Source organism: Thunnus albacares, chromosome 4 (assembly GCF_914725855.1).
Source record: "Thunnus albacares chromosome 4, fThuAlb1.1, whole genome shotgun sequence".
Taxonomy (NCBI): Eukaryota; Metazoa; Chordata; class Actinopteri; order Scombriformes; family Scombridae; genus Thunnus; species Thunnus albacares.
Window position 1 is genome coordinate 30,286,959 of NC_058109.1, and position 288,358 is coordinate 30,575,316.

A 288,358-nucleotide genomic window follows, 5' to 3' on the forward strand; every position below is an offset into this window, starting at 1 on the left:
TCACAGGCCAATATAAAATACTGACCGATGACTCAAGTTGTACAGATTACAGTATTGATGATATATTCACAAATTTATTGTTACCATTTGTACAGAGTATGGACAACATTAAGGAGAAACATACTGTTACTCAACATGTTCAATTGGACAGTTTTAAGGCTTCCCTAAACTTCCTTTCCTCAAATATAAAGTTGTGTAATGTAGAATGAAGGGTGAGAGAAACCATATTGTCACTCCTGCTATATAGTAAATAACTTTTTGAAGCTCACATCATTTTTTAAGACCGTAAAAGATGCTTTGATTCGACTGTAGTTTTTTGCAGTTAGGTATCCATCTATTCTATGTAGACTTTATATTGTGACCACTTCGGTTTCTCTACATTGTCACATGCTGGCATAATTTTCTATTCAATATTTATTCATGCTGCCACACTAAAGTATCTGATGCAGTTACAGATTGGATTCACTACAGTATTTTGCCTATCTGAAAGTCTCTTCGGTGGATGAAAACACATACAAAAGTTGTGATTGGCATGTCCACTTTTGCATGTCAGTTGCTGTAGCAGTAATATGACACATGCTACTTATTGACTGACTTGCTTGAGTACATGCAGCTGATGTGTAGCTGTTTTTGTTGTATTATTCAGGATTAATTAACATACCTAAGCATACCTCTTCTCTCTCATACTGAAGATAATCTGTAACCATGTGATCCAAGTGAGCTAATTACAGTCTATAAGGGCTCTACTTCAATTTAACTTCAGAAGAAAAAATACAGGATCTGAACAGATTAAAATAATAAGGTGTATGTTAATTTTACAGTTACATAAGCTTCTACCAAAGAATTCAGAAGTTGCCTTTGCTCCATTTTCAACCTTATACAACATATATAATGGTGTTATTGATGCCTTTATAAATATCTATATCTATAACAAGAATGTTATACAAATGCATTTAATACTCTGATCCTGAATACGATGCCATACATGTCATAGGCTCAGAAAGTCCCTGCTGTGAATTCAAAGGCAATATGATATTTACTGTGATGATGTGGTGATAAGAAGACACTGGCATGAACCTACTTTTCAAGTATACATTCATATACAGTAGTACTTGCACAAATTGTTAAAAGAGTTAACATGTGGCCATAGTAGTCTTTTCCAGTGTGAAACACTGTATAATGTGTTTGAGAAGGAAATGAATGCCAGTGATACTATATGTTATGACACTAAATAATTAGGAAAAATACATACTGTAATAAAGATCTAAGCAATACAGTGAAATCAAAGTGAAGCAGCACTGACAGGCTGCCAACTAATTAATTCCTCTACAGTGTAGGACAATTCTGTCTTTTTCAGTGGTAATGGTGATGGTGGTGCAGAACTTAAAAAAATGAACCCATTTTTGAACTACAGAACTGGAGCATGTATAGTGCAATAATAGCTCATGGTATGTCTGATTTATACATGCAGTTCTGATCCATAACTATACTTTTATGTGTCTCACCACTGTGTAGTAATACAGTAAACAGTGTATAACTGTACCAGGAGATGGCAGTGCTTCTGACAACTGCACTTTAATAGTCTCCTTGTTTGTAGAGTGAGATTAATCTCTTGGTCTCCATATGTAATGGTAGAAAACAAATGTTTGGTAATTGAACATAATCTAGTAACAGTGTGTTGTACGCCTCAACACTCACACTGACCTCTCTGAGAAACAGATGATGCTTAAGAACAATGTTTTCCTGTATACTGTTCTCACACTGACATAGCAGCCATGCTCCTGTGTCCATTTCCCATTATGTGACAAGGACATATTTCAGACTGAAGTGATCCAAACAGTGATCTACCACTTGAGAGAACTGTCTTTGAGAACAGAGGTCGAGGGGAGCGACAAGGACGAGTGTCCTACAAATGCCATATCCAACAGCTCCTGTGTTTCCAGTGGCACTTGAACTGAAATAGGCACGTTCAACAGGGGACAGGCTTCAAGATTTTTTTCCCATACTTCAGAAAGACTATCATGTTGAAGCTTGAGTGCTTGTTGGTGTGTCAGTGTGTGTGTCAACAGAGCAGCACTGGAATTCGCAGGACTCAAGGCCGGTGTATTGTTTGTGATGACACTGCTCCCTTGCTGCATAGTGATTTGGTACTGTATAATTCAAATTCAAGACACTACATGAGCCTTTAAGACTTTTAGGTATTCATTCATTCAGTATCTACAGTACATGATGCATGTTATGTATTTAAAAAGACAATTTGGGATGTATCTGCATCAATCAACAATCAACTGTTCATCCCTAAAATATGGTTTGGATGAATTCTTATCTGTGATAGGCCAAAGTGTGCGAACTACAACACCTTAACGTGATTTGTCTTAATTTTATCACTTTTGTAAAGAAAGTTTCAAATCAAAATGTGTAACTATACATGAAGCATTAATCAGAAGTCCAGTAAACTTTCAAGCTACTATGTAACGTTATAAAAAGGAAATAAATCAGTCCAAAATCTCCCATAGGTGCTCAATTGGGTTGAGATCTAGTGACTGCAAAGGCCATATCATATGATTTACATCATTTTCATACTCATCAAACCATTCAGTCACCCTTCGTACACTGTGAATTGGGGCACTGACAGCCTGGAAGAGACCACTCCCATCAGGATAGAAATGTTTCATCATAGAATAAAGGTGATCACCCAGAACAACTTTGTGTTGATTTGCAGTGACCCTTCCCTCTAAGGGGACGAGTGGACCCAAACCATGCTGGCAAAATGCCCCCCACAGCATACCAGAGCCACCAGATTCCTTCACTGTGGAGGTTAAGCATTCAGACCTGTATCGGTTTTTACCTTTACTTTGTCACCCATCTGTATAATAATATATCAGTCAGAGGAATCAAACCACTACTTTTACTGCAATACTTTAACTACATCAAGCTGACAATACTTCTGTACTTTTACTTAAAGGTGCAGTGTGTAGAATTTAGTGGCATCTAGCAGAAGGGATGTGGCAGAAATGGAACATAATATTTATAAGTATGCTTTAATTAGCGTATAATCACCTGAAAATAAGAATCGTTGTGTTTTCATTACCTTAGATCGAGCCCTTTATATCTACATAGAGAGCGGGTCCTCTTCCACAAAGCCCACCATGTTGCACCTTCATGTTTCTACAATAGCCCAGGACAGACAAAACAAACACTGGCTCTAGAGAGGGTCTTTCACATTTTTCACAGCCACTCTCCTACATGCTTGGAAAGGGAGGTGGAGGGGAGGGGTATTAATTTGGTTGCAATCTGCAACCTCACTGCCACTAAATCCTAAACACTGGTCCTTTAAGCATGATTTTTCATGCAGGACTTTTACTTGTATTGAAGTAGTTTTACATTATTATTATTATTATTATTATTATTATTATTATTATTATTATTATTATTATTATTATTATAATTGGTACTTTTACTTAAGTAAACAATCTGAGTTCTTCTTTCACCACTGCTCTTGACTTTGTACTACTTTATATAATCAGTACAAAGTCAAGAGGTTGTGATATGTGGCACAATATGCTAGCAATATGCCAGCAAAGCTCTGTAAACAGGACTGCACATGCACAATGGCAACTTGCTATTTTTACACTTTGGAGTGGTTTCTAAACAAGCTGTGGTAAGCGCCATCCTCGGGGACGAAGAAACATCACCCAGTGCAGTGGTGTGGGTCACTGGCGTGTTTTCAATAGTTTTTGGACAACAACAGAGGTCTACAGCACAGAGGAATAAGATATATCAAGCTTTGGATACACACACAATACTTGTTGGGATGGGATCATTGTTGGTTTGGTTCTGCACATGAGATTTGTTGACAATAAGAAAAATATAGAACATCTCCAGCCTTATCCTTTAATGTCAGCTCCACTGTCTGCACACAGCTCTGCTGAAGTCCTGTCCTCACGAGATTCACATATCCTCAAATCCCGAACAAAACCAGGCGATTCCTGAATGTAGCTTACCAGTGGCTAGCTAAAGCTAGCTGCCTCCCTTATCTCCAGCAGCTGCACCAATTTCCACTGAACCACCAGAGATAAAACAGATTTTAAAAAATCTCCATCCAGTTTTTGGTAAGACAGCAAATGGACTCCTTAAAATGTCAAAGTAAAGGAGCATTACTGAGATTAGAAACTGTAATGTAATTTCTGAATTTCAAATTGTAATACCTTAAATAACACATTACTGAAACAGGTAATTACATAACTGTAATGCTATGTTTTCGTTACCTTAGATTGAGCCCTTTATATCTATTTAGAGAGCAGGTCCTCTTCCACAAAGCCCACCATGTTGCACCTTCATGTTTCTACAGTAGCCCAGGACAGACAAAACAAACACTGGCTCTAGAGAGGGTCTTTCACATTTTTCGCGGCCACTGTAGGTTCTCCTACATGCTTGGAAGGGAAGGTGGAGGGGAGGGGTATTAATTTGGTTGCAATCTGCAACCTCACTGCTAGATGCCACTAAATCCTAAACACTGGTCCTTTAAACATGATTTTTCATGCAGGACTTTTACTTGTATTGAAGAAGTTTTACATTATTATTATTATTATTATTATTATTATTATTATTATCATTATTATTATTATTATTATTATTACTGCCCTAATGTTCATGAGCAATGAAACACACCGTTGCTCAGTTCAGTATACTGTACTCAGGGTTTTGTTGCGACAGCCTTACTTGGTCTGGTAGTAACAGTAGCTTATGGTGGCGAATGTGAGCAAAGTTTAGATATTGCTGTGAAACTGGCATTACTGAGTCAGTTCACTGACTTTGTGATTCTCTATTTGTTTTTTGACAGTTGATTTTTGTTGATTAACATATATATATATATATATATATATATATATATATATAATATCTAAAACTGAAGCCGCATCCATCTGTGCAAAGATGTGCTAAGAAGGAAGCATTAAACAATAAACAATAAACTATATGAACATGATGCAAATTAGCATCTCTCCCAGCAGCAAGCTCATCTTGCCCCACAACTACTAACAGTTACCAACATTCATAATCATAATAACTAATAATTATAATTACATTAACAATTGTTAATGTTATTAGTTCCACCTGTGCTTTTCCTGCTATACAGTCGGTTTCCTACTAGTGATAGCATAATTCAGAAACCTCCATAGCCAGCTCCAGGCAGTCACTTGCATCGTTACAGGAACGGAACAGACCACAGTCCAAATCTATGCAAGAGTCATCGTCACTGCTGGGCGTAGAGTCCACTGTGGTGACAACCTGTTTGTAGTTGGGACAGCAGTGATTGGCAACTCTCCCACAGGAATCAGGCAGCATTAGGATCATATCGTAGAACCGACAGAAGAGACAGCTCAGGATGATCCCTGCACAGTCAACTGATGGAGACACACACAGGAAATATATTCAAAATATTGCTTTTATTCATCATTAAATTATTTTTTAAAATTTAGTTGCCTTCGTAAAAGCCTGCAACCTCTTCACACTTTTGCAAAGACTCCCTTAAAATGACGTGTGATGAATAGTGTTTAAACCCTATCTTCAGACATAAATAATCTGTGTTGCTATTAGAGCTGCTGGTCTTCACTTATAACTTACAACATTTTAAAAGCCTCCTTTCCTTCCTTTACACATGCATAATTTAGGAAATCCTGCCTTGTTCCCTCACAGAGAGACAAACAAGAAAGCTGTTTGGAGACATAATCAATTACCAAAGTCTCTCCTGTATACTTTGCCAGGAGCATTTCCAAGTTGTGTTTGTGGTTGCAGTGAAACAATGTGCTATGTGTATTCCCAGCAACCTTTGCCAAACGTTGCCCCCTGGGTGCTATGAAGGATGAGATCATCAAATGACACTGACCATGAGCAGACAGTTACTCACTGAAGGCATATTGTAGGAAAGTCCGTATGACTTGTGTCGCAAAGAATTTAGAAGATGCATACCTCCATTAATGCTACACAATCCTCTAAATTTGTAGTTTTAATGTTTAGAAGTTTTTTGCTCCGGGATCTCTTTCAAAATAGATGTGTTGGTAGACAATCATGTTGATTTATGGAATATGTCTTTCAGGGCATTATTAGGGCTTTCTACAACAAGGATGAATTATGCAAAATTTCAAGTAAGTCAGACTCATGACCACTGAGTTATGGTCATTCAAAATTATCATGCGTCTGTAATGCAACCTATGGGCAAATCAGCATCACATCTTGCAGGATTGCTCACAAGCATGTCCTAAATGTGGTTCCAGTTCAAGTCTGGTAGAATTTGGAAAACAATTATAAAAATGATATGAAATATTAGAAACAAATGAATAACCTTTTTCAGTGACATATAAGTACCACAGGTACCAAATTTTAGATTTAAGATTAGGTCAAGATAAGACGAAAATGGCGACTGCGAATGGTGGGGATAACGTTACAAAACTAGTAAAAATGCCTCTGCCACTGTTTGTATATTTTTGGAGTATTTTGGATTTAGTCCTGATAATAAAGGTGAGCCAGCCAAAACAAATGAAGCTGTGTGCACTATTTGCCTCAAGAAAACTGTGGCTAAAGAAGGTAACACCACCCGCACATCATCTCCGTTCAGCCCACTGATATGTTGCTGTCCACCGCAGCGTTAAGTGTCATAGGGTCATCCATCAAGAATCTATGGAAGAAGGGCGCTTATTCCCTATCTATTCATTATTCTATTGCCATAAGTAGCAATACTTGTCTAAGTAGGCTAACTGCATACTAGGCACACAGCATTGTAGGCTAGACAGTGTCATACATGCCACAATTATTTCTATCACCAGCAGCTCAGCTTTAATGTTTTTTGGGGTTTTTTTTGGTTGGTTGTTTTTTTTTACACAAATACCATCATATACTGTATACCGCAGTGAAATGTCAGGTAGGTATGAGGGTATGAAAAAATAGATACCGCCCAATCCTAGTATATACACCCCAACCAGAATATGTAAAAAATGGTGGTGGGGTTGGTGGGGTCTGGGGAGACAAGGGACAGAGATAGATTGAAACCTGATTGATTTTAGCTAGCATGGATCGCTACTCTGTACTTTTGCCACAGACAGATCATACAAGGTGGACAACCTTTCTTTACCAGAGGTAATGATCCAATGAGAAGAAGGTTTGAATAACTTATTAATACTATACTGGCACACATAAAATCCAGTTAGGATCAGCAACATAAAATGGGAGAAAATATACAACTATCATGACCCGTCCCGATCATTATTGCAGTGACAACATATGGCTAAAGGATTGCTAATCACATTTTTGTTAAAATTGTAATGGACTTCAGACAGTGTAACACCTATGACCTTACTGGATATCTTCACTATGCTCTCAATCCTTATTTTATTCCACACCAAGAAATAATAGAAAATATGACTTTTTGACAAATTTTTAAAGATTACAAATAATACAAGGCACAGTGGCCATCTGATGACTACTGAACCAATGCCATGACAACTGAGCAAACTGTTTGCTGAGGAAGACCATGAGATGTGGCTGAAAGCTCCGAACTCCAGAGAAAAATATTGATTAAATATGTTTCTTATTTTTAAGGAACTCAACATACAAAAGTACTTTTGAACAATTGAAAATCATACATTTTATATTAATTAAATATTAAATTAAATTAATTGCTTATTAAATATCTGATCAGTGCCAAATGTTACTTACCATAAGTTATTACTGGTAAATAACAGTAGTACATAAGAACACATGTAATCACTCGAATTGCAGCATCTACAGTAGCGATTCTACTTTGGTGGCCGTTTCTTTTGCATTAGTCTTCCTCTTTTTTGCTGCACTTTCAGTTTCTAAATTATTCACACATTTTCATAATTGATTATATGAACTGTATTTAAGCATTCTCACAGCATGGTGAAGCATAAAGCTTGCAATTTGTCAAATTTTTTATTCTGTCTGTGGTCTGTGGCATTATTATTCTGCATATTAATCATCGTTTATTTCATCAGTGGAAAAGCTGTGTTTGGATGAAAAAGTTAATTTCATAACTTTTTACTGAGGACTCAACACATGATTTTTTTTCCTTACATAATTTCAATGTGTGTTTATCTAGAATGGTTTGACAGCTGTGTGCAGAGAGCATCAGACTTGTGTGATGAAGTGCTGGTGTCACTTACCTCCCATGTTGCTCTGCTGAGAAGAAGACAGAGAGTCTGTGGTGGAGGATGCTGTGGAGGAAGATCTCCTCAGGTACATTTTCAAAGAGAATAGAGGGGGAGTGGAGCTGTCACACTCTCTGGGCTGAACGTCTGTGTCTCCACCGGTCTCCCCAGGCTCAGTTTCAGCAGTCATGCCCAGTCTCCAATCACAGATTTGAACCTCCCTTTGGATCCTTTCTGTCCAAGAGATGAAATATTATCTACTGACACATCAGTTAGCATCAAGTAAGATGTGATTGTTTGAGTTTCCAAAGACCACAACCTAAGAACCTAAGAATGAATTAGTGTTAGAGCACAGAGGCCTGAAGACAGACACACAATAGGTGATACGATACGATACAATGTCTTGCAAGAGATTCTGACTTGTGTAAAGTTTTGAAACACTTCCAACCACTGGCTGTAGTGGAGGATAATAAAAGTCAATATTACCTCTAAAGTTGATCATTTGCATGCCAACATAGTGTCTCTCTGTCAGCATAAAAAGCTTTTAAATCAGTATTTATACCATCACAGTACACTAAAGCTCTCCTGTGAAACCAGACTTTTCAGATTCTTTTAAGGTAAGTGCCACAGAATGCAGAGTGAACCATCACACCTATTAAGTAGGAGTGAAACTGAGAAGTAAATTACCCCCTTGGAAAGAAAAATACCAAAATATCACTATAATTTTAAGTAATTAATGAAAAATTGTATTGTAAATGTATTGCCTGTAATTGTACAATATACAGGCTTTGTCATACTGTAGTTCAATATAGAGACATAAGCTTCTTCACTTTCTTGCAGAGAGTTTGTTGAGAAGATCGATGCCAATATGTCTGTAACTAAATAGACGCCACAGCCGTCAGACACTTGGGTTTGCTTAGCATTAAGACTGGAAGAAGGTGGGAAACAGTTGGCTCTGGGTGGACATAAAAACAAGACTCTTGGAAGTCACTGGCCAGGCCAAGAAATAGCTCAGCATGTAACTCCCTGTAAAATCACAAATTGTTGTTTTTGCATTTTGTCTTTCGTTTTCTCATAGTAAAGAGTTTTCCAGAAAATCAACAGAATGTGGAGTTAGGCTGTGAAATTTCTAGAGTGCAGGAGTAGATCTGTTTGTTAACATCTGATTTAAATAGATATTAATGAATTATTGCACTGGCTGCAGTCTGTTTACTTTTTCACCACCTATTTGAAATGAATTATTCACCATTCCTTTCTCTGTTTTATTTAACATTTAATGCCTAATGATTTATTCACACTCTGGACACATTTTTGAAAGTAGAATAAACTGTATTTGTCTTACCTAAATTGTTGAAAGAGAGATACGAATGGACATTGCTCAGGGCTGTATTGGCCATTTTAAAGATTTTATTAGCTGTTATGTTTTTTAATACGTATGAAATAACAAAGTTCAGAATAGTCTCCCATGTTATCGCCTTCTGTCAGCTTGAGATTTCCTTTCATATCTCATTAGGGTTGTCTGTGTTTTTATCTGTCATTTCTTTAGCGAGTGACTGAGAACAGAAGAAGGCAGGGATTAGTATTTTAAATACAACAAGTTAAACTTCAAAATCAGTGACATCTGCATGTATGTTTGAGCTGAGAAGCAGGGTGATGCTCCCGGGTTATCGAATGAATTAAGTAAGAAGTGCAGCTGGTCCATGCCCATGACCATTAGCTGATAGAGAAATAAGGCCTGCAGGCATTCTATGCATTTTTCAGGTTTTGTTCCAGTGTTACACCAAACTGCGCTCACTCATTAGACACTAGAGTTACTCCGAGTGGTGGATCTGAAGATAATTTACTTTCATGTTTTAAATCAAAATGCAAACTTGAATTTGCAGCACATCAGAGCCATCGGACAGAAAACATCTACACAATTTACAGGATGTATAAGCAAGCGACTGACAGAATCTATTTGTTTTGTTTCTGAAAAATGTGATTTGTTTGGGAAATTGTTCAAATACCGCACAACTTTTTATAATTCACATTTCACAACAAGATAGACTCATGTAATTGCTTCAGTATCAAGAGCAGTTACAGGAGGCATGACGCTGACATTACTACAAGAAACACAGTGACTCAATTCTTTTCCACAGACCTGAGTCACATTAGAAAAACTCACCTCCTCTTACCCACGCAGCGCTCTCCTCAGCGGTTACTCTTCCTTTGTCTTTCACATCAGCTCTCAGAGTCATTTCATCTGCCATCTGGTCCATTGCATCACAAATAAAAAATGCACTTAGTATGACAAACCTGATTATCTCAAGCCAAAAATATGAGGCTACACACAACGGAGGCCAACATGAGTTAATGTCTAACACAGCGTTACCACAGCTCGGTGTCTTCATTCACTCAACAGCTTTCAGGATTAGGTTCTCACGCGGCGGGCTGGGACATACTGTAGTCTTCACGTTCTGGCTGTGAAGGCAACTGTTTACCTCGGCAAAGCAGAGAGCAGCCAGGACAAATGCTTTACATTGCACAGGGTCCATTTGGCCTGCTGCCTGCTGTAAGCCTCTCCAATGTTCCAATGACGTTGGCAAAAATACTGGAGATCCGCTCCTATCAAAACATCACCGGGACAAAGTCAGCAACATTTTATTAGTTTGAGTTGTTTCCCTCTATGAAGTGATAATGAACCCAAAGGCAAATGCAGAGCATCACATACTGAAAGGAAATATCCCATAAAAACATAATTCCCTATAATGCATTACCGAGCAATCCAGACACACTGTGAAGAGATTATATAATGTAATAGTAAAGTGATTGTGGTCGAAAATAACACAGTATTAAGTTCCTGTTTTCAGATGATACTAAAATATTTGGAGGATACTGATTATTGTAAAGAAAACATAAAATAGCACACAGACACACTCACACACACACACTCACACTCTCACACACACAAGACATCTCACTTGCTCCTTCAAGGCTGCTGAACATATGCATGAGGCAACTAGTGCCAGTTTGTTTGTTGGGGTGAAACACACGGTGAAACATGGATAGCGAGCTGCATTCAAATTTCTCCGAATACAAGCCAACCAATTTACTCTAATTAGGCTCAACACTAGAGTTGCATTTTAATAGACGCCCCGCTGTGTTTGCATATGTTTAGAGAACAAGAGCCATGCTAATTGAAAAATTAAGATGTGAGAGTATTTGTCTACTGGGCTCCCACTATGCTGCACTCAGTGTAAATATAACTCCTGAAGAGAAGTTACACAGAGAGTTTCTATTTCTTCCTCCTCCTCCCGCTCCTCCTCCTTTCATTTTCTTTGTGTTGTGATGATAATACAACCTGATGGAGAGAAAGGAAAAAAAACAAAATTGTGCTCTTGTGTTCTTCAAAAAGGCCTACAGTGATGATATGACAACACCATATTCCCACTCTTTAGTCATTGTTTCTCACTGATACAGCAGGTTTTGTTTCATTGGTCAACGTCAATCACGCCGTCAGAGAGGTTCAGCAGGTTATGTGGTTAATTTGGCTCCCATGGAAATGTGCTCTCGGTGAAATGAGCAGCGCGGCCCCGCGTCTGCAGAAAAGTCACAGTGGTTGACACTCAACACCATTAGAGCTTTCCTTAATGTAGAGCGAAGTGACAGCCTGAGATCAAATTCAGGTACAAATTACACTACATCTAAGTGACAGCTTTCTGACCCCCTTCGCTGCACTTACAATCCACTCCATTATTTACAGTTGTAAACAGGTGCTCATACAAGCCCATACCATGCCTCTCCTCACAGACGCAGTCTTGTTGTGTTTATGTGCTGTTTGTTTCTCAGGGACGAAAATGTTTCTCAAGCTATTTTTGGGGAGCTAGCTTGTTGAGTGCTGAGCCACAAATACTAAGCAAGAATAACAGTACTCCACTAGCAGAACTTCATCAAATTTTTAATTACTCTTCACATGTAAGCCTATGTCTAATGTCCAAAGCACTATAAACACATGTAATAAAGCTTGAATTAAGATGAGTCATATAGTAAATGTATCCACATGAAAAACAATGCCAACAGCATCAACAATGTTTGTATTTCCTATTAGCTTCTAGGCTCCCACAACTCCTTAGGGACAAGGAACTTGACTGTCAAACAACTCTGGCAAACTCGAATCACTGGATTAAGTTTACACAGTCAAGCCATTGTGAATCATACAAACTGCTCAAAGTAATATGGTTCTCAAGGTAGTATCTTAATATTGATATTGCACATTTATCAAATACTAAGGGAATTTCTTGTGTTTATGCAAACCTCCTGCACTACTCTTCAGTGCTACTGTATTCGATGCTAACATTTTAGCAAGACCTATCTTTAGAAATGATAGGAACTTGGTAGAATGCTGATAATTTTTTGGAAGATTTTTGATTATTATGACTAAATTCACTGCATTGTGTGAAATAGTTCCCAAAATAAAACACTCCTATATAATAAACTACTGTAATTTTAATTTGTGAAGTATGAAGTGATTTGCAATTTGTGATGCCTCCGAAAAATCCCATATGTCCTGTTTGAGCCGGCTCGTTGTACCTACAAGAAATCTTACATTAATGCAGTATTAAGGCATAATGGAATCATGTGAAAGTCTTATGGAAAGTCATTTTGCTTTCTCCAGCTCACCTTGAAAGGACAACTTAACATTTGCACTATGCATGTCTGTGGTCTTGGCAGGTGTTTCATGGAACCGAATGCTTTTTTTTTTTTTTGTGGTTTTAGTTAAATGTCTTAGTTTGTTAAACATGCTGCCGGTGCAGAGGTCCCCTTTGCCCTTTAATGAGTTCCACTGAGAGTAAGTGTCATAGTTGGCTCTGGTGATGAGAGCAGACTCCCATGTCACCTTGAGGCTGGCTTACACAAAGGGAAGATGACACTTGATGTCATATTCACTCTCTCCTTTTACAAATGGTTAACCCCAGTGGGTTTAGTCTTATGGGCAGATGTCATTGTCCTCACACAGATAAAAGGTACAAATCTGAAATAGGACAGATGAGAAAACAAACAATTGGAGTATTTGATTAATGTTAAATACGGTGGGTATAAAACAGGCTTGCATTAATTATTATTATATGGGCAACATTACCAAAATATTTGACATATATATATATATATATATATTTTTTTTTTATTTATTATTTATTTATTCTTTTTTTTCTGTATTAACAATAAGAGCACACTGTTATTTTGTGATTTTACACAAATATTTTGCTTCCCTGCAACATTTGGCAATTTAAAACTCCTCACATGGTCAACTGCGTTACTGTGTTAAAATAATTTCTCATTCCAGGAAAACATTTAAACCTTTTCCCTGACTTAAACCATCTGTTTTCACATGAACTTTATAGTAAACATCAGTGCAAAAGAGTCAGGAGCACTTTATGCCTCCATAAGTCTTTTTCCTCACAGGATTAGATGATAATCCCGTCTGAATCACCACTGAGAACAGAGCCGTGCTTGAGACAGGATGAAAAATGAAATTAAAGAATCTCTGTCTGATGGACCCACTGCTATTGGTAAGACACAATTGGTGAGATCTTGGAGAGTGTTCATTTGTGTAGTCATTGATGGTCTTCATTAACTACTACAGAGTTTACTGTGGAGCAGTTTGTTCTGATCCACTTAAAGTGCTGTACCTTAAAGCAGAGCTCACCTTGTGTACTCTGGGGAGTGTTTCTGCTCAGCCCATTAAGAACACAATAATTCATTTTCAAGATCATTTTGCTCTAATTGAACATGTCTGTTATATTCAATTTTTTCAACATCTTTAAGGACACCTGCCTACCTTTATGACAGCCGAGCAGGGGGGAAAGAAACTCCTGCTGCTTGTCACTGAGGGAAGAAATCACAGTTTCCAAATTAAGATTGCAGATAAATGACCTTACAAAGCAAAGGAAATCAAAGAAGTATGGGAATGGGGTAAATTGGATTCTTTGGCGTCTAACAGTATATGACTTAAACCAACAGGGGATTCTCTCCACAGTGGAGGAAGTGAGAGTTTCCTAAGGCAACAGTCCCACCTGGGACCTCCCAATGATCCATGGGGTGTTCGTAAAAAGCCTTGAAGTTATTCAACCCACTAAAAGGCTAAATAGATTTTTTTTTCTATTAACATTTAGGCTGTATTGCTCTGATTTCGGAGCTTCTATACTGGTTTCAGGCAATCTATTTCATATTACTCAGTCAATATTCTGTATTTAATTTGCATAGCTGAAAGGTTTGTTAATGTCTGTGGTCTTATTGTATGACACTGGATATCAACAATGATCAAACAATGGTATACTAAATGGTTAATGGTAAACTCTGATATCAAGGGTTTTATTATATTCTTTACTTGGAATATCCTTCAGTATCTTATTGAGAAAATACAGTATAAAAAATAGCTGGTAAAAGAATTATAAAGAATCTGTGTAACTTCCTTGGGTACCCCTTATAACTATGGATTATTGTGAAAAATGAAATACTGAAAAATGTCTGGGCTATTGTTGATATAATACCTTAGGTTTTTTTTATACTTTACTTTCAGAAATATAAATGTTTTCAGTTTAACAAGTAAACAGGAGTACAAATCTGACCAGAAATTTGGTACTTGACAGTTCTGGATACTCCATGCTACACATTTCAGCCAGAACATGCAACATTTGGCAAAATGTCTGCTGTTTGGTGCTGAGCAGGTAATGTGCAGTCGGTTTAACAGGTTTATCTTTGAAAACAGCTTCTTGCTGCTGGAAAAGCTATGAGAGCAGTGAGACTGTAACAAGCACTAAACTTGCCGTCTGTGAACTAAAACAATGAGCTGAAAGACGCTAAAACCCTCCACAGAGCTAAGGGGAACTGCAGAGTCCGCTTAGAGGCTAATGTGGGTGCCTCTGTGGGTTTGTCACTACAAGTGAACACTTTCACATTACACATAATAATTTGTTAGTATAAAAATATTGATTATTGAGTGCAGCTTTCACAAAGAATGAATCACACAGTTATTTTTTTTCTGCCATAGTCTATATAGATTTAAAATGATATATGCATCCTAAACATATATTAAGTTTTAAGTATTAATCAGTTGGCACAAGAGACATAATTGGCATACATACTGATAAACCTGAGCTTTACTTTTATGCTGAAATGAAATAAAACTCATCATTACAGCATTTATACAAAATGAACAGCATTTGTAGCTTCACACAGGCATCATGAGAAATCCCAATTATTACAGACCAATTTGCTCCTTCAGATAATCAATGTTGGCACTGACTCAAGCCCTGCACCACAGGCTTAATGCTTGAATTGATCATTGATGCTTTCTCACCAATAAGCAGTTTAAAATGACTAATTGGATAGTGCTAAGAGTAGCCTGGGCTTTTGCTATTAGTGTAATGATGATATGACATCAGACGTTTTCTGAAAAGCATTGTCTTGTTGTTATTGGGCAAGACAGATTATGATTGGGTTTAGTCAGTGCACATTATGAGATGCTCCTTAAGTAGCATTCATAAAGCAAAGCTCCTTGCTGTGTCAGAGTGATAATAAGGGTGGTGATTCATATATACTTTAGGAGTCAAAGGGAGCACTGTGTTAGACCTGTATTTTCTTTTATTTGTCCTTGCTGTTGGGGGATCATGGATCTTGTGCTTCCTTTGTCCCTGCGTACATCAGATGGAGAGCGGTGTCTGGGATGGAGCGGGCGAGTCATTGATATGCCAGCTCTGTTTTTACACATTGTCATTTTATCTTTCTCATTACTGTCATTACTACAGACTCAGATACATCTCATTACAAGGGTACATTGGGACAAACATAAAATCCCTGCCCCCTCCCTTTAAGTTGGATATCTTTCAAATGCTCAAAGTAGATAACCGCTGTGTTAGGTCCACAACAGCTGTTAATATTTCATGATAATATAGCTTTATTCCCAATGATATCTTTCTGTTTCTTTTGATGGTGTGTTAAAATGGCAAATTAATGCAAGTTCAAATGAGTCCACTTTATCTAAACATTGTCTCCGGAAACCTGAATGTGCACCTGTACAGCTAAACTGAGCACACACATACTCACACACAACTACATTGTAATGTGTATGCACACAGACACTCACCAGCCCAAGCATGCAAGCAGACACACACGTACAAGCACTCCGAGCACGCACACACACACGCTTTTATGTTGAGTTGGCTCCAACTTCTGATGTAATTTTATTTTTAGCTGGTCCTCTCTTATGTTGGAGCCCCATGAAGTCTTTTCCATCTACGACTTAGTTCCTCAGCCAAATATTGACTTTGGGATCTGATTATTAAGCAATTTCCACAAAACTTCAAATTACTATCTGAACAATTATTTTAAAGACGTTACAAGACCCAGTAGACCCCCAAGGTCTTGAAACTGATTATGCAAAAAGATAATTGCTATGAAGATTTAAAAAGAATTAAATTGGTTTGACAAACCTATAAGTTGTTAACTACTGCTCAGTGCAAAAGAATACATTTGCTGACAAGGCCACAAAGAACGAGAGCAAAGGAGGCTTTTCCCGTGTGCTCAGGTGGGCGGGAGGTATAGCTCTCTTTATTATCACAGCTAATGGTGTTCCAGATCTGTCCTCAATTATACAGGATGAGATGAACTATTAATTAATAATTCTTCTGATAGATAAATTGTGCCATGTTCAGCAGATGTGCACTTCTTAGAGATGAGAGGAGACACAGATTGAGGCTATTGACCAACAGTGGCCCCGTTCTGTGTCTGTCTTTATAGATGTGTGAGCTTTATCTCAGCTTGACACGTTGTTATGTTCCCTGTCCCCCTGTCCCGCTTTAACTGCCCACGTACCGTCAGCAGGCTTCCATGTTTTCCTGATTTACTGTGTGCAAAGCCAATGTTGCATAATTTGTGTTTTAAGAAAAGATATTAATCCTTCTTCACATTGCATGAAATGGATATTTTTTCCCTCCCAGGTTAAATGTACACTGCCTGAAAAATGACACATCCTCAAAGTACTTTTGAGCAAAGGCTGAGTTGTATAATTTTCCCATAAGCTTGGAGCGTTTAAGTGTAGAAAGGAGGAATTATATGGCTATGAATGGCTTCCTTAATAGTGATATCACTTCCTAGAACAAAAGAAGGTGGCTTCGCAATGAGCTGGGGAGTGCGGACGCTTGCTCGATTGGCCATTTCCCGGGCTTCCATTAAGGTCATGCACTGCGCCACCGTGCCGGAGAGTGCATGAGTGACAACACGGCCAAGACGAATGGACCACTCTCCCACAAACCTCGTTAAGACTGAAATCACAGAAAAAATAATAGTTATTAAATTAATTGCAGTCATAATCTCGTAAAATATGTGTCAAAAAATTATATGCGGTTCGATTAACACATAACATGGGTGTCAAATCTGTAATAAAACCCTGATCAATAAAACAATAACCATGTTGTTAAAAGCAGTCATTGAAAGGTGTTGCTGGCAGTGGGCTCCAGGGGTGAGCAACCCTTTTAATATAAACGGATTTCATCTTTCCACCGTGTCACCTAAATCACCTCAATGTTTGTGTATACAATTAAAATAAGATAATAAATTGCAGCAATGGATGGATTACGAACGTTCCCTTCGACCCCATACATCAGGCTTTGTCAGTGGCCCAGAAAATGCATGTCTAACAATCTGTTGATTACAATGCGGTGTGAGCAGAGGCCCCGCTGAGGGAGGATCATGACTGTTGCAGGATACATTATTTTAACATATTGTTATGTTTAAATCGATAAGTTTTAAACGAGCGCTAACGACTGCTATTAATTAAACTTTCAGAATCTTTTATTAGAAAAGTTACCACTTGTGTGCTTGATTTAATGAATGGTTTATTATTTCATTTTGTTGGCCCTGACCATTATGCCCAAACGACTGGTCTTTTATCTTGAAAAGAAATGAGGCAAGGCGTAGTTTATTTGCAGTGCACAGACGATGATAACGCGTCAGTTGAAGGGCATATTTGTTTTAAAGCCTTGGAGGAGTAACCGTGACTGGTTCTTGATACAATTTGCCTGTCTCTAAAACATATTGAAATCACCCCCTCCCTCTTTCATGCTATTTGGCCCTTGAGATATTATTATTTTTTATCAGTGTTTATATGAAATCATTTGAGTGGGGATGTCAATTTGGAAATGAAATTGTCTGTGCAAGGGAAACATTCTGATTGGAAATTAATGGTATTGCAATTAAAACTTGGGAGTTACAGTATTTGGTAACAATTATGATAATGACTCTAGCTGGAGGTGTGAATTTCACAAGTGGAGGAGGGGGTGTCGGGGATCGGCTGTTAACACAAGTGCTGTGCTGGAAAGCTACATAGCAGTGGCAAGCCTGATCCTCTCCGTGTGAAAATATGTTTCTACCAGTTTCTTCTAATAGAGTAATGCCAGTGAAAAAATATCTTGGCTTCTCCTCGGTAGAATGTGTGTTATTCCATTACTGAACACAGATAAACTGCCTTTTGTGATATTGCTGCAGGAAGCTTTTTTGCTCTCAAGTTGCCATTGACGGAACGTGTCCTACATTGTGCTGTAGTAATAGAGTGGTTTATCAGCTCATGTTGAGAGTAGCTATAGGCTAAGTATGGTTGAGAGTCACAATTACCAACAGACACAACATGCTGTTTGTCTGCTCATGATTAATGCGCTAGATCAATGTGGGCCACTGCAAAGAAGCAGGGTGATGGAAGATTCCTGTGAGGTTCTTTTTTTTTCTCCTTCTCTCTGTTTTCTTTTTTTTTTCTCTCTCCACACACTGCTATCAGCCAAATTGGATGATCAGTGAGGGAATTCTCCCACTCTCTGGGGCTTTCGCTGTGGTTTGTAGATTTTGCCTTCAGGTTTGAAATTCACTCAAACTGGAGAAGTCCTTTATCCAGAGACTGGCTTTTTTCAATTGAGCATTAAGCAGGGGTCCAGATGGGGGGAAGTAGTTGCCTTTTTTTAGCCGAGGAACAGTGTTTACTCTGCTACTTGCAATCCCATGTCAGCTAGGATAAACCGTAATACCTGTCTGAAGAAGTTACCATAGGCCTGCATTTGATCTGTGCTGTTGTGTGGGGTGGAGGGAAGATAATTTTCCTCCTCTGAACACTCTACAAAATGTTGTTCTATTCATATTTCTTTTTATAATTACTTCAAGGCATGGTACATCATCGTAGGAAATATGCTTATTCACTTTCTTGCCAAGAGTTAGATGAGAAGATCGATAGCACTCTCTTATCAGTATGGTAATGTAGCAGTAGCCAGCAGCCAGTTAGCTTAGCTTAGCATAAATACTGGAAAAGGAGAAACAGCTTGTCTAGCTCTGTTCAAAAATCCATCTACCAGCAACTCAAAAGCTCACTGATTAACACATTATATCATTTTTTGTCAAAAATGACAATTCGCCATTTTACCAGGCAAGTGGAGACTCCGAGAAGTTACTTGTCCCAGCCATGAAATAGTCCGGCACATAACCCCCTGTGAAATGGCTAAATGTCATTTTTACACTTTGGTTTTTGTACGGATTAAACAAATGAGATATGATGTATTAATTAGTGAGCGGTGCTGGTTGTTACCCTACAGAGCCAGGCTAGCTGTCTCCCCCTGTTTCCAGTCTATATGCTAAGCTAGCCTAACCGGCTGCTGGTTCTGGCTTCATGTTTAGCATACAGATATGAGAGTGTTATCAATCCTCACATCTAACTCTCAGCAAGACCACCACCTTTAATTATGAACATTTAATGTCATTCCAGTGGACATTCTGAACGCAGCTGGATTGTTCTGCCAGATTCAGAGCGGACCATTAAAATGACTAGTAAACATTCATCTCTGATTTCAATGGCTTTGAAACAAAAGCCGATCACTCAACATATGCGTCTCCCACTGAAAATGGCAATATGTGGTTTAAGTGCAAAGGCCAGCATTGCATACCAGAGGTTACTTAGCAAGATTTTATGGATAGGCCTGCCACACAGTATTTAGATCTAACCCTTTCATGGTTCAAACAAATTATAATGTAATATGCTTTTTGGACAGAGTCCAAAAGAAAAGTATTTAAATGACATACAATCCACCAGAAGGAGCGTTCTTTGGTTTTTCACCAGGATGCTGAATGCTGAGCCCTGGAGCCAGAGCTGAGAATGAGAATTACCCATCAACTCTTGAGCAGATTCAGTGGTCAATAATTGAAGTGATAATAATTGAGTGAATCCCATTGTCCAATTACCCGCATTATCTGTGGATACTCCTCTCATTAAAAGGCTAGGGAGGAAGGAGAATAATTAAAAAGATTTGCAGCATGGGCATTTAATGATCACACTGCTTTTGCCTGATATACTCTCCAGGACCAGTGAGAGCATGTGGGATTGAAGGCAGAGGAGCAGCCCCCACCCCTTCAACCCTCCAACCCACCCTCCATTTATCCATGGCCTCCCTGCAGCGCCAACTGGCTCCATTCTGACAGTGAGTGGGCTTCAGCCACAGCTCTGCAGGGTCGAGCTCACACTGTGGCCCCAGAGGGCTCCAACTGCAACCATACAAGCTTTGGGTCCCATTTGCAAGTTTGCAAATTCACCTTCTTAATGTAAATACACACTGAACATTAAAAAACAGCAAGGCACATTAAAAAGTCGCAGTGCCAAAGTGCAGTGTAAACACTTGTAGTAGAGTGCTAAATTGCTGTTTGGCTCGCAGTTGTGCTGGCAGTCGGCACACATACCTGTGGTAAGAATGCCCTCGTCAGGTAGAAATTCTTTGCGTCATTAAGCTTATGAGTGCTTCGAGAAATACAGCCCCCTCCACGTCTCTTTCCATGGTGGAGCACGGCTTTAATTAGCACAATCTCAATGAATAACACCAGCGCAATTTGGTGGAGATCTATCGCTCTAGGGGCCTGCTTAGTTCAAGATGTTTTTTACCTCATTCTCAAAGAGTGCATCACACAGTCAAGTGTGCTCTTGCATGGTGTGTCTGGAGGGCCCTGGTTGTACTGTAAACATGCTTGAAGTGTTGCTCAGGAAATAGAAGAGCAGAATAGTTTCATATCTCTATAGAAGCTGTCCATAAACTGGTGAGTCATCTCGATGATGCAACAGCTTACTGGATCTCCTCATTAAGAGCACTTGTGAGGCTTTTTTGATAGTGCTAGAGTTGATATTTGATGTTTATGGAAGTTCTTAATTGGTGTAAATAGTAGTTCAGATGTTCCTGGCAGCTGGCAAGGGTCAGGAGGCTGTGCTCTGGACAGAGCTGAGAGAGCAAGTGTTTGATCATGTAGAAGCAATTTTTGATTATGTGACGTTTTGGAATTGCGTGGGTCCAGACCTTTGAATCTGCCCACCCCACTGAGATGACTGATTCTGGACTGGCATCATGACATGAAACAGCGGTTTCTCAGTTGAAAAAGAGATTATCCAATGAGTGCCGTAGGGGGACTAACGCCATTGTCAAGCTGTTGTCAAGCATTGTCAAGTGTGTCTGTAACGTTAAGCTCTGATTGCCATTTCTTTAGAATAATTTGCGAATCTTCAACCCTGACAAGTAGTCAAAAACATTTGACACAAATCTTCCCAGTATAGACATCGTTTACTTTATGGCCCCTCTCTTGTGTTTGGGCTGCTGAATAAAACTCTTGAATTTGATATGACCTCCTTGATTAACAAAATTATTTTACGTAGACGGCATGTCTTCTCAATATCACCCGACATCATAGTTTGTTTTTACTTCACTCCGCTCCACTCTTAAAACCCCAGCAAAACCAGTAAGTTGGCATGGCTACGCATCAGTGTTGACTTAAAATTACATTAGATTCAAGCAGATACATTGTTTTATTGTGATTGGTTAGGGAAAATCAAACCCCACTCTCCCACAGAAATCGGTTAGAGTGGAGGTAATGTCAGACTGAAGATGGAAATGGAGTGTAACGAGTTGACAATTCTGTCTGATAACAGGCAGGTTTTGGAACAGACGTTGAACCAGCTGACTGGCCGAACACATGTGTCACTGAGCTACAAACATTATTGGAGCCCAACACAGCTGAGATGATTTATGTGATCAGCTGATATAGGGTTTTCTCACATATTTTGTCATCTGAATATATCCGCACCAATAATAAACCAATGATTTTGCATTAAAATTATAATCATGACAAGGTGATTAAAATGTTTGTGTTTGCTTTAGACAAACCAAGGTTATGAGCATGTTTTATAAATATGTTGAGATTATTCATTTATGATGGATTAGCACAGAGCACTTCTGAGAGTTGCTTGGAAACTGGCAGTTTATTTTCACTTATTTCACCTTATTTATGCCACACCATGAAACGAAAACCTCTCCTGTTATATGCTTTTTATTTAATTTCAAATATGAGTTAAAACAACATAGACAGTACAAAACAAAATGATCCAAAGCAATATTAATAAAGGTATAGGCTTGTAAATCTTTACAGGATAAGTGTGGCAATGTTTTGTATTTTACTCTTACTGTCAATAAACCCATGAAAAAATCGAATCAAATCATTGTCTGTGTATCCAAAGCCTTGTATAGCACATTCTTCTGTGCCAAAGAGCTCAATTTTTGTCCAGCACTGATTATCATTATTATTAATGACATCAGTGAGTGAGTCACACTGTTGCATTGGGTGGCATGTTCCTTCATTATGATGGGTAGGGTTTATTTTGAGTAAATCGCACATCCCATACCATCCTGCTGCCATAAATACTCACTAGAGCACAAAATATGTATCCATCCACAGCTGGAAATAGTCCCAAACAAATGCACTCGTTTACTCTTGGTTCAGTAGTATTTGCTAAAATCTACAGTGCCCCACTGTTTAAGGAAATTATTTAGCCTTGTTTAAAAATGAAAATAGTATTTATTTGTGGCCTGACTTTTTTCAGTAGGAAGCAATAGGTTTGCTGCTGAGTGCTACAGACAGAGTATGGAAGTTGGAAAGTATTGAGAGACAGGTTGGTTTTGGTCATTTTATGAGTAAAATATAGAATTTTATCAGCCTTATCCTTTAAATGGTCAATACACCCAAATAACAAAAAAAAATGCCCCTAAGTATCTAGCCATGCAGATAGTACTGGTTTTAGTTGGAAAGGTTTTGAGACTTTTGTTGCAACCTCAATGAGGATGAACAGAATCTTGTTTTTTGACAGACAAATATTTGAAAATTACATTTAAAAACACAGCAGCATCTTTTTCAGCAACTCAGGATTTTCCACAGGACATTTTTTTTTCCATGACTACATATAGATTAGGAGTAAGTGGGAAATGCGTTTTGTGATTTGAGTGAACTTACCCTTTAAGTACTTGACTGTGTAGTATAAGTGTTAGCATTACAGAGTCACACTTATTGCTGTTCCTCTGCAAAGTTGTACACCTGTTCAATGTTTATCATCTTCCCTGGCCTGAATTAAAAGTCCTGTTCAGTAAGGTGGAAAGTAGAAGTGGAATATCTTTATTCACGTTGCACAAAACAGTGTATTTAATAAGTCTTGTTCAAGGTAATACAGAGTGCTTATGTGACAGGTCAAGACGACAAGGTTTGTTATCCCTGCTTTGACCTACCTTTGGACCTATTAACAATTTGTCTGGACCCAGTTTATACTGTGCATATAATTGCCAGTGTAAATGCCATGGTAGCCATTATGCATACTGTAAACATTCGATCAGCTGTCTTGCAGTATTCAACCAGGATATTAATGGTAACTACAACTAGAGGAAACCTCAGGTAACCACTAAAATAGCACAAAGACTAAATGAGCAGATATTGCAGTTATCCATGAGGCAGATTTTTACTGTCATTAGAGATATATTTTTTCCCACATCTGTCCTGTGCAGCCTCAAGATGAAATTCTGTGTAAAAGGTGCCATAAGAATGTCAGTGGATATTAATCACACTTATCCTTGATCTGTGGTGACATTCCTAACCGGGTCACCTGTAAAAGGAAGACTTTGGAGCTGAGATAGTCCTGCTCTCTAAGTGAGACTCAACACAGAAAAATACCCCACAATCACATGAATGTAACCAGAGAGAAGCACATCAGCAGCTGCCGAATCACAGAACAGAACAATTGTTTTTTTATGATAATGATGATGATATGATTTTAGTTGTTTGCTTGATGATTAGTGCGTGTGTCTATGTGCACATGCTTGTGTGTGTGTGTATGTGTGAGTGTTATTGTGTAGTAGAAGAAACTGAAGCAGTATTAGTGGTTAAAGGTGTCAGAATTTTAGTTTAAAACATTCAAAAATTAACTAAAAATATCAACAAAATGTGAAGAAATAACAATTTTGACATTATGTCAAAGATGTCTATGTATTGTGTTGCGGAGATATCTACCGAAGTTAGCATGCTAACCAGCTAGACAGAGCCCGTGTAATACCACTTTGTACCTGTAAACTGTTAGCTTTATGCTATATTCAGTGAATGATAATTCTATAAGAGTGGTGGTGGTGGGGTGATGTATTTGGGGGAGGGGAGGTGGGGGTTCGGGGGAAGGGACCATGCTTTCTGCTAATATGCTGCCCCCAGTTTGTTTGGTGCAGATGGCCAAATAGTGCACCTTTAACTTCAGTCATTTGTGTTCATCCTTCCCCAAACTGACACTAAATAAACACTTGCCAGGAGATGGGAATAGTCTGTATTTTATTTTCCAGTAAATGTCTGGTAATTTCCGAAGAATAAGTTCTCTAATGTTCTCTCTTCTTCCTCACCTATGTTCCTATTTATGATGGCAGCAAAGCACATTATTGGGAGGTCAAGCAATTCATACAGAGGATGGCAGTTGAGCTCAGATTAACAGTCAGCCATTGTGAGGAAACTCAAAGTAGAGCCTCATTCCAGGACCTCTTGCTTTTCTCTGTCTCCAAGCCTCTTAACTTTTCAGAGAACAGAGTTCTGTCTCAAAGTTGAGCAGCTCAGGCCAAGGATTTTCCTTAACCTCTTTTGAGAAATGGACCGCGGGGTGAATTCATAAAAGAGCAGTCTGTTGGACAATTTGTCTTTTGACAGGAGGGAACATTGGAAGCCACCAGAGGGTGGTCAGCAGTGAGTGGCACAGGCGTGCCTGGGGCGGTACCTGCAGGCCATTCTTCCTCATGATTTGTCCTGGACGAGGAAAGGAGGGAGCAGCAGCGCGGGCCGCCATCTGGCCCCAGCCGGGGAATTGGGTGGTGAGGTGCGGGCGGAGAGTGCGCGTTCGGTGTCAGTACGGCTCCATCAGGGCTGTTTGCGAACAGATGTTCTGTGGTGTGTTCACTCCAGCACGGCTCAGGAGGGAAGACGTGTCTATCAGTGGTTGGAGGCTTTCAGGGGAGCAACAGACTCTGACCTTGAGGCTGCCGCATGTCAATCCCTGTCTCCTAAAGTCCTGTGAGACTTCCAAACACTGCCCTATTTGGGAGGAAAAATGCACAAACACAATACATTTAATTTCAGAAATGCTTTCATTAAAGCGTCTGCTCAGAAAAAGTTAAAATCCTGATGAATTCTCAGCAATCTTGATAAAAGTTCAACCCTCAGTGCTCAAAATGTAGCACCAGTCAGGGCTTTTTTAACCAGGGGATCAGTTTCTCTTTGGCTTATGTGTATTACACTTCCTCATGAACAGAGGACCGTGCAAAATGCAAGGGCAAGAGTATCCATATCCTCTGCCTCCATCATCCGGATCTCAGCAATCAATAAGCGTTTAATCAGTCAATTATATGGCACTAATTTAACAGCCTGCAGGTAGAGCCATCTCTGAGCACTTCCCCATGAAAATGCAGGCCATAGGAAATTTATCTTTTGGAAAATGTCAGGGCAGAAAATGAAGTTTTCAAGGGAGCGATGTGGACGTCCACAACATGTCATCCATGCTGGGAGATAGGGAGGACAAAACAGAGAGCTGCAGTTTTGGGGAAAGGGTTAATGAGGAGATTACGTACAGCATAAGTAGGAAAGATTGCAGCTTGAAGTCATTGAAATCTTGAAGCGAACGTGCAGACGGGGAAGATGCCCTATGGTAGATCTACAAATAACAGTTCTGCAGAGAGGCTTTTTAATCAGACAATTTGAGCGAAGAAAAAAAACTATGGTCTTGATAGTGAAGTGAATATTTGAAAAACTATATGTACTACTGTATATGTTTCCTGATAAAGAGTCCAATGGAAAAGATTATTACATACAAGATTATTACAGCATGAGAGTGAACTGCTTTCCTCTCAGTGTCCATGGTGAACAATGCCCTTCTGCTTATTATTTATCAAACAAATATCCCTGCCTTCTCACTGACATCAGACATATTTGCAAAACTAAACTCTGCATGGCAACCAAAAATGTTTATTTGTTCATAAACTGAGAACTAATGTTTTATTTATGGAAAGTGATTAGAGAAAGCTGATGTTTAGCTAGTAGAGAACAAAACAAGAAGGCCAGCATAATGGCAGAGCTTGCTGGTGACCTGGCTTGTAATTTCTGGTGTCAATATTTGAATTGTTGAGGGAAGTATTATGGACACGGGCCGGTGCTGGGAGTGCAGTCCAGCCCCTCACCTATAAAAACTAACATCTGTTGAAGCATACATTAAGTTTAAAAATAACTGTACAGAGATCACCGGGTAAAGTACAGTCAACCAGATGTCGTTTTAAAAGTGCCAGATGGAACAATGAAAGCGGGATTGGAAATTAGAAAGCGCTGTGAAAGGTCAGATCAATTAAGAAAGCTGCGTTGGCTGCCATATGACAATTAAGGCAAGTTTAAAGCACTTGAGCTAACGGGGCAGCGGAGTGAGTGGCTGTCGCAGGGAGGAGGAACTTCTTGGGGGCATGGAAACGTGTGCATGCAGGACGGAGAGCTTCCTGGACTGAAGTGCATTTGCACCAGGTCAAGGTTAATGACCCGCACAGATAAACCTGATAGAACGCCTCACAGCGCTGCTCACGACCTTTGTCCATCAGTATTAAGGAGCCAATAAATTACAGCCGTGACTTTAAGTGACATTGAATTTTACTCTGCTCTAATGAGAGAAAGAGAGAGAGAGAGCAGAGAGGGACTGAGATGTGAGAAAGAAACAGAAATTCTGTTAATTTGGAGGTTTTTTTTTTTTTTTTTTAAATTCTGATTGATGTTTGCCACTTTATATAAAATCTTAAAACCTTGATTTCCCCTCTTTGTCCCCCATGTTTCCCACATGATATCAGATTCAGTTAAAAAAACAAAAACATCTTTACCACACCTTCATCCTTTATTTCAAGCCATTTCACCCTGAAATCACACTACAACAGGTAATGTGTCTCTGCTGTCCCAGATGGCTGCCAGCTTCCCTCAACACCCATGAGTGCACATGGACCACAAGGGGGCAATATTTGCATTGTTTGTCTGCATCCTCCCCAGGCACACACTGATTTACATTTATATTTTGCATTTGCACATTTGGATCAAGTACAGTTTAGCTGTTCATTTACATTGCAACATGTTAACAGAAACCACGATAAGCTGTTTCCTGTAGCGACAGCAGCTCACACTGTCTGACTAACAGCACCACAGGCCCTTTATGTTACAATTTACAGGCAATAATAATTTACAGACTAAAACAACTGCTTCTCTTTTCATCCAGTGCTTATCTGTTCTTTTGGGAAAAATGTCACCAGAGCAACATCTGTTGTCTTGCTCTCCTCCGGTTTCCTTTGAACCGTGGATTAACAGGCCATTGTTCTAAGTGGTCAAGCATGCAGTGGTGAAGCTCGGTACAAAACGCTGTGAGGCAGGAGATCTTTTCCACACTAAACACTCTGAACAAGACCATTTAGGAATTTCTTACACAATTTGTTCAGTTGATACTTCCAAAGTTCTGCTGTAAGCACTTTTGCAGTGTGCAAACGGAATTATTCATCGCATTAACGATAACATAAATGCAGCGGCGACAGAATTTAATGCACCCATGGAGATTACCTTTATTTACTCATGAAAAAGAATACATTGAACTACTTTTTGGCGACGCAGGGTCTCCGTAAAACGATTCTTTTGAACTCTGTCCCCAGCACACTGAGAAGGATATATGTTAGGTCTGCTAATATCTCCATTTGCATGTCCTTAAAATACAGTTTTAATTATAGATAAGCCTAACCTGTGATAGCACCACCTCTAGAGCTATTGCAGACTAATATGGCACGCTCACAGTGTGTTGTTAGTACAGAATTTCTTCAGATTAATGTTAATGGTGTTCTCTTCAGGAAGATAAGATGGTCAGAAAGTCAAAGTCACAAAGTAAAATCTGCACTTGCACCTGACTTGCCTTTAGTGTAATAATGTTCCCTTTACTTTTACTCCGGAAGCTGTTGATCTAAACTGCAACTCTGTATTTGTGTCATTTTCTCCTCTGAAAAAGGTCAGAGCTAAACCCTGCAGCAGGTGCATCACTTCCAGTTCTGTATGCACTGACTGCAACTGTACACTGGACTCTGACTGAGCACTTCTCCCTGTGTTTTGTCTCCATTGATTGTTGGGCCACTCTGCTGGAATGTGGGAATTAATTAGACAATTTGTATAATGGACTTAGGCACATAAAGACACGCAGGGCTCAACAGAGTGGCAGCATCCTGCGGCTCCCATTGTCCTTGAGGAACTCTCATCCAGATGTTCAAACGGATTGGAGGGTGACCTCTCAACCGCTCCTAATTATCATCTGAATGACAACATGGCCCAGATCAATAGTTCCCAGTCGCAGTTTGAAGATCACAGATAAGAAGCCACCTTGTTGTCAGAGAGAAAATGCTAATGTAATTAATGTTCAATAATCCTCTGGCAAAAGATCTGTGTGTGGATATTAATGCCGGATATTTACTCCAAACAGGCCCGAGAGAGGAAAACACACCAACCTGGCAAACAAGGTTTTAAAGGATTTGAAGCCAGTTTGAGAGGCCTTGCTGCTCGTCACAGTATACTGGAGCAGAAGTGTAAAGAAGAGGAGACTTCCTGTTGAGAGTGTAACTCGTGATGGGACTGTTTAGAGCGGTGTCAGACTCCTCCACTGCCCTCCCTGTGCTGTAGGTGCATGTGTGTGGCCAGCTTTGTCTCAACTAATGTAGATACACACACTGCAAGCATATCTGCTGTCATCTCAGATACACTCAGTAGCCCAGGTTTAATTACACTTTATGATAATGACACATAATGTTCATTCACATAGGAGGTGTTATAACCCTTTAAAGATGCAGTGTGTAGAATTTAGTGGCATCTAGTGGAACAGACTTGACAGAAATGGGATATAATATTATAAGTATGTTTTAATAAGTGTATAATCACGTGAATATAAGAAAAGTGTTTTTGTTACCTTAGAAAGAGCACTTTATATCTACATAGGGAGCGGGTCCTCTTCCACGGAGCCCGCCATGTTGCACCGCTATGTTTCTACAGTAGCCCAGAATGGACAAACCAAACACTGGCTCTAGAGAGGGTCTTTCGCATTTTTCGTGAGTTTCGTGGCCACCGTAGTTTCTCCTACACAGGGGAGGGAGAGGTATTCAGTTCAGTTGGTATTTAGTCACCACTAGATGCCACTAAATTTTACACACTGGTCCTTTAAGTAGCTTAAGCTTGGAAAAGTCATCTTACTCCACCCTGCCTGACAGCAATATATAGTATATTTTATATCAGCTTGTTCCAACCAGTGTTGGAATGTACGAAGTAGATTTACCCAATTATTGTACTTAAATAGAATTTTGAGGTACTTGTCCTTTTTCTTGTCCTATTTTTTGCTACCTTATATGGAAATATTGTGTTTTTTACTCCACTGCAGTCATCTGACAGCCATAGTTACTTTGAAGATAAAGATTCCACACACAACATATATGACAATCTTATAAAATATGTATGTAAAATAAATTGAATGTATATAGACTATAATATGTATTGTAATATGTAAAATATGTATAAAATATGTAAAGTATATGTATTGAATATACAATAATATAGCACCCACAGGGGCACTCTTTCTGTGCAATAACTATTACTTTTAAAAAATTCTGTAAATTTTGCTGATGTACTTTTACATGCTTTTTAATCTAATACAGTAGAGTGCTGTTATATTGTTGTTTTGCCATTTTTACTCAGAAGCAGAATACTTCTTCCACCCCTAGATGTTTACACTGAGTGAACACACGTTTATTATGGCTGGAAATATTCTAGATATGTTGTGCATATTCAGACTGACATATCTGGTATCTTTTTAGATCTCCATTAGAATTTAAATTAAAGCTATGTGGATTTAAACAAAGTTTGATTGCACAGAATGGGTTTGTAATGGCTGCCTCATCAGTGGTACACTGCTTGTGAGTCATACTTTAACATTTTGAAGCAGACATGGTATTTCAGATTCCTTAATATTACATTGTTACATTATTATAACATTGCTCATTAAAATTGTTGTTATTCACTTAGTGAAACTGAGGGACACAGCACACTCAAAGCTAACATTAAGACATCTATACATGGGAAAAATGTGACAAGTGCCTGGGGATGGACTGTAAAACCTCAAAATGAAAATATCAAATAATGTGTTCTTGCTATCCCTCAAAGTAGAATACAAGTTCTGTACATCCTAATATTAAGCCCACCTCCACTGCAGCTGTCCAGCCCTGCTGCCCTGCAGCTGCTAATGACACTGACCTCCTGATGACACAGATACCTATCTCCTGCCTTCCTCATCTTCAAGGTGTGCATTTTTCTTTTCCATGCCAACCCAGCCACCATCTGCCACAGCTCACGACTCTCTGACTGACTGAGCTCATGATTAACTTAATATTTTTTTTATCTTCTAAACCTCTGCTCACAACAATGTTTCCCACTGAGGCAATAGCAATTTCTCTGAGAAGTTGCACTCCTCATGATTCAAAATCATAAACCCAGCATGTGTCAATGAAGATCCTGTCCCTGATTTTTGCAAAGATGAATAAAACAGGTTGAGGGGAAATAGGCAGAGATGCCCAATTAAAGAAATTGTTATTGTGAAATAGCACAGGATCTCATCGGGATTTTGCTTCAGTAACTATCCCATTCCAGCTTAAATGATCTATATGAGCAGTGAAGAGAGGAGGGAAGGGATGTTTATATGTGTGTGGGAGGGTGCGTTCGTTACAAGATGGAGAGAGATGGAGCAATACAATTTATTCCTTAAGTGAGGTAAAGGCCTTATTGCCTACCATTAACAGAGCAGAACGTCGGCACGGGCTGATAATTAAGTAATCCATGAGAGCATGAGCAATATAGGACAATCACTAACATCCTCTGCTGCTTTGCCACATCAAGCCACTCGCCCTTTTTTTTCTCCAACATCATTTTAGATTATGCTGGAAAATATTATTGCATTGTGATTTGAAACTGCTGCTGTGGAGGAAAATGTTCTGCTCGCAGCACCAAACAAATGATTCCACTGAGATGAACTCATTCCAAAGACGCGTGTTGCCTGTCACACTTTTCTGATTTGCTCCCTTTGCAAAGTTTTAGTTTGGTTGAACATTAGAAGATTGTTGCTAGTTTTATTTGTAAATGTTGACATTTTGTTTTCTGATGCATGTATTTTAAAGTGTGGGCCTAATTTATGAAGAAGAATTACCAATATGTGTATCTCCCAACTTAATTTAAGGGTAATTCTACAGTATTTTGTTGTTCATTCATTCAACATTTAGAGAAAAATCATGTCCATAACGCTACAAAACAGTTGTTTTTATGACAATATTAGTGACAAACCTTATGACACCTTATGTTAGATATTTTATAAACTGACTTAATAATATTATAATAATTAATTGATTTGCAGGTGTCAAAATAGTATTCAGTCTTTTTTAATTGAATACAGCTTTAAAATTGAATCACTTAAGTCTGAACATGGGTGCACAATTTTAATATTTGTATAAATATTATGGACTTCATGTCAGAATCACATTTCTATACATTTTATACAAAAGTCTATCTTGTGTGAGGCGAATAACATGTCATGGTGGTACAGACTGGATGTCTGGCAATTTATATGACCATTCAGCTGTTTTACAAAGGATCCTTGTTTTTGGCAAAATGTGAATTCACACTGTAAATTCATTGCAAAAAAACCCAAACAGAACAAAAAACACATCAGACAACTACTTCACTTCACCAGACTACTTGCACATCTCTGACTGGGATGGGGCCAAAATGCTTAAAAGTTGACACAATCAACAGCAGTGTAGTAACAGTGATTTTTATAGTATATCAATCGGTAACTAAGATTTCTGCCTCATACTGGTGCTTTACTTTTCAGGCTTTCACTCACAAAAGTGACATTTTACCACTCATCATAGTTTTTGATGTTTTACTGGCCTTAAAATATCCTTACTGGGATCCCAATTAAATGCATAAATCAAGCTTCAAAATGTAAACCTACCCAAACTAAAGATCATGCACTTCACTACAGTATAAAAGTGTGGAAATGATTGTGTTAGAAATAATGTTTTGGTGCATTTCTCTAAAAATATCATGAAATGTTTGCACACTAACATCAGTTCTAGGTTTACTGTAGCATTTAACATACATAAACCATTAATAACAAATTTAAGTCTTCCAATTATTTTACATTAAAAAAGAATATAAACTACCTGGGAATGACAACAAATAAAAAACTGGCCACATATTTATCTTCATATTTTACTTTTTATTTCTCACCGTGGAACTTACTCTTGTCTTTAGCCATGTGCTCTTGTGTCACATGACCATGTCAGTGGTAAGACCTTCTTAATTCAGTTTCTGTGCAGTGAGGTGGAAATGACAGTGATCCTAAAACACAAGTGTTCTTTAATACAAAAGACTACATATATTTTACAGTTGATTTGACTGAACGTAATATCTGTCTGTCATTTATATTTTACATTTATAATATAACAACATTTAGACAATAAAGCAAAACTCTTACCTAAAATCATTTAATGTATGATTTTAAAAACTTACATTTTTAAGGTAAAGTTGGGCTAAAAATTTTTAAAAAGATATAAAAAATGTTTTGTTTTAATTTTCAACAAGAATTGTTGAGTAATCATCCAAACTGTGCATCAATATTACAATTATTTAGAAAATCATTTATTATTGCATGTGTTGAGTTTTTTTCTCACTTCAGTCTCAGTTTGTCTTTATCACTTGCTGTTTGCATATTTGACTTTTAGAAAAATGGGCAACATGTTAACCTGCATTTCATCATGTTGGTCCAGTTGCTACTGAAATATTTATCCAGATTGCAATTTACAACAATCCACAATTTACGACAGCAGTCTGTATAATCCATCTCCCCGCTTGTCCAAATGCATTTCCTTTGTTTCTTAAAAGAAATCGAATCATGGGAGGTTTAGGACAAGACTCTTCAATTTTTTTTCCTCGCTTCCTAACAAACGGTAACATTTTAATTCTTGCTTTCATCCCTCAAGACTGAAAATACAATTTCATGATCACCTCGCTGCAAGAGCCATGTTTAATAATTCCCAATTATGCAGCCAGGCACCTAGTCCACAGCGTGAGCCGCACCATGCTGCCTGAACAGCAGCTGGCCCGTTGCTCTGTGTGTGTTCAGTCACCTTGATATCATCGATGAACATGTTCCCCCATCTTAGCAGGTTACAACGCCGGGACCTATGCTGTTGTATTAATAATACAGCATGGTATTGTCCAGGAGGGAGCTTACTCTGTGTCTCTGGCTCCAGCCTTTTTTCTCCAATTTGTTACGCAGTTTACCCAAACATGGAGCGTGGAGCGTTTCAGGCCCTGCATGTGGCGGATGCACCGGCGCACAGGGACCCCTTGCACTTATTGTGTGAAAAATTCGCACTCCCTACAAAAGGAGTGACAGCTTGGAAAGTGCCTGTATTTACAAGTGTGTCTCTGTTTTTATTTTATCATTTTTACCACACACATAGCTCCACAGTGACTCATGAACTGAAGAGCTAGAAAATGTGCGTCTCAAAAGCTATGAAACATTATTATTAGTGGTAGTCAAGCAAGTGCAGTTTGGATGTGTAGAAGTACTATATCATTGTATGTTTTATATATTTTGAACTGAAAAGTGACACCATTGCTGATTAAGGACTCCCTATTGGGGCAATGGGATCGTTGAATCACCTGGCTGACATTTGGCTTTGGATTAAAACTGAATATCCTCTTGTTGATTTCCCTGCAAGTGTTATATTGCTATAAATTATTATGACAGATGTATGAATGTGTAAGTAGCATTTTACTGTTGTAGTTGATCAAGGTTGATCAAATGCTCTCCTTTTTTATGTGCTGCTGTGTGGTTCAATCTATAACAATATATTATATTAAAATCTTTGTAAAATAACAGCTGACAAACAATGTAATAGAGTAAATGTTTTTTGAAAGAAGTATTAAGTACTTTACTTGAGTATGGAAATGCTGAAGTAAAGTACAAATACTAAAAGTACCTCAAAAGTATAGTAATTGAGTAAATGTACTTTGATACATTCCTCCATTGTTTTTACACCACTGACAGCACTGAGACTTTTGAGTTTGGGATTTTTTTGTTCAGAAAGAGTCACATCAGCATAAAGTAATGGGAGCTCATCTAAATGTACTGTAAGCCCCCAAAATAAACAAGTAAAAACATCAGCTGACCCCTGCAGCACATGTGAGTAGATGACAATTCATGGACTTATATGGGGACAAGAACATGTAGAGACATTTGTAGTGGATATTGCAGTAAAACATTTTACAACCAGTAAGGAGTCAGTGACCAATAAGCAGCTGAGCTCATTAACTCACTCAGTTAATACTGAGGATTGGTGGAGGGTATGTTTTGCTGTGGTGTCTGAAAATGTTTTTCTTTGCTCAGTGTGTCTTCTGCATTTCCTTCCTGCTCTTTGTTCCTCTGTTAAACATGTCTCTAAGTCACCCCGGGTGTCGCAACGGGATGCGCTCTCACCCTCCAGCAACGCTTTATATCAGACTATCGCCTCAGCATATGTTGTGTAATGCTACATTACAACATCAGTTTGTGGTTTCTTTTTATGTTTCAAGGTTTCCAACTTGGTGGGCTCACTGTACACACTGTACACACAATGCTGAAAATTACCCACTAAACCTGTATATATCAGCTATGCTTTTCTTGCTTTTCCAAATCAATACCATTGTAGTCTTAATGCATGAGTCCTAATGAATGGAATGAATGGGAGCGTGTGGAGGGAAGAGGGATAGAGGTGGGAGGAATAACAAAACACACACACCTGTAATGTGCCTGAGCATCCATTACATTACACAGTGAAGCTATTCAGGAATGAAAATATCTCACTAAGACTGGCCAGTTATGACACAATACAGTTCATTACTTTATTTTTCTAAGCTTTTTTTTTCTTTCTCAGTCTCACTCTCTTTTTTTTTTGCATGTCACCTTTAATACTGCACTCCCTCTCCATATGGAAGCAAGCACAAAATTAGTGATTGCAGGTTACGTGGAGGTCAAAAGTCTGATCAGAACCATGTGTTCTGAACATTATGTGTACATTTTTCACGTCACTCCTCGTGGAAATCAATCTCTGCAATGACCCACCCATGTGCTCTCAAAAATTGGAGAGCATATTTATGAGCTTACCGTACACTTGCATGGCAAAAAAAATACGAGGAGCAACATTTACCCATGCAGGGAAGTATTGTTCAGTAAGATGTGGGCTGAAATACTGAATTAACACGCCTGAGGGTGTTCAACTATTAAACTTTGTTTTTGATCTACTTGGGAGAAGTTGCATCTCCTCCCTCAATCATTTACCACATCAGTCTTTCCCATGAACAGTGTGATCTTTATTGTCTAATATTGCTTGTCAAAACCTAATTTTTCCTCATATTAAGCAGCAGGGATTTGATGACATTTCTGATTTAGAGTGTCATTTTGTTCACGTTTCCTGAAAAGACCTGAAACATAAAACCAAATCTATATTTGTAGCAGAGTGCAGCAGCTCTGTGTGTGTGACTTACAGCAGGAAACAAGACAGTTCTCATGTACAGTGTGTGTGTGTAAGGTCAAGGGTGTGTGCATGTGCCTAAGCATGTGTGTGTGTGTGTGTGTGTGTGTGTGTGTGTGTGTGTGTGTGTGTGTGTGTGTGCTTGTTGTGTACTGGTGTGCAGGGCCATGCAGGCCTCTTCAAAGCAATCTCTCTCCATATGGTGTTGTGTGCTGTGAACGGGTCAACTTGCAGCACAACTCTGGAGAGGGGGATTTTCTCCCTACCCATTGTCTGTCCACAGAGCCTGCGGAGAGAGCATGCCGCTTTCAGGGCATCACTGCCAGCCCCTAATATGGCAAATGAATGCATGAGCGAATACAAGGGTGAATAACTGAATGAATAACCAAAGACAATTTACATAATTGCACGTAGGGTATGTATTTTCAAACGTTTGAGCAGTTATTTGCATATTCCCACTCTATAGAAATTATTCAGTCAATACTGTAGATCCATCATGTAAATACAACTCCTTTGAATTAACGGAAAAAGAGAAAAAAAAAAGAACTCAAACAATAATAATGTTAATGATGTTTTATGCCCTGAGGGAAGATCTCCTCCCAGCCTCTAGAGCAATCGCTGTCAGAATATGAAGTGTGATACCAAAATTCAGTTATGACATGTTTGCTTAGCAGGTAAATATCAAGAACGAACAAAAAAGGGGGGGAAGAAGTCTTCAGTGTGTTGTTTCCTTTATTCTTTCTTTCTTCTTTTTCCTTGCCTGCAGCATTGATCTAAGCCTGAACAAACCATCAATTTCATCCATTTCAAATGTCAAGGGGTCTTTGTTACACACATGTGATCACAGTTTGCAGAAACTCCCCGCAAATTGTTGCCACTGTCTTGTTGCATCATTTGAAGTGCTATTTTCCCTCACGTCACCCTCTTTTGTGATCAAGATAGACACAAGGTGTAGGTGCGCCAACATCTTTTGAACTATTCAAAAGCGCCACTATCACTCCACGTTCCTTTTGTTGTTGTTTTAAGCGGGATAAGAGGCCAGTTAACCTTCACTTCGCTTGCTTGAGAATGCAGGTTGGTCGGTGGTGGTGGAGGGGTGGATGCAGGGGGGGGTTGAAGTGAAGAGAGTGGCAGATGAGGAGGGAGATGGGGAAAAAGGTGGGTAGGAGAGCAGTGTGCATGGAAGTGTGTGTGTGTGCGTGTTGACCTGCCTACCCTTCACCTTTTGTCTCACTGTGTGGTGCTGTTGTGAGTGCTGGAGGAGGACATGTGAAGAGCCGGACTCTAGCCAGCAGAATGGCACCCCTGCCTGGGTTTTCACAATCCCCCCCATCCCCTCCTTTCACTCCGTCTTCCTGGCCTGCAGCTAAAAACACATATTTTCTCTGTTAGAGGGGGAGTTAGAGCAGAGGGGAACCAAACACATCAAAAGCCCAAGGATAGAGTATGTAGTTGTATTTGACCAGGTCAGTAAACGTTGTCAGATCTGACGCCGCGCTGAAGAACGTCTCCCACACCTCCCTCAATCATCTCATTTTGAAGCTCGCAGTCTACGAGCCTTTATGCCTCATTTTGCTTGTCATACTTAAATTTCTCTTGTTTGTCAGCCATAATTCAGCATCTCATGAATTAGTCATGAGAATAACCGCTTTCATTTAGAGGCTTTAACCTGTGCAAAATCCTCCTTGGCTGACTTGGCAGTGGCACACGCACCCACATACAGTATTGGGTGGGTGCCGCAGGCAGGAAGCGTGGAGCTGCGGTAGATTTGGAGCACTCTGTCCACAAACGGGGGGAATGTAAATGAGATGGCCTGCGGTCCTGAGGGGGGGAACCGCTGCTGATTACTGTCCACCACATTAAGCACCACTCGTTCCCTCCCACTCACACGCACAATCATCTCATCATATGCAAAACAGGAGCCTTCCAGTGTGGAAAACAACAACAGTAGCATTAATGAAACATTTGCTTTTAATATGCTTCTGAGTAGCATGTCATTTGCTGAAGATGGAAAGATGTAGCATTTTAAAGGAGTGTCATCAAAGTGAAGACAGAACATGAACTCACAGTGCAGGTTACAGTGCTCTGCTGGTCATAATGGTCATGCATAGCCCATAAATGTCTATACAAGATGTCCTCCCACCCCTCTGGAGGGTTGTTCCCTTTTTGCCTTGAATATTATCTCACTATTGTTTGGCATTATGATGAAATGTTTACTTGTGTGGACCCCAAGAAGAGTAGTTGCCACTAATGCTGCTAATGTTTCTAGCGAATGGGGACCCAAATCAATAAATAAAAAATAGTGCTGTTAAGTATGTATTCCACTCAGAAAGTGGAAGCTAGTTAGCCCAGCTGGCTAATGTTAGCATTGATTCCCGTTGGAGAATTTATATTGAATTCTTACCAAAAAATAACTTTGGGAACACAGCTGTATAGCTGACATAGCATTTGTGCTAGTTGAACCATGAACAGATGTTTGCAACAGACAGTTTGGGTTATCATTTTCGGGTTCACCTCCATTTTTTTTCTCCCAAAGAAGGGTTTATTTAAAGTGGCTATAATCGATATGTGTAAAGATTGTTTAGATGTCTGGCTGCAGCTTTACTGTTTTGGTTCACTCTCACCAGCTGTTTTCAGCAAAAAAGCCCTAAAAACCTTAAGTGCACTACCTGCTCAGCACCAAACAGGAAACAGACACAATTAGCAACGAGCTGGTGAACATAGTGAAGCATTTAACAGCTAAACAGCCAGATATTTCCCTCAGGCATTGATAGAGAGCAAAAACATAGCTAAAAGTGAGTGAATATTGGACTTATGTATACCAGGTGGACAGAAACATGACTCCAAATGAATGATAGTGTTGCTCCGCAACTGTTGGATGTGTAAATAAGCAACACTTTACTAACAAGTTCATCACATCAACATAAAAGGTGATGTCAGTGTTGTGTTCACAACATGTTTCGTCTGCCAAACGACCAAAAAATCAGTTACTGCAGATTTAAAACCTGTCTGATTGTTTGACTGCTTGTGTTTGTTGCTGATGACTTACTTTTAGAAATGACACCACTTTCTCAGATCTCAGCAATTAACTTGGCATGTATGTTATTAGCACTAATAGTAATGATGGCCCAAAGTACAAAAATAAGAAGTTGTAATAAAGGACAGTAATACTTTAAGGAGACAACAACCTTGATGAATTATGGAAACATAGCTATAGATTAATGCTGATAGTAGACACCTCCTGTGCTCATTTGTCAATAGAATTGGCTTTCAGTCACAGATGCACTCAATAGGACAACAAACAGGAACGTGACCCGGCAGAGATCCCTCAGTAGGCTCATAATAACTTGACAGATTCTGACAATACCGCAGACTGCAGCAAGACATTAACATCCCATATTTGTCAGTGATAAATACAGCAAAAGCTGACACTTCTTGTGTTTTTTACTCAGATCCACTCGGCAAACAAGCGCTGCTGAGGTTATTTACAGCAGTTGCGAGTTCTGCAACGGTTAACACATTTGTACTCCCTGAATGCTTCATTTATTAAACTGTGTCGGCGCAATTTGTTCACTTAGCTTCATGCCTACGTACCTATTTGTTCCTTTACATGACAGGGTAGAGCTTCCTGTCAGGAGTGTTTTTGTTTCCTCTTAGTATGCTTCCAGCATTCAAATGTGCTGAACACACAGAGTGCACCCGGGTGGGAGAGGAATAGAAGGGAAGGAGAGTAAGCAGACTGGAGTAAACAACGCTTTGGCTCTTTAAATAAAACATTTGTTTGTGATTGAGGCTTCATGATGTGAACAGCATGACCTGTTTTACTGGGAGTCTCTAAACAGCCAGCCCGTCGCCCTCGCAGAAACAGATCCCATCTCTCTACCCACAGACTCAGGGCCTATTTATATTGCATGAGAACAAATTTTTTTGACAACTTGAGTGATAGATTTGTACAAGGCCCAAATGTTTTCCTTTTCTGCAGAGGCCCTGTCTGAGTGACATAAATTGCTATTAATAAAAATTTTAACAATACATGGCAAATGAGTTTTTTCTGTTAACATGGTATGAGCAGGAGCAAATGGTGCTTGTTGAGGGCTTCCTGGGAATAAGGGCGCTGTCTGAGTCAACATTTGAAGAGCGCAGGTTGGGGAGGAACGAAAGCATGTGGTGCTGTATTCTCTGGAATAACATGAATACATGAAGAGTTAACAATCAAGAAAACACAACCTAACTGACAGACTAGACCACACTAATACCAGTTAATTCTTCACCTTTCAAATTCATGGCACTTTAACCAGCTATTTGTCAATGGTGCAGTTCATACTGTATCAATCTACAGTAAATGTGAAAAATATTCGGGACCACTTTTCAGAAAGTACTCACATTAATTGAATCCAGGTAAAAAGCCTTTAGTCTTTATTGATTTTCTTCATTAAATCAATGACAGAGGAGGGTATGTACAGTACAGCAGATGATATGAAGCAGACGAGTTAAAGAAGAATTTTTAATCTTTAAATTTTGATCCTTAAAGGAGTGCACCACCAACTTTACACATCATGATCAGTTGACATGTGATGAGGAGTACTACTCAACCTGTGAAAACAGTTGTATAATGTCTTCTGTGGTTTTGGAGGAGCTTTCTAAAGTCTGGAAAATTAACCATGATGATGTCAACTCGGACTTGGTCACTACAAATTTATAACTCTTGCTTTGCGTACTGGGGGTCTAGCATTTGAAAAGTGTGGACATTTACTAGACCTGGCATCTGTAATAAAATAAATTGGTTTGCAAAATGGGAAGTTTAGGCTCCAGTGATGTTAGAGACTAAACAATATAAAAGTCAGGATATCTCGGCCTCCGCTGCGTCAGTTTTGACTATTCTTTTTAAAATTTATTAATAAGTCCCACAGCTTGCTGGACGAGCAATACTAACCTGTTCCTCTGAATAATCCATAGTCTTCCATAGTTTTACTTTCTATAGAAGAAGTAGTCCCAAAGAAAACTGTTGACAGTGTACTTTTGTAGATAATCCAGAGTGACAGCCACATTAGTTATGAAAAGATATTTGGCTGCTGATTTTTTTCAGTTTTTTCAGTGTAATTTTTCAATTTTCTGAGCAGCTCAAATTAAATAACATTCACATCCATTGAATTGGGGTGGAGGGAAAAAAGAGACAGATTATCACAGATAATCTGGGAAAATGAAACCAAAGCAATCTCAAATGGCCAGATATCATTAGAGGTAAGTGAGAAATATAGTTTTTTGGGTGATTTGGGTGAACTGACCCTTTAACACTTTGTATTTACAGTGTAGATGCATAAAGAAAACAAAGATTTCTAAGTAGACTTTTGTTTTTATTTCTCAATCTCATCCTTCATCTTATTATTTAGTTACAGTCCTCATTAAAGGCTGGCTGTGCTGCGTTCAAAGTCCACACATACACACCACTGCATGACAGCAGCCGGCCAGGATTCCACAGTTGCCTCTCTATCTCCCCTCTACGCATTTGTCTTTCACTTTGTGCTGAAATAATTAACTGCGTGCATGTTTGAAGGCGGGATTACAGTTGCCTAATTGTAGTGAGCGTTGTCATGGAGACTATCAGGCCATCAGTGAATAAACAGCCTTACTTGGCAGTGTTTGGCTAAAATGGGGCTTTGTGCAGATGTCAGACACAGATTTATGATGGTGAAACAGATTATATTTGGCAGGAAAATCAATAGGCTGACCACTCTGGACTGGCTGCTTATTTTGATAAACAGCTCTGTGGATGTAACCTGCCCAGAAGCTTGTCTCCTCATCTGTTTGCTCTGCTCTGAGAGCGTAGTTCCACAGCAGCATGGTCTGGTCTACTCTTTTCTCATGTAAGGTTCACAAATATTTAGTGCTTTTCAAAATATATTATGTAGCAACAGTAGCAAAGTAACAACATTAGCTTTTGGATAAAGTTATCTAAAGTGAAAAATGATAAATATAATTCATTTACCCCTAAGGTAATCTGAATTCCATTATAATGGAGATGATTTTTTGAAAAGTTTAAGACGTTTATCCAAAGAAATAAAAGTAACTAATAGAATGCAGTTTATGTATCTCATTTTAAGGGAATATTTTGAGAAGTTGTCAAGAATAATATCACATCATGAAGAAGTTATGGAAATAATTTGCAAACATCTGGAAAATAAGATTCTGCTTTTGGTTTTTATTTCAATGACATCCAGCAGTCAGAGAGAAAAACGCTGACGACAAAAAGTTGATGACAATAGCAGTTATACTGTAGTACAATGTAATGTTGATGACATTATAGGGCCTACAGCTCGTGTCTGCACAGTAGGATGCAGTGAATAGTTGTGGATGGTGGATGGACAATAATAGAGTGTTAATAGTTCCATAATCCCAATGAACCACGTGTCTGACAATTGACATTTGAAGGGAAAAGTTCAATTATGTCTGGAGTAATTTAAAAGTAACCTATCCGTGCCCTCACCAACAGTATAGTCTCTTTGAGTTGCTTTGTGACCACATATTCCATTACTTATTGCATTTACTTCTTCTTGACAGCAGGAATTATTAAGTAAAAATATTTATTACTAAATACATTCACATTATACTTTTGGAGGAGTAAATTTATCCTACAAGTGTCGATAAAATAACCAACTGACCTCATGCTAAATTGATATTAGTCAAAACTAAAACAATGAAAACTTCTAATTGCTTTAAACCTTAATTTCATCTTAAATTCTACAATACAAAGTCTGGAACCCAAGTTTTTATCAGCCTGTGGCACTGTACATTGTCTCACAGATACAACGTTAATATGAGTTTGGTCAAAGGTACAACAGCAAAATAACTGAAATATTCTGAATTTAAAATCAGTTTTTATTTCACAACCACAATTTTCCAATTGACAATTTTGAAAAGAAGTAACTCAAATATAGCTTTGCCCACCTTCAACCTGAGCAGAAGTCTAATTTGCCAAAAATGAAAACAACTGTGTGTTTTCAGTTCAGGCTGAAATGAAGATTTAAATATCCAGTCAACCTACGCTATTACACCTTTAAAGACACAGACATTTGAATCACATAATGACTTTGATTAGTATAGAAGATGATAGTATTCCTCACACAGTAGCCACTCATGCTGACATGTTCACAAATGGCTCTATTGAAACACATGTCCGAGACCAAAATTTAGAACTATTCTCCAAAGTGTGTGGATGTCACAACTATCATAAAGTCTTTTAGTAAAAAAGAGAATATTTGTTTTTGCAAACATAAAATATCCCTGTATGACTGCATGCATGTTCAACCACAAATACTGCCATCAGATTTTCTTTTCTGCCTGTTTACTCATATTGTTAAACAGTGTAAAAGCTTAAGAAGTCATCCAAGTGACAGTCATACTGTCTGCTTGGAATAGCTTCCAGAGGGATGCTCAGCTCATAAGCCTCCTCCCTTGTGGACAATTTAAATCGACTGTAAAGACAAGAGAGCTCGAAGCTATTGATCACAGTAAACTACTTATGTTTTTATCAATGCGATGTTATTGATTTTATATAATTCATGCTGTGTGATCGTGTAACTGTGTGAGTATGTAACTGGTAGCCACTGTAAAGCAACATGCTTAGTCCACCTACAGTATCTTGTGTGTAATAAAACAAAAATAAATAATTTAATGAGTCAATTAATCAGTCAAAGCATTTAAAAATATAAAAGGGATCGCTGCTAGCTTCCACCTTGGTATTTTATTTCAGATACTGACAGAAACTGTAGAGAACTGCAGCTATAACATCTCATCTCAGGTCCAAATGTACTCCAGCCCTGCAATCAGGATAAATCCCCATTCATACATTTAAACAGTAGGTTATGTCTTAAACATATTCACTCTCCACATATGCCTGCAACCTTAAAACGAGTTCAGTTAACAGTCAGGAGAAAAACATTCCAGGAACAGGAAGTCAATAATGCCGGTATCCCCCTCAGGGTGCACATTACCATTGTTGTGAGCCAGGTTAATGTACTTCAAACAAGGTTTATTATATACTGCAGCGCACAATAGTGAGGTGAGGAGTGTAGCAGTCATATGCTGTAGGTGAAACAGGAAGCTGATCACTTCTCTTAACCTTATCTGTGGTCTTTGGGTGCAATGACTCAGCTGTGCTATAGGAAAGTATCTCTGACACATTGTTTTGTGGGTGCTGATTGACTTCACCTGATCTTGTTATGACAGATAAAATGGAGCACTTAAAGGGCCACTTTGCCAATTTTCAACCTTATTTCTATCTATCCGAATTAGGGATAAAGTATGAAACGGTTATTTTTAATGTTCTCAGTGTCTCTGGGGCGTAGCTGCAAAATCTGTTGTTCCTCCGGCACCAGTGGTGTCATTTGATGTGTACAGTGACGTAGCTGGGGGCGAGGAAGATCTACAGGATACATCGGTAGTGGTGCCTTCAAGGACAGTCAAATGTGTGTCTCCCAAAACACTCCGCCTACCATGTTACGCTAACAACAGGGGAAAGAAGTCACTAAAATGTCACACTACTAAATACTTGGAAGAAAACTAGTTTCATGATGCGAGGTTGAATATGGCACTATGGAATCAGACACAACATAGTGTGGAGGAGGAAGCGACCACCAGACCGGAGCTACAGTACAGAGAGAAAGGAGAAAGAACAGAAAACTCTGCACTGCAACAAACTTTGCAGTGCTTTCACAAAATATTATATTGGACTTTAACTCTCAATACAGAACAACAGCAACTGTGTTACCTGTAATGCAGCTGCATCCAGCTTTGAGCACAATCCAGTCCAGCCCCTTGTTGTCCAAAACAGTAAAAGAAACAGGGTGCAGTTTTTCACCCCTTGATCCACGATTGTTTCCAAAAAAAAGCTGTAACAGAGATGGCAGATATGGGGGCTTTTGACTCTCCACTGGCAGCTCTGGCAGCATTCAGGCTTGTGTAACATTACAGTTCTCGGTAAGTTTGCATTGATCAACATAACTGACTCCAGTTATGTCCAGTTATAACTCCAGTTGACGGTAAAATATATCCAGACTCGATGAGGAAAAACATTTTGTAAATGAAAATAAGCTAAACGAACAGCAGAGCAGCCGTCTGTTGGTCTGATTGGATGGGAAGCGCGCAATGCATTCTGGTTGTTGTAGGATTCCCTCTTAAGAGCAATATGGGGAATCTTCAGCCTTTTTCTCAGTTTTCTCTAGTCATAGGGCACCAATTTCAAAAATAATTGCACATTTCTACTACATAGGTGACCTAGTTTTAAGAAACTGTCATGTTCCTTTAACTAATTTCTCATGTTGCACAGTTTTTGATATCTTATTAACACTGTTGCTTTGTTGTTATCTTTCGATTCTAAAAGGCTAACAGAGGTTTGCAGTTACATGATAAATCTCCCAGCTGACACAGTTGGTTTGATCATAACCATCAACTGGATGCAGTGTGCATGTCAAACAGTTCTATAACTACACACTTCTGCCCATCTGACGTTATTTACCTGTGTTTATTACTTTCTGCATTTCCCAGGTTTGTCAGTGAACTTGGCTGAACTTGTTGCATCCTGGTGTTGAATTCAGGGTATCAAACAACAGTTATGTGTTGGGTAATTTGTCCACTTTACTTAGTTTCATCAGTTAAATGTCAGTTGTACTTTGACAGCAACATAATGCTAGACTGTGGTATACAGTACATACAAATATGTACATTGCTTGCCCCTCTAACAGCCACATCAGTCACTCATTTAATGAAACCACAGTTTAACATACAGTGACATTATTTGAGATTTAAAAATAGATCACTAATAAGATCCAGGGCCGTAGCCAAGATTTTAGAGAAATTGTGGTCATGAGTTGAAGTCCACCAAACACTGCTCTCAAACCCACCACACACATCAGAAAAAAATCTTTCAATCATTAGGAGTTTTCATATTTTATTCATTCAGTTGGCTGTTCAATTTCTTCCCATTTTTTATTGTTGAATTGTTGAATTTCCCCTTATCTTATTTAAACGGAACAGTTATTTAACGGATTTGGCTGGCGATGTTCAATATTTTTCTTATTGTCAGTAAATCATGTGCAGAACCAAACCAACAATGTCTTGATCTGCTTAGTATTGTTCAAGTGTCCAAGACTTGATATATTGTATTCCTCCGCTGTTGTCCAAAAACTATTAAAAACCACATAGCTGCACTGGATGACATGTTCCTTCGTCCCTGAAGATGGTGGCTCAGTAGCTTGTTTAGAAACAGCTCCAAAGACTAAAACTAGTGATAAGATTGTAACCTGTGGTTCAGTTTATAGAACTCCGCTAGCTTGTTGTGCTACATATCACAACTTGTTGACTTTGTACTGAAGTTCTTTGAGAAATTTATAATGAAGTATAAAGTCAAGAGGTTCTAATATGTAACACAACAAGCTAGCAAAACTCTGTAAATGAAATTGCGTTCCTGTGCATGCGCAATGGCATCTGCTGTACTAGGAATCTCACTCCTCAGGGTCACATCTTACCGCTGTTTTTACTCTTTGGAGCCAAAGAGCTAAACAAGCTATGATAACCACTCTCTTCATGTCTGGAGAAACATGTCACCCAGTACAGCGGTGTGACTCATTGATGTGTTTTTAATAGATTTTGGACAACAACGGAGGTCTGCGGCGCAGAGGAATCAGATATATCAGGCTTTGGATACACACACAATACTTGTAAGTAGGATGAGTTCATTGTTGGTTTGGCTCTGCACATGAGATTTGTTGACAATAAGAAAAATAAAGAAAATCTCCAGCCAAATCCTTTAGGATATTCCTCTGGAAGTCAACAACTGCCTTTAAACTCAAAACACTCAAATGCTGTCTCGGAACTCTGTCTCTGTTTTCCCAATAATTAGTACCACACTACACAGTTCTTTCCAAGAAACGTCCACGGAAATTATTAGGAAATTACAGACCCATAAAATTAAGTGTTACAGTTTTATTTCCCAACGTGAAGGTCTAAATGCGGTTTCAAAGCCCTCTCTATTCTACCAGGGATACAATTATAAAAAATTATTTTGTTGGGTTGCAAGTAGATGAATCAAACTACAATGCGTCTCAAAATACTGGAATCACCCTAAAAACATTCCCACCATGTGTAAGTTCTTAACTGTAAACTGTCCCAGGTTACCAAAACCCCTAAATTCCTGTAAAAATATCAAGGTCATGTCCTAAAAGGTAGCTATGGCCTGCTGAGATTCATCCAGGAGGAACAAGGCCAGAGCCATTATCAGATGAAAGCTTTGGACGTCATCAAACAGCTGAATCCACTGCTTAATAGTTTGACATTTGGGGAAATACACTTAATTGCTTATTTGCTGAGAGTAAGATGAGAAGATCAATACCCCTCTCATATGTGTCAGCTCAATATGAAGCTAGCAGCCAGTTAGCTTGGCTAAGCATAAAGAGTGGAAAACAGTCCCTGTTTTTTTTCTGTTCCAGGCCAAGAAATAATTCAGCACATAACCCCCCTGTGAAACCACAACATGTCGTTTTTACACTTTGGGTTTTATACAGATTTAACAAACGAGTAATAACGTGTTGATTAGTGAGCTTTAGGGGTGCTGATAGGTGGATTTTGACAAAGCCAGGCTGCTGGCTGTAGCTTCATATTTAGAGGACACTATTAGAGTGGTACCAGTTTCTCATCCAACTCTCAGCAAGGATAACACAGAAAATGTTTGTTTCATTGTTTATTGATTTGTACTGATTCATATAAAAAAATTTAAATATGGTATCTGTCTACTTTTTTGTAGTTTCCTTATTTCAAAAACCCTCAACTAAGATCACTTTCAGACAGTGCTGCAGCACTTTTTTGTGACTTTGATCTCAACAGAATCTCTCTTTCTGGGTCTTTTGTTCCAAATGTTCTGCTCTCTTGTATCTCTGCTCTCACTGCACAGTGTGGTCCACGGGGTCCTATGGAGTCACACTCCCCACTCAGCAGGCCCTAGGTCCAGGAGGGGGCTTTTAGGCCATTTTGCTCCACTGAGGGGACTGCAGATCATCAATATTGCAAAGGAATAAAGTAGGCTGGTGGTGAAGGACAGAGGTGCCGCATGAGGCCTAATCAACCGTCACTGTTCAGAATGAGGAGTGTAACAGGAATATAGATTTAGGGATACACTTTGCCATAGCTGTTTAATAAATGATGAGGAAATATATGGCTTATTGCACATCCTACAGAAATTGACCAAATGTACAGAAGATAAATACATCAGACAATGTGTCATGCTGGTCGTGTGAGCCTGAGATGTCAGTCTTGGTGAGTGTTGGATAAGAGGGACACTTGAGCCTCTCACTTCAACTGTTGTGGTGACCATATGGACTCGTACCATCACCTGGTCTTTGTATGTTTCTTGTAGACAGCAGAAGACTGTAAGTTGCAGCTCAAAGGGATGGAGAGATTACTTTTATTTCAATTATAAAGTACATTGGATATGACTGACTTTGAACACAGCGGGGGCGCTGAAGCCCTGCACGGTTTTTGTTCATTATGCTGTGGTACCTCAGCGACGGCCTACAGTGCCGCAATAAAAGACCAATGAACGGTGCACATCCTGTATTGATTTGTTTTCTGAATATCAGAGTGAATTTTCAGATGTATTTATAATGGCCTTATTAAAGCCCCCTTTGATCTAAAGAATACAACAATAACAGAATCGTCTGTGTTGTTTGCAACTAGGATCCACTGTGGTAAAAATATCAATATTAACTGGAGTTCTTCAGGGGTTTTCAATTATTTTTCCTTTTAATCATGAAATGTAATCACTTTCACAGGTGGGGGGATGGGCCCCATCGCCCTTCTTCCCTATCACTGATGTGAAACTGTCCGTCCAATGGTGTTGCTCCAGATATGCCTTTTTTTGGTAAATGAAATATTCTATTTGAAATACAAACAGCTTTAATTATTGAAGCTGACACTCGATTTGACTTTGAAAGACTGTCAGCTGTTGACATTGGATAAAGAAACAGGGAGCTGTGAGTATTTCTGTGGTCGGCACTTGTATGATGAAGACATTATTTGGAGGTGACTCTCATCTGCTGTAAGAGTTATTGAAGCGGGCGAACACAAAGACAAGAGATCTGATGAATTGATGATTAATCTGAGAGGGTTTTAAGGATGAGCTTGTTTTTTTTTTTTAAATGATGTTCAAGTGGAGTCAAATGAAAGAACAAATAATAAAGACAATATCGAGTGAAACTCAAGGGACACTCAGTGTCACATTATTCATTGGAAAAAAATAAATTGCCAGTTCAAGCATTGCCAAATTCAAATAGGGGAATGAAAGAGAGCATTTAATATTGAACAACATTTGCTGAACAATAACTACATAAGGAGAATGAGGTAAATGGTGGTTATCATACACAATGAGATGTATAATTTGGACTAAAATCCTTAAAGAAGAACTATTACTTGATTTATAATTTCATATACTGTGTACTATTTCTGTGTCCAAGGACATCTAATCATTATTCTTCAAGTAGGGTTGTCACTTTTTCAAAAAAGTCAAGCTTGAAAGAATCAGAGTTACACATACACATTGTCAGAATTCATTTAATTGCAACCTCTGTAGTCTGAAACCTACAATACACTATATTGCAGAGTGAATGTTTTGTTCATTCGTGGTGCCTCCTTTGCCTTACTCAAGTGACAAGCTGTCAGGTGGCTCCTCAGATTTGGTGTTGTGATAAGTCCCAGTCCGGTTCCAGACCTCTGAATTACCAAACTACATTTCTGACTTTATGGTTTAAGAGTCCACATGGGGTGTATTCTGTCTACATAGTCAGCTAGCGACAGTATCTCGCTTCATCCATGAATCATCCATGAAAATAGCAACAGAAAATGGCCACAAAAATGGTAGCAATCGTGAATGAGATTGATACAGCTGTAGAGGTTGTTGTAATTCAACTTCTTACAAAAATAACAACTTTGAAATCAACACATTTTCTTCTGTCATGAGAAACGTCGAGCTAACTGCTTCGAGCAACCGCTACCACTGCTTCTTTGTCATCACGACAGATACATCACCCCCTCTGATTGGCCCACCCAAACAGAAATAGGCTAACATGAACATAAAGTCAGACTGTGTAATAAAGTGAAATAAAATTACAGTTCAGTCTGATTATCAGGCTACTACAATCCAAAACATTTCTACACATTACTTTTCAGACAGTTTGTGTAATTATCCAGTCAGCAAGGCTTACTAGTTTCCTCCATTTCACATCAACAAAGACAGAAATGGATTCATTTACTGCTAAGGTAACAGGCCAAGTAGTCGGTTGAAGTGACAACAGTTGAGGTGCATTTTAAGAACACCCACTGCTGGAGAACAAGGCAGGGCCTGTTGTGCTAATACACTGTGTACTGTGAATTGAGACAATTCCTTACAGATGGAATATTATATTTTTCACCATATTTAGACGAAGAGTTTGAGTTTCAAATAAAAAGTGACAGCTCCTATCTTCAAGTGGATAAAGCTGTGACATCACTGCTGGATTATCAGATGCGGTGGTGGCTTGTGTCAATCAGGAAGATGCCGTGCACACTTTGTACCTCAGTTTAAAAAAGGCATTTAGAACCAGGCAATGCCTCACAACATATATAGTTGTTTTGTTGTTTTTGTATGTTAAGTGGCCATGAGAAAGTAAATGATATATATAGCATATTCAGAATTTCACTCTAGCAGCTAATGAAGGTTGACATACGATTGAATCAATATTCATGACTTTGTCATGTAGCTGACATGAAGCTATTGTTTAGGTGTTACAAATGCAAAATAAATGGGTGTTAAATTGCTGACATATGTCCTTGTTAAACTAAATTCTCAGCTTGTCTTTGTGAGTCTGCAGAAAAAAATGACACTGTGAATGGAGACATACAGTCAGGACACTGGCTCCACCAGATTTTACAGGAGGTATTTTCTTGTCATCTGCTGTGTTTTTGTGGATTTGCAGAGCTAATGAATGTAAAACTTCTTATTATCACCATTCTCCACATATCTTTCCTTCCACTGTAGCACAATATAAATGTGTTGTTTTTTAAAACCAAGAATCTGTTGTCCATATTTAGGGAACGTTGGTCTCAACCCAAGAATATCATTTGGCTTGGCAGGCCTTTCTAGGCAACCAGTTGCTACTGCCTTCTGCCTTTCTAGATGAAAAAACAGAAACAAATTTGCACTCCTTATGGATCCTGTCTCTTGGAATTACTGAGCTAGACAATTTATAAACACTTCTTCCTTTTGGACAGTGTGTGCATACCTGTTTCAAATTAAGTCTAAAAGAGTTATGGTTATCTTTAGTTTTTCAGATGTGGCGAGGTGGTTTTTCTGTAGCTTTTCATAGAGTCCACACTGACTTCATGTGTTAGACAAAATTGGAGCTGAAGGTTATTTGATCCTGCGCTGAGAAACATGGCGATGTGAAGATTTGATAAAGCTACAGATAGCGAATCAACGGAGATGTTGCATGTTTCCCAGAGCGCCCCTGACAGTCGTGCTTCCACTGATTGAGAGACAGCTCCTCGGCTGCCAACAAACACATATGACTCTCTCTGTTTCTCATTGTGTTGATGAGGTGCCACGAAGGTGCAACGTATAGAGTAGCCAGAGTAAACTGAGCCGTGATTGTTCAGAGTAGAAACGTTGAGCTGATCAGCAGTCCCAGAGCGCTCTGACAGCAGTGTTTAGTTAAAGCACAGTTCCACATTAAACCGGAGCTGTGAAACAGTTTGACTTGTGCAAATATCATTCATACATAAAAAATGATCATGCTGTTAGTAATGTTTTCCTTTTTATGGAATCCATGGCACCAAAAGTTATTTTACAACCGGGGAAAAAAGGTTGTCGTATGCCTTATATGAAAAAAAACATGCACACGGTGCATGAAAACATCTGTAAATTTAAATATCTATAAATCGTTTTACTCAAGAAAAGCTGGTGGAGCAGAAAGCCGTCAGCAGATGTGTCGGCAGCACAAAGAATAGAAGAGTTTCTCTTTTCTCAAGGGAAGATAATGCTGAACTTTTTCTGAAGGCCGTGCTCTACACCAGCAGCAGGGGCACGGGTTTGGCTGGATTACTAGACAGGAGACAGAGGGAGGACAGGTCGTACATTTGTATTAGTTTAGCATTTCATACATCATTAGAGAATGGACTGACTGTATTTATCCACAGCTCTGCTCTACTCTGCCGAGAGGACGGCCCCGCTGTCACATAACCTGAAAGACAGTACTGAGGGGAAAAAAGGAGCACAAAACACAAAGCAGAGTCACTTATTGTAACAAGGCACTTCTAATGCTCATTTTTACCATTGCATGTAACGTCATTGCACTCAATACCACTGACAAACAGCAAATTAAGTGAACCGCAGCACAATGAATCCTTGTGAAAATTTGCTCATTTGGAGGGAAAATTAAAACAACAAACATAAATAAATAAACAATTCCATTTCTCCAAAGACTTCATTCTTCCACATTTCAAACACCACGGCAGCTAATTATAGCCTTAAGTCAAGCGCTTTGATGCATTTTCCCTCAGCAGGAATCCCTGGCTTTTCTTTTCCTGGAAGTGCTTCTCTGTCGGTCCTGAGGTAAACTGCCCGATGGCACACAGCAGGCTCTGATCACTCTGAGCCTATAGTGCATTTATCTGTGTGTGTTTATGTGCAGAAAAAAGAGAATGAGTTGACCCCATAACATATTGTGAACCTCGTGAAATGGCACGAGAGCTAACGCTTCCACAGCCTACATCGTATGCTGATTCTAGACTTTGAAGCTCTGGAGAAGCAACCGCAAACCCGAGCTCGCTCTTGGCATCTTGCAGAAAATGTGTGTCTCCACAGCAAAAATAATACCCTCCTGGTAAAAGCTGTGGACTCTCAGCATCTTACATTGGCAAGGCCTCTGCATGTGTGTGCAGCGCAAGCCCAAGATCAACAGCGAAGAAGGAGAAACCACCCCGGGTGTCGGCAGACCGCTGCTGTTGGGCCCGTCACATGCGGGAGGGCTGCTGCTGTCACAGTCAAATGCACGAAGCCATAAACTTGTCTGGCCTATATGAAATGCTTGGGAGAGGATGAGGGGAGGAGGGGGGTCTTGTGTTCATGCAGGGGTGGAAGTGTATACCCTGGGCACTGCCGTTTCCTCTTGGCTCCCCGCCCAGGTCTGTCTTCAAGCCCACACCCCACACAGGCATCCCAACCGCCTCACATGCAAAGAAGTGTGAATGTAGCGGGGGGTTCACAGTGAGGCTAAAAAAGGTTTCTTGAAGCGGTGACGCAGCTCCATAGTGATCCCCTCCTATTAAAGTCAACCCAGGGTGACATATGACATCCAGACATGCAGGGAATAATTGTTTTTACTGATGCTCCCTGACGATGCCTCGTCCATGCATGAGGCTCCTTGTCTCGGTGGACCGCACTCATGTGTTTCCCATCAGGAAAGTCTGTGGTTACCTTCCTGATTTTGCTGGACTGGAAAAACATAGCTAATATGGTGTGATCTGGAAAAAGCTTTGATGCAGGGACTTTACAAATAAACCTCCGAATGCCATATGGTTTGCATTCATCTCTTAATTTATTTCCTATAAATGTCTATTGAATATTCTGCAGGAGCCAACATGTGTGTAACCAGACTTGGAAAACAGAAGGCCGGGGAGAGCAGTTTGTGGCAAAGTGTGATTATTATGATTTGTCCTTTTATTTCTTCTTTCTGCATGATAGATGAGTTGCAAAGCCGTTCCAAAACAAGCAAACAAGAAAACATGCAAACAATTCCCCTCTGAGTTGAGCAGATCCCGACTCACCTCACGATGCCAGGCCCGGCACAAAGAAAACTCCACTCAAAGAGCAATTAAAAAGTAATGATTGTAAGCTCCATGATGACTCATCAACTGACAGACTTTTCCCTATGAAGTTGGATATTGGGTTACCACTGACAGAGAAGTCAACAGACAGCAGGCGTCCAGCGGTGGAGGACATGGAAGTGAGCTTTTCCAAACGCAGCAGACTTTCCTACAGTGGCTTCCAACACAGTGAAGATATAACCTGCTTTCTGTGTGGAGCCGACAACAGGGAGCCCAACATTTGTCATCAGCAGCTGCCTGTGTGGGTGTCAGCTTTATAAAACACACAGCATTTTGTTCCTTTATTATGCTCAGAACCATATGCAAAAAAACACCAAGGAACAAACATGTCAAACGTTCATTTCACAGTTGCAGTCAACAGTAAACTAACAATAGACACATTTTCCACTTGCTTGACCTTTTCCATGATGATATGTTTAATCTCTGCAGCTGTGTGAAAACTTCCAGGAAGTGGCTCATGTGTCGGAGTTTCATTTTCAACCCACTAATATTCAAGACACACACCGCGAGGTACAGCGAGTGTGAAAAAAGAGAAGAAAAAAAAGGCAGTAAAGGTTTGAATCTCTGTCTAAGCAAACAAAACAAAACGATCAGTATAGATAGAGCGAGTGTGTCGGACACTAAACAGCTGCCTCAGAGAACTTGTCACATGTTATTTATTGGACACTTTAAGCCAAAATGAGACATTTTTAGCACGTCTGAGGCTCCTGGTAGTGTTAGTGCCACGCTGTGCAGTATACAGAGCAGCCAGCTATTAAAGGATGCACTTGCAGCATGTGACACTTAGCAGCACATGGTAAATATGTACCAGACAGAATATTCATGCCTATCCCTCCAGGTCCCACCAAATGCATTTTAGTCCGAGATAGTGGAGTCCCATATTTACTTTCAGCGGGGTGAGAGGAGGAGAGGCTGTAATCACTGATTGAAATGTAAATGTGAGGTAGCTAACTGAAGTATTAGGGCCGGCGAGCACGCAGAGTGGAGATATGAATTACAATTCGTCCGGCAAATTTTTCTCATCGGACATTATGTAAATGGAAGTATAAGTGACTGGTAGTATTTGAAACAAAAATCGATGCAGGAGGCGATAAGTGAGAGTGGTTGACAGAGTGGTTGTGAATATTTCAAATTCAGGGATGATAATTTGATCATGCAAAGTATATTCATTACATAAGGGCCCCTGCATGCTAATAAAAGAGATCCTGTGTTCTATAAAGTTAATATTTACTATAGTTGGTCATTTAAAACTGGCTGCTGGTCTCATTGGATGTTTTTTTTTTTTTTGCCTTATGGAGTCAAACTGGAATTAAAATGTTTTGTTTTTTATGAGAAATCAATATCTACATCATTGGTGTTTGTTTTGACTTGTGTACTTATTTAGTCTAAATTGTAATTTATTTTTTCCTGCAGTGATAACAACCTGAAAGAGAGCAGAAGTGAAACTGGGACCTCATTCAAATTCACATTAACTTTTGTAATGACACAAAAAACTGAAAATCCAGCCTTAGACAGTAGGTCTACAATATGTCATGTGGTTCACCTCATATGTCTAGAATCATTTTAAAAATCAGTCTAATAATGTTGTTTATGTAATATTTCTATTTTTGCTGCCTTTAACATATCATTTTTTATAAGAATATGAAAAAACCATCGTGGGTTAAACGTCACAAGCCCTGTAGAAGAGGCCGGTCGGTAGGTGAGATGAGAGGCAGTTCAGATATGTCTGTAATAACAGCTGGACAGAGAGAACTGAAGAGTGTCAGCAGTGACTACAGCTAAAATCGTTGGATGAACTACATTAGAGGAGGGCGTGAATTTTACAGATATGGACGAAAAAGTTACGATGACGTAAGTACCGACACAGCTGCACTGGTACATTTTCATGGGAGCTGTAGTTTCTTACATGCTACAGTATGTATTGTTTAACTTTAAAACCAGAAAGGTTTCAACTTCTCTTTGCTAGGCTAGTCCTGATGTGATGTCCTGACTTTGGCTCTATGTATGGTTATGTGGGCAGTTCCAACATAATGTACATGAAAAGTAAAATCTAGAAGAAATCAGACCTCATGTTAGCAAGCTAGGCTAACTAACTCCCATCTTCTGAGTGGAATACAAACATAACATTATAATGGGTCCTCTCAAATGTAGAATGTTTTCAAGGGTGTACACCTTAAATCACTAATTATTGAGAACTAAAGCTATATGGGAAAAAACATCCTGTATCCATGTTCAATAATATACTACAATGTTTTCCTTAAAATATGTTAACAGTTTTTGTCCTCATTTGAAAAATTGAGAATTATGGAAAATAGCAGTAGTAGTAGTGGTTATTTCCTTACACAAATAGTGAGCAGAATCAATTCAGTTTCATTTTAATTCAAAAGTCAAGCACCACTGTACATTACACATGACTAAACATGACTAATCTGGTCATAAGAAGTTCTGAATAAGAGGTAATAATACAAATGGTAACAAATAATAAAAAGATTGTAATTCTGATCTGACACAACATCAACATGAACTCCTAGTTGACAGTTTTATCTTTTCTTTTTCCTCCTCTGTTTAGAAATGGAGTGGCCTTGACAGAGGAGACGGGTGGGGGGGTTAATCGGGGTGGACCGGCCCGGTCTGCACCCAGCCCAGTTCCCCGTCTGTAAACAATAGGGGTGTGGATTAGTTTGGAAACAATGTGTTTATTTAAAAAGCTCACTTCCTGTATGGACTCAGCAAGTCTCCCATTAATTTTATTGGCGGCGGCTCCAGTTCTGAAAAATCATTGTTTAGAAGGGGGAAAAATACAAAACACACAAGGCAAAAAGGAACGCTTTACATCTGCGCTCGGTTCCTGTGTGATAGGACGACGGCATTAATAGAATTGGTGCTAGCTATTTGTGTTTTTTAATCATCTGCAGGGATCTTAGGTTCAGAGGAAAAAAACAAATGAGGAAACATTTCGATGTTTTTGTTGAGACTGCTCTGGTACAGGCTTGCTGCTGCGTGCTCTACGTGTACAGATGTGAGTTTCATGAAAAAAAAAAAAAAAAAAAGAAAGCCAAACAGTTTTTCTGCTTAGTCTAAACTGCCATGAGCGGTCTACAGAGTCTGCCTGGAGGGGCTGAGATTCAGCTGAGGGCTGTGGAGCCCGGGAGTGACGCCCACCATCCCCTAACTGCCCAAAGCCACATCCTGTCCAAAAGGAAAAGACTTGCACTTTCTCCTCAGGAGGAACACATGCATTAATATGATCTCAATTACCCATAAAGCAGTCTTGCAGCAGCGCTCACACCTCACAGCTTCACTCGGAGTCAGTCACATCCTGCCATAACACATGTGCTTTAACTTCAACTGATCTGATCGGTGCTGTGAAAAGTTTTTGAGGCCTCCGGAGCAAGAAACAAACAAAACTCCCCATGTGCCGTCACGCCAAACCAATTTTTGTGATAGCGAGTAGCCCTGGTGGAGTTTATGAGTTCATTTCTGAGACTGACAGATATGAGGGGGGATGAAAAGGCATTAAGAATAAGCAGTGCAACCTTAGCCCATCCAGACGCATGCTCAGAGGCCAGAGAGTAACAGGTAAACTCGGGGGAGGGTGGTTAAGCCCTAGTTAGGCATGTAAATCCCACCCTTTACAGGCAAAGCGCTCCAGTAGATCCCTGTCAATTTCCTGCAGCTGTGCTTGGGCGGATTTACATGAATACACTCTATCACTAGCGCTTAGCCTCCTGTGTTATACATTTACTCACTTTTGGTTGGGTTATAAAATTGGTTATTTTCTTTTTACTTTTTCTTGTCTTCTGTAGAGAAAGAATGGTTTTATTTACAAGCCACCCGGCATGGCTTCTTTTGTAAATTGACTCCTCAGTTTTGTCCACGGGCCAGGCACAAGAAGGTTAGCTGCCTGTTTCCTGATAAGCTGGCAGAACCTATCAACCCCGGCAAGAAGATAGTGCTCTGTATTTCTGTCATGCTTTATCATCAGCTGGGGTGAAACTAAACCGGTGTTAAGCGAGAGTAGAGGGACCATTTCCCTGGATTACAGGCGTCAACTTTAATTTCAAAGACCAATGGTGTATCCAGGGAAGGTGCAGGCTTCGCTTGCCACAGATTGGCAGCGGGCTCCTGATAAGGACCCAGTAGCGTTGTTCGCATTCACCACGGGGGCCTATTGATCTCCGAGCCGCTGGTTCATTTCATAAAATACAAGGCAAATGGTGTTAGAGCAGCGGTATGGCTCCCTATTCACCAGACACACTGCGTCCTGTGCCAAGTTGTCTCAGCTCTGTGCTGTGGCGAACAGGAAACGCACGGCAGGAAGACAGGGTATTTGTCAGGAGTCATTAAGGAAGGAGGTGACAGTTCAAGCTTTTTGCTTTTAGAATACAGTGCAATGAGCTTCAGAGGAAAGATGCTTTTTCTTCAGTGCACAACAGAGCCGAGTCAGGTTACAACCAAAGTTTTATTCAGAGAATTCTTCCAGCTCAGCGAGAGACGCTCTCACCGGTCAAACTGAACCTGAGCTTAGAGCAGAGCTATCATTTAGAGTATCAGTTTAATGCTCACCGTCTGAGAGTAAAATTCATATCAACATATTGAGCACTTATTCATATTGAAATGTCCCCCACCACACCCCCCTTTTTTTCCAAACCAAATTTATGAAAAGCATAATCACAACATGAGGGCCCTCTTATTTTATTATCAGTGGGTGTTATTATTAGAAAACCATTTCAAATGATATGTCACATGGGAACAAATATCATTTACAAACCACTAATGACTTGCAAACACTCCTGTAGCCTCCGGTGCAAAATGACGCCTTCACACAGTGTGTGCTCTGCTCGCCTCTCTACGGGGACGTGCAGTGGGACGCTGCACGCTTTCAGAATCAAACAGAATAAACAGGAAGACCTCTTCCTTTCAGCTCGGGCCATACAGTGGCAGTAACACATTAATTCTTAAAAATCTGTCCATTTAAACCTGTCATTAGCGTGTCCGTCTAATGGTTTTTAGGTGTGTGTTTGTTGCAAAAATTCAAATGAGACACTAAAATATGTACATATTCTCTGCAGAGATGGATTAGGTTTTGGATATTAATAATTAAGCAGGCATTATTATTATTACACTTTGCATCTTCTGGGTGGATCAAACTCACCTCACTGCTGGACTGCTAATAATGAGTCATCAATAAAACATTTTCATAATGTCAGAAAGACACTTGTGTAGATGCACGGTCTAATTTTACACGGGCTGACTTGGTCATTAGTTCACTATGGCGTGAATGCCTCACCATGCAAAACATAGGGGAGGTTACAGAGGTGGCCTGATGTGGCCTGACAGTTGGCACATCAAGCCTCTCCTTCATTAATGTTAATCATCTTGAAATTGTGAATAACCAAATCAGTGCACCTATATGCAAATATTTAAAGCATTTTACTTTTTAATGGAAAAGGTGTTTTTGTTTCCGGCTCTATCATTTGCATGGTAATTATGTCTATTGTGTCGTGTTTCTTTAACCTCAGACTGGCCTGGATGAGCACGGGATACTTTACTCATCTCTGCTTGGATTACAGCTGCAAGAAAATAAATAGATAAAGGGTATAGCACACAGCTCAGCCAGGAAAGAAAATCATATTAAATTCCAGTTAAAACTCCATGTAAAACTTTCCCTCCTCAAATCAGAAATCATGAAGGCTGTTGGACTTGAAACCTTCCAAAATTTCACAGAGCTGTAATGAGAAACTAAGAAAAGCACAGAGCAGAGGGAGAGAGCCGTCTTTATTGCCACCCAGACATAATAAGTTAATGCAAATTGTAACTAGTTAAGCACAGCAAAATAATATGATACCATTGTCTGCGGCAGATTGGTATTATAATGTTAGCATGTGCAAATAATCACATTTTCTCCCTGATACAATTACATTATTTGTTCTGGTTGTATCATACACCAATAAAAGCAAACATCATATTAGGATTCATGGCACTTTTCGCATTGTGTTATCAATATGTGGAAATAATTGTCTGCTGAGAGATTAAATTACATTATTGTGTATCTTTTTCATGCCTAATAAATAATGATGGATGGCTCTTATTTTCATCACCACCTGCAACCATTTTGTCTTCTTCCCCCTGCAAGTTAAAAATGAGAGAATAAATAAAGAAATAAAAGGGGAGAGCAAAGAACCTCGAGCAATACGAACCCTGAGGTTCTTCTCGCTTAGGTTTCAGTGCCTGATCATAGCAGGGAAACTGCCAACGTAAGCCAGATAGACACCTTAAAAGTCAACATGATACTGTTTATTCATTGATTCATCTTTTGACAAGAACATATAATGAGATGAGAGATAACTGATCGACAAAAGAAAGCCTTGCGGGTGATTTTATGTGTGTTATAAAATAAAGCATATTTGCCTCAAACTGCAGCATATTTCAAACAGAAAACCGGCCTCCAAAACATGCAAACCCCCTCAGAAACACTACTTTTTACAAGAAAATGTTCAGTGTCTTTTTTAATATAATGACATTGCTGCTCTGCCTGTGGGAACTCACATTACTGAAGCAGGTCTATGGAAGCAAAGAAAGGCCATAAGATATTTGAATCCAATAAGCAACTGAATAACCAATTGTGGAATTTAGGCACTACAATAAAGCTAATGTTAAAGTTTAAATACCTTTGATTTTATAGCATTGAAATACTTTAAAACTACATTATTTAAAACTATATTAGTTCAGCCCAATATTCAAAAAAGTTACTCACATTCAAATTGTCATTTTCAGATCTAAAAATTCAAGTAAAAAAAAAAAAAATCAAGTTCAAAATCAATTCAGACACATAACTCACACTTGAGCTACCAGGGATCTACCAGGGACCAGACCTCTGACCTATCAGGTTTGCTCCATCTGTCACATGATCTGAAGATGAGCAACTGGAAACTAGAGCTCTTTACAGGTCCACTTGGTTCTGAGGAACCTGGGATCCATATCAGACCACTTCTGTCTAATCAGGGCCGGTAGAGTCTCATCATAATCCTCAAGAAAATGATTAGCCTATCTAAAAACAGTATGATATTAAATGATGATGACTTTTTGGAAATTTGATTCACAGATAATGAAATCAGTTTATGTGTTGTCCAGTTGGCTGCACAATGTTTTGTTGTTGGGGCAGAAGGTGAAAATAGAACTTTCAATAAATCTTTGAAGCATAAAAACAAATTATTTTTGGAATTAGTTTTCATGACTCTCTTCACTCTTTTCCACTGCAGCTGCTTGTTAATTTGATACTGCAAAATGAATGTATGCATGTCAGGTTTGGCAGGTTTGGCTTTCCATTTTGGATTTGGTCCAACATGTTTGACCTATGAAGACGTCTACTGGCAACCCACTTGAATTTTCAACCTGGATTTGTGAATCTCCTTAATTATTTTTTTAAACTGATTCCCTTCTAAGGAAATTCCAAAAAGGAGAATTTTAACTACATACATTCAGATATATGGTTTTCAAAGTGAAATATTTCAAAGCTAAAAATTCAGAGGTATTTAAATTTCAACATGGAGTATTCAGCAGTAGTTATATCTCTACTATATAATCAGGTATTTCTTGCTTATAACAGTTTAGATTATTATGGATTTTCTTTGCTTCTGTACCACAGTGAAGTGAACCTTTAACATGTTGTTTTCCAGTCCTGACAAATGTCTGAGATAAAGCTGTATGTCCAGCAGCAGCGAGCCGTGTGGCCGTCTGACTCATTTACAATTCACTTTCACTCCTCTCTTTTGCATAATCTTAATTTTAATCACTTCATTTGCACTTTGTGAAGATAAGAGAATTGATTAGCCAGCACTCTCCAGGAGGCTTCATGTTTGACTGTCCCTTTTTTTTTTTCTTCCAGTCCACCAATCTTAGCTGTCAATACCTGAAACTCCTGTTGCATGTGATGCATTTGTTGGCATGCTGTTATGTGGTGATAAAACAAGGTAAGGACATTATAGTCCCTACCAGTTAATTGCCATCAGTGAGAGAAATGCTGTTATAACTTCATAACTTCTTAAGTCATGCCTTGTGCACAGCTAGACGTACGGTGTTGTAAAAATTTACATTTTAATGAAATATTTGAATAAGCACTTGAAATTCACTCTACCAGGTCTCCCGGTTCTAAAACCAACATTTCATGTTTGTGTTTTGAATGGCAGCGTCAGAGAAATTAGCATGCCAGTCATACAGATTAGGAGGGCATCAGTGTAAAGTCACAGGCTTCCTCAATCAAGGTTCACTGCAGGTAAACACTACCCATGACATGTTTAAATGATAGCTTTTTTTGAAAGAAAAAAAGGAGAAAAAAGCATTAAATTCACAGGGGAAGGAGAGAAAGCCCATATAGGAATCAGAGCAGGGTGGATGTGAAAAGACATTCAGACTGTTGGCAGTGAAAGCTATCTGCAGTTTACAATAATACACTTCTTTTGAACTAAATCTGAGAATCACAAAACTGCAACGTTTCCAGAAGTGATGCTTCTAAACCAAAGATAAAATGAAAACTTGTTTATTGTGTTCAATTTTAGTTCATATAATGGATTGTGTAGTTGTAGATTATTCATGACCGTTACATGTAATAAATATATATTTATAGCTGCTTTGACAGTTGGAATTACCAGAGGATTTTGTCATTATAGTTACATTAAACAGTGTAAGAGTTTATAAGTTTGTTTTAAAGGAATAGTGTGACATTTTGGGAAATATCCACTTTTATGTCTGTACGCTAAATATGAAGCTACCGCTGGCAGCGTGTTAGCTTAGCTTGGCTTAAAGACTGGAAACAGGGAAACAGCTTGCCTTGGCTGAGAGTTGTATCAATCTTCTCATCTAACTCTCGGCAAGGAAGCAAATAAGCATATTTCCAAAATGTCCAACTATTCCTTTACTGCAATTCCACCAGTATAAGTATAAGAAATAAGAGTGTTTTTCTACATAAAACATTTTTCAGTCTTGGAACATTAGCTCCTTCATGGATGCAAGCTGTGTCAAATAAAACACATAATCACTGGTTTGTTTTTGTGCTGGTAACACACTCTTCTCCTCACCTGATCAGAAATAAATCATCCATTTTTAAAAGCCCATCTCAGCAGCAGCCACTTGGTCCTCTCTGTTAATTCACTATATGACACAAAGTCCGAGAGTGAGACGTAATTATTCATGTTGTTTTGCATCTCTTCAATTATTCACACCAAACATTTCTTACAGAGATGCTGGATGCTGGGAAGTGAGTACAGGTCAGACAGTGAGGACTGAAAACAAGTGTAGACCTGCAGTACACTTCATCATGGGAGTCATCTGTGTTTACAGTGGAGCAGGTTGAACCTGAGGCTCCACACTGCACACCTGCTCCACATCGTCAGTTAGTACACTCGAGTCCAGTCTGTGTTGAGACTTGATTTTCATCTCGAAACGCAAAACATACACAATTGGTGTGCTAGTGAGTGTTTCCAGCAGCAGAATGTATGTGGGATTGACTCAAAATAAATTACAGTAGAACAACAGTGTGTCTCACTGATGCAACAACATGGATATACATGACAGAGAAATAACACACAATACTTGTCGGTAGAGTCAATTCACTGTTGGTTTGGGTCTTTTAATTGGATTTGTTGACAAGAGAAAAAAAACAGAAGACTATAAGCCAACACAGTTCACAGTTTTAAAGAGAAGAGACAAACTTTTAGTTGCTATAACAACACCAGGGAGTGAATCTTTAACCAATAGTGCATCCACATTGAGCTCCCATCACCTGCATTATATTGTTAGTCATCTTTAGTTAGTGAAACCATCAGTGGATCCAACAGCTCCCCCACCCTTAACCCTCTGTTACCAAGAGAAGGAGACATCTGAGCATCTCAGCTATTTACTCAATGAGCGTAATTACCATTGGCTATTCACGCGAGGCCTGCTAACTGATGTGATAAGTACCTTTATACTTTCATCTTCCTTTAGTTCCCTTTTTAATTGCCTGGACTCTCTTTGAAACCTAGCTGTGCCTTCTAATAAAGGAGAAAGCGGGCCCAGCTGTGAATTACTGATTGTTGTGCTGGAGCTGGTAGTGAAGCAGGCCTCGTGGTACTGTTGTGTGTGCGTGTGCATGTGTGAGTGTGTGTGTGTTGGGGGGGGCAGTGAGGCATGCCTTTTGAACAGCAGGTGGTAATTGAAACAAAACAAGGGCTGATTAGGGAAGCGTCTGGCAACTCATGATCCAAACAGCGAGCCGCCGAGGAGCCCAAACACAAGAGCCCTGGAATAAAGTGGTCATCATCTAATTAACAGAACACATTTTAATTACCGAGTAAACCAAGCAGTGCAGTGTGTCAATTTAACTGATGTGGTAAGTGCCAGTTTACAATATCAGAAACAGACAAATAATTGGAATCTAATTACAAGCAGGTCTATTGCACACCAGCGCCTGCAGCCCATCTTAATAAACAATTTTTTACATCAAACCATGAATAACAAACACTGCAGGACTGCTAATTACCTCGCTGCATTGTTGGGAGTTTGCCAGCTTTGACTATTTGACTGAAGCTCTTGTGTGAATGGATGAGGCAGTGCCACGCTTTAATTAGAATAAAGTGAACAGCGGCGATCCCCGTTTGTTTTTGCAATCTAACAGAAGTAAATAAGATGAGTGGTGATCTGCACTGCGTCTGTAGGGCAGGTTAAAGCAATAAAGCCTCTATTTGGCTTAAATAGCAATATTTGTGATTGAGGAAGAAAATTACCAATGATCTAGTAATGAAGTTTAAGGGTTGGTTCAACCAATTTAGCGAAATGACAAAGGGCCTCAAGTGGTATGCAGATAGTTTTGGTTTTTATTCACCAGGTTTTAAGATATCTTAGAGATTTCTGCCTCCACTTCAATATAATGGAGGTCAATGGAACTTCATTTGTAGCACTCACAGCATTGAAACAGTAGCCAGTAACCCATTTCTGCCTGTAAAAATAGAGATGAAAAACTCATGGTAGGCCAAAATTATGATATAGTAAATCCAAATTATGACAGGTAAGTCAATATTTTGACAAGATAAGCTTAAGTTTTAACTCATAAGTACTTTTATTTTATCACGCATAACTTTACATGTTTGTTTGTTTTTTCCTTTTCTTGGTAAAAACTGGCTTTCAAAAGAATCCACCAATCACAGCTTTGTAGTCAAAATGAAGAATGGGGACTTCATATTCCTACATAACTAGCTACCTACCTAGCTAAATCAATCCCCCAGGAAGAGCGCTGGGCTTTGAAGCCAATTTGACATAGTGACCAAACCCTGGAATTACAATATCTGGGTCCAACAGACCCCAAAAAGCATCCTGCAATAATGGGAAAAGGGGCCACTGTAAAATGGTGGGTACATTTTTTGAGCATCATAACCCCTGCAAAATGACTCATTTCACTATCAGAATTTGATCCATTTGGCCTAATAACATTTGGAAAGTCTAGAAGACCCACACGATTAAACTGTTTTAGCCCCATTTAAGTTAGCAGGAGGGCTGAACCAGAAGTTAGCTGTCTTAGCCAGTGGAAGTCTCCAGTGAGCATACTCTATGGGCATCACCCATTGGTTTGTGGACTCCATGGATGTATTATAAGAGCTGGATACTGGACTAAACATGGCACCCATTCAGTCCTATAGGAATTGCTTGGCTGGCACATATGCCAAGAAAGTTTATAGCTTCTGGGTTTGCTTCTGTGTTGTGCGGCCCACTGAATATGTGCAGTAGTGTTTCCCCCGCTGGCCCTGCCTGCGAGTTCCCGCTCAGCCCACAGACTTACATTGTGATGACGTCACAGATTTTTAAGGAAAGGCTTGAGGAAATTTTTACGAATATAAAACCTCCATGGATCAAAAGTTCATAATAGAAAGAGTCATAATTGACGTTGTTTGCAGTTGGAGGTGTCTTGTCAACAGTTTTACAGACCTCTCTTTTACAATGGTGGTCTATGGGGGAAAATGCTTTTTGGGTCGCAGGGGCATTTTTTGCTGCAATACACTGGGAAAAATTGGCTGCACAGCTGAGCAGCAGCGCCGTATCCAGCTCTTATTATACATCCATCGTGGACTCCCATTTTGAAGCCTCGAGTTTGCATTTTGACCGTCGCCATCTTGGATTTTTGGAGCCAGAAGTGACCATATTTGTACAAGAGGGTGGAGCTAAACCTTATGCTAGCTGCTAGCTTGGTTAGCATGGTGCATTTACAGTCTACGGTTGACTGTGATAATGCTAATGCTAATGCTAATTTTCGCTAGCGAAAATCAGGCTTAAAACCGTTAAAACAAAATGTACTTACCGGAAAAACTGAACATCTGACTCCTTACATGGTCCAAATGATACCAAATGATGAACAGGACTTTTTTAGGCGACCAAAATGTTACAATTAACTTTCATGAACCAAAAAAAACACTGAAATAGCAACGGCTATGGCTACACCTATACTCTGTGAATCTGGGGTTACGCCATTGTTACGTTACCTCACCAATGTTGTCGCTGTGGTAGTGACTTGTCAATCACAATGTAGCCACGCCCTAAAGCATACCCTGCTTTATTGTCTATTTTATTCTAAATGGGGCCATAATTTAGACCATAAACTCATTAGTAAAGTGTTTACTGAGGTAATAAATCAAGTGAGAAGTAGGATCATTTTCTCACAGACTTCATATAAATACAATCGGACTTCTTTTTGGAACCAGTGGATTCACCCCTTGCCGGTCATTTGAGAGAATGCAGGTTTAAGGCACTTCCGCATTGGCTTCACTTTTCAGACCTGGAGCTACCCACTTGGGCCCATAGAGCGTGCAAAGTATGTTTTCATCCAGGTAATTTCTGGACAGCGGGAAGGGTTTTTTGGCTTCATGCACCACTGAGCAATTTTCATAGGAATGAACGGGGCTCCGCCTCTGTCACTCTAACACTGTATCCATTTCTCTTTATACATCCATGAGCTAAATCCATGAAAAATAGCAACAGAAATGTGACCACAAACATGGCAACTAGCATAGATTAGATTGATGCAGTTGTAAATTGAATTAGGATGAAATTATGCTTTCACCAAAGATACACAAAAATGTTGCAGAGGAGGGTGTTATGGGTAATCATAGGTCTGTGAAGCTCACAGAGGGGCTGATGTGCACACCCTCCAAATCTCAACACATCATGCAGACCTGTGCATCAAGCAAGTTTATTGGTCAATTCAGTGCTTGTTGGGAAATGAAAACAATAATAAAGGCATTATGAAGAAGTATAAAAGAAGCAGCCACACAAACATCTCAGAACGACCGCCGAGCACAGTCACCTACATTCAGGCTGAAGAAGCATAATTTCAGTCTAATTTTCATTTTCTTCCATTAAGCTCTTAGCAATTGCTACTGCAGTTATCATGTTGACTGAACATGACATGAAAATTCAACAGCAACATCCTTTTCCAGAATCTGTGTACAAATTACTCTGGATAATCTTCAGAGTGTACCATCCAAAAGGGAGTATTTCTTCAGTAGAAAATAGTTTGAATGAAAAGTGTTGACAGTGAAGTCAGTGGATTATCCAGAGTAACAGGGACATCGATGTTGTGGATTTTTTTAATGTATTTTTTCTGTAATGTATTTTGTTGTGTGCACCACAAATAAAAATCCACTGACATGAGGCGAGTTTTGATAACAAAAAGTTTGGTTATCAATAAAACTGATACCAAAAACAGTAAGGTGTGCGCATGTTTTGATGAGGTGCTGGCTAACAGGTGGGAATAATTGAGGGGAGACTGACGTTTCGATTCACTGAAGAAGGTGATATGCTGAAAATTGATCTTTAGAACTTGAAATACCAGTATCAATATCATAGTGTGCAGTTCAGATAATTCACACAATAAATATTTCTATTATTTAGTAACAAGAAATGCTTGATGTTGATGTTGATGGCAAATCATTTGGTGGAAATCTGTATCAGTATTAACATCAGCTGTTCTAGCCCTGCTATTACTTGCTATTGGAACCAAATATTGTGGTATTATCCATCTTTACTTGAGGCAGAATTCTCAGAAGTGAAAATCTCCAAAATGAAGAAAAAAATGTGTATTTTTTAATAATTTGGCTGAACTCTTAAACTTAAATGTGAAAAAATTTTTTTAGGAAGTTACACCAAAATATCAAGTTTTTTTCACATTTGTGTGCTGTCAGTGGTCTGAATTCAGATTTATGTGTGGAAGGCCAGTATTGGCTGATCATGTCACTGTACCAATATATCTACAAAGACCCACTGTTCCCGTAATATTTCATCCACCTTTATGGACTATAATAATATCATATGTTAATGCCTCTCTATAAGTTATTATGCAATTGATTTATGTGAATGCTTCTGTTGGGGATGAGTTTTAAACACAAGCACCTTCCTTTACTGTCTGTTCACTCTAACTTTATGCTGTCTGATCCAGTTTGTGATCAGTGTCATGAAAACAACATGCACATACAAGACTCCTGAACATGCAGTGAAATACTGCATACAGAAAGATTGCTTGTGATTTTATATCGTTTCCATTAAATCTTGTCTTTCAAAGGCCTTAATTAATAATACACTTGACATTTATGTTTTCCAGCAATAAGCTAAGCAAGAAACGATTTATGTCACCTAAAGCTTTTTAACAAATCAATGCAACTATTTGTAATTGCTTGTTTCACAAGATTAAAAGTGCTTAGACTTGATCTCTGTCTCCTGTTTAGTGGCCAACATGACCTGCGCCACTGTCGTAAAAACGCAAGTCTTGGTCATCAGCATTAGCTCCTGTCATCAAATCCATATCGCTATTATTTCTAGAATTTTAATGCTGTTACAATTTATAGCTTATCAAATGCAGTTACCTAAATTGCTGTTAGGAAAAGACAGTTTAACTGTCTCTTTTTAATTACGATATAATTTAATGTTGAGGCTGAGATGAGAGTCCTGCAGCAGATGACAAACACAGGTCTGTGTTTAACTGTTCTGCAGGCTGAAATAATGAGGAAAACAGCGCTGAGATGGGTTATAAAGGTGTCATCTGTAAGGCAGCAAAAAACTCAAACATTCATGCTCCGTTACTGTTAATATAATAGCTGGTAATATATCTGCTAATGTGTTTCTATCAGCCAGAAATGTATTCATACAACTTTTGATGCATTGATTATCTTTACAGTAGATGACAGCTAAACAAAAAGTCTGCATTTTGTGATATTAAAACTTATGAATGCTATAAAAAGTGCATCTTCTCCGTGCAAGTCAAGATAAAAAAAAAACAGCGTAAATGTGCTTAACTTTAAATTAAACCTTTCATCTGTCAACATTAGAGTTGAATTACATGTGATACAATAAAAATGTGAAAAAGATACAATGAGAGACTTGAGGAAACGTTCTGAACAACCAGCATTTTATTGCATGTTTAGAATGCTCACGTCAGTCATCGCCACTGACTACAACAGAGTGGTCTGCATCAGACAGACGAGGAATGATGAGGAGGTTACAGACTGATGGAAGTGATGAGCAATAATATTTCTCTATAAAAAAAAACAGGAAAAAAGAAACTACAGAGTACATCTTCAAAGAAATAAAAAAAATAAGAAAGAGAAATAAAAAGAAAGACAAGCTGCTGCAAGATGAGAGCACCGTGACAGCTCCTGGGCTGCCCCCCCTCCCACACAATCCCACCCTCCCCCACCCTCCCACCCCTCTCCATCTGGAAAAAAAAAACCCCAAAGTGTGATGTGAGAGAGAGAAAGAGGGGGACGGAATGACAGCGGGCTGGATGGTTGGTGATGGATGAAACAATGGTGTTTTAGCTCGGGTGTGATGTTGGGAATCTGATGCCGCACGGTCGCAGTTTGCAAGACGTTACAGTCCGAGTCTCCTGCAGCGTCTAAACTTTGACATGTGTCCGCCTGCTGTGCTTGGTTTGACTCATTTACAATGACCCTTGAGATAAAAAATATAAATATCTTGATGCCAAACAAAACGCGGTGTGTGTTTAAACTACATGACATGGATGAGAAGGACACATCTTTGATGCGCGAGTAAATGAAATTTCTTTGAAAAAAAAAAAAAAAAAAAAGAAAGACAGCATTTAACAATATTCTTTACATCTTGGCACTGCATATTTTTCTTCTTTTTCCTATTAATTTCATATAAAATATCATTAGATTGATACACCCTTATATTATTACTGACCACTTAAACCATATTTTACCCCCCCATCTCTGTGACCCTGGGATTAGTCATGCAAGATATCTCCGTCTTGTAGAGGAAATATACCTGTCTGCCCTTTTCTCAGAGCAGTAATCTTTAACATACAGCCACAGAAGGCAGTGGTTGGACCATCAAAAGGAAGTATCAAAAACAGCTTAACACAAAGAGGGAAAAAAATCTGTACAAAATGCTTAGGTCAATGATAACAGAGAAAAGTCTGTTTTCTATATTACAGTTTAAAATCCAAAATCGGGGATAATCTCCCCCCCAGCCTGCCCCTGCCCAGCTCACCCAGATGTCTGCGTGGATGATGTGATTTTTTTTTTTTTCTTTTTTTTTTTTAAAGCAAGGATTACTAAGTAAAATACATTTGCAGCACAGTTTGCTATTCCAATACATACAGCAGTTTTTCTCATAGCTATTTCATAGTTAATACAAAGCAGTCGCGATAAAGCAAACATCATAACACAAATGTATTTTTTGATTTAAAAAAAAAAAACAGAGAGAGAGAGAGAGAGAGAGAAGAAAGGACAGGAAAAGACAAAGGCTATACTGACATGTATGTACAACCTAATATTGGAACGCCCTTAAAACAACCCATCAGAGAACAGACTTTGACAGGATGAGTGGTGCCACACACAGCTGGGTGATATTTCCATGAACAAAAGGCCTGAGGTTTGGATTGGTTTGGCAAAAAAGGATGAAACCTTTAAGACAAACAAGCTCTAATTCCATTTTCTTTTTTTTTTTTTTTTTTTTTTTTGTCATTTTCTCTCTACAGTATCAGACTACACATGCAAGACATACAACTAAGTGCAACTGAGTGAAATGTTTGTTTTTTTTTCTCTCGTTTAATTGAATCATTCCCTATAGGTTTGAACTGAGGTATGTGTACTAACGGTTTTCTCATGCTGTTATCTTTAGTAATGTCAAGCTACACATGCTGAGAATGTTCTAATCTACCAGCGCTTTTCCTCCTTTTTGAATACCAAACAAACCAGCCAGAGACTGGGGGTTTGTGGATGAGCTTGGCCCTGTTCTCACGATCCTAGCCTGGCTGTTACTGACCCATCCCACAGCTGCCTGGATATTAAATACATCTTCTGGAAACCACAGATTGCCCTTTTCCTTTTCAGTTAATGAGCGGTGAACTTAGAAAATAATAATAACAATAACTGCCATAAAGTACCTTGTACCCAGCTTATTAGTTGACAGGAGTGTTTTTTAATATAAAAAGTAATAAGTTGACAGAAACTAAAACACAATCATAACGTCTTGCTGATCTTAACAAAGAACAGCGGAATCCCATCAAGACGCTAAAACCCCTAAAAAGTGGCATACAATCATTTAAAAAGGATACAAATGGAAAAGGAATAAAAGAAGAGAAACATTGAATCATTGTGTGGTCCAGTCGAAGTATAGAATCGTTTCACATTGTTCTCTGCAAAGCTTTTCCATTTACCGGTATATTTTTTCCTCATCAACTTTATCTACATACCCTTTATGTTGCACACAAATCTGCTCCTGACCAAAAAGCTCCCTTTTCCACTCACTGGCCCAAAGACAAAACGTTTCCCTAATTTGGTCATAATCTAGTCAGACTGTCAGCACCTCCCATTCAGTTTTGGTCACTGCAAACATTACTGCAGCTGTCCTGTTTGAGACACCCCCTTTGGTTTTTATAAAAATGAATGAAAACACCAGCTTGAGGAGCATTTCCCTCGATTCAGTCTGCCATTGGCTGGACACAGCTGATCACCCAATGGGAGAGAATGGAGGAGAGATATTTGGCCTTGTCTGCTATTGCATGGAACACACAACATTGACTTTGTAGTTTATCTTTGGTAGTCACAGAACAAGATATTTAAACACATCAACAACAACAAAAAAGCCAAATAAAACATCAAATAATAATAATACTAATAATAAATAAAAAAAAATTAAAAGTGGTTGATTGCAATTGTCTTGAAATTCATGGTCTCTTTAAAATTTAACTGTCCGCCAAAGCTGGAATTTTGTTGCTGCTTCATAAAACCACAGTCGCTATGTGGATTCCACTCAGTTCAATGTTGGCTTTTTGGGTGACATTGAACGTCCAGGTATCCACATTCCCTAAATGGCATATCCTGGATGTTTGGGCCCTTGTGATGGCTGTCAAATGCTGGAATGTGCAATGTTTAGGTGTTATTGCAAGTCTTAGGACTTTTCCCTCAATGAAAGAAAACCAGCATTTCATCTGGTGTGCAATTATTAACACTCACTAAAACTTAAAACTAGTCATGCGCGTGATACAAATAAAATTGCAGGGAATGCACATTTATCTTCAAGCACGGGCTGGACTGAATGAAATTACAGTGTGGAAAACTCGACACATTTGATTAACAATGACAGTTGTGTTCAGGAATCACAATTAGTTGGTCTAAATCATTATCTCGCCGGTGCACACCTGACATTTTCATTTTCCTTTAAAAAACCCAGAGCTTGTAAGTGATCAGAAATTCTGTTGCAGCTCAACATGCTCTGCCGTGAGGGGCTGTTTTAAAGTATAATTTCATAAGGATAAATCATAACCTGCATGATTTCTCTGTCATTCATTCGCATCTTAAATTAAACTTCATTGATGCGTGGAGAGAGCCTTCATTATGAGTAGTGCATTGCCAATGGACTTCATGAGCAGGAGGGGGAGGAGGGAGGGAGGGAGGGTGGTGTGGGTGTTGGGGGGGTGGGGGCTGGAGGAATGGAGGGGGTGAGGAGTCGGGCTACATGTCAGAGTGGTGACTTTTCTGAAGATTGCGGAATAAATGACAGAAAAATACTACTTGGTATCAGACATTCTGCTTCATGTGTGTGTTTTAAAGAACAACATGAAAGGAAATCATAAACATTCATCATCAAGTGCTGACCACACAGAATCTCCACAGCATGGGCATGAGGTCTGATCAGTTTAAAGACAAAAAAAAAAAAATAAAAGGAAAAAAAAGAAAAAAAAGAAAAAAGATGCAACATCAATTACAGCATTGAATGATGGAAAGACACATTATGTTGATATTTTATAGCCTCTTACCCCCCTAAAAATACACCCCAAAAAATCCCAACATCCCTCCCACCATAGATGGAATCAAACCAATGCAAAGTGTTGAAGGCAGTGACAATGAACAGAAGTCCGCACTCGCTCTCCCTCACACACACACACACACGCACACACACGGTGTAAATTAAATGTCAGTCATTCTCTCTCTCTCTTGAGTTTGTGGTCAGATGTGTGTGTCTTCAGGGAGGGAGGGAGAGAGAGAGAGGAGGGGGGGGAGGGGGAGAGACACGACCCCTCTGCAGTCCGCTGCGTGCAGTCCGTCCTGGCCGCACGGCGAGGGTCCCCGCCCGTTCTGGCCTCCCAACCTCTGACCACGAACACGTCGCCGCGTACCAAACAAGTCCATCCGACACATGAGTAGAAATAAAGTTTGTTTTTAAGCTTTACTTAAATCAAAAGTAGAAAGTAATCGAGAAAAAAAAGGAACCCTCATGCGGGGCGTATTCTGTGTGTTCTTGCTATGTTTTGTAATGGCACTAAAAAGTTACTTGGAGACATTTGAGAGCTGTCATCAGTGGCTGAGACTGCAGTTCAGTGTTTGTTATCTGCGGAGCGTTTCTGTCTCCCAGATGACCAAGACTGCCTCTGCCTCTGAGGCCAGGAGGGCGGCGCTAGCCTTACAGCATGTCATCATGGCCCTGGTCGTCGTCGTAATCTCTGTGGTGATCGAAATCCGGACTGTGATTGGCAGTCGTTACCAGGGAGAGGGGCCCTTCGTGGTCGTCGGGGTCCAGTGGTTCCTCCTTAACGCTGATGTGATGCCTGGAACAGGAGAAAAGTGTAAAAATGTAGATGCGCTCCAGTTATTCTTAACTTTATTATATCCTTTTTTTTTTCAATAACCTTTCACACATGCAGGCACAAAACAGACCTGTGCTGATTCTGTTTATAAAGAAAGAAACAGGGGAACAAAAACAAATGTCTGGCTTCAGTGAGGCTGTGACTGGGGGCCTCACTGGTGCTGATGATAATTTCAGCTTTCTTTTGAGGTATTCCAATCCCAGCAAAGCTGCAGGCTTTTTATTTTCATGGCAACCGACAACAGGGTATTCACTTAGAATTGATAAATGAGGAAGATTAACAACGTGAGATGAGGATAGGAGAGAATGGACTCTGTGGAGCGAGTGGGCTGCCGTTGTCAGCCTCCTGGTGGTGGAGGATCAGCGGCGCGCTGTGTGTTCCCCTTCCTGCTCGTTAACATGCACAACCTGTGAGGCGGGTCTCCAGAGGACGACCCTGAGCCGGCTTCTATCATTAATCAACTTCAAGCAAACACAGCGACCAGACACCGCCATACATGCTTTAAACTCCAGAATTAATGCATATTTTCAACCAAGTGTCAATAAGGGAAGAAAAGCGCTGGCAGGAAAGGCGCGCGAGGAGAGCTGCAGCGGCGCACTCGGCACAACACTGTGATAAGAAACAGAGCCCTTATGAGAATAATAACGCTGTCACTTGTAAACAAGGCAAAAACATGAACCCCCCCAGCTCACAGCCTGGGCAAAAGAGCCACTAAAGAGATGAGATCTGCCAAATTTCTCATTACAGAAACAGAGCAGGAATAAAGCACAGGGGGAGAGCAGGCCTGGCTGTGGCAGAAAGGAAAAAAAAAAAAACATTATGAGCAGCTGCAGGGGACTTGCCGCTCTAACCTGCGGTGCCAGCCTGCTGTAGTGGAGGTAGAGCGGTGTCAGGATGAGGCACCAGGCTCATTTACTATAACAACAAGGGACAACTGGCACATTCTTCATCACCAAAGCCCACATTTGATTTATTCACACCAGGATGTCTTGTGTGATTTGCAACTATTGTGATGGAGACTCTCATATGCTAATGAGCTGACATATTTTGGTGTAAATTATAAAAAGGGGAAAAAGTAAAGTCAGCTTTTCTATCATTTTCACATCAAAGTAACTCCACAAGTGCCGTTGCCTCAGGACTGACTCTGTGGCTGCAGGGCAGACATGAAATTGTTATTATTATGCTATTGAACTGCATGCTGATTCTACACTTTGCTTATAATTAGCCTTCTCTGGATACCTGAGTCTTGTCTGGCTGTTTAAGAGAAGTGCTCTGGTTTCCTCGCAGTATTAAAAAGCTGCGTCCTGTCAACCAGCAGTGCACTGGCACATGTGGAAAACACATGTTGTTACACAGTTAACAGCGATGATGAACTTGTATTAGGAACAGCGCGAGCCAAAGCATCACAGAAAAACAATGATACTTTTGAATGTGCCGGGTTATGGCTTCTTGCCTGAACATGAGGAGACTTCCACTGATGGAATATACACTTACTGCTACCGTATTTAACATTAATGCTCAATCCATAGACATGAAACACTGGGTATGTTTTGTTAATAAGAGAATAAAGTTATTTAAAAGCAAAAGAACATAGATTTAACTCATTTTGTACTTGTATAAAGCTTATACACATAATTATGGAAAAAGACTTTGTGAGCTCTATCAGCCTAAAGATAGAAGCAGAGGGGCAGAGGGAGAAGCAGGCTGCCTTTAGGCCAGCACACCCATCCTGTCTCTGCCTTTCCTGTTCCACAGCCATGCTCAGAGCTATGTTCACAGTGATTAGGGATGGCACTTTCCTCCATTTGGCCAGGAGCTCATTACTGCACCTTTTTTTTTGTTTTCAGGCAGAATTTCCCCCAAGCTCAGACATTTCAGGAGGCCATCCCTGAGTCTACCCGTGCTGCACATCGGTGGTCTGCCCCCACATCTGGAAACGATGCAGCGTGTGCTGTATTATTTTAGGCTTCAAACAACTTAGCAGACACTCCTATACAACAAGTGAATGGGGAGCTGCGGTTTCCAGGCCGACCGCAACTTTCCTACATGAGAATCTTGGATGATGTCCTCCAGACTAATTATGCTTTTGTGTTGTTTTTCTTTCAACGGCTCCGAGGCGTTTCTGAATGTGTTGCAGCTCATGTTTCACCGTGTCGGAGCCAACAGCTCTGTCACTTCGTGTTCTGGCATTTTGTAAATATTTTAACAAATTGGAATGCTGATTATGGCGAGACTCAGCAGACAGCAGGACACATAAAGGGGAGTTCATAAACTTGCTGTTAAAATAACAGAAGGGCTCCGGTCTTTTCTTCTCTGCCGGTCTGGTGATGGAAGCCTCTAAAAGGTGGAGTTTCCTTTTCTACAGGGAGGCCAGCCACAGCTCTGGCCATGACCCCACACACCACTCCAATATCATCCCTTTATTTATTGTCCTCTATGGCATTGTTTCCTTTTCATCTAATGCCATGTGTTAGGTAATTTTAGTGCATTTTGGGTGGGCAGGGACATTTTTTTCTGTCTACATCTATTTGCAGTGTTGCTGTCTCAGGGGAGTAAGCAGCTGAAACTTTTTTTTCTTAGACAGACTGTGGTGGAGATAGAAAGCTTGTGTGCCACTCACATAGCTGGCAGAGGCGAGCGTCCCGGGCTGCTGTCACTGCCGTTGCTGTTTCCATGGTCCATCGCTCCATTCATCTCCTCGCGGATGGCGTTGGCCAGGGAGTTGAGGGTGGGACTTCCAATAGAAGCAGTAGTGTATAGAGGTATGTTGTTTTCTGCCATTGAAGCCTGAAAAGCAAAGCCCGAAGCATTAAATGTGAAACGGAAGAGAGTTGTCAGCATTTTCTCAGTTGCCCATCACTCTTTTCATACCAGTACATCCCCACGAAAAACAAAGACTAAGTGACCCGGCATATGAGTCGGAGACACACTTTTATTTTTTTTTATTATTTTTTGGAGTTCTGAGTGAGGCAGCTGAAGATGAGGTCACATTTTATTTTTACCTGGAAGGCAGCAGAGAGGGTCGGACCATAGCCCAAGCTGGTCTGAATGTTCTTCACTAAGGCTGGACTTCTGCAAACAGAAAAATTGAATTACAACCACAGACTCATGTCTCACCTAGCATGCATTCCTGAGCTACAGTATTATATTTCCTAAAAAGAAATCAATGCACTTTGTATAAGTACTAAATACATTAACTGGTGTAGTAATGTGGATATTAAGGCTTTAGTTCTAAGATGTTCAATCACTTGACAATACCACACAACTATCTTCAACACTTTGCATTTCATGAAGAGAAGAATAGGTTGATGGAGGCAGATCTTGTGAAAGCATGATGGGTGAAGAGCTTAACACAAAAAGCATGATGGCAACACCGAGGGAGGGAGCATGCAGGTGGGGTTTTGCCTCTGGAGTTTGCAGGCGCAGGCGGAAGTGCTTACTGTACGAGCAGCTCATCAAAGTTCTCATCAGCGGCGTATTTCCGAGGGCGGCCTCGCTGTATGTGGCGGCCGCGCTTAAACTCCTCATCATCAACAGTCCAAAAGGACCCAAACTCATCCTCTACTCTCACAAAGCACTTATGCAGGGAAAGGTTGGTGCGAATGGCACCCTGGGAAAGCAAACCAGCAGGGACAGCCAGATGCAGATGCAGTGATCGACAGCACAGAGGACGGACACACAGACAGACACAGGGAGGAGGGGAGAGGGTGAAGATCAAAATGAAAATAAGCGTAAGCCATTGTTGGTTGTGATGCATCACCAAAAGGCTTCTACAAGCATGAAGGGGAGGCACGCCAAAGCAAGCAGGGACTTTGGACGTTATGGCACACAGACAATGAGATGGAGCAGCAACAGCAGCAGCAGCAGCCTCTTCCCATCAGTCAACGGTGAGACAGACGCTAGCCAGGGCTCAAAAGTCCAAACCTACCCACTGATCTTTTGAGGCCGTCTCTTTTGGAACTCTAGTTCGTCGACTGTCCACACAGCCCCTTTTACGTTTTCTACTCGCACAAAACACTTGTGAAGACTAAGATTATGCCGGACTGCATTCTGCAGTTGGTGTAAAAACAAAGAGAGAAAGAAAAGGTTGCTATCAGTACAGTAAACATGTCTTCATGGGAAAATGTCATTACAAAGAAGAAATATTTTGACAGCCACTGGATGAAACCTGAAGGAAAACAATAAATAAACCAGAATATTATTGGCAGTAACTGATCCTGAAGTTTCAAATGACTTGAACAACACATAAATATTTCCTAGTTTCCATGGCAATAATCCTGTGTTAGTGACATCTCTTTTCTATCATTCAAAAGCTGTGATTTCTGATCAGTCAGTAATAAAAGTAATGAGTGAGATGTAGAACACTTGATTTTTATTTGCAAAAAAGTTTCTGGTCATTTTGATAGTAAAAAAAAGAGCTATTGAAATTTAAATCCATGGTCCAGTCCAAATCATTTAGGCATGAAAGTAGACCTGCATACATCATCCCTTTGTTATTCCAGGAGCTATGCTGAGTGCATGTGCATATAGTAGGGGTGTGTGTGTGTGTGTGTTGAGAGAGAGAGAGAGAGAGAGAGAGACAGAGAGAGAAAGAGAGAGAGAGAGAGTTGTGGAATCCAGTGTTTATAACACCAATGTGCCCCTATGGAGGGGCTGTCAGTAAGTGTGTAACCTGATGGAGGACGGGGGTGGAGCAGAGTAATGGTGGTGTTGGAGGTGTGTGTGTGTGTGTGTGTGTGTGTGTGTGTGTGTGTGTGTGTGTGTGTGTGTGTTAGGTCTCTTCCAGCTCCATGTGGCAGATCAGCTAAGGCTTAGGAGAGGCTTTCAGTGCTTCATCAATGTCTTTCTCATTCAAATCTTACTCTCTCTGACTCCAGTCATTTCTGTTTTTTAGGTTGTTGTTTTGTTTTCTTTTTCTTTGTGTGTGTGTGTGTACGTGCACATTTGTGGCTTGGTGGAAAACAGAGTGTTCCCTTCTGAAGTGAGTGTGAGGGGCTCAGCCAGGAGTCACTGGCAGAGCACTGCTATGTTAAACTAATGCCACCCACCACCAGAACATCCCCACATATTACAGGGAGATTGTTTTTTTCTTTTTTCTTCGCTCTCTGTCTCTCATTTTTTCCTTTTTTACAAGAATGCACATATTCATCTCCTTGGTTTTTCTATGTGGTTCATATGTTTGTTTAATGGGTGGTTCATTTGGACAGAATAAGTGGTGTATTGTTATGCATTTGGGTAGAGGTTCATTTATAGAGGTATTATGCCTGGCTATCATTTAATTCTCCCTAACATCAACACAATGTCTCCCTTTTTTCTGGTACTGGTTTGACAAAGTCAGAAGGAACAGCAAAATTACCTTCCACGTCGCTGCGTTGCGCCTAAAATATGCAAACATTCGTGTGAACCAGTTGTAGATTTCGTTTAGTGTTAGCTGCTTTTCTGGAGATTCGAGGATTGCCTGGATGAGGAACAGTGACAGAAACAAACATTTAAAATTTTGCTCCCTTCACAAGATGATCAATAATTCACAAGAGGCATGCAGTTTTGTGTGTGTTCTCTCGTGAAAGACACAGACAACAGGAAAGAAACTGTCACTGTAAAGTGTACTCTTTACTCTGTTTATGCAAGTCTCCTGCACTTTTCATTCAAAACGGCAGATTTGAATATATTTTCTTTTGTGGGTGTAGATGAAGGGCAAGCGAAAACATTTCTCAGGCAGATTACAGGGCAGCAATTATGGCCGGCTCAGATTAATTCCTGAGATCCCAGATTACTGTGGCCCAGCGATAATTGACTGGCCATCTTAAAACAGGTTCATCCCTACTGTTGTGTGAAATGAATTTGGTAATAATCACAGCCACTGAAATGCTTAATCAAATGCAATTGTCATTTGTGGCTGTTTTTTTGAATCCCGTACGCATTCTTGCACTCATTTGAAGATGGTTAATCTGCTCCTCTGTCTAAATTGCATTTGAAATTTAACAAGGAATGAACAGAGAAAAAAGTGCAACTAAAAGGAGTTTGTGTCCTTCTAAAAAGCTGAATGTACAACTGATGTATTTCCTGCTATGAGGCAGGGTGGGGGATGTTGAAGGTCCTATTCTCTAAATCAAACGGATAATGAGGGTTGTAAGCAGCAAAGAGTGCATTCACAAGTAGAATCCTTACCTGTCTTATTAGTGAGGCGTACGTGAACGGCGGTCTAACATCTGCATTCATGTAAAACTCTTTGTTCTGACTGATATCTGTATGCAAGAAACAAACACAAACTGTGTCAACATGGGATAAAATGATCAACAATAGCGTCATTATGGTGTTATTACTTGGCTGTGTGTATATATAAATATATATATGTAGTTAGAGTGTAAGTTATTGAGCAGGGCAGATGAATGTGCTGTTCCATGTCTGTATTTGTACATGTGACTATGTATGTTTATCCTGCAGTACCTGGAGAGATGGGCATGTTGTACTTTTCTGAGTAGCGCCGTCGCATGGGGCCCACGCTGTGGAGGCTGTTGGCTGTGATGACGGAGTGAGTCTGGGACAGGGGTGTGAGTGGTGCTGTGGGTGTGGTGGGGGTCTGGGGCAGGCTCAGAGGAGGAGAGGCCTCAGGGGCCGACTTGGACAATGTGATGTTGGACACCAAGTTGAGCTGAGGAGAGGAAACCAGACCACGACCAAAACACAGAGAGAAACACAGACAGACAAGAGCTCAGTTAGTCCTCTAATTACCCCCGTGTCTCACACGCCTCATAGACTATGAATATCTCCCCTCTAATTGCAGGCGGCCCTGAGATGATCCATGAACGTTCGCTAAATGTTTGGAAAACAACCCTGGAGCCCCGCTCCTCCACTCTCCACCTCCTCTATTCTTCACGCTTAGCCCTCTCCTACCTCCCTCCCTCTCACTGCCGTGTCAGGCCCGCGTCCCAGCTTTCTGTTTCAGCGGCTTTGTTTAATCTTTTGTCCCTCCTTGGACAACACACCCCCACTTCATCCTCTCACTGTGGGTCCGCAGCATGGTAACCAGTGAGGGTTGAGTAGGGAAGGGAAGATGGGCGGACTGAACAGCTCTGAAAAATGACAGTGTGATTCTCACCTACCGCTGAGCAGCCCCACTAATAAGGTAGCCAGAGGAAGAAGCCAATCTGGGCTAATTACAAGATGAAATTGTATTGTGAGGACTCTAATTAGGAGCTGCTCATGGAGGTGATCTGATGATTAACTATTGTATCTGACTGACCTCTATCATCAGGGCCACGATGGCCACAGCAAAGATGGCTCCATAGTATTTTCATGGACAGCCGTATGTGTGAATGTTTGGTTTTTCCACTGAGGCCTGTGTGCGTGGATGGGCTGGGCAGACTAAGGAGAAGGAGGGATCTAAGTGATAATAGCTACAAGGTAAACTAATTATGGCAAGTGCTCGAAAGGTATAGCATGGCTTCCAGCAGCTGTGGCGGCTGCGAGCCAAGTGCCAAGCCTCCATCCTGGAGCTGCAGTCAAGTGGAAAATTCTAGCCTGACCCCTGCTCCAGCTATTAATTGGCAGGAAAACTAATGACACATATACATATTCCCACAAAATTGTTCTAATTGCTAATTTGCAGAAGGAGGCCAGTTTCCAAATTAAACATGACTTCAGACTGTGAGAATAAGAAAGAGGAAAAAATACACAGAGAGAGAAATAGCGAGCTGAAGAAAGAGACACAGTATGGGCAGAACAGATCACATCTTTGACATCATTTGTTGATTACAGCAGTGGGATCAGATGTCTTAATTTCTGCTGATAATGGCGTGGAGGCGATGGTGAATCAGAGGTGAAAGGGAACATTTTTTTAACACAAAAACACATTCCACCAAATTCCCAATCACATAATTAACACTCATGACCAACAGGTATAATATAGATATCTATATCTCCATAATTTAGTGTAGACATGGAACTTGCATAATAATATTGTGGCAGGGGAGATTTTAATTTTATTTTATTTTATTCTATTATCTATTAATGTATTTGGCATTTTGAAATGATTGATTTGCAAACTGCTCTCACAAAAATGTGTGACATTTGTTTTTTCTTATTCTCCCATTTTTAACAAATGTGTCCAAGTCCTCACAATGTCTATTTATATTTGAGGAGGCTGAACTCTGCCTTTTGGCACAGCCTGCCCAAATAATTTGGATTACTGCTAGGATGCAAAAATGTAGACTACATCCTTACAACAGTAGCAGAAGACATGTTATTCTAAATCTTGAACAAAATAAATCACACTTGGGTTAGTGTGTTTCTGACACAATGCTATCAATAGAATGGGGCTGTGGTGTTGACTTCTCTTCCTGTGGATTAGCAGGCTTTGTTTCATGTTTCATCCATATTCCCTGGCCATAAACACAGAGAGGCTTCAACAATGGGCCAGACAGGCTGGTAATAGCCTTGCCTTTGTTTGCCTCACCATTTGGGCTCACTCCAGTGCCTAGACAAAATGAGACTTCAGACTGAAATTAATTAAATGGTAATTGGTGATCTAATTATACTGGCTTTGACTCGGCAAGCTGCTAAAGAAAATAAACAAAAAGTCCCTCCTTAATTATGTATGGCGTAAAAGGTCAGATTTCTGACAAGAATGCTTAGTGACACCGAGTGCAGACACCCACCCACACACACACACACACACACACATACACAGGCAAATACAAACACACACATACACAGGCATACACACACAGAAACACGCATTGGTAATGGCACATTTTATTTTGATCTCCCCCCACCCCCCACCCTTATCCACCTCAGAAGAATAAAATGAATCCTATTCATTTGACGTCGTGCATGCACAGTGTCAGTTTGTTTGTCTTTAATTATAACTAAATGTATACCAGCAAATTCATCTGAGCTCCTTTGCTATGACGGTTGGCTACTTATACATGACTTTATTATATGCAACAGCACAGAACAGCAGAAAAGCATAACTAGCAATTACTGGAAGAACACAAATGTTTCTTCAGAGTGGTTGTATCGCCCGTCAGCTCTGAGAATTGTTTCATTCTGCATCTGCTCAGAGGAGGTTTTTTTTGGTGGCCACATCTGATGCTGCAATCTCACTAAAGCTTCAGTGGGGCCATGGGCCCTGACCTGTGTAAGTCCTCCACTCACCCAGCCAAAGCCAGACATATTTATCATAGCATTTCATAGCAGCTCGCAGCAGGCAAAGCGGCACTGGAGAATAGGAGTCTATTTATTTGAATAAAAATCCCAGCTTGCCCCCTTGAGAGTGTTAACGCTGAGCTCTGACACAGCCATTCTCACAGGCCCCAGGGAGAGAGGAGAGGTAGCGAACTCAAGATGCTATCTCCCGCCCCTACCACTTTTCATATACAAATGTCCCTGTGTCAGAGCCCTCGTTTTGCACTCTAATCTACACAATCAGTGTGTGTGACACATGCACAGCTTTAACAGACAGCCTATTGTCGTTCGACATCTCCAGGCGCTTTATGTTGACTGGCTGCGCTGTGTGGAGCACACATGCAGCCTCTGCACGTCAATAGCCACCTCTCTGACTGTAAATAAATGATCCAAGCTGCACAATGTGTTGAGAGACAGGACTCCTGCATGTATATTGTGCATTTGTGTGCATGTGTGCATGTGTGATTTCTAATTCACGCCCTGCAGGAAAATGATCTTTTCACATTTGGCTGTCTGAATGAACTGTCATGCAGACTGAAATATGGTGCTGAGGCCCCTTCTTAAACATGACAAAACAGTGCAGAGCAGACACTAAAATGCCATATGTTAAGCCCTTGCCCCTATAGGATAGGGATTAAGCAGTAGGGTTTATGGCATGACATATATTAAGAGTGATAAGCATGATCTTTGGAATGTGTCACAAAGATAATAAATTGATCTGTTTATTTATTTCACAATTTCAGGTGTATATCTGAAACAAATTCTGGTCAATCACCAGTGTATAACATATATTCAAAACAATCCTGCAAGATCATAATTTTTACTGAATGACCTTTGTTCACTCTCTGGTGAACAGAGGTTCAATCACAAATTCTGGTGTTGACTTGGATGCCAAACTCCATTTAAATAACATTTAAGTTAAAACTACAACTTAAACTAAAATCACAAATTCTGTTGAGATGTTAATGCATCAAAAAAAAAAAAAAAAAAAAAGTCAAATTGCGTTTTTTTTCCTTCTGAATGCCCGACTGAAAGAAGTTAGACCATGACCCAATATTAGCCTATGTTGAGATGAGAATACTTTAAAAGGATGGCTGAGGGTAATTCCTGACAACTCTTTAACCCTAAATGAGGATTAAAAAGTCCCCAGAGAAGCATCTCTTATCATCTACAATAAAATCCATATTAAAATCAAAACCAGCAGGTGCTCCTATATTTTGGAATACCACATTTTGACATCATCTAGCAATCACCTCAGCAATGTTCTTTCTAGATCACTAAGCAATATCTTCTATCAATATATCAATTCATCAACAACATCTTAAAATAACACACTTTTCGACACTTTCGTTTATTACTTTAATAGAAGTATTGTTAAAGATTTAGCATTCTTTTTCTTTCTTTCTTTTGATTATTTGACATGCATTCGTATGAATTTGTTGTTGGTGTTTTAATAAATGTTTCTTATCTGATCCTATGTTATCTGACAGGAAAGCACTTTGTAACTTTGCTTTTAAAAGCATTAAAAAACAATATAATAAATAATCTATCTATAAAATATAATATCTATTATTTGCTGTTATTAATTATTATGCCTATTTTCCTGTGCTTTCCCATCTTTTCTGTTTGCTCAAACAGGCACTGGTTCTCTGAAGCTGAGATGGGGGCTGTTACAGAGTGCATCCAGTCCATCACAGACACCAAATTGAATCTCGGATGTCAGCAAATGTGGTCCAAACAATATTTACTGTCTCCCTCAAGACAACAGCTGTTTTTATTTAGCAGATAAATAAGAAGATGGAGGAATGGACTAATGAATACATGTGTGCCAATTAGGACAAACAAAAGGATGGGGGAGGGACAAGAGAGACGTATGACAGGGTTGCTGCTCACCGGCTGTGGGGTGGCTTTGGGCTCCGTGGACTTGACATGAAGGTGCGTCATCATAGCTTGCAGACGCTCTTTATCTTTTGCTAGCTGTAATGAAGAAGGAGAACACATTACATTTTTCATGAACACACACACAGAAAAAAAATCTATTTCTTTACAAATATTAATTCCATACATCCCTTTGCAGTGAAGGCACGGGTTCACAATGAGTGTGTTTGAACAAATCGATATTTTTGCTCTTGGGATTGTGTAATTATTTGTTTTCAAAATGCTTTTGGAAGCTGTCAACAGCTCTCCACTTCAGACAATCTAACTACTCCAATTCAAGGTTAAAATATACTGCATCTCATAGCCAATAACAAGCCCAGGCCCCTTCTACCTGTCTGAAACTCAGCGCTGTCTTAGCTGCCAGCTTAAATTATGGTGATAGGCTGCATGCAGAGGAAGTCTGTGTCTGATAAACCTTCGCTCCATCTCTCTGGATAATACACCACCAGAGCGGAAATAACAGGACGTTGGTATGGTGTAATGTTTGAGCAACTGAACTCTCATTGTTTAAGGTTAACATTCTGTAAACCACAACTGTTTTATATTCATAATCAGTCATTTTTGGAGTACTACATGGGTAACATGTGATGTGAATATTGCACAAAATCTGGAATACATTACATTTGATCCTTGCTAATATTTGCTTAGAAACTCTAGCAGCCAGCAATTAATGAAAAAAATAGTTTGATGTTATGGTTCGTTTTATAAATGCTAATAAACAAGAGCAACCTTACATTAGCATAGTGGTCATGCTCACCATGTAGCCCACCACTGTCACACAGACACACTTAGGACTCGCTCGCCATTACAAAGTCCCCTTAATGGAATGACAGTGAACCATGTCTTTTTCCATAAGTGCACTCTTAATGTCCACGTGCATATTTTTCTTTCTTGCAGAGAAAGACCACTCATAGAAGACACGGTATTAGAATCACTGATTATCAACAGTTTTCTGCGTGCGGTGGGCAACAATAATCTTGCTGTTCCTTTAACTCACTCAACATTGAGCTCCCGTCCACACTACGCTGCCGAGTCATTTCACCAAGTGTTTTATTGTTGGTGCTAAACAGTTAAAAGTCATAAATAACTTTAAAACCCAGTAAAATTCAAAATGTAATTATCTTCTCTACTTAGCCCCGGGCCCTTCATATATCTTTTCCTGGCTGTCATGCATACATAACACATTTTTAATGACTAGTTACTTGCAAATGTACAAAATTATTTCATTCTGCTGCCCCCCTCCATGTGTGACCCCATGGCTGATATCAGACAGGCAGGGAGGGGTTCGGCAGACACTGCGGAAGTGTCAGGAGAAGAAGACACATAAATATTTGGGCCAAAACAAACGCTGAGACAATACCTGCAGCTCCAGCTGTTGTACGACCTGCATTTGCACCCGACACTGGGCCGTGCTCCTGTCATCAAGGGCATGCTCATTGTTAAGATGCCTGGAAAACAAAAAACAGAGAACACACAAAAAAGCTGATATCAGTTTGGCTTTCACCTTCTGTAGCCTCTTAGATGTAAGAAACAAAGTCCTGTGATGTCTGCTTTAATGACGCAATGTGGCAATTGAATAAAGCACAATGCATAGAGAATATGTGGTAACATTTAGGTAAATATTATGCACAGCTTAAACATGCAACGTCTCAAGAACCAGAAGAAATATTATTATTATATTATTATTTTAACATACAAGAATGACACTTAATATTTTATGACAGTCATGTCTGCTCCACCTACAGCACACAGATAAGAGGAATGATTAAAGAATTCTAGTTTGGACTCCTTGCCCTGATATCATTTCTTCTCATTGCAGCTTCACTTTGCCTGGTCGGATTTGCCCTCTTTTGGGTGTTTTTTCTATTAATTGTGTCAATAAAATTAAGAGAATTCAAATAAAGCCGGGGACAACAGGGCGAGGAGATGGGATCTGTCACCAACTTGAATTATGGATATAATTATGCGTGATTATTTTATACGGCGAAGATGTTCTCTTTTCCTGTACGTTTATAACTAATCTAAATAAGTAGCTCGCCGGGCAGCAGACAGGGTTTTTTCTGTGATTTATATAAAATGGTGGAGATAAGGTTCACGAGTGAAGGAAATATGATTGGAGGAATTTTATCAGCCGCCGCATGAATTACTGTTTGAAAATGCTTATGCAGGGGCATTTCATTAATCATTTAATCATAATCCGAGCAGGATGTTTGAACTGATTTCACAAATACCCTTTCATTTCACTACTTCATTATGCTCGCTAATGGATCCAATATATTATATATATCATAAATTATATCACATCTTCGGTGACCATGTAGGTCACTGTCACCAGGCATGTCTCTGTGTGCACACAGTGGCGCCAGCAGATGGGAGAGAGGTGTGTAACGCGCCTGGCTTTTCAAATGCACTTTTTCTGTCATTTACTGCAAATCAAAAATAGCCAGAGTCAACCTGTGAAGGCACAGTGTTGTCATTATGGCGTTATGATAGCCCAATAAATTTGATGCCATTGCTTTACGTACAGACAACACATTTGTGCATTAAACACCACACATACACTCAGAAAACAGACAGATGTGAGGGGAAGGAAAATTGATAGTGTTCTGCTCGAAATGTGAAGGTTTCTGTTCAGCTGCGGTGTTTTCAACCTTGAGGTAAATGATTTAAATCTTTATGGGAAATGTGGTCTCTTCCCCCCCGTTCAGGTCTTCCTATTGTGTTTTGATAATACATTTTTCAAAATGACTGTGATATACATTCAGCACTTGAAGTTAATTATTGTGGCGAAAAAGAAATTAAAAAGGCATATTTAAAGAAAGCGTGGCCAATAACCCCCTCGCTGAAATCAATTCAGACTTCTCTGAGCTTTCCATTTGTTTGAGTCAAATAAATGCCCATTTAATTAAGTAGGCTGGAAAATGAAACTGGTAAACATTTCAGGACATCTTACTAAATTTCAAAGAAGAAAATAATAGGTAAAGACGTTTCAACTTCAATTTAACTGGCACAGACTGAATTTTCAATGAAGGGTGGCCTACGTGAGCAGCTTTGGAATTTCTCTGTTCATAGGAGACATGTGCCCTGCTTCTTTTCATCCTTTGTTACATTCCACTTTATTTCTTCTAATGACATGGAGAGTCACAGTGCATAATTAATAGGAAATGAAATATTCAAATGGCCCTAATGCAGCCTTGAGAGGAGTGTCTGGACACGGGAGCAGGGGATACGGGGAATTGACATCGAGAGAGACTATGAACGTTGGCATGTGTCACTTTCTGGACTTCAAATGAAGGCACTTTTAAAAGCTCTCTGGCAGGATGACAGTCCCTAATGTAAATTACCACAATAAAACAAGTTAAATAGACATTCCTGCAACAGTCGGCTTTTTACATATCAGTTAGTTTGCCTACAATTTTTTTCTTTTACAATTTCTAATTATATAGACTGGACCCAGAGCTTAAGGCTGTCCCTGTGGATGGTTTATCTTCTTAACTGTTGGTTAGGAATTTTAAATTAAATGCACACATCTTTACAGTAGCTTTTACATTTAAAATGCATTACAAATTTCTGAGGCATATTTCAAATCATTTGGGCTATTAAAATTAATTTTATGTTTGCATTTATTTTGTAGGTTTAGTCTAAGTAAGTTTTTCAAACATACAACTTGTTTTATTTTTTTAAATTTACATTAATTAATTTGATGTTGCTTGTGTTGTTTATTTAGTGGTTTGTAGTGATAAGGCTTAATATAACTCATAAACAATTACTGGAATGTACTGAGGTGTGAAAGAGGAGTTCTTGTGGTTTCAGCAGACAGACAGTGCAGCACTAGAGGGCACTGCAGTGTTTCACTGGCTCTGACCTCTAACTGGACACTGAAGAGATAGGTCTTGACCCCGATAAAAACACCAGGCTCCGCTATGAACCCAACCCCACCCATCTGTGTGCTGAACCCGAAAACAGGAACAGGGATTTGGTGCTTTGTATTTATCAAAATAGTGCGTGTAGGTATGTAATGTTTTCTTTAAAAGATAGAATAAATACACACACAGTTTAAAACAACATTTCAGTCCCCTGTTAGTTGTTACTGTTGGCATGTGGAGCTGAAATCTGGTTGACGTTAGAGTCCTCCTCACCTTTCTTTCTCTCTGGTACACAGTACACTGTGTTCTGCTGACTACACACTCACAGAAACACACACACACACACACACACACCTCTCTTCACTTATATTTTCAACATTTCTCTCAACCTTAGGAGACTTTTGTAAGAGCATTATAATGCCTGATGTATTCTTTGTTTTTATTTTTGATTCTTTTTGGAGGCCTGCAGTATCAGTTGCTGGGTTTCATGTGGAAGTGCTTAAGGGTTTGAGAGTTAACACCTTGGTGAGCTGCTCGCACTCTTGCCTGCTGTTAAACAAAGGCAGCTTTGTGGAGACTCTCCCCAAATGTTTTCTTAACATGTTCCAAGCAGTTTGAGCAGGCAACTAAAGTAAACAAGATGTTGCCATGATAAAAACACTTGTAAAAACATAGCAGAGTGCACTTAGAGACTTTTTAAGGCAGAGCTCTACCGGGCGCATAGAATTTAATTCCCCTCTCTTCTATAAACAAAGGGTGAGGCAATGTCAGAATACAATAAATAGTGATGGATTTAAAGGGGCCCTCCCAAAGCTAAAATATGTGTGTCTATGTGTGAAAGTGTTTGTGTGTAATCCATGGTTTAATAACTATGTGTCACAAGATGTTTATTAAATCAAAATAAAAATACATAACTGCCTCTTTTTTCATCTCCCACAGAAATGGTGCTGCACTTCATATCCAACTACTAAACAATCTAGTGTGATATGCTTTTCAAAGGCAAACTGCGCTCAAAGTGGATTATTTAAACGATCAAAAGAGGATTCAGAATGTTGACAAAGAAAGTCAAAACTTTCAGCTGTCTGTGAGGCGGCCCGCCGCAGCACCTTTCTCTCCTGCGTCTGTGAGGAAACTGTGTGTTCGCTGAGTGCTTGTTTTAGGATAATGGAATTGTGTCATATCTTGTTTAAAGTGCGACTAATCCGGGGTGACAGTGAGCCATTGATCTGCTGCCACAACGCAGATGTTTTCATCCTCTCCGTAACCATGGCGCTGTTATGTGTTGGATTACCTACAGCACACTGCACACAGGGTTGATTAGTAAACCAGGGGTCTGACTCAGACAGGGAATCATGGTGCAAAACAAAGGCCTGTGTCAGGCTGGACGGGGTCGAACCTGTTACACAGTTCACACTGAAAAGATGCTACACAGCAGGTGATGCTGAGTTAGCTGAAGCTCTCTAAGTACAGTATACATGGTTAATTTGCTGCTTTTGCATGCATACATAGTGTTGAGGTGTGATACAATAAAATGAAGAAACACTTTTAACCAAAAAACGAGACAAAAAAATAAAGCTTGAGAAAGGAGGGGGGAAGACAAACAGACCACTGAAGAGACAGAAAGAGCTGAGCGAGGCAGTCAAAGACACACACACCAATCCCCCTGTCCAGTGACAAGGGCAAACATGCAGTGCGCCCTAAGTGTGGGCTGCCACAGATAAACATCCTACCGTTGTTTGTTTGGGAAAAACGGCCCCCGTCACCATGGGAACTGCACTTATCACAGGAATTAGAGGCCCATGCCGTTCTCAGAAGGAGACCCCGCCACAGTACCCTTGTCAAGTGAGGGCCAACCCCGGCACCCACACTCAGGAATAACAACCAGCTGCACCTGTAGTGCCTCTGAGTCGCTGGGGGTCACAAAATGTGTAATCGACCCAACACGAGGACAAACAAACTTGGATAGAAATGTAGCTCCGAGTATGACTTTTACTTACTTGAGGAATGACTGGAAATCATCAAAGACCGCTTCACATCCAGGCCACTTGCAAACACCATGACCATAGAGAGGGTGACTGTGGGGGGAAGGCTCTTCTAGCGTGGATCTGGAAGAGAGATGCAGAGACAGAGAAACAGCCATTAATGAAAATAGATCACAAGTTTTCTGGAACATAAACACGCTTACAGGCCTGTGGTCAAGGGGTCAAAGATGATGGTGTCCACTGTTACAGCTGTTGCCTGGTTAGCACCTCCCTGTGTGTGCTGTATGTTATTTCCACATGAAAACATTGACTTCAACTTCATCTTGGATCCTTGGGCTGTGTGGAATCAGGGTATCTATGTGATCTCTGCTTGCCCTGCTCTTAAAATAGGGGGCTCATGTTGTGAAAACACAATCGAATCAATATGTAATTATTTAGTATCACTGAGCCATGTTGCAATTCACTTTGATCAAGACTGCTAGGGCGCTCCCTCAGTCGCTGGCTTTCCTGCGCTGCCTGCTGCATCATGTCCCAGAGCCCACCTGGAGGAGCGTGCGCCACAATATGAAACCCCCTCCAAAGCATCAGGCACTTTCACATCGTGCACAAACTGTAAACATCCCTGCCTGGTATCAATTTATCTACTGACCAATCCATGTCACCAGGGGCTGACAAGCACATATCCATGGGGAGCGCATGGCTTCGTACAATCAGTCTAAATAGCGGGAACATCCCTGAAAAACAAACTTTACAACATCTTCCATATGGCGAGAGGCGTGGAACCACAGCTAACCACAATCAGTGCTGAGAAAAAGCGGCCTGTGTGGAGGCAATGTCTGCTAAGAGAGCGAGACAGGCAGCCATATGGACACAGGCACTATACAAGACACACAACTTTCAGCTACAAGAGCCTGGGGGACTGGCCTATATCGCTACCACCTGTGCTTCTGGTGGCTCGTGAGCACAGTGCTGCTGCCTCTCTTCCAGTCTGAGACTTGCTCTCTATGACAACAGGCCGGATAGGGAGATTCATTACACCACAAACTGTTGTGTTCCCATTTGGGAATAACTCCTAGCCTTGAAAATCTCATTCATATACGTATATACGACAAGAGATCATTTCTAATACTACTACTACTTCAAGGGATGTCTTAAAAAATTAAATATCAAAAATAACATCTTGCATTGCTCATCCAATCATCCATCTGCTTTGTCTTAAAAAATTGATGTAAAAAATGAATTAACAAAAAAGAAAGTAATCTAACCATTTGCCAATTTTGCAGGATTAAACAAGCTGATGTTCAGATTAAAATCTCATTTGTATCAATGTTAGTAAAGCTGTACCTCAAGTAGGAAATTTTAAAGGTCGTCACAGGTTTCCTTGTGTTATAATTACTTGCTTAAGAGTTCACATTGTTCATAACATGTGATAATTGCATTGCAATTAGGAAGCAGTCAAGCATTCATGAATGTGGTTAGCAGCTTTTTCTCCCTCTTTCAAAAGTCAGATTTTTTTTTTATTCAATTATGAATTATGCATTCACATTAAGACCTCTGTTTTGATACAGCTAATAAATAGATGGCGGAAGACCTATTATAATGAGTTTTTAACAAGGAAATGTGTGGACTGGTGAAGGTAATGCTGGTTTTTAATTTAAAGAGATCCTTTTTTAATTCTTTGCGAGCAGGCTTGTTGGTTAATTCTGTATTAATAAGATATTGAAATGTGGAGTGCGCTGGGAATCAGTGAGCACAAAGCGCTGTGAGGGGCTAGCAGCAGAAGAGCCCTTTTAAACGGTGGATGGCTAAACAGTAGTAAATGACAGAATTTACACCAAATGAGCTACATTAGTGTAATAGGAGAAGAGTGTAGGATTCATGGGGTTTTCTCCCATTTGAGAACACGTTCAGCACTATGAAAAAAAAAATGAAAAAAAAAGAAACGCTCTGCAGTTCCCTGCGTTGCGTTAAATTTGACTTGCACCCACGACAGGTCTGTCAGGATGTTATTATTGTCAGGCAGCCCGGGGGAAGAACACTCTAATGATCTTGTGAGGAAAACCGTGTCATCAGCTTCCTTTAGAGGAGAAGGAACATTAAAGTGCCTATAGAACCGGGCAGAAATGTCTGAATCTTCCAGGTGTTGCACTGTGTTTATGTGTAGACAGACAGACAAGAGGAACTGCACACAAAGATGACTTCGACAGCTTGTAGCCAGTTGTTTTCAAGTTCACTTCTTTTGATGAGATGCTTTGGGCCATAAACAACTCATGATCTATGGCACTGTGTGCTGATGGGCTCAATCTATCAGCAAAAGTGAGGAGATTGATGTCCACCATGGTAGGTCAGAGTCTGGCTGCAGTGTGTGAAACCAGTCACAACACTTTCCCTCACTGTTTCTGCTAATGTTAGCCTATTCCCTTGTGCCCCCCCCCCGGCCCCCCCCTCAACAATCACCCCCATCCCTCTTCAACTCTCTAGGCCCTATACTCAATCCTCTCCTTCTGCCTGTCTTCTCTGTGCCACTGCATGGTTTACCCTAAATGATTTAATTATCATTTTTTTCTTGTGTAAGACAAATCAAAGGCGAGAGAGATGGGAGTGCTGTGCCAAATCTGATTATTTATCTCCTTAACAGATTGCTGTGTTATAGTCCCCGAGCTGTGCTTACTGATGGTTGTTGGGAAGTAAAGTGGGCCAAGCGCTTTGTGAGGATGCTCCCCCTACAAAGCTGATGCAGCACCGTATTGGGAATTTGTGTCAGATACAGATCAGGCACATTTCATTTAAATAAGCAAATCATTGAATAAAGATGACCTGGCTCACAGGGGTATATCTCTATCTATGCATCACAGTTCTCGGGCTGGGAAACAACATGGACTGACAGATTGAGTGACTCAGACCCTGGTCATATCAGGGATGTTATTCAGACAAACAGAAATCCCAGCTTGCTTTGCCAGAGTGTTCTTTGAGACAACTAAAAGCAGGAACACGTGCCTCGTCTTCGGTGTGTCAAGCCGGCAGTGATTGAATTTCTCCTCCTTCCTTAAGACGGAAGTGCAAAGCCGGTGAGTGATTACTGTGGATGCACTTAAGGTTTTAGTTGCAGGCGTCGTTGTGCCTGGGCAGATTTTATATGACACATGAAACTAACTACATGGTACTTAGGGCCTGCTGTAAACCAATCTGAAGCCAGTCGGGAAAACAGGCCCATCAGCAGAGAGGCTTGTTTCTGTTGCATGACAAAAGGACTTGCAAAACCGCATCAATTAAAAGTTCATTAAGTTCAGCACTGGGAGGATGAGTGGATGCTCTCTATTTACGCCCAGGCCGGCCCAGCCCATTATCTTCAACCTGATTATTCAAATCCCTGGATTATAACACAGACGTTTTCTCAGAGCCTTGCTTAGAATAATCATACTTAATAATATTTCATTTTTTTCCCATGCAGTCTGATTAGAATTGAGTCTGCATCATCAAAAGAAGAGCAATAATGCTCTTGATAGTTGTGCGATTTAAACGTTCCAAAATGAACACAAGAAAGGCTTATTGGTTGTGTGAATCTAAATTAGCATCATTCAGGATTTAATAAGGAATGTTTTGTGTTCACTTTGTATCAGTCATCTGTTCCTAGTAACTGCACATTTGAAACTCTAGGTAGGTAATCCACGACTTTCTGGAGCAGATGGGGTGGATGAGAATAACCTGCTTGGTTTTCTGACAGATCTAAGATACTGCGAGAATATTCAGACTGAGACTGCCTTCTTCACTTAAGCTTGTGTTAAACTGCTGTTGACATCTTCTTTAATCTCTGACAGTCAGCGCAAGGCAGAGGGCTGCCAGCTCTTGCGTTATGTCTTCTCCAATGTTTCATGGAGCCCTCAGCTGAGACTGGTTCTTGCCTTTTCCTGCCATCGATGCTCACCTTGTTTGCTCGCTTGCGACAATGTGTGATGGAGTGAGCGAGTCAATATCCTCCCCTGCGATTTGTCTTTGACTACACAAAAACCAGACATTCAGCCAGACACTGGATGAAGCACTGGAAGCCTGTGGATACTGTCAAGTGGGGAGCAACTAACGCCCATTTTTTATTTTATTTTTCTGCGGTGTGTGTGTCTCTGTGTGCATGTCTGTGTTAGAAGATAACTTTGAAACACAGCAAAGAGGATAAGTCTGTACAGGTAATATGGCGTGAATCTATTTAAAACCGATAGCACTACTTGAAAGGAAACAGCTGCCTTCTTTTTGTATCTTGGCATTAGTAAATCACACTCTTTGTGTCACTCTCTCCAACCCCCTGTGCCCTCCCTCCCCCCACTAGCAGCCCCTCTTCACCTCCAAAGGCCTGCTGGTTTACTGTGCTAAACTTGTTTTCATCGGCATTGCTTTCATAATGACGCGTGGGTTTTGATCACTGAAACACAAGTCAGATGTTACGCAGTGAGCTCATGGTGCCTGGAGGCTCCGCACTAGCAGTTCAAAGATCAGGCTTTGGTGCAAGAAAACAAGCAAATGTGTAAGATGCCAAATTAATTCCTTCCTTAAAGACACACACACACTCATCTCAGAGAGCAAATGCCTTTCATAGATGATTCATCCTGGTTTTGAAAATATGATACACCCAGTGTTTGTTTTTCCTAGCACATAAGAGTTTATTGTTCTTGTTATGTTTTTTCCTCCTGAACTGACAGGTGATCATCGATTGATTAAATACATCAGAAAGTTTCTGGTCGACAAGGAGCTTTTCAGAGCTTTTTAAATGTTCTCATGGAAATGCTGTTTAAGCCACAGCTGCATTTTCCTATGTGCAAGTGAAACAATAGCAGGAACAGGTCAAGGTATTGACCCTCTCATTAACAGTATGGGGATCCCACTACGACTGCATGCACATTTCTTCAAATCCCTGTATTCCTTCCAGGTGTTCCTGTAAAATCCCCACTTGCATACAGAAAACTGTGTTGGACTTAATGAAAATAATACTTACAAATGATAAATTAATAGTAATCTCTGTGCAAACCCTATGGGGACATGTCCATCAACTGAGGCCCTGTGAGAAATTGCTATTTTAAATGGGAATATACGCCACACAGGCCTTCTGTTTGCTTTAGACAAAGATGACAGAAAAGACCGTTTCACATCTAATTAACAGTTGTAGGTTACATATAATGTAACGTACGTCTCTTTGAAAAACTTGTTGTATGAAGCCGCTAACTGTGATCATTTGCAGCTTTTATGTCTTCACGGACCCATTGTGAGAGCATGCAAAACATGTGAGAAAATCAAATAAAAAAAAAATAAAAGAAAGACAACAAAAACATATAAAAGGCTTTGCAGAGGGAGGTACTCACACTTCTCTCTTGTGACTCATGTACTGCCCGTTGGTGGAGGCATGCTGGTTGAGGAGTGTGTTCTTTGGCGGTGCCGGGGAGGACAGGTCAAGGCCCCGGTGGCCATTGTTGCTGCTGTTGTTGTGCTCCTCCTTCACGTTAGCATTTGTCACTTCCTTCCACAGTTGCTGCAGCTCTGCTGGAATCATGCCTGAGACAAACAAATTGGATAATTAAATCAATTAACAGCTAATCCAACTCTCTTCTTCATCACTTAATTAAATGAAAGTGTCTGTAAACAAAGCCGCGTATTAATTAGAAAATATTCCACTACAGGGTAATGCACTGAGAGCTCTTGCCTCCCCTTCTCCTCCACCTCCTTCTCTCCCTCCCATTTTTCCCGTGATCTGAAGCGTGTTTGTATACACAAATCCCTGGCATTCACGCAAATTTCATGCCCAGAGTAAATAATTAACACCCAGACAAGGCATGAAATCGGAATAATCACCATCATTTTCTCTCAACAACAGACATGTGCAGAACACACACAACAAAAAGTTTACAATAGCAACACTAGAAAACATCCCACCCCTGCCTCCTTGAGAAACAGGACCCTGGGGTAATATTCTCAAAAGAGCATTAATGTGCAAAATACTTAAAGCTCTGCACCGCCTCCAATTGACACAGAAGACTTAAACCTCATTTAACAAGTCAAGCACACTGTAGCTCACACAGCCCTTTGAAAAAAAAAAATCCCTTGAAGACAGAAGACATTTTTCTGTGTGCTGGAAACACATCTATGGAGTGCGTGTGTTTTTTCTGCCTATGAGTGACGGCGATCCCGACACCCAGGGCCAGAGTCGGGATGAAGAAGGATAATGCCGTGTTTGTGCACCCCACTTTCCACGTCTGTGAGAAGAGAGCCTTTGTTGGCACGCAATATATATGTGTCCATCTATGGTGTGTCTGTTACTGTGTCGTAGTAGTCTGCTTTCATTTGACACAAATGAGGATAAAGCTGATATGTAAAATAAGATTAAGCCTCATGAGCGCAGAGTCTGTGGCTATTTGTATTTTCAGTCACAACAGATGGCATCTGGGTTAGCCATATTTTAATAGCCTACTGAGAGATCTAATAGGGAATGTGTGTGGATTTGTATGGGTATTCAAATCTGTGTTAACTAAGCCACATGTTATAAGCATGGTGAAAGAAGCCCTTGGATATGTGGTGAATTTAACCACAGAGCAAATGGGCAAGACCACTCGTTTAACATTACAATTAATTAAATCCATTCTCAAAATGAGCACTGGCAAATGAAAGATGATTTGCACATGCTTATCTACTTGGGTTTATATTCTCTGGATCCCCCTTCCCGTTTCTCATCACCAGCTCTATAGATACCAGAAGTGCTCCTTTCAAGCACCAGATTGTAATACATTGTGTGCAAAATGCTTAGTCTTAATTTATTCCTGTTGTGGAAAATAACTCTGAGGTGAAGATCTCAATACGATCAGCAAAAATATTTTTAATTTGATAAGCTACTAAAGATTTTAATTATGCTGGTAATGGAGAACATTGGCCTAATGAGGCGGAGGACTCCAGAGAGACGTAGGGGCTAAGAACTGTGAAATGAGTCTGATAGGATTGCTGTAAATTCACACTAGATCGTTTGCATATCAAAGAGCAGGAAATGATTGCAGGACAAATCAATAACCTTTCCACGTTCCAAGGAGCGTCTTTCCTCATTCGAATATTTAAACATGCTCGCTCTATTCTGCCTGCCTGTATTCTCACTTATTCTCTTCAATGCCTTGATGTGCCCTAATCGAAGTGCACGTCCATGACAGGCTAAACATGCTTAATATTGAGGCCTGTGTTGTAGCATGCAAATCCACTGCTTACTGATTTCCAGTTGCATTATCAAAGGATCCATTGTTGTTTTGATGGTATATGGAGACTTTGGAAGAAAAGTTTTATTTTCGTGTTTCTTTTTTTCTGTGATGGCTGGTTTAGAAGGGGAAGGTCACTGGTGATGCGAATGTCCTGCGCTCCGACAGCAGGAACAATCATTTTCCCCCCACTTGGTGCCCGGTGACAGTGGGCGATGTATTTTTAGCCGATGTGCTTGACAGGGCGGCCCACACTGGCTCAATTACCCAGCAGTCCTGGTGACCCCGACACCACTGTTTACTCAGATGAAACCGCAACGGATAGACCGGTCTGATGAGAGAGGTAACGGAGTGGGACCAAGCTGTCTCTTTCTGGATCTAGTCTGTAGTTTTATTGCTCTCTGTTTGCCTCTCCCCTCTTGCTTCTCCTATCTAACCCTAACCTCTTCAAACTCAACAACAGCTATGGCTCATGATTCCACATAAATGACAATAAAATACCATTACACAAATGTCTCACAGGGTATTATATTTTGTGTTTGGACAAAACGCATTGAGTTTCTTCTGGAGAGGTCTCCATCTGATTACTGTGGGACACATAATGACATTGATCTGTAAATCCTCTTTCTTGAGTCCCCAGTTTGTCCATCCTTTAAATGCTGGATTGGTTTATCTTTCCTCTTTCCATTTTTCAACACAACTATTCCACTCATTACGACTGGGAAATACGGACAAGCACTTTAAAAAATGTATGTTGTTGGGACACTTGATTGATCACCGGCCTCCCAACTCAATTTTACCTCTGCAGGTAGCTCTGGCACCGAGACAGGCCGAGCTCTTCAACCTTTTCCTGTCCTTGTCCCCCTGTACCCAGGTGACCATGTTCAAGCAAGCAGAAAGTTGATTTAAGGTTCATAATGACATCAGTTGCAGGCCATCATCCCCCAAATAAAAAATGGCCCCCAGTGCTCCGGGCTATTTAAACCGAGCTGTTACTTCTCACACACAGTGCCGGTGCCATGGGGGGACAGTGACATCGCTATTAGTTTATTGTTCCGTCAGGCTGGGACCTTTACTGCACCCCTGTTTATGTTGCCGTAATCACTGGCCTGCTGATATGCACCCCTTAGGCCTGAAATATGTCCTGTCCTAATGCTGCAGGAACTATTACCAGTAGCCCACTGCTGGATGTATCAATCACTGACAGGTCAGCCGCATTACCCACCGCTGTCCCTGATGTGCTGCTGTTCTGTGAGCACTTCATGGCTCGCCACATTCTTTGCTTTCATATTACGGACAAATTTGTCTTGTCACTGTCCCACTGGCCTCTCCTAGACAGCTTAAATGATGTTGTGCAGCTACAAGAATTCACTCTCTTGCAGAGCAACCTGAAAGGGTGTAGGGCCATTTTAGCCAGGATGTGCACACACTGTCCACCTCTGTGACACACACACACACACACACACAAACACACACACACACTGGCACGCACACACACAAACACCTCGACGTGAGCCTGAACAGCCACTGACTCACTCATCAGGTCAAGAGGACAGGCTTTTTGTGAGGAGGGGGGAAGGAGGTGGTTGGATCAAATTTATATTTATGAGAGTTATATCCTCCCAAACACATTGTTGTAATTCATAACAGATACCGTCTGGCCGCTTCCAAGACTTTGAACATTAATGTCAAAAGAATTTACGACAAGAGAAACAAATTATACTCCAGATAAAATGAGCAATTGTTTTTCACTCAAAACTGTTATCTACAAGTTTATACTTAATTAGTGCTATCATATTTTTTGAAAAGCTAATTTCAAATGCATTCCTTCAGTCCATCGTTTTGGCAGAAAAATGACTGTAATCTGTCTCAGCCGACAATGTAACTAAACAGGGGACAGATACAAAAATGAGTTGTAAACTACATTATAGTACCCAAGACAAAACTGCAGATTGCACTTACTTTTCTTTAATTACTCTGTTACAGTGACCTATTATTTGAAAACCTTTACATTGTTTCAGCACAAGAATAAAGGATATAGTGGATTTCATGTGATAACAGTGGCCTTTTAAAATAACACTGATATCTATATTTTGAAATGAAAGAAATAAAAATCATCCATTAAGAAGTCATGCCAATTTACTGCCCCCAAGTTTGAATCCATAATCACGAGGACCCAAATAGAGCAGATCAACTCATCACTTCCGATGCAGTGCTAACTGCTAGCTGAATATTGTAGATTAGATCTGAGCACCATAGGCCTGGCCCGCTGATGCATGAAAGAGTTTAGTGATGTGGAAAACAGAAAGGTCATCAATAACTTCAAACAGTCAAGCAGAAAATGTGTAGAATAGGAAGACAAACTGGGGGCCTGAAGCACTAGTCTAAGTGTTGTAACAGCTGTCGGAGGCACAGAGTTAAACATCAATAGATTGCGAGGGCAAACTAACCAGGTTTGACTGGTTGTAACAAACTGAAACCCAGTAACTGTACGTGAAGAGATTCAGTTCCTCATCTTACTGTTTATGCAAACAAAACCCAAGAGAAATTACCCCCTCAGTTTACAGTATGCTCTATTTAAATACAGTGGTATGGCTGAAAAATTATTATAAAAAGAGAATCATAATATTCTCACTCAGGATTGAAAGTAAGATTGTATTTCAGGATTCTTTGAGAAATAATATGTGAAATAAAATATTTCCATGTCTATGATACTGTGTTTAGTACGGTACTGCACTGTATAAGGCTCCAATTATTTATGTTTGTGTGGCTGAATCTTGTCATTTATTGATGCATCTCAGGGAGAAATTAAAAGGGCCTGATTTTATTCATGAGATATCCCTACTAATGCACATACTGCAAAACTAATCATTTAAGAATGAGAATGCATAGATGTGTAAACTGAAATCACTATTTTAATATGATTAATTGTATTAATTGTTAAAAAACTGAAAAGGTATAAGGAATATAAATTCAGCACACAACTACACACACACTACTCTATAGATGAGGTGAAATGCCTTGGCGGTTCAGTATTTAATGATGACACAGTATAAACAGGATGTTCTGTGACTGTTGTGAAATCCATCAAAAGTACAGTACATAGCCATATCACCCGTATAATGCTTTACTCAAGGGGTGTGTGTGTGTGTTTGCCAGACATCTGACACAGCAATTCAGCAAAGCACACTCACAACACAGCAGCACTCCACGCCTGTGCCCATGGCAATCGTCTGCGAGCGGATGAGTGATTCCATACCCAGTCCAAACAATAACACCACTGTACAAACCATGTTTGTGTTTGCCTATTACCTAAGCACCCCCCAAACCCTCCCGTTTTTATCGCCCTTATCTTGTTATTTCAAAACTGTTTGTCTTAGCAGGGAATGAATAGTCAATGTCATGTTCTAAAACCCTTATGACGGCGTCTTTGTCACAAGGGGACCACTCCTTAACAAAATATTAAAGAATAAATAAAGAAATAAACTTCCTGGCCAAACAAGTATTGACTCCGTATCAAGTAACAGGCGGTTTCACAATGACAAGTTCACTGGCAGTTTACGAACAATAGATCCAGTCTTCCTCCAGGCTGAAGGAGACTGCCACCAGCATGCCAATCACAGACAGAGGACAGAGAGTTGAAGGACAAAGCATGCACATCTAACCCTTGTCTTCACTTCCAAACAGAGGGATTTTACCTCTGAAGTCTGGGATGGTAATAAACAAAGTGTACCAAACATGAAACAAACTGCAATGGTGCAGTAAAAAGTACAATGTCCTGAACAAGAGGTATGAGATACCATTTATAAAATTAGACAGCTGTTGAGTGAGGATTTACAGTAGGTGTGTCCAGAGTCAATGAAACCACGCACAGTATGTGGTTACAGACTTAAGTGGTACATTGTTCACTTTGACTAAGCAAATTTGTACAGGTATTATAGCAGGGCAACAACAGTAGCAGATCAAAGCACTCTGAATATATATATATATATATATATATATATATATATATATATATATATATACACACACACACCAGCAGAAGTGTTAAAATAGATTTAAGGGAAAACTAGTATCTAAACATTTCTGAAAATTCAAAAATGCAGCATCATACCAAGTTTACATTTTAGAAGCCCATCAAACAAATATTTTTACAGTGAAGCTGCCCATAATTTGTGCCAAGATCAGTATAAATAGGTCCATCTGAATAAAAATGTTCCCATTCCCATGATGAAAGGCTTTTGGAAAAACAAATTGGGAAAAAAAAACAAAAAAAAAACCCCAACAAAACAAAACAAAAAAACCAAGGCCAGGATCATCAACTTATACGACATTCAGCCCCACTTGATGTTGCACTATAGCACCAGCATCTCAGACCAAAACAAATATCTGCACCGTTTACTCAGTGAAGTTGGGGAAAAAAAAGAAAAAGGAAGTGGCCCCTGAATTGACAGCTCACGAAACTCAGATCAAACTGTCAAACTAGGCAGTGCTGATGAAATATGGATATGGATTATGTTACTGCATTGCCTGTTTCTCACCTTAAATGTTTTCAGAAACATATTTTAGTGTACTGTTTAGCTCTAATATGAGAAAGCTTGTGACCAGGACACCATGTTGAAAACAGACGTCTGAGGACATGGAGGAACTCACACACATTAATATGCACACTCACACGCATTAACATGCACGTGCGGCCGGATCGACTGTCAAAATAAGGAACAGAGAGGTTCAGATTACAACCAAGCAGCACCGTCCAGGACTGAAAGATGAAGCCAACGTGGATGTGCCCAAAACTGCAGTTCATCGAATGGCCACTTGAGGCTGGCTCCAAAAGGGAGACAATCCCCATTGACCACCATGTTAAAATGCCCAACTTTACAGCAGAAATAAATGTTTACAGCCTGGTACAAAAAACAGTTTTGGCCTCTGTAGCTAATTTAAATTTATTAAGGCTTTAAGTTATGCATAATTAAGGGCGTGGCCGCTTTGAGTCACAGGTGGGTGCTGTCACGGGCAGGTCACTACCACGACAACTACCTTGGTTAGGTAACGCAACCATAGCATAACCCCCGATTCACAGAGTACAGGCGTAGTCGTTGCTATTTCAGAATGTTTTCAGTTCATGAAAGTTAACTGTAACAGTTTGGCTGTCTAAAAAAGTCTTGCTCAGTGTTTGGTTGTACTAAAAGACCTGCCAAGGAGATGTTCAGTTTTTTCAACTAAGCGCATTTTATTTTAATGGTTTCACACCTGTTTTTCACAAGCGAAAATTAGCATTAGAATTATCACAGTTAACCATAGACTGTAAAGCACCATGCTAACCAAGCGAGCAGCTAGCACTAGAGTCAGCTCCACCCTCTTGACCAAATATGGTCACTTCTGGCTCCTAAAATCCAAGATGGCAAACTCGAGACTTCAAAACAGGAGTCCACAAACCAGTGGGTGACATCACGTTGGCTACGTCCATTATTTTTTATAGTGTGTGATTACAACACACACAGAGGTAATGTGACTTAATTCTCTGCTCAGGTTGCCATTACTCCACTATATCTTTACATAGCAAATAGTTGTTTGACATTGACATCTAGTGGGGCTGAATGTCATATATTGCAACTTTAATATCCACTCAATAGCGAGCCAAACTTTTGCACTTGCATATACTTTGTGGTTGTTGTTGGATGTGAAAAGAGGTGTAGAACCATTCCCAGACATTGTATTGCTGCAGTGTTTTGTTACCTCAAAATGCTCCCGCAGTTAAGGACTGACAGACAGGAGATTTGATAAAGAGCTGCAGGCTAGTAATACAGTACAGTGTGATGATATTAAGTACTGACCCTGAGTGAGGGAGTGCAGCGGCAGGCCCGTCTGTCCAGGCTGGATGGTGAGCAGCCCTTGCCTCTGGAGGTTGAGCAGATGCTGCTGCTGGACCTGCTGGACCTGCAGGAGCTGCTGCTGGAAGGCCAACTGCTGTGCTGACACCTGCTGCTGGTGGAGCACACACACACATACACACACAAAAATATGAAGAGGCACACCATCAGTAAACATACGTATATATAGTTGAAGCATAACAGCCAGTGCAAACATGTAAAGCTGGATTTCAGGTTTATACATTACTGGGTTCATGTGTGCCATTGAGGAAAAACATTTTAAATTAATTCATAAAAAACAAGGTTAATAGATTTTGTGTGTTCTAACACACACAATAGCAAAGTGTAAATTTCATACATTTTGCCTTTAGTGTGGGTTTGTCTGAGCCCACTTAAGACAGGTAGCGTATACATCTCTCTCTCTCTCTCTTAATTAACGAGGAGTTGGGAGGCAAATGACAAACAATGAAACAACATAGTTAATCATTCATAATAAGAGCCACAGGAATTTAATTACAGCCATTCATAATTCAGCAAACAACGTGTGACTAAATCAAAGTGCTTAATAACCACCCTTGCAACTCTCACAACTCTCCCAGGCATGGCGCTGGGCTCAGGGATACACTCTTCCCCCAACCAGCACAGCAAGCTGTGTTCAATCACATACTGCGGACCGATGGAGAGATAGCTGTTTTGTTGATCTAACTGTGCTACGGCTGTTTCATCAAGGACATTTTAATGAAATGTTGGTGTGTCTTTACTGATTTTGGGGTTAGCAGTGAAAATTTTGGCTATGGTAAGTGAAACGTGTGATATGAGAGAACAGAAGAAAATGGAAAGGAGAAAAAGACAGACAAAGTCAGAATAATAAATAGAAGGAAATTATCTAATATCCCCAATCTCCTATGAGTCAAAACAAATGGGAGATGCTATTTAGATAACAGGGGCACAGAGGAGAGAGATGACTTTTAACCCTTTCATCAATCCCTGCTTTCAACAAACTCTCAGTCAACTCGCCAAAATTTCAACAAACAAGATGTATTAAGACACCTTACGTGTAATCTAATAGATAAAGATAAAATAAGCATGCCTGAGACTGTACAGGATACTAGGCCTGTTTATGAGTATACAAGGCCAGTTGTCAAGTGGGAGGAGAGGAGGGGGCACTAAAAGCAGTGCTGAGGCTGCCAAGCTGTGCACCGCACCCTGTTACCAAACACAGGATACACCACTTTGTTTACTTCTCACAATTGAGTGCATACAAAAAAGGTCTTGGTGCAACGCGGCTGTCAGGTCACTCGCTGGCGGCTCTGAAACCACTGAAACAGCCAGATAAAATGGGTCCCCCCCGCCCACCCCGCTCAGCTTGTCAAAAGGGTCTAGTGGCCTTCCTTTCCCTTCCTCCTCCTCCCTCTGCCCCACACCCTGCTTGCTGCTCCAGCACTGGCTCACTAAATATCAAGCTCTGGGCAGCACTGGTCTACTACAACGAGCAGGGTCGTCTCATTGGATCAATCAGGGGAATAAGGCGCTTTGACAGTGGTAGTGGAGGTTCATAATTGAAGAGTAACCACATTCATTCAAAGGCTCACATGTGATCTAACCCAAAATGAGAGAAGAGAAACAGATAGAGAAGTGAGAGACATGATAGAAATCTCACAGAGGTTTCATAGAATTTTGGGATGCAGGTGGCCTGTGATCTTCTCTGATCTGTCCTATTTATGAAAGGTGGTTGGTTCTTTTTTTACTCCATCAGTGTGAGTGAAGTTTCTCATGTCTTCAGTGGTTCTCTTTTCTCCAGTTCCTCCCTGACAGTCTGAGACAAAGATAATAGTGCTACGGGGGTGGAAGTTCACAAGGAACAATGTCTTTCATCAAAATGCTAAATAAATAGAGGGTGGCTTTTCAGAAAAAAAAAAAGGAAGAAAGAAAAATCAAGTATTGCAAATGAATTTAACTCTCTCCACATCACATTTTTTTTCTTCTGGTCTCATCAGCTGACAAGAGCTCCTGTGCGCTCCCAGCATGCAGACACATTAAAAACCCCAGACCCAATAGACCAAATAAGAGGTTAACAAGAAGTGGCACGAGGGAGAGAAAAATACAGTCCCTGACAAATGATAAAGAGTGGCACTGGCAGGCCTTTATTGTCAAGCTTCAAATATAAAGTTAAAGATCTTTGAAAAACTAAATTTTGATGTCTTTAAAATAAAAGAGGCACAAAGCAACAACAGGGGGTTATTGTCTGGCAGCCACAGGGGAGTCACTGCGTAATTCTTATTCTGTCTTTTGATGGCTGCTAGAAATGCGACTGAAAAAAGAGAGAGCGATGGGGAGAGAAAGAAAACATCGGCAGAGGGGGAGAACCTCTCGAGGCTGCATCTATTTCCTGTGATCATACATAATATGCTTCAAAAGTTGTTTTTTCTTTTATTCTCATACTCCATTCAACTGATCAATTGCACCTCCTTGCCTCCCCCTCACCCTCCCTCTTTTCTCCCTTGCTCCTCTAGTGTTTACATCAGATGCGACTTGGTGACAGGCCCTATCTGAGGCCGAGGAGCTCTGCTGTCATGTTGATTTATGGGAGCATCACGCCACAACTTGTCCAAACTGAAGCCCGCAGTTCATTAATTAGGGAGCTACGACTTTGAAGTTGGGAGCTTCGACAGCACATGGACGTGTGTGAGTGTGAGCATGCGTGGATGTGTGTGTGTCTGCTTTTAACATTGGACTTAATTTTCTATGCTTCCCCTCGTCTCCAAACACGGAACTCAATGGGGACAAGAGCAAAAATTCCCAGATCGTCTTTGAACTTCTTCTGACCGCACAATAATAATTTGCTTTGTCCACAGTGATGCCTGTATCCGCCAGTCATTAACACACATTAAGCTGCTGCCTACGAGCATGCCCTGCTGTACTGGAGGGAGCGAAGGAGAGGGAGCGAGAAAGATGGGGGGAAAAAAAAAAAAAAACTCAACACAGGCAACAAAGCTGGGAGCGCTCTCTGCACTGATATCTCACAATTACATGCCTTCTCTTCCTCTGCCATTTCCATGTTAATTACCGAGAAAAGCCTCTCAGATTTATATGCACCGTGTTCCTGCCTTTCTCCCTTCTGCCTTTCATTATGTCCTACATGAGGCTCACAGGAACGGTCATCTCTTTGTTGCATAGGACACTTGTTTATTTGAAAAAAAAAAAAAATCTAAAACAATGGACTAAGGCTCGGGCTCAGACAAAATACCATATATATATAAATGTGGAGGCAGTTGTAGAAAAAGACACACTGAATTCTTAGCACAGTATCAGTCAGTTGTTACCATTTATCCAGCAAGTCTGACATGCTAATCAGAAGCATGAGTGCACTTGATTCTCCCCCTCTCCTCTCGGCTTTAACCACAGTCTGGAAGCAGATGGGGTTGAGGGAGGGAGCACACATGCCTTCCATGCTCTGTCTGGCCAACGGGTTTGGTAATGGCAGGCAGTTGGAGTGATGTCAGCCTACCTCTTTACTCTGCTTGCTGCCTGCATGCTGCTGCTGTTGCTGCTGCTGCTGCTGCTGCTGCTGCTGTAGGAGCTGGAGGTGGAGCTGTTCCTGCTGCTTCTTGTAGAACTCTTGGAGTTGCTGCTACAGAAGAGACAGGAAGGCGACATGTGAGATCTGAGTCTGTCAGTCATATAAACTCAGCAGTGGGTTTTGTGAGAATCTTCAATACTTTGAGGAATGTTGTCTTTGAGGCTTAGAAAAAGAGAGGATAGCAGTTCAAAGTGAATTTTTATCTTTGTGAATCGCTGTCTATACATAAGAAGATTCTCTCTCCAAAATGAGACATCCACCATTTGAAACGTGATGCCTTGTCTGACAAAACGATTCATGACATGAACGTCAGTTGTACATTACCTGTTGCAACATGAGGGCCTGCTGCTGCTGGAGAAGAACCTGGAGCTGCTGAGGGCTCAGGACTTGCTGCTGAAGGATCTGCTGCATCTGCTGTGGAGTTATCACTTGGGGTGTCATCATAGCCACTGACACTGGAACCTGCACAAGCAAACAAAACAAACACATAGTTGTCAAAAACATTGTCCAGCAGTCCACTAGCTTAGTACAGAATAAATGCAGGAACCAGTACACATGACTACCAATCCATTTATCAATCCATTTTCTATATCTGCTTACTCCTCTTCACAGCCATAGGTGGGCTAGAGCCTATCTCAGCATGCAATGGGCAAAATGCCATTTTATCCACCCATGCTGTGGTCTAATATAGAAAAAAGTGAAGGCTTATAACCTGGAAGGAATAAATATTGCCCCCCAAAATACTTAAAACAATTACAAAATACATAAATAAATAAATGAAAAAAAACCCCAGCTTGGTCTGGCCCGTTGCTTTTGACTGGGAGTCATCTCGATGTGTTACAATCAGAATGCACACACACTGTTTGCCTCCCGACCCCTCTAACCATCATGACACCACACCAGATTGAAGAGGGCTAAAGGCATGGATCATGCCTGTGGAGTAAACGGGCAGCCATATCCACCCCAACCTCCATTCCCCGACCTTCAGCAACAACATCCCCTCTCACAGACAAAGCCCTCAACACCACTGGGTATGATCTGCATCTGCTGTGATGCCTCTCAGAGCTCGCCGTTTATACAACATGGCAAATATGCCATACCTGAGGACGTGAAAGATTGCCTCAAAAATGCTGCGGTTCGCTCATCGTACACGCACGACATGTCATGTGAGAACATTTCATTAGAGACGCTGTCAACAGCGATCTATTATTGTGAAGATATAGAGTGCCTGGAGGAGGAGCCACGGTGAAGAACACACAGGCCTCTAACTAACTCCCAGTAGAAAGGTGTGAGTGCATGACTCCTCAAAACAAGTGATTTGTTGTGACACTGAAAGAGCCCCCACAGTTGTCAGGGTGCCTTAATTGCTCCGGCGGCGTAGGGGACTCGGAGTGTGTCTGGATGCTGCCACTCACTGCTATGATGTGCAATACCATTAAAAGCTCCTTTCCTTGACATCTGGATGACAAACAGCAACTAAGATGTACTTGATAGAGCTGCGCCTTTGCAATTGTTAACATGTTTTGGCGATCGTTCTTTTGTGTACATGCAGATATACATTTGGTGTGTGTGTGTGTGCATGAGTGTGTGTTACAATGTGTGGTGTTGCTCAGGCTGATGTCAGCAGCTGATAGAGCAGACATAACGGGTGACAGTCTGTCTTCACCAAGGTTACCCAAATTGTGTGACCACCTTATAGATAATGACACCCCTTTGAATTTTTCATGTACTTCTGAATGTGATTTAGCTGTTTAAAACTAAGGGGCTTTTCTTGACACACACCCTGCATGCATATCACCTTATTCATTCTCCCCATTGTGGCATAAAACAAAAACAAAGCGGTGCCGTAATGAACAGCTTGTACTGAAAATGCAGAGGAAAGGGCAGTGATGTCAAATAGGACGGACCAGCTTTGATGCTCTCCGTTAACTTTATTGAGCAGTGCCAGACTACACTGTGCTGCGTTCTTCCAGCCCCAGGAGAATGAAGGAGGTTCAGCCCCACCCAGGACTAACACACACTTCACATTTCTCATTTCCAGCGCCAGGCGTAGGGGCGCGAGGAGGAAAATGCAATATTAATTCCCCCCTGTATTATGTCTTAATATGCAGTTCATCTTGACTTTTGCACATGACTTGTCCTGTCATTTGCATAGCCCCGGCCTCCCATTTCCTAATTTCACAGTCATTATCCACTGAAGTCCTTTTTTCTGGGCATCGCTAATTTTGATGAACTATTTTGAAGGTCAGCCAAGCAGCCCTGTCTTGCTGACATGCAAGCGCCATACGTGATGTGTTTTATAGTTCCCGTCTAAACATGACATTTACCCCCCCGAGCACACCAAGGATAAATAATAATGCCTCCTTTTTTTGAAGCTTTACTTTAACTACATGCATTAAAAATCTACTCCATACTTGTCATGCTCTATTTTTTACTACCGTGTCAAAGCTGTAAATTTAGTCTTATTTTCAAATGTATTATCATTTTGTCATGCCACATTATATAGAGTCTGATGTTAAGAAAGGGAGAACAAACTCTAAATTAACACAGAGATTTTACACACTTAACCAGCTCTCAATAGCTGCCAATTTCATTACAAACTACACCGAAATTTCCTTCCATTTAACTGTCTTAATTCTTTACACCTTAGGTGTATATCTCATCATGGTTTCACACTTCGCCTTGTCAGGAGTGTCTCACAGTAACTACAGCTAGAGCAGCTTCCTCTGTGCACAGCCCCAGCAAGAGGCTATTACAGACCCCCATTTTATTACCCATTACTACTGAGGTCATTAGCAGCAAGAGGGATTGTATGCTTCTTAACCTATTGATCAATGTAACTACTACCATTTAATCCTGTGCTGAAGGAGTGAAAATCTGCCTAAGACTGGGTCCTATTGAGAGGGAGGGCGGGAGGGAGCACTTTAACTGAAAAATATTGCCCTGGCCGCTGTATCATGCCCATTTAACGCAAACACAGGACGCCAGTCGCCATTTAGAGCACCCCCATATGGTGCACTCTCTTATCTCTTGGATAACATCATGACTCCAGATGATCCACAAAAATATATCACCATCTAAAGATAGTCTAAAAGGAGACTCATACTGGGCTAATAACTGGAGGGATCCACTGAGCCCAGCTCTAATCTACTCTACCAATATGAGGGTGTAAAAAAGAGGACATTCTGAGGATGCCAGAAATAGCTGACGTTTATGAATTTCACGAAGATGTGGTGCTCTCCAGGTGCCTCCCATACATAAACATTCAAACCTGGAACATTCTCACACAGCTGCAGAGTGACTGGAGGCAATATACTGTACCAGCACAGGCCTGCTGACCAAACACACACATACACACACACACACACACAAATCTAAACTGTGGCATGTTAACTGTCACAAGCACACACATGCACATGTGCAGCCCATAATCCACTGTATAAGAGGAGCAAAACCATGTTTACCATAAAGAGCAGGGAAGTGTACTTGCACTGTACAGTCAATATAAAAACATATGTGGCAAATGACAAAACATCTAAAAATAAAATTAAAAATGTTTAATTTAAAAATTAAAAATGTTTTGTCAATTTAAAACATTAACAAGCACTGTCAAAATATCCCTTTATGTCAAAGACAGTGATTGTTAATTTTATTCATATCATAATTCTCCGTGACCATGCATCACTACACACACATATACACACACACACACACACACACACACACACACACACACACACACACACACACACACACACACACACACCTACGCTTATCATTAAAGGGCACCTACTACACTGTAACTTCTCTTTGTGCATCACTACTCAAGGGAAAATACGCAAAATATGATAATGTAATGAGGGAACACAAACCGCACATCTGAAAATGTTAGAGAGTCACTGATTCAGAGTTAATGAAGACGCTCCCCGAGCACCCCCTTGTATCACAAGTCAGAGGTCCAAGCTTGGTGAAAAGAAGTAGCGGTGAAAGAGGCTGTAAGATAGCCCCTTTCCCCGCACCGAGGCAATTAAGAGGAACAGAAATGAGGGACAAGGAGGTGAATGTCAGTGAGACCAGCACAGACATTTCACTGGCCGCGAAGGTGCAGCTTCACTGAAAATAAAAAGGAGGGGAAAAGAAGAGGAGAATTATCAAATTTTCATTTGTGCTCCCTGGGGTCATCTTGTTTTGTAGGAGCATCAAATGGAATGGAGAAGTAAAAAAGAAATAACAAGCCCTAGAGAAATCACTGAGTCCAGTCCGTTTGATGCAGTTGTTTTACCTTGGCCTGCAGTGACGCAAGGAAACGAGTTCCCTTCCTGACTGTGATCTCCTGCATGAAAATGCCTTCAAAATGAGGATTTCACGGGAGCTATTGTACTTAAGTGATATGTGAACATAATTAGTCGTCGACAAGACTGGAAAGACTAATTCCATATCACCCATTCAGGTTGATTGAAATCTCTGAGGTGGAGAGCCTTTATTTCCCTCCCCCCCCCCAAAAAAAAAAAAAAAAAAACAGATCCAGTGTATTCACAAGATTCCATTATCTCCTAATAAAAATTGTAATAATAATATTAATATTAATAATAATAATAATTAATAATAATAATTAACAATAATCATGATAATAATAATCATAATGATTATATATGGAAATATAAATTACAAAACATAACATTTTGGTTCTTAGTATTTTCTTCAGAAAGCCTATAAAATTTAAAAAGCAGAGGACAGAACAACCCATGCCTTCATGTGTTAAGACCTCAATAATTCCTTCCTCGTCATGCACAATCAAGCTGTTTTAAAAATGTTTACAGCTCAGATAAACAAGGTAATCACAGCCACATTTTCTTTCCATTTGCTATACACTATATATTCTGTAGTGGGTGTGGGGGTGTGAGGGGGGTGTCGGGACTGACATTATTTGCAGCAACTGTAAAAACAAAAGTTAAGATTGCATTTTAATTAACTTTTCGACTACAAACAAACAGGTTTTCGGCGGAGCTGGTCCCAGTGTTGGGTTTAAACAAACAAACTGCACGGCGAAGTGAGCGAGCTCTCACCCCACCAATAACAGCTGAGCTGCATGCTGGACGCTGTTTCCCACCACTGCAGGTGACCACTGCTGAGGGGAGAGCACACAGGGCACCCCCCACTAACACACACACACTCACACACACACACACACACACACACGCACATACACGCACATACATGCAACTAGCATCTCTGAGAATGGGCAGACACTATAAGTGTAGTATTCCTCTTTCTCTGATAATTCATTATTATATATTTCACAGAAGTAGCTTGGATTTTAACCTACAGACAAAAGACAAATAGCCTGCTCTATAATATAAAATAAATATAATAATAATAATATAATGGAAAAAATAAAGTAAAACATTGATGCAGTTATATCTTTAGTTATTTAGAAGTGAGCATTTCCAAACATTTCCAAAAAAAACCATTCTGGTTCACAAAAAAAAAACCTGAGTGCTACTTTACATTTTGACGCGTGACTCAATGTCCTGTCAGTCTTTCTGACCTTTCAAGCCACACCTCCAAGTTCATATTTCACAACCACAAAGCATTCGAGATCTAAAACCTGGCTTACAAATTCAAGGTGACAATTACTATCCTACACACCACTCTTCACAGTTTTCACCTTTCTCGGCTGCGTCTTAACGATCACTGTCGGTGTAAAACGCACATCCGTGATCTATGGTTAACCAGCTCTACACGGTTATGCAATGATGCACGTCTTCAGACGCATTATTTGAGTCAGTTGAGATTTAATTAAGATCACAGCCTCTAAAATCCCTTTCAAATGAAACTGTAGTCAAAAGACAATGGCTGACACATCCTTGTGTAGATTGTTTCTATTCTCTGCACACCAGCAACGCAAAGCTAATCCTTGTTTCCATGACGGCAGACAAGAGGGCCACAAATTGTGTTGCTTCTTGACACTCTTAATGTTGTTTTCTTATGTGAGTCATATAAACTATACAGCCAATTAATAAAATTATATGTAAAAATATATGAAGTGTCAGCAGTGGGTTTACAGCATTAACTAAAAATCAGGAGAAGTTACACTTGTCGACACACAACTCTAATGATCCACCCTTATTTTCCAGGTGCAACATGTCAATAGACTCACATCCCTTATTGTTTTAAAATATATAGGTCGTGACAGAGCGGTGAAAAAGACCTTCTGCCATAAAACACTCCACACCATGTAATCTCATCATTATCCTACCATCTCAACCCTTTGAAACACATGGCATCTCAAGTGTAGAGTTAATCTTCCTATCTGAAACAGAGACGCACATACTCTGAGCAGTAATGACCCTTAAACAAAATGAATGAAAGTCTTTTTCAAGTAAAAACATGTTTTAGTCAGGAAAGCCGGGGAATAACAGCAGAGAGCAGCTGGTGGCTCACTATATCACTGTTAAACTATTCCCCCGTCTCTCCTCTCTGTCTTGCCTGCTTGCTCCAGTACAAAGCAAAGACCGTCCCTGTAAAGGATATCCCAGCGAGCCGTGGGGCTCTGGCGGCTACCCCCTGTGCCCCCCTCTCCGGGTACACAGCTAATATCTGGTTGCCTATGTCATGGTTTAGAAATGACAGGTGCTGGCAGCCCCTCGCCTTGACAGGCCACTGCACAAATAACGCCCCTGCCTGAAAGGGCTAATGCACTACTAATGAACAATAAATCAACTTTGATTACAAACTGTCAACCCAATCAGCTCGCACTCCAGCTCTCCCAAACTGCGAGTCTCGGCACAGCTGCACGGCATTACGGTGCACACTGCCCTGTTTAGGCTTCGCTCTCCACCTCCTCAACTATCTGATATTCTCCACCACTGTTCTCCTCCATCTCTCCTTTCTTTAACTCACCCACTTTTTTAGCACTGATGCAAGGTGCTGAAACATTGCACCCAGAAAAGTTTAGAGCACAAACAGACAAAAATTAAAACAAAAAAAAAAAGTATCGCACATGAGAGCCCTTTCAATAGTTGCATGAGTGTATTATTTAAAATTATTGTAGTAAAAATTCTTGAGGTTGTTAAAACAACAGAAAATCAATAGCTGTCTTCTGTTTAAAACCTCAAAGCTGTCAAGTAGGACTCAAACTTGACAGCAGAAAAATGGAAGAAAATGACCACAACTTTCCCTCCTAAATGTACTGTGCAATCCCTTTGTTTTAAGTAATGACACAAACACACGGGCAAGTACAAACATTCACACACTCAAACTTTTCAGGAAGATACGAGCGATGACATTTGGAGTGACAGCATGTCTCCAACGTGGTTTGTGGTGACGGTGTCAAATATAGAGCTGTGCCAGCCTCTATCTTAATTCACTGTGACATGATGAGGAGAGTGAGGATTAGTCCAGGCCATAGCCTGAGAGCAAGCAGAGTCTGACCAACACTCATTAACACAGAAGAACAAACCATCACAAAATACACAACCAGAAAAACCCCATGTGTGACAAAAACAAAAGCCTTCCTGCAGATTTTAAATGCCTTACCGTGTAAATATTATAAACAATAAAGCAATGAGAATGATTTTCTGAGAAAAACAGCAATGTAAAAAGAGAGAGCAAACCTGTCCTCTGTTTTTCCTAGAACTTTCCATAATTCAAACAACATGCAGTACTGTACATATCCTGCTTAACTAGTTAGCTCACTATCAGCAAAGTAAACAAAACTAAGCAAACAATAAAATGGCAGTCAAAAACATACGGCGAATGCTTAGATATCTGTAACTGACAAACAAGCAAAGCAAAAGAAACTGTTGGCTAGACTAAAAGTAAAATGCTCAATTTCTGACGACCGCCAACAGCACAATACACAGATAAACAGAAGCACTAATCCATACACTCTTGTTTTGAAATGCAAAACATAACATACATGATACAGATAATTTACTACACATGACACCTGCTTTCTGTGTTTCTCCTATCAAGACAAGCCTGTAAACTATCAGTGTCTCAACGGCAAAGTAAACCCTGGATCACTTCTCCCCTCATACACACTGCATGACAAAATTAACCAATTACAATGATAGAACATCAACGATAGACAGACAATAAGCCTTCTTTTCTCTTTTTCCCTGGTCAAATTACATTGTCAAGTTTTTTACACAAGAAAGCTGGCAAAATCACAGAAATCAATCATATTGACAAACCTGACAAACTCCATTTAGCTGGCAGGGTAAACAGAGTGCCGGGCCACGCGGTGTGGAGTGAAGCAGAGCGGAGAGCAGAGCAGCGAGGGGAAGAGAGAGAGAGAGAGAGAGAGAGAGAGAGAGAGAGAGAGAGGGGGAGAGTGAGTGTGTGAGAGAGAGAGAGAGGAGGTAGGGAGAGGTAGAGGCACACAGGCTGGCAGGCAGGGAGGCTGAGAACAAGCGCCGCTGTGCTGTGGAGTCTCCAACCTTCCTCGGGATACAGACAGATTGCACGCGCAAGGTTGCTCCCTGGCTGACAAGATACAAAACTATCCAATCAACCACGCCCTTCTCCACCAATCACAACCAGCCCTCTAAACATAATCAATTCAAATGGGGCCACACAATGGGGAGCCGCAGGCTGAGCTGCAGGTGAACCCGTGCCTTTGTGTGGGGGCCTCTTTAAAAAAAAAAAAAAAAAAAAAAAAAAAAAAAAAGACCCAGTTGACGGCTGTTAACCCTTTGACCCCTGCCGGGACTCCGGCCGTGCTATTGAAACAATGGGAGCCTAAAGAAAAGAGGCCCTTTAATTAAACAACAGATAAGTAAACACAGCTATCCAGCGGAAAGAAAGAAAACTGGCCCCGCTATCAGCCCCTTTATTGTTCTGCTAAATGGAATTGTTTACAGTGTCGGAACAAAGACACAACTCATTTCACATGCTGAAAACAACAAATGCACAAACAATTCAGACGCTTTGTAGTTATTTAGATTTTTTCTCCCTTTTCAATTTCCCAAGCTGAGAGTTTACCACATGTATTTTATTTTTGAGCAAAGTAATGTATTTATGAGAACAGTTTGTTTTGCCTTCCTCTACTAATGTTAATGTGTACACTTGCACAATAGCACGCAACTAGTTGCAATAAGGCAAGTTTGAATGTATTTTGAAATCAAATCAACCACTGCAGCATAAACTTTCTCTAGTTTTTAAACACTTATCCTACAATTTGGCCTCAGACAAGCTAAAACCACTTACATTAATAGCTAACATTACACCAGCTACCAGGCAATCCATCCAACTCCATCCCAATGAGAGCAATTAGCTGTCATGATATCATCACACTCTTTAACACCCATGTGCACTCAGTAAGGAGCAAAGACAGGAGAGGAAAACAGGACCCTGCCACCTACTGGAGATCCTACTGAACTCACCAGGAGAGATAGTAGGCAGGATGAAAAACCTGGATCCTCTCAATGTTTTCATGTTTTTCGTATTCTAACTGAAAAAAATCTAACCTTTAGCATTATTAATTTAAATTGAACTAAAAGTATATTTCACTCTATAGCACATCTAAACATAAGAAAATGGAATGAGTTGCTAATCAGACCTACTTTTACTAATAACAATAAAATCATGTTCAATAAGTTGTGCAACCCACTTAACAAAGAATTAGAGGAAAGGCAAGAGGCAAGATTAACACCTCACTTTGTTAATTATCATGACAATAAACACAGAGCTGCATAACAGAGCTCTAAAACACAGCTCATATCAACAGCTATAAACCCTTGGCCAAGGATGAAGGAATGTTCATGGGATGCATTCCAGTCCGCAAACACACTGGTAAAATAAACAGAGCGCCTGCATAACAAGCCACTGCTCTCATCTGCTAATAACTAACAATGAGCTCTGCTAAGCTGGCCTGACCTATATAAATTATTGACTGGGACACCTCAAGTGTCAAAAGTGACAAATCCAATACATATAGTGAATAATTAAGTGGAAGAAAAGGTGCTTTTATTTTCTATCTGACACTCTCAAGACGGCTCACACAAAAAGACAGTGACATGCAGTCATGTGCTCACAACTGCATGCGTGCACTCAACTCACACACAAACACACAAAGTGGTTTAGGCTATGGCCACACTCTTCTCCCCCGGCACTCTCCCTGGGGTGGTATGTCGGCGTATTCTCAATAAAACACCTTCTTAGCAGTAATAGGCCACTGTTCTCATTTCAACGCTCCCAAAGGCCTCATGATAAATTTAGCAGACACACAGTTCAAGCTTCTCCTCTCACACACTGTCTTTCTAATCCATTGCCTCTGTGCCTGTGCCATGTAAAATAATTACACATATGTGTTGATGTGATACACACGCTATATAGATTTTTTTTTTTTTTTTTTTTTTCCCGTGCACAGAGAAACATCAATATCCTTGAGCCTTGAACCGGCGTCCCCTGTGATAGTTTACAGAGAGTACTGAGCAACTGTATTCATGACAGAGTGGATGACATTATAAAATACTCCCATTTCCTGCTTGAGTTAGAGTGAAAGTATGAGTTAATGTCTGGTCTGGCCTGGGCTCTGCTCCGCTCTAAAGATAACGACACAGCTCCAATTACAAAGCCTTCCCAAAACACTAACACAGCCAGTGAATAAGCTGTGCCGGCATGCCAACCAATGTCTTACTGCTACCAAAGAAAATGAAGGAGAGAAGCAGAAAAGAAGTGTGTGGGGGGGGGGGGAATACAAAACTACACTCATTCCTTTTCTGGAAAGGCACCGGTGACCTGGACTATTGTCATGAGAAAACAAACACAGTCTGTTTCTCTGTGTGTGTGTAAAGTAAATCATTGTTTACTGATGGAGGGAGTGAGCAGGGCAGGTGTGGGACCTATATAAATAACAGCTGCTCTCCATAATATCGCCAAGGCAATAAAAATACTTTTTACATCCACAAAAGTACCATTATGTTCAATTTTTCTTTAATTTCTTTTTATTTTTATAATATTTCAGCAGTATCCCCTATCAGAGTCAAGAGAGACAAAGCATTTAATCACAAAAAAATAAATCACACAACTTCTCAATTCTGTTTTACAAGCTACAGTAAAACTTAATATTTTGCAGTTAAAGAACAGTTAAGAAAAAAAAACAAAAACTGTTATTTGATGCCCCACACATATGCACTGACACCACACGGGAGAGTGCTGTGTCATTTTAAAAAATTACACAAAAACCTTTTTGAAGAGGTGGAGTTGTTCCTTGGTATTTCTATTCTAAAGTTGAGGATAACAAAACCAAAGGTAATCTAGAATTTTTTATCCAGGGCTCATTTCTAACTGCTTATTTATGTTTTACCTTACTTGATTTTTTAATGTTATTCCATCTGCTTGTTTTATTTTTTTGTACCCTTTTTTCTAATTCCACTAAAATTGTTTCACTATTTTAATACCACTTTGTTAAATTTATGGTTGGTACTGCATTCTGATAAGTTAAAATAAATAACGTGTTTTGATAAACTATATTTCCACTGTTGTGACATGACAGTGAACTCACCTTTAAACATCTGCAACCTACTGATACTCCCTCTGATACTTGGAATAAGTCATATTTAGAGTGAATGAGGTTATCACCCGAAGCGCAGTGGAGTTACAGTAAGTCACGCCTGAGTCACCATGTTCCTCCTGGTCTATTATATATGGGTTTGGTTATTTACTTTTAATTTCAGCATTCAGGAACATATTGTTTAGTCAGCACATGTGAACTCTGTATTTGCAAAAATATTTCCTGAGGTGATATGCCAGCCAGAGTATAACAGAGCTTGTGTTTCAGCGTGTGGTTTTTCACTTAGTCAAAACAAGAACACTTTTGGGTTTGAGCAACATCGATTTAAGGAGGTGGGGGATTTTTTTTTTCCTTGTCTTGTTTGGTGATTGATTCATCTTTGATTTATGTCAGAAACTTTATTAATACAGAGAACCTCAGTGCGCGGCGTTTTAGTAAGCAATAACAAATTATTCTGTGGGGGTTGTGGAGGTAAAAATAAAGTGACTTCACCGGTGCATCAAAACTTAATCTGAAGCCACAAATAAGTTTTTACAAAGTTAGCTTTATTTTGATTATATTACACTGTAATTTAGCGGTTTTCATATGTGATCATAAATACAATGGATTTACTATTATAATTACACTGATTCTGGTAGAGTACGAACAAGTTTGTCAGTGGGTGGCGCTTGTCATTGCTTTTTAAGGAAGGATCTCAATGTAGGACACACAGTGCGCCTACAGCACCACTAATCATTATGATTAACTGTTTAGCTAACCTTTTCTGTGGTGTTAATAAACAATATTTGTTCGCCTGTCCTGTTTCCAACACTTACCAATAAAATTCCTCAGAAACATTCCTGGAGGTGACATATTAAGATTATCATTCTTCTTGGTCTTTTTTCAAGTGAATTGCTTTCAACCATTAAGGCAAAACTAAAATGCAACAGCAAACAAATGTAACTATGACTTGATGCTTTCTGCAGACTGGGTGTAGCTACATGGATGACTAGGCTGTTCACTATGACAGTTTACTATACAATGTCCAACACAAATATAAAACATAACTCCAAATTATGTCCTCATGTTGCTGAAGGCCCTCCTGTCTCTGGATCTCTCTCATGCTGTCTGAGCGAGACAATTTTTTTCTCTTCTTTTTTCCTAACAAAAAGTGAAAATGGAATCAGAGGTTCGCCAAAGCTGTCAAAAGTGTGCGACAACACCCAAAGGAAACTGCATTGTGAGTTGATGCTGACTTGACTGCACCTTTCATAGCTGTTAGTGTTTATTAATTCTATGGTTGACTGTGCATCCATCCATCCTTCCACCCCTCCGAAAAGGGCGTGTGAATCACTCCAAACAACACACGCTTGACATCAAGATAGAGCGCCAGAGGATGACACAAAGATACAACAAATTTTAGAGGGAAGTATGTGTATGAGGTGGATGACTGAGTGGGGTGGAAGGGTGAGAGGGTTCACTGCTTGAAGGGAAACATCAGGCCTCAAATGAAAAGAGGGTCCTGAAAATGGTAGAGTGGCTCCCAGCGCTGTGACTGGAGTCAATTCGACAGTCATCGTCTTGGCTGGGAGAGAGCTCCCAACACAGCCCCCCCCCTCCCCCCCCCAGTGCTTGCTTGGCTGTGTGGAATTGGGACAGATGACTTCATTCTGACAGGATTATCCCAAACCTGGTTCTAATCTATACCGTACACATAATACATTTTTACAATATGACAAGGAAAACAAGCAGCAAAAGAGACGGCCTGATCCTGGGGTTCCACGCGAGCACCGGTCTCGGTGTTGTGTTGATCATTCCTGACAGACTGTATCACCTCAAAGCGACGCAGGCGTCAAAATTAGATTTCATTACAGCATCACCTTGAGACTTTTTATAAAAACAAAGAGATGAACTCCTTTTGAGAATCACGCACATGACTGATGAATTACAGGATTGTACTGTTGGAGCCACTTAACAGACTGACAAGGAAGCTCTTCTGAAGGATATTTGCCTAAAATATTGATAGCGACAGCACATCCTGGAGGTAAAGAGGCGAAGACAGCTAAACAATGTCAACATCCGTATATATGGGGAAAAAAAGCTCTCTCACGTATGGATACACTTCAGCCACAACAGTTTAAAAGAAGGTACAAACTATGAACACTTTCGTCGGTGGGTATGTGAATTATTTCCTGCTCTGTGTGAAGCAACCTGCAGATTTGAACTTTAATAGACTGGTTAATCTTGGCAAGCTTAAAGCAGTCGTTAAGTGAATCAATTAGAAACTGGCAATGCTTTGATTTGGTTGAGTGTTTTGGGAGTGTGCCACCACTCCCCCCGTCTCTTCTTTCTCTTCCTCTTTTTTTCTTCCTGACGGTATTTTTTTCTACACCAAAATGCTTCAGATGTATTCAAACGGATATAAACTGAATATACAGGTTATATCAATACGCTCCTCTTGCCCAGGTTTCCCTTGTGTAAAGACAATCTCGCAGCAACTAACCCAGAACATTAATCCAGTCATGTGCTCATTGTCACCTCGCCAGTGGGCTACCACTGCCGTGCCACTTTGAGCCACTGGCCGACTGGGCTCCAGGAACACCTCAAAATGCTGCCTCAGATCACCCCGCAGCACTGGCTGAGCTCCAGCTGACAGGCTTCGGCCTAGTGCTCTAATGACTTACAGATTGGAGCGCTGTGGTATACATGTGTCAGGACAATGCCATGGGCCTACTGCAAAAACAGTAGGAGAGGGAGAGAAAGAGAGCCGGCGGCTTCTCTCTGTCCTGTCAGACAGAGGCTTGGCCCCTGGATTGTGTCACATCACGCTTCCCCCCAACAGACCACAAATGAAGGATGTGAACAGCGAACGCTGGGAGGAGGGGCATTGGAGAGGCGCTCTACAACTTAAAAGGCTTTCATCCTGTAAACTGAAAAGACATTATCTTTTGACCTGGAGATGCCCTCTGTGAGGCTGTACACTATGGTGTGAAAACACAGAGAGAGAAAGAGAGGGAAAGAAAAAGAAAAGAAAGTGGATAAAAAGAGTGTAAACTGAGGCTTCAACTGGTAGTAGTATAGATAAGGAAATTGTCCGCTGGCATGCTTTTGAAACATATTATCAGCAATTTCTCTGCGTCTGAAGAATAACAAGTGATGCACCTTTGACATCATCAAAATGTTCAATGCAACATTTATCACAGAACAGTGGATAGTGTTTCTCATTTAAAAACAAAAGGCCATCACATAATTACAAAAATAAATATAAATAAAAATGAACCCCAAAGGACAGAGATGTTCATTTAGCTTTAAATACCTTACAAAGGAGCTCTTCACTTCAGTGTTGTGAAACATGAAAGCTCTTAACAGCATGTAATGTGACGTTATCTTTTTCCTTTACCCTTCTCTCAACTGAGCAGACTGTCTGTATGACACAAGTCAAAACTGCCTTTAACTAAAGCTACATTTGTTAAGCATAATGTAACTTTAATTCCAACATTATCCACCTGCCTCTCCATCTGACCATTCACATATTCTCATTACAATCAGTGCAGACAGAAACCAGTCAATGTCATTCAAGCAGGGTCCACACAGGGAATGTCAGCTGGCTGCTGGCCATACCTCACACTGTACCACTGACATGAATAATGGTGGCCAATCTCAGGCACAATCCTGGATCGGAAACAAGCGTAATCTGGGCATTACACTGATAGCAAAGACACCATGTTGACACAACATCTTCAGCCCAGCTGAATGCCGCATAATCCCCTGTAGGAGGTTGATGCCTTCCTAGGATCCCTTGCAATGAGGTGTAGTTAACCAGCCAGGCTCGTGAACAACACCACAAACGAGCTTCATTTTCCCCTCCCCCCACCACGGTGCTGGTGGACTATCAGCGAGGGTCCGACAGTGTTGTTCCTAATTACCTATTTCTCCACTCGTGATCCTGCGGCTGGCATAATTAGTTACCTGGGGCTGCAATCCAATTTGAAGTGATGACAAGAAAGTGATCCATGAAAAAGTAATAAGTTAAATCCAATTTCAGCCTGCCTCTAATTAAATGCACATGGAACTAATGAGTCAAACCCTACCATTTCACTGATAATGGTAATTAGCGGGGTGGGAGTTGCCGGCTCTCGTCGTTGTGCCACTGTAGGTGTGAAGCGCTAAAGGTAAAAGCGGCATGGATTCTTTTAATTACACGTGTCATTCTGTCAATGTAATTTACTGGCTTTTTGACCAGTCAAGTATGTTTAGCTGCTTTCCAGCCTGCGTAGCAGCTGTTTGTATATCTAGTCTGATTAAAGCGCCTCTAGGCTGGTGAGTATACAGAGGAGGCATTTTCATCCAGAGGCAGGGGTGGGCGGCGCAGGGGTGAGGGGGTGTTGGGGGGGGCACCCCTGTTGGAGATATAAGACCAAAGAGCCATTTAATGCTGATCAAGGATTCTGAGGCTTGTTTGACTCATATTTTTTTCCCTTTACTACTCTATGCAGGTCATTTTTTTCAGATGTTCCGTATATACCGTGCTTCATTATTTTTGACTTGAATAAGAATGAATTGGAAAGTGAGTCACATCTCCAAATGAGTAAAAGTCTCTCTGCACATCTCCTCGTGCCTAATGGGAAGACCGCTGAGATGAATGGAGCCTCGTCCGCAGATCAGGTGCTTTTATGGGGTGTCAGCTTACTACACAGCCTCATAATTGTTGGATCATGTCTTTTGACGACCCAGTCCAGCTCAACAGAGAATCATTATCCAGGCTGTGTGATGGAGATAGTGAATGTTCTGTGTGAAGGGGGCTCCTCTAAGCACGGGTTTGTTCTTAAAAGAGGAAGTGAGATGAGAGTCAGACCGTTAGCCTCTGATGTTTCACAAAAAGTGTTTGTGAGAAAGACGGTGTGAGAAAAGAGAGAAAACACGAAAAATCTCAACACCAGAATACCATGAGTGGAGGGGAAAAAAAAAAAAAAAAGTAACACATACTCACACAGAACTGCACACTGATGTTTATGTATGAACACTTGGCTTTAACTGTGTGTGCATGTGTTTGTGGTGTGTTTAATTAGCAGAATATGTAATTCAGAGATAAACAAACACTTGTCTGGACCTGTGGCTTTTTCATAATGGCAGTTTCAACCCAGCAAAATGTAACATACAACATTAGAGAGCAGGCAATTTACGGTGTTAGATACTACAGCAAGCCTGCGCTCTCTTCACAAGAACCGGGCAGCAGAGGCGAGGGGAGGGGGGAAAGGGCCCGACTCTCTTTTCAATAGCTGAGTGACAGCTTGGCCAAGCTCTCTGTATACATTAATAAATTAGAATTTTAATTTTGTCTTTGTCTGCAGGAGATGGTCTAGTACTTCACTATGTACCAACAACTGGCTGTACGCTGGAATCTGCCGTTGTGGTCCCCTCTGTTGACCTCTGCAGCACAATTCCCTGCCAGGCTGGGGAAACTGTTTAGTTTGATCCTTTCAACTTATTTGAATCCTGACAAATATGCACACAACTGAAAGGTCATCACAGTCATATTTCATCCTCTGGAGCTATTCCGAAGACATCTGCACAACAAAGAGGCTTTTTCACAACCTGACATTAGACCTAGCTGCTACAATAGCTCATTAAAAAGGGCCCCCAATGGGATAGTAAGGGTATTAAATATTATATATATACACACATAGAGAACAGGGCCTCCGTATTAATTACCAAATATGCCCTGAAGTCGTTTGCAATTTCACACTGACACAAACAACCGCTCCTTGTTCAAACAAAGATATACATCTCTGAGGCAGCTGATCTGAAATTAACGTAAATATTGCATCAGATACGCAGCGCTGCTCATATTAAAAGCAGAACAAGATGAAAAATAAAAAAAAAAAAAGATTTTTTTTTTCCCTGCAGTTTTTTCTTTGCATCACAAAGGCACTCCAAATAACTGTCCTACCTCTGCCAACCCTCACGCTCTCCCACCCCTTGTCCTCTCTCTTTACTCCACCTCCAACCCCTCCACCTGGACCACCCACCCCTCTTGTGGACTGCTCTATAGCACCTCCTGCTGCTGGTGGTAGGGACTTGCCTCCTTTTTTATTTCTGTTGTATGTGCGTGTCTGTATGCACAAAGCAATGATGAAAGGAAAACAGGGAAAGCATGGAGCTTCCTCTGCGTGGCCAGACTCACTGCTCTGTGGGGGGAATAAAACTCTCTCACGTCTCCCTTTCCTCACCCTCATTTCCACACTTTCTCCTGCTTTTTACCCAGGCTCCACACCTCCTGAACTAATGCAGTGAATTAGGAAAGTCCAGTCCACTGCAGAAGTCAGGATCACACAAACATGCTGATGTGTGTTACTGCACTGGAAAGATTCTGGTATTACTGGATGAACTCATGTGATCTAAACTGGCCTTTTCTAACAGTCTGGCCTATATATTTCGCAACAACCCTCATTTCTACACATTGCTGCCTCTAATGTTCATTGTCAAAATTTTGGTGACAAACAGTTGAGTCTGTTTGTGTGTGTGTGTGTGTGTGCTGGTAAATCACACATAATACGTGAGCATACATAACTGCAAATGTTGCACTGCCAATTTTAATTTCCTGTTTGTGAACTTAGCCTAGTGCTGTGCTTTTCTCGCACACTGTGTTCTAGAGAGAGTTGCATAAGTTCACTTCATTTTTTTTTTTTCTTTATTTGAGCAACCACAAGGTCAAATAACCAAGCCATCTGATAATCACAAGTTAATAAATAAGAGAGTGTCTAACAATGACAACATATTTACAGTACCTGTAGGCTTTGGTGCTTGTCGTTGGCTTTGGGGGATTTGCGGCCAGTGTTTTGTTGAGACTGCAGTTGCTGTGACTGGGGTTGTTGCTGTTGCTGCTGCTGCTGCTGCTGTTGTTGCTGTTGCTGCTGCTGGAGGAGTATCTGCCGAGCCACTTGGAGAGCCTGAAAGAGAGAAATGCGTAAAAAAGTTATTTTTAAAAAGCTGAATAGAAATGCTACAAGCAGATATGCTGAAAGTCCCTTGAGAACACTTTTATGCCTATTATCAGAGCTGATGTATCCCCTTACAACAATATTCCCCTGGCCTTCTGATAGATAACAAATAAACATCACAAACCATCTTTTCATACTCTTTCATTCAGAATCATGAAGCTAGGGCTGGCATAAACAATTTCTCCTCACACACAAATGAAAAAATGATCAGATGACAAAACAAATTCAGACAGAAAGAAGACAAAAAAAATCAACTACATCCATCCAGGAGAAATATTTATGTTTATAAGTTGCACTTACAGCAAACACAAATTGTCAAAGACACTTATCAGTGCTTTTGATCCTCCTTTCGCTCTGCCAAACTCCCCCCCAGAAAGCAAATAAAAGGCTTTATGGCTGCTTCAAATATCTGTTAAAGGACATGGCCTTCTCAGTGGAAAACAAAATACAGTGCAGTCACATGTTTATTGCTCCAGCTACTCCCTTTTCCCTTACGATAAATAATCAAACATGCCATCCAGAGCAAACAAAGCTGGAGAGAGCTGGGGAAAAAAACACAGTGGTCTTGAAAACGGTCAGCGATACCAAGAAAAGCAAGCGTTGTGTTCCCACAGTGAGCTGGCCAGCCTCACACCTCCACCAGTAAACCATCTGGGTAAATAACTGGCCTCATTCTTTCCATGTTCCTCAGACGATTGCTCCCACAATTAAACAAACAGTCAGAGGCACATCCAAGCTCATCTCATAGACGGGCAATCTATACGTACTCCATTCTCAATCAATTCTCAATTATTTGAGAAGTTGAGTAATTGTAAAAGAAAATGCTAATATGTTTAACAAGAAAATGGTAAAAGAGAGAGAGCACAGAGCACAAAAGAGGAAAAAGTTAGAGCGTCGTGTGAACAAGTTAGTGAAACCTGTGAAACGCTGTGTGAAAGTAAGATATCTACAGAGAGAGAGAGCAAATAGAAAGCTGTGTGGAAGGATGAAGAGATAGAGATAACTTTGAGAATTGATCTCAGTGCCAGTAAAGTCAGACAATACTTTAAGACAGAAAGGAGAGAGACAGTCAGGGGTTGGAGTGAACAGCTGTATGATGGTCTGTGTGTGGGTGTATGTATTGACCCTCCCAAAGACACGGCTGTCGGATGACATCATGAGGCATAAATATGACCACAGTCTACAAAGAGGCCACACTCCTGGCATTTCACCATGCTTAACTTTAAAGTACATAAATTCTCCTTCTCTCTGTCTTCCTCTGAGCTCTCATGTAAAGATAGATGATGCCACAGCAACATATCTCATTCTGCATGCCTAATTGTACTGTGCTTTGAAATTTGTGGAGGGGAACCCCCCTTGCACGCAAGTATACTCATAAAGAAAGTGTATAAATTGAAACTAAGAGCTATGTAAGCAAGATTCACTCCTACACGATGACAATATTTACATTTTACATTTGAGGCATTTAGCTGTTCTTACTCTAGAGCACTCAAAATAAAAAAGATGATGTGATCTGAACTGAAAGGGGATCGGAAAAGTACCAACGCATTGATAACATTGTGATACCGAGCGACGATATTTTTTCATCGCATTATGAAGCTTTTAATGATTAAAAAATATTTGAAATGGAAATCGTTATTGACAGACTTTGACATTTCAAAAGGCCTTTTTAATTAAAAAGCCTAATTAATTAAATGTTACTAAAATTCTAACACTTTAGGTGGAAATAATTTCTCCTTCACCTCCACTCACTGTTAAAAAACGAAAATAAAAATAATATATTTCAGCATGAAATTACAATATTCAGTAGCACCAAAGTATACCATACTTTGAACAACTGAAAAGCTTAAATATTAATACTTACATAATATTTGTAAAATTGTCATGTTTTGTCTGAGGTAGTGTTATAATTTTGTATTAGCAGCTCTGGTTGTCTGATATAAATGATCAATGATGCTAATATTTTCAGTGTTAGCTTCTACAGCATCATTATCTTAAAAGCTATCTTCAATGACTAACACAAATTCTAAGTGAAACACCCATAATTCATAAGGAAAAAAGCTGTTACAAAATTGTTCACAACGCCCAAGGCGTGGTATTACGGGCACACTGAAGAGTAAACAAAGTTCGCTGTTTTCTTTTCCCCTGTAAGTGATGACACATGCAGTGAAATGTGTGTGTGGTGTGTGTGTGTGTCTGGGTTTACAACCGAGGGTGTTGGAACAAAGAGAGTTGAGTCAACAGGATATGATAGGAAGTTCAGACAGTAATGGATGAAGAGATACATTTCTGGGAAGTCTTCCCTCACTGTCATCTTCATAAGAAGAAAATAAAATAAAAGCAGACTACAGCCTGCTCAATGATCAGTTACCACACCCAAACAAAGAGGAAATTGTGACACTGCAAAAAATGTGCAGTGTTAAAATAATCAAAAGTACATTCATATTTAAATATAAATGATACTATGACTATGCTGTGATCTCATGGTGTTATTTTCAGAGTATTGATCGTCAGAATACAGATAACACCTAAGCTAGCCCACCGGTGTCCAGCTGTGTGTGTTAGTTAGTGTGTTTGAACTCAGGTTTCTCCAAGAACCATCTTTGTATACAGCAGTTATGTGATTTTGTACCATTACGATTGAGTGTGTTTAGCTTAAAACAGAAGAGTCACATGACAATTTAAACAATATGGCATTTTGCAACATTGGATGAAAATGGGAAAATGAACACAGCCTGCTGCTATTCATGTCAACAGCTTAATCAAATTATTTTTCCAATTAACATAACAGCAGTAATTATGGGATCATGCACTTAAAAACACAGTCAATGATCATCTTGACATTAGCAAATTAACTCAGATCCCGTTGCTGCCAGACAGCACATGCCTGGATATGTTGGCTTAATAACTGTACACTGTGACTTTTGAAAGCCAAAGATACACAATGAGTAGATGCTGTTGTTGTTATAAAAAATAATGAGACAAAAAGGCGAATGAGCAGAGAACCTGTGTTGTGGGGCCTTCTCCAAGCTTAGGAATGTTGCTGTCATGTTTGTCTTTTAAAAAGGCCACTGGAGCTGGCATGCCTTCGAGAGGCCTAATGCTGGGCTAAAATAACCTATTGTGAACTGTCACTGCGATGTTTACACAGCACCCTCTCCTCTATTTCAGAGCTCACCCCTCCTTCTCCTCTGGAATTTATCTTCTTTTGATCTTCCATTTAAAGGTACTGGATGCTTGATAGACATGCAAGTCTAAGAGCTGCTCCAGCCAAATGTGATAAACTGGAAACTGATGACAGGCGCAAAGCATCTGAAGCACAGAGAAATGAGGGGTAAAGCATCTTTTCTGGGCGCTATAATAGTCCAAATCAAGTGACAGATCAGGTAAACCGATCACTTACAGAAAAAATGTTCAAGCCAGATAATGGTACAAAGTGACTACCTGAGAACTACGCAGATGTTTTGAACTTGACAGAATTATACATTTAATTTTTATTCCTGCATGAAGAGAAAATTTCATAATCTAAATCGACCTTAAAATAGGAGCCAAAAAAGCAGGCTTTGTGATATTCTGTATGTTGATTCACAAATTGGATTTGTGTGGGTTACATCACCTTCTGTGTAAGCATACAAGACTACAGTAGCCCTTTTATAATCTCAAACTGAGGTTGTTGTGTGGGTTACGCGTACATATTTTCTTACACAAATACACACACACACACACACACACACACCATAGAGGGAGTGAACCCTGCAGGTGCTTTTGATTAGAAAACACCCTCCAGCACATTACAAGGCTGTATCAGCAACAAAGACTGTGCAATTTGGTATCCTTGTCATTTGCAATCCTCTTTTATTTTCCCCATTTCAAATGCGTTCAAAGTTCACACCCTCTTCCTCATGTTAATGCAACTTCCTCAATAAACAACAGGCGTTTTATCTGCATCTACTTTCACACCATATTAGTGAATAGAGGCAGGAGCGTCTCTTATGTCCCTGGGCTATCAAGCTGTGATAAGGGAACTGCTAAGTACTGGATGTCTTTATGTGCAGCCTGCACATGTGGATTATTTACAGGCTTTGGGGTTTCCTGCTGCTAAAGCCAGCTCTGGGTGTCTTACAAATCCCTGCTCAGAGCATTGCCACACAGTCAAGCCTGCTCTCTGCTGAAACCCTCACTGCACCTTTTCCCACTACGACAAAAAACAGACATATTTCAGATACGTCCCTCTCTGCTCTCTACTTTGTGCAACTTTATTGACCTACTGTAACAATCGAAAACAGTACCAACAGCCCAAATCCAAGGGAGGCATCAGAGAGAATCACTCCATTTGCTTCAAGTGTGACAGATACACACCACTCACATCACATTCTCCAAATGACAGAAAACAAATGTGATACGCGGTCTGAAAATACAGATGATGTCAGTTTCTGTGGATGGGAAAATGTTCAGGAGGGAATCATTCAGGGTGTTTCCATCGGGAGTCAGACAGTGAGAAAAGACGGGGCCATCGTTGTTTGTTCAGGCCCATCAACAGAGAGACCTCTGTAGTTCTACAAACGTCCAGCTCCTCTCACCACAGCTGGGGAAGACCTTGAACGTGAAATGGTTTCAAGCAGATTGCTCCTAATTGCTAGAAGATGTGCAAGCAGGTGTAACCGGATCCCTGCGGCCACTGAGTGAAAAGGAGAAGGAACGAGATGTGCATCTGTTTGTGTGCTTCCGTACTTGTGTGTGTGTGGGTGTGTGTCTGCGTGTGTGCTTCAGTGTATTTACTCAATAGCCACGTTTCGCCAGCCTTTATTAGGCAGGAGAGTGTGGCTCAGAGACAGCCAGCAACAACACGAGTAATAGGTTAGCTCTTAATGTAGTCCGGCTCAGAAGACACCGGGCCCTCTGGTTTCACTCTGCAGCCTCTGCGGGGCTTCAACAACACTGGCCTAAATGTCAAGGTTATCTGCTCGACTTTCTGACTGATCGCACGTCTCAGCTCACCTGACATTTATCACTTCTGCTGTTTCCTTTTCAAAGACGAGACCCTCTGCTCCTCAGTGCTAGCCTAATACGGCCAAGAGGCCATGTCCTTTTTCAACTCACATAAGTTGCTAGCATGTTAAGCTAATATAACATCCTTCTACAGGAAACCAAAGAAACCAAAGTCATCCGTTCATTTCATAAGTTATATGGCGATTGTAGCCAATGGAAATAAAATTAAAAAAAAAAAAAAAAAAACAAACAAACTGGGCAGCATAACTAATCCTGTGTTCACAATATGACTGATACCAGGTATAGTGTTAGAGGGGTGTTGACTATGCAAACATATAGTAATGGAATTCACTGGGAATACTTGTCATTTTAATTGAAATGCATAACATTTTTTAATTTTTTGGTGGGGGGTGATTTTTAAACATGTAAGCGGATAAGCAGTGAGGATCATGTCTATTTATATTAATTGCATTTTTTTCTTTCTTTTCCCCTCACTAATACAGACGTTTATCTGCAATGCAAAGCAGGGAAAGTCTGGTTTCCCACTAAGTATATAATTAATGCCATTTCCAAAAAGCCACTCCACATGGAAAACAGGCCTTGATGCTCAAACCTTGCGCATTACAGGGTCCTCGCAACAACACTCTCCAGTCTGTGTTTAGATTTCCAAACTAATTCATGTAGAATACATAAATAAATCAACGTTTTATACCCACTTCAAACCATTAGATTCCCTTCCTTCGCTGCACTTTTCAACTAATCTATTAATATTTATGACAACACTAAACATTTCAAACATCCACGTTTAAACAATAAGGCAGCGCATGCACTTACATAACAAAATCTGACTTCAATAAAAACCCCATTTTGTTTGTCCAACACACCTCCCCCCCCGTAACCCCCCTCTCTATCCCCATAACAGGTAATGTAGTGCCCTGACAAAAAAAAATGACTGTAAGAAAAACAAGACGAAAGCAAAGTTATTAACTGTGAGTGGAGATAGAAGAGAGGGGGCTGTGAAGCAGGACTGATGATGGAGGGAGTGGAGTGAAAAGACAGAGAGGGGTGGGGGGTGGGGGGTGGGGGGGCAGACAGATGGGGGAAGAGAATAAGAGTGTGAAACAGAGAGCGAGAGAGAAAAGAGAGGTAAAAGAGTGAAAGGCAGATGTAAAAAGAGGAAGAAAGGGAGGAGAATGCAACAGAGGGGAGGAGGAGTTTGCAGGAGGTGCCGAGTGGAGGGTAAACAGTGCCCCAACAAGGCGGTTCGGGCGCTCGGAGCCTGGTACAGAGGGGTCATCCCCCCTTCCACCCCCCCAACCCGGCGAGGTCAGCTCAGCTATGCAGGCCTGACAGCTTCCGTTTGCTGTGTGCTCGGCGTTTGTTTGGATTCCCCAGCCTTGCTTAGCCAGCAGCTTAACAACAGATGGCTAAAGAAGGCCTCTATTCAGAGTGGTCTGCATCAGAAAATCACACGAAGGAAAGTACACAAGCTGCAGACAAAACACACAGTCACACCACAAGCACACATGCAAATTACATAGATTGTCAGAGTTGCACATGCAGCAAATGGGAGAACAGCAAATAAGGTTTTGCTTGCTGCAAACAGTTATTTCATTGCCTACAGAAATGCATGCAAAACACACAGTGATGAGACACTTGAAGGGACACATGCAACAACATGCAAGTGAGCACATACACAAGCAGCACGGTGTTGTCTGATTATGCCAAACAACTTCCTGGGATGATTCAATAACTGAGCAGATCTCAGTGAAAGCATTTCCGTCCCCCGCCATTATTAAACGAATACTGTGTTTATTACAGCTTTAGTGCGGTGTAAACTCATAAACACCCTCCCAGAGTACAAGAGGAGCTGTCAACTAAATATTGTTTCTCTCATGAGTCGCTCTTCCACCTCAATTACGCCTTTCAACTTCACAGGCTCAGTATGATGAAGTGGCAGTAAAAATCATTCACATTAATACACCATTGTGCATCTGCTGCTAAAGGTAATTAAAGAAGTAAATGACTCATAAGAATAGACATATTAGCCGCAAAATGAAAGGCAACTGGGCTGCCTCATGAAAATATGTACCATTAAGATACTGCATTTTCATATTGGGGTAATCAGCTCCACTAGTCTGATGCTGATTTAATCCACTCCAGTGGAAAGTCTATCAGCGCACAGCCGCGTATCACTGTCTCTCTTATGTCTACCCGCCAAGAGCCAGGCATTCAACTTTCGCATTGCCTGTGAATGACTCTACTAAAGGAGGGAGGTCACACACACAGGCATATCAGTCAGATGAGCAGTCGGTGTTTAGGTGTCATTTAGACGGTAGGCAGATGGAGAGAAAAAGAACAAAAGAAGTATGAGAGAGAGAGAGGAGTTTACAGTGAGAGCTAAAAAGAGTTTTAAAAAAAAAAAATAAGGGAGGCAAAAGCACAAGTGATCTGGGAACAATGCAGCTGGTAGATCTCAGCTGCCCCTCTCTCCCTGACCTTAGCTTTTTGTTCTGAGCATATGATGCCTAAGGATGCCCACCACTGAATACAGCGATAATATCCGTCAAGTTGATAAAGTGGGAGGAAAAGAGCAGAGGCATGCCAACTGTGCTGGGTGCTTAGATGGACTGTTAGAAAACACGCGCTCCTCCCGATTGCATCTTTGTTGGAAGTGTTGCATCACTTTGTAGCGGGGAGTGTTGTGCTTGGGAAAATGGGCGCTTCCAAAAACCCAGCGTGAGACCTAGAATACTGTGAGCTGATTTTATCATGTGTGAATGATATTGTTTAGAATGGGAAGATCTATCTGCCCTGGTCTCATAGACGGAGGACTCAACATTATTGATACACTCGAGACTTCCAGGATACGACCAGTAAAACCCCTAAATCTTCCAATTTAGTTGCGGTGAATATAGATGAATGTAGTCTACACACAACTATAGGATGGTGCTTGAGGAGAGAAAGAGGGATCAGACAGTTGCCACAGTCATGGAGCGTCACAGTGCTCGGGGTCTCTGTGTTGTCAGCTGACCACTCTTCGGCCTCTACACCACAGGGCGTGTTGCTTAACTCTGTGTAGATGCAAAAGTAACTCATGAATAATCCCGCTAATCAGTAAAGAAGACAACAAGCATGACAGTGCCTACAGCAAACTTTGACTGTTTTCTGGAAGATGGATTAATAATGACATCTGCCAAGACGAGTGTCTACTCAAAGTATTTGTTTAAAGGTCCCATATTGTAGAAAATGTCTTTTCTGATTATAAAGCAGTTCTAGGTGTTATATAAATACTGTGAAAGTATGAAAATGCTCAGTCCACAGAGAAATACACACAGCCCGTAAACAGAAACTGCGCCTTTAAACAAACTGTTTGGACTTCCGTAGGGTTGTGATGTCACAATTATATGCTCAGCGTTTGCCTTGGAGGGGCACTTGCTCCATTTCGGTTCAGTGTGAGAGTCTCTACTGTGTTTTGCTGTCATTTACGTTCGCGCTAGTTTCTCTCCTCTTCTCTGCTCTCTGTGTTTCAAAACACAAACACACACAGAGCAGAGCAGAGGAGAGACAGTCGTGGAGAAAATGCTGCGAAGTTGTTGGATGTCAGGAAGCAACTTTGTCATTGCACAGCCTTCCAACGGTTGGATAACATTATCGTAAACAGTGGCCATCGCAATTTACTGGTGAGTTTTACCCAGAGCCCCGGTTTTACCTAGCTACAGTAGGCTACAATCCGTTACCTGCGGCTGGCCTGCATCACTCAGAAAGCAGTCAAACAATCAGAGGAGAGGGGCACTGGGCAGACACAAAACAGCTTGTTCTTGCTAGAGCTCCAGAGAGGAGTTTGAGAAATATGTAACACTATATAGAGATGGTTTTTGGTACTTAAAACCACAAGAATATCTTCTTATGGACAGCAAGACTTCAAATAAAACACCAGAAAAGTGTAAACTATGGGACCTTTAAAGCATCCTGTTGATTTCATGGAGAAACAAAATAAAATCCCTCCTCTTGGCAGCTTTTCTTTTAGGTATGCTGCATTAAAAACAACCATACTAAAGCTTTTTATGATAAGGCTTTCTGTGGTTTTTGACTGTACATCTTTTCCCACTGATGCTCACTGCCTTGAACTGTCCTGACCTGAGACCTAACACATCATGAGCTGCTGAGGGAGAATTCCCAGTGTGTGTATGTGGAGCGAGAGTTCCTCCGAAGGAGAGGATTTTCTATAAATCACAGGCCAGTCCAATTGGCTATGGATTGAGTTGCAGCAGGGAGAGACAGCTCCCTGGGAATAGCAGTGTCTCTGTTGAAGTCATTCCAAGACGGGTAATATGATCCTATGCCGCCAGGAATAAAGGAAGGGAAGAGAAAAGGAGGAAAAAAAAATCAGATTGCTCCGGCCATAAAGAGGAGTAATCTCCAGCAGGGTCTAGACACATCACCCATCACACTGGACTGTAATGTATTATAGTCTCACAGGCAGATGATGTGACAGATGGTGGGCTTAACTTTTTGGTTGTTCTAAACCAGTTTTTTCTTACACATTTTTTTAATTGATACAGTAGAAAGAAGTGCAAAGTGTAAGGGAAAACAAAGGATTGTCAGTTCTGGATCCATAAACGAAGACCCTTGCTCTTTTTTTTTTTTTTTTTTTTTTTTTTTTGGACAGATTTCAATATAGATAAAAATGTGATGTACTGTGGTCAGCATGAAAAGTTAAGTAACTGCTTTTCTAATTGCCAGAATGGTTTTTACTGCATGCAAATGTAATCAAGAAGATGCAGCACAACAAAACCACCTGGCTGAGGCTCATTTGGTGAGAAGTGAACCATGGGTTACAGCAGTGATGGAAACACAAGTATCCCACAGGCATAAACTGTGTGCTTGAGCAAGAGGCTTAACCACTTCAACTTAAAGTCCAGTAGAGCATCCTCTCAACATCCAACCCAACATGTAACCAAATGGAAAGTTTGTTTACTTTGTGCTGACCGTTGACGTAGCATAAAAACACCTGGGAAACGACACCTGCTTTAGATGATGTGCACTAAAACAATTCAACACAACAACCAAGTTAACGGTATAATAGGGCTTGTATTCTGCAGTGTGGGGGTGTATTTGGGGCTGAGAGAGGCAGTTTAGCCTAAAAAACCAGCCCGGTCTCTTCAATCTGCATATAAATAACACAACTTTACACTTTCAAATTATGTACAGTGCATATGCCAAAGTCAAATTTTGTGTGCAGGTGATATGCCAATCCTTCCCAGGGAGGTGATGTCAATGTAATGCGACTTTCTTTTATCTTATAAGGTGATTTTTAGCTTATTAGGAGCAGGTGGTTGGGTTGATGGCAGGATAATTTGTTGGTAAAAAGTTGCAAAAGCAGCAGGAGAGCACTGTTCGAGACCACCAACCGGACATCTTCAACGTTACATCAGGCATCTTAACCACAGATTTTTGGTGTCATGTGCATTTTAAGAGATGAGATTTTTACCATCATGTTGGGACATTTTTACCACATTTTACTGTTTACTTTTAACCCAAACCATAATCTTTCCCTAACCCTAACCAAGTATTTTTTGTGCCTAAACCTAACCAACAGCATTTAATGAGATGTGAAAACGTTAAAAATGCAGCGTTAAATTGGCATATCACCTGCAAACAAAATTGGACTTATGCCCTATTAGCTTATGCACTGCACGAAATGTGTGTGTAAAATCGCATTATGTGTACGCAGATCAGGTTGACAAGATGGTTTAATGTTACACATCCAACCAAAGCTGCAGCCAATTTACAATTCATTTGGAAAAACTCACCTGTAGATGAAAAATGCCAACAATGCTGTCTTGTTCTGCACTAAATCTTTAGCAAGTCATGTTTCTCTCAAGTCAGCTGGCTGATTAATGAACCTGACCATCATGGACTAACAGTGAAGCCCAGTAGAGTAGTATTCCATCCCTCTCTTTGAAATATTGACAGCCGTTAAGAAGCATTTCAACCAGGAAATAAATGTATTAACATTTAAGGAAGAGCAAGGGACTGATGGCAAGGCCACCAACACCATTAACACACATTTAATGACAAATTTATGTTTTTGAGTTTCCCGTAACTTTAAGGCAGCAACTGGTCTCCAGTTGTTTAAGTACAATCTATCTATCACTGAAGATAAAATCTGTGGGCATCAGAAGGACACAGTTGTCTGAGACTTAAGGTTACATTGGCTTAGCACATTGACAGTTCACAATTCTGATTTGCAAACCCTCTTTCATTTGAGTCTTTTTCTGGAGTGTTTACAGACTAACAAGTCATGAAAAAAATGTCCTTTGAGTGTAAGCACTTTCCCATACCACCTCTAGCTTAATTAACATGCGAAGTGCAATGTGACAGAATTGGCCACCCTCAATCTGCCTGAGCCACCTTCAGCTTTAGGCGCTGAGACCTGCAGGCTGCAGGCTTCAATAAATGTCGCAGGAGAAGTTATGCACTAAGCTCGAAGGGCTTACATAAACATGTGATGGAAATATCAAACAATGGCAAACTGAGAGAATAGACAGGAGAAAAAAAACAAAAACAGATTCTAATGTGATTTGAGCACCAGTTGAATTAGTGCAATTGGGTGAATAACTTGTCCAGATGTTTAATTTTCATTGATGACTGAACATTGCATCTATACAATAAATCACCATCCCCCTGTTTTTCACAGAGAGAGACTTGGTAATGGCTGGTGTGAATAAGAGGTAAGCCCAAAGTAAAATGCAGGTGGCAGAAGTAGCCTAAACAACAAGCACTGCAGGAACCAAGGGCATGTGGGCTATAGAGCTGCTGGGGTGGTGGGCGGGGGGATGACAGACTGCTGTTCAACTCCATTAGCTGCTATGTGAGAGGGGTGCATCTAGCAGCACACGACCTGTGAAGAATCTTAGATCTCACTCTATCTTGGAATGGGGATTGCCGCATTAATTCTAGGAAACTGTAATCTCTCAAGCAAATCAAATTACTCTCATTAAGCGCAAGAAGAAAACTGCCTCTGTAATAAGTATGTATAAAAAGTATTTATTACCAATAATCACCTCTTTAATATGAGCTAGCTTACAACGGCTTTTATTTTTGCTGATTAAGTTTAAAAATGGGGAAACAAGGAAGGGCACATGCTCACGGACGCATACACATGGCGTTCACACACACTTTCCGACACACACAAACACACACACACACACACACTAATACACAGCTCATGGAGTTTATGAGAGCGGTTGATACAGTGATTAAAGGGGAGGGTAGAGGGATACAGTGCTTGAGGGCCTTGGAGAGGACGTGCCTCACCTAGTCATAAAAACACACCTCTGTCTTTAAGCCAGCACCAGAATCGCTCTCAGTGGGTTCACTCGGAGGTGAATCACTAAAGAATTTACATGCAAAGTAGCACATGTCATCACCCAGACAATGCGCTTGCACACATATCGTTGCACTGTAACTTGGCATACACTCGCTGACCGCCACATATTTGCAACGGTTTGCGAGGTTGACGGCCTGACCCAGGGCAGGCGCTCTCAGATCAGCGCTATTTCTGAAATACACACAGCTGCTGCAGACTTTTTCCACCTCTTCATTTGCATAATTTGTGTATTTACAAGCCTAACCATTCCAAACAGCCAACAGTATGTTAATGTTATGGATGTATGATTTTTAAACAGTAAATAAAGCAAAATAACTTTGTAGGCATAACAACTCTGGTGGGAGGTAAAGTCTTTGCTCTTCTTCCAGGATATGACATCATTCCACATAGTACAAGCTGCCAAGTATAATTGCTTTGCTGGTAAATGTAAGAGACACAGATTTCCTCCCTCCCTGTTTGAAGCAAGTTTCAAGTATTTGATTCTTTATTCACATGACCAATTAATTACATCTAAAAAAAAAAAAAAGAAAAAAAAAAAGCTAAAAGACAAAAACACATCAAAATGGATGATAAAAACGATTTGCCTCTACAAAATCAATTAGGACTGGGGGTCAGTGGGTCATTCATTTACTGGTTCAGCATAATTACCTGTTTTTCTTCCCCTCATTTACTCCTTTATTCATCTGGGACACCGATGTCCCCGCAAACCAAAAGAACACACTTTTTGTGATTATTCAAATTAAACATCGATTCCTGAGAGAAAATGTCTGTAAAACTACGATGCGCCAAAGCTAATGTGCTCCAAAAACAAACTCCCCTGAAGCCAAATGAGGGAATTCTATTAGATGTCAGCCTACATACTGTAAATTTCAATTTGACTTGCCCAATCAGGTTATAAATAAAAAAATAAAAAATACAGAATCAAATTAGAAATCACAATTTGATCTTCTGGAATATGAATTATGATGAAGTAATGCTCAACTGCGTACCTATGCTTCCATCTGATATGAGTGCTTGGCAAGAGGATAAGTTACAGCAGTACTGTTGCCCTGTGGCTACAAATCACTGCTGGTGTTTCTTTGACTGTCTATCAAAGAGACTGCATCCACTCCTGTCTGTCCTGTCTGCTATGATTCATAGTGGTAGATGGGGGAGGTGAGATGGAGAGAAGGAGGATCATGGCTGACTGTAGATGTTCTTTCCTTCTTTTGAAGAAAGCTGTAAAGACCTTTATAAACTGAGTTGCTCCTATATAAAGTAAAAGGTGCTGGTCTTTTAATAGACAGACGCATTTATCATGTTTAACACATAAAAGCAGACTCAGTTAGTCCGCCTGCAGAATATCACATTAACACTTTGTAAACATCCACCCATAAAGATAATTATTTTGATTGCGAGACTCTTGTGAGGCTTTTCTTCCCCTCCTCAACATCTGGTTAAAATATGGGGCAAGCACTGGCTTCCTGGCTCCCGCTCAGGTGGTTAAAATAGACTGCACACATGCACACATACACATAGAGTGGTGGGTAACTTTAATTTTTCCCCCCTCTAGTTTACTTTTTTTTTTTTTTCACTCGGTGGCGAGTCAGCGAAAAGGCAATAGCTGTGGCTCCCCACATCGCACCTGCCAGGAAGCGATCCTTTTCTCTTCAGCCAGAGAGGCTGCTGGGATATGCCAGGACATGCAGCTGTGGCGTGAGCTTTAAGCTCAATGCTCCTACAGGCAGGGCATGGGGAGGTACAGAGGCGCACATGTCAGTTTTTCATTCATGAGTTATACAGCCAGCAAAGACTTGGAATCACCTGCAGTTGTGATCCAAAGCAAATATGTTTAAGGCCAAAATGCTTGATTTAAGGAAGAATCGTCACTTAGTTTAAATGGCAAAAAGGAATCATTTCAGAACCATTTTCTCACATCCACTAACATTGGTTTTGGGGCATTGCCTTATGCTCTTTGTTGTGTAGTACAGTGTTTCTCAAACTTTTTCACATCTAGGACCCCTAAACTGACACAAATTAGATCACGAACCCCCATTTGGTAAGATTCTGCCCCAGGGTCCCTCACCTGATAAGATTTTTGCTTTTACATATTTTATTACAGAACTGGTATGAAACCCATGAGCAAATTAGTCAAACATTCTGTCAATGTGTTACTTACAGATGGAATTATTTATAGTGAAAATAATTTTTGCTGGGGACCCCCTGGAATCACTTCAAGGACCCCTGGGGGTCCCTGGACCCCACTTTGAGAACCACTGGTGTAGTGGACCAGATGGAAGAGAGCCTCAAGAGTGGAGCAGAGCACAGGAGACTGTGATAATTGACCAAGATGCTGCTACCACTGAGTCCCTCTGTCCCCTCACCTCCAAATCCCAGTGGCCACGTTTTCAATTTAACACGGGACTTGACCAGATTTCACTCATTGCAGTGCTAAGGCACATCTTTGACACTTTTACATTAGAAGCCCAGCTTTCTGCTGATTAAAAACCTTCCCTCTGCCTCTCTCCCGCTGTATGGCGAGAGGTAATGTGAGATGGGTGTCTATTTCCTGTCCCTCCTCTACTTCCAAATCAACCACAAATAACTCACAGCCTCCTGCGCCTATCTTGATTTCACTCCTGAAGATAAGGACACCATTTATTGTTTTCATTGAGCTTGAGTGCTAAGACAGAGAGCTCCAAATTACTCTCAGATCGAGATAAATACACCTCAAATCGCTAATTCAATCCGTCTTCGGTGCTGGTGATGTTTTGAAGTTAGGGAAATATCAAAAGATCACACTGTGAAACCGGAGTCTGGCTGCACAATACTGGCAAGAGACCTCATCAAATTGAGAGGAAAAGCTAACTGTAACTTGAGTCTGAATTCCCTTTGGAGAAGCAGAGAGCTAGTACAATATGTCTATGTATTAAATATGGAATGTGTTTTTATTTGCATCCTTCGTAGCTATGAAGCAAAATGGACTGAATGTGTGTCACAGTCTGGGCTCTTAGACATTCATGACACCGAGGGGAGCATGCAATGAATTCGCAGGATGCATCAGTGTGGTGGAGTGCAGTGTTGCCCCGGGTATTGGTGGATGGTAGTGAGGGGTTGAGGAGTGGAGAGTATTTACTGATGTGGTTATCTTGTCCTGTGACAGGCAGGATCACTCAATCAGCCAGCGATGGCTGGGCTCAGGCAAGCATTACACGCACATCCCCATACTTCTGGGGAGGAAGCGTCAGCCAAGCCAAATCTGATCAACAAATGCAGTTCCCCAGTGCCACAGCTATCTGAGATGAAGATGATATTATGTGGAAGTGAGCAAAGTGATGGAGACAGCACAGGGGGAAAGAGAGAAAGACAGAAAGAGAGAGAAAAGGAGACAGAGCGAGACCTGAAGGTGGGACCTCCTTTAAGGCTCAGCTTCTTAAAGGAGAAGTGTATCTCTACTGGAAAGCAAGGAGATAACAAGCTGATATATTTTAATAAGAACCATGTGCCTCGCAACACTCCCTTTACCAGATCAAAGAAGCAAGCATTTATATGCTGGAGACAGTCTCACATTAATTATCAAAAACTTGAATTAAAAAATAAAAACTTGTCTGTCCAGTAGAGTTACATACCAATTAAAAACACAATCCTGGCAGAGTCCAACTGACATTTCTAATGATTCCTTCTAAAAATTACTGACATGTACATGTTATTAAAAGGTTAGAGAAATTTGCATTTAGCAATGAGGAAAAGTAAATATAGTGTTGAGTGTGCAGATAAGAGCTCAGTAATTAGGAGTAGGCATTGCAGTGGTGGAAAACATTTGAAGAATAAACCTGGACTAGTTTGCTTCTTTCCCTGTTGCCCTACAGATATTTTACATTATTCAATCCAAAATACCATCTTTCTGATTCTAACTTTTCTTTTGCATGTTAATGTTTAATAAGAGCCCTTGGCTATCTATGGGCACAATTATTAGATATCCGCAGAGAGAAATTGAAAAATTAATCATACTCTCAATTTTGTACTTCTCTGATCCATTGGAAATGGCTCTAAGAGCTGTGGCTTCTCCCCTGTCACAGGCTCCATCTAAACACAATCAATCTGTTGCCAGAGACGGGTTGCTTGTGCAAGGAAGACAATTGCATCAATACAGTAATTAACTGATTATTCATATGTTGGCACTTGTCCTGATGCACCACAACACTGATAAGCCTGTTGCAAATGGTGATGATTACAGAGATGTTTCTCTCCGGCCTGACATAGGAATATATGTGTCTAATTACCAAAAATATTACACCAAGTGGCACAGTGGGGATTCATCTGACAGGACGTTGTGTGAAATAGGTGCAGACAGTGGAGAAATGTCTCTCTCTCTTGGCCCTGAGCACATACTGCTAGACGGCGTATTACCACGCTAACACACTCGCTGAATTACATATAGTGACATAATAGGATGCACATCCACTGACAACAGTTGCAAATACAAAATTGCTTACACCAGGTGTCTTGTGCAGTTATACATCCATACAACTAAATTATCCATGCGTGGGCCCTGTAGGTTTTCAATAATCCTTGTTTTGGCCCCTGCCATTACTCTATGCAGTCTATGCTAATATAATGTACTGAGTATAAAATATGCTAATTTGCAGACAAAACCGCATTAACTTCTAGTTGACAGAGGGATTTATTCACACACTATCAAGTTTTCTGAGTGGCAATTTTAGTTTTTGACAGGCACGTACATAATCAGGTTTTATGTAGAATAATGGTAACTAAAATTTCAGTATTGCTTAAATACTGTTGTAAAAGATTGAATTTGATGTTCAGTACTTTCAGTAAAGGTGTTCTATCCAATCCAACCACACCATTACAGGGTGCACACACGTGGATCGAAATATTTACAAGTTGAATAATATGCAACTTTTTTTGTTTAGAGTAATTCCTGACAGCACTGCCATTGATATGGCATTTAGGATTTAGGGTGAGGAGGGTAACAAGGCTCTCCTTAAAGCCAATACATCCAGCTTGTCCTGTAGTGTGCAACTGTTATTAGTTAAAAAATATTATTTACTAATGAGACAAATTAATAATTAAAGCATAAATGAAGCTGTACTCTTCACATATGTGAGGACTGATCCTTGCAAAAATCAACATAGATAATTTATCTTCCTAAATGTGATGTATAATAGTGCAAAATGTGTCTGAATTTTGAAAATATTGATGTTTATGACATGCAGTATATAAAACGCTTATACAGTAGCATTTGACAAGCTAATGTGCCCAAATGAATTTAGGACTGTAGATATGTAAATCATTTATAAAACTGTGTGTCATAACAGCAATGACGTCATTTAAGCAAAAGTTCCACCTACGTTGTTTTAGAACACGGACAGGCAATCTGCAAGCACTAAATGAATATACACTGAGTGCAGAATTAGCACTTGATACTGATAGCACCGATAACTGATAACTCACTACTGATTAATATGAACTATGTAGGCAGTCTATTTTTTGACATTGGACAGTAGCAGTAAAATCAAAGTCAAGTAGCTGACTAATACAGCAGTAACATCAAACAGTTGACCGTGTCCTGGACTAAATCCCAGTCCACCTAAACTGGTTGATAAATTGTTGCCAGAAGTGAAATGTATAACTAACACATTGAAACACATGTTGCTGCTGTGCTGTCCAAGTCAAGCTCATGTTTAGTTTTGTTTCCCAGTGTATCAAAGTATATTACATTAAACTTAGCGTTGCCATCTGAGAGACATTACTCGTATTTCGTATGTCTGTGATGGATCTTGTGTGCTCTCCATCAGCCTCCCAGTACACTCTTATTGGACTTACTCAATTTCCCCTTCCATGCTTCAAACCCGACCCCCCAGCCCAACCCATCCCACCCACAGACATATACGCAGAGCACCCGGACAGAATGCCCTCCTCCCTAAACAACTCTTTCTTTAACATCTGCCCAGAAGCAGCACTGCTGCCTTTTGTCCACTCACTGTCTCCTAAGGCATGTCATCCAGCTCTAATCAAGCAGAAAATGGTCATAAATATTTCTTTCTGCTAGATTTCACATTCACATTTCACGCAGGGACATGATATTTTCCCCCTACCTCCAGGGAGTACCTAATGCAAAAAACAGTTACTTATATTCAAGGCTCATGTTCCTTCAGTCAAATGCAGAACATATTCCCCCATTTGCAGGGAAAAAAAACAAGAAAAAGAGGGGGAGCAAAGGAGAAGAGAGGAGGGGGTAGACATAAAGGACTGTCTTATTTTCTGTGCCATTTGCCGGCTAGTACTTTCACAGCCATCCCATTACATCATGTCAAAGATTGTAAACAAGCAAATAACAACAGCGCATCAGAGACCACAGTGAGGGAGCGGCACACATTGTCCTGCTCTGGAGGTCTCTCTGCCGCCAGCTGAGGAGGAAAAAAACATTTGTTTTTATTGTCCATTTAAATAATATATATATATCTTTGTACAGAGAAAAAGGTTGCAGGAGGATTTATATGAACCATTGTCTCTGGCCTGGCTAAGTATTTATGGCACATGTCATTCACAGGATGCAGAGGTGCCATCACTATTATTTATGACGAGACATCCCATCATGGCATATCATTCTCTAAATGGTATACAGCTATTCACCAGTGAATACCGACCTGTGCCATTTTTCTCTCAAATAGAGGCCATGTCAGTGCTGAACGTGCAGGGGAGTGGTTATTAATCACTGATACATACTTTGATGGGTGAATACATGTCAAACAATCAAATTTACTCTAAGAGACCTATACATGGTGTAGCTGTCCATGCATATTTACTTCAATGAAGGCTCATTTGATCATCAGCATCGGTAATTTATCATATTCCACCTTGTGTGCCAAAAACAGAGCTGTCATTTTTTTTCTGTGTCATAGAAAAAGAGACCTACACTGTACACTTGTGTTTGTTTTACACATAACTGAAATTCTAACAGTGCTTGAACTCTGTTACATTAGATTTAATTCAGTATTAAAAGATTTTGTTATTAATGTGTGTTTTTCAACCTTAGTGTCCTATAACATTGGCCTGATCCAATTAATGCCAATTACTTCACTGCAAAGGTGCATATCTCATAATTTGCTTTCCAATACAATTCAGAAGGGCCAAAGGAAACTAAACAAACACAGGATCTGTCAAGACCCATGATGCACCTTACATCTATAGCTCATTTTCAGCTCAATACAGCAAAATGGTACAGAACAATCTGGCGAAAATATAGAATTTAACAGTTAAACTGTATCTTGATGTCTTAAGTCTTGTGAATACTATTCCTTTTGAGAGAAGGAAATAATACTTAATTGCCCACCCATGTCAAAAATTGTCTTTGGTCTCTCTGTCAGCTCATTAAAGCTCAGTTTCATTTGTTCCAAGCAGATTATTGTTTTAGTCAAATTTCTTTTCCTTAACGTAAACATATTTGTGTTCATTCTGCGTTTCATTTTCAATATCTGCAGGCTCTGTGCTAACGAATGGCAGCAGGTGGCAAACAGGCATTTTGCTACCATCACCTGGCTCTCCTCAGAACCTCAGCACTTCCCCCCTCTGTCACCCAGCCTGGCCAGGGTTTGCAGGCTGACGCCAAGGATGAACACTGATGTCTATTACCCACATTGTGCCAAGAGATTATGAATAAGATATAAAAGCCAGGCTCACTACAGGATTTTCACATTAGCCTGGCTGTGTAGGTGATGCCCTCTATGCATACATGTATACAAGCAAGTGCACATGCTTGCATGTGTCATAAATGCACATGCACACACATTTACCCAAACACGCACGCATGCGTGTTGGGGTAAATTCCAGACTATGGGTTGGGCACACAGGCAACTCCACCTTTGTAGCTGTTCACATGTGCACCCAAAAGATGCCTTAATCTGCAACAAGGATTAGGGCTTATTGAAACAAATAAGTGTTTTAAGAGGAGACAGTCCCGGTTTCAATTTCAATAGCTCATTTAACCCTTATCTGCCCAAATCCTTAGGGTCCATTCTATGTTAATTGGATCTACATTGCACTAGCATTGGGGGTGTTAACAAGCACAGCCTATGAATATTAATTACCCTGAAGTTTTCTGCACAGGAAAGACTTCACTGATACATATTAATTCTATGAAGTTTTTAAAGTAGTGCTCTCATTAAAAATGAATAGGCCCTGCGCTTGAATGTTTTCCCAAGAGGAATTGTGCATCCTTAAGTCTATCCCTAATAAATTGGGTCAAACTGGCTATCCTTAAAGAATAGCTTCTTCCTAAAATGGCATTATTATTCAACTAATTGTAAACATTCCAATGGGGTGAAGAAAGGGTTTTGTTGAAACAGTGTTTTGACAATGGCTATTAAAGCCAGTCATGTCTGAGCGTGTACTTTCCCAACAACTGTCTCCTGAGGCCCTGTTAAAACGGTTACTTATTTACAACACTAAACACACAAGTTGTTCAGCTAAACAGCGCAAAATTACTCACTGTATGCCCATGTGTGTGTGCATAAGTGAGGATTTGTGTGTGTGTCTTGATGTGGAGCATTCAGGAGCAGTTGTTGGCACTACTTTAAATAAAACATTGAGGATGCATTAGTCCTCCGGCTAGCCGAGGCCTCTCTCTAAGCCATTTAATACTGAACTGACGCAGACGTGTTTCCCTGTCTGCCTCCAGCCAGCTGCTTGAGACACCTGCTCAAAGTTTAGAGTTGCCCACTTCAGCACAAACCGTGGTCATCAAAGACCATCCGGGCGCCACACAATGAGAGCCACTTCACTCCTCCTAATGATACCAGCATACACTCGCATCATTCACATGGGAAGCATTTGTACACACGTCCTTCAGAGGTTTCCACATGCACACATTCTCCACAGGGATATATGGTATATGTAGTCTTATACAACTGAGGATGTAGAATCACTACACGCACACACACACGAAACCAGGTTAAGATGAATGCTTTATATGCTCTGCAACGGTTTAATTATTTTAAAAGTCCGGTTAAAATGCAGTTGGTCAGTAGTCAGATTTTTCCACTACTGCCAACCATATTTCTGAACCACCGCTTGAATATTTCACATATATTTGAGTTAATATGTTATATATAGAATCTGCTCAGTGGTGTGATGCTGGGGCTTTAAGAGGTTTGTTTGTTTAGTTGGAGCGTTTGGATTGATGGTTCAGTGAGTGGACAGGCTCTGTAGTCAGTCAGCATGTTTTTTCACACTGTGCCCATATGTTTGAATTTTTTTTTTCTTTTTGCAAATAGCCTACTGCTAGCTGTCCTGGGTCAATGCCATGTAAATATGTACTTTGAACCCTTATGAAACCTGGTTATGGATTGGCCTAATGATCAGAAATCCGGATCTACAAGTGTCATTTACCCGTATTTAATTTTGTCAAATGAATTTGCTGCAGAAAATTGTAATCTGATTGACAGTTTCAGTGCAGCAGTGCAGGAATTACTGTTAGCTTTGGTTAATAAGTAGCATTTATGAGCTGTGATAAAATATTTGTTCAGAGAAAAAGAGAAAAATTCAGAGACAATAAATTCATAAAACTGTTTTAGGATGTAGTGAAACAGTACAGAGATCAGGAGGGGACAGCTCTGTGTCTGTCCTTACTAGACATTGGCTCGAATGCACATTTTTTTGTTTTCCAATCAAAAAAGGAGGAAAATATTTAAGAGTTTCCCTTATTGGTTTGACGTTTCAGTATTTGTTGAAATCCTTACAAACAACTATTAGATTACCAACAACATGAAAATGCAAATGCGGATCACAGTCAACATTTTATATAACCTGAGTTTTCAGATTTATCTCCTTTGTTGTGGTCATACTCTTAAAGGACCAGTATTTAGAATTTAGTGGCCTCTAGTGGTAAGGTTGCAGATTACAACCAGCTGAATACCCCTCCCCTTCCAAGCGTGTAGGAGAACCTACAGTGGTCGCAAAACCGAGAAAAATACGAAAGGCCCTCTCGAGAAGCAGTGTTTGGTTTGTCTGTTCTGGGCTTCTGTAGAAACATGGCGGTGCAACATGGCGGGCTTCATGGAAGAGGACCCGCTTCCTATGTAGATATAAAGGGCTCATTCTAAAGTAACGAAAACACAATGATTCTTATTTTCAGGTGATTATACACTAATAAAAACATACTTATGGATATTATATTCCATTTGTGCCAAGTCTGTTCCGCTAGATGCCACTGAATTCTACACACTGCACCTTTAATTCTTTAACCTGACAACGGAGACTAGTTTGCTTGTTTATGTCATGTATTAGAATTGATCTTAATTTGTTATATTTGTTTTTATTTTCTATTAATAATTACACTGTCTTGACGTAATCAAGCAAAGTCCATCAAAGATTCCCATAGTAGTGTTAGTGTAAATGTAATTATTTTCCGAAATTCAACTGCTGACAATGTCTCCATCAAACACATTTGATATTATGTGTGAGTAAATAAAGGAAGATTTTAATTTCTAACAGCAATGACTATCATGTTACTGTGAAAAGTCTGTAATCCTCACATCTCCGAAACGCACACTTTCTGTTTCTCTTCTTTTGTGCTGAGATGAGACAGGAGCAACAATGAGAGATGATTGAGTGAGCATGAGTGTGTGTGTGTGTGTTCCCATGTGTGTCCATTCTGATTACCACAATGTCAAACAACTCCTGGGATCCCCTCCTGTTGCCCATATAAGCAGGGTGTGTAAAAAGGATGTCGGCCCAAGCAACAGTCAACTATTTTAAACTATGGGTTGGGCACACATGCAACCTGTGCTTCATCTCTTCCCAGTCGGAGAGCGGTAGACTCAACAAAATGGATGAGTTCATAGGTTGGCTGTCTTGGAAGGCATCCATAAGACAAAGGAGAGGTGCTGGGTGGTTTACCTCCCAAAAACTTCACTAACAAAACCTGGGTGACGAAAGGATTTGAAAAGTTGCATCTAGACTAAACAGATTTTTCTTCTGATAAAAAAAAAAAAAAAAAAAATGCACGCAACTGTGTTAAGAAAAGAATACAATTCACGTGAGAGAAGCTTAAACCTGAGTAAAAAACAGTCATGATATTTTCAGTGACACGAGCTGTGTTTTTTTTTTTCCCTTTAATAATTATTTCCCTCTTTTTTCGACATAGCAGCACATCACTGTTCAATTTTCACCTCCATCTGTGTGATTATTAATCAGATCACACATCAATTGCCAGAACCAGCAAAGAAATTCAGCCTGTAATAAAACTGTCATGTGCTGTGGTATAAAGACAGATGTTGCCAGTTGTGTGATAACATAATTAAACTGTTCTGTGAGGGATTCCATAAAATTATTCAAATTGGACGAGCACTATCATTTTACCAATAAAGCAATTTAGGGCAATATGCAGTGTCATAACACTGTCTGTCTCCGCCAGATTTTCCAATAAGTTGGAGCCTGTGCTTGGCCTCCTGTGACAATATGAACAGTATACATAAAGATACTTGAGAGCTCCTAGAGATGGAGGAGTATGCACAGCAAGACCGTGGGGACTCACATCCTTTCAGTGAACTGTTATGTAGATGCAAACTTGTGTGTTTGCATGTACACATGCTGGATGCGTGCATGAGTTAGATGAGACGTCTCAGAACGGAAGCACACATTCAGTAGGATAATGCACTACAGCTATTGGTCAGAAAGCACCTAGAGCAAAGAAGCCTTTATCATACATGTCAAATATTCAGCGCTGCTTTGCACAGATACAGTATTCTGCAGTAGAGCAAATACAGAGATACCAGCAGGAATTTAAATCAAAAGTGCGGTGATAAGGCTGCTTCTTGTGAAACACCATAACAGTGTATGTATTTCAATCCAGGCATACCACTCTCTCCCTCTTCCCCTCAGCTCTGCAGCAGAGTACATGTGATTTGCGAGATCTGAGGCAGCAAATACTCTCTGGCCTCATCTCTGAAGTGACACTGTTAACTCTCTCCGTCTGACCATTAGCCCATGATGTGGACTTGATGCCAGAAACCAGCAGGCCCTGCACTGCCAGGCCTGGCCTATGGACCTCTATTCTGTCTGAGCGTGAACGTGTTTGTATGTGTACTGTACGTCTGTGTGTGTCTGCGTGTGTGTACCTATCAGAGTGTACTCTGATAGCAAGGCTTATCATCTGGCACTTCCCCCTGAAGCTTGGCAGGACAGAGCTCAGTGACAGTGGCTAAGACGTGCATTTCCACCTTCTCAAGCATCCACAAGGGACCATGTAAGCCTTGCATTATGCAAACAGGAAACCTGTGCCCGCTCAGCTCTTTCTGTGGCCACTGTTATGCGTGTCACTCTCTCCTCTCTGTACACGCAACATTATGGACACCTCAACCACGCAGGGAGAGAAAAAGAAAAAAAAACCCCATAATTGGCTGGGCTTATCTTTAGATATGTAACGACGCTTAAAGGCACTTGTTTGACAAAGCAAGCTGCATGGATATGTGTGCAATAAAAGAAAAGCAATTATTCATCCCGGTATTATTTTTTCTTTTATGATACTGTTAGGGTATACTTGTACAGTATCACTGAGAGGAAAAGACAAGCTGATATTTTAGAAATTGCTCTAACTTGATTTAAAGGGCTCTTCTAAAAGACAGGATATTAATATTTAATGATCTACAGTTGTATCAGTTGAACCAAATTTCGAGCAGAGGAATTGCTTGCATGGTTAAACATGTGAGATGTTATAAACGCATTGCTGAAATTGACCATACATCACAGGAAATATGTGTGGGGAGTTGAATGTCCTGAAGACAGCAGCTTCGAAGCTGACACAAATTCCCTAACGTCATTATGGTTACTGCATGTTTACTTGAATACCACAGCTAGATGTAGGCCTTCTCACAACACAACTTCCTGTTGCAAAAAAACATTTAAATCACAAATCACAAAACAGGTTATTGCACAAGCACTCTCATACTATTGCTTTTGTTTTTATTTTATCTCCTATAGTATCTTTACTTCCTCATGAGGATAGTGTTAAAACCACAACTTCTGCAACACAAACAAATAGCACAGAGACAAACATGTTCAGATTCGGGGGCAAGCACAAACAGTATCTGTTATGAAAAAAGATAAGCATAAAGATACTGAACACCACCAACAGGCAACAACCAAAAAGAGGCAAAACAATTTTTTTGTTACAGCACACCCAAACGTCTAAGCGTTACAACACAAGATATCACGTTTAGTTCCTCAAAAAGTTAAATCTGCTTAATTTCCACAGCATCTTTGAAAGAAAGAGAAGTCTTTCTTCCCCTCCTCACTTCTTAACAAACAGTATTTGACTTACTAATAGAGATGCTTAAATCAAGCTTATGGTCCACTTCCCCCAAATCTGACTAGTCTACAAGATGAATTCCCCTGTCAGAATCAAGATGATCAAACAGATTACAATTATTTCATCCCCCATCTTTATTAATGAGGACTGTCTTTCATAGTTATGTTCCCTAATAAGAATAAATGATATGCCACTGCCAGGTTTGTTGTTCCTGCTCACTCAGGGGACTCTCAGACATTTGCACTTTAAGTCTGAGAAGATTTTAGATTGATTTTTGCATCACCTAAAGGGGTAATAGCATCTTGGATGTTTTGTGAAGAACAAAGAATGCAAAAAAAAAAAAACCCTCAGTGTGTCAGTTAGCCGTGTATTAGCACAAACCGCAAATAAAACTTAAAAGAAAGACTGTGAAATGCCACAAAAGTAAAAAGTTATCAAGTAATTGAGCGAAGATCGTAATGCCCTGGGGACAATTAACATGGTTCATGGTGCATGAGTGAAAATCCTGGGTTAGTCTAATGGGAAAATAAAAAGAGTGCCTGTCTGCCTTCCCAGTAACACTACCCTGGTAAGTAGCCTATCAAAGCCCAGTGTCAGGAGCTGAGAGTGAGACATCTCGTCCTTCGTCCCCAGCCATGCGCCATTTATCACACACAACAATTAATACGCCTCCCTCTTTTCAACTCTAACCGCAGGCCACAGAAATTAACCACTGGATTTGTTCAAAAGGCATAAAGCAAAAAGTGCTGGGTATTTACCATTGTGGAAAGCAGAGGGCAGAAAATGCGGCTGTAATAAACTGAATTGGGAAAAAGAGAGTTGCTCTTTTTTCCTTCCTTTAAATGCCAGGGCAGATCCTGGAGAGTAATACTTCTTTCTGGATGACTAGAAAACAGGGACCATGGTTGGACGACTGGCTCTATTCTAGCAGGGAGGCTTTATTTCCATCCCTTCTTGGTGTCAAGTGCACATCCATGACACTTTTTTCTCTCTCCCTCTCCCCTGCCTCACATTCATCAAAGTTGTAACCCTGTTGTCTTTGCAGAGCGAATCAGAATGTGCCCCTGGCAAAGAATGAAGGAAAAGTCAACAGGAATTAAGTTTCAGTGCAACTGTTTACTCAACTGTGGCCTGCAGTTATTGAAATTTTATCCATGGTTTTGTGTGACTACTGCAGTAATGAATTCAGTATGGCTGTGATTTTCTCACTGACGACATGCTCATTTTGAGCTGGAAAAATGGGTGGGAGGTGGGGTCTGAGACTGGGGTCTGGAGCTGGGGGAGTGGGGATAAAGAGCAAATCTGGAGAGGCCTAAAGGCCTAACACTGAGACTGAGGAGCAGGATGCACGCTGACACACCCTTTCTACTTAATGATACGCCAACACTTTTTCACATTTTTTCCGATACTGTCCTGATTAATACTCTAAAAAATGTGGTGAACTAATACATCTTGTTCCAAGGCACACACCATGTACCTCTAATACCATCACATGTGGACTGTATGTTTGCCCCTTTCCCGTTTACTTTCCTAAATGTATCTACAACAGATGTAAAGGAAGAAAATAATAAGATATATCTAATCATAATGTAAATGGAACCAGTTATGAGGTCAGATGTCTACGTAAGTGATATATAAATAGGAGTACTTTTTTGTATCATGATAAGACTTGTGTGTACAACGTATTATCACAGGATTAAACTGTGTGTAACATCAAGTGAGATGTCAATTAATGCCTTTTCAAAATGTTATTTTTATAAATAAAAATATTACTTATCATGGTTCATACCTCACGTTGTCAAAATGAGATATGAATGACTTTGCTAGTTAAAATCAGTTTTGACAAAAGAATTGTGTTTCACAGTGTCACAACATAATATTATCACAATGTGATGATGATTCTGCTGAAAGATGATAAATGATAATACTGAATTATTGCTCATCTCTATATGTTGGTGTTATATTTTCCATGTTCCATGCTGCAGCATTGTTGCTCTCCCTGTACAAATGCTGATGGATGTGCTGTGACAACAGACGGCGGCACATAGCCTGTGCATCATCACCAAACAGCTCCTGACAACAACCCTAGTCGTCCTGTCGGATAGACCAAGATAGCAGAAGACACACTGATCTTTTCAATGTTGTTTCCTTAAACACACTGTCGTGTGCCACACATAACACTGACACCAACAGAAAGAGCTTGTCTGTTTGCCTCAAGTCGGAGATGGTGAAAATGTTTTGGGCTTCACCAAATGCCGGCGTGCATCTCTGCACCTCATTGGTTAACATGGCAGAGTGTGGCATTAGTTGTGAGTGTGAGGTGTGTTTACAATGAGCCAGGGGAAAATGCTGTCATCCTATTGGATGTCATGGTTTCTTAACTGTCTACAAAATCCTGTGGCACCTACACACTTAAAATATGTCAGAACACCATGATAAATATTTTACCAAAATGCAGATGCTGCATGCTACGATAAACACAACCAAACACAATCACACAGAGAGAGCACTTCCCCTTCTTTAAATATTCAAAATGTGCCTCAATATACATAAATAATAATAATAATGTGTTTATGTACTAGATGTACTTTGAGGTGGAATTAAATATTAAGTGGCACTCTAAGAGGGGATTTGGGCCTGCTCTTGACATGGATTAATAAAGTGAAGACAGGTGTGAAAGGGGGACTGGTCTACCTGGTGCTGCTGGAGATGCAGGAGGTCAGCTGCAGTCACCTCCACTGATGGCGTGGCGCTGTTGGGTCGTCCTTCCCTGGACCCGCCCTCCACACTTGCACCTCCATTTTGATTGGCTGGTCCGTTGCTTGTCGCCTCCGTCCCAGATTCTTGCATCATGACTTAAAAACCTGAGAGAAGACACAGAAAGAGAGAAAACAGGGACAGAGAGAGTGAGAGAGACAGGGCGAAACAGCTGTTAAAACACACAGCAATGAGGTCGCATTTCAACTCTGGGCCAAACTATAAACATCTGTCATATCCTTCCCACACAATTTCACTTTTATTGCAGGTTTCCCTATTGGTTTGTGCTTCCTTGTGTCTTGTTTGTTTGCTTGTAGCATATGCAATGAGGCAAACACACACGCTCTCACAGACTGCTTTTCCACAGAGTAATGAACTACTCCTTTGTTTTGTCTTTTCCGGTGCAGATCCTTTGCAGATGACATGTCCATACTGGGCTGGAGAAAAGGGAATGGGACTCAGGTTTTGTTCTACATTATGGGGTATATGCAAGGGTGCGGTGGAGGGGTTGGGGTCCAGCACACAACGGAGAGGAACCCAACCTGAGTTGAGTGAGAGCAGAGGAGCCCAAGAAAACACTGGACCTCCAAAACAAAACACTTTCTATGGAAATGGATATATTTACTTGCATGGCTCCCAGAAGAACCACGGCTGAATGGCTTTTTAATGGGAAACAGGGCGACTGTGTGAGGCCTGCCAAAGGATCTCCATGAGAAACATCCAATCTGAGGCCGAGCGAAAACAGTCAAATCCTTCAGGGGTGCTCAATTAACACCAAAATACGGGTCTGAATATAAATAAACCCCTTTGAGTTGTTGGAAAAAATGTTGTCTTTCATAACTTAAATTAACTCAAAAGAATAACATACAATTACTGGCAGTATGTATCACTGTATGCTTTTTGTTTTATGTAAAAATATGACAATAGCAATCAGTATAAAATATGAAGACAAAGCTACAGTATTTGCTTACATTTTACGTCCTCTGTTCTGCGTTTGGATACACAAAAGCCAGACAGACATGTCCCCCCCCCCCCACCCCCCTCTCTCTCTCTGGGGATGAGTGCCAGTGACACTGGTGCATATCTGTGCCTGTATTCCTCAAATCAGTGGAATGATTTACAGCTATTGTGCGCTGGTCGCAGGCCTCACTGGCGCAGCGCGTCTAGCCTCCCAATTCCAGAGCGGTTAATGAAGCTGACCAAGTCAGGCAGAAGCGAATTAACTTGCCTGATTAATTATTTATATGAAGCAGAATAAATGCCTTTAAAACACAGGGCCTCATCATGAAAGAAGGTGAAAATGGAACTAAATGCAGATTTATGGTGTTGCATTTAAGGCGTGTAATAGGAGGGCCAACGAGAGTTAATATGTGCTCAACTGCATGGGCACAGCGTCTCTAGAGATGCAGATCTAAACAAGATGCAGACACATACCCAGACACCACAGGGACACGCACTCTGACAGATCTCTGACAGACAGGAAATTGAAGTTGACAACTTGTCACATAAGAATATTTACAGAGCATAGGTGAGATAATAATCTAGACATTGTATTATTAAAAAATAAACAGCACTATAACCAGCACTGTTCTTTTAAATTGTGGTTTTCAGGGATTGTCTCAGCTCAGCATCATCAGTAGCAGTTGTGGGCTATAGGGAGCTAAAACAGAACCAGAACTAGAATCAAACCAAAAGTGCACTATAGTTTACATCTCCTCTCCTGTAGAAGCCCTCCTTGCAAGAAGCATATCCGAGTGAGTCATCTGACACTGTGGCCTGTGCCGGTTCAGTTGTGTGTCACAACGCCCCCACACTCAGGGGCCTGTCTGAGCAGCTTGGGCCCGGCCTACAGGCCCTGTTCTCTGGGCTGGGGCTAGAGCCGGCCCCCCTCTCCCTCCAGACAGATGTTGACCCGGCTCACCCCTCCAGTCTGGCAAGGCCTCCCTCCATAATGGGATTTTCTAAACAAGGAGTGAGCAAGAGGAACACTGTGGGATGGGATGCAGCCAGCCACAACTCCATCTACAGGCCCTTGCTCGCACCAGCTCTCCTTCAGAAACACCAATTAGAAACACACATTCTCGGGCGAAATTAAATGCCATTTGAAATAAACCATGTGCTGACGTTATTCACCCCCACTTTTTTTTTCAAATAAAAGACATTTTTCCACATGCAGAGAAAAAAAAAAAAGGAAGGCCTGCTTTCTTTTTTTCCAAAGCTACATAAAAGGGGGGAAAGTAATGGCTATTATACATGCACTGTCATTCCATGCAAAATTTTCATAATTATAACAGAAAGGCGTAAATTTCCAAATGCATGGCATCTCCAAAAGTAATCAAGAGAATGAGCCGCGGGGCTATTTTAATGTATGCAAAACTAGTGACCCACAATAAAGGAGAGAAAGGCTACAATGAATGCAAAGTAATGCGCGCATGCTTGGAACCGGCACTGATGAGGGGATGGCTAAAATTAACACCCAATTAATTTTCGAATTGACAAACAAATGAAACCCATAAATCTACTTTCTCATTAATTTCACCACAGAATAATTCAAAGCTGCAATATCATGAGCGAAAAAACTGGAGGAAAAAAGAAAATGGAAAATGGGCATTATCCATCATAAATATCAAGCAGATAGGAAAGAGCCTTATTAGAGAGTTGTGCTGATAACAATGTTAATCTGCGAAGCACTGAGGCAGGGACACCATCATCGGCTGGGGCCCGGGCAACTCGGCCACGTGACTTGGCCCTGCATTTGTTGATCTATCTATTTATTTTCACTTTGCTCAGGGGATAGCCTTGTCTGTGATGACTCAAAAAGCTGCAAGTTTTTCCATCCATTCCATTTATATAACACGCACATATTCAGCTGTAATTATGGGTCAAGTGTCCTGCTAAAAGGGGTGTAGTTACTGGGGTTAAGAACATATGTGTTCATGCTCCGAACACAAACATTTCAATATAAAACAATACACAAAGGGAGTCAAGAGAGAGAGAAAAAAAACCCTGCTTATTATTAATGGAGCATGTCAGCTTTTTTTTTTTTTTTTTGAGTTGGAAAAAGTAAAGAATCAAAATAATGGAAATTCCAGGAGATCAAAACAAGACAACAACAATTTGTACAAAAAGAACTGGCTGTGCTGTTGATTATTAGATGCCTGTCTGTTCTTTGGGGGAGTTGCTTGCAAAACAAAACAAGTGTTTGGAACAAACACTGGATAATAAAAAAGGTCAGAGTTTCTGTTTGTTTACAGTTTGTTTTGTTTTCCCTGCCTCAAATATGGGGAGTACAGTACAAACAAGAGTCACATGTGTCTCCCACCTGACCAGACAGGTTGAAGGTTAAGAACAGCCGGCGGCCAGAGCTCATCAACCCTGCCGCTCCTCCTCTTCCCCCTTCACTGGAAATCTAATGCCTGTCCCCCTGTCATGGTTGCCTGGAATTCAACAGCTCAAACAAGTCAGCAGTCGATTCAAGGTAGGGTCGGCCCGCGCAGCTGTGCTTTGACCCTTCTCCATGTTCTGTTTTTCTTTAATGCTCATGACAGTAAAGCCTCAGCGGCCACCTGCTTCGATTCGCCAAGTTCTCACACAGCCTTTGTTTACACAAGCACACAACAAAAGCACAACATTTCTTGTGTGAGAGATAAAGACACACAAAGGAGGAGACAATGGGGAGAGGTTCACTTTAGAGCTGTTTAGGTTCGGCTTGGTTGCTAGACTAGACAACACATCAGCCTGTACCAAAGGTACAACAACAGAATGCTTCTCAAGGTTTTTATAGTCTTGTGTTTTGCTGTATTTTGGCTCATAGGATTCTGGGGAAAACTCAAAAGACAAACACAAGCTGTATGTTAAATAATCCATTATCACAGCCCTCATCACTGATAACAAACTACTCTGAGAAATTTCTTGGATACATCCATTGGACAACAGACAGAGAAATTAGGCTGAATCCCAAAAACCTTTACAAACTAATCCCACATCCTTCCACGGATAATCTGCAAAAGAGGCCCTTTGCAAACCAGAGCCACCTCAATCAAGAAAACTCAACCAATCTGGGCTCAATCGCTGCTCTGACTGCAACTTTCTGGCCACTCTCTGCTGAGAGAATCATCTGTAGAGATGACATTCTGCCAAAGGAGACTTCACAGTCAGACCAAACAACCATGTAATCTTGTCAGCCACTTCAACCAAGTCACAGATAAGCAAAGCATATCTCCAGACTACTGTGACAATATAGTACAGACACACACCCTCCCCTGCAAGTAATACCTACTGCCTTCATTGCAAACCCCACATCCGTGCACCACGCCAGACACAGAAGTTCTTCCCAGACCTTGGGGTATAAGCAGACCACTCACGCTGGCAAACAAAGCAGCTGTTTGTTTAATAAGTGATTGCTGCCATGGCTACAGTAAACAGGGGGAGCGGGGGTTTGTGTTTATGAACAAACACATCTCCTTGCAGGAGCCATTTAATATTAACCAGGTGGAATGATCAGCCGATTTCCTAGGTGACACTTGGGGTAGGCATAGTGTAAACAGGCTCTGGTGGGGAAGGAGAGGGGGCCAAGCTTTAGGGAATCAAGGTCGATGCAAATGCAGCTTTGGCTAGAATAAACAGCAAGGCAGAAGTCAAGATAAACAAAAAGTCATTCTTCTGACATTTGAAGACGCATTAAGCTGGTGTGTTGCAGCTGCTAGCGAGCCACCGTGAATGTGAACAAGACGGGCGGGTGGGCAGCTGACGAGGTGGTCTCCTATGGAAACACACCATTGTCAAGCAAAGCAACCGAGTGTTTCTTCCAGAGCCAACAAACATTGGTTCTTCACAACACCACAGCGAGGAACTTGTAAAAACATGTTAAACATTTACCTTGTTCAATTATTCAGTAACTGGGTTCGTGGAAATAACAAAGGATGTCTGAGGGCTCCAGGAGCTGGAACTCACAACATCAGGATATGTCGTGAAAAAAAAAAAAAAACACACACACACACACACAAAAAAAAAAAAAAGAAAAGGAATTGAATGGACAAAGATTTTATCTATTGTACACTCCTTTGATTACTTTATTACTACATGGCTTAAACATTAAGATCATGATGTAACTAGATCAAACATTTTGTTGTCCAAAAACCAGTATTACAAAAGACAAGCTAGATAATGTAGTGTGGGGACTTTCAAGCTGCACATCACGTTGATCATGAATTTTTCATACATACAACAACCTGCCATCTGCTGAGCTACAGCCATCCAATGAGGCTTCCCTACCCAGAATCCATAGTTTTCTGTCTCCACTCCCTCTCAAAGCAACTTTCCCGACTGATTTTTTTTTTTTTTAGTCGCCAAAAACAGTTACCCCCATGTAGGATAGGCGTAAAATATGAGGAAGGGTGCCAAACACATATTTATAACACATTGGGATGAGTATGATAGGATTCTGAAGCATGAAATCTAGATCTAAACCTATTACTACACTATCACCAGAGGAGAGGGGCTCGACATACAAGCAGTGGTGAGTATGATGATTCATATGAATAGCAACCTATTATCACGCTACAAGCTCAGATAAATTAACAATAAGAAGGGTACTAGAAGGCAGACTCCAGTGGAGAAGCTGAGTAGATCCATAATTTCAGAAAATACACAAACCAGTTAGTCTCCTTTGCATGGAGCCATCTGAGAAGCACCTCAGAGTAAAGGCCTGCTGTGCACAGACAATGACGGAATGTGCCAAAGTAAGGCAGGCCATGGTATTTTTAGTACAACTAGGGCCGATAGAGACTAAGTAAATAGAGAAGTCTAATGAGTTTAAATCTGGTTGTACATGAATGGAATAGTAATTCTGGGATGTGGAGCCTCTTTTAGGAGTGGCTCGCCACACATTTTCTTAGCGACTCTCCTTCATTTGACTTTGATAATCTCCCTCACATGTGGCTCATGCCCATTAACACTACAGCAAGAGGACAGACACCAGGAGACGAGGGGCCTCCTTTTCTGACCACAAGCCCAATGCACAGGAAAAAGCAGGCATTGCTTCCCTCAAGCTCATCTTACCAATTAGACCTGTCAAACACGTATACCCAAAGAAAAACACAACTCCAATCTATCAGCATCCTATGGGATCTGCAAAAGCACTTATTGTTTTAACATTACTTAAAGTGTGTCATATATTTTTAATCATTTTTACTCGAATTCATGTAAGGGCTGTTCCCATGGGCATGGGAATGCAAACTTGTGGAAAGGAAATGTGTCAGATGCATTTTCCTGGGAAAACCAAGGTTAGCCTTAACGAACTTGTCTAATTAATATTGCGTGCCTACGCAAAGAGAGGACAATATTATTAGAACTGCTGTCTTTTGGGGGGATGTCAACTCACCAGAGTGCACACTTCCTCTGTGAGCTGACAACATGTAGCCTAATCATTTTTGGGAAAAGCTTTACAGTTCTGTTAAATCATCGGGACAGACCTGCGGTAAACCACAGCTCTGCACACAAAGTAAGCCACTAATTACTGTTGAGTAAGTCATCAAGCGTGGTAGATACATTTATTATGATTTCATTCTCAGTACCAAGTACGATAACTGGAAGGAACTGTAGGGTCTGGTCTAACCCCTGCTATTTAAATGTTTCTCCAAAGATAAAAACACACAGCAGGTGTAGGTCTCCCACCTCTTTGGTTCAGAGTTACTCACAGACATTAAGTAAAGCTATTGATTTTACAGACACAATCATTAACCTTTACACACAAATAATGGCATGGAAATGTAATGTCTATTTCACTCCTATAGTATCACACCCAACAACTGGCAGTGTTCAGTGATTGCTTAACATTTACTGAGCTTAGACATCTGTAACACAATGGTAATTTTCTATTGGGCATCTGATTGACTGTCCTTGGTAAGGGAGTGGTCTTACCCCTGGGCTGACCCCTCCTACAGCTTCTGAAGTAGCAATTCTTCCTCGACATGGTACCGGGGTCGTTTAAGCCTAAGAAGCATGTTATTATTTTAAAAGCCCCGGCTTCCCAGGGAGAGGACAGAGAGGGTTAAAAAGGAAGGGAGTTTGTGCCTTCCATTAAGCAGTTAAACTGAAGATAAAGGGCGAAGGGCTAAATACCAAAAGACCTTACATGAATTTCTGCGTTTTAATGGAATCAGGTTTTAACAACTCTTTTTTTGTTAAATACAGCCCATGTCAGGAGGATGCGTCCCACTCATAAAGCAGCACAATGACAATGTACAGTGGCACTAATACAAGGACATAGTTCATCATGACATTTTCTGCAATTCCCAACTGATTAGGGTCATTATGTTGGAGGCCTGATTTATGTTGTCATTTCCTCTCACCGATCCTGCATCAATGAATCTTAATGAATTGGTAAATAAGGGTGAAGATTACACTGTGTGACACTGCAACATTTCTCACCCTCAACGGCCGAGATTTATGTAGCCAATTAGAGACTAACAGAGAAAATTGGCTGGCAGAAAAATAATATTCTTTATGGTACAAAATGGCGGAGCATTCTCAGTGAAGGGCAATTGTATTGTCAGTGTTAAAAGTCCATAAACCGCCACCCTAACCCACCTTCAAAACACGAGGGGAAGTCGGACTCTTGTTTGCGAGCGGGGCAAGTTGAGACCATTGTGAGGCTGTATGTTCACAGAGCTGTTGAGCCCTGTGGTGAGCCAAAGTCCTTAACATTCACCATGGCCCATCTCACATGTTTGATCAGCATAAATACACCCCTGTATGACAAACATGTTTACCTTCTCACTGCAAACATCAGACAATCAGACACCATGAGGTGCTGCTTCTCTAATGAAGACACAGGAGCTTTTATCAAGGCCAGGCATGTCCCTCTGTCAGAAATATGCCTCTTTTATATAGACATCAAAAAACATTTGTACAAAGAAAAGTAGACAAATTATTTGCTCTAAACATACAATGAGGAAATATTTTTCAATTAGTTTTTTTTTGTGTGTGTGTGTGTGAGGGGAAAAAATCTTAGTTAAAAAACACATCCAAATGCCCTTCATCTTTTTTTCAAAGCAGGAATATCAAAATACAATCACCTCTTTGAAGATATCTCTGATCAACTGATAGCAGAAGACATATACAATATGATTAGGGGCTTTTTAACTATTCCCTGCTACATCATTATTACAACCATGATAGTTTTTATTTCTCAGATGTAGATTAAGGCATGTTGAAGATGATTATGGTGAGGGACAAAACTGTTTTTGTGTATCACTACAAAGCATGAAAAGCTTGCCTGCTTATTAATACCAACTTCTTAAAAGAGCACTTAGAGTTATAATGAGAGCCTTTATGTATTACATATTGTGACTAGATTTAGTGTGAGGAAGCGCCTCTCCACATCAAACAAGCTGGCCTGCTATTAGGCACAGGAGCTGAGGGATGCTGTGTGAAAAGGAGTGGAAAATTAAAGCTGAAGCAAAGCAGGAAAGGGCTTAATTTACTGGCATGTACAGTATGCAAATGAGATTACTCTCAGCTTAACTGCATCATTTATGTCCATAATAACAGCATCATCATTACAGGGCTCAAATTAAATTACACTGTAATTAGCATATCAAAGTGATTGGTTAAAGTTTAAAACAAATACCCAATTTTGTTAATGAACATCTGTAATCACCATGTAGACTCTCAGTGAAAACATCCAAAACAAATATGTGTTTTGGAGAAGGGGAGGAATATCCCTCCCAAATGACATGTCTGTCTGTCTATGTGTGTGCGTGTGCATGTGTGTGTGGATATGTGTGTGTAGTTTGGTAGGATGGGGGTGTTTTACCTGGAGAGCTCCACACACTCAGGATATATTTCCCAAACTCCAGGAGATCAAAGATCCAATTTCCCACACTTGCCACTTCAGGAGCTCATCAATAAAATACTAATCACTTCACGGCTGATTCTGAGAATGGAGCCGCAGCCAAAGGCTTAGGGAGACTTCCATATCACAAAAAAACACCTCAGCTCAGGCTGTCTTGATTGTTGTTGAATGTGCACACGCTCCAGCACAGACACACATATAATTTGCAGTCAGGTTTATCCAATAGGTGTCCTGCCTTCTCCCTGATAAACACGCTGAGTTTTAACATCTAGCACTATAGCTCAGCGAGCGCTTCCTCAGACCTCTGCCAGAAATCACACAAACCTTATTTCACGTGCATATGAATGAAAGTCAAACCTTTTGATCTAGCACTTTTACTGTCCACACATTATTGATATAATTTATAATTAATGATGGATTACAAAACATAAAAGGTGAATTTTTTTTTTTTTTTACTTCTGAAAAATGTCCATTCCATCATCACCGAGCCCCACAAATAGCTTTGTTTTCCACCATTCTGCTTTTATCACCAACCGTATTACTCTGTTTTTCCTCTTTACTGCTAACTCAATAGAAAAAGAAAAAGGCAGTAGCTAGTGGTATACATTATCAGAAATGTACTCTTCAAATTTTAAAGAAGTGGCATCTTATTTTATTCATTAAGAAATCCATTAAAAGGCCTTATTCCTTGCAAGTATGTAAAAGATGTGCCTTTCAAGGTAGAGCTAGGGCAAATCCACTCCATCAGCTAATGACGGCACTCATTACACAGAGAAGCTGGCTAATGAAGGCGCGGTGGCCGGCCGATCCCCTCACCCAGCATAAAGCCCTATGAAATGCTAATATCTCACTTCTAATTAAAGGATACAAAGTCCAAATGCACCTTCACGGCTAGTAGCCGGCAACATAAATTTTATTTTTCAACACTACACTACACCCAGAGATGTGCCTGAGCAACATTCCATTAATTCATATTTAATACCCCCACTAGTCCTGCGTTTGCCTTGCTATCTGCCTCTCCTCTCCTTCTCTCCCCTCTCAGCTTTATATTGTGAGAAGGTACATCATTATGCTTTCTAAGAGTACTTTTTTCTTTTTTGCTTTTTGTTGGTGCGCATATTACTTTAAAGTGCTTCCAGAAATAAACACATATGCACACAACAGCCTTTATGCGTGTGTCACAGGGGGAAAGGTCAGAGGAAGAAAGAGAAAAAAAAAGGAAAATGTGCCAGTATTGGCCCTGCTGCACCTGTATACATTTATAGTGTTTACACATCTTTGGTTGTAAATATGTTTACAAGAAAACCTGCTGCCCTTCTCAGAAACTGACCTTGAAGCCAGTAAACAACCCTTTCACAAAGTTCATTAACGTCAAAGAGGGTACAGTCTTTCCCCTCAGATGGAAAAAAACAAAAGGTCACTGCCATTAGCTTATCAACAAGGTATAACTGCAATGAAGTAGTCCTGAACAAATACTAAAGAAATAATAAACAGTATGTTTGTTTTAGCTATGGATAAAACTAGATGTATAACATAGTAACTGAATTTTATCATTATCATTACAACATCATGTGCTAAAAATGCCAATTGACAGTTGATCATTTGACCACTTCCTTATAGCTCTGTGAGAGTATGCTTAGTCACATGAAACCATGGAATTTAAATCTTTTCCAGGAATTCAGAAAGGGAAGAAGCTAGTTTTACTGTGAAAGTCCGTGCATATTATTAACATATTGAGGTTTTCACATCAGCTTGGATGAAGAACCGAATCAGAGGACTGTAGCATTTTTTTTAAATCAGATCATAAGAGTTTCATCGGTAAGGAAGCAACATAAACACATGACTGCATAACACCACCGAGAACGAGTATCTTTCAACTACACAAATGATAACCTATAATTATAAAGAATAACCTTTTATTTGCTTGTATTTATTTGAAACTGTTAAAATAAGAATTGTTTTACATTTAGTGCATCATTTGGCAAAGGGGAGAAGTAAAATGCATGAATCTAAAGGTCAGTGTTAAGAACATATCACATGACGTCTGTTTGATCCTGGCCCAAGTATTTTCCCAAGGATTCACTGGCTCTGTACTGTGTAAATCACGCAGTATGACCTTCTACATTCCTCATGCTCTGTCCTCCCATTCATCCACAGGCACAGATAATACTGGGCAAATATCATAAACGTGAGGATTTTAGGATTGAGGTGAGGCTGCCATCATCTTCCACCAACTGGGGAAAAGAAAGCCCATGCATCTGAAAGAACCCTATTTCCACCTACTGCCAGACTAACCTGCAGTGAGGTTGCCTGCCCCTAATGCCTAAAAGCCTATATGCTGAGAATCCACGGAGAATACTCCCAGATGATTAATAAGTGGAGTAACGTCCACTTTTTGGATTTTGGTGATATTTTACCTGGATTTTCCTTTGATAAACACTGTTAATGCAAAACCATCCACTTCTGCTTGTTTCAAACAAACTACAGCTGCTGCAGCAACAGAAAATCTTCTGTGGACTTTATAGGTTAAAGGGGACCTATTATGCTCATTTTTAGCTCTATATTCTTATTCTGGGACTCCACTAGAGTAGCTTTGCATGGTTTACAGTTCAAGAACTCCTTATTTATCTTATACTGGCCCTTTCTACAGCCCCTCAGTTCAGCCTCTGTCTCTAACAGGCAGTCTTAGCTCCTGTCTCTTTAAGGCCCCCCCTCCTGATGAGCCCTCTCTGTTCTGATTGGCTAGCTTTTCGGAAGCTTTCCAAGGGGCAGCTGTATCAGAGTTTTGTTAAGTTACTGCTGATGAAAACTTTTCCTGCTTTTGCTGCTTCATATTAAAAGTTTTTAAATGACTAAATAACGGGAGACTTTTATTGTGAAGAATTTAGAGGAAATGAAACATGTTCCTTCCTGAATTAGCAGAGCTTTATTAGCGGTGCTAAAAACCAGTCGACATAACAAGACATGAAGATATTTGGAGCTCTTTGTTCAGCAGATTAATTAGAAATAATGCAGTAAGGAATTGTACAAACAGCCACGGTGATGATGATGTTTGATGAAGAGCTGCAGATGACCAGCACACATCCAACAGATAAACTACTTATTTTACTTTGTCCTGATGAGTAATGGAAAAACACTCACAGCGTGCTAACTTGACTCGAGTCATGACTACCTCCAAAACAATGGAAAAATAGCATAATGTTAGCGGGGCAGTGAACTTGCACGCTGTTCGCGGAGCAGATGTCCATATAAAGAAATCCATCACAAGCCGACGTCGGCTCGGGCTTAAAGTAGAAAAAACAAGTGTTCAGGACAGTCTGAAGCCTGAGCTTTTTGCCCATTACTTCTACATACGTTTACCTCATTTTTTGACACTTAAGCAACGTTTAATATGACCATCTGTTTAATACTACATCATTGTAACATTATATATATGACTGAAAATAAGGAAAAGCATAATAAGTCCCCTTTAAATAACTATTTCATTCAATCTGCAATAAGACATTTCACAATAAACATGTATTTATAAGAATGACTGATGCTTCAGCAAACTTCTAAACAATTAAAATAGAAAAAGCCACAGCCTCCAGAATGCTACAATTCTTCTGCAGTATCCCAGGGTTTTCTGAGTTTGTGTGGTGAGATGATTTCATCCAAGTATCATAAAGGGTCTCTGAGCATCGCCAAGATGTTTCCAGTTCAAACGCAGCATCGGCTTTGGGCCAGGGCATGACCTGCAGCTGAACTGGCCTCTGCTTGGCCACAGGGAGGGGGGCAACAGCCACTCCAAACACATCATCCCACCCCCTGATAAATAACTTAACACAGCAAACAGAGGCCCATCATTCAACCTACACATAGCTAACACCAGGACAGGGACAGAGATCGATGGAGAGATACAGACAAATAAAGAAAGACAGAGGGAAGGCAAGTAAGACAAGATGAGAGGGGACAGAGAAAGAGAGAGGTGGGGGTACATTGTGAGGGCATCTAACAGTGGAGAGTAGATAAATATCACACGGGAGCCTGAGCCAAGCAGTGTGGAAGGCCAAGTACTGTAAGACTGTGAAAGCCAGGCTATTTTGCCGAGCTGTGACATTTGTTTCTTATTGTCTAAGTGGCAGCTGAAAGCGTCTCCCTGCGAGGGCCCCTCGGCTTTGCTCTGGCCGGCTTTGACAGGGAGGTAACCATATTAGGACGTGTATGGTAAAGTAAACAATAACATAGTTGCAATGAGATGGAAATTTTTCAGCTAATGGTGTTTGTCATTCCTGTTTTCAGTGCACTGAGCAGCCCTGTTTTTTCTAGCCAGCCAGAGAGACTTTGTTTATGAAAACAACGCAGGAGCCAAGGCTAAAACCAGTGCAAAAAAAAGAAAAACTGTAAATAAATACCAGTTTAAAAAATGCCTCCACCTTTTTAATTTGATTACATAAATAAATCCACACTGCAGTAGAAATAGCCTTTCACATCACGTCCCTCACAGGCCATGTCCACACTAAGGTGGCTAAATTTGAAAACGTATATTTTCCTCTCCGGTTTGGCCTTCCCTCAACACCAACTTTTGACACATGCAAACTATACTCTTTTGAAAACACTGTTTCCATAAAACTGGAAACATTGGTCTTGCATTGAAAGCTGGTACAATCACTATTATATTTGTTCAGTTGTCTGAGAAAAAGAAACAGAAAGATATGTCGATGAGAACATCAAAATGATGTGTGCTGGACTGAAACACAGTAGAAGGGACATGGAGAGCAGGAGGGTGCAGAACATAATGACGGATATCATTTCAAATTTTTGAATGACGGCAGCCATGTGACACCTCCAAAATGACACGTAATGTTTTTCTAAAGAAGTGTCAGTGTGTCCGTGTTTCATGTTGTCTTAACACAAGCAGCTGAAGTTTATCTCAGTAAAATAAAATTGAAAATAATCATAAGTTATGATTTACGGCCCAGTCACACAAGAATTTAAAACAACAAAATTTCACAGCAAAATAAATTACAATGGAATCACTGCAATCAGTGGATTTGCTAGCTAGGGCAAAGTACCAGTAAAGCCATGTCCAGTTTTTTTTTGTTTCAAATTCAACTTTGACATGTGTATTTGTGCCATTACCAATAACAAACCGCCCTGTCCATGCTGAGAGTCAGAGGCTCCAAAATGGAGGAAGCTATTCAATTTTATTTGATCTTCCTCTGTAAGAGTATAAACTAAACAAAACAGGAATGGTTTGCTGACTGAACAGCCGTCTATTGAATAAACTGTGTGACCTTAGCATCCATTCTAAATACAGTTAGCAAGATAGTTAGCTCGGACAGCTTCTTCCTCATTCAGAAACTCTTTATTGGATGAAATGATGTACAATCCTAGAAATGGAAAGAAGTTCTGAAAACTATTGTGACTGACTAGCCCTAGCTGGTGGCTAGTGTGTTAGTGGTTGGCTCGCCAGGTTCAGGAGTTTACCAGCTAGCTTACCAAGTAGCCCTGCAAGTAGTAATACCCCTCCAGTCAACGTCTCCTTCCAAGCGTGTAGGAAAACCTACGGTGGCTGCAAAACTTGCAAAAAACAGCAAAAGGCCCTCTCTAGAGCCAGTGTTTGGTTTGTCTGTTCTTGGCTACTGTAGAAACATGACGGTGCAACATGGCGGGCTCCATGGAAGAGGAGCCGCTCCCTATGTAGATATAAAGGGCTCATTCTAAGGTAATGAAAACACAACAATTCTTATTTTCAGGTGATTATACACTAATGAAAACATATTCCATTTGTGACAATATTTCTGACAATGGATCACCCTAAATCTTACACACTGGTCCTTTAAATGGTCTCAGGAAAAAGGTTCCATTTTTCCCGTTTCATTCAGATTCAGTATTCAAAATACTTTGACATTCTCCAGACAGTCCAATAAGCAAATGAGTGGGAACGTAACTGTTAACAATATATGATGTGAATCAGAGCAGTCGGAAAACTTGTGGGTTTCTAAAATAAATGTGATACTATTTGATATGCCTAGTCTAAAAGGCTCCATTTCTCACTAATTTCAACAGCATGTTAAGCTATTTAAAGGAACTGAAGCTCTCATTTTTCTTTATGTTTCACTGGTCAATTATTTTCCTCCCCTGTTCTCTCCCTTTTCTTTGGCTCTGGTTACCACGCTATCTTTTCTAGGTTAAGAAAAGGCATAAAGGCATGTTTTTTTATACAAGAGTGGAAAACAAATACATTATCCAGCCCTTCTGAATAATATCCTGTTGCTGACTCACTGGTCAACCCTTCAAAAAAAAGCTTAACTTCTGCATGAATTTAAAAAGGGAAAATCTTTGGCTACCAAGATACAAAGCTCAAAATGTGTCAATGTTCACATGCAGTTCTATAGACATACAGTACATACAGTACAGTCAACTATAAGTAGAGGCAGACGCACGAGTCCTCCTCTTCTGTACTCTCCACATGTTGACTTTCTTTGTTTAGTTTTTACCCACCTCACTCCAGCTCTCTCTCTCAGCCTCATTCCTAATCTCACACCAAAAATGCAAGCTGTTTATTTGCGTAGGGCTGAAGCCATTCCATTAAGTAGCCCCACCAGGTGCTTTATCCCTAAAAGGGATTTGTTTTCTAAAATAAACGGAGAAAGTAAAGGACTGCCAAAGTGATATTTACCATGACATGAAGTGATTGCAACAAAGTCAAAACTATCCAAATAAGAATCACTGCGGCTTGCGAGAACTTTTTTGAATTTCCTTACATAGTCATAGACCTTCACTAGTCACAGTAGAAACCATAAACAAGTTTCTTGTTGTGTTTCTATGTGTCATAATAAATAAATGTTAAAGTTTGGTTTAGGGGAGCAGCCAGGGTATGTACATATTTTAAGTCATATTTTATATCCCACCAGTTACACTGTACTGTTTGTTGCTGTGAAGGCAGACTGGCAGATGCTGGCCCAGGTTATCACAAAAAAAACTCTGGATAGTCATTTTACTCAGGAGACAACAAATCAATACACGTTATTAGTTCTATTTCACTTTTCTGAAGCAGAGACACAAGGCCAAAGATAAATCTCTGTTGAAAAAGAAAAAAAAAACACCTTTTGACACTTTTTCTCACTTTTGTGATTTCCTTTTCATCTTGCTAGAAGACAACTCATCTGCAGATAAAATTTGCTTACTTCTGTCGCCTCAGTCAATCTCGCACAAAGACTCTGTCACGTTAGCCGTCTGCACCTGGTAGCGGGCTGACATTATCAAAGCTCCTCACGCTCCTAGGCAGCCCAGAGTTTATACATCCGTCAATATGTTTCAGACCAAAAGAAGACATGTCTGTTTGATGCTGATAGAAAAATAGATTGAAACTTGCCAAATGCATTTTCCCCAAAAAGATATTTTAAGTAGCTTCAAGATAACACATCTGTGATAACATTATCAGTACAACTCTTTCTACCTCACAACACAAGATAACTCACATGAAAGTTGTAGGAGATGCAAGAGGATATAAGACTGTTGCTCTATTGTGTGACATACTGTATTCAGCATAAGGCATGCATTTAACTCCACAACTTGTTTAGCCAGACAATGAAGAGGAGGGCTATCTGCCAGAGTGTATTCTGATAACAGCTGATGTGGCCATGGGAGCAGAGCATCAGATAGGGAAAACAGACGGCGGCCAGGTGAGGGTGTTTAGAAGGCTTTGACACATCCTGTGATCTCAATCAACAGGAAAAGGCAGAGGCATGCCATCGCTTTATGTTTCTGCCTTGTTTGCCATTGTGACGTCTTTGTAGGGCCGATAATTTTTCATTTTCACGCTGCCTTGCATCTATTCTGCCTGTCAATGTTTTTAACTACAGCAGCCAAGCTCAGAGAGTAGATTACGGTACTTACAGTGCATGAAAAACACAGCAACAAAACTGCGAGTGACAGAAGCGTTTAACTTTCTTGCTAGAAATCTCCCCCATGTGGCACTTTCGCTACAGAGAGTTGTTTATTATGTTCCAAGCTAGGCATAAGCGATTAAAGGAGCTCTTAAGAATCAAAGTGTTATAAATGCATGGAAACACAGCCGGCTGTAAATGCCACAGAATTAGAAGCTTACCAAGCCTAATACTAATACATGGCAATTTTCAGCTTGATGCTGATATAAAGAAATTACTTTTTTAAAGTAAGCAATAAATGCAGTCAAGGGAACTATTACAGAGGCCCTATTTTCATCCCCGCATAAATCTGCACACAACCTTTCTGTGGGTCCAACTCATGAATCCACTTGTTTATTCTTAACACATCCATAAAAAGTGGATTAAACAAAGCAACCTCAACAGCTAAAACTAAGGCAATACAACCAAAGCATTTACAGCAAAGCAAGAATTACAAGAAACTGAGTGTTTGCATGATGTGTTTTTCTCTCCCCTACGTGAATTCATGAAATTCAAATGAAGTCCAACATGAGACGATAAAATTTTGAAGCCCTCAAAACAGAGAAACATATTTCAGGCATCTGACGTCTCTCCTAAGCAGAAGCCCTTTTTCTGGAAAGTTGAATGTCATTAGGTCTGAATAAATTGGTCAAAAAAGCAGGCCAGCACACATCATAGGAAGCACTATCGCGTATATATGCCCATATGATGGTAAGTGTTCATTTTCAGCAGCAAGACATCAAAAAGATATCAAGTCTTTGGTAAGACTGCTTTAATATTGTTCCTGAATTCCAAATTCTTATTTTTAAAATTTCAAACATTATGTTTGGTGCAAATGTTCACATACATGAACACCATACATGCTTTCTCTTCCTTTCTCTCTCTCTCTCTCTCTCTCTCTCTCTCACCCCCACCCCCCCCCAACACACACACACACACACACACACACACACACACACACACACACACACACACACACACACACTGTATTAGAGTCTATTGCACTTTAAAAGAGCTTTAAACACCAACACATACTAATCCCATAAGCTGCCACAGGGATTTCTGCATTAGTGGTCCAATCAAAATCACATTGGAAAGTTGTGTCAATAACTAGGCTGATTTTTGCCACATTAACATTAATTACACAACCATTTGGTAAATTTCAAGGCTCATCTTACATCTGGAGCAGGCAGCTGAGGGGCCTGGTGGGGACCTGACTATGCAGAGAATGCACTCCAGATAAACAGCAACATGAATCCTCCAATTAAATTTTCTCCAAGTCTGTTTTCCAAATGTCGGGTGACTGCTTAAATCAAATAAAAAAGGAGCATGTACTGTGGTTATGTAGGCTTCCTCTTACAATGCAGAGGAATATAACTAGTCTCACTGAAATCCTACAGCTTTTGCTACCTGTAACAACAGCTACAGCTGCTTTTGCCAAACTCCATAGAGAAGCGGCTCAACAGGATTTAAGGCTAATATTTCAATTTGCCAAACATTAGATCAATATTGGCATTGGCTAGTCAGTGTAATCCACCCTTCATATAAAGGATACAATGTAGGAATTAACCCTTTTGGGTTAAATGTGGAGTTGGCATCTTTTCATAATTTTCGCAGCATGAAAATGTTAAAATTTAGCATTTTGTTTAAACTTGACATGAAAACAAAATATCAAGTTATGGAAATAAGGATATGGAAACAATTCAATGGAAATAAGAGTATTTACACAAGAAATAGATATAAATAATATATAAAATATTCAGTAGCTGTCTTATCTTTCATAATTTTACTAATGTGCATGTGAGGATACACTCCATGGTGAGGCAGCTATATATTTTAGTAATTATCAAATTAAAGGACCAGTGTGTAGGATTTAATGGCACATAGTGTTGAGGTTGCAGAGTGCAACCAACTGAACACCCCCCCCCCCTCCTCCTAAAGTGACCACGAAACTCACAAAAAACGAAAAAACGAAAGGCCCTCTCTAGAGTGTAAGGTGTAAACCAGTGTTTGGTTTGTCTATTCTGGGCTACTGTAGAAACGTGGCAGTGAAACATAGCGGGCTCCATGGAAGAGAATCTGCTCTCTATATAGATATAAAGGGCTCATTCTAAGGTACCAAAAACACAATGATTCTAATTTTCAGGTGATTATACACTAATTAAAACATACTTATGAATATTATATTCCATCTTTGGCAAGTCCGTTCCGCTAGATGCCACTAAATTCTACACATTGCACCTTTAACTCAACTCAGTGCCAACGCCAAAAACAAATACCATAGTTACATCTCAAATTTTTTGGTTCAGGACAGCTTTCTTGCTCTGCGAATAGCCACAAACAAAACAGCACTGCTCAGCTGTACTGTCTTTATTTGTCAGATTATGTCCTACCTATCTACCTACAAGTCACAACATGTTGGTGGTGTCGATGGAGGGAGAGACAGTGAGTGAGAGACAGAGAAGAAATAATAAAGATAACCAGAAGTGAGTGAAAAAAAGATGACGGTGAGGCTGAAGCTGTTAGAGACAAAAAACAGACACACTCCTCCTCTGAAGCCCAGAGCTCCCGAAGTGTTAACACCCCCCACACCACCACCACCAAATAGTCCTACTCCGCCCCACTGGATCACTCCAGCCAAAAGTTCACATCCTGGGGGCCCCAAACCTTCTCTGATAGCAGTAGGGGTGTGAGGAGCAAACAGGAGATATCAACCAGAATGGCTGAGATACCAAAGATAACAAGACTGAGTGCACTAAATCTCTTCTTGTTTGGTAAACATGGCATTACCATATTTCAGCTTTCCCGACAAATGTCAACATGCACAAACAGTTATCTCCACTGTAAGCAGCCGTCATCCTGCCCTCATTTTCTTACATGACTACAAGTCCTTCAATAGTGCAACTAATTCAACCCAATTTAGTCCTTCGGGGGGGACAGTCCCTTTAGTGCTCACCATGCTCGTCTCAGATCAGCAGCTTCTCAACCCACTGACAGAGTGCACCTGTTGAGCCCCCCCCACCCCTCCCCCCCAACTCTCCTGCCCCGCATATACACACTCAACATACATTATACAAACAAGACAACCACACTGCATTCAGTTAATTATTAAGCCAATTCAATACAGCATTCGCACACATGGAGTCTGGTGAATGATTGTGTGTTTACCTTCTACAAGGACTTGCTTATTTAAAGCAATCTTCAGTTCCAGCGGTGGTAAAACAGCCTCCTCGCCCTGCGAACACAAGATGAAGAATTATTTACAGTTCTGAAAAAATTACCACTGCTTGTCATCAGCACCCACAAGACAATTTACAAAAAAAAACCCCAAAAGAGTGCATGGGTGTAAACTGCCAATGCTACCTATAACAACTTGCCCACCGGTTGCTACTGCTATTGATTAGAATTGATGATGTGCACAAACAGTCTTATACTGTACGTGTTCTGAGAAATCATCAGAAAGAAATCAATTCTCTACATTCCTGTGCTGTTTGCTTCCCTTTGTTTGTAAGAAAAGTACCAGTCAGTGTACCTGCTGTGGCTGCTACAGCCGCGTAGCCACCATTTCAGCACCTTTCGTTTATCCTCCTGTGACTACTATTGTCACCGCCTCACACATCGTTGCATTTCCATCTGTCTGTTAACTACAACTACACCCACTGATGATAAATGAACAATGGGGCTGTCTGATGTGACTGAATGGTTTATTTGCAAGACAAAAACTTTTCATATTACTGACAGTAGATGCCCTCCTTGGCCTCCCCCTGGTGGTGAGCGCACTGTACCTGTACCTGGTCTGCCCTGACTCAACTCCCCTGGGTGGCCCTGATCTGCATGCACACAGCTTTCCTAACTGAGCACTCAACCCAGGCAAGGAAAGATGAAAAAAAAAAAGAGAAGGAAACAAAATCTTATTTTTATGGTAAACTGAGAAGTGACTGTGGGGCAATATCCCAGGTGCATTTGAATAAAAGCATTAAAGCATATCCAAATATGAAAGGGAAAAAAAAAAAGCTCCAACTCCCTCTCCCACTGTTCTTTTTTGCCGTTTACATTTGGCAGTCAAAACTGTGGCCAGGCGTTTGTGCAAGTGTTTATCTAAAGCTGACTGAGCATAGATAAAAACACAGCGGCCCAACTTGCCCAGTTTCAGCATTAATTATGTGTTAAATGCCCTTGTTGAAAATGCGAGTCAACATGCAGCTCGCTCTGAACTCTACTGAGGGTTGAACAATCATCGAAAATGGACCATTCCCACACAACTACCCTATTATTGTGATTCATTACACTTCAATTAACATATCATCAATGGAATCGTAAATCAATGGCGAGTGGTGACAAATGACAGATATTTTCAGTTTCAAACTACTAAACATCATTAATTCCCATCACCTGAAAGAGCCCCGGGAGCTAAATGAGTTTACCCAATGCATAACATCCATTTAGATAAATGTTCCATCATTATAATGATGGAAAATTTGTATTGGAGAAAAAAGGCAACAACGGGATCCTGATAGCAGCTGTACGCCTTTTCTCCTTGTAATATAATGCCCATCTTGTAATACCTAAACAGATAATTGTCTCCATTTCAAACAGCACAAGGCTGTAATATTGCCATTTAGAACAGTGGGGGTGCGGAGAACGTAGGGTGAGGATAAACAAGCACATGCTGCTTCGCCCGGTTGGGAAAACCGAGCCCATCACACACTCCCACATTGAGATTTTAGGGAATAGAACAACTCCTGGTTGAGATAATTACCCACCTAGGTGGGTTATGTGCATGCTCAGTAAGAGGCCTAAGCTAAGAATATGAATCAAAATGCAACAATTTCAAAAGACAAAGGAAACTGAGGAGCATTTTGCAAGCTTCTCTTGTAAAGTCTTGGGAGCATGTTGTGGGAGTGCTGTGTTAAACAAAGTGGAAAATGGGACAACAAAGACTTTCTTTTGACAAAGAAATATCTCATAGTAGCTACAAGACTCTTGTGTTCAATAGATACCATGATCATTAACCTGGTGCCTTTAGAGGATCAGATGATCCAAATAAATGTTTCCATTCCCTATGCAAATACTACAGGCTTCATTGTGGTCGTGGGAGAAAAAAACATGCAAACACTCCATTTTCAGAGGAAATGGACAATCAGAAGGGTTTTTTGCTATGGTAATGAACTGCTGTGGTTACATCTGAGTGCGAACAAAGACTCATTTTATTCTGTCCACAAACCTGTGAAGTGGACTTTCCTATTTGTGAGGAGGTCACGGCTTCACAATATGCTCTCTAGTCCCAGGTATGTTATCAGTGCCTTTGGCTTTGTTGTAAGATTGCATGTTCAAAATATGAATTAATACCCCTCCACTGAAACGCACCCAATCCCAACAAAAGGCCTGCATTCACTGTGGACAGCTCTTCAGCTCCTCTAATGGACAGGCTCTCCTCTCTCTTCACACTGTGCAGACAAAAAGATGAGGGCCCATGAATATTTACCACTAAGTAAAGTTATTCCATTAATTACTCAAAGCATGCTTAATACTGTATCTGTGGCTACTTCTGTGGCAGCTTGTTAATGAACCTTCACACATCATTACCATATTAATTAATGCTCAACTCAATGGTTGTCAATAGGAGGCTGCCAGAGTTGTCTCGTGGTTCTTTACAGCCCATCCGGGATGCTTCGATCACTTAGCATCAGCATCTGAATAAATCTACAGTATCAATTTATCACGCCAGGGGCTTGTGGTGTGTTTCAATAGAACAAAAAAAGTAGTGACACTGGTTCACCACTCCTCAAGGCTGGTGGATCCGTATTAAGAGCATTGTGTAAATAAGAAGAGGGCGTAGGAGAGTTTTACTTGTGTAGAGTCAGTGATAACTATATACAGGGTCACTGGTGTTTGTTTTTAGGGTGTGTGCAGGAGATTTTCCAAGTCACTGTCTGTGCTCTGAAACACAGGAAAATCTAAAGCATGACTCACTTCTCAACAAACGCAGCTGCTTACTGTATGATCTGATCTGCAAAAAGGGCTGACTGCACACTATTTTCTCCCTCTTTCCTTTTGTGCTTTTATTAAGAAGGACTGATTAAATGAAAAACATGGCTTAGACTCGTAAAGACAAAAAAGGCAGCATTTGAAAAAGTGAAAAAACAAGCATTGTTTTTTTCTTTTTGATGTGATTGGCAGGATCCTGGCATTATATTGTAACACCCACACAGACTGTAAACAACAGCACTTTCTGACACGCAAACAGACTCAAAACCCACCAATTAAACCCAACTTCAATCCAGCCAGCCCTTATTCTGGATGCTTTTTTTCAGATTCTTTTTTTTCTAAGCTTAAAAGGCAACAGTGCAGTCTGGTGAATGTCAGGCCTGTCTGATCCCCCAGATTCTTTGGACCTGCCCTCACGTTTTGCTGAGCTAAGAACAAAGTACACAGAGTGCACACAGAGAGCTTTGCTGCCTTAATACCAAGGAAGTGGAATTTCACTCCTAACCCAAAACAAACAAAGCCACGCATTTCTTTACACTATTTAAATGAGCTCACTGAATACAAAAAGTCTTATCGAGTGGATACCCAATGCACACTACTTTGTGTCTTCAGAAATTCTAAACTATTGATCCATGAGGCAAACCATCAGATAACTACACTTTGTTTTATTTTGTCTGCTGAGAAGTCACAGCTGGGGCAGCTCAGGATCCTCACAGTTGAAAAGGTCTCACACTTGCACATGAAATTAGATCAGCGCAGTCAAAAAGTTCAACCCTCATCACGCGTGTACAGTACAGCACACCGAGGGCTAACGTGCGGTGAACATTATGCAATCCTGTTTTTTATAACCAACCCCTTTCCACCCTGTCAAGTAGGAGGACTGTCAATTCTACCCAGCCATATCAAGTTTCCACTCTCACCCAGGTCCCAGCTCTTCTCCAACCACAAATCCTGTGTGCTATTAATATCAATAAGCGGCAGATTCCATTTCCCCAGACAAAGACAAAGGGAGAACAAGGGGCGATGAGTGAGGGGAGGAACTAATACCCTCACGCATCACTGTGGGGTTACCACTTACTATCACCTCCAACCCTGCTGCACAGAAAACAGGACTAGGTCAAAACCTAGTCAATGGATGGACCGTATATGAAATGTTTGAGGATTTATGCTTAGATCTGTTTGTTTAAATGTAATGTAAGATGGTAACTTCGAGAATTTCATTTTATGAATGTAAAATTTGGCTAAAATAATGAGCAAATAAATGACATATTGTTCATTGCTGGAGAAATTAGGGTTGTTGAATATTAATAACAAATCATGTTCTTTAAGTAAAATTTCCTTAACAAAATACATTTTAGGATCCAACTGAAAAACTGTATTTAAAAAAAAAAAAGGTCTATATCTGCCAATACTGATAGTTACTGCCTAAACATTTCAAGGAACACAATTTCAATTAGGCTACACAACCTCCAAGTGATATAGCTACTACTAGTGCTGCATTTAAGCTTTATGGTTTACACTGTTTACAACTCCACAATCAAACTTTGGACTGTATACAGTCAATGGACAAGTTACACACGCACACTGAATTGAGGTGTGGTCTATCTGTTTTTGCAGTGCTGGTTTTTGGTATATTTCATTGGTGCTTGCTATTTGCTTTAAGGTTTTGTATGGTTTGACGGAGCTATTTTCATAATTATTATTTGTCAGATGTGACTCTGACTGGCACCCCTCTTCATTTAAAAGTGTCAAACCCACTACAACATGATGCAAAGAAGACGTGATTTGATTGATTGTAAAATGGAGGAAGTGAGAGTAAGCAGTGAGGGGTGAAGAGAAGAGGCAGGCCAGAGAAAATGACAAAGTTTGTGATCATTCAAGCTGAAACAACATGAAAACTCTGTACAGTGTGTGTAAAACCAAACTAGCTTACCACAAAAGCACAACATCAATACGTCAGCATCTCAGCAGAGAGCATCCAGTCCACGGAGTGGACACGACACAAGGTAACATTCACGTTAGCATTAGCATTAGCATAGGGTCTGATTACTCGGTTAATTGATGGATGGAATCAGTAGAATACTTGATTACTAAAATAATCTCTGGATGCAGGCCTAATGTAGTGGCACTATAGGACTGACTCTATATTACATAGTATGATGAATAACATCCGGTAGATATGGCTGAATATGAACACAGCTGCCAGAACAGTGGATGGATGCAAACAGTCACATCCCTCTTTACACAGGCCTACTTGTGTTTTTCTCCCTTGAAATCTTCATAGAGTAATTTATAGACTGCACAGTGCAAGGATTTTCCCACGTGTAGCGCTATAGAATCACAATTGTTGATGGTAGAACACCTGTTTTGTCAATCACATTTCTATCAAACCATGGAGTGCTATACCTCATTTTGCTCAGAAGAATGAGGCCTTTACAGTCAAATTAATCTTACAAGTAAGCGGGAATATCTGAAAGCATGATAGCTGAAATAAAAAATACCTGAGTTTTGCTGAATTGGGAGGTTTCCTGGGTAGACAAACTTCACATTACACTCCAGTGAACTTGCATTTAGGTGTTATTTTTACATGTCCAGACAGAGGTAATGAATATATATATGTATATATATATATATATATGAAATGACTGTAGGTGTATATTCTTTGACATGTAAGCTCTGGTAGCTCTGCCAGAGGGCTTAATTTTGCGGTGCACTACTGTTTGCATAGAATTATATAGGTTTATCCCTGGTCTTCTCCCCTTATTGTAAATGTTACAATATCTATCCTCATTGTTTTTATACAGATCAAAATTTAAGGCCTCTCCTAAAAATTGAGACATCTTTAGGAATTTTTAAACCTTAAATTATTTTAAGATGTTTTAAGACTTTTTAAGGATCCACGGGGACACTGTAAGAGGCTCATGTTTTTGTATAATGGGCTACTCAAGCAGCCCACATAGTGAAAAAATATTAAAACTTAATAAAGTGACATATTAACAGTCCTACAGCAAAATTTACAGCTTTTGACCTGGCTCACAATCTCCACCATTGCTGCCATTTGGTGCGAAATGCATCCTGGAGTACTTGGCTGTCCCAAGCTTCGGCAGCCTTCGGCCAACAAATGGTACAACTTCATCAGTCAGTCAGTCAGTCAGTCATTCAGTCAGTGACTAAGTGACAGACAGACATTCAGGTTTGTAGGGCTGTCACAGTTGTTGCGGTCCGGCCAAAAAGGAACATTTCGCACATGAACTTGTACACACTCTGTCTCACACATATGCAAACACCCATATACACACCTCCTGTATGCACATTCATATCAGAACAATGCAAATACAAGCTAACTGTTGGGTTATATTTTCCAATAATTTGTGAATTTTTAACTTACAGAGCACATACCACTATTCAATGCATACTGTGGATCAGGCTGTTTGTTCTTATTTTCCATGTGCTCCCCCATTCACATGGCAATTCAAACAGATAAAAAATGTACAGTTAAAGAACACAGTGATATTTGTAACATGGGTGTTTTTATTATACATATATATATATATATATATATATATATGTTGTCATATATTTGTATATGTTCATTCAGGCACTTTGAATTACCAAGCTAAGCTTTGGTTGCTCTACACATAAACTTTTCATTTCTGTGCATTTAGCTTTGAAATTACAACCCCAGACACACACCTGTTTGTATTTATCAAGATACTTCATTGATATAAATTGCTATGGACTGCATTAGAATTCAAAAACAGGGATTTAGAGAAATTATAATGGCACTTGAGGCATACATGCAAATCACTTGCAGTCACACCACATGACGAAGTAGTGGCTCCTACTTAGTCCATACAGTGAAAAACCACTGCTATCTACCTCATATACGTCAACTCTGTCAATCACTTACAGAACACACCTACAAACACACCTGAATGGACATGCACACACATACACCCATGCCCCATAAGCAAGAGAGGAGGAGAAAAAAAGAGAAAACGCAGGGAAAGATAGTGAAATCTATACAGACTTACCCTTGAACAGTTAAACAGACTTTCATCATGTTCAGGTAACTGTATATTGATGCAGATTCCCTCCAAGCACTGAGTGTTTTCAAATCCACTTCTGAAGAAGAGGAGAAAGCTGCCAGTGAAAGTAGCAGGTATGGAGTAGTTGAAGTAGTGTGTGGTAGTTGAGTGTGTTTGTGTGTTTGCGTATGTGTGTATGTATGTGTGGAGAGAGAGAGGGAGAGGGAGAGAGAGAGAGAGAGAGAGAGGGAGAGAGGGAGAGAGAGAAGCCTAGACTGCAGTGTTGAGAGGGACTGGAGGTATGTGGTCTAAACACAACAAAAGCCGGTGCCTTGCTCTAGATTAAATATGCAGGAAGAGGCCCCTTTGCATAAACACAAACACTCAGCAAATGAAGAACGGGCACAGAGCAGATGCCTGCTGCGAGCCCTACCTGTCCTGGCCTCTTTTAATTAGACAAGAGCAGGCAGAACAAATGAACATCAACACGGTCACACAAGGCAGAACAAAAGGAAGGAAAAAAAGAAAATACTTCCTCAATCCTCAAAAATGTCCTTAATGAGAAGAACAGAAGATCATAGAGAAGCTGGGAAAACAGCAACACATATTTCAAAAATCAGATATTCTGGTGTAATTGTCATGTTTACACCTTGTTGAATACACCGATAATCTACATTTTAACAGTACCGGCGAACTACTTTGCCAATATTACATTAAACAGTTGTCTGACAGTTCGATGCTGAGAAAACTACACAAGAATGCAACCAGACCATGAAGACTTCAACATGAAACTGTTTTAATTACAACCTAAAACACTAATTAAAATTTAAAATATCAAATTTAATTAATTTAAGTAGGTCAGTTTTTGGTGTGGGTTTTCATTAAATTATGTCCTGGATAAGAAAAATACACCTTGTGATCCTTTAATTCATCTTAACGTACGCTTCTCCTCTTCACACCTCCTAGTGGGAAAAAAATAAAAGCTGAATTTTAATCTGCAGGAAAAATGTATTTATACCATGGTCTATTGACCATGTCTTTCTTTTTAAAGTTCTTACATCCCCACTTTCCTCCCTCCTGCTCATTCTCTTCATCTATCTGTCTCTCCCTCAGATTTTTTCTCTTTTCAGGACAGGAATGCAGAAGCGTGTGGTGTTGGGGGAAACTCCTGGAGAAAACTGCCAGGCCGTCAGAGCAAAAAAAAAAAAAAAAAAAAACAGGAGAATGGGAGCTGAGCCCCTCCAGAAAATCTGAAGAGCGGCGTCAGATGCTGAGTGACACATACTGATGTGGCCAGTCAAAGATGTCATTTTCATGTGAAACCCTCTCAAATGGAGTGTGTGTGTGTGTGGGGGGGGGGGTCTAAGGGTGGGGTGACACTAGGTGAGGGGAGGCTGCGGGGGGGGGGGGGGGGGGGGGGGGGGGAGGCAGAAATTGAGGGGTGAGAGGGAGTATGAGAGAGAAAGGAGAGCAGAAATGAGACCTCTGGAAAATAAACAGGGTGTAGGGTTTCAAAGGCAAGGGGGACACAGGCATTCCATTGTTCAAGCCAATTATCAGTGGAAAATAATAACAACAGATGGATCCAGAGCGGCCAACTTGTGCCGGAGCACCCTGGCGCTGGAGAACAGATGATGAAATGTGAGAGTGCTGTTGGAGGGAGGGAGGGGAGGGGGGGGGGGCAACGCTGCTCCACAGTTACACACAGCTCCACACACCAGATGTGAACTTCTACAAGGACAGTTTAATATGTGCTCTCTGGCCACTACTTGTGCCGCGCAGCTTCGGCATACCAGACAATGGCTTGGTCAACATCTCCATGTGTTCAAAAAAGGGTGTCTGTCTCCACGGGCATCTGAAGTCAAATGATACATATGGCTGCAGTGTTGGCTTGAGATAAATTCAAATCTGTGCGTTCTTTTTATGTATAACAAAGAAGGGTCATTTGTGGAGGGAGGACACATGCTTGTTTCTATTAGCTGTGAACTGAGTGCTATAACAACACTACAACATGAAGTAGTTAGAATGAAGATTTATATTTTTCTTTTTTACTCCGGATTTTCTTTTATTCAAATCAGCACATATCCCAGATGACCTGTGGTGATGTTTTCATTTGATGTTTTTTTCGGCGTGCCTAACGTTCACAGACAGGCAGATGTAACAGTGCAGCAGAGACAGACCTCATTGACTCTGGCTTCATTCACAGATCCCTCATATCAGCCACAGACTGACAGGCAGCGGAGGGGGCTGCAACCTTAAAACAAAACTAATTCTCTGTGTGCCTTGTCAAGGGTGGGAGATGTCTGCAGATAGCAGTACAAAAGATCTGCCCTTCCTTTTCACAAGAAAAGAGAAGTTTTCGTTTCATTAACTCCAGACCAAAGCATAATTATCTCCCTATAGACCTTAATCACCAACAGAAGGATAATAGAAGAAAAAGCAGTTTCTACTTCAGTCGTTAAAGTTTTTTTTTGTTGTTGTTCTTTTTTTCTTTCCTCTACACTTTAGATGAGTCCATCAAATAATGCAAAGGAATTATGGGGGCATGAGTAAAGTCTCATTTTTCAAATATTGTCTGTTGCAGAGTGTGAAGGATTTTGGCCATAAAGTGGATTTGTCTGCTTGAGTGTGCCATCTTTGGCCTTTTTTTATCTGGCTGTTCAGCCTGTTGACTGATAGAAGCCACAGCAAGTAGACGGCAACACAACCAGCAGACAAACCTTTGATACAGACATACAGATGACTGAAGTGCTAAATGACTGTGTTAAGAACGCTTGAAATAAAATCAGGTTGAAAACTAAAACACCGTTTAGGAGTTGTATATTTTCTAAATGACTAACATTGCTTGAAGGTGCTTGTGATACTGTACCCCAAATGATAAATCCCTCGAGGATTGCACAGAAGGATTTCTACAGGAAAAAAAAAAAAAAAGAATGGAAAACTTTGCCTAGATTTAATTAGCTTATGAGAAATAATTGCCATTAGCAAATCTCGTCAAATGGGGTTGAGGCGTTTTGCTGGGAAAAAAAAGTCATATTTTTGGACGATGAGGAGACAAAAGGTTTTCAAACAGGAACTGGCGGGCCATCAGCCGTTTTAGTGCACTGACACTGAGGTCGAGTTAATTAGACTATTGTCATTTTAATCAGGACAGCTCAGCGGCCATCACTTCCTGAAAGAGCCAGTGGACTTTAAACAGCTGAGGGATTTTTGTCTATGCGTGTGAATGCATGTGTGTGTGTGTGTGTGTACTATGTATGTGTGTGTTGGGCCTGAGCTGTCACCCAGCTATGGGTTATGGAGTATGGTCTGGTTCTCTCACATGCTTAGAACATTAATGAGCTGGAGACACACCAAGGAAACAAAGGAGCCTGGAGGATCACCAGGGGAAACTACTCGCCTCTGCTCTACTCATGTCTCTGTTCATTTGAAAATAATTTAAATATCAAATATTTGAAATAATTTGCTTCTCCCTGGCTATCAGATTTTAAATAGGGAGTCTTTCATGTCTTCGTTATTATGTTCTTCACTGGCATTAGCATTTAAAACATAATTAATGTAACCATATTTTCTAGGTGCTTACCATTATGTTACAATAATGGTTTATTTTTTTCTGATTTCCATATTTTATGAATACAATGGGAATATCGTAATAACAAACTGAAGAATGGCAAATGATATATCAAATCTTTGCTGAATATCATTAATCTAAAGAGAGTTTCAATCAAATCTGACAAAAGACTGGATTTAAGCTCCTCTAGGCTTGCTAGATAAAATTCACTTTGTGCAAGCTCTGGTGAAAAAAAAAGAAAAGAAAAATAAGGTAAAGCAGACACCAGTCTCATTTGAGTTTAGCCACCAGTCTTTAGAGAGAGAGTCGGGAGGAGGAGCCGAATGTTAGAGCTATCAGTGGAGCTCTGCCAATCAGCAGGGGTGATGGGGGAGCCTGCCTAATATTAACACCAAAACATCTTTGTAGTTTTTCCCCTGGTCGTGTGTGGACAAGGTGACAAAGGTAACCTGCAGACAAATGCTGGTGAACTTCCCCCTGTGACACCTCCGTCAGCCTCAGGGCAGGACTGGCCAATGACACCAGCCAAGCGCCTCAGTACAAAGTCGACCACTGTAATATTTCATATTCACCGACCTCAAGGGAAAGTGCATTAAAAGGAATTGGAGCCGTCCTCGCACATTTGACTCCATGCCACTTTTTACTATGTCTGTTTATGATTATATTAATAGTTCCATAAGTTCATCGTTTTTAACATCAGTCATTAATATTTCACAGGGAGTTAATATTAATCTGATCAGAAATTTTCTTCCTTCAATAATTCAATATACACATTAATAATTCAATAAAAAGAATGTTCAGCTTAGTTGAGGAAAAAAACTAAGACATTCAATAACTAAATGTGAGATAATTAAACCAGAGAAGTCACATTACAGCACCAAGTTATCTTAATACAGTAACTGCAAAATGTAAAATGCCAGTGCCTCATGAGTAACTTCAACTGATATATAGCCTGTTAGCCAGGAACGCTAACAAGCACTGGTCATTATTTAATAAAAAAAGCATATTTTAAAATTATAGCAACCTTCTTGGTTCACCTTAAACTGGTTTGTAATCCAGTTTTAAATGCACTGACTAACCAGAGACCACAGGTTACTGTATCCACACTCAGAGATAAAGAAGACATGCAGGCTGTGAAGCCTCTGCGCCATTAAAAACCCAGCACTGCCCAAGTTCCTCCATAGGAGATTTACAGGGATTAGATGGTGAAGTAAAGGCCTAATCTTTATTTGACAGAGAAGCCAATCTCTGGCTCGCTGGTCAACCCCTTGCGGTAGGCCCCTCTCTCACGACTAACTTTCATGGCTACACACCTCAGGCTTATTTAAAAGCACATTTAGGATGCATATTGTGCCCTGTATGAGGTCTTGATCCAATTATCATACAAAAAAAAAAGACAAAAAAAAGAGTATTTCTTTAAGTGAGAAGAGTGCAGAGGCATACTGACAGAAAGACTTACTCCACAAATGATGTCCTATATTGGGTCACAGCCTTACCTGCATATGAGTACATCTTACTGGCTATTTCCTCTTGTAATTTTTTCCTTTTTTTGGTCTAAGCTATGCCTGATTGAAAATCTGACCAATTTCCAAGTGCAGTTTAATGACAGATGGAAAGAGATATTTCATGGAGATGTATAGTAGAGACTGATAAACTATTAATCACACTGCTGGACAATGACACCAGCTAAATTTAAACACAAAGTGAAAAAGCATCAAGTAATGCCCCCCCTCCTTTTCCCTTAAATTTTTCATTACTGGAAGCAGTTATTGCACAGCATATAGTATTATAATTTGCAGATTGCACTTAATTACAGTGCGTGTTGACGGTGGCTACAGATGCCACAGCTTGGACTGGCAATCCTTCACTGTGTTTAACCCTGTCAGATAGTGGCCGGGGCCCTCTCCTGCCCTTCTGTCCCTCTTCCTCCTCCCGTCCCTCAGAGTCTGTCTGCTTAATGTTTGACCTGCAGACTCACTGCCAAGATGATGAGGAAGTTGAGAGAAAAGGTGAGTGAAGAGAGCGATGAATGAAAAGACCTGATTATTTAGTGTCATGTATATTTCTAAAGTGTAGTACAAACAAAACGGCCAAAAAGGGTGACATCTGTTGCTAATTACTGTACTAAAGTGAATAATGTACTCATGCTAAATACACAGTGTTTTATTTATTTAAAAGAAGACACCGCTAATGTGGCTGGAAATGGAAAAAACCACAATTTCTGGGCAACATTTCCATGACCTACCAGAGACCAGTAATCAGTTGCACAAGGTTTCCTGATCAATATTTCCATTATGGTTTTGTTTCTCCCAAGCCAACAGATCCTATTTTTATATGCTGCATATTGCCTGTTTGCACATATGGAGCTTTTTGTGTAGAAAAATGTTTTTTGGGAGGATAAATTATTTTTAAAGCTCCTTGTTTCTATAGTTAAAGACTTTCATTTTACCTGTTGCTCCTTTGTGACTGAACCCACAGCTTAGCGTGCTATAGATACTGATTTAAATGTGCTCACTTCATTCAACAAGCGGTGTCTCCACATAAAACGCCCCATGTTTGTTGTCTGATTATCTAGTTTCCCCTTCAATGTGATTGGTTAAATGAGAAAAAAATACAGTTGATATCACATTTCTGAACAGCTTAAACAAAAGAATTTGAAGCTCTGCTCTGCAAAAAAAGCCACAAGGTGCAGTACTTTTTCAAAAGTGACCACATTTTGAGCACCTTGCATAACCTCACAGTGCTTTTTGTGTAAAATGGGTAGTTTGCAACTAGGAAAAAACACTTAAAAGTTTAAAGCTAAAACTAAAATTTAAGGGCAGAAAGACTTAAGTTAGTAACTTGTGTGTACTTGCGCTTAGAAAATGCTTCTACAGATTAGTGAATATTGAGTTGTGTGGTGGAAGGAGAGAGTCCACCACACGTAGAAGCTCTGTTTGGTGGCACATTATCTCTGCAAGATGTCAGAGATAATATATTTGGTTTTCCCCTATACTTGCAATGACATGAATATACAAAATAATGTTCAATGTTAACATTTCGGTTTGTTAATTACTGTACTAGAAATGTCAATAAACTATAAACCATTAAACTAATACTGATATATTATGCTCAGTAATGACACATAAAATAACATGGTAGGTTTGTTTTTAAAGAACAAAGTTTGTACAGTTATCAGATGCCATTTTTCTGTGACTGGCAGACAAAGACTTTGCTTGTGTGCTTTATATCCTACAGTCAGTGTTTCTCCCTCGCTATCTCTCTCCCTCCCTCTCTCTTCCTTGTATCATCCCTAGCTCACAGCAGCAAACAGAGTTGTATGCAAATACTAAAAGCCATAATGCATTATATTGTTTGGTGTTAACATTTGAATATTTAAATGGTGTGTTTTAGATCTAGATATTCCCATTTAAATTTCCATGTACTGTACATACTGAATGCAGACAGTTAAGTTTTCCCACATGTCAGGTTGAAGACACTGTGAGTATATTTACATTTTTTTCTACACATTAGAGGTTTGACACACCATTATGTTCATGATTACGTTTTTTCCTGCATACATGCTTGTTAACAATGCAAGTTACCTATGTTTAATAAGTGCTGTGACTATTCTATGTGGCCTGTGTCTATGTGGCCTGTGTGTGACAGAGCTGGATATGTGAATCACCCACGTACATGCCACTTAACCAAATTGGCAAAGCTGATAAGCCATATTTACATCGCAGTGTTGCTGGGCGTGATTACTATCAGTAAAACTTCCCCCCCACGCTTTAATGGAAAGTTGGGATATAACTTAGTGTGGGTTACAGCTGGCCTCAGGAAAATAGCTCAATTACACCCGTGGATATAAACACTCATGTGGCTGTCGGAGTGGTAAACAGATGTGGGGTGACAGTCTGTAGTACATGATCAGTCAAGCAGCTGTTGCTGCACCCTCATTCATTCACTTGTTCTGATGATGGATTCCAATTTCTCCCCCCACAGCTCAACATGAAGCCACACTATTTGCTTACAGGGCAGTGGCAATAGGAAGATTAAGCTGCTGAGAATATCATTAACATGGTCCCTCTGTGAAGATAATGCCTGCTGCACTTTTACTGCCACTGTCAAACACAACAATCAGTCTGCATGAAGTGGACATCATGGATAGGCTGAGAGTAGTACCGGTCTCTCTGTTCTGAAAACACACTTTATAACCAACTTCTTTTCAAACTGAAAAAAAGACAGCATAAGAGCATTCAGAATGATGTCATATGATGTTATTTTGTCTTAGCGCACTGTGCATTTGTACTCACACAGTATTGAAAAGGACATCCCCTTTGGCTGTTGTCTCATTGGGAGCCTACCTCTCACATGGCTGATATGACATTCTTTGAATTCAGTGTGCACATGTGATCAGAGCTGCAGCGAGCACCGCAGATGACAAAGTGACTAGGAGTGTCAAAGCAGCCTACAAACAGGCCTGTCCTCTTCCAGACAGGATGTTGGGAGCAGCAGAGGCGCTGCCTTGTCTCATCTGCCAGCAGCACTCGCTGCCTTGCCGCCTCATCACAGCAACCATGTCTGATGGTGTGCACAACTCCATGCTGGACGGCTGTTTTGATTTCAGCCTGTGTGACACATCTGTTGCTTGTCACGTTGTGTTGTGCCTGTCTGCAAGCTAAGCGTGACCCGGGCAAATGTGTTTCTCATTCATCTGTCCGTGTTTACAAACAGGGTTTTGCGCTTACAAACAGGCCAGCATGGTAGACATGGTGTGGAGGGTCAGGAGGCCTTACGAGACACTACGAGCACCTGTGCAGCTGATGTCACAAGCCATCAATCCTCATAGCTTGCTGCAAATGCGTGCTGTATAGGCTGTAGAAGTGTGAGTGCTCTGGATTAAAAAGATGCATTATCTGCTAATAAACCCTGTATGAAATCTTAAGTAAAAGTCAAGAATAATTGCAGTGTTGATTGTATATAATAAAAAAGGAAAAAGGTATGAATTTTGGTTACTTTATCATCCTTTAAGAATTCCCCATCATTGTACACTGCCTATTGAAAATCAATTATTACCCTCCCATGTCTAATTGAGAAAATTCGCTACAGCTGTAAATCAAATCTCCATCAAGTGTGCATTCTTCACAATGTGCTCTTTATGGGCTTTTAAAGTGCTTTGCAAGAGCATGTCACCAAACTACCAAAATCAAGAATATTCTATGCAAGACTCCTACTGTCAGCTTAAATACATGAGCGATGACCATGGCTAATTGGATCCATCCGATCCATCCATCTATGAAGTACACATGCTATATCAGCGAAAATCAAACGACATTGTTTCACTCAGTTTAAGGCAAGCCCAGCACTAAAGAGCCAGAAAGGTATTTATTAATGAGATGTTACAGTAGCTTAGGACTGCTGCATTCACAAGTGCTTCATTTCTATGTCCTTGTCTTCCCAATCAATATTCAAAAGTGCCTCGTAATTACACGTTTAGGATGAATTTACATGCAAAGTGGCATTGTGGCCATAAATTGCAGTGAAGTTATGTCTGTGAGATTTTTTTTTCTTTTTTCCTTACACTTTACTTATTTATATATTCATTTTATTAATCTTATTTTAAAATGATTATCAAAATTATTTCATACTAATTACAGCTAAAAACAACTGCAAAAGTAGAAATACTATGGTTTGTCTAAATGAACTATTTGCATGAGTATCAAACCCCAGCCTGTTATGTAAATTCAATCCCTCTTCAGAGGGTGGGGAAAAATTTCAGATGTCTCATTTACATTGTCAAATGACACAACACTCATACTTTCCATTTACTATCAAAATGTTTTGCAGAAACACTAACCTGGAAACAATCAGTGTGTGTAGTTCCTCACCACCAAGTCAGAGTAACAATACTGTGTGTTAAGATACACTGAAATCAGGGCGGATGGAATACAACATGATCGAACACCGTGACTGCCATTTTGACCAGCCTCGTCAGACCACAAGACAACACGTAGCAGCGCTGGCACGGCAGGGAGGCACAACGCTGCTATGGGGCTCTAATATATTCAAAGAGGGATCATTTACTTAAGGCTTGCATCCAAGGATCAGTCTGGCCTTCATTAGCCTCAATCTGACACGGATGTGAACAACATGTTGGCTTGCCACATGAACACTGCCCCTCCTCCCTCCAAACCCCAAACTCCCCTCCCTTCTCTGAGACCTGCACAGCAAATTCCTCTGGAAATATCACAGGTTGTTAGCATTCCAGAGAGAATTTTACATGGGTGTACACTCAGGCCTTAATTAGAGACACTATTTGATCATTCAGCAGCTGGGCTTTATTAAAAGTACGGGTTCACATCGCCAAACAGTCACCCCCGGCTCAGTGTGAAAGAGCTTGCAGAGGCAGAAGAGTCTATGAAACAAGAATATGAATATTCATTATTTGATACGTGGGGTCCCTGTACGGGAAATTTACACCCAGCAAAGCAGTATTTACACGTGTTTTGGAACAACATTTGAGCTTGCTCACAAGTCATCTACCTCTGATATTAAAGAGATGGATCATTTTTGTGTATTTCTTCTGTTCTTTTTTGGGGAGTTTTTGTATAAATTTATACTGGAATCACTTCAGTATGGATTTTTGGTAAAATAAATAGAGTTTTAATGTCCTATGATGGTCTAAATGCTATTTCAGACCTTTTTCCATCCTAATTCTACATAAAACCTATATATTCTTAATAGGAAATGTATATTTAAAACACATTTCAATAATAAATATAAGCAACCTCAGACACAACACAATATTATGAGCCTAAAAAAACTCATTTGGGTTCAATCTTAATTAATTCTACCACTAGGAATGCATTCATTATTAAGCATAACTTTACAGAGATCCACTCAATGTCTGCACAGAACCTGAGCAATATCAACCTGAAAAGAACCGAAGAGATGTAAAATATATTTCACCAAGGTCGACAGGGACTGTAAAATAAACACCAGGTTTGAGGTGAAGTCTTTCCTGCGTGAAGGTTAGCCATGTTTTGTGTTTACACTACACTGCATGCTTTGAAATTGTTTTGCAGTGTGGCGTCTGCCCAGGGTCATTGTTTGTTTTTGACGTGTTTATACACCACACAAGGAGTAATGACTTCTAGGATAGTCAGGGGATGCAGACATGATCCAGCACACTATCTGCAATTTTCTTTACTTTTCAGGTTCACAGTCAACTTACAATGGTCAACACTGAGAGGACCTGTGCTGACTTGGTACTGTTGTTGTCATCATGTTCAGCATCATTCAAAGTGATGTAAATATGCAACTGCATCAGGAAATGAGGAAATCGGTTACTATGCAAAACCTTTCTTATCATTTTGTGGCATTCAAACTCATAATTTCCATATAATGCCCTTCTTTGAAAAGGCATTAAAACGTGCTTGTCTAAAAGTTAGGAAATAATGATGAGTTTGATGCAAAGTTGGTCACAAGTAATGTTTCTGTTTGAGAGCAGTGCCTGTGTTAAACTGACTTGTACTGCTGTCTACAGACGTGCGGGAGAAGTACTTACTTTGATCTCTGGCTCCACAGGATGTCACCACTGGAGTCTCCTGGCTGGACCGGTAAGCAGCACATAGAAGGGGAGGAGAGAAGAAGAGGAGAGGAGGTAGGAAGGGAAGTGGGGGACGTGGGGGTGTTGGAAAGGGGGGAGAAAAGACAGTGGAAACTATTTGAAACATGAAGGTGACTAATAAAATGCAAATACATACATGTTTTTCCACAATCACCTTATTAAATAATAAAAACAGTCACCTCCGACCGTTAACCAAATTGCGTCTCTTATTTGGTTGTTGGCTGTCGCGTGTGTGTGTGTGTGTGTGTGTATGTACACACACGTGCACCTCAGAGTGGAGTGTGAGAGCAATAGTGGAGGGACATAAAACAGGTCACTTTCAAATTATTATTCATTAAGGCAGAATTAAATAGCTCCCCCTCCCTTTACATATCTGTGGATACATATTTAGCATCTCAAACGAGAACTCCCTTGATTAAACAAATAATGACACATTCCAAAAACTGTAACTGAGTCCAAATTAATTTGAGCTTAGCTCTAATTGCATTTAAACACTGCTCCTCCCTAACCTTAGATCAAGCACTTCTTAATTACTAGCTTCTGAAGACTGAATCCCTACAGTGTTGATGAAAAATAAAAATAGTGTAGGTTTTATAGCACTCATGTTTTAAATGTTTTTATTCAATATAAATGAAGCTCCACCAGAGTGAGTTATGAGAGTACCTAAGCATTCTAAAATAGCTTGTTCAGGGTATTAAACTGCCCTTTTCAAATCACCACACATTAGCACTCAACCTTTCACAGTTGAGCTGGGTCATTCAGTCCCACTGCCCCATGCCCCTTCGCCTTAACTCCTTCCCCCCATTTTCAAACACAGAGGGAAGAAACGGCAAAATGTGTTTCCTGAAAGGGAGTAGAGGTGGAAAAGGCCCATCCTGCCCCTGGAATCACCGCCGCCCCACTAGAGCCGCCGCCACTGGCCTTTCTGCAGAGACAGCAAAAGTTCCCCGAGAGGGGAGCGTCTGCCAACTCAAACAGGGCTTATTCTCCTCTCTGTGGGCCGCCAGCCGCCCATGTGGGCCTGCGCTGGGCTTCCTGAGGGCTCGCTGCAGCTGGAGCACTTTGAATAAAGGTAACAGCAATGTCACAGCTACTGTAAACTTGCTAGGCTGCTCCTGTCAGCAGGACGTTCCCAATCAAAGCAGAAACAACCCCACCTAAAACACAACGCATTGTTTTTTTTCCACCAGCCCCAAGTCCAAACTTCCCACGAATCACAAAGAGAGCACACAGGCGAGAGGGCAACCACTGTTCCCTGATCTTGCCAAACAAAATGCCAAGAGACCGGGAGTGACATTCAGCTCTGGGGTTTAAAAATACGAGCAATTTGAAAATGATTAGAGTCTTATTTTATTGTTGAGCGCCTGACACAGGAGAGGAAACCAGAACAATCAAGCCGACTGACTTTTTTTTCTGCTGAATTTAGAAACACTAATTAGTTTTGCTCTCGTAAAGCCAACCTGAAAACGACCAATTAGAAAGTGAAAATGAGACGTGCAGAGGAAACAAGAGCTTGTCATTTCCACTGTTTAAGTCCCATATGCACAACTTTACTGTGATGACTTCCACACACGCCCGAGATGATTGGCATGCTGCCTACTAAACCTGATGTCACGTACACACTGACCGGTTAATGGCACCATACATCAAATAGCCTTTTGCTTAGTTAGAGGGAAACTATTACAGATCTGTATGGCCACATCAAACCCAGGCTGAGCAGCTTGGCCATGCAGATGTCTGAAGCACCAGGCTGGGGAGAGGATACAGCCCACCAGGCTGACCACAGCACCAGCTGGTTTCAGCTATAGGCCTACTAGGGCCAAACTGCTTCCCTCACAGGTGCCTTATTTCTATGAATTTCCTCTTTCAGCAGTACTGGAATCATTCCTCTGTATGTATAATTGTTTCACACTAACAACAGGGGATGGTATCTTCATGTACTTATATTTCACAAACACACAATATATTTCACCTGCTGAGTGGTGTTGGTTTATGTTTAGCTAGTCATTAGAAATGAACGTAAAACCTGTGGAAATTATCTGCAGGAATTTCATTGCTATTCCCCAAGCAAACAGTGGCAAGTGTTTCATCACTGTCGGACTGAAGACGGATGGGCTGTCAGTGCCTTCCCCTGTCCAGGATCCAGCTCCTGGGCTGGGAAGTGGCTAAAAAAAGGCCGGGGCTATGCTTTCCAGGCCTGTGCCTTTTACTGGGAGTAATTCTCAGATGCCAGGTCGCTGCCAACGTCCTTGCAGCCAATGGCAGAGAGGCCAGTAAGTTCACATTAACTGCAGAGTGTAACTGCGCTGAACATCTGCTCATGAATGAGAGCACTGCCCACTAACTCAGCGAGTTGAGGCCCACTGATGAAAAATTCAACGTTCTCCTCGTTGGCACGCTTGTTTTGCACTATTCTCCTGAGCCCCCAGAATTATATTAAGAGAATTTCAGCATGGCCTGGTGTATCTGAGAGAACAGCTGGCGCTGAAAAGGGATCTGCTGCTCGGCGAGAGCTCAGGGACTTCACACGGGATCTGCCTTCTCCTACACCATTTGTCCTTGAAGGAAAAAAATATCGGTGTTAAGCACCCAGGTAATAAGAAGAAAGCAGAGGCTACATTTAGCTGATTACACCACCCATGTGTGCTACAGCGGACGGAGCATAACCAATGAAGACATGAATCGATATGGAGTGGAAAGAGAAGACAGAGGGGCAATTGTGACAATAAGTAGCTCCCTCAGGAGACCTATTCACCACACCTCTCCTTTGTTTGGCTTGTTTAGCTCATTAGATTGTTAACTAGGAAGAATCTGCTCCCAACCCCACAATATGGAATCAGTCTAATCAGAAACAGAAGCAGTCTGTTCAGGGGGCAAACACATCAAAGACTTTAGAAAGTATAAAGGCAGTCTCACAATCCTGTACTTCAATTGCTGCAATTATGTGCTTCATAAGTTTATGATATCACAGGAGGACACAACTGACGACATATATTATTGATTATTAGTCAAAGAAAGGAATTTCAAAATAAGTTAAAATCAGAAAATCTAAAGTCAGTGTATACAGTGACAGTGATAAACTGACAGTCTTTCCTGTGAAGATGATGAAACAGTTTCTCACTTTAAAAATGTTGAGTTTAAGGAAGTGATGACTAGCAAACACTAAGAATAAAAGATTACCAAACTCAGTAATTTCACTTCTGTCTTTCTGTGAAATTCAGTTAACAGTTTTCATATGTCAGCACAGAACACAACCTGAGTGATATGAAACTTTTATCTCCTTGTTGGTTTGATCTGTATCTCGGTTTCACAGTTTCTGACTTCAGGTTTTCACCAAAATTAAGCTAGTTTCACACAAAAAAACAATCTTTATCTGTTTTTTTTCAAGTGTAGCCACATGTGGAAGCAAGCAGGAAGGAGATCAGGTTTCTTGCCCTTTAATACAATGCGCTGTATTACCGGTATGTGAAAATCACAGCATCAGCCCAAAAGATCTGTGAATATAATATTGCCATTGAAATCCAAGAGGATGTCTGGAGAGAAGCTCATTTAGCTGGTGACAAATGACAGCACTTTGTCTTCCTGACAAGATCCCTCCTTCATCAAATGTCCAACTTCACATGGAAATAGGAAATCACACATTATCACACTGACAAACAATTACAACCATGTCATTAGCAGCAACCCTGGGCCTGAAACCATTAACAAAACACAATGTTGCACACCACGCTAACCATCAGAAAAACACAGGATGTAGATGAAAAGACACGGATAAATCAATCATGACACAAACAATCTAATGCTTATAGTTTGGGAAAGATCTAAATATTGGGAATGAGGGGTGAGAACAATCCTTTGAGCCAACTAAATAAATCACAAAATAATCTCAAGCAATCAAAAGTTCCTCGTCCTCGAATAAAAATTTATGTCTACACTGATGACAGAACGGTGCTTGCCTTATATTAAAAGTTAACACTTTAGAGGAGTTTCTCTGTAAGTGACTTAATCAGATACAGAGCATTAGTATCTTTTTTAATACATCTCCCAGTGTCAGCCAGCAAATGAAAAAGCTAGCCTCTGTAAATATGACTGCTTACTTCGAACACAAACATTGTTGACACCTAATGTAATTTCAGCGGGACATCCAACTGAAAGCACACCGGGGTAATATAATGCTCTTAATGAGAATTCCTTCCAGCTTGAGACCTTGGCGAGATAGCCATAATGCATGGCTTCTCTTTTTAATAAAATAATTGTTACAGTTATTAAAGATGAATCTCATCACAGTCGAGATGACAAAATAATTCATTACTAAAACCAAGGCTTTAAATAGCTGCAAATTATGAAGCCCTACCCCCCACCCCTTGAAAATACACTTCCAGATAAATGGGTTCGTTATTTCATATAAATATTAGACATATGCTGCCCTTGAAAGGGAAGAAATATTGTAACTGTCCATTAATAAGTTTGCAGACACCCAATGCATCATGCATGTTAAATCAATAACCAAAAACGTACCAATAAACAACAAGCCTCTAAAACTTAAATTAATCTGATTCTATAGCATTACATTACAAGCTTTAGTTAGTCTAGTTATAACTCATACAACTGTGGCTGAATCTTTTTTTTTTTCAATTAACAAATGAATGAATTGTTTAGTTTATGTTCTTATATATTCCTTTTTTATGTCCTCACAAACCATTTGAGAACATGAAAATCTTGATAATTGACTGTTGCCAGCATTAATATATGTTGTTACTGTTAACATTATTATCATAATAGTTTTTTCTGTATTCATTTATAACAGTTAATATCTATTGATATAGTAATCATACTCACATGCCTAAAATACAGTGCTTACTGTCCATACTCATGTACACACATACTACCCACATTGTTTACATATTGTTGTCCAAACCCTTATATTTATCCCCACACTGCCTCATTCATTTTTTGTGTTTTTACAGTCTTTTGTGTTATATCATTTCTGAATTGTTCACTTTATAAAATGCCCAAAATAATAGCAAACTGCCCTACAAGTTATCATATCCCATAAATGTGTCTTTAAATGTCTTACTTTTAGTATTATTAGTAGATTAATCTAGATTGACTCATCTATTCATTTTACATTTTTTCAGTAGTGCATACAGTGTAACCGTATGCTAAGAAATCAACACTGGTCTGCTACTGCCGGCATGATGTTGCCTCTATTCCAGTGTGTCTTCTTTTGGAGCCTGCAGTGTTCTTCCTCACAGCACATCCACATGTGAAACAGAGAAAAAATTGGAGCACATGTTTGTGCAAACTTCCACCAATCTCCCCCCAGCCCTTCCCGTTCACAGCTCTCTTCTAGCTTTATTTATGTATTCAAAAGAGATAATTTACAGTGATGGCATGGAAACTTCCCAGCATGCCTTTTAACCTGTCGTTTTTCACTCTCTCCACAGCAGGATGTCCAGAGGAAATGCTTTATTAAGATCCTGCCGACATGAAGAGCTGCTGTGACTTACTGGTGCATTACTGTCTAAAAGGCAAAGTTATTTAGACCAATAAAAGGCTAATATATTGTTGGAGTGGAATTACACAGAAGTTATCTCTGCCTTAATAACATCACCGCAACCCCTGATGTTGTTTAGATCAATAAAGCCCATTAAAGTACAGACCTCAAGCGCAGATAAGGCTGCACTGCCACAGCAAAATACTGCTCGCTGGCATCTAAGAGGGCAGAGGTCTTTTTCTGGCAAACAAAAAGTGGCCAAATTGAGAAAAACACTTCAAAGGTAATACCATAAAAAAAACTTTAAATCCAATGAAACGTATTGTCTGCCTGATGGAGCCTTCTGATCCACTGGCAAGGCAGATAAACAAGTGGAAAGATGCTAATGGATTTCAGATATTGGTCAGACAAAGTAAAGGAAAAGGGGGGGGGGTGCCTTACCACTCCTACAGAGCAGAGAGGTGATGTCAGAGCAAAGGTGAACCTGTACTTCAGCCCTCGCCTCCATCTCTATACTGAGTTTCCTGATAGGAAGGGGAGGGCTTTGAACAATTTCTTCTTTCAGCACTTTCAACTAAAATATCAGTGAAGTCGTACTATAAAACCCCTCCGCACCTTTGTCTGTGTCCTACTCCACTGTTACATTTTACATTTTTTTAATCTGTTCCCCTAATCATTAGTATAATCTGATGTGATGATGTCATTGTAAATAGTTAGTGATTATGACATGTGATGTATTTAACACAATGTGGGTTGCCCATGTTTGAACAAAGAGTAAATATACAAATGAGTGAAAGCAAACTACTAAACCAGAGAGAGTGTGTCACTGTCTAAAGCGGTGTATAGTGTGTAATAGTACCAGATTGTACATCCCATTGTTTTGAATGTGGTTTCCCAGCATGCTGTGCTCATTCTTAACAGTGTCCACCAGGTGATGCACTAAAGCATCTGTGCAGCAACTGTCCATCAACCCTTGAGGTGTGATGACCACAGTCTGGACACTCCCTTAAAGCTCCGCCCACATTATGATGACAACACAGAAAGGAGAAGAGGACTCGGTGCGTGTGTGTGTGTGTGTGTGTGTGTGTGTGTGTGTACATGCTGTTGGGAGTGCATGTACACACACATGCACTGTTGGGAGTGCAGACGGTGTTCACGTGCACTTGTAAATTGCAGCATACACCACAGTTCTCCCCAGGAAACCACAGGAAACAGAGTTTTGTCGCTATCTCTATAAGCAAGCGAAATGACAAACAAGATTTTTTTTTTTTTAAGTACAGCGTGTCCCTTATGGTTTATACACTGTCAATAGGAAGTTTACAGACACCAAGCTACTCAGGTGGGGGAACTGCGCTCATAACAGACACAATGTTTTGTTTTTTTTTAAAAAAAGAAAAAAAGCGTCAGACTTATAAGGGTTTTCTGGTGCTTTTCGCACTCTCTCACTTCAGTGAGTATGTCAAAGGACCACTCTAGACAGATACAGCAATAGCACTAAAACTCTCCCATAAATGTTTTCATCACCTTTATTTATTCTTTTTTACTTTTACTTTACTGATTACTGAAGAGAAAGGCAACCAAGCAATATGAAGTGCTAAAACACCACGGTAATTTTTTTTTACAAAAAATATCATTCGAGGAGCTACAAATTTCCCTCAGCCTGAGTCATGTCTGCACTAGTGTCCATTTCAAGACCTACAGTCTTAAGCAACACAGGCAGAGTATCAGTGTGACTGTATGCCTATATTTCAGATCTTTATGAAGTGCTGTTAAGTTGCATTGTAAAAATCAAGCAAGAAATTAGCAGTATTAGAAAAACACTGCTAAGCAGAAATCCATGACAGTGACAGATACAGAAGATTCTTGTGTGTGCTAACACACACACACACACACACACACACACACACACACACACACACACACACAAAAGCCACAGTGATGATTGTGAATAATATCTCTGTAAAATGATCAACTCTGACAATATAATATTACCCAACAATAAATACATCATAGACAAAAAAAGGAGAGGAGAAAGAAGAGGAATAAAATGCACAATAGAAAGAGAGCAGATCTTCCACCAGCTCCAAGTGAAAGCATAAATAAAGTGTGGCACATCTTTTACCTTCTTCAATTATCTGCCTTTTGACATGCAAGCTGAGCACAGTGTAATTAACATCTCAGGAGATAATGGGGTCGCTACTCACTGATCAATCTCACACATATATTATCTGCCTTTTACCAATCCAGCCTCCTGTTATTCTAGGAAGGGAATATTCTACAACAGATTTTTTTTTTTTCTTTTTTCGGTGGGGGCATTTAATAAAACGCTGGTAATAGGTCTAATGACTCTTTCAATTGAACTCATCTTCCAAAACATCAATTAGGCTAAGACCCAGCTTACACTCAAACAGAGCATTTTCTATCACAGTAAGTAACAAATCTTTTCTGATGTATGCAAGATGCAACCATGTTGTCACTATCAATTACTGACAGCATCACAAAGCTGAAATTAATGAATAAAAACATTGTTGATTCTTTAAGACTGTTCCCTCCGTGCCTTGAGCAGTAACAGGTGTTGTAGTTGCACCCTCTGACCTGGTAGAAACACTTCACAATACAATCTGGAATTTATTTGACCTTCTCAGAGTTGGCTAAATTGTTAGTTTCACTTATTAATGGAAAAAAGCTCTGAGGTGCATTCTTAACTCCAACTACAACTGTAGACACATCTATTTACTTCTATATTTACAGATTTACTATATAATATATACAATATCTTTATCAAATCAACCTCCCATCCACCAACCATTTTTATTTGTAAGACACAGCTGTTCTAAACTGGAGGGGTGACTCGCCTGGCCCTACACTGTGTATATGACAGACCTGTACAGTGGTGCTCCCTACGGCTAAGATGCCTTTGAACAAACCCCATATCAGCCCTGAGATTTATGTTGTGTTTGTGTCCCTCTCTCTCATCTGTGTTGTTTCTATCAGGTCCAAAGCCAAGTTCCCATATAGTATCTGGTGAAGCCCTGTCCCCTGAAAGAGTTCACTGGCACACAGCAAACCACCAGGGTCAGAGAGAGCAGCAAAGAGTACAGCATGCAGTACATAGGACCCCGAATACAGTGACAGGGGCAATGACTGAATACAATAAGGGGAGAAGCCACACTTCCTCTTTAAGAGACTGATGTGGCAAAATGTGTAATAACTGTGTCCTTGTAATGACAACTGCTGCTAAAGTTACATCACTCACAGACCTGTGAATAGTACCTCAAATATTAGACTCTAAAACCCAAGAATGAGCATAATACTCACTATTATTTGATCATTCTAACAGCCTGCCGCACCTGACATTCCAGCACCACTAAAACGCCTGCAACCCTCTAGTATTGTCATATTTATCACTGTTTGTCACTCATCTGTCACCCAGAATACTGTAGAAGCAGTAGGAACCCTTTACTGTAAAGGAAAAAAAAAACTTTTGAAGTGTTGACTATGCAAGCAAGGTTAGCTAGTGTTAGTAAAAGCTGACTCATTTAAGTTCATCCAAAAAAAGATCAATTCTCAGCACTCTTTCTCAGAAATTTAGTTTGCAAAATAAAAAAGGTAAAGTAGATTTTAAGCTGGTGTTGACAAGGAGCTCTGTTGTTTTAAAGCTATAATATGCGACTATTCCACATTAAATATCTAAAAACGACTAGACCTATGTTATATATTTTGTTGAGTCATGTACTTACATTATCTCAAATGTTTCCAACAATTATCAAACCAAGAGAAATCTGTAATTTTAATCAAGATAACGATCCGTTTCATTTGGTCGCCTGTCAATGGCATCATACCTCCTCTATCAAAGGGTATACGCACACACAATGGTGATCATCTTGTGTGCATGCATCTGCATTATGGTTGTCCACCACAATGGTATCTACCAAAGTGAGTACACACATATAAGATAATACATCAGCCTTGTGGTTGTCTGCCAGAATCTGTCATAAATGGACTTTTATTCAGTTTTAAGCCACATCTTTATGATAAACTTTTTAGATCTTGGTTGTTTTTAAGTATATCTTTTGAAGGTTTTTAGTCATCGGACATCTGGATCTTAAGTTATAAGAGAAACAAACTGAGCAAACGTTAGCAGCAGCTTGGCTAGCAGCCCCTCCTGGACATCCTATGTCTGCCAAACAGCCTCGGAGAAACACTGATTTTTTACGTGAAACTGCTTTGTTCAGTGTTTTTACCGGTTTTAATCCTCGTGTACATTTTTTTTGGTGAGGAGGAGACCTCTCAGTAAAAACATCCTGAACAATGAACACTGAAGGAATCCTAACCGGGAGAAGCTGGTTGTTTACCGATGAAGACAACAACTCCCATGATCCCACGCTACTTCGCAACGTCATCAAACTCCGTCTTTTGTTATTGTTTTGATTGAGAGACCCCTAGTGACAGAGACTACATATTGTGCGTTTAAGTGATTATCAAGTACAGTAGGTATTGCAGATGTGATGCAGGTGCCAGCTAACTGTAAAATGAAATTGATTACATTTCTGTTGTTTTTGACTATACAGAGATCAACTAATCCAGGATAAATTGCACTTAATGTGCATACTGTTAGAAGGTCAAAAACTTTGAAAAAGACATAAAAAATAAAATGGCAAAAAAGATAAGAGCTGATCAAAAGAAGTGAATACAAGATAATCATTGCTGTTGTTGCTGCTGGGTGTGTTATAAGCTGCACTTTGAGTGTATTATTAACTCAACGCTGCCTGGACACGCAGGGGCTGTTTTACAATTTAGGCTTTAACAGATGTGCGTTTTATGTGGCAGGTTCTCCAGAGTTTAGATGCCGCTGTCCACACAGATGAGGCCGTAAGGCAGGTCATAAAACCTGCCTTTGAAACTTTGGGTAGATTATTGCCGACATGACAGCTAGTGAGCAGAGATCAGCACAGCTCACCTCTTCACCACCCTCTCATGCTTGTATCTTTTGGTATCCCACCAGATGATGGAGATTCTTGGCCCTGAGAAAAGCTGTGCCTTTGCAGTCCTGGCATGAACAAACACTCCCAAGTATTTAATTTTATCTGACTAATAATGTAAAATTTCCTGCTTATCTACTCTTGGGTGGTATGAAATAATGTTGCACACACTTGCACCTTTAAAATGAGCAGTTTACCCTAATGGGAATACTGTATTGTAGGGTGACGACAAAGGTAATTGTACTGCAACCACAGTGTACAGTGTAATTACTGGGATTTACAAACCTTCAACCCCCCCCCCCCCACTCCAGGCCTGCTTTACAAGGTGGAATTCCTGGCAGGGTACACACTCTCTTTTGGACTGTCTTCAAACACACACTCTCTTACACATACACTTTCCTCACATGTACAACATACTTGTCTTGATCTAATACAGATCTACATACACTGTTTCATTTGTATCTGTAACAACTAAAGACAATCTTTGTCACACAATGCATTCTTAATGCTTCTCACTCTTTTTTTTTCAGTGACCTGTGTTAACTTTGGTACCACCTCCTGGGCCAGGCAGGAAGGCATGCAGAGTGAGCTCTCTGCTGGCTGTGTCCAGACCTAGCCTCTTACACAATACAGGCTGCCTGGCCCTGCAGCAGGCCAACCCCTCCTCCCCAATAACCCACTTCCCATTCTTGATCAAACCTGGGGATTGTAGTGCAAGGGTGGAGATGACAAAGATGGGAGGAGGTGTGTGTGTGTGTGTGTGTGTGTGTGTGTGTTTTGGGGGGAGGGGAGGGGGGAACGGCACATCCTGCGTGAAACCGCATCCTGAACAAGCATCGCTGCATCTCACTGTAAATAAATACTCTCTCCTCCGCGTAGCTTCCGTCAACTGTCACCGCCTTGGCTCCCAATCACCTTCAAGTCCAAACAGGAAAGTGCAGGGAGGCGAGGGAGATGGCAGATATGAGCTTTAATTTGCTTCTCACCGCACTTTAGCCCAGGCGCACACTGCTTCCTATTCTCCTGCTCTGACCAGCTGCCCCGGCTTCGTTCCAGACCCTGAGTCCTTCCTGTCACCTTTCATTACCACATTATCCAGGAGGAGGCTCCCTGTGTAGCCGGGAAATCACCATTTGGTAGTACTCCTCCTCCGTTTATGTAGTATTGTTCGAGACATTCAAAGCCACGCGCAACATCCTCAAAGGAGTGCTGCTGCCTTGTTACCTGTTAATCCCCTGTGCATTATCACAGGAGATACAACTGAACAACAGAGCATGACGAAGGCAACAACTGAGACATGACAAGCTCTCAGTCCATAAATTACTGTGTTGCAAGACTCTCGTCAGACTGGTTCAGTGTGTGAATATCTCTTATTTCATTAAGTATTAAAGGCCTGCTTGACATTATTGTGAGAGAGATTGTTTATTTATATGGATAAACAGAAACAGAGACAGCAACCACTCAATGGAGAACATGTACAGTATATGGTAATATCTGCACTAATATCTCAACTGTTGTCCTCTGTGCTATTTCAACTTAAAGAGTGAGAGGAGCATCTAGGTCCACAGTCCCCCAGCACTCCCCCGCCACTTCTTGCATTGCTTTATTACACGTGAATGAGTTGAGCTGAAAATTGCATGCAGCTGCTGACTGCAGCGCATCAGTGTTTGGCCTGGGCTTAGCTTTGCCCACTAGACTTGAAAAATCATTCAGTAACTGATCTGTCAAGAGGAGACTGTAAGCCACATATACAGGCTTGGATGTTTGTTAGATAGAAAAGTAAATGGTATACAATATACATTTGCATAATTTATATTCACAGGACTCAATGAGAGTGATACATATTTTATAAAATTGCCAAATAAATCAACAAACTCCACCAATAAATAGCTAAATATTTGTCAACTGGAATTAAGATGACAATATTTAGCTGTTTACAGCTTTAACAGTGATGACACTATGTGCAAAGGATGCAATGTATAACTATCATTATTTTCCAACCAAATTGGCAGTTAAGATAGGTACTTCATGCAAACTCATTCCTGGGAATGTTTTGCAGGAGAAAAAAAAAGCAGTACACAGCAAGTGACAGACATAAAGCCGAAGATTTAGTGCCATCTGTCCCTAGTCTTGCATTTTACATCTTATCAGAAATCTGCTGAATGTGATTAAGCGAGTTACTGATATACTGGGCCTCTCTCTCTCTTCAGGGCACAAGCAGTGTTAAGCGAGCCATATTCTGCATAGCTGTAACATTTGTGCTAAAGTTGTGCCATCTTGATCAGACGGTTATAGGCGTCCTCCTCTTTGCCTGAGGAGAGCGCTCACTGGCCAGACACATTACTTAAAGGGCAGCATCTCACTGAGCACGTCTGAACCTGCCCAGGGGGGGTGTGAGTGTCTGTGCGTTTGGGTGTGTTTATGTTTTATCCTCAGGACCCCCGATTGTTGTTCATTTCCTGTGCGAAGACAAAATAAGCACATAAAGGCCAAAATGTGCTCTTCCCTGGCCTTCACCCACATCACAGCACTTTTCCGCACAAGTGGCTAACCACAGATAATTATACAATTAAAACAATTTTCCACATCTATCTGTCAGACTGATCTAATTCACAATTCGAATGACACTAATGGAGTAAGCCTCTTTCTCTCTCCTTCCCCGAGCAAAGCCTTTTCCTCTGTATCACACAACGAAGCAAAGCCATCTGCAGCAGAGGAAAACAGAGAGAGCCAAGAGGAATAGTGTTGTATTTGTTTAGCAGGATGTTAGTGAATAAAGTTAAGACCCAGCAGTTTTCATTACAGCCCATGGTGCAGCAAGGAAATAGGGAGGTTCATTTGATTGTTGGTTCAAATTAACCCTTGGCTGCATAAAAAAGAAGAAACAGAGTGACCCTCTTATTTTCTGAGACAACACTCCCTTCAACCAACGCTGACATTAATAATTCATCATGACAAAATACATTACCAGGGAGGCTGAGTGTGGAAAAAAAGAGTCAAACGTGACAGAAAAAGAGTCACATTAAAGCTGGGTGCAGACATTCAGCGGCACCATGTGAAAAATAAAATGCAATATTGTATTGTTTAAATGAACTGGAACATGCATTGCCAATTCAATATTCATCTTGAATATTATGTCCAGTGGCTCAACTGCAGAGAACTCAGACTGTGCCATTTAGACAGACCCACACGGGGTGTGAACAACATAGGGAGGATTTAGACATCACCAAACCTTGACCTGGATATCCTGCATCTCCGTCCACCCAGTGTGGACAAGGAACACAGATAGGAACTACTCCTACACAAGTTCAAGGGAAATGCTTGCATGGCGTGGCTCTGTCCTTCCCAACCAGCTCCACCAAGCACAATGGCAGCAGATATTTTTATGATTATGAGCTATCCTGATGGGGATACACATATCCATTAGATATGAGTCCGCCTATAGAGGGGGTCTGGTATTACCCACAAGCAAGTGCCCCATCAGCAGAGAGGAAAAAGCTGCCTTTTATGGCAACAGATCACAGACTCAAGCCATTGGCCACAAAGCCCACAAATGAGGCGTTAAGTGTAGTGGCAGGGCAGCAGAGAAAGAGGAGCAGAGATATGACCCTCTTCTCATCCATGCATGAATCTGCCCTCTGCCTCTCTTCCTCTCTCTCTCTCAGTCTTGGTTTCTACCACTCCGCCCTCCAAAAAACACTGTCAAAACATGCTTAACAGGCCCATAACACTCACCACAAAATAACTGTCACCTGCAGCAGAATTCATTAAATCATTGGCAATATTGCAGCCCTATAATGTAATTTTTATAATTGAAAATTAATTCTTATACAATATTTGGAGAGATTCCTAATGGACATTTTCTGTAATTAATTGCCAGATAGAGGCAGGGCTAGTGCAGCAAAGTTAAAAAACACAACCTGACATGGAGATTGGGAAAGAGAGTGCAGCGAGGGGCCTGCTGGGATGGTTTCATCATCGTGCCTGACCCCCCCTGCTGCTGGGAATGGCAGGAGATGGGGGGAGCAGGGAGGAGATAGACTCCTCTTCACAGTCAGAGATTTAATTGCACGCAGATTCCATTACCTCTGCACAAATGTCACATTCTCTCCTGATCAGGGGGCACGGCAGCCACTGGCAGCATGGCTGGCAAGCAGCCAGACTATAGTGCAGAAAGTGTTCAGCCAATCAGGGCTCCCAGGGCGGATAGAGGTGAGCAGAGGGACAGAAAGACTACAGTATGCCAAAGATGTTTAAAAACAAAGGAGACACAAATACAAAGCAGCTGACGGTGCACCATTCAGGTAGAGGGCAATATGCAGTATTTAAAGATGTCAAATGGTTAATTGATTCAAGTTGTGCAATTAACTGTATTATTATTATTATCAATATATACCAAAATACCCCGACCATACTGTATTAAAATGTCTAAAGAGATCCAAAGTTAAAGCATTCAAATCATGGGTTTTTAAATCAACTTTTGTATGTGGCTATGTGTTCAGTATTCATGACTAAAACATCTGAGCTAATCAAACACCTAATTAAAGGATAGGGATGGCATTTTCCTGTATTGTTCTCAATGTCAGTAAATCACATGACAAGACTAAAATCCATCTATTTATTTTCCATACATCCATCTGAGTCCATCTCTCAATACTTTTCAACTTCTCTGCCCTGCTCTGGAACTCTGCCCCACACTCATTCATTCCATCAGAAGATGCAAATTTTACAAAATGAGAATCGAATATGTGCTTTGAGTTTCAAGAAAGGCAAAAAAAAATTAATAAAACAGGAAGCCACACTAGCTTTTGCAAATGTTATTCACACAGGAGTAAATAGTGCATGTGCTGAGGACCATTTTCAACTGCGGATTTGGTTCACTGGTACAAAAGCATGGTGTATGTGGGATTGAGTCAAAAAAAAAAAAATACAGTTTCCATGTTCACTGTAATGAAGGGACATGTGTTTTGACAGTCAGTCACAGAAGAATATCAGGCTTTTGGATTGTTGGTTTTGGTCTTTTCATGGGATTTCTTGACAATAAGAAAAAATATAAAATATCACCAGCCTTATCCTTTAACAAAGCTATCTTCAAAAGTCCAAAGAGGTGAAGGTTTTAGCTAGAAACCATCAATTTCATCAGCTGAAAGTACAGCCATTGCCCAAAAATGTAATCTGCTGTAGCTAATTTGCCTACTTCTATAAATCAGCCAAACAACAAAAGGAAGTTCTTGGCTGATGTCTTGTTAATGTGCTCTCTGCAAGCCACGTCTGTTCTATTTACACTCAGCCAGCAATTATTTATTCAATAAAGAAACAGCATTCTGTATCATTTTAGTATTTGAAAAGATAGAGTGTGTGTTATTTTGCTGATAAAAAAAGACCAATAGTGGTGGTGACTATTTCTCTAAGTAAACTATCTGATCATAAAATAATTTTTAGACAGGTAGTTAGCAGCTAGCTAGGTACTTATTGAGTGTAAATTACTGACAGCAGGCAGAGTAAATCCCTGTCCCCCAGTTAAATTTAACAATATAATATCATTGTTTTAAGCATATCAACTGAAAAGTGTTGAATAAGGCTGGGGATTCTCTGACTGGGAAAGCAACATTCACAAGAGCAGCCGCAAATCTTTTTAACTCGACAGAATCTGAGATGTGGGCAGCAATTCAGACGCCTGAAACCAGTCTGCACAAATACAGTCCAGGAGTTTCATTTATACAAAGTAACCATAATACTGGTCAGTAAAATTACGATTAGATATTTTCTCAAAAACACTCAACCTTGTTCTATACTATTTGTGTCTGTATCATTCATATCCATGCTCACTGGCCTAAACAGCTGAACAATAAAAGTGATGAAAAGCTCAGTATAAATCTGTTGGGATCTGCTTCAAGCTAATTATGGCCTGATGCAAAAAAGCCTAATAGTCAGATCTAACAGTCTTTTGGAGTCACTTCATAGACATGAAGCAAGAGATGGGCTAGTGGGAGGATTTCCACATACCCGATCACTGGTGCAGGGCTGCCTGGCACTCCATTCCTCCAATCAGAATTCAGCTCACAGTCTTGAGGGCAGGGCCATGGGGGTTTCACAAAGGGCAAAAACAGAGACAGAGAGAGAGAGAGAGAGAGAGAGAGAGAGAGAGAAGGAAGGAAGGGGAAAGATACAACGATTACAAACAGGAAGTGAAAAGGTGGGGAAAGCCCCTACCCTGGTCCACTAAGCCCACATGTACAGAAATGACATAAGAATTGGCAAAGGCAAACGTGATCGTCGTCAGCCACAAGTATTTCATACGTTATGACACACTGATTCCTGATGGCATCTCCTGGCCTACATGCTTACAGGTTATCTTTCTTATCTTGCTTACATACTGCGTCTGAACAAGCAGATGAGCAACTATGATGGATACATAATGTAAAATGGTATCAAAAGTGTCTGTATCACGGTAACTGGTTTCTGTGGTTCATTTCTCAGTAAATGTGTCACAAAGTTACCCTTTATTAACTTGTTAGAGCATTTTTGCAACACCCAGATAAAAACGTGAGGCATTAATTTCCCCTAGCTGTATGTGTTATCTCCTGTACTTACTGTATGTTTCCACTGATGAAACAAATATCATTTGTATATATTATTTTCTATTTAAAGAAAAATGAACATAAAAGCAATGACACATTAGGATACAAATATCCTAAAAATCTAATTATGATGAGAAAGTGACTACAAAAGTGTACAGTAACAGGCTACAAAGCTGCATAACGGTATGACACCAACAAAAATCACAAGTCTGATTACTCTGGAGAATGCTTTTACGGTAATACAGTGACCTACAAAGCCTGCAGTGTCTCCACTTCAATAATAAACCAAATATGTATGATATTACATGGATTTTATATAAATGATGCATGGCTTGTACCACTAGAAAAACATCTGAAATAAGCTGGACATTTTGTTTATTCAAAAACCTGGCGTTAAGCTCAAAAGCATTCATCTGTAGCCAGATAAACAAGTGGAAAGATGCTAATGACTTCCAGATACGGTTCAGATCATGCAAATGAGGCAGCAGAATGGATGGCTTCTGGTTTTGTCCCTGTCACAGGAGTCATGGCTGCATGTGTGGCTTGTTGCCCCATGATATATGTGTGTACAACTTCGGTGTTTAATGTGGCCGTGTCTCCAGCAGCACAGCAAAGCAATTCAGCTCCCAGTTAATTGGCCTGTTCTATGAGAAAGCATGTCAAAAACCAAATCTATAACTCTGTTTCAGTGTGTAGCGGTGTAGCTCTCCAACCAGACACAACAAACCACAGCCCCGACATCCCAACTCCTCATAATTCACCAGTGTGGAATTCAACTAACCCCATTAGTGCAGCCGTTGTTTCCACAGCCCGTCCACATTCCTGGGCCTGCCATCGGCCCCAGATAAGACCCTTCTGATTACTCGGTTGCATGCCTGTCATTACTCACAAAAATATGTTGATCCCAACAGACAGCTTCCCCCCATGGATTTATGGCTACACCATTGTATCTCTGTGCTCCTCAAAAGGACGACTTGCTTCTAAAGGTGCCCTCACTTTGAAATCAACAACGGTGGGCACCCAGTGACTTCAGATACAATTTATAACACTGAAGCCTTAGAAACTACATTGTAAGAAGTTTCAAAAGAAATGGGATTTATGTGAGGTCTCACAAAAAGCATGGGAGTGCATACACTTAAGAGGTAGCTCTGATTTTGAGTCTTTATTGCAAATTAGCAAGAACTGGATTTTAAAAAGTGGTTAAGTTTTACAGTGTAATCTGTCCATAAAAAAGATTAAACAACCAAACAGTTCAAGATATACTGCATGCTTAGACGGCAGTATAAAGTAAAAAATGTGTTACCTCTAACAAGCAAAGCATTCTCACTTTGTGGCGTATTGCATGCCAACTATTCAACACTCAACTCACTCCTACTCTGGACACATGTGGTTGTAATCCCCCCTTTTCACTCAAATTACAAACTATGTCAATTTCTAAAGAAACTCCACACCCACTCCCTGCCACTTTACAGCATGTGAGTTCATTGCGACTCATTTGTGAGTTTCCAAGAAAACTAGACAGGCATTTGAAGCTGTCCGTTCTTGTTGGGAGTATCTGAGGGGTCAGAAATTAGTACCTGTTTGGTGAAAAATTGATGGATTTTACTAAATAAATCAGTAAGGGTCACCTGTTGCACATGTCCTTATAGGGGACCTAATGTTGTCATTTTCAGCTCTATATTTTATTCTGGGACTCCACTAGAGGAGCTATGCATGATTCATAGCTCATAAAATCCTTATTTATCTTATACTGGCCCTTTATGCAACCCCTCAGTTCAGCCTCTGTCTCTAACAGGCAGTCTTAGCTCCTGTCTCTTTAAGGCCCCCCTCCCTATGAGCCAACTCCCGATGAGTCAACATGTTCCTCAGAAAATTAGCGGAGCTTCTTTAGCGGTGCTAAAAACCAGTCGACACAAGATATGGAAAAATTTGGAGCTCTTTGTTCGGCAGATCAGTCAGAAATAATGCAGGGAGGAATATAACAAGCAGAAACAGCCTCAGTGATAAAGACGTTTGATGAAGAGTTGCAGACGACCAGCACACCTCCAACAGGTAAACTACTTATTTTACTTTGCAGTGCTGTGTAAAAATACAGTCACAGCGTACAAGGTCCACTCGAGTCATGGCTCCGTGTGACTACCCCCAAAACAATGGAAAAATAGCACAATGTTAGCAGAGCAGAGCAGTGAACTGGCACACTGTGTGTGGTGCAGGTCCTCGCATAAAAAGAAATCCGTCACAAGCCAACGTCAGCTCAGGCTGAAAGCAGAAAAAACGAGCGTTCAGAGCAGTCTGAAGCCGGTGCCTTTTGCTTACAGGGATTACTTCTAATTACGTTTACCTCATTATTTCACACTTTGACCACATTTTATATGAAAATCCGACATGGTAACATTATATTATATATGTGACTGAAAATAAAGAAAAACATAATAGGTCCCCTTTAAACATAACATAAACATGTCTACTGTATACATATGTTGCTCTTTGCCTCTAATCAAACTTTGTCCCTTTTGTCCAATATTCACTCCCTGGCTGTGAGTCAGTCACATCAGAGCCAAACAATGGTCTGTATCAATCAGCCTGTAAGATGTCGAAATATACATTATAAGTGAGCAAGTTTTATCTTGTCTGAGTTGAAAATTGTTTTTAGAAATTTTGTATGCAAAGCCTCTAATGGACCTGAGTTTTCACTCATTTTCAGCACCTCACCAGCTTCATCTCTGTGTGTTTTGGTGTATCTAAAAGCTAAAAGTATGTGCTGTTCTAAAACCTGCATTTTATTTTATGTTATAATCCTGCTTCCTGAGTACATTTCCGCACCAGCACCACCATTGTCTTTTAGCATCTAATATTTCACCATCAGAAACGCCATCTACAGAGATATAAGTCAGACATGCTCCACCAACCTTATCTCTACCAACAGGGTTTTGGCACCCGCTCGATGTGAGTCAATCATCACATCTAGAGATATGTGGTCTTTCATTGCACAATGGTTAAACCATGAAAATAACACTTGTGTGCATTAATGCTGTAGATACATGCATCATGTGTTAAAGCTGTGTTGAGTCATGTTATGTTACACCATGAATTACAATGGAAAACTTGCGTAATTGTCAAAATAAGGGAAATACCAGACTGATAGAGTAGGCTACAATATGTAAACAAGAGATGATATTCACAAAAGCCTACAGATCCTGCATCTATAAAGTCAGTGAGACAGACCTCCTGTGTAGCCTCAGTGAGATTTCTAATGTGCTTGACTACCTCAACCAGAGTTAAGCTGATGGTCAGGTATAACACAGATTGTAGTGGGGACTGCACTGGGGGGACATTGGTGTTGTATCGGATCAATGGCTTGACCCATTAAGTCACACCACTCCCAGTAGCTCATCTAATAAGAGCCAGTCTTTGGGAACACCCCTAGCTGACCCATGCTGCTGGGGACAATTACAAGAGAGTGGTCTTTCAGGGCCGACGCCCACTTGACCCGGTAGCGTAAAGACACGGAGGAGATCCACATGATTTAAACTCCTCCCCAAGACGTGCTGACAAGGTTAGAGGGTCAACGCAGACATTTACAGGTCAGTGTGTGGCCCACTTGGGAACAATTACTCCCAGTCACAGCTAAGTGGACACTTGATTGAACACGACGGAGGCAGGACACACTTCCCACAGATAACAATCCCCAGAGCCATTTAGGATAAAAAGCCCTTGTGATACAGCCTTTATGGGGAAAATTCATCTTCCTTTTCCCTTTTAAAAGAATGTGAGTGTGATAGAGAGCCATTCTCTGGAAGAGATGAGTCTCTCAAAGCATTACCATTTTCTAGCAATGCTAATAGCTGCTTATGACACAGAAACAATTACAAGGTGACTGGGAGAAAAAGCTAAACAATGGGGCGAGCTGTTAAGATTTCATTTTTCATTCATGGAAGAAGCAGATATCTCAAAAAAGAAATTATCTGTCTTGCAACAGACTGATGAAATACTCGTGTTTTACAGTCAGGTTCAAAACAACAGCAGCAAAACTAGAAGTGAAGTGAAAGAACTCAACACTGTGACATAAATATACTATTTCCTGATAACTAATTAACTGTGTAGGTGCTGCAGTTGTGCTGTTCAACCTTTAACCTACTGACAGTTTGACCCCTCTCCTACCACAATGACTAAAACTTCGCCATGAACATCTGGTGTCTTATGTGTACACAGCAACAAACACACTCCCCAGATCTGTCACAACACATAGTTTATGCATTTCAACATAATTTGTGGCTTTAATATGTAGAGGAGGAAAAAACTAAACAGATGTTTGTGGCTAACTACTGCAGATAAAATAGCAAACTTGGTAATGTGCATCTCTGTGTAAAATGGTCACTCTTGTCCTATAGTCTGTTCGTACACAAATAGGGCTTATCGATACACGAACACATTTCCCCACCATTTGCATAAGCTGTGTGTTGTTTGTGGTATTGTTTCTTTTTTTCAGGGGCTCTGTTTATTTATTTCTCTGCGTTAGAAAATCAGTTCCACATTGTCCCTCGATCTGCAGCAGTGGCTGGTGCTGCAGCTGTTGGTTGTTAGTGGCTGGAGATGACACAGTTCACCACTTCTCCAGGAGACAGCCAGCTCAGAGACCAGCACAGCTGCAGAGCAGGAGGCAGAGAGAAGAGCAGAGCAGAGCAGAGCAGAGCAGAGCAGAGAAGAGAAGAGAAGAGAAGAGAAGAGAAGAGAAGAGAAGAGAAGAGAAGAGAAGAGAAGAGAAGAGAAAAGAGAAGAGAAGAATCTCTTTTTTTTATTAAGAGGGTAAAGAAATCACTTTGTTGACAGCCCAATAACACTCCAGAGGCGCTGCTCATCCCTTGCATCCCTCTCTCTTTTCTGAGGAACCAAGAATCCCAGAATTAGCAGAAAAAATGAGCTCCTGCAGAGAATACGTATCTCTCAACTATCTCTCTATCCCGCCCTTCTCATTAACAGGGCTCTTTTCCAATTCATTTAGGACCCCTGAGATACAACCTTCCCAACGAATTCAACAAAGTGACAAAACATTAACCCATTTACACATGCAAAGTGCAAAAGCAACAGGCTCACCGGCTGACCCATTGGTTGTTGTGGCAGTCAGCCTTATTCCCCAGGACCGTTTTGTAACCAAAGGGCATCATGTGAATACCATCTGGGTACCACTTATTTAAAGCTGGCAGAAGTCCCGTAGCAGCAAAGCCTGGCAATGAGGAGAAGGGAATAAATTGCATCATTTACTTAACATGCATTTACCGTCGTGCCCGTTAAAAGCCCATGACTAAATAATTTGGTTTTTTCGGGTGCCAGTTTCCGCTGTCAGCCAAATTGCATTGTATTCGCGACAAACAGAGCAACTGTCAAAGGGCTGATAAAGGAGGTATCGAGATGTTAACCACATGAAATCGCATTTACCACCAAGTACATTAACAGCCCTCAATCCATTTACACCAAAGAAATCTCCCTGTGCGTTATGCATTGCACAGAACCCATAAACAGACAATAAACACATTGTAATTATAATGCCAACTCTTTAATTACGTGTGTCATTTGGGGATGGTCGAGCTCACTAATTGTCGGAGTGATGTGAAAGGATTGGGGGAGGCAAGAAGGAGATCAAGCCTCAGGCCCAATGAGAACCATATTCCCCACTCTCCAAGCGTGTTAGAAGGCAGAAAATTCAATTGGCATGGTTCCAAAGAAGAACAGTCCAAACAGCCTTAATCAGCAGGGACAAACTCCATGCAAATCATTTACATTAGCATGAGTGGAGAGAGCAGAAAAATATCTAAGGTTTCACTCCCACAACATAAAGGAAAATCTTTGCCTTGTGTAACCTCACTGCCAGGTGTCTTCATAACAAAAACGGTGGCTTCAGTTGCCACCGTGCAAAACTGTATATCGTTTGAAAAAGCACAGAAACAGCTACAACCATGTTAGATAGGCACATACAACTATGTATTGCAGGATGTATATTTTACTTCATTACTTATTATTGTACGGCATTTCTCTTTCATGGTCTGTAATGAAATCAAAACGACAGGAAAGAAAAGACACAGAATGTGGATAACATGCTGCAAGCTGAATTTAACATGATATTGCCAGCATGCAGTAGACTTACTGTAGCTTGCTTGTCGCTAAGAAAAAAGAATCCCCTGGTTTCTACATACAAAGTACTCTGCCTCACTCTTCCACAACATTCCCACATTGAATTAAATGTTGCTACATTTACATTGCATTTGCAGTCTTCAGAATATGCAGTGGGATCATAAAATATGCCAGGGGCACCACACATCTTGCTACAAATTTATGAAGGCAATGTGTGTGCTGACAGCAAAGTTACTGAGAGGAGCAGTCAACATGAGGCAAATAATTCTAACGTTAGCAGCTAATGCTACTTCCAACTGGCCTCTAGCTGCTCCAGGTTGAAGGCAAAACTGTTGCTGAAGCCACGAGCTGTTTTATTCAAAGGGACATGCTCCCATACAGAGTTACTGAAAATATCAAGTTCAAATGAATGACATTAACCCAGAGAATCAGATAACAATACCCATCAGCAGCATTTTAGTTAAAAAAAAAAAAAGCCTTAGGAACAGGCTTAAAGTTGTCCAATATCTTACTGCCCATGTTTACTACTATCTGTGTGGCAGAAAACATAATCACCTGCAGTATATCTGATTTAGTATTTTAAATTCAAAAAATTAGAAAATAATTTATTGTGGAAATAATTCATTTATTTGCAAGTAAAAATAGCAAATCCTAATCTAAGGTGAATCAAATCATATTGAATTGGCTTTGAATCTGTGTCGTTTTTGTATCGGGTTGTGGACTATGTATTTATGATACATATTAAATCATCTGAGAGGGAAAGGTACACACCACTAATGAATACATTATCATTCAAATTTGTGGGAAAACAGTTAATAATACATGGATGCACTAGACCCTCCTCATAGCTCAGTTCAGTCAGAAGTGACACAAGAGGGTATTTAATGGTGAAGCAACAATTGTAACAAATTGTATAAGAAACCCTTATTTTTTATGGGTTATTTTTTACACAGTCCTTAGTGAGTGCCACCTGCCACATAATATTTCATTTATTATCTTATGCAATTAAAAGTTAGTTGTTCTACATGAACAATGCCACGTCCTGAGTTCAACAGACTCCTAAATGTGTTCAAGGGATTTTTTGCATCTGTTAGGAATACAAACCCAAAGGGTTCAAACAGTTCATAGAAAATCAACATACACTATGTCATAAGTAATTATTCACCAAAAGTACTAACTTTTAGAACAACATGCTGCTGACATTACACAGGTTGCTTCAGTTGGCAACAATATTACTGGTTTAGGCAACGACTTGCTTTTCCAAGTCTGATCACATGATCAGGAATATCATTGCTTATACCAAACGAGAAGTGATTAGGCTTTAATAACCTACAATATCAGCATATACAGTATATGGTGAATAAAGAGGCGGACAAAGATCACAGAGTGAATAATTGAAACCACCTTAAGTGCAGTGCACCTTAAAAACACTTTGTGAGATGACACCTTTCAGATGAATCATACGCCAAGCAATGAGAAATGTCAGTTAAGCCATGAGAAACTGTCTCCACCATTGTTTACATATTGACTGGCACTATGTGGTTGGCCCTGATGAGAACAACACACAGCCTCCAATGGTATGATCTCACTCGGTGGAAAAAGAGCATTCAGTGCGGAGCTGGTAGGAGGGTGTGGCACTGCAATCGATGAAGGTGGAGAGACTTAAACACAAACAAAACAAATCTATTATTTGTTCCACAGTATGAAATCATAGATTTGCTAAGCTGGTTCTGAAACTGCACCAGTTACGCTACAATTTACTACTCAAATTGTTCTCACCTCTGCTTTTTTCCATTCCTCTGTCTATGCGAGGTTCAACTGAACACTTCACTGTGCCCTGCAAGGTCTTTTAAACGGGGCTACTATTGATAAAAGAGATCAGAGTGACTGAGAGAGAGAAAGAGTGCATGAAGGATACAGAAATTTCATCTACTATCCATCTCATATTCTAATGTAGCCATTATGCTCTAAAAAGAGACTGCTCATCTATTCATTTTATGGGGCATTTGCAAAAAAGATGACACTGCAAGAGGGCTGGTCGGAGTGATTAAAATTCTTTGAATTAGCCCTTCAATCACTGCATACTATTGTGTATAAAGTACACAGAAATGCACTCAAAAGCCTAGCCACACTCCTCTCTGTAGTATGAAAAGATTGATTTACTAATTTCTCACTGTGAGTTGTTTTCAGTGCGAGGAATTGATTGGTCAACACATTAAAAGCTTGTACATCATGTACTCCATACACACAACATGAGAAGGCTTTTAGAAAAATATCCAATAACTCTGAACCACACCATAGCAAGCATTTAGAACAGGTGTAGTGAATGTCCAACAAAAGGCTGTAAACACTTAACAGTAGCAGGGAAGAAAACAACTCTGGAACATACTGCGAGTGATGCAGAACGCACTTCGATGTCACTTGTCTGTGTCACTCTATTACTCCTACATCTCACAAACTCTGTACTTGTAGACCATGCTCATGTTGTAGGAGTATGTTGGAATGATGTGAATCATTTTACGGCGATGTGATCCTTAATGTCTAAAAAGTTGTTTTGTTTTTTTAAAAAAAAAAAAACTCACATGATTAAGTCAAAAAGACAGTTTTAACAAAATATTGCAAAGAAGTCTAGAGCTGCAAAGATTAGTCGAATAATCGATTTGTTGCCCATTATTAAATTAATCAGCAACTATTGTGATAATCAATTAATTATTTTGAGCATTGAGTTTTTAAAAAGGAAACATTTTCTGATTCCAGCTTCTCAAATGTAAATATTTTATGGTTTCTTTAGTCCAGAGTCTTCTATGATAGTAAAGTAAATATCCTTGGGTCGTGGACTGTTGGTCGAGAGAAGACATTTGAGGATGTCACCTTGGGTTCTGGGAAACAGTGATTGACATTTTTCACCATTTTTTTGGGTAAAACAACTAATTGATTAATCTAGAAAATAATCGACAGATTAATCGATAATCGATAATGAAAATAATCGTTAGTTGCAGCCCTACGGAATTCACAACGTTTAAAAGATTTGAAATGTGCCTCAGCTTTCAATGTAAATTAGAGAATAAATACAATGTGAAACAAATCTGGCTCCCTTTCATAGACGTGCACCATTTGATGTGGTAGAACGTGCAGGCTTTCAATCCGTGTTTGACCCGTACATAGGTTACCGCTGTCACAGGTTAAACTGACATTCGCAGAAACTCAAATCTGTAACTGAAGAAGTATTCACATCACTGCTAAAGTACACAATAAGACTTTTTCTCATGCTTTTTACACTGGTACCTGGAACAAAATAAGTACCAAATAAAGTTTCAGTTCCAGTATAGTTTCTCTCTCTTGCTCACCCACTCATACACTCTTTTGCTTGCACTTTTTCTGTCTGTCTTACCCTTTTTTTAGACTAGTCAGGTAGACATAAATGTCTTGTAAGCCAAAATAACATTAAACAGTTTCCATCCCTAATATAAACCTGTGTTTGCCCATTCATAAGAAAGCCAAGTGGTGTCATGAAGCTAAGTCAGCATTACCCCATTAAGATCAACTGCAAATGCCAAGTTTATGAAAACGATATTCAACAGCATATTGTGCTCATGTTCAAAAACTGATCATTGAAATCCAAAGTCAACTTTTTGTTTTTGTTTTTTCCTCAACACTGTAAATACTCCTTTAGTTTTTGACAGGTCACGTTTTACACGCGAGATATGCGCCATTTGTAACTGCCTGCTTTTGTGTCACATGACAACCAATGTGCTTGTGCATGCTTACTGTCAAGAAGTAAGTCACACTGGTCTAAGGAAACAAAAGAACTGTGAACTGTGGCACTACATTTTAATACAAAATGCTGCAGAAGGGCCATTATTCACAAACAGGAATCGACACTATGATAAGATTCATGATCAGTAACTTCACTTCTCTGATGTTTTGAGATAGTGTTTTTTTCTTACTAAATTTGTGGTTGAGTATATTGCTAAATTTGTGTCTCCAGTGTTTGGGATGGACCACTGCATTTACCAGTGAAAGTGAGTTTTGTGTTGTACAGAGCACAGAGAAATGTGTTGGTGTGAGATGGTTAATGAAGAGTCATTAACCATCTCACACCAACACACGTCTCTGTTTCCCTTTGATAATCTTGACATATCTTGCTCATATCTCCCTCTCAATTGGTTGTCCTGTGCTGTTGCAGATACTGAACAAATCAAAGAAGCAGCTACTTCTGTCGTGAGTACCAGAACATTTCAGATAATTAACTTTAAGTATAGTTATAGACTGTGGTTGACGCTCTCGTCTATAACCAAACTGCACCTGAACTTTACCTGTACTTAGCACTCTTGTGAGGAGCGAGAACTCTGCTTAGCTGGTATGAACATCGTCGTTTCAACTGGCTGGCTCTATTCATTTCAGTGAGACTCTGACAGTGACTTTGCAGTAGCGGTACAGCAGGGGGATGCGTTTTCCTCTCAAACTACTGACCCCAGATTTTGCTGACCGTTTCAAACTTGCCACTTGCTGCATGACACACAGTATGTTGTTGTACTTGCTACTAAGTGATTCTGATGAGACATTTGCAAGATCAGTGACAGCCACCGCGGCTGTCGCCTCTCGTCTAAAAGGGACTTTACACACATCCGCAGCGTCTGATGCTGTCCCACTCTGTGAAAGCCACATATGTATCATACCTGACAAGGATCTTTGTGTGGATCTCAAGATTACAGTGATTTGATAAACAGAAACATAAAATACTGTACAAGTTGCCAGTCTATGTGAATCAAAGCGTCACCCAAACATTACTTCACAAATGTTAAGGCACGCTATTCTCCTTATCAGTCTTGGCCTTTTCTACCATGATTCAACTAGCTTGTGCTCATAGCAAACTAGCAGGCTAGAGACAATACCTATCCGTTCCTAGCCAGGTAATGTTCGCTCAATTGGTTGTAACAAACAAAAATGTTGTTTTGGAAACTGGGCTGGGACTTGAATTCATTATGAATATTTGGCATTTGACTAAAATATAAATACTGAAATTGCTTCTGATGTAACAACATCTGAAGACAGCCTCAATTTTATCCTCTGACTGACTGCAAAGACACGCCTGAGCAAGGTAAGTCAGAATATTGTTTCATGACGGCGGTGAAGACTTAACTGACGGAAGCAAATGTCATCGACTATGGCTAGAGCTATAAATGGGAACAGCAAGGGGAACTATTATCTCACAATGTCCAACATCTCCAGGGACAAAGTTAAAACATATGGACAATCTAGGTAGGGGTGCGCTATATGATTAATATTGCGATAATTGTTCCAAATAACTTAAAAAATAAAATGTTAATATTAATTGTATATTATAAAAGTAAATTATTTAATTTAAAAAATGTATCATCTCAAGATTTTATACTGTGACTCATTTTTGCAAAATTCAACTTATAATTTGTTTAAAAGTTGGCACACTGTGGCACATTGAGAATTTGGCACAGTATATGAGGAGACATAAATTATAATAATGAATTATCATCCATCCCTAACAAAGTCAGAGACACCAACAAAACCAGAGTGCTTTTTTAATCACAAAAACAACCATGACAAAGTGTTTATCTAGTCAGCACATGCAGCAAATGGTTAGCCACACTATCTGCTTCAACACATAATTCCATCCCAGGCTAATCTATTGACCGAAATGATAAACAAAAAAATAACTCCTGTGAAAATAACCATCTCCAACTGAGTGGTTTGGGAATGGAGCCCCACCCTGTTTACAACACTGAGAACAAAAACAAACTCCCTCCAAGGAGCCCGGGCAAATGCAAGTCACACACTCCAAGCAATACAGGCAAACAACTACAATGTCTGAAGATCTACTGGGAGAGCAAGCTACCAAACAACAGTAGCCTGCACACAATCAAGGTGTGCATCCCTGTTTGTTTGCAGGGGTGAATTGGAGAGCGAGAGAAAGTGTCTGTGAGAAAGACAGAGAGAGAGAAAAAGCGAGAGTTGGTGTGAAAGTGGAACTGGGTGGCAAATGAAGTCAAATACCACCCCCACCACCCCAGTCTCAGGTCAACTGAATCATCGGGAGTCAGGGAAGATACCGTCACCACCTTCCATGAATAGCTCACAAAACCACATCAGTATGACTTCACCGTGGCAAACCCAGTAGTTTGAGAACACTCTCACTCCATATCCAAGAGACTCTGAATGAAGAGGTAATGAATCTCAGTTAACAAGGCCGTTATCAGTGAAGGAACTGCATCAGCAGGAGGGACTCCAAAACCATGAGGCCCTTACATCCCCCTGGCCTTTTATTGCTGCTATTAACTGCACAGGTATACAAAAAAAAGCGTAAAGATAAAAGTATCACACGATTGATACTAACATTGTACATCATCACAGTAAACAATGAGACTGTATAAGGGACACAAGTCCAATTAGCCATCTCTGCTCTCTGCTATCAGGTGTTTAAACAGCCTGCTAGGATGATAATAGTAACCTGCATACTTTCATCTGTGCTCCAGACTCATCAGCGTGGTAGCACCTCTGCTGAAGCGCTGCACTGCATCTTGGGTAATTACTGCTTCCCAATTACCACCCAGCTGGTAAATATATATCAAATAAACAAGCAACAACCCGTCAATTAGGAGCACCCTTTCATAATGGGGGGTTCAAAATGATGTTTTATGTACAGACAGAGGAAAATGAGTGTGAAAACAGAGCATTCAACTTCAAAGTGAACTAACCGCAGTTAAGAGTACATCTGAGCACAACAGTTTCTAAAATAATTAAATCACACGTTTTTTAGGTAATTAATATGCACCTCTAATTAAAGATGTTTTAATTGCAAACAGGCCAAAATGTACAACAGGGGAACAGTGCTGTTCCACCAAGAAAGGACTTAAAAATTAAACATGGCCTTTTCTTCACGGACGAGTGAAGAGGGACAGTAACATTGTTGAATTCAAAGGCAAAGAGAACAGCTGCAGTAACAGTCTGTCAACAAAATTTGCATTGCTGCTCTCTCCTCATCTCCATTACTCTCTCCTGTCTCTCCTCAAGCCCACGGAGCTGCCGGCTCAGATCTGAGTACTCTGATGGCTTATCACATAGCGAGCAGCAGGCTAAGCCGGAGTGATGCGCCCAAAAGACATGATCAAAGCACACCAACTTTCCACCCAGCAATGATGATGGAAGAGCAGGCCCTGCCATGTTATGTTTCTTATTAGGCTGGGACTGCCAACAGAAAACACAGCCAAGAAGTCAAGGATGAGGGCCTTAAAGATGTGCTCCTGCAACCTTATTTTACATTACGCTGCCTACTACAGTTAACAGGGTTTAAGTAATAGTCTGTGACATTTTCATATTAATACATGTCAGTTTTGCTACTCTCATTCTCCCACTGATGTAGCATAATATGGATTTAACCTATAGCCAGTTAATGAAAGCCTTCATTTTGTAGCTCTAAACATCCAATATGAGAGAGGTGCTTGGATCTAAAAACTTGGTTCATGTGATAACTTTTACATTTCCAGCAGCAGGAGCAACGGTTTGTTTGGCATAAACAGAAGAACCTGTGAGATAGCATGAGCAGCCACCACAGCTGAACAGACAAAGAACGGCGGCCACCGCTAGAATCTCAAACTTCAAAAACAGACAATCAAAGGAAAAAGATATCACAGCAGGGCAGCCCAGGAATATCAACCCATATCATGTTACGTTAATAGAAGAATTTCACTTTTACAAATTCTAACTTTAAAATTAGGTTTCTTACTTTCTTAAGTCACAGTGTCTGTTTCAGGTACAGAAAATATCAAATCTCACATCAGTGGAACTGGGCACTTTTTCATGCTTATATGAGTTCAAGAATAGCCTGATTCCAACTTCATCTTCCCCAGAAATTTAAAAACCACATTATATATATATAGCTATATATGGGTTACATCCTAGAATAGATACTTTACTTTCAGACTCTCTTCTTTTGGCTTCTCCAAAATTGCGAAGAAGCAAAACTACTTGTTGAAAACGGCACGCACGGACAAAAACGAACACTATCATGATCTACACCACTTGATGCTGTGTAAAGATTTAGTCTGCAGTAGATGATAAATGAAAGTGAGAGACGTCTTTTTAGAGATCCAGATCAGCACATAATATTTTGTTATTTGAAAAATAAACTGTGGAAATTCAAACATAGAGTGACAAATGACTTACAGTTCGGACGTACTTTCACTAGTGGCTTTAGATTGTTCCAAAAGCGGCAAGCTTCACTTCCTGTCCATTGTTGCCCTAGAACGACAAACAAAAAACATCTTAGATTACAGTCGGAGTAATGTAAACTTTATTGAAAATTCTCTCAAAATTAAGTCCACGTCATCCATCAGGCCATAGAAGCCACTTCATAAACACACACAGACTGACATACAGACTGGACAGCTGATAGAAACAGGTGCTGAGGTTTCGCCTGGCAGCTGAGCACAGCTTGTAGCATATGGTTGATTCCCTCATGTCTGGATGAAAATGTTTGTAGCTTACCTGCATCATTCCCAAAAGAGATAAGAGACTATGAACTGCTCAAAAATGCTAATTTCAAGTTATTATTTCCTAAAAAAAAAAAAAAAAAAAAAAAAGCTCTAAACACATGAACATACAATCATTACGTCATACGAAGTCTTGACCAATCTGACTGTAAAGTGAAGAAAAATTTTTAAAAAAGAAAAAAAGAAAACTTGCATTCCTCATTCATCTCATGTTAATAAATAAATAATAATAATATTTTTTTTTATTATTATTTGGATTGTCTGAGTAATTGTGTGAATACCTATGTCTGAATGTGAAAGATGGAAAAATGATTGCACATACATGTTTCGTTCCGAATGCAGATGTTTCAGAACATGACCACACCCTCTATTACTGCCCTAAAAAAAGTGTCAAATCTCAATGTAAACAACGCCACAGTGCGAAACCAAAACCCTTAACATAACTATGTGTCTTCTGTTCCAAGTCTTTCTTTATCTTGTTTGAGAAGAGTCCATCGGCAACAGACTTCATAAAATCATCTTTTACCTGCTGTGTTCTCAAGTATCAGATGAGTACAAAAACATGGTCATTTAATTAGAGCCATGGTCAAATATGCTGACAGTACCCTTAGAATTAGAAAATATTTGATTATATAATCACTGTTAAAAGCCATCATACAAGAAAAAAGACTGAGAAAAATATTAGTATTATTACACTACCACTATCATATAGCCTATTGATATTGCAGAGGCTGTTGCAAAATTTTAAGCAGCCCATCCAACCTCATTTAAACTGAACGGCATGTACAACGGGCTAATTATGTATTCAAATAAAAACACTGCTTTTATCTGAACCCAACACACCAATAACTACTTTAATACACCAATTTTGTTAATAGAACAATATATACTGGATACTTCAATATTTTTCAAACAATAGACAATCTGTAAAACTGTTCTGTATTCCTCAAACACAACACCAGTAGTAAAATCATTTTGTAACTCAAGTTAATTGATTGTAATTGCATGCTCCCTCACTTCCCATGCAGAAGGATGATATTTTTTGTCAGCATCCCTCCCTTTATTAAGGACACATGACAGAAGAAGACAGTAATTAATGGCTGCATGAGTTAATGGCTGTCCTGAGCATTTTGCAGTCTCCATAGAGACTGAGGAGCTACACAGAGCTCACCTGAAGCTGTCCACTCTCTGACCAATCACCTTCCCTGGCATGGAGAACCGTCTGCCTGGGCACGCCACAGGGGCCGGGACACACTAACCTTTACCCTGGAAATATTGTTCTGCTTTCCTTTGTTATCACTTCTATTCACTTAATACAGCACTAATGAGTGTCCTGCACTTGTATTTATATTGCTGGTACTCTTCCCATTTGTGTTGTGTGAGTCAAACATGCAGAAACTACATGACAAATTCATTTACCAGAAAATTCCCTTTATTGATCAGTCACTTGTCTTGCTTTGTGCAAAAAAAAATGTTTCAAGCAACTGGTTTCAGGGTATCTGAAATCAAATGAAGGGTGAAACTGGCAAATAAATCTGAAAGCAACAATACAGCAATTGCAGAACCTTATTCCCACACTGAACCGAAAATAACTCTCCTTATCATTCAGCTGCAAGCAAGAGAGCACAGTCAGTTTACAGCCCCTCCGTACCCAGCACAGGGTATTTCAATGTGTGTTCACAAATACTGAGCCGTCAGATGAAAGAGAGGGCCGCTCCACTCAGGGATGGGAGTCCTCACACTGAATGCATGAGTGACTGATTACTTTCTTACGAGTTGAACCTCAGCTCTCTACAAAAAAGAGCCTTAGCCCGAGCCTGAAGAGGCCAAACTTGAAACAAGGGCTTTCTAAATAATACAAAATCACAGATTGGTGTGTTAAGGATCTTGCGTCATTACAATGCATACAGCTGCTCTTCCTCAAATTTCAAGCTTTGAGTTTCCCCCCTGCCGACTAAATTTATTCAGTTGTAGTGAGGGGCAGAGAAAGTACAGTCACTTTTGTTTCTAAACGCGAACACAGGGGACAGTGTTAGGTTGTTCCCATCAGAATCAGCAGAAGGCTGAATTTCTATATGTAATAGCCGTGTCAAACAGCAGGCCTGGAAAAGTTGCAAAGTTCATCCTGTGTTTTAAAACCTGGGTCAGCATTTGTGAAGGTCCATTTCTGCATAAGTGAGCACACAAACCCCAGTGCCTGTTCAAATAGTCTGCAGCTCTCTCTCAGGCAGCTCATGACAACAGCCCAGCAGCAGCACTGTTTGATCTCCAATGTTTTCCTTAATCTGGGTTGTCAAGGTTCGCTTGTTGGAGGCTGTTTACTTTACTTCTCCTACAAAAAAGTGTTTTTTTCCCCTCAGACAATGACTAATCCAAAGACCAAGAAGGAGGGAGCACTGCCAGCAATAGTTGTTAAAGCTGCAGTTTCCCTTTTGTAAATTTTCAGATGGTTTTAGTCCTGCTGTTGCCAGCTGCAGACTTACTGTATAAAATATTAGGGTAATATTTCATTCTTATATGTGTGCAGTTCAGTCTTTATAGACATATATAATCTGCATCTTTTTTTATTAAATTATTCTTTTTTGTGCGACTACTAATTCTAATAATAAATCAACATGGATTAGACACATGAGACAGCTGCTCATAATATTTATACATACACAGTAAAATTCATTATTCATCTTTGTTTGGTGTACATTTGTCTGTCAATATGCCTGTTATAAAATGTTAATTATAACATAAATTAGACCTAAAATATTTAATATGCTCTGCTTTCCTTTGAGTGTTTCCATAGTGCTAAACATTTTTGTCAAAGTACATTCCTTCAGATAGTGTACACGGATAACTTAACATTAGTGAAAACTATTTACACACTCTAGTAATAACAGGTAATTAATTGATAATTTAACAAAATTTAAACCCTACTTTTGACAATTAATAATTAGATGCTCTGCAACTTCAGCGTTTTTACAGTTATGAAAACGTCCAGCATTAACCCACACCACAACTGCCTCAATAGATGGGCTACACTTGTTTCAAACAAAGCAAACCGACGATCCAGTCAAATAAAAGCTCTTGTTTTAAACTTTTCATGCTGTGGTGTGGCTGTAAATTGTCACCGATATAATTAAAAATAATTCAGTAAAGCCTTTGTGTTAATGAAAAGTTAACTGTGAGGTGATATATCCGCTTTAATGTATTGTGTTACCGCTGAGCTGACAAGCTTAACCAACACAACAGCCTTCAATAACGCTAATGATGAACAGCCAAATAAAAGGCGATTAGCTAAAGCGCTAATACAGTTAATAACTATAGTTTGGGGCAGTTGTGCCTTCCTCCGGTCTTTCGGAGTTTGGAGGACAGCTAACACGTGGGGAAAAGCTCCTTCCCTGGTCTTACTCCAAAGAAATCACGGCACCCAAACTTCCCTTTCACCGAGTAAAGTTAATAACTTTTACGGCGTTAGCATTAACAGGTAACGTTGTAATTACGCGCTGTTAACGTCTATCGCCAGTCAGCACTTAATGGTGAAAAATACTTTTCCCCCAAAGGTGCATTTTCCCCCGGGGTCTCACGAGTAGCCTCAACTAAGTTAGAAACTCAACTTTCAAAAAAAAAAGTAGAGTGTACAACACTCGTAGTAACAAAAGGCGCTCTAACAGTCACATTTTACAGCGATATTTAATAGCGCTACCAGCCACACCACATCAGAATATTACAGGTGTTTGTTTATTTGTTTATTTCGCCATTTGAAACAAGACAGCGACAAAAACCAAAGACAAACTCCGTGTGTGCGTGTGTGTGAGTGTGTGTGTGTGTGTATTAGCAGCAGAAGCAGCAGCAGGTATCTAGATACGACACAACAAAGCTAATGTTAACATAATAGTGAAACTTACCAGAATGGCTCTACAGCAGCTTACAGGCGCACGCGGAGGATACCGATTTGCTAGTAGCCTATGAGATAACGAACCCGTGCACGCGAGGTTGTGTACCGAGAACGCGTGCGACAACAAATCACACCGTAAACACTAACAATATTACTCCGCCCGCCTTGGTGTTAGTGGCGAGGTGGTGGAGGTGTGGGGTGGGGGGGGGACTAACTAACTAACTTAACTATAAGGAGAAAGAGATAATCTTACCGAGGGCGTCGAAAAAAAGCAAAATGTGGAGTTTCACACTCGCTACCTCCCAGTCTGTGTCGTGGGGAAAGGCACGGGCTCCTTTCTTAATGTTGTTATTAGATTTTAACACGCCGAGAAAAGAAGGAGAGAAAAAAAAGGAAGAATCGCGGATTTGGATGTTGTTGTTTTGATGTTCCAAGTCCGTGACGTCATATCCACCTGCTGGGTAAACAACGTTCATTGCATTGCAGATCCTTCATAGAAACATCACAGTCACAAGTACAATTCAGTAGCACTTAGTAGCACTTAGTAGGTCCTTTTTATGGGGAAATGTAATGATGTGCATTAGTTTTAGCTGAAAGTGTGACAGGAGAGAGGGGGCTGTCAGAAAAGCTAAAATGTCTAAGCTGACTAATTACAACTGAGGCAGAATGAACTTCTATTATTTCAGAAATTTCTCCTGTCTGTTTTTCTTTTCTTTTTTTTTATCTGAGGTTCATGTAACTGTTTCAAAGCCTCACTGCAAAAAGATGATTTGCTTTGACATAATCATCAAAGATGTTTTAATCTCAACTGTGTGGAGTTTTAACTATTAAAGAGGGGTTATATTAAGATTTTGAAAATGACTATGAAGATAACCAGAGTGCAGGTTATTTCAGTTTATGTGTGGTTATCATATCTGATATGTAGGTCTAGCTACTCAGAATATTTTTCAAATGTTAAGGGCCGTGACTATACCTACATTTCAACAAAGGTATCAAGAATTTCTGTTCATTTTTGTGGTTGAAAAGTTGTGCTTACTCCCAGATCACGACTACTGTCATTGTGACAGTATTCAAATCCCTGTCACTTGCCCCTGAAGAGGAGAATTATCACGGGCCAGTTCAACAGTCCAGTTAACACTCATTGTAAAGCAACATTAATTTAACCTCAAGAGAAAGTATTTTAAGTCGTTTTTTGTCCTTGATCAAGGTCTGAGAAGCACAGCTCATTTCGTTATAAATGACATTACATTTATCATGGCTGCATCTGGGAGGAATGCTGCTGCTGATGAACCGTCTCAGCAAGTCTGTTTCTTAGTACAGAGCGCCACCCTCTGACCAAGCCCAGTCACAGGAAACATTTGATATTTCCACAGAATAGTCACTTAGTCTCTAGCATATGGGTTTATGGTGATTTTACTTAATATTCTCAATCCTCTGTGTCACTATTTTATTCATTACCAACATTTATCCAGTAATATCCTTAACCCTTCGGTGCATAGATGTTTGCCAAACATTCTGACATACCTCAGGTTCTTTAGAGGCCCGTAACTTCTGTATTACAGATTGAGTTTGTAATAACATTAATAACCCCTAAAAGTATACAATTTATATTAATTTGGTTCTTTTCCATATTGTTTATAGGTTCAAAAATGTTATTTTCAGAATCTATTGATAATTTTCAATTTAATCTATTAATTTTTATGTTTATATAGTCATTGTCCTGTGTTACACATGAACTACTGTAACTGCATTATTACTCGCACCAAACACAAATTAATCACAAATCATAGTGTGTGACTGTGTTGGGGTCATTACAATATGTTTGCGCTGCACACAGCAATCTATAGTTTTGCTGTTAAGCTCATTTCCTCTGAGCTGGCATTTTGTCTCCATGTCTCCATGTCTTCATTTTTAGAGTCACTGTCATCAAAACCCTGTAAGATGTCAAAGTTCACACCACATTAAACTCACATTAGCAAACTTCTTCATCCTTTTGTCTGTATTAATTCACTGTAACAGTGATACAAAATGAGACCAAACAGGAAAACACAACATTACCTACTATTACTTGTTACCTGCAAACTGAAAAAAACGCTATTACATCTCTTGGAACTTTGAAGACCCTATAAAGATTTTAGAAAAATACATTAGAAAAACATCAGTTTTCAATAATAGTGACATAATTGTTAAAAACCAATAGGACAGGGTATAATATGGTCCCTGGTAAGTGTTTAATTAGTTTATAGTTATAATAATAGTAGTTACATTATATACATGAAGTAAGCATAGTGAAAGTTGTGTCAAAGCCCTTTAAATTGTATTTCCATAGGGTTTTCTTTTTTAGTGAAAGCATATCCTCAATCCCACAGCTCAAAGCTGGCAAGCTAAAAATATTCCCACCATAAAGCTGCACTGTATATGTGACAGACATGTCAGTTATTATATGGCCTACAACCACAGTGTTGTGTTCAATGACCCCAGTGACTGGAAACACACTCTGAGTCATCCAACTGATAAGTCTGAAGCCACAGTGTGGAATTCAAACATATGATGTGGACACACATATACGGCCATGGCAAGAACTGAAAGAAGGTTATGATTCAAATTTACATTTTTAAAAGATGTATAATATCCAAAACAAAAAAAGCTAAAGAAATTTTTTATGATATGAGGGATTTCACATTTTGACACACCTAAGAAAAACATCTCTGTATTAAAACTAAAATATTCCTATCTGGCTTTTGAATGTGTGTGTGGTTCTCACTGGTGAATGTATGATGTCATTCTTCTACTTTATGAAATTTTATCTCTTCTGGTATAACTACACCCTGCCCATAATATTCCTAAGAGGATTTGCAGTTTTACTATGGTTCGTATAGTGAGCCAATTCTACAGTCTTTTATAGTATTACAGCAGTTTTTTCACAAGGTTGTAAACATGATTGTCTGGAGTAATTAATGAGAAAAATGAAGATGTATATACACTGTCAAGTCAATCTAACATGTAATCTAAGCTTTCTAATCCTCCAGCAGCTTGATCTGCATGTCAATACTGGATCTATGAGCTCAGCGGAGCCCAACAACCATGAGTCTGGGTGTGAATTTATTACCATGTTTTGTTGGTGTCACGCTGGTGATGTGTTGTGTGGATTAAGGCCCTGACTTGATGGAGTGTAGTTACAAATTAATTGAGGATCACTATCAGTTACGTAATAGCCTCTCCACACATACGCGTGCACACAACAAAGTAATTAGCTTTCTGTTAATTAGGTAATTAAGCAAATGAATAGGAGCTCCTCTTGATTTCCAAAGCGGATGAATGGCTCGGATACAGTGTTTTCCCCTCACTGCTGGGGGCTCTAGCATTCAACATGTAATGAAAGGAAGAGGACTTCTGAAGAAGGTATACAGATTAATGACCTGTAGAGAACTGTCCAATGAGTGAAAGGAGAAAAACTTGAGACCATGATATCTTCTTCTATCTGCAGCATTCTGAAATTATAAATATACGCTGATTGATGGCATGGCATTGTTGAATTTCCAGGCATCAAACACAAATAATCATACTGTTTAGAAGGTAAAAGATTTCATACTTACAAATCATGTCTGAATGTTAATAATGTTATTTAAATTAAATTACATTATGCATAGTTCTTATAATAATCAATGATTCTGTTTAAGTATGCAAGTGATGGTAAAGCAAGAATGGTAAATACTGTGTGTCCAATCTCTTGAACACATGTCCAGTAAAATGGACAGTTATATTTCCAGTCACAGAAAATAAATATAAATAGATAAGAGACAATAATCGTGTCAAAGTCTCAAACTAGGAAAGACTCAAAGGAATTAAAAATATATAAAACATTGGAATGGCATTCATCAGGTGGCCAGAAACATGACTCCAAATGATTACTAATGTTGCTCTGCGTCTGCTGGATGTGTAAACAGGCAATGGTTTGCTAACACATCATATGTATCAGTGAATCATTTACAGTATTTTATCCTGATGTCAGTATCTTCTCCACTTGTCTGTTTAAATTACTGTCTAGGTCACACTTATGTTGTGTCACATTTCACTGATAAAAAACATAAAAATCTCAAAAAATAACTAATATAAAATAATAATAATAATGTGAGTAATATTAACTTTAAATGGTGATACAATGTCAATGTTTACAGCTTGTTGAGCAGCCTCGAACTGGCCAAAAGGGGGGAAAAAAAATCAATCAATGCAAGTTTAACAGGCCTTTGTTCACAGAAGATATTCTGACATGTCACAGCAGGAAATGCACAGGTGTAAATAAAATACATGATGAAAACCATTTCAGTTTCAGGCTCCTCGTACTGTGCATGCCAGCTCACTGTCACGATGAGACACTTGAATAGAGCCATTGTTGATATTATTAGTAACACCTGTGCTTTTCCTGCTCGGACACAATAAAAAAGAAAATCAAAAAGAAAACAGACAAAAAGGTGTGTTAGATTTGGAGGTCTAGCACTGTAGATTAACAATCTACAGTGCTAGACCTCACAAACACCCAAAGAATTTTCTTACTTTAATTGGAGAGCCACCGCTACTTGCTGCTCTCCTGACCTTTACAAGATTCATTTGAGAGGCATTATTATTGCCTTAGGTGACACAGCAGGGAGAGAGTGTAATGTGCAACTGATCCAATTAAATATGATGAATCAGCACAAAATGGCTTGCTGTAAGTGAAAGATGCTGTAATGCTGAAGTATTAACACATCATGTGCCAGAATGGCAACACCGTCCTTTAACAGATAACTGCTGTTTATGATGGTTACTTTGCAAGAAGAAACACAAACAATTGCGTTTTTATTTTATTTACTTAGTCCATGTCACTGCAAAAATCATGTTTACAAAGGAAATATTGTCCCCTTATATCTAACTTATCAACCAGTTCAAAGTTGAACTATAAAAGTGGTGTGACATACAATAATACCAGAAGCATTCAGTTTACTGTAGCCTACACTGCAATAAAACAATAGTATGTTAACTGTGTTAGTGAAGGTAACTCAGACCGATGAAGTTTCAGAAAAATGGCAAAGATATGAGTCCTGTAAAAGGATCTAAAATATAAAAAATGTTTTTATATTTTAGCTGTTAAAATGTTATTAACCTGTACAGACATGATCAAATTGGTGAAATCACTGTCACTTATGATTCAATACGTTCCTTTGAAGCAGCAGTCTACATGCACTCATCTTTATTTAAACCCACCATATCTGTCTGCGTTACTTTTTCTTAGTCATAAAATTTGACATACTGCATCTACATATCATACTAAATATGGGAATTGCATGACCGAATGTTACTTCCTTTAAAACAAATAATGCTGCATTTTTCTCAGTGTGTTATGGTTAGAAGGACACAGTCCAAGCAAACTGGATTTATCGGTCAGGAAAACAAGTACAGACAAGAGCACCACCAGTTGAGCACAAAAATGTGCCATATCTCTTCAGAGTAATACACCAAACAATGCGTGACTGAGTTAAGGAGAGCAGAGGTCTACTTTTAACACTTCTATTGAACGAAATGTCAAATGCGGTGTGGTGTGAGAACATTCAAAGAGGCACCTTTCAGGATGGATTTTGCTCTTTAACTAAAGCTGTAAAAACAAAAAAAACATCTAAGAAACCAAATCTAATGTTTCTTAGGGCCTTATCTGTGCTGATCCTCTATGATGGCTTTATAACTGAAGGACACTGTGACTGGAATAGGTAGTAATGTGCAATATTTCCAAGTGTTACCCTGATTTTAAGTTTGATGTACAACTGATGAAGATACAAGAAACCAAATGGGACATTCACTTACAAGTGGAGAAACTCCAGCTGATTTAAACACACTAAGATACAAACTACTTAAACAGAAAAGTGCTTTGGCACTTCACAAGCTGACTTAAGACATGATATGACTTGAAATATCTAACATATCATAATGTTGAAACATACTAGATTATGTAGCTGCTACCTCTATACCAGGAATTAATTGTGAGGTCCATAGGCCGTGCAGAGAACGGGACCATGACAGTGCAGTTCAGTATAGGAGGAAGTCAAAACCAACATGGACTCATGAACTCTGAATGAGATTTACACTGGATATACATTCTCTGAGGGCTTCAGAGCTTTAGGGCCCACATGAAAAGGAAACAAGGCATCAATCTTAAAAAGTTATAAAAATATATTGATAACATTTCCTTGTTGAATGCAAAATAATATCCTTGATTAGGTTGTGGACAGAGCCTTTACATCAAGGCTGGTACAGAGTTCAGGTTTAAAAAAAAAAAAAAAAAAAAAAAAGTGCGTTACAATCTAGTGTCTTGAGCGTCCTCCCTCAAAGGCATGATGTTCCATGTGAGCTGAAAAAGTCAAAGTGATTCATCTATTAGACATATATAATACTCATTTTACATGCAGAACACAATTTAGACCATGACCACAGAATGACTTCTACTTATGACTTATAAAAAAATATATTCACCCCCAGATTTGAATCTTAAAGGAATAGTCTGGATATCATTTTTGGATTGTGTGGCAGCTCAAACAACACAATCTTAGGTTGACAGAAGTACTAACACTGTACCAAGCATTAGTTAAAACATTGTAGTTCATTATAATGTCAGTAACAAATATTTAACATGTAGTGACAAGACTAGCCTATATGTATGTGGAGCAGGTATGAAGGCATATGGTGCATTTGTCTTGCTGCCTTTTCTCTAATGTCAATAAAGCCTTGACTCGCCTGCAGCCATGAACACTCCTTTGAATCATCCTCTGGCACGCTTACACACTGGTTGGAAATGTGTTCTTTAAATGTGCACAGTCTCTTTTCTACGGTCTCACTTGCATAGGCTGTAGTTTCTGACAGGGCGTCTTTAAAGCTTGAGCTCATTTCCATTTCTAAATCCAAAAAGCACAACACATGAAAGTGGAGGGAAAAAATGGGCATACTTACACTTATAAAATACAGCTTTAAAAGATATGTATGGGAGGAGCTCATAGATTTTTCCCAAGATACTTGCTTCGTTAGCGAGAGTTGCATCTCTATTCCACACTTGTACAACATCTTCCCGATCTCGAACGCTAACACTGACACCGACAACCTCATCGTCTGATGAACAAAAAGAGATAAAACGGACAACAGTGCTGAAGTTAACAGTAAATAAATATCCATCAACACAAAAGATATGATTGGAAAAAGCAAAGTACCTTACCTGAGGCACAGTAATCTGCAAACTGCTCCCCAATAGTAGCAAGTAACAATTCTTTCCAAACTGCAGACTGAAGGGCAAAGAGAAGCTAATTAGTGATTCAGTCATTTATATTATTACGTGAGGAAGATCTGAGCGGAGCACAACACCTACAGTGCTTTCTTTTGGTACTTTCATCTTCCATACTCCTCCTTTTGCATTGCTTTCCTCTTCCCTGTTAGAGTAAAAGATAAAAACAAATGAATGCAGTGCAACCTTAACTGAGTGATCAGTTTTACCTTATCACATATTTCCTTAAACTAATATAGAACAGGTTGGATAGTACTAACTATGACATTAATATACAGCATGCATTACCTACTCTTATTTAACATGTTAAACCGATGGTCTAATAGTGATGTGAAGGATGTAGTAATTCCAAAAAAACTCCACTGTAATAATTCAAGATTTTATTACACACTTAGTTCAATTTATTAAATGTACATCCCTTTATGTTGCTGTGATGACATTTTTACACTAACAGTGTTTCTTATATGTCAAATGTAACTGGAGGGGAATTATTATTATTATTACATTACATGGCAGTTACAGCATGGGATGCTGTTATAGTCTTCTATCTGTTCATGCTAGTGCTAAGAAATATAATCATAATATTTACAATAAGAGTAGACTTACCAGAGTGGCCTCCGTTCTCCACGCATTAAGTGATAGCTACATCTCAAAGGCAGTGCTGAAACTGGAGGGATGTTGTTGTATACACTCCAGAACATCTGCAAACAGGAAAAAAAGAGAAAGAATGCTTATGACATGTCCAAAAGAGTTATTTCTTCCTATAAACTCTAAGAGAAAGTTACTTTGGTGCATTATAATAGTGGCATTTTACTCCTTTGTCCAGTATGGATTTAGTTTGCAACACTTCAGCATGTGTATTTTCTACAAGAAATGACCTCACAGCTGTTATCCATACTATTTTTAATTAAGAAATTGTTCGTTAATAAAGTAACCCCACATGACTGTGACACTCCTCATTCTCTACTACTGAGAAATGCTGATCATGTGGTCAGATCACACCAGTCATCAGTGACAATGCCAATGACATCCCACAAAGAGCTAGTGAACTGGAGGCAATTCATTCTGAGATTTGTTCATATTTTCAAACATTAGTCCTGCAGAATCACACTTTCCTAGCTGGTGTATTTTCCAGGTTTTCTACAGCTGATTCAAATAAACGGCAGACCTCCCTGCTGGAACCACACAGCAACTACACTATCATTGCTGTAAACTTCTCACTGCTGCACAGGGTGACAATGTGCGAAAAGTTAAAGATCCCCTCCAGACATGTTTTAAGACATATAAAAATACTCTGCATGGAATATTAATTTGTGCCTGATGCAGTTTTTCCACAAAAAAGTTCAATTACCTAGTTAGAAATTCTTAAAGTTACATCTACTTTTTCTCCCTCATTAAAAATCTAGAATCTATAAATATGTAAATATTTTTTTCCATTTCAGAGGTTAAACTGCTGAACACAAGATGACTACTACTAAAAGTCCATTCTCAGTGTATGTGCACTGGAGGCTTCAAGTTTCCATGCACATCGTACTTGTGTAAGTTGAATATTGGACCAGGTTTTGGCTTCCAAAATAGATGTAATGTCACAAATCATGTTTGTAGGTTCACCCCTTTAACTCAGATATTTGTGAGCACAGAACTTTCCCCCTTTAGCAGACGAATGTGAAAACAGCCTTCACATGTCAAACGCTGCACATACAGCACGTCATTCTGCACAGTGAAGCTCAAACATCCAACAGAAGGAACAAGAAGAAAAACACATTTTTGAGTGAAGGGGGGCTTTAAGGATTTTAGCTGTAAGGGCCAAATCTGTTTTATATTCCCAAATAACTTAAGAGTTAACTTAATGATTAAATAATATTTTGTGTGTTTTTCAGCTTATTAAAACTGAAACCATAAGCCTGTTTCACTTGTGTTACTAAAAAATGTACATTGTAAACCTTTAACAGTTTTTCAAAACATTAATAACTTATTTGTCTGTTGTAACATTCATCTTTATATTAAAAGATCTGTTAGTATGTTTGATAGATAACAATTTCTATCATTTTTGGGGGTAAATTTAGCTCGACTTTACTGTAATACAAGCTATCAAACATCATATCAAAACATATTAGCATATGCACTTTAACATGTTGGACAGTGGACACAGATCTGAAGCTGCTGTCAGGTACACTATGCCACACAACAGCACCAAATAGCAACAAGAGGCAACAGTTTGAAACTCACTTACGTAATACGGTGTCAGTTAGTTGTGAACTCTGTGCTCATTTGTCATGGTAAAATAGTTTGATTTTCCCCCACCAGTCCTGCCTGCTGTAGCTTTAATTGCCAAATAACTGCCTATTCCCTTTTATCTCTGAGGCTCTTTTCATGTGAATTTGACTCTATAGCCAAGTCACACACTTGATCTCTTTGCTCTTAAGATGATGAAGCTCTTTAAGCTGACACACCAAATCTCACCTGAACAGTTTGTACTGTGTAGATCTTCTTCAGATTGGATTCACATTCTGCAGCCGTCGTGCCAGGTAATGATCTGCAACAACACATAAAAACTGCTTCAGACTCTCAGACTCTTTTTTTTTGGTCAGTTCATCTATTCTACTGAGTGTTGACAGGCTGTATAACAGAGCTGTCTTCACTTGCTTTAATATTGGCATTTAACAAAAGTTTGAACCCAGCCTATAGCTGCCACATTCAAGTGGATTTTCTTTGGATTGCATTGCAAAGTTATTATTGATGTGTTCATACTTTGGAAGAATGTATTATTGTGTTTAGACTCAGTATATACTTCATGTTTAGATGTTTATGTGCCAAAAGATCAATGAAGGTTTTGAAGAAGTTTGTTCAGAAACTGTCTTCCCTGGGAACCTTATTGCTGGATCATTTCAGATTTTACAATGTCTTTATCTAATTCTTTTCTTTCAATTTGGGATAATACATGTAAATTGATTTCCCTTCTTGTTTTGTTGGTGTGTTTTCATTTTTATGTAGTTCGTCATAAAATTCCTTAAACCTTTTATTAATGCCTTGGGGGTCTTTTATAAGAGTGTGATCTGAGTGTTTAGCTGGGAATAATAAAGGATTTTTCTTCTGAAGTCTGCAGGCAAGTATTTTTCCTGTCTTCTCCCCAATTTCATTTTTTTTCTTTTCAATTGATAAAGGGCAAATTGGAGTTCTGTATTTGTCAGAGAATATAATACATATTTTACTTTTTAAATGTATAATGGGGATCGACAGACAGAAAGAAAGAAAGAAAGAAAGAAAGAAAGAAAGAAAGAAAGAAAGAAAGAAATGTAGGTGTATCAGAATCTTAGTGCATTTCATTGGTTGGTTAAGACCTTTTGTGTTTCAGGAAACTAAGTTATTTCTTTTCAGTTGAACATCAACCATCTCTAATTATAACCAGTAATTGACCCTTCATTTTAGTAATCCCTGAGCAAATTTTATTATAGTGAGACATGAGGATGAAAGAAACATATAAGAGAGTAGGAAAAAATAAGCAATAATAAATAGAAGAATAAACAAACAACAGACACAAATATAAGAACACACATTGATTGGTGATGATAGTCCATATTTCCATGGCCAAACACCCACACATAATTAAAAAAAAGAAAATTAAGAATAGGGGAATAGCTCATTTACCCCAGTTTGAAACCTTTTAGTATTGATAATTTCATTGTTATTTCTTTCTTTCTTCCCCAGAAGCAAGTTGGCAAGTTGACAGCAAGTTGCTGTTTCTTTAGATGCTGAGAAAGCCTTGGACCGAATCAAATGTGAATATCTGTTTAGAACTCTAGAGGAACTTGGACGGGGTCAAAATATCATTGACTATATATATCGGTGCTCTACAGTAAACCAAAAACGAAAGTGTCCACAAATGGTTTGATATCAAAAGGATTTCCTCTATACAGAAGGACCCGAAAAGATTGCCCCCAGGTGGATAGTTCTGGGTTTGAAAAGTGAAGCCAATGCAGAAGTGCCTTAAACCTGCATTCTTTCTAATGGCCATTAGGGGGCGACTCCACTGGCTCCAAAAGGAAGTCCGACTGTATAGAAGTCTATGGGAAATGACTACTACTCACTTGATTTATTACCTCAGTAAAACAGTTTCCTAATGACTTTATGGTCTCAATCACTAGTTTCAAGTCTTCTTCAATACAGCATGATGTTCATTTTGTAAATTATGATCCCATTTAATTTAAATTTGACAATAAAGCAGGATATGCTTTAGGGCGTGGCTATGTTGTGATTGACAAGTCACTACCACAGCAACAACATTGGTTAGGGAACATAAACATGGTGTAACCCCAGATTCACAGAGTAAAGGCGTAGCAGTAGTCATCACTATTTCAGTGTGTTTTCAGTTCATGAAAGTTAATTGTAACATTTTGGTTGCCTAAAAACGTGTTGTTCAGCATTTGGTTGTACTAAAAGACCCTCAAAGGAGTCAGATATTAAGTTTTTCCTGGGAGTACATTTTGTTTTAATGGTTTTCAGCCCATTTTTTGCTAGCGAAAATTAGCATTAGCATTAGCACAATTAACCATACACAGTCCACTGCCTCCTCTCATCCAAATATGGTCACACCTCTAGCTCCAAAAATCCAAGATGGCAACCGTCAAAATGCCGAACTCGAGGTTGCAAAACACAAGTCCACAAACCAATGGTTGGCGTCACGGTGGCTACATCCATTACTTTTATACCGTCTATGGTTGCCCCTTATTGCCTTGTTGATTATCCTTTCTTTAGAACCGCCTTGAACAATTGATGCATTGAGACTGACACTGCTACAAAGAATGCTTACAGCAACCACCTTTCAAGTGGTCTCCAAATGGCATTAAATATCACTTTATCAGGGTATCACTTTAAAATCAGATTTCAAAAACTTAGTTTCATTAAATATGAATAACACCTTGAGAAATATTACTGAAGATTTAGAGAGCTGAATATACCTGCCACTTGTTCTCGGGTAAAATAGACAAAATTAATGTCCTCCCACCTCTAATCTATATCAGTGGTCTCCCATTCTCCTTTGATAAAGCAAGAATCAGTATCAGCAAATTACTTCTTGGTATTATTATTTCTTGATCAGGATAAAGGTGGATTTGGTCTTCCAAATTAAGAAAAATACTACATTGCTATAAATTCAACATACCCTTTAAAATCGGCTTATAACAACAGTACAAAATTAACAACCTGGGAAGACATAGAAACAAGAATAACGTCTACTAGCAAACCTAAAATATCTCTTAAATCAATGTGGTTCAACCCCAAATACTTAAAAGATACCCACAACCCTGTAATTAAATTTTCTTGCGAAGTGGCAAAATACTTGCATAACTCATTAAATTTTAATAGTCACAATGAACCCAGTACCCCATTGTGGCATAGCAGCACTTTTATGGCATAAGCAAAATCATTAGAAAATGAAGAATGGGAAAGAAAAGGGATTTCTTCGCTGATGTACCTCTTTACAGAATGTGTTATGATGTCCTCGAGCAACTGAAAAGCAAATTTGATCTGACAAGTAAAGACTTTTAGCTATATCTGTAGATCAGATCACAACTTGCACAATTTCTTGGAGAACGTATAAAACTCATGAAATTAACTAATAGTGAGAATAAATTTTAAAAAAATAATGATAAAGTGAAAATAAATTAACAACAATAATGAAAAAGGAAACGTATGTATAGCTAGCAAAATTTACAAGATTATAAACAGTTTGAAGAACACTGTCAACATCTCCTTGGAGAAGATCTGGGAGAAAGATCTAGAAGAGATCATAGATCCTGATACCTGGACATTAATCTGGCAGAAAACACATAGAATAATGAACTCAGCACGAAACAAAACAATAAATTTTAAGTTTATCCACAGGATATATTATACCTTGAGAAAACTCAAACTTATGATATTGCGTAATAATGAAATATGTTGGTGCTGTAAAAAGGAGAAAGGCCCATTTTTTCACATGATATGAAAATGCCCAAAACTGCAAATGTTTTTGAAGACAGTTGCATTTATTCTATCCACAATTGTTAAAGAGAACCCCATGTTATATGTTTTGAATTACATGGATGATAAAAGTTGGCCACACTTCATGAAAAAGATTGTGTCTGTTGGATTTATGAGTGCAAAAAGAGTTACAGCCACCAACTGGAAGATTATTAACAATATAAATGAGAAATCATGGCTACAAACGTTTGAAACATCACTAAGATTAGAGCAAATGTCTAATTCCATATGTACTCCCTCTTACGAAACTTGGAATCAGATTAATGTACAAATTTACAACAACATTACCTGCCCTGGTTAAAACATAAGCACCACTACTGATCCGTTTCTCATATAAGTTCTAAAGCAGGTGACTATTGTCTTAATAATCTAAGTAGAGATTGACACCTCAACCATGCAATCTTCAGTGCAATATGTACACATGTATTAGATTTGAATGTATGTATGCATATCTGTTAGAATACTTGTATATATATATATATATATATATATATATATATATATATATATAGTAAATGTGTATGTATTTGTAAACGTGTACATGCATATGCACTGGTATATATGTCAATGGGCAGGTGTATGCATGTATACATGTGTGCTTATTCCAGGACATGGATATATGCAGTGAGCTTACTTAACCACCCTGCTTTTTTGTTTTAAATCGTTTTTTTTCTGTACTTAACCTGATATATGCAAAGTTTTGCTTCTGTGAAACAACTTTTCCTGAGCATCAAATCAATTTAAAAAATTCAACCCAGGATCATTTTGATTCATTTCCATGCCTATATAGATTATATGATGCATACAGCAATTATATCAACAGTAAGTGTACTCCTCAAGTATAAAAGTCTTAATCTAGCCTGATGGTTCATGAGCAGCTGTCTTTTGGGAGTTGGACCATATTGTTTATGTATGTATTCATTCATTTCCCATCTTGTGTTTAATAAAATAGCCACAATAATAGTGTCATATGGACCTAAATGTGAAACTGTCAAATCTAAATAAAGGACTATTTTTACAATGAATTCATCTGAAAAGCACATCACAGGTTCTGACAGCCCAAGTTGACATCTTAAAATGACTAACAGTCCAAAACCTGATATTCAGTTTAAAATAATATAAAAACACAGAAAAGCAGCAAATATTCACATTGAAGAAAATGGCACCAAATAACATTTTTCATTTTTGCCTCATAAAAAATGTTTTTTTGCAATGATTTTTACAAAATTGTCAACATTGTTACTGATTAATTTTAATTTGATCAACCAATGAATTACATGACTGATTGTTTCAGCGCTGGTCTCAATGGGCAAATACTAGCCTGGTCTCTAGGTTGGGGACTGGGTATTTTTCAGATTTGAAAAGGTTTCTTTAGTTTATTTCATTAATATTTAACTTATTACATGTCAACACAACGAGCAAATACATGAAAGATGGCAAACCTCAGTGTCATCTAAACTTTGGACACCTTTGCTCCAAGGCAAAGGATAAAACCATAAACAAAGCATAAATGACTTCCTGTGATCTCATAAAGGAGGAAATGTAACGTTTTGAAGTGTTATGCAAATTCGTACATACTACACTATTCCAAACAAGGATGTATTAATGTCTACACAACATATTTAACTATTGGAAAAAGTGAAGCCAGTACCTCTAAGTGTGCTACTTTTCATAAAATGGAGAAACAGTCAAAAGTTCAGCCCAAACCCCCTCCTCAGGCTCCCCTGCTGGGAACCAGAGCTTCACTAACTTCACTTGCATGTTTGGATACCAAAGAAATGACAAGCACACACGTCCACCGTGTTACGTACAAGTCATTACCTTGGATACCAACATAGCCGTGAAAATGTGAACTTTTCTGGGGTGTCACCCACGGATTTGTAAACAAAATAAGGTCATGTTAACCGCAAACTCTCCCGCTACATTTGCTCCCGGAGGCCTGCTGAAAGCTGTGGCCTTAAATGATATTTTCCTTGCATCACTGCTGCTCTTCCTGGGCTCTAAACTCAACGACAACACGGAAGAAGGGAAATATATTACCTGTCCAGCCAAAAGGTCCAAGGTGAGTGCAAAGGCAGCGTTGCAGTGTCGTCTTCTCGGTGTTTCTTTGTGATATTATCCAACTCTTTCTCGTCGATGTCAATGTTGTTTTCAGGGGAAACAGTCTCGGCGCTCAGGGCGCCTCTGTCCATCTGTAGATCAGTCTGACCGGCAGGAACCGCCATTTCAGCAGACAAGACGCTGATCTTTTCTGTGCTCCCTGTATGAATCTCCTTAATAAAAACACCCGGTTTGGCTTTATCTCCAGATACTGAAACACACTTTTCCGCCTACCGACTGATGACGTCTCTGCGTAACCGGGCAGAAACGACGCAGTTGGTCCATCCCAGAGAGCCGGAAAAATAAGGTGAGGAGTCACTCTGCCGGGTTTTCGGGTTGCAGAAACTAACCTGCGTCACAAATCTCCTACCAGCCTCATATCTCCATCATGCACTGGATAACTGGTTGCGCAGACACATGGGTGAATATATTAAAGGACAGGTTCACGGTTTTTCAAGTGTGTCTCAAAACAATAGTCAGGTGCCCAAATGAACATTAAACATACGTTTTTCTTGCCATAATTATTTCTCTTGTTCATACTGGCCATTAGAAGATCCCTTCATAATGCACTTCCAATGTAAGTGATGGAGGCCAAAATCCACAGTCTTCCTTCTGTGCAAAAATGTATCTGAAGCTAAGATGAAGTTTAAGCGTCCAAATGAGTCAAATCAAGCAGATATATTTCAACATTACAGTCTTTTTAATGCCAAAGTCCCTCTTTTTGTTACTATACTTCCACCACAGCTTAATAGAGAAACACTGTCTGAGGAGACACAAAGAGGGAATTTGATACTAAAAAGACTGTAAATGTGACAGATATCCACTTGATATGACTAACTCAGACTGCTGAAGCCTCACATAAGCCTCAGATAAACTTAGCGTGCAGGACTTAGTGGCATCTAGCAGTGAGGTTGCAGATTGCAACCCCTCACCCTCACCCCTCCCTTTCAAGTGTGTAGGAGAACCTCCGGTGGCCACAAAACTTGCGAAAAAAGTGAAAGGCCCTCTCTAGAGCCAGTGTTTGGTTGGTCTGTTCTGGGCGACTGCAGAAACATGGCGGTGCAACATGGCGGGCTCCGTGGCAGAGGACCCGTCAAGTAGGTCTATCTGCAGACTCCCAGTATCTACACAACACACCCACTCTACTACACAACGCACCCACTTTATTATAGAACACACCCACTTGGTTAGATGTAGGCATGAGCAGTGAGATGGTTAGGGTTAGGGTTAAGGCCGCATTCAGACCAAATCAAGTGGTGCGGCGAAAACGCCAGTCTTCCCATGCATTTGAATGGGGGTAGTGCGTTTAGGCTGCAGGGATTTTGGCCACAGCGGGGCTGCACTGGCCTGCAGCAAGAAAGACGATCCAGAGTCAACTTTTGGCGAAACGCAACCCAACATCACGCTGTGGTGGCCGATCACAGCTGGTGATCAGACTGATCAAAACCCTGCCATTACAGAGTACAAAGACGTTAGTCGGAGGGGAGGGCATTTCTCTTTGTTTGATAATGTTCAAAGTAAAAGTCAGGCTTTGCTGTTGGCTTACACTCATTTTAAAAAAGATGAGAGAAAAAGAGAGAGAAAGAGGGCTGAGAGCACCAGCGAGAGAGAGTGAGAGCAGCTGTGGTCGAGTGAGCTAGGGAGTGAATGGAGGCAGGGAGCACTGGTAGTGAGAAAGCTGGTGAATCAGATCAATAAAACGTTATTTTCTGATTGTCTCCCAGTGGTTACGTTCTAGAGTGAAAACACGCCCACACCTCAGCTCAACCCTGCAGCAGTTGATTTGGTCTTAATGTGTAAATGTAGTAAAAGTAAAGTGGATGTGTCACATAACACTGCAAGACTGCAGATAGACTCATGGGTTCACGGCTCATTCTAAGGTAACAAAAACACGATTTTTATTTTCAGGTGATTATAAATAAAAACATACTAATTAAAACATACTTATCAATATTATAATTCATTTCTGCCTAATCCGTTCAGCTAGATACTACTAAATTCTACACACTGCACCTTTAAATGCATTTTTGCACAAAATCACTGTGTGGACACTGTGAATTTTGGCCCCCATCACTTACATTGAAAGCACATTTGAAGAGGATCTATTAATAGTCAGTATGAATAGGAGGAATGATTACAAAACCTCTTTCACTGTTCACATGGACACCTGACTGTTGTTTTAACTGTTTGAACTTTCACTATTAATCTTAGGCTACTTTCATAAATGTAGGCTACTGCTGGTAAGTTTAGGATACCACAGGTTCTTTGTACTGCAATTCACTTGTATGGTGCAGTGACAACCAGACTACATTCCTATATACAGTTTACAGTAACAAATAAACTGGAGTCCTATAATAGAGGCAGTAGGACTACTGTATATTAGCTTTGACCAGTAGTAGCTTATCACAGTTATATCGATATCTATGTAAATGTTGGCTGATGCATAACAAGAAATTGCAATACAGACATGATTGTACTGTACTGACAGGTTTCATTTTCAACTGTAAAATGTCCCACTCAGTGCATGTCTTATCATATCATAGCTCACAATTTTTTAAAAGCCAAATTTAAAGGATCCTTAGTATTTTATGTCTTTTATTGGTGAGACATAATACAACAGGTGAACATTTACACAGAACACAACAGAAGACATTTAAATTGACACGATAACATTTATGAGATCTTTGTATTTGCTAATGTAAAGTTAAAAAATGAGTATCGGACAATAGTGTTATCAGATTTTTTTAAACTTTCAAATATCAATATGGTATTGCCCTAAAAATCCTGTATCTTTTGCAATATATGGTATATACATACCGTAGAAGTCCAGCTGATGTTTACATTCAGTATATTTTCACACCTACTTGCCTGTACAAATGGCAACAGTATGTGATTATGTTTATTTGTATCTTTCTGTCCTCAGCAATGTGTTTGGGCAAAGTGAGATACAAACATTCATATTCCTTGGCCAAGAAGGTTGATTCTGGGTTAAAGTATCATTTCATCGCCATTATTTCAGTTTTCAACACTAGCTTTAGAGGCAGGATGTGCTTTTCCATTTAACATAAATTGGCTTTTATAGTCATTTGTGTCGGACTAAATATATTTCTTGGGGTAGACATTGGTGAAATGCACCTGCTTATTGCTCCATTCTTACTGAAAATAGCCTAGTTCTTTGCTCCCAGTATTTTAACATATAGTCAAGAACTGTGAACAAGCTTGTTCCATGTGAAAAGCAGACCAGGAAACTGGTATGTTTTTTTCTCTTTTGAGTGAGACCTCTTCTCATTACATTAGCTTTGGTCTCAAGCCCCTTGTTGGCTATTACATGGTACTTAAGTTGCACTTTATTGCTTGATATATTGTATTTGTAATTTTTCAATAAAGTTCTTTTTAAAAAAATAAAAAAAGAAAGAAAAGCATCATTTGCAGGCTCCAACAAAGCAGTTGTTTGTGAATCCCCCTAATAACTGCAGAAACTGTATTACCAGCCTAGAACTTGACACTAGTCCTGTAAGCAATGTACAGACTCAAAGTAAAGGAACTATTTCCCAATTAATGTGTAAATAATTGTAATTTAATTTGTTCTTTGGGCATTTAACAGCATGTTCCATACTTCGATGCCAGTGTTTGTTCTTCCAGCAATGTCAGCTGCTAACCATTCTGCTAGTTCATTACCTTGAACTCAGCCACGCCAAAAACATTCCTAAACTAATTTAGCTGGTGGAACCATTTGACTGGTTTTATTGGGGTCTATAAACTTTATAGTGTCTGCCCGAACCTTCTGTAATTATTCCCCTGGACTTGATCTAGGTTCCAGTGTATAAAAGCCTTGTAACTATTGATCAGTTGCTCAGTGTACTTTACATGATCATCATTTAAAACAATGACGACAAGTGTTTTGCGCAATACATCACATGCTGTTTATGTGTTTGAGCGTATAAAATGTTTGTCTTGCAATAATAAAGATTATAAGTTGCATTAATGAACAACGTCTGCAGAACTCTGGACTCTTACTGTATTTCATAATACTCTTTATTTGATATATAATAATCTTATAGGGGCTGTTATAGTTTCATGTTATAGCCTGCATATCAAAGCATTGTGCAATGCTAATACAATACAATCATCTGTCAACATTTGCATCACATCACTGCATGAAGACAGACTTCCTATAGATTGCAATAGACAAGGACCGACAGATGAGACTCCTGGCTGATCCCAGGCCTGCTAAATACATGCAAGCGGACGTGCGACGCATAGGCTAGACGCTGCTGTGTGAGATCCACCGAGAGACCCGTAGCCTACTGACGCTCCCACCTCTGTGAGCTTCCCACCTCCACTCTTGCTTTCACAAACACGTTTGCTTTTGTATATTTTAGTAACATTGTAGCCGGCGTTGATGAGGCTGAGGATGCGTAATTGCGCCATGCTTCCGCGCAGCACTGTCTGTTTTTTGATTCCTCAAGACGAAGAACGGGGGACCTCCGCCATCGGTGGAAATTGAGATGTGTTTTCTGAGCCGCTCGTCTGCCGAACGGATGCCTTCCGAGATGGTGTATAAACCCAAACCAGGCTGTCTCTCTTCAGCAGAGGATGGAACAACGGACACGGGTGTTTTTTAATACCGGACACTTGTGAGATGAAGGATAAGAAGAAAAAAAGAAGAGATATTGAATGATTTTTGTTTGTTTTGGTGGGGATAACAGCACATCGGGATGGATGTTGAGCGAATGCTTCTGAGTGGATTTATTCCTGAGTGATTATTCTGTGAAAGGGGCGGCGGATCGTGTTTTTTTGTTTTCCATTCAGCCGTGGCGGGATACTACCGATCGTCGATGAATTGATGTGGGAATACACACTACCTCGGCTGCATAGATGGCAAACACAAGTGAGTTTGGGGAGAGCAGCCCGTCCTTACAGAACTATGCGTCCGCGGCCTCTGCGGTCAAGCTGGCCTCTCTGGGTCTGATCATGGGCATCAGCCTGCTGGGCAACGCGTCGCTGTCGCTACTGCTGTTGAAGGACAGCTCGCTGCACAAGGCTCCCTACTATTTCCTCCTGGATCTGTGCCTGGCAGACGTGGTCCGCTCCGCCGTGTGTTTCCCCTTCGTGATGGCATCGATCGGCAGCGGCTCCTCTTGGCCGTACAGTGCGCTCAGCTGCAAGATCGTCGCCTTCATGTCCGTGCTCTTCTGCTTCCACGTCGCCTTCCTGCTCTTCTGCGTCAGCGTCACCCGGTACATGGCGATCGCCCACCACAGGTTTTATTCGAAGCGGATGAATCTGTGTACGTGCGTGGCGGTGATCTGCATGGTGTGGACCCTCTCCGTGGCCATGGCTTTCCCCCCGGTGTTCGACGTGGGTACCTACAAGTTCATCCGTGAGGAGGAGCAGTGCATCTTCGAGCACCGCTACGTGAAGGCGAACGACACGCTGGGCTTCATGCTGATGCTGGCCGTCATCGTGGGGACGACCCATGTGGTTTACATAAAGATGCTGTGCTTCGTCTACGATCACCGTAAAATGAAGCCTGCCCAGCTGGTCCCGGCCATCAGCCAGAACTGGACCTTCCACGGCCCCGGAGCCACCGGGCAGGCAGCCGCCAACTGGATCGCCGGCTTCGGCCGCGGACCCACCCCGCCGACGCTGGTGGGCATCAGGCAAGCGTCTCACCCCGGCAACAGGAGGCTGCTGGTGCTGGATGAGTTTAAGATGGAGAAACGGATCGGGAAGATGTACTATATGATCACACTGACCTTCCTCATCCTGTGGGCTCCTTATATAAGCGCCTGCTACCTGAGAATATTTGTGCGGGGGGCTGCGGTCCCACAGCTCTACCTGAGCGCTGCGGTGTGGATGAGCTTCGCCCAGGCGGGAGCGAACCCCATCATCAGCTTCCTGTTCAACAAGGAGCTCCGGATGCGCCTCAGAGCCTGTTTCCCCTGCTGCCTGGGAACACAGACACCCATGGAGCCATACTGTGTCATCTGAACGCTCCTGACCCCAACATATATATACTGTATACTGCCAAAGACACACTTACATCTTGTTTCAGAAGAGACTGGGCCCCAAAATGTGTTTGTACACGCAGTCAGGGATGTTCAGATCACTTTCTTTGTGACAAACAGTTTACCCACTACTTTAATTTGACAAAAACCTTAGACTACTATGATGTAAATTCATACTATATTTTGCTTATCAGAATCAGACTGGTTGAAGCTATATGAGGCATATTAAGGGATGGAAGCATAATGTGATGATTTTATTTAAAAAAAAACAACAAAAAAACAACTGGGCATCAGATGTCATGATTAAGCCACATTTTAATTTACACCTCTGCATGTGTAGGCTAGATGACATTCACTCCAAATATAGAATTTACTTGTCATATTATGTCCTACCTTTGGAGACTTTTTTTTCCTTATGCCCTGTTGAGTATATTAACCTTTTTGGTCCGCTACAATATTGTACATGAATGTCATTTTGGCTATTTGTTTGTATATTTTAAAATTATATTCCAACACATCCGTTTAAGGTTGTTTGCCTTCTGCAGAACTGATGACTGAAACAAAACACAACTATTTTGTCAGCTGATGAGAGTCATCGTCTCTGGCATCTGAGACACACTTGCTTACTAAACGTTTGGATACCACAAATGAGATGCACATCTCAGTATATTTTTAGTGAGGACAATGTCACATTTGTAAATACTGTACAGCTTTACTCCTCCTCCCCTTCTGCTTTTTTAACCAGATATATTGTATATTTCATAATCTCTTAGAATGCTTTGTGTTTACCAAGGTGTTATCACTCACTTTAAAGGTATTTTGCAAATTCTTATTCTTCATGGATCAGTTGTGTTGAGAAATGGGTCGATCCACATTCCCTGCAGGATAAACAGATATTCTTTTTCTACGGTTATGGACAGTTTGGTGCTTTGGAAAGGATGTTTGCATTGTTTGTATTTCTTAGCAAATAAATAAGAAATGGATGATAAGTTGTTTGGACTGTATATCATCTGTTTTAAACATGATGTCTTCACATGATCTGGTTCTGCTCTTGAATGCATCTCAGGTTACATGTTTTTAAAAGAAAATACACCCCCATATACTCTCATTCAGTGCAATAAGTGGTCAGTACTAGTTCATTTAGTGTATAATTTACTTTTGTTGACATAATCACTTGCCCTCACCCTACCTTGTGCACTCAGGTCAGTGATTTCCTGTGTGCCTGACAGCCTGCTGACAGCAGGTGTGAACTTGCTGCATTCAGCTGTGGGTTTTAAATGGAGAGGGTGACAGACATGTTTAAAGATTATTTCAGTTCAGAAAAAGTGACAGTTGCGCCCTATATATGTAAACAAACTGGCTGATAAATCAATACAGACATTGGTATCTTAGTGTTTCTATGATGGATTTCTTCTTGTAAGGGCCATATACTGTGGGTACCTTTGAATAACTGGAGTGAGATAATGTCTTCTGTATTTTTTCTGGGACTTTAAAGGGGTACTCCACTGCCAAGAAAAACAGAAGCAGCAGAGGCAGAGACATCTTGTTTTTCAGTCTCTAGTATGCATCAGGCTCTAAATCTGACACTTCCGATACTGCAACTGTATAGCATCTTGCATTAGACCTCCCCTGCACTCTACATACCCACTTCTTTCAAACTCCACACTTCCAATGCAGGCTTTCTGTAAAACATTTTAAGTCTCAAGCTAAGCTAAGATAACCCTGATGACATCATCATATAACTGTTATACAACTGTTTTGACTGACTGAAATGCTCTCCTTGTGACTAGTACACCGAACTTCATGTGTAAAACAGATGGAGTGCTCATTTAATAACCCTATGGAAGTTTAAAATGTGCATGTGCTGAGTATATTTTAGGCTGATTCCAGTATTTTAGACTCAATATACAGTCAATATTAAGTTTGGACACACTTGAAAGTGTGACCAAACTTTTGACTGATACTGTAGTTAAAATTTGGCTTCTTTTAGCCAGCACACGATTATGCAAATGAAAGATCCACCGTTTCCCATTCACAGTTTTATTCCTGGCAGTGAGGAGAAGAATTTACAACATTTATATGCCTATTATATTATATTATATTATATTATATTATATTATATTATATTATATTATATTATATTATATTATATTATATTATATTATATTATATTATATTATATTATATTATATTATATTATATTATATTGGGAAATAACATTTGCAGGAAATAACTGAACATTTAACTGAGTAATCAAGAGTAAAAATATAAAAAATCTAACTATTAAAGAATAGAGGCCTGATCCTGCTACTTGTATGGGTGTTGTTGAACATCAGTGTAAAATGAAGAATCTAAAAAGATGCCCTTTCTCTTTGATTTTGACAGACCTGACACTAAACCTGACATTTACTATCATGAAAAATCTTCTGCTACCCATCTCATTATAGCTGTTGGAAATGTGTCAGTGACGTGTCATATCGTTAATGTTTCACTGACAACAGACAACAATAGTAACTGCCTGGTTAAAAGGCTAGAGGTTTGATTTGTCCTTTAAAAGTGTGATATTCATGGTGCTCAACAGTGCATTTATGAAACAGATTTGTTTCCATCGGCTGTTTGTGTGCCACCTGCTTTTTAAACTAACTCACTCAAACCCCAGTGCCCTCCTCCCTCCTTAAGCAAGTATTGATTCAGGTAACTGCTGCTGCGTTTATTGACGTTAGCCTTAATTACACAAAACCGCAGCAGTTCTCTCAATTTCATCACCGTGATTTAGTGAGGTGTTTCTGAGGTCCAGCCCTCATGCGTCATCTCTGATCTGATCACCATACAACACCAAGCTCCTCACCACTGTCTGCCCTCAGTGCATCCCTAACCATCAGCATCACAACGTGCCTGCTTGTTCCTGACAGCTGGCTGAGCTCTGCTACCAGCGTGCTGAGGTCTCACGGTGTAATTGCCGTGGCTCCCCGGCTGCAGGATCCCTCTCACCTGCACGTGTTCTCGTGCAATGCAAATGCATGTTGGGTATTTTTGGTACATCGCGTTGTCTTCAGGGCATGCAGGCTCTGCTGTGATGCTGGGGAAATGTGACTGTTTTTGCTGGGCTTTTACTGCCGGCTCCATTACTGACCTTTCCAGTCTTTCTAACCACTAAGTTACACTGATGACCTCTGTCCTCCTCACTGCGTTTTCCTAAAATACAATTTAGACAGTTGGAAATGTACCTTTTTTTTGTTTTTGTTTTTTTAAATATCATTATCTGATGAGCTTATGTTGGGTAAGGTGTTCCAACTTTTTTAACTGTTACTCAACAAAATGATAAATTATTGTGTGACACTGTCTGAGAATCATATTTTTTAAGGATCCAGTAGATTCATGGCTCATTATAATAGTAATATTTCATATTTTGCACACTGTTACACTTCTATACTAATTGTAACTAATTCTTCCTAAATTTATTGAGATGTTACAGTATTCTGTTTCCAGTGACTTTGTTTTCTTTTATGTAGTCTTCAGTAGTTTTCAGACTTCCATTGTCTGTGGCATTTCTTCATCACAGATCACTCCATTGAGGATTTTAGGCCACTGAATTCTCTCGCGTCAAGAGCCACAGACAACCAGTATATATTACTAAAGTATAAGATTGATGAGAGTCATTGCCTTACACATTGGACAAATCTAATTATAGCTTTGAGTCTTGAACAAATGCTGTGAATCATAGTCTGACAGTGATTCATTTCATAGCTGTCGTACTGCTGGTCCTGGTGTTATAAAGAAGTTCACCTGCTGCCAAGGTGAATGTGAGAGAAGACCCGTCTCCTTTGTTTTTCAATGTCATTAAAATGCTCTTGCTGTTGGAAAACTGGACGGCAATCACAACTGGATAATGGAACTGTAACCCAACTTGCACATCTAACACAAGTCTTACTTATTAGTGAGTGAACGTGTGTTTCTCCTCATGTTTCCCTAGATGGCACTTGAAAGCTCAACAAAAACTCAACTTGGAGAGTACTGTGAGACATACAACCCAGTGTGACATAAAACGATGTGTCACTTGAAGAGAAGATCATTCTTATTGCCAAATACGAATGAGATCCAACATTAAGAAGAAGGCTTGTTTCCAGGTTTATTTTGATTGCATTCAAAAATCAAATAATAATAATTAATTATATAGAATAAAATCTAATCAGTCAGAGAAATGATTCACTATGAACTGCAAATATAATTTTGTGCTATTTGGTTTAACACTGATACTTGATTGTCACTGATTACTGTGAGGTGTCTGTATTTCACAATGCAAAATATCTATTTTAAAATGCAAAAACCAAAACAGACAAAGCAAATATACAGTATATGGATATGATGAAATATTCAATATACAGATGTAAATTAAATAAACATTCAAGTTTGTAGCATGCGTTACACCATCAAATATGCTCCATGCATGTTTGATGGTGTATATAAAACACTCTACTTTGAATAATAATTTGTGTTTCATGCTTTTTTCCACAAAAAAAGTTCAATTATCTTTTTAAAATCATTGAAATTACTTCTACTCCTTCTCCCACATTAAAAATTTCAAAATCTTTGAATATGCAAATATTTTTCATTTTAAAAGTTTAACAGCTGGACATAAGATGTCTCTTACATCACTGTAAAATCAATTCTCAGTATTTGTGCACTGGAGGCTTCAAGTCTCCACATCACACTTGTGTAAATTGAATACTGGACCAGGATTGGCTCCAAACTAGCTGTGATGTCACAAATCATGCATATCTATAACTTAGACACACACACATCATCCTGACAGTGAAGCTCAAACATCAAACTGAAGCAACAAGAAGAAAAACATATTTTTGAGTGGAGGGAAACTTTAAGTGTAACTACAGTATATGGTGCCGTTTTGTATCATTGTTATAGGTATCATCAGTGACAGGTTCTTAAATCCAAAGGAACAAAGACCAGTAATTGACGTTTCCTTTAAACATAGCTTAAAGGTATACTATGTAGGATTTTCCTAAAAAAAAAAAACAATGTATAGACTAAAATAATCCCTCTCAACAAACATTTATAACCCACTAGAAGTGTGTGGCAGTGTATTTATCTTCAGAGACTCTGCCCTCTGCCTCTATTTTCTTATTATTTTGCTGTGTTCTGGACGTTTCTGGGCGTCAACCTTCTGGCAGTGGGTGTGTAGGCCCCAGCCAATAACAGAGCACAGGGTGTGAGGTAGGGACTCTACAAAAACATAGTGACCAGGGTGGTATTCCAGAAAGCGGGTTAAATGAAAACTCATCTCAGGAGTTTGTTAATCCTGAGATGAGGAGAACTCTGGGTTTTCAGTTCCAGAAAGAGAGGTAACTTAAACTCAGGGCCAGTTACCATGGGAACTGAAGCTAACCTGCTCGCTGGAAGGTTTTCTTCAACAAACCCAGAGTTTCTCTCTGTCTCTTCCCTCCTCCAGAGCCAGATATGCTGTTTCATGTCCTCATTCATTCAGTCCGTATTGAAGCGCAGTAATTAGCGGAGGTTTACTGTCTGTCACAATCAAAATCCTGGTTGGATATGAGTTTGTTGCTCAGTTGCTCAAAGACTATCTAAAGCTTTATGCATTATCAGTCATTTCTTTGCCCTCACATTCACATATTACACAGCGTAAATTCAGCCTCAGCTCAGATTAAAACCTTAAAATCCTTTTTGGGAGTGGAAGTTGTTTTTTTTTATAATATTGTGACTGTACACACAAGACAGCTGTCAGTTTGTTAGAGCATACATAATGTGTTATCTCAGTTTAAATTTACAAAATTGGTATGAAGCTTTAGACACATAGGATCGATGAATAATTATCTCTATCACTCAAGATGTGATTGGTCGCACTGATCATCATCATCATTCCTATTGTAATGGAGATCATATGTTAATTTTTCTGAGTGAGCAGGATTGTGGTGCAGCTGCAGAGTCTAAAATTTTAAAATCTGCTGTATTTTAACCTTGATGCCTTTTCAAGTGCAAATCACCAAAGACATTATTACTGGATCAGACTGTGAGCTTACAGTCATGTCTTTATGTCTTTGATCTATATATTTTTTTAAATCTTTAACTATATTTTTCATCTTCAGTTGCTGCCTCCTGTGTTTTGTCACTGTCAGATTAAAGCTGAACAAATATATGTAAAATGTAATCTAGCTACAGCCTGATACACAGTCAGACTCCACTTTAAGATCATTAAGGAAATGTAAGTCTGGTAAATGATGAATTAATGGACAACACTGAATAAAACTCTATTGTGTTAACTTATTGACACTTTTCCCACTCTGACTCAGGCTCTTTTTTTTAAAGATGAACGTGCACCATCCGCACACACATCCATTAATATCTCTACGTCCACTGGATTAAAATGGAGGCTTTGTCTTTTATTTACCTGTTGCCATGGTGAAACGTAGTATCGGAGCTCCATTGTTGGTGGCTTTTTTCATTCACCAGACACATGCTTTACACAGATTGAACATACTCAGAGTTGATTGAACTGTGCTGTTCTCTGTTTCCCATCTCAGGTTCATCAACTCAGAGTTCAGGGTTAGGCTCAGAGTGTGTTAAACACACTTTCTGGATTACCAACTGAGTTACATCGCAGTGTTTTGTTGATTCAGTGTTTCCTCCTAATGCTTTCAACAGCGGCGCTATGCCACTGTTGAAATGGGATGTTTGCTTCTCCGTCTCTGTCCTCTGCTCTCTGTCTGTGTCAGGGCGGGGCTGAGCTACACACACACACGCAGAGCAGAGAGGCCACACGACCAGGATGAAGCCTGCGCTTCGGCTGCACTCACAACAAATCTGGCAATGTGGCATCTTCCCGTAGGGTTATGCATGGGCATGTTTATTTCTGCTTTAGAACATAACTGCTGTGAATCATTCAGAAAATAGTGTTTTATTTCTCTGATTCACTGCTTTGTTCTCGCCACTGCTGCTCCATCCCTTCATTTACTCTCTATCTCGCTCAACCACCGCTGCTCTCTCTCTCTCGCTCTCGCTCTTGTGTCATTGAGCCGGGGAGGAGGGGACAACTTTGAATATTGTGTTTACAAACAGCAACTGACAAATCCTACATAGTATGCCTTTAATTTTCCCTGAACCAAACTGATGCAGTATTAAATATAACTCTTTATTCAAAAGAAATAAAAAACAAAGTGGAAACAGGCTTTTAAAGGCAGATGAAATAATTACAGTGCAGGTAGCAAACAGTGTAACTGTAAGCGTTGGTTCTCAGAGGTAGTAGTCTGGATACTTGTATGGTGAGAGACATTTGGATTTCCCCTCCTCTGTAGTGATGCACGACAGGTTGGGCAGACAGGGGCAAGTATGATGAAGTCTTTTCCCAAAGAAAGGAACCTAGAAACAAAGAGGGTAAGAGGCACCTTCAAAATGAGATTCCTGTCACTGTCATCAAGAAAAATGAACACAGGGGACATGCATAACGTATAGACACTGGCATAATAGTTTTTTATTAACTGCTTTGTAGATGTTTTGGAGGGGAAGGTTTGAGAGTCATCACACAAAAGCAAAATCACAATACTGACTACTTCAATTACAAAGTTAGGACAGGCTGCAATTATTTTCACAGAGAATTCTCCGCTGCATCTTAATAGAGAGTATGTTGAGGATCAGCTCCTTCACCCCCTGACCTGCATCACCACTATGACACCACTGTAAGGAGACAAATGCCTGACACTTCACACATGAGACAAGTAGATGTAGATGGTCTCACTTTGTGGCTCATCGGGTGACACTCTTCTCCTTCCAGTCCCATGGGCGTACACATGCGCAGGCTGCGAATCCACAAACTCACTGCACAACACATTCCTCCTCCACACTGAGAGTCCTTCTCACAGGCCTAGATACACACACGTACAAATGGACACAATTTTAGATACTTTTATATGACTTATGCAACTTTTTCAACCAACATTTAAATCTCAGCAGTTTCCAGCTGATAATGCAGTCATGTAGTTAAAGTAATTCATTTCTCATTATCATTCTTCATTAACTAATGATTTACAGTATTTCTTGTTGACGTCAGCATTATATTACTGATTCAAACTACATCTGTCACCCAGTCAGACAGTTATTATCACCTGGTGCTATTTCTAAACAAAGATGGGTTTAATGCATGCATGCATACACTATATGTACTAATTAAACACAATAATGTGATAATTATTATATTACCAGTAAAAGGCAGTAGTTAGGTGAGAAATGTGTTAGCAGCAGAAAGTGCAATACTCACTGCAAAGAGATTAGTATGCTAATGATAGTGTTACTGCATTATATAGTCATATCAAATCTCAAGAGAACACTGCACGATAGGTGGTGATTTATTGTTTTGAGTGCCAGGACGAGAAACTGAGTGACAGCTCTCACTTTCGATGAGATGAAGGGAGCCGAATGAAAAGGAACAGAAGTGATTTCATGTGACAGATGCGGATGCACGCTCCTCTCTCAATTCACATCAGCAACACAGTGTGAGAGGGTTGTCATGACAGGGATTGGTATTTTATTAGTAGGTTATTGCAATGATGTATGCTCATGGTATTGTATAAATCCTGATTCAGATATGGAAATCATTCAAAGAATATGCTGGCAACTTCAGTGGTTGTAATTTCATATGCATTTTTTGATCAAACAGATATACTGCACTTGTAATTTTACATTTTAGTAGCAGTCGTGCTGTTAGAATGTCAAAAGAGCCTATGACAAGAGTTTTATTTCACATGAAAAGTCCTTTACATAGTTTTGTATTTTCAAATTGATATATTTCTACTTTATATTACAATATGAAGTATTTGACTGTTAAAGCCCTGAAACATTCAAATGCTAATTAAAGAATAATATTCTAATATTGTACATTTGGGAAATTAAAATTATAGTTGAAGAGTGAATGTCACAATGAGGCTTTGGTCAAGCATAAATAGGACATGATAAGCACTTATTAAAGCTTAAAAACTGCCATACAGATATGTCATCTGTGTCATCTCATTAAAATGTTTGATCTCTTTTAAAAAAAACAAAAAACAACTGAATTCTTCATGATATAACTTCACATCACATCAGGCAGCAGGTTTGAACAATGGGTTTAGAAAAGATTATCCCTGACTTTTCTTCCTCCTGCCGATAGATTTCCATTGCGCTGTGAGCTATGTACCTGTTTGCTTTCACTTACCCCTGTGATGACCGCTGAAGATCCATGCGACACCAACAACAGGGAGAAGAGCAGTAAGATGAAGGACCTCATGGTGAAGAGCTGTCTTTGTGCTCCCGTGCCCTCCAGGATGAGAAGTAAGGATGCTGAAGCTGTCGGACCTTGCCGCATGTGCATACGTGACAGACCAGAGTGACAAGTGGCCTCCAAACTCATGTGTTGAGGGCTGGTGGAGGTTTATAAACCCAGCCCGCCATTCAGAAACTCAATGACTCACTCGCACCAGCATTGCCTCTCACTAACAGACACAAAAAAAAGACCAAGGTAACTTTTACATGACAATGCTGCTGCCTTTTGTCCTACTGACAGTGCCCTTTTCCTTTCCTTAAAGCTTATTTTACACTCATGTATGGTGATTAAAGCTGATTGGGATCAGATCAGTGCAGACATATTACTATAACATCCCATTATATTCCTGGCATCTTTTTTTTTCAACTCCCCTTTTCACACTCCAAGGCCACTGCTTTGAATATATAGTACCCTCTCTGGTCCATTCTCAGGAGTCTTCACAAAGAACGCAGCTTTAATTCAAGACCATGAATTTCAGAGATCACTGTCCTCCAGAGAATAAAGATTCTTGAGTGGATCAAGCCACTTATTATTTCAAACTGTGATTTCTGACTGTTGTGAGATTGCAACAATGGTCATTTGCAGGACTAACATACTGTAACACCCTGCAAACAGAGGATATGGGCGTATATAACATTGTTTTTATAAATGAACTACAGAGTTAGTGAGTCTATCTGCCAGTTATATTGTATGATATTAATTGTAGGTCATTTCCGCTTACTTTTTCTGAGTATGTGGTTGAGTAAATGCTTGATGGTCCACTACTGCACTACTGTTTCATATCATTGTAAATTGAAAATCTTTGGGTTTTGGAATGTTTGACACTTGATGGCATCACCTTGGTTTCTGGAAACTCAGGATGGGCATTTTTCACCATTTTCTGGCATTTTGTTGACTGATAAATAAGAAAAATAAATCCAGAGAGTAATGGAGCTCTCCAAAGTAGTGTCTGATAGTAAATGTAATTAATAGTTGTCAAATTTGGAAATTAGAGAGATTCACATTACAAAAAAAATATCAGTGTAGCATCCTGGTATATTCCTAGCATCAATTTCCCCTCAAACAACCACATTTGTATATTTTTCTCCAATGATGTCAGAGGATTAAAATGTGAGAAATGCCAAAACAAAGTTACAAATAGGGATGGACTAAGTGAGCAACCTGTGGAGACCTCTGCGTAATGTAGTAAAAAACAAAGCAATGTGACTGCTTCTTTACAGTGACGTCATGTGTAGCTGACTGACACAGCCAATCAACACTTCTGAGCTAAATCTGTCTTCATCACAGCTTTGCAGAGTGACACTGACAACTGAGTCACACAAGAAGACAAGAATCCAGCATGCAGCAGTGACCCATAAAAGCTCTGTGTCACCTCAACTTTTATATTGAACAATGCATATATAAAATATAAAATAAAATATATTTTACATAAGAAATGCATTAGAACTTTTAAAAACACAATAAATCAGAACAAATAAATGAAAATGAACACAGAATAAAATACAAATGGACAAAAAAAAAGAATAGACCAGAAATACAGGACGGGAGCAAAGCTATTTTAACTATGTTGGGTTGCATTTCATATCATCAGGATGTTGATTCCATCTGTGTGCAGCATAGTAGCTAAAAGCAGCTTCACCATGACTGCATCCTAAACATCAAAGAGACTTTTTGGGTTTGTATTCTTCAACCAGATCAGAAATGTATTTTAGCCCTATAGTGCTCAGTTCTCCTGGCTCTTATTAGAACTCAGCATTCTGAATGTACTACAGTTGTCTAATGGTCTTTTTGGGGAAAAAAACTTTTATAGTCCACCCTGCTGGAGATGAGACCTATAAAGCCCTGCTATGTGTTTGAGATTATAAAATGCTGATTTAGTTATTGCCTTGATATGGCTTTATGGCTGAGATCTGACTCTATTAAAACACAAAGATTTCTACCCTAGGCTTTTGTCTTTGTCTTTGTCTTTGTTTTATTTTTCCTCCTTGCTGACAGATACAATGATTTCTGTCTTATCATTGTTAAATTGAAGGAAGTGTAACTGCATCCAGCTATTTTCTCTAAGTGTTGATACAGTATGGGATCATAGTTACTTGGTGCATGAGCTAAGTAAATCTGGGTGTCATCTGCATAGCTATGATAAGCGACAAATTGAATAATAGAGGCCCAAGAATCGAACCCTAGGGGACTCCATGTCATGGTGATCCACTCAAGTTTATGATCACCAGTTGTAACAAAGTAGCCCCTACCTCTGACATATGATCTGAATCAACTGAGGACTGTACAACAAAATCAAAGGCTATACTAAGGTCAAACAGCACCAGAAGTGATGTTTTACTTGAATCAGTGGTCCAACAAATGTCACTGAACACCTTTATCAGGGCAGTCTTGGTGCTGTTGTGTGGTCAGAATCTGAGTAGTCCAAAATTTATATTTGTCCAGAGGTCAAAATTTCCAAAATGCATGTATCACTCAGGAGTAAATTGATTTCCCATCAACTTTATCGAGGCCTGAAATGAACAACATCCAGGTACAATAATATTGTATCCATAGATATCAATTTGCTGCTTCTGTGGTTGGAGTTATAGAAAGCAATATTGTATATACAGTGTACTCTAATACTTATTATTAAGAGTATTTTAGTGAGATAATTAACCACTGACAACTATACAATTACAGTTTGTCACCATTTATGACAAAGTGCCAAAATCTTTAATGATTTGGCATGCATAATCTCAAGGGTGCAGCTCTCATTACTACACATTCTAAAACCTTGAATACAATACATGTTAGTGCTTGTATTAAACTAGAAGCTTTTATTGTTCAAAACTAAGAAGGAATCAAGTATTTCAGAGAATGTTTTGTGAGGAACATTTTGGGAAACAAAAGCAAGTCCTCACAGCCACTGCAGAGTTATATGATATATGATTTCCTGCCTTAGAAGAGCATTTGCATTCAATTGTCATTAATTACCTGAACCAGTTTTATTATCCACATGCTCACTGCTCCCACATCCTTGTTTTGTAAAATCATGAGGCCACAAATCCATCTTTTGCTAATTCCTACTACTGAAACCTTAAAATTTATTTCCACAGTGAGTCAGATAATGATGCCACTTGTTGCCAAGTTGCAGCTTCAGTTATGATAGAGGGAGGACAGTGGACCATCCTTTGTGGTGTTTTGTAATCTTTAAAGGACCAGTGTGTAGAATTAGTGGAATCTAGTGGAACGGACTTGGCAGAAATGGAATATAATACTCATAAGTATGTTTTAATTAGCGTATAATCACCTGAAAATAAGTAAATAAATTGTGTTTTCGTTACCTTGGAATAAGCCCTTTATATCTACATAGGGAGTAGGTCCTTTTTTATTCAGTTGGTTGCAATGTCACCATTAGAACCATTAGATGCCACTAAATCTTACACACTAATCCTTTAAGGAGGGTGGGGTTAATGGAGGTGGATGGGTTCAAGACTAGAGTGTTTGGCAATCTGACAGACATGCTTCATATCCTCAACTCCAGTGTGTCAGCAGAGATTACTAGCTCCTAGGACCCTCTCCTTTGGCAGCATCTATGTTTTACACTAAAGGTTCTGATCTAATGAAGAAAGAGAAACGTTACATACATACAGCAGCACTTACATCCTTGTAAAAAGGCATCTCCCTGCATGGCTGGCCTGCATGATACAGCAAAAATGAACTCTGTGGTTTCCCACTGAAAATGCACAGACATGTTGGATTTTACCACCTGCAGACAGAGCTGCTGTCATTCACTTATCCTCCGATTCTATCATTCTCCAATCTCATTTGCTCCACATCCATAAACATGTGAGAGGGACACATGCCACTAGATTATGGGGTTGTCGCAAACATCAGATTCTTTCTGTCAGAGCATGTCATCAGAGGATCAGTCCCTTGGATGACATAATTGTCTCTGCTGTTGGCGCACCATGCTCCCAGCAGGCTTCTTCCCCATACTCTGCCACACAACATGCCAACAACCCTCGCTCGCACATAATCTGATGTTTTTTTTCTCTGTTACATGACCCTCTTGTGCAAGGTTTCATGGTGGCTGAATCCACCTGCTGGGACAATCCCAGAGAAGAGATTGGGTATGTGTGGGATGTTGTCTATGCTTCTTTTTCACTACACTTACTTATTGCATAGTAAAATATATTTTGTAAAGAAAACTACATGCAAAAGGAAAGAAAAAAACAAGACAAGGACTTAGGTAAGCCACAGTGATGAATTATGATGTTTTTAAGTCCTCTTCTTTCAGAGGTGGCACCGTCATGCCACTTTGTGGAAAAATCAGTGCAGCAGTGCAATCAAAGCAGTGCAGAATCTGCCATGCCCCACTTTGCTCCCCGTCTGTTGGTCTTTCATACAGTAGCAAACTTGCAAAGCATGAATTTTGTCCTTGGCTGTGGAAATAACAGCTGAGGACTGGATGTACAAAAACCGAAGGACACGAGAACAACTGCTTGGGAAAACTATTCTGAAACACTAATTCAAGGTGGTGAAGTTCAATGTTGACGCCATTTCGTAAGAATTTTTGCATGAGAGTTTTTTCAAACCAAAGTAGCATTGTGGAACAACAGTTTTGTCCTGTCTTTAACCCTCTCTGATTATCTTACATGCATAAAGGTTGTTCTCACATGTAGAGGAAGAGTGTCATGTAGACAAAGATTTTATGTTAAATCTCTGACATGAGCTCCATTTTGGTCTTACTGAGTCGATCTTCATGGCATCCATTAAATGGAATAAATTTTACCTCTGTGACACCTGTCATTTACCTTCCATCATTGTATTAAAAGCAATCACCACTGTCTTCCATCATCACCACACAAGGTCATAGCTAATTCATTCTTGGAGATGTCCTTGCTGTCATGCTTTCCTTCTACAAAGGCCATCTCCTATTCACACCTCACTCCTACGCAATTTCCATTTATTCTTTAAGAAAAGCCCACACTTTTCATCATCTACAAATTCCATCATACCTTGACATAGAAAGGACTCCTTGCTTTGATTACACAGGCTTTTGTACACCTTAGCAGTTCATAATTCATCACAACTTGCTGTGACAGGCTAATTTACTGGAGCTCAAGATTAGCTTGGTCATAACGATGAGAGTTGAATCAGAGCTAGAGCACGAAGGGCACAAAGAAAGTTCCATCATTTATAATTAGTGTTATGTAAGAAATGCAATTGTTTTTTTAAAAAATAAATACATTTATTTTCAGTAACATGAGCAAGAGAAAGTTACACCTCTGATGGACTCAAACTACGAGGATCCTGCTGTAAAGCATATAAGGTAGAGATTGAGTCAACTCCTCTCTCGGGGATTGTGTTGCACCAGCTTTTTAGAAATCCATTACTTTGGACTCATTCATAAGTTCTAAATCAAACTAGTTATTTACTAAGTCTGAGAGCAAAATAGAATGACGGGGACAACACAAATAAAGCTAAGCTAGCTAACATTATTAGGTTGTTCTAGTCTGGGTTAATCATTTTTAAGGTACAGTGTATTTTTGTAGTAAAATGTAATTTAAAATCTTCCCAGTTTACATCATTGTTAAACAGCATATCAAGTGTCAGATCAGATGTGTTGTCATTCCATCTCTTTTACTCCTTTCTCTAAATGTTAGCTCAGTTAGCTATACAACATGTTACACAGCAGTTACTAGGTGTAAATATTTAGTTGTTACTAAATATTTACACCCAGTAAATATTTAGTTATTTAGTAATCTCCATGTAGTTTAAGAACTAGTTTGTGTGGTGCAACCCATTTTAACTTTGTGATGCATGAATCTCCACTTAAACACGCATGTTATAATTAAGTCTGAATTTATGAAGAGCTATTGCAAACAGTTCCTGGGACATAATTTCTACAACAATCCACATGAAGCTTTTTTTCTGTCTAACCAGGATGTAATGTACAGCATTGGCAAAGTTGAGACAACTGTTCTGAGGAAAAAATCACAGGAAAATCCTACATAATTTGGTGGATTCAAAACAGGCCCTATATATGAAAAATTTTGTCCCATAACACCGTAGGATCTGGCTTTGTTGTGTTCTGGCTGTACCATGGCTCTGTTTGTAGCTCCGTCACTGTTTCAATGGAAACAAAGACGTTTCAGAAGCGGAGCATCTGTTCATCAGCAGCCATATCACAAAAAAAATCTTTTTTTCTTGTTTTACAAGCATATTGAATACATGTTCGCAGCACATTTAGATGATAACAGATGCTTTGTGGCTGTACTTGAATATAAAAAACTTTTCATGTCACACAGCAGAACTTCTGTCATTAACCTGTATTTTTGTTTGTTTTTCCATACAATGTAATGATCATAAAATATTAAGTTTATCTGCAGCACAACAGCTTGGTAATGACTGCTGGTTGATGAGTATTTATGAGTGATCAAATTTCAAATTACTTTTGATGTCTGACAACATAAACAGAAAAATATGTAAATGAGAACAAATATATTGAGAATTCAGCTGCATTAAAACACAGCATATGTAATACAGAGAGGTTCACAGAAGGTTCAAACGAGACCATCTTCCTCCCTCTCTTGTCTTTTTTTCCTTCTTTCTCCTCTCTCTCTCCTCTCTCACTCTAATTAGACACACACAAAAACTAGTTTTGCTGTGTAGGTGTTAAGCATATCTCAAACTTAAACCTGCAGTGCGGAACTTTTACATATAAATGAATGTCCGTTATGTTTTTAAATCTTATGTTGGGCATGAAATAACCACACTGGCCATTTGGCTGTTAATTGTGCAGCTCTTTGAGACTTTATAAAAAGACAAGGAACCAAATGGATCAAATTCTGGTAGTGAAACAAGTCATTTTGCAGGGGTTGTGTGATGCTCAACAACAAACAATTTATCCACCATTTAACAGCCACAACAGTAGGTTACGGCCAGTATGTACTGGCCATCAGGCATACTGGGACAAGTCCTGGTGGGCCGGTGGGCCAGTGGGCTGTCAAAAAATACATTTTTGGGCCAGTGGACCTTCAAAACACATCAGTTTTTACCGGCCTTCTATGTGTGCCTGTCATTCGGGGTGCACATGAAAGCGTGCTGCATGATGGCGTCAGGCTGGCCATATTCAGACCAAATCAGGCGTTGCAGCGCACCGCCGCAGGGTTGAGCTGAGGTGTGGGCATGTTTGTGCTCTAGGACTAACTGCTGTGAGACCATCAGAAAATAATGTTTTATTGATTTTATTGATCCAGCTTTCTTGCCACCCCTGCTCCCTCTCTTCATTCACGCTATAGCTCACTCAACCACAGCTGCTTTCTCTCTCGCTTGCTGGTGCTCTCAGCTTCTTCAGATCTTTTTTAAAATGAGTCAAGAAGCCAACAGAGAAGTCTAACTTTACTTTTATTGTTATCAAACGAAGAGAAATGTCCTCCCTTTATCCTAGTAACGTCTTTGTACTCAGGCAATCACAGCCAAGCGCCCCCCTTTACTCTCACTGTAAGAAGGGAGAGACAAAATCTATATATGCTTTAAGGATGTCCTGTTGTCCCGGGGACAGTAAAAATAGCACCTGGGACACAACGATATGATGTCTGGGACAATTCTGGGTCAGTAGAGAAAACGTCAAAGCAAATTCTGAAATAGGTGTTATATGGATGAACTGACCCAATATGGAAAGCTAAATGGTTACTTTCTTGCCTGAAAATATGTTAAAACTTAATACAGTGACATTATTAATAGTGAAAATACAGCAGCTTTTAGCCTAGCGCAATTTAATCTCTGCCATGATACTATTGCTGCAGGTGTTACACTGTATTTGGTGACCCATCACATTCTGACCTGCCCTGATATTCATCTCACTCCTCATGCTTAAACCAACCTAACTAACACTGCAGGTCACAGAATCTAATGGGTCACCAAATACAATGTATCACCTGTTGGTGCAAATGCATTCTGGGATATCCAGTCAGCTTCAATGTAGCAAAAAGTGTGCCGTCAAAAAATTCTGAAATGGCTGAAAAACATCAGCAGTAAAGCAAGTAAGAAAGCCAACCGAAGAAAGCCACAGTGACAGCCAAAACCATGAAGACATGTTGGTATCTTCCTCCTACAGCTCCCAGTTGCATCCACATCATCTATCCAACGCTCTGGTAAGTTAGCCAGCAGCGGTCATATCTCACTCATCATTATTAACATCAGAGGGATCAATGATTGATTTTATAGCACTCATAAAGAAAGAGACTTCACAAACAGCTTCACAATTTAGATTAAAATATAAAGTTTATTGATAAGGGGAAACAATGACTCAAGTGTTACAAAAGAGTGATAAAAACATCATCACTCATAAATAATTTAGAAGTTTATAAATACACCTTTGATTGACATTTTACCAGAACACAGTGGAGGCTGCAAGAATAATAACAAAAAAACTTTGACACTAGGAGATGTGAACAAAAAAAACCTGACAACCTTTTAAAAACAGATGTGATAACAGAGCATTTTATTTTAAAACACGGCAGTTATTTTGTGCATTTGCTCTTGTTAAAAACACCTGTCCTTGAGGGAGGCACCAGTAAGGAGATAATGATGAGATTGATGTACATATGAATTTAAAACAAATTAAACTGAATGTTATTTTACACTATGAAGCTGCATGGTGTTTAAAAGAAAAATAAGTGTTCAGAACTTCCATGGTGCACCAGAGTGAGTCAATGAAGTGATGCGAGTTACTGAAACAAAGTTATTAAACTATATTTATTATATAGAATGGAAAAAAGAACTTCAACTTCACCCTGGTGTTTAGACAGTAACATAGTCAGTAACAAATGAAATGCATAATTTACAATTCATTTTATGTAAATTCTCAATTAATGCAGGCATTGATATACATTCAAGTGAATTTCACACTTACACGTAGGTGGCTCATGGCCCCGGTGGATATACACACAGCTAGAATGACAACGGATTGTCTAAAATATGCTTTACATGGAAAAGCCAAATAAATAAAACTGGTGGGTGTGATGTATTGCAGAATTGCATGTAATGTACGGTGATGAATCACATATTAACTGAAGTACTGACTTGTACGTAGTCTGCATATGAATATGATTTTGGACAATATTTACGTAAGCAAAAAACTGAGACCATGTATGTATCTAAGTGAGTATACGCAGTACAGGCTCACATTAAAATCTACCTTACATACGTGTGTGTCTGCGTATAATAGAGAGGACTGCTGCCGAGAATACCAAAAAGGACTTGCAGCTATTCAATGTGCATAAAGCATCTGCACCACTGAATTTTGAAAAGCAGCTCTATTCAAATTCAATGTGAGTGCAGTGTGCAATTATCGTCTCTGTCTGTCTGATTAATGTTTTTCAGAGGGAAAGTGGAGTGAATGGTGTTGCCACGTTCCAGTGATGTTTGTAGCTGTCTGTGTGAGTCAGTTGATTTGGCTTTTCAGCAAAAGAGAGAAAATGCCAAACAGAACACTTTTATCCACAGAGGAAATATAAAATGTGAAGCTTTCAACATCAACTCTCTCTGCTAGGTTTATATACATTTACTGATACAAAACTATGCCAAGCTTTAGAGAGTTTGGTCACCATAACCAATATGTGACAAATAGGGATGTGCAGAGGGCCCGGTATTTGTATTTGTATCTGTATTTGTTGAGACAGCAAAATTATTGTATTTGTATTCAAACAAAAGTTGTTTATATTACACTTTTAATTTTAGTTAAATTTTATTTTTTAGCTGTTCATGAATAAAAGACCTTATGAAGGAGGTCCCCATACCGGGTCTCGAACTGGAGTCTCCCAGATCGTAGATGACTGACTGAGCTGACTACTGAGATAAAACTTTGCTCATTGCCTCATTGCACACAGACCTCTACCGATTTATACACCCATAACACAGAGACAGCACAGCATGTAACATGTAGGGAGGAAGTTCAGAGGCGATTATTGCTTTGCATTTTTCATTTATTACCTGTTTTTTACAACCTAACTTTGTGGAAAGTAGAAGGGGAACAACAGGTTATGGAGAGTCCATTGGGAGCACCTCGCATGTGTCAGTAGCTCAGCGTTATCTCTGGGGAACACCCCCAACTCCGGAGTGATGTCCAAATTAGGAAACGTGCGTCATGTAGCAGGTGGATGTGACTCTCCTCATTGAGACCTGCTGATAGACGTAACAGCAGAGCAGAGGAGAGAGACTGAGATAGCGATGTAACCGACCTGCACGCTGGTATTTGACGTTTTTTTTTTGCTCCCGAAAACAAATAATTTTTAACATATTTGTATAACACAAATATTCATAATAAACCCACTATTTGTGCTTTGCCAAATAACATATTTGTATTCGGACACACCCCTAGTGACAAATTTGTTGCATGCTAACACTTCATGTTTGTGTTAGAGTTTATTCTGTCATAGATTCATAACTTCTGAAAACAAAATGTCATTAATTGTGGAGTTCACTAATGATGAAGAAATCATTAATGATGTAAACAAGTGTACAAGCCTGGTAGCTTTAGATTTCTCATTAACTCAAAAAAACAGCCTATTAAGGAGATATATTTCACAGATGCTCATTATCTCACAACAGCTACTTGACATGCTGTATTTTAAAGTGTTGCAAGCCACTGGAGACACAGAGGTGATTTTGGTGTCAATCCTCTCATCATCATGTTGTGCAATGTGACTAATGGTCCAAACACTCAAAGGGTTGAAGTAGTTTTTAATAGACAGAAAAAAAAGCTTTTGATGGCAGAAATTGTATTGTGACTTTAACATTTTTTAATCTCAACTGCACTTTGACATCAATCTCTGACAGAATTTTCTCTTATTTCCTCCATGCCTTGATATCTGTAATAGCTCAGCTAATATGTAAGCTGGTATGTGCAATGTCAACCATGACTTCCTGTGCATGGCCAACAGGAGGGAGAATATGGCTTACCTCTAACTGGACATCAAAGTCTGTTTATCTGATTGGAAGGCTGGGGTTGGCTCCTTTGTATAAGCAAACCCAGCATGGGTATGGTACACACAGGAGTTACTGAGACTGGTGGATACATGTTTCTACTAACACGGAGAGGCATGCATGAGAATCTCTAATCGCCCTTGGGCCAAGCACTTCATCACATGTGTTTGCTCCAGAACAGAACTAAATGGACCTTGTCGTGAGAGTGTTTTCTCAAACTTTTTTCTTTCCCCACTTTACGCCATTGTGTTCTGACACTTTAGTAAAGGAAAGAAAATTCAGTTGCAGCATTAATGCTTCCTCCAACAGAAAAACTGATGCCCTTGTAAAAGAAAAATGGCCATGAGCGTATATAACAAAATAACAGTATATATAAGAATATACTGAGGTTTCAATGTTAGACTTTGACATCTTATCTCACTTCTCAATGTAGTTGGGTTTGTGCACTCCATGAAAACATCACTTTCAGGATCAACATTGTTTATTGTATTAAATTTTTGTTGGTTAGAGATCATCTACTGTGTTGTGGCACATTATCAATAAATTATGATTATGCAGATGCCGTTTTCTGAACTTCGTATCATCATATTGGGCACATTGCGTGAGATCTGAATGTAGGAAGATCTGAATGATGTCACAGCTGATCTGTGCATCACTAATGAGGCCTAATTGTGCCCAGGGGTTTCATGACCTTATTAAGTAACTTGTGAGCATAAACAATATGGTGTTCTCTGTAACAATACACTGTTACAATCTTGAACATCCAAGAATGCTTTCATTCACCCTTTAAGACACAGTAAAATGGCTCTTGGTGTCCTACAATTTTTCCCAAGAAGATCTAGTGCCTGTCTCCATTTGGACTGACTGAATCACCTGACATCAGCTTGGACTCAAGTAAAAGCACACATTTTAACCTTTAAAAAAAACTCTGCCAACCCCCATGAGAGTCTCTTAGGCACAAAGTAACACAAAAACAACTTGTCTATCATCATCTTCAAAGTATTTGAAAATGCAGACCACACACAATGTCTCCCCTGCTGCAAAAAACAGAGAGGAAGTGCAGACGAGGGTCCGCCATTTGATTCCTAGGAGGCAATCAGGGTGTTAAATGCCTGCCATCCTCCAGGAACATTGGGGTCCAGTGCTCAATCTGTCTGCCATCTTTTCAACTCTGTCGCCTTTTCCTCTGTGATATTATCTTTTGAGGTTGAAAGTTTAAAAAGATAAAGAGTACACTACACACCTTAAAGTGACCTATATTTACTATATCCTGACAAGTGATCTCATATGGTCATGTGAATAATGACTTCTTTCACTAAGAAACATAGGCAGAAGCACCACAAAACCTCTTCAGGGGTGAAAGGTGAATGCTGCTCCTTCGCGTTGAAAAGAGCCGGCTGAAGTGGTTCAGGCACCTGCCTTTGGAGGTGCTCTGGGCACATCCAACTAGTAGGAAACCCCGGGGTAGACATAGAACATGCTGAAAGGTGTGCATATCTCCTCTGGCCTGGGATCTCCCAGGAGGAGCAGGAGGACATTGCTGGGGAGAAGGACGTCTCGAACTTGATAAGTGGCGGAGAATGGATGTAGCCCAACTGCAGTATGTGATTTTGGCATTTTTGCCCTTACAGTGTAGAGATAGACAGGTGAGTAGAGAGATGGGAATGTGACATCCAACAAAGGTCCCTGGCCAGAATCAGACAGATGATGTTGAGATTATATGGTATGCATCTTTACCATTGGGCTATCAGGGCACCCAAAGTGTACCTTAAAATGATGTGTCACATTTTTATACATGAAAAGAGCTTTTTATAGTAAAATACATGTTCATGTTCTTTTGTTTCTCTGAGCATCAGCCCTTCTTGCCTTCCCCCCCATCGTCAGTTTGCAACCACCTCAGGGTAGGACATGAACAGCATGAATCCTGGATAACAAGGTGCTCTACTCATTAAAGACAAGACCTGGCAAACCCTCCCCACCTTCTGTATGTCGAGGAAGATTCCCCTCCTCCCTCTTTACCCTTCAGAGGGTCAGGGTCTCTGATGGAGAGCAGAAAGCTGCGACTGGGTGATATTTCAGCGACTGTTTGTTTCTTCCTCTGTATATGGATAAAACCTTGGAGATGATGTTTTTTTGTTGTTGTTTTTTTTTTTTTATCTTTTTGTCACATCTTGTAATGGGATCAGACCCCTGCTACAGCATGTTTTTATCTCTGCTCAAACACATTTGTTTGAGCAAGGATAAAAACATGATGCACGACTATATCCTGAGAGGTTGTGCTGCATGTCAAACAACCTCAATGAGTAAACACAGTGTCCGCAGGGAGAATTGGAGCAGCAGTTACAGAGCATAAATATGCAGACTGGTCCATAGATAGCTCCACTCACTGGGTGTTAATGAGCACTGTGATTCATGTACAGCAGCTAGGTCTGGTTCTTAATTACAAAGGAAATATCATGCTTGACTGCACAGTCATTCATGAAAGTAACAAATTCAAGGCTGTGGTGTTGTGGTTTGATGAGTTACGTTTGACGCTAAAGAATTAACAAAGTGTCAGTTTCTCTATATGCAAAAAAAAATAACCTTAATCTTGTAAAATGACAAATTGGTTAAAGGTGTGCACTTTTCTATGTTAACACTGAATTAAAAGATTACATCATGTGAAAGGGGTCACTCACAGAACCAGAGTTTTTGAGCCTCTTTTAGTTGACTGTTTTAGTTTAAGAATCTGAAAATCTCCTGCATGTTTCAGACTCAACTCCCTCATCTACCTCATTTTCAGAAGTAGGAAGCTTTTTTCAGTGAAAAGGTTCTCATAAACTCACTGTATGATAGCTGGTGAAGAATGTCAAACATCTAGCAGCTAAAGACCTAGAATTTTTATTAAGTTGATGGAGACCAAACCAGAGCTAAAAGGAGAGTGAATACTGGACTCACATTCATTGGGTGGACAGAAGTACAACTCCAAATGAATGCTAATGTTGCTCTATGCCTACTTGTTGTGCAGGCTTGCATGTTAGCCATACCAACCCTTTAAGGTACGTATTCAATGTGAGTTTGTAGTGCTTTTGTAGCCCCCTAGTGACCATAAATCAATTCAAACAGCTTTAATTCTTTTAAGGAGTCTGAATTAGGACTGAAGTGCAAATTCTATTGAGACAATAGGCAAAAGACTTTGTTGTGTTCTGTCCTTGCCTTCACCCTCCAATAACATGTAGCATTTAAAATGCATGGGGTTCTATGTTTTTGCCACTGACTATGCATTCATTTCAGATATAGTATCTGTGACAGAGAACCTATACAACTTTTTTTTCTGTGGTGAATTGCCAATCCCAGTGGGACCCAGAGCTCAAGAAATTATTAAGTGACTTGCAAAATAAATAATCTGATCTGTTCATGGTCAAGCAGGATAAAGCTATATTATGCCAGCGTACCAACCATTTTATCTGTGAAATAAATTACTCAGATTTTTGTGTCTCTGAATGAATCATACAATGAATGAGAGTGAATTCACAGTGAGAGGTCTTAGTGTGCTTCCTCAATTTCAGTCTCACTATGACTTCTATATCACAGTTAGGCACTTCGATGTGTGTATTGCTATTTCTGAATTTCACAGTAACTGGGATGAAAGCTGCATTTGTTGCATTTTTTTTATCTTGAATATAAAACAAAAGCTGTGACTATTTTGTGAATATATCTTGTCAAATCTAGTTGTTCCTTTTATCATTGACTGGATGTCTACATTACAGCCAGTAAGTCTGAATGAGTGTTGTCCAGTCCAGGCTGACTTGGACTGGAATTGTTTATGTAATGAAGACAAAGTAATTTGGTAAGTATGCTATTTTTTCTATAGCCTGTATATTGTTAATTTCTGAATTAAAATCTCAATCTTCATTACTAAGTTCATTAGTAAAATTCATTCAAACTCATTTGATACTCATTTGATACCTCCAATTAACAATTTATTCAAGCAATTCATTTAAATTTAGCAGCATACTTTCCAACACTATTATTTAAGATGATATAAGCTGAAAAATGTATGTACTGTACTGTGCTGCGCGTGTAAATAAACCTTGTACCATAAATTGAACCAAACCATGGACAATATGTTTGAGTGGGATAAAAAAGAAGATACTGCATTTCCAACATGATTGAATCCCCAACTTTAAAAAAAAAAATTTTCTCAGTCCATCACAAAAGTGAATGGCTGTGTTGTAGTTATCAGGGGCATGCAATTATTTCCAGCTGCCCATTCAAACACATTTCCCTTTATTCCCCTAATATTTTTAGAAAGACAATTTCCGCCCTGTACAAGGGCATCACATATATTATGCAAGGTGCAGTGGAATAGTACATTGCCCTTCACCCTTCATCTTTGCAGCCAATTTGAAATTGTACTTTCATTTTTATCTATTTTCAGGGAATTAGATTCTTCACTGTTTTTATATTGCACATACAGGGTTGGCTATGGACCAATAATTATTTGTTGCTCAAGTAGGTCAAGCTCAAATACAGTATTTAGTTTAGCATAATGTAACTCTCAAGATTTACCATGTTGTGTAACTTACATTTGCTTTGACAGTTTAGTTAATATTTAAATACAGTATGTACGTCTGCATATCATGCCTCATTCTTTGTTTAAGGTGTGGAGTGTGAATGGCAGCATTACAATGAGGTATGCTGAGACCGAAGCCTGAATGTTCCTCAAATCACCAGAGGCCAACACTTCGGTGAGTCACATTTAACACACATTTATAAATAGTACAAGAACAGCTTCTGTGATGTCTCAGTTGTATTCTGAAGTGTTTTCAATCAATCAATCTTGAATGACTTCTCCACTCCATCTGGGATTACAAGGTCCTGGTTTTCTAGACAAGGATCAGAAAGAGGTGCACACAACATTTCCTGTCTATTTTCTGTAAAATGACAAAAGGGGACTTTTAAGTGCTTAAAAGTCCCCCTCCACTCAAAAACTATGCTTATTGTTCATTCAGTTGGATGTTTGAGCTATACTGTGCAGAATGATGTATGTGCATAATGTATGAGTTTAACAGTAGAAATCTGCTTTAAGATTCATCTGATGAAGGTGGAAAGTTTCTCCATGCTCACCTAAAACCCAAAATACAAGGCGTGGATGTACAAGCAACATTTCTGACATCACAACTACTTTGGAGCCCACCTTGGTACAATATTCAATTAAAAAAGTGTGATATGGAAACTTTAAGCCTCCAATGCGCATGCACTGAGAATGGACTTTTAAGTGAAGTAATAGACATCTTGTGTCCAACAGTAAAAGTTTTTGTATATTCATAGATTCTGGATTTTTTAATGAGGGAAATGTGTAGATGTCATTTTAAGGATTTTAACAAGATAATTGATCTTTTTGTGGAAAAACCACAATAAACACAAACTATGATTCAAAGTAGAGTATTTTATATACATCTTAAAACATATCTGGAGGGGATCTTTAATGTTAAATAACAGAGGGTGTAAATCAAATGGAATTTATTAAAAACTAGTTAGTCTAAATTATTGTTTTGAATAGAAAAAGCTATTTATTCGAGGATTAAAACATCATGATATTACTTTCATTTCCTCCATACAGTTTGTCCTGACCTCACACACCTTGAAGGGAAAACAGTCAATTTAGAAATCTCTCCTATTTCTAGGCCCAATACCAGTTACACCATACACAAGGCTTTCACAGCCAAGGAAATCAACCCCATCGACCAGACACTCCCAATTCAATCTCTTCAGTGTCACTATGTACACTTGAGAGATCTTCCCCTTCAGCCTTTCAGTAAAGTTCGACCTCTTGCTCTGATTGGCTCGGACAATGCTCATGTCATGCCCATTGAGCCTGTGCAGTGTGGTCAAAGGGGAGGGCCAGTGGCTGTGCATACACAATTGGGCTGGATCCTTCAAGGTCATGGTCCATTTAGAAGTTCCTCAAACATCCAACAATGTTTGTTCACCCCATCTCTCAGTTCAGCAGACAAAACCAGTATTCCAGATCAAAACCCACATATCTATTGTGATGCTTCTGAAAGGGTATATGGAGCAGTTGCCTATCTGCTTAGTGAGTGCAATGGTGAATACCATTCAAGCTTTGTTATAGCTAGATCCAAAGTTGCCCCAAGGAACTATCCATGCCACACGTGGAGCTCTGTGGGGCCGTAGCTGTAGCTCAATTAGCAAAGGGAGTTGACCTTGAACTTTTGACATCTCATCTTATGGACTGATTCAACAAAAGTTCTTGAGTGGCTTCAGTCCGAATCAAGCCATTCCAATGTGTTTGTGGGAACAAGAGTGGCAGAGATTCAGGAAGTTGCTAACCCCAATTCTTAGCAGTACATGGATTTAGTCAACAATCCTGTTGATGATATAATGAGAGGTAAATCTCTAGTTGAACTCTCAAGGCGCAGTTGCTGGAGCAGTGGTCCACTTTTTCTCCAACAGTCCCCTGATACATGGCCTGTAAAACCGAATTCCTCAGCCCAGCAAGACCTTACTGAGTTCCGAAACCTCACTTAATGTGGTCTGTCTGTTAAACATCAGATTTAATTACCTGACCCAGCTCAGCACACGTCCTGGAAGGATCTTGTAGAGACAACATACAAAACCCTTAAAATGGTCAACTTAAACGGTACCTCATGAGTACTAAATTACAGTGATGCCAAGTTTAGTCTCTTGAAACAATGTCAGGCTGATAGTTTCCCCACTGACCTGACGGCTTTACAAACAAATAAGTCTGTTTCTTCCAACAGTAGACTCAAAATTCTCACCCCTGAACTTGAGAAACTAACTGGACTCATAAGAATGGGTTGAAGGCTCAGAAACCTCCCGGCAGCTCATGGAGACTCTATCCACTCCATTGTATTGGATCCTTCCCATTTAGTCACCAAATTGCTTGTTAAAGACTTTGATGAGCACCTCCTCCATCCTGGCTCTGGGAGAGTATTTTCTAAAATACGCAGGCAGTATTGGTTACTCCAAGGAAGACAAGCTGTTAAGTGCCATCAGTCTACATTTCTTGACTGTCGCATATGATCAGCGAAGCCCAAAGTTTCTCTTATGGCCAACCTACCACCAGCTTGTCTTTGTCTGTTAAGCCCTCCTTTCTACTCTACAGGGGTCAACTGTTTTGGCCCTTTCACAGTTAAAGTTGGGAACCACTGGAGCAGTGCACCTTGAGCTCCTTACTTCTATGGATTCAGATGCCTTGTTGCTTGCTCTCAAGAGATTCATTGCACAGCGAGGCAAGCCAAAAGATTCACTTTCAGATAGAGGTATCAAATTCCATGGAGCTGTAAGGGAGCCACATGAGACATTCCAAGCTGTAGAGCCAGAGCTGCAAGAGAAACTCAGCCAATATCAACTCTTCTTCAAATTCTCCCAAGTTGCTGTTGGAAGTCAACCAATGTCAGAGTAAGTTCTTGCCACTGTATTGTTTTGAAGTTGAGGGCATCCACAATTCTAAGCCATTCGGATACACTTCATCTGATGTGGCTGACTTGGACCCCATCACTCCCAACATGCTACTGATGGGGTGGCGTGACGCTTCCCTACCTCAAGTTGCTTATGCACCAGATTTCATGGGGCAGCATAGGTGGCACCAGAGACAAATTTTGGCTGATGAGTTTGGACCCATTTCATCTAGGACTATCTGCCAACTCTACAATCACAGCAGAAATGAGAAAAGCCGTCAGAGAACCTGGAGTTGGATACAGTTATTCTCATAATGGATCCACAACTGCCATTGGCCAAATAGCCAGTGGGAAAAATCATCAAATTACATCCAAGTCCCAATGGTCATGCAAGATCAGCCAACAAAATTCAAAATCAAACATACACTAGTCCAGTGGTCCGCTTGATAACTTGCTTGATACAGGACTTACCCCCATGACTAGGACAGCACCCCTAGTAATTCTTCTGTCACATTAGCTGAGACTATGGGAAAGGCTGTTGTGAATTTCCTCTGTGCTGTTGAGGAACAGTGCCCCTAGAGGGCTTAGAGACAATTTACCTCTTACGTAACCCTCCTGATTGGAGTAAATGACTCCAGGTGTGCTCAGATGTACTCAGGTTGAAGACTGATCACTCGTACAGTTCAGAGCAGACAGACCTGGCATTCAGTTGTCTCTGTGTCTCCAGTCCTGCCTCCCTCATGCATTACTTACAATGTGAGTTTCCTTCTTGACAGTTTATTGTTTGAGTTATGCTTGTGACCATACGTTTCATTACATTCTTACCTTATTTATGGATAGCTTGATTTATTGTATTGATTATTGGTTCATGCATTTGTTTCTTTGATGATACTGCAGAAAACCATGAGTTGAATGGAGGAAATAAATGGACAACTAAATTGCATTTTCCTATCAAGAACTCTTTTATTTGAGGCTCTTAAGTGGCCAACTACTCATACACCTACACCAGCACATACATTAGAGAAAATTTACTTCACTACCATTTTGCTGTATCTAACTTATAAAATGGGTTATTGACTTAATATGAAACACATGCACTGTGGGCCTGGACAGGTTTCATGCCTGTTCTGTGTTATACAATGCTTAATTTTGGTCAAAGGAAATATTCCACCTGTAATGTCTTTTTTCCACCATTACACATGATGATGAATCTGCACAATGAGCAGTAAGTCATCAGGTTTGATATCAGCTATGAGCCAAGAAATACAAAGCTATTTTGCTTGTTTCCACTTTTTTTTATCCCTCAAACGACTGTAAGCTTTTCCTCTGAAAGGCCATGTATGCAGTACACATAGGATGGACTGTGACGGCAGCACAAGGGGGATCAAAGATGCTCTGAAGGCAAACACTGTCCCTGTTTCTTACACTCACAATGACACATACAGCTTTGTGTGTAACATTGATATAATGACTCAAAGATAGTCAATAGCTAAGCGCATATATGCCTGCAGGGGAACAGCTGCTTTGTCCTGACTCTCTGACAGAAGCTGCAGTCTGAATGGCAGATGTGCAAATCTGACAGTAATGAATATGACTATAGACAGAGGAAGTCTTATGAAAGGGAAGTTGTGACAGTTATTTATATTTCTGTGCCTGTGCTTTAAGGTAGAATTGTACTTCGTGCTTTTTGGCTTAAATGGGATGAATCAGAATAACAGTATATCTCTCCTGACAGACGTCCCTGGATCTGACGTGGCAAGACATCACATATACACACACACACCTCTCTCAGCTGCTAAGGTGATGCGACACTTGGAAACATTTCAAACTAAAGCCATCACTCTGTCACTCTGATTAATGCATGAAAAAGTGTTAAGAAATCTCAACTGTTTTTTATTTGGTTTTTGTTTTTGTCAAGGCTAAATATAAGCAGTCCTGCTTGTAATGTTGAAACCATCAGTGTCATTTATGGGACACAGTGGTGAATTAGAAGGATTTTAACACTCTTGAGACCTTGTTAGTGTTATAGAACACCATCCTCTTTGTACAATAGAATCTACTGATGCAATTATCATATTAAGAGAATTAATTATCAAGAGAGCCATCGTTACATTTATTACACTAAAGTGGCTATAATCAGTATTTTTCAATTTACAATGGCTCACATATTGTATTTGTAAGTGAAAGAGGTCACTCGTAGAGATGAGTCCACTGCTTAACAAAGAGTGGAGCATTTAGCAGCTGAACAAGCAGTTATTTCCGTCAGGAGTTGGTAGAGACCAAAACAGAGATAAAAGGAGGGTGAATATTGGACTTATGTACGTTTTGTTGGTTGGCCAGAGACACGACTCCAAATGAATGCTATTATTGCTCCATATCTTCCAGATGTTCACCATAACAACTTAAAAGGTGATGATATGTGACTTGTTTTTACAGCTTGTTTCCACTGCCCCAAAGCGACAGGATCACAGTTATTATCACACTGATGGTGTAAGGCTGATATAGTCACATCACAGGATAAGGCTGGCAATATTCTATATTTCTGTTACTGTCAATAAATTCACTTAAAAGTCAACCAAATGCCCTTTTTCAAAAGTCTGTTTTATTTCATAATGGCATTATGTGTAATGGAAAAATGTGTAATGGGAAAAATGCCATGATGACATAAAACAGACTTTTAGAAAATAAATATGGTTAAAAATTTAACAAAAGAAAATTCTATAATTAAATAAAAATGAGCTGCAACAAAACTTACTATGAAAATAAGAATGATATCATAGAATTTCACAATGACATTATTAAACATTTCAAAATATATTGGTTCATTTATATATTTTACTCTGTTTATTCATGTAATTATTTATTTCATAATGTCCCCATGTATTTATCAAATATAAACATCTTGGGACTCTGTACATTGGTTCCTACTGAAGACAAATATATTCTTTCTTTCTTTTTCTCTTTCTTTTTTTTAAAGGCAAATGTTGCTGAAACAGGAATAAATAATGCATTTGTTGGGGACTATTTTCTGCCACAGATTATTACACATTTAGTGCTCCAGTGAGTATTTCTGGCAGCAGGATGTTGTATGTGGGATTGACTCAAAATAAACTGCAGTGCCATGTTCATAATAATGATGGAACAGTGCAACAGTGTGGCTCACTGATGTATTTTTAATAGTTTTTGGACCACGATGAAGGTCTGTGGAACAAAGGAATAAACCATATCAGACGCTGGCTACACAGACAATACTCGTTAGTAGACTCAATTCAGTGTTGGTTTAAGATTTTTCATGGGATTTGTTAATAATAAGACAAATATAGAAAATCCCCAGACTTATACTTTAGCAACAACAGTGTGCAAGAATGTGTGTGCATATATGGTGTTATATTGTCATACTGTAGCTGTGAAAGTCCAGGTATAAATATAAGATCTTCTTGATTCCTGCAGTCCCATTGGCTCTCATGGCACAAGGAGGAAAACCGATGATTAAATACCCAGCCTGCCGTTTACTCCTCCCAGATCTCTGTATTTCACCTGCCGGAGGGCAAGGCTATCACCTCTAATACACTTCCTTCTCTCCAGATGATAATCTGACTTCCTGCCTTTTTGTCAATGTCACTTTAATGGCTCCCGTCCCATTCATCAGACTCCCTTCCTCCCACATAGGACTCCTCTGAGTACAGTGTCCACCACTGCTTCTCCCTACACACCCTTGCATGCATCTGGCATCTCCTGAAAAAGTGTTTATTCATATTCAGCAAGAGGATAGTGCACTTCAAGTATTTCTTTCATATTTCACGGGTAAGCACTCTGTTTCGAGGAGCACTGATGATGACATCTCTGTGCTGTATTCGTCTCTTTGGAACAAGAGGTCAAGGACAGCTGAGCACACTGACCTAAACATTTAGGTTCTAATTCAGCCAATAGAAGTATTTGAGAGGCAATTAAAGAGATAATTGGCACAAATAAGCAAGACTGGCATTATTTGTTAATTGTATTCTTGCACAAACAGCAACATCTGATCAATGTGTGTCCTCTCTCTGTCTCTGTTGGCTCATTGAATTCTGTGTGACTCTTTCATAGGGCATCAATCAATAAATTGGATCGGACACAAGGTGAATTAGCATGTTTCATGCGAGCTCTGCTTCTAATTAGACGGTTAATTGAGCTTGCTTCCATTGAATTATAGGACACGACAGGGCTTCCATTTAATTAACCCAGCCTGGCTGTTAATATGTGATTCAATAATAGTGAACCTTAGACAGGATATTCAAAGCCATTTTTACAAGCAGCTAGGGGATCTATTTATGCTCATATTCAAAGCCCGAGTAGTCTTTTTTTAAAGCCAGTTGATAGTGCAGGAGTACTTTACGTAAAAAAAATTGGTCTTACATCAGACAGAGATTCATAGAAATTGTTTTTTTCATCTGGCTATTGTACACACATTATTCTGTGTGGCTGTTTAGAATTATGTTACAGATCCTGGCTTGCTCTGTAGTGAATAAGATGTTACTGTATGTATCAATACCTAGGGGAGGCTTTTAGGTCCAAAAATATAATCTACACACTCTCACACATGCAATGCAAATGTGATGCCTGTAGTCAACATCCCACCAGATCACATGAAAGCGAAGATGCGACTCCAGCACATTGTTCAGCTAAATTGCCAGAGTGCTCCTCTAAAAATAGGGCACACAGCTGAGAGCTCTGGGGGATGTGGCACACGGCAAGAGAAAAAATGTGGGCTTTCACTGAAAAGCATTAGAAAAGAGAGAATATTCCAAAGCTCCAGAAAAGGGCCGGTGTTAACAGTAGGCTACACAGAGAAACAAAATTTCAAAATCTGGGGGGGTGGGGGGGGATAAAACTGTCAACAAAGCTGCTCTAAAAACCCCTACTTGCCCTTCATATATGCTGAGTTTAAAAGGATGGAGGCATCCCACTGAGTTGCCTGCGGGTTGCAGGTTCAACGCAATTTAAGTTTTCAATTTCCTGCCAAAAATGAGATTCTACAAAGCCACAGGAGAGCACAAGCACAGAGCAGGGATGATCTTTTTCTCTCTCTGTGAGTCAATGTGAATCAAAGGAATGCTTAATGAAGACTTCAAGAGCGGAGCTAGGCTCCACACTGCAGCTAATTTAATAATCTCTGTTGATTTCTGAAGGTGGTGGTGGGAGGGGGGGACTATCTAAGAAAAAGACTTCTTTCAGAACATTGTAAAGCATCCCGGGAAGTGATGTGGCCTATAAACAACACATAAGGAAAAACAGGAAACAATGTTGGAAATGGAAAACCCACAAATAGCCATAGCTTTTCTCATTAAGATCTCTTTAAGATAAAGTCTGAAGTACCACAAACAAGCTAAAGACGAAATGTCAGTGGACTAGTAGACAAATGACCCAAAGCCACAAAAACATCTCTAAGCCTGAACAATTCAGGATAGTAGTTTAGTATAATAAAGTATAGCATGGTATAGTATAGTATAGCATATTATGATATATCATAGTATATTGTAGTATATTATAGTATAGTATAGCATAGTATAGCATATTATAATATATCATAGTATATTGTAGTATAGTATAGTATAGTATAATATGGTATAGTATAGTATAGTATAGTATAGTATAGACAGCATGGCATAGAGACAAGTTTTACTGTATGTTTGCTCTCTAATGCCATTGAATGCCACAGATCATAGTGTTATTGTTTATAATTTCTGTAGATACAAAACAGCACAGAATCACTGACTGTCATTTAAACAAACTATTTTAAGAAACTATAGGCTGAAACCTCTGTAGGGTCAGCAGCTACCAGACTGGAAGTGTCTGGAAATTTTATTGGAGTCTTAATCAACAGTGATATAAACCAGTCCACTGATACTGTGATCATTTTGATGTAACAGTATACACTTGGCATACATCACTCTTTAACTTCTTCTTCCCCCTCTTCATCTCTAACACCTCTATTGCTTCTTTGTTATATTCACTGTCTTCACTGTGACTCTGTTAGGCTGAAGATGTACTTGCTTTTAATCATGCGTTCACATGCGCATGATGGCTGCCTTGCATATCCTGCGTCCATTTGGAGCATTGGTTGTGCATGTCCTCAGAAATGAATGCAATGCATCAGCAAGATGCAATGCACATGAACGGTAGGGGCAGTGTAGGGGCAGTATGGGAATGTGACAGGGTCAGGGGTCAGTAGGCACAAAAGCAGTGACAACGATGGCAGAAAGTTAATAGACCAAGTCCGCAATTACCTGCATCTGTACAGTGTGTAATTGCCACTGCACAGTGACAAATATACTTGAATTAACAAAGTAATAACCTCTTTGAGTGTCACCATATTTATTTTTTTTACATCATGCTTCTTCTTATTTGCATTTTTTGGCGAATTTACATTATGCAAATCTGGAAGTTCTATTTATATCCTGGTGTGCCCTCTAGCGGAATCCTCCAGTAACACGCATATGCAAATATGTGAACAATTACCTTCACGATGCAGCTCGTTGTCTACGCGAGCGTGTGGTTAACACGCAAAAATGTATTTCCAGCCTTAAAGCTGAAGTGCGGGACTTTTGTCTCCCTCTTCTGGCAGTGAGAGTAAAAGGAGGCGCTTAGCTGACTGACACAGGCATGCAGCATCGCGTATGCACCCCAAATGACAGGTATACAGAGAAGGCTGGTAAAAACAAATATGTTTTGACAGTCCATTTTTTTTTGACAGATTTGACAGGTTTGACAGCTCTGTTTTTACTCATACAAGACACGGTAGTGCAGATCTCTGCAGATGGTACCTGGGACAAGAGCATGCACAGAGGTGTTTATACTCAACACGTTGTTCATTGCAGTACTCTCCGAAATGCCAAGAGCCATACAAACTAAATATTCTTTGAATAAGCAGGAAGTCATTAAGTTTTCTTTGTTACCATTTCCGGTCTACTTTGCTCTGCGTATCACAACATGGAAAGAGTCATTACAAAGTTATTTTGTCGCATGGTCACTTTCTGACAATAAGTAAAAGAGAACATACATGCTTTAAAGATACACACAATGAACTACAATAGAAGTAAAGGAAAGTAAACGTATGTGTCATTGCATTTGTGTACTGTAATTGCTGTCACTTGTCTGTCTCGATATATTTGATGAACTAGGACAGCCATCCCAGCTCCACTGGAATTGGCGGGACCACTTGCGCAGTGCACGCTTAGTTAGAAAAATTCAGAAATGCACAACCAAGCACTGAAACAACTTGTGGAGCTTTCGTGCTCAACGCGAAAGATGCCATGACATCATTTTTGGCACGTACACCCTCACAATGGGGACACTGCATCAAGCATAAACCTAGCTTTAGTGTTTTGCTTAGTTCTCACTTTGTTGTTTGGAGAATTATTCTCTGTTTTTAGTGATTTATTCATAGACGGAGCTTGCTTGTGAAATAGACTTCATTCTCAGAGGAATCTCTTTGTAAAGAAAAAAGGATTAATAAACAAAAACATCTCTTGGATGTGATGCAACAATGTAACACAACACAGCAGATTTACTTCCTTTAGTTAAGACAGTTACCTGGCACTGCCGATGCATTAATGATACATTTTAATGGGAAATTAATGGCCTTATTGTAGTGTCTTTGAATTGCTCTCATGGGGGGAAGTGAGTCTAAAAAGAAGGGAGGTTTCATTCTGGCAAAAGGCAACAAAGTCTGGAAGAAACTGTCAAACTGTCTGAGTGGTGAGAGGATGTAAGTAGCATTTTCTGCCCCTAATAATGCCTCTATCTACTCATCAACTTCCTCCACATTTATCACATATGGTGGAAATTGTATTTCATTTTTTATTCTATTGTACAATTGTTTCTTTATTGGATCAACCTCCTGCTCTTGCCTTCAGTGTGTAATTTCATTGTTCTTGGCTGATTTCCATTTCCTGGACTGTAAAAGTAGTGTTGTAATAGCTGAGAGAAATGACTAGAAGGCATGGCTATGATCGCTTGCACAGCACTTCTCTGTCTGGTGTTTTGCCAGCAATTGGCTCACTGTGATATCCAGCATCACAGCTGGACATTTCACTGCAAGAGGGGAAAATCAAATGATATGGAGCCGAGATTCCCCATATCCTCTGGGGGTGTGTGTGGTAAATACAGCACAAGATAAAAGAAAAGCTCACTGTGAAACCTGATGTGCATCGCTAGTCAGTGTTCTTTCTGTCTGTATTTATCAAAGGAGACTGTTTACTAAAAATCATAGTAAACAGTTGAATTTGTCTCACACCTGATTTTTTTCTCTAACCATATGCAAATGTTCTGTTTGTTGTCAATTTTGACACTTTCAGGCTTTAATGTAAGCTGTCTATCAATATTGCCATGTTTCTCTGTGTGCCTCAGAGTGTTTTTGTTTGTTATATTCTCTATAGTAGTGATATCTTTATTATGATTTAGTTCAAGTGATTGATTTAGTTTAGTTTAATTCTAATGCAGGTTAAAGGAATAGTTAATATGCTTATTCACTTCCTTGCCATGAGTTAGATGAGACTGATACCACTCACTCTCACATCTGTGCAGTAAATATGCAGCTGCAGCCAGGACACAGTCATGAAGACCAAAAGTGGGGATGATGGCCACCTTCAGTCCAAAGGTAATATTGTGCCTACCAACCACAGGCCGTGATTTTACAGGGAGTAACATGCTAGAAGTATTTTTTGGTCAGAAGTAGTGACTAGTGAGCACAGAACTCCCAGTAAAACAGAATCTTGTCATTTTTATATTTCATCTTTACAAAAAAGATCTAACAAGTTAATTAGTGAGCTTTAGAAGTGCAGTTGTTTTTGTTTTTACTGCGGACAAAGCCAAGCTAGCTGTTTCCTCCTGTATCCAGTCTCTACACTCAGCTACATTAATTGCCTGCTGGCTCTTTACACTTGATGTACAAACATGAGAGTGGTATCAATCATTAATCCTCTCATCTAACTCTAGGCAAGAAAGTGAATAAGTGTATTTCTCAAAGTCTCAAACTATTCCCTGAAAGTGCATAGCTATGAGATTCAAATGTGTCCTAATCTTTGGGGCTAAATGCTAATTGCTGTGTTGTTTTGACACAGGACCTCTCAGAGAGCATTCATGTGCTCACTGTGATGTCATTTTCCTGGAATTTTTTGTGGATGATTTTTCTATTGGTGCTGCTCTGTTATTAAGTCATGAAAGCTTATAGACTGCAGTCTTTAACTCAATACATTCACCTTTCATTCCTTCCAAACAGTCCCAATACCTGTAAGACATTATGTCCACAGGAGAACATTAAAAATGTACCAGAATGTAAAATGTTTTATGAACTGGCTATAGGTTGAATTGTTGCTGTGTTGGTAGTGTATTGTAGTGTATAGGTATTTAACATGATCTTCTGGGACTACAGATGACAACCTGGCTAGTTTATGCTGACCTATTTGCAGAATTGCTCAGGAATGTATTCATGTGCTTCTTATTATAATAAAGCATACATTATATCTATAACATTTCTTCTCCCCTACCTACCTGACTCTGACAAAAAAATTTAAAAAATAAAGTCTACATGAGTATAGGGATTAAAGAGCCTTTGTGTTGCAGGGAAGCTCAGAGAACAATGTCTCAATATTTCTCAAGGACTTCTTCTCTCACCTCGGAGCAGTCACACAAGTGGGCCTCGCTCTCCCCTCACTCTCCAGCTCTACACCTCAAACACACCTTTGCGTGGGCAATGAGCCAAAGCTGTGAGTCACTCAAAATAGTCATCTGGCTTCCCAGGATCCTATGCTGCTTCATCTTGTGTGCCTCCAAGGTGTCTTTGGGGAGGCGTTGGCGTCAGTACGGCTAATTGAGCGGAGGATGTATTGTCAGAGAATGCTAACGGCAAACCTGTGTGTAACAGAGCCACAAATGAACCCTCCAGCCTCCAGGGGACAAGGAAACAGAGAACTCGAGGTGTTGCTGCTGTCAAAGAACAACAGAAAACACCACAAGTGAAAAATTGTACTTATGTAAAGTGGTTTGAAAAAACTCTCTCTCCTACTTAGAGGAGAGACGTCTCAAAATGTGAACTCTAATTAATACCTGGATGCACACAGTGGATACTTGAGGCACCCCTCTGACACCACAGACATTTTTACACCCATTTTAGCAATGTCTGGTGGCACCAAGACACAACTCAATTAAATATTTTGACTATGTCAGGCAGTGAAAATCAGTTCAGCTGGAATATATGTTTGGAATTAAGATATCAGTAACAGGGACGCAGGCAGAATTTTAACATACCAAAGTCTTGAGCCTGGATTCCCCCACATTCACACCATCTCATACTTTTGGTCTGAGGCTGTTTTTCATGGTTTTGGCTTTATTAGTTATAATTAAGGGAAATCTTAATGCTACAGCATACAATGACAGGGAAATCGCACACTGAAACGACAGTGTGCTTCCAACTTTCTGGCAACAGTGTGCTCTTTCCTGTTTCAGCAGACAATCTGTACACAAAACCAGCCCCGTAAAGACCTTATTTTCCCAGTTCGGTGCAGAGGAACTTGACTGGTCAGCACCTGCCGTTATGGCTGAATGGGAACAAAATCCTGCTGCCTGGTTCCCAGTGAGGTGGAGGCTGTTATAATAATAATTGTACCACACTTTTAAATGGAGTTACTATTATAACAAAGGTTCAGGAACAAGACCACGTCCCTCTCTCTCACTAAATTCAATCACCTGTGCCTCACTAATTCAATCATCCGTGCATACCTATATAAATGTGTCTAACCCCTTTCTCTCCCATTCGTCTCAGTTCTCACGCAACCTACGACACGCTTGCAT

At 39.9% G+C, this 288,358-nt stretch overlaps 5 protein-coding genes across 6 annotated transcripts; 1 reads left to right on the forward strand and 4 right to left on the reverse strand.

Annotated features, from left to right (window-relative positions):
• Positions 1 to 5,148: 5,148 nt before the first annotated feature.
• mdfic2 (MyoD family inhibitor domain containing 2) lies at positions 5,149 to 8,355 on the reverse strand. Its single transcript, XM_044348867.1, has 2 exons — positions 8,181 to 8,355; positions 5,149 to 5,405 (listed from the first exon to the last, which is right to left on the reverse strand). Exons 1-2 carry the CDS (start codon positions 8,353 to 8,355, stop codon positions 5,149 to 5,151), a joined length of 432 nt encoding a protein of 143 aa, XP_044204802.1.
• Positions 8,356 to 70,245: 61,890 nt separating this feature from the next.
• Positions 70,246 to 228,570, reverse strand: foxp1b (forkhead box P1b). The gene is made up of 21 exons (XM_044348881.1): positions 228,378 to 228,570; positions 224,156 to 224,230; positions 209,253 to 209,313; positions 192,705 to 192,748; positions 174,737 to 174,803; positions 154,736 to 154,905; positions 126,135 to 126,296; positions 108,171 to 108,308; positions 107,775 to 107,897; positions 104,231 to 104,381; positions 96,525 to 96,714; positions 91,192 to 91,299; positions 86,689 to 86,776; positions 85,284 to 85,367; positions 80,652 to 80,856; positions 80,373 to 80,449; positions 79,561 to 79,662; positions 78,133 to 78,254; positions 77,207 to 77,276; positions 76,825 to 76,991; positions 70,246 to 74,165 (listed from the first exon to the last, which is right to left on the reverse strand). The coding sequence occupies exons 6-21, from the start codon at positions 154,892 to 154,894 to the stop codon at positions 74,021 to 74,023; spliced, it is 2,091 nt and encodes a 696-aa protein (XP_044204816.1). The 5' UTR covers positions 154,895 to 154,905; positions 174,737 to 174,803; positions 192,705 to 192,748; positions 209,253 to 209,313; positions 224,156 to 224,230; positions 228,378 to 228,570; the 3' UTR covers positions 70,246 to 74,020.
• Positions 228,571 to 233,195: 4,625 nt separating this feature from the next.
• On the reverse strand, positions 233,196 to 244,073 carry eif4e3 (eukaryotic translation initiation factor 4E family member 3). Of its 2 annotated transcripts, none has more exons than XM_044350088.1 (7): positions 243,729 to 244,070; positions 238,131 to 238,203; positions 236,274 to 236,368; positions 235,752 to 235,812; positions 235,602 to 235,668; positions 235,343 to 235,498; positions 233,196 to 234,746 (listed from the first exon to the last, which is right to left on the reverse strand). In XM_044350088.1, the coding sequence occupies exons 1-7, from the start codon at positions 243,911 to 243,913 to the stop codon at positions 234,700 to 234,702; spliced, it is 684 nt and encodes a 227-aa protein (XP_044206023.1). In that variant the 5' UTR covers positions 243,914 to 244,070; the 3' UTR covers positions 233,196 to 234,699. The 2 variants fall into 2 exon arrangements, with proteins under 2 accessions (XP_044206023.1, XP_044206024.1); XM_044350089.1 differs by lacking the exon at positions 233,196 to 234,746 and adding an exon at positions 235,130 to 235,287 and having other exon boundaries at positions 235,410 to 235,498; positions 243,729 to 244,073.
• A 1,851-nt stretch (positions 244,074 to 245,924) lies between these two features.
• gpr27 (G protein-coupled receptor 27) lies at positions 245,925 to 250,776 on the forward strand. Its single transcript, XM_044347679.1, has one exon. It carries the CDS (start codon positions 248,667 to 248,669, stop codon positions 249,780 to 249,782), a length of 1,116 nt encoding a protein of 371 aa, XP_044203614.1. The 5' UTR covers positions 245,925 to 248,666; the 3' UTR covers positions 249,783 to 250,776.
• Positions 250,777 to 257,016: 6,240 nt separating this feature from the next.
• Positions 257,017 to 259,897, reverse strand: prok2 (prokineticin 2). Its single transcript, XM_044349919.1, has 3 exons — positions 259,020 to 259,897; positions 257,568 to 257,693; positions 257,017 to 257,191 (listed from the first exon to the last, which is right to left on the reverse strand). Exons 1-3 carry the CDS (start codon positions 259,212 to 259,214, stop codon positions 257,066 to 257,068), a joined length of 447 nt encoding a protein of 148 aa, XP_044205854.1. The 5' UTR covers positions 259,215 to 259,897; the 3' UTR covers positions 257,017 to 257,065.
• Positions 259,898 to 288,358: the final 28,461 nt, after the last annotated feature.

Coding starts and splice junctions, on each gene's coding strand:
- mdfic2 (XM_044348867.1), bottom strand. CDS start 8,355: ATGACTGCTGAAACTGAGCCTGGGGAGACCGGTGGAGACACAGACGTT. Junction 5,406..8,180: donor TCAGCAGAGCAACATGGGAG/GTAAGTGACACC, acceptor TGTCTCCATCAG/TTGACTGTGCAGGGATCATC.
- foxp1b (XM_044348881.1), bottom strand. CDS start 154,894: ATGATGCAAGAATCTGGGACGGAGGCGACAAGCAACGGACCAGCCAAT. Junction 80,450..80,651: donor CAACATGCCCATCTCTCCAG/GTACTGCAGGAT, acceptor TCTTGCATACAG/ATATCAGTCAGAACAAAGAG. Junction 77,277..78,132: donor CGGCCTCAAAAGATCAGTGG/GTAGGTTTGGAC, acceptor TTCTGTTTGCAG/AAGTCCAGCCTTAGTGAAGA.
- eif4e3 (XM_044350088.1), bottom strand. CDS start 243,913: ATGGCGGTTCCTGCCGGTCAGACTGATCTACAGATGGACAGAGGCGCC. Junction 238,204..243,728: donor TGGACCTTTTGGCTGGACAG/GTAATATATTTC, acceptor GTGTTGTTGCAG/ATCATTACCTGGCACGACGG. Junction 236,369..238,130: donor ACACAGTACAAACTGTTCAG/GTGAGATTTGGT, acceptor TCCTGTTTGCAG/ATGTTCTGGAGTGTATACAA.
- gpr27 (XM_044347679.1), top strand. CDS start 248,667: ATGGCAAACACAAGTGAGTTTGGGGAGAGCAGCCCGTCCTTACAGAAC.
- prok2 (XM_044349919.1), bottom strand. CDS start 259,214: ATGAGTTTGGAGGCCACTTGTCACTCTGGTCTGTCACGTATGCACATG. Junction 257,694..259,019: donor CTTCAGCGGTCATCACAGGG/GTAAGTGAAAGC, acceptor GTGTGTATCTAG/GCCTGTGAGAAGGACTCTCA. Junction 257,192..257,567: donor GTCACCCGATGAGCCACAAA/GTGAGACCATCT, acceptor CTTTGTTTCTAG/GTTCCTTTCTTTGGGAAAAG.